At 50.2% G+C, this 271,347-nt stretch overlaps 9 protein-coding genes and 1 long non-coding RNA gene across 10 annotated transcripts; all 10 read left to right on the forward strand.

Moving 5' to 3' along the window:
* The first annotated feature begins 17,854 nt into the window (after positions 1-17,854).
* LOC147090512 (zona pellucida sperm-binding protein 3-like) lies at positions 17,855-19,635 on the forward strand. Its single transcript, XM_085977004.1, has 5 exons — positions 17,855-18,260; positions 18,793-18,908; positions 18,996-19,099; positions 19,190-19,367; positions 19,461-19,635. The coding sequence occupies exons 1-5, from the start codon at positions 17,859-17,861 to the stop codon at positions 19,633-19,635; spliced, it is 975 nt and encodes a 324-aa protein (XP_085833130.1). The 5' UTR covers positions 17,855-17,858.
* A 39,079-nt stretch (positions 19,636-58,714) lies between these two features.
* On the forward strand, positions 58,715-72,363 carry LOC147090513 (zona pellucida sperm-binding protein 3-like). Its single transcript, XM_085977037.1, has 10 exons — positions 58,715-59,163; positions 59,726-59,841; positions 59,929-60,032; positions 60,123-60,300; positions 69,704-69,714; positions 71,498-71,607; positions 71,684-71,778; positions 71,864-72,010; positions 72,084-72,190; positions 72,257-72,363. Exons 1-10 carry the CDS (start codon positions 58,729-58,731, stop codon positions 72,361-72,363), a joined length of 1,410 nt encoding a protein of 469 aa, XP_085833163.1. The 5' UTR covers positions 58,715-58,728.
* A 4,168-nt stretch (positions 72,364-76,531) lies between these two features.
* LOC147090514 (zona pellucida sperm-binding protein 3-like) lies at positions 76,532-87,530 on the forward strand. Its single transcript, XM_085977038.1, has 10 exons — positions 76,532-76,979; positions 77,580-77,695; positions 77,783-77,886; positions 77,977-78,154; positions 80,901-80,915; positions 86,638-86,743; positions 86,820-86,911; positions 86,998-87,149; positions 87,216-87,347; positions 87,424-87,530. The coding sequence occupies exons 1-10, from the start codon at positions 76,545-76,547 to the stop codon at positions 87,528-87,530; spliced, it is 1,437 nt and encodes a 478-aa protein (XP_085833164.1). The 5' UTR covers positions 76,532-76,544.
* Positions 79,153-79,520, forward strand: LOC147090515 (uncharacterized). The gene is made up of 2 exons (XR_015075345.1): positions 79,153-79,285; positions 79,364-79,520. It is a non-coding gene; the product is annotated as an uncharacterized LOC147090515 (long non-coding RNA).
* A 5,063-nt stretch (positions 87,531-92,593) lies between the features above and the next one.
* On the forward strand, positions 92,594-135,199 carry LOC147090516 (zona pellucida sperm-binding protein 3-like). The gene is made up of 9 exons (XM_085977039.1): positions 92,594-92,737; positions 93,269-93,384; positions 93,472-93,575; positions 93,666-93,843; positions 128,203-128,329; positions 134,482-134,573; positions 134,660-134,745; positions 134,885-135,016; positions 135,093-135,199. Exons 1-9 carry the CDS (start codon positions 92,594-92,596, stop codon positions 135,197-135,199), a joined length of 1,086 nt encoding a protein of 361 aa, XP_085833165.1.
* A 6,059-nt stretch (positions 135,200-141,258) lies between these two features.
* On the forward strand, positions 141,259-167,359 carry LOC147090517 (zona pellucida sperm-binding protein 3-like). The gene is made up of 10 exons (XM_085977040.1): positions 141,259-141,700; positions 142,247-142,362; positions 142,450-142,553; positions 142,644-142,821; positions 159,221-159,235; positions 166,503-166,608; positions 166,685-166,776; positions 166,823-166,975; positions 167,043-167,176; positions 167,253-167,359. Exons 1-10 carry the CDS (start codon positions 141,266-141,268, stop codon positions 167,357-167,359), a joined length of 1,440 nt encoding a protein of 479 aa, XP_085833166.1. The 5' UTR covers positions 141,259-141,265.
* LOC147090518 (zona pellucida sperm-binding protein 3-like) lies at positions 143,462-144,194 on the forward strand. The gene is made up of 4 exons (XM_085977290.1): positions 143,462-143,545; positions 143,630-143,751; positions 143,825-143,959; positions 144,038-144,194. The coding sequence occupies exons 1-4, from the start codon at positions 143,508-143,510 to the stop codon at positions 144,160-144,162; spliced, it is 420 nt and encodes a 139-aa protein (XP_085833416.1). The 5' UTR covers positions 143,462-143,507; the 3' UTR covers positions 144,163-144,194.
* Positions 167,360-172,200: 4,841 nt separating the features above from the next.
* Positions 172,201-180,476, forward strand: LOC147090519 (zona pellucida sperm-binding protein 3-like). Its single transcript, XM_085977041.1, has 9 exons — positions 172,201-172,344; positions 172,877-172,992; positions 173,080-173,183; positions 173,274-173,451; positions 173,542-173,668; positions 179,765-179,856; positions 179,943-180,028; positions 180,162-180,293; positions 180,370-180,476. The coding sequence occupies exons 1-9, from the start codon at positions 172,201-172,203 to the stop codon at positions 180,474-180,476; spliced, it is 1,086 nt and encodes a 361-aa protein (XP_085833167.1).
* Positions 180,477-185,056: 4,580 nt separating this feature from the next.
* On the forward strand, positions 185,057-209,586 carry LOC147090520 (zona pellucida sperm-binding protein 3-like). Its single transcript, XM_085977042.1, has 10 exons — positions 185,057-185,487; positions 186,020-186,135; positions 186,223-186,326; positions 186,417-186,594; positions 186,687-186,748; positions 208,734-208,798; positions 208,875-208,966; positions 209,053-209,202; positions 209,270-209,403; positions 209,480-209,586. The coding sequence occupies exons 1-10, from the start codon at positions 185,086-185,088 to the stop codon at positions 209,584-209,586; spliced, it is 1,410 nt and encodes a 469-aa protein (XP_085833168.1). The 5' UTR covers positions 185,057-185,085.
* An 18,713-nt stretch (positions 209,587-228,299) lies between these two features.
* Positions 228,300-230,166, forward strand: LOC147090521 (zona pellucida sperm-binding protein 3-like). The gene is made up of 5 exons (XM_085977043.1): positions 228,300-228,901; positions 228,989-229,092; positions 229,183-229,360; positions 229,451-229,577; positions 230,107-230,166. Exons 1-5 carry the CDS (start codon positions 228,753-228,755, stop codon positions 230,164-230,166), a joined length of 618 nt encoding a protein of 205 aa, XP_085833169.1. The 5' UTR covers positions 228,300-228,752.
* The last annotated feature ends 41,181 nt before the right edge of the window (positions 230,167-271,347 follow it).

Raw genomic sequence — 271,347 nt, forward strand, 5'->3', positions numbered from 1 at the left:
CCTCCCCAAGCCAAAAGCAGTTGTTACGGGTGTGGGAAGGAAGGTCATTGGCGCAAGGACTGTAGAAATCCATGGAAGGATAATAGGGGGAGATTCCCCGCAGCCCAAGCCCAAGCCCAAGCCCAGACCGTTGCCCCAGCACCAGCCCAAAACCCAACCGTAGCCCCTGCCCCAGCAACAGGAGGTGGTGCGGTTGTGGATCCCGCTACGATTGAGTCAATTTTAGAGACTATGCGGTCTCTGATGACCTCGCAGGGGAAGGTAGCAGTCGCCAACAGCCCTATCGCTCCCGAGACCCCAACTGAAGCACCTAAATGACTGACGCCTGCGCAGCCCGTCTACTTGTGTCCGCTCCGCTATGACGCCTGGAGAAGACCTGTGGTGGAAATGGAGGTGGAAAGGGAAAAGGGTAGTTACCTGTTGGATACGGGAGCTTCGTGCACCGTGATCCACACAGCTAGACCTTTTGCCTCACCTCTGTCCACCCAGGCTCCATTCTCAGTAGCGGGTTTCACAGGCAGAGAACAGGCTGGCGCGTACTCCATCCCGCTCTCCATTCATTTGGGAGCACTCCACACCACATGGACGTGTATCCTATTGAAGTGGAGTGAGGGGGGTGGAAAAGGCATCCTCGGGGCTGATTTCTTGGTGGAACACGGGATCCTCGTGGACCTGAGAAATCACTGTCTCTGGGGAGCTGAGAGCGGTTTAGGTAAGGTAGTTGTAATCCCAGGGAGGGAAGAAAAGGGGGCCCTGTGCACCATGAAGCCGTCAGGAGGTTACGATCTCGAGCTCATGGTAGCGAACGTCCCAACGGACTTGCAGGCGTGTGTGTCGGAAAATCTGACCGCGTTTGCCACCCACAAGCACGACTGTGGGAGAGTCACTGGGTTTGAAGTCAGCGTAGACGGGGACCCCATGATCCGACCCCAAAAACAGTATAACTTCCCCAAGGAGGCAGAACCCGACATGGAGACCGCAATATCTTCATTGGTGCAGCAGGGCGTATTGAGACCAATAGCCACTCACGTGAACTCCCCCTTATGGCCGGTAAAGGAGCCGGACAATTCGTGGAAAGCCACGGTGGACTACAGAGTCCTCAATAGTAACATCCCAGCCTGCGCGCCCACGGTAGCAGCAGTTGCAGACCTAATAGGGAGTATTCCAGCATTGGCGACCACGTTCACGGTGCTGGATATCGCGAACGGTTTTTGGTCCATTCCGCTGCGGCGGGAGGATCAGTACAAGTTTGCCTTTACTTTCAAAGGGCAACAGTACACTTGGAACTGCTTGCCACAGGGTTTTCACAACAGCCCCAGCATTTTCCATCAATGCATGGCGGGGAGTTTAAAAGAATTTAGCCAGCCCAACCAGATAGTACAGTATGTGGACGACTTACTCCTGTTCACGGACACAAGGGAGGAGCACGGCCCACTATCAGCCGAATTATTGGAGCTGTTAGAAAGGAAGGGTTTCAAAGTAAACGCAAAGAAAGCACAGATCGGCCAGCAGGAAGTCAAATTCCTGGGTCTGGCCATCCGCGCTGGAGAAAGAGCCATAGATAAGGCCAGAAGGGAATCAGTACAAGATCTGCCGATCCCCAACACAGTAACGGGTGTAAGGTCCTTTTTGGGATTGACCGGGTACTGCAGAGATTTCATCGAGGACTATGCTGCCACAGCAGCCCCGCTACTCCGACTCTTACACAAGGGAATCGAGTGGTCTTGGGAGAAGGGGTGCCAGGCAGCATTTGAGAAGTTGAAAAGAGATCTGCAGACCGTGCCAGCCCTAGGGGCCATAGATGGGGGAGAGGAGTTTTTCCTGGAGGTAGCCGCTAGTGGGGACAGCCTGAGCGCCGTGCTGCTCCAGGAGCGGCACGGCAAGCTGAGGCCGGTAGTTTATTCCTCCAGGGTGCTCACGGATGTAGAGAGGAGTTTCTCCAATTGCGAACGGCATCTCCTGGCCACGCATTGGTCTGTGAACAGATCAGTGATCTTCACAGGAACCTCTCCCATCACGCTCCTCACCCATCACACCCCCACAAAGATGCTTCTGGATGGAAGGATTAAGGATGGGACCGTAAGCAGCGCTCGGATTGCGCGCTGGACCCTCCTCCTTTCCCAGATGGATCTCAAAGTTAAAGGCCTCTGCGAGCCAAAGCTCGCAGCCAACATGGTATATCCCGGAACAGCCCATCGGTGTTCCGTAGAAGGGGTATGGGAGGTCAACATAGGTTTACGGGCCGGGATACACCCCACAGGCCGCAAAATCTACGTAGACGGTTCCAGCACTGTATCTGCTGGCGAACGACTCACAGGGTGTGGAGTTTATGACCCTGCGGCAAACATTGCCCTGGCAATTAAGCTCCCCAGCACTATGAGCGCACAGCAGGCTGAACTGTCCGCGGTGGCGTACGTGGTTACCCACCCCGAGATTTTCCCAACCCCATACACGATTTGCTCAGACAGCATGTTCACATGCAATTCGTGTACGGAGTACCTCGCCATCTGGTCCCGCCGCGGATATACCTCTGCGGACGGGCGGCCTTTAACAGTTAAGCCCTTGCTGGAAAAGATCCTGGCAGCTGTGGGGGAGGAAGGGAAAGTGTTCATCCATAAGGTGAAGGCTCATTCCACCACAGAACCCCGCAGTCAGGGCAACCAGCAGGCGGATGCGCTAGCCAGGGAGGGTGCCCGCAACGGCATTCTCTGGGACCCCTATGGACCCGGATCCGTGGCGGCGATCCAAGGCAGGGAGGGAATTCCAGGGAACACAGGGGTGACACCGCCCCCAGACCTAAAGACCGTCCAAACCCTGGATCCCGCCCTAAAAACAGTCCTAAAAGCCATCACAGAAGGCAAGCAGGTAGAGGGTCCGTACAGTACGGCAGCCCTCTCAGTCAAAGAAGGCATGTTGTTCCGAGAGGAGCAGTGGGTTGTGCCGCAGCAGCACCGGAGGGAATTCCTGCAACTGGCCCACGAGGGTCCAGGGGCGGGACACCCCGGGCCTGAGGTTACCTGGCAACGGGTAGAGCAGGCGGGATGGTGGCCGGGACTTCGGGACGATGTCCGCGAGTTCTGCACAAGCTGTCTTGTGTGCGCTGCAACAACCCAGACCCCCACAAAAGGAAGGTGCCCATGGGGCACATCAGGAGGGTAGAGGGACCATGGCAGTCGATTCAGGTAGACTACATAGGGCCCCTTGTCCTGGTAGATGTGTTCACCAAATGGGTAGAAACTTTCCCGTGCAGAACAGCTACGGCACTGGGCAATGCTAAGATCTTGATTCGGGAAGTGTTCTCACGGTGGGGACTCCCCCGTTGTGTAGAGTCCGACCAAGGGAGTCAGTTCACCGGTCAAGTAATGCAGAACGCCCTCATGCTCTTGGGCATTGAGGAGAAGTGGCACGTAGCATACAATCCCCAGTCATCCGGGATTGTTGAACGCATGAATCGGACCCTCAAGGAAAAGCTGAGGAAAGAGACAATGGGCTCGCCCCAGAAATGGGCGGAGGTCCTGCCTTTAGACCTCATGGGGATCCGGGCCAGCCAGTCCAAAAGTACGGGGTATTCCCCGCACGAATTAATGACTGGAAGGATCATGCGAACACCCACCCATGTACTAGCCCCGGTGCTCACTGAGGGCCAGCTCCGAGAAGTGAAGCGAGACAAATTCGTCCAAACCCTTTTGGAGCGCCTGAAACAGATTTATGGGCAGGCGGCTGGGAACATGGGAAGACAGCATCGGGGAAACCGACTGTTACTGGAACCTCGTAAGCAACAAGAGTGGGTAGTCGGAGACCAGGTCATGGTCCGAAACTATGCCAGGGTAGGGAGTTTTGAACCATTGTACATGGGGCCTTACAGCATTGTAGACAAGGCCAGCCCCATGGTTTATGCAGTGAAGGTGCCCCGACGTACCAAATGGTTTCACATTAACCAGTGTAAACTGTTTAAATCGGGTGCACAAGGGCCAACAACAGGGACCAGGTCTGAGAACAAAAATCCTCAGCCTGTAACAGAGTCACAGACCACACAGGCTGGAACAGTAGCCTGCGTGAAGGGAGGGGCCACCCCATCGGAGTGGGAGGTCTCCCCTCTAATTTGGGATTCGGACGAGGAAGAGCCCGAACAGCTCGACCTCGCCTTAGACCCGATCACGGAGGAGGAAGAGTCAGAGGACGACGATCCCGCCCTCGACTCATGCTTGGGGGAGGTGGGGAATGGGGGCGGAGACTCACTACCTGTAGGGACAGGTGAGGTGGAGTCGGAAGCCACAAATCCCGGCCCCGGGGGGGCGGAGCCTGAGGGAGGGGAGCTGGAGCCGGCAGCTGTGGTGGAACCACAGGCTGTGACGGTGACAGTCCCAACCCCTGGTCCATCAGCCCCGGGAGCCTCACCCAAAGCAGCCCCTCGTAGGTCGACTCGAGCGCCCCAGCCCAGAAAGTTTTGGTCAGATTCTCCCCATCCTTCCCAACCTCGGTCTAGAGCAGCCCCAGAAAGGCATGGTTCCCGTTCAACAGCGACAGGCTGCGGGGGATCAAAGCCGAAGGTCAGTGCAGCCCCACCACAGGGTGCAGCATGCTGCAGCCCTCACAGGAATTCAGTAGGCCGCCCGGCGGAGGGCGGTGCTGTACATAAGTTAAGTTAGGTAATTATGATGATAGTTTAAGGAATATAAAGTTTACGGTGTTAAGAAATGTTAAGAGTACGATTTTGAAGTCTGCCCGGTATGTGTGCTTGTTTGGAAGCGGGGTCTAGGAACCCGCGCGTCCATTTAATTAGGCCAGCACCTATTGGGAGCCTGGCTACATCATTTTATTGGTTACAGAAACCTGGGATATGATGAAAAAGATTCTCATCGTGTTCGTAGCGATCGGGTGCGGGTGGGCCTACCGGGGCCGCACCAAGGACGTCATCATCTTCGGGTGTTCCGGGGACACGGCCCCCATCGCGACGGATGGGACAGGGGAGCGAGAGGCTGAGGAAACCGCCACCTACTTCCACCAGGGCAGATGGCCAGGTTGGCTGGGGACGAATTCTATGGAATACTCCAGCAATTTCGGTTTTGCCTATCAAGAGACTTCGTTAACGTGCCCTCGGGTGAGGATCCTTGCACCCAGAGTCAGCGTTACCGTGGGAAAGAGGATCTGTCTGGTGTGTAATGGGAACGTACCACTAAGGCGATGGTGGTGGCTGCGAAAGCTGGGAAAGGACATGAAGAACTCTACGGTCGAGTGGGAGCGACTGGGTAATAAGACCCATCGGACTATTACGGGGACTCACGGACAATTACGTGTGTGTTGGGACAAATGGTGGGAACCAGATGAAGGAATATATGTCTGTATGTGGGGTTCAAAATGCGTTTGCCCCAAGGGCGTATCCATCTTCTTCCAGAGGCAGTGGCAGGATGAAGGAAAGGGGATGAGATGGGATGTCAGCACTCGGGCGTGCGGAGCCCCATACTCCCCTATTCCGGTAAACGCCACTGAACTCATCACCCGCCCACGCAAGCCCCTGCCCACGCTTCCGGCGGCACTAGCCCAGAAAGAAGGGTGCCCCACCACCACCAAGGGACCCGGGAACGGTTTAGTATTGGTAGCCACCGGTCAGGTGCTGTACCAAGGGGTACACTACGCGGTAGCCTCAGTGATTTTAAACCTCACTGAGGTACGATTGCCGGAGTGGTGTCCCAAAGAAACGGAACAATTATACCAGGTCCTGTTAACCCGAATGTTTAGACAGTTTTACGAGTTTGACTTTGCCGACATCGACAAAGACAAATTATACACCACACCACCGGAAGTTTTGGATCGATTCGGGAGGCAAAGAAGGGGTACAGTAAATGACATATTCACTGCTTTTAATACCGGGACATCTGTCGTCAACGCTCTAGATAACGTGGAGCTGCAGACACAGATCAACGGTTTAAAAGCCCAGTTAAGGAACATACTAACAGACGAAAATAAGGTAGTGGGTTCTGAGTTACATGAAGACCAGGCCATGACACTACACTTTAAGGAAATAATAGCTGAGCTGGAGAAACACGCGAGAACGGTAAATGCGCTCATTAAGGAGGATCGGAATGCGTCCGATCAAGCTGCGCAAAACGAGGCCTGTGTGCTATACGGGGCGTGGTTACTGGGCGAGGGCCGCAGTAATCTTGAGGATTTGAAACAGGGTTTGGTCCCGTCCTGGATCAGCAACAAGCACTTGCAAGCGCTCCACCCTTTTGAGAATGCATTAAGCCCGTGCCAGCTCAGGCTAGCTGCAGAAGCGTACCCAGTCCCAGTGGACTGTGGACGTTCGAATCATACTATCATGGGAATAGTGGTAAGAATGCCGGTGTTGGGTCCCGCAGCAAAGCCCGCCCCGGTATACAGGGTGGAGAACATTGGAGTCATTCAGGGGGGCGCGCACATTCGTTACGCAGTGGTCCCGCCTTACGTCATCAGATGGGAGCGTACGATGACAGGCACCGACCTCTCGGGGCGTCGGAGCCGGGGAGCACACATCATCCTGTGTCCCCAGCACTTGAATGCCTTTTTGAAACCACAGTGCGGGTTCAGAACCGCTAGCGCGAAGCCGATAAATTGCACCATGGAGGCAATGGCAGAGGACCATGTGCCCCCGCAGGTAGCATATATCGGGGGTGGGACATACTGCGTCACCACTGCAGCGCCTCACTACCGCTACGGACAGCACGAGTGGCGTTCGATCAGTGATAGCAGTTTCTGTTTCAAACCCAGGGCCGAGGTTCAAGTGGCACAACAACGAATTGTCCCCATTCCTGCACCCTCCACCGTTCACCTCACTGTAAAAGAGAATTTCACGGACTTACAACGATTCGTCGCGCATTTTGGTTATGTAATTCCCCCTCTTCCCGAACACCTCACCAAGATTTTAAAAGCCGTTATAGTTTCACAGAAACATTTTTACACACTGGAGCAGAAGACTTTAGAGATAGGAAAAGACATATTGGGCATAGTCATCCCACTATGGTGGGACTTGTTCACTAACATAGAGATCCCGGCCTGGATTAGAATAGCATCCCACATCCTAGTAGTGTGTCAGGTTTTAATTGTGATATTTTTGCTGTTCGTCCATTGCAAGAGAGGCAAACGCCTCCAGAGGCATGAGAACACAGGAGAATGGAGAGAACGCTATGTGCGAATGGGGGAAGAAGACACCCCACTTTAAGCTGCTAGTATTGAAAGTTAGGCGTCCCTCCATTTTTAGATTTTGGCCATTTGCACGTTTTCTTTTAAGTGTATGAATATTGTTATGTTATTAGTCGTTGTTAAGTTTTTGGATTAATAAAAGGTGTATGCAGGTGGTGCAAGAGGGTATCAACCCCTGCACATCTGACAGATGAATGTGTTATAGTTTAAGAAGTACTGCCTATGATTGTCCAAATGTGCACAAGGTCATTTTCGTTTTTTTCGGAAATGGGAACTGCATGTGTCGTGAGGGTCATAGATAGTTAAATGCCAGGAATGTTTGGATGTGGGGAATCAGGGAAAATTTGCTCACCAAGGATCATTGCTACCTCTAGCAAGCTATCAGTATCACAGGGGGGCCTGTAAGATTCGAAATTTTCAGCAATAATCACGCAAGAAAACAGGATAAAATAAGACAGTTTATTGACCAAAGTAAGCTTGCACAGAAAAACCTTTGATAAAAGGGCATACAAAATGGCCGCCGGGCCTCGTGATCAGTTTTCTGGACCATTTGATTTCTGTTACTGCAAGCCAGACAGGCTTGTTGATTGAAGACAGTAAGCCCGCGAAAGCCAGTATCGGGAAACCGAAACTCAGGGAAACAGCATACATATTCAATGGATTCTAAGTACAAGACAGTTTCAGGCAAACAGGATGGGGCCCATCAAGATATGGGCGGACAATGAATGAACACTTAAACCCATTTAATGTACAAAGGAGAAACCGTTTAACAGCCATCAAGGGAAATCTCCAGACCGATCAATATGCGAACCGAGTTACGGTGACAAAGTAAAAGACATTAAAAGACATTATCGGCCAGGAAGGCCAGTTAAGTTATCACCGGCTCCCGTTACAAGACAAAGCGCCCCTGCAGAGATTTCTGCCCGCCAAAATATTACAAAGACTGGACTATGATCTGGCGGGAGATAAGGCTGGCCCAAAAAGGGTATAAATATGGATTTTGAAAAGTCCATCAGCGCCTCTTCTACCTCGGTAGCTTCGGAATTCGATCAGGAAGTTTCGGACGGACATTTCGGAAAGGACAACGCGGTCGGCGTTCAGCCAGACAAGGCTCGGCCGCGACGAGAAGACGACGAGGGTGGCCCGGGTACCGTTGTCGGGAGATCATCGACGACCCAGGCCGAAGAAGAAGACACCCTCAGGAAAACCGACGATCCAGGCCGGAGGGAAAGGACATTCCGGGCCTAGCACTTCCGTGCCTCAACATCCCATCGAGGTGTTGTTCTGTTCCATGAACCCAAATCCACAACAGACTTGGTGGATTTCAGCCATGACGAGCGCTCACCGAGGCTGTGTCCACTGCCTCATCGCCTGAGAGAGAGAGAGAAAAACAAGCTGCGCCAGAAGTTTCCAAATCCACGTGACGACGGAAAGCTGTGCCAGAAAGGCTGCGAACCCCTCCTTTTTGCGATTCTGATAGCGGTGAGCATGATCCCGAGTTCCTCAAGTCGAAACTTAGTTTAGGTATTAGGGGAGGGAGTAAGGTTAAATCGTAATGTGTTTCCCCTTTTACGACGTGCCGTGTGTTCCCCATTTCCATAGAGTCAAGTTCATAAATTTGTGCATGATTGTAGTTACTTTAATCTGTGCCTATGACATGTATTTTGTAATGCTTCAAACTGTTTAAAAATAAAAGCATCCATTTCATGCTATTCAACCTGGTCTATTGAGTCCTTTCTCTGCACTACAGTTCTCTGCATCTAAGTCCAAGGTCTAGAACCGTAGGGGAGAGTGGGTCGAACCACTCAAGGGTAATTATTGCACAAAGCCTGGCAGGAGACCAGAACGAGCAAGAGAAACCCCCTACAATGATGACAAGTTGGTGTTGTTGTTCCAGTGTGACAGTCTCCATTTCCCATCACAACCTTTATCAGTCTGTATGGAACAGGACAATTGTAATTAGAGTGACTTTGCCTCTATTTTAGAGTTTTAGTTTGGATAGACTGTTTCCCCCTGATGATGTCCTTTTACTTATCAGCAAGGACGGGGGAGCTTGTCCTGTTATGCAGACTACGAGTTAGGGGCAGTGGGTGAAGCTCAGGCCCATACCGATCATCTATAAGAGGTCCTCCCCACAAGGGACAGGACACCACTAACAAGAACAAAGAGTCTGTCCGAACTAATGTCCCACAGTACATATCAACTGATTAAGGTCCAACTTTCCGATCCGGTAAAATGAAGCAATGATCCCGTCCGCATCCAGCCATTTGTAGAAGCTTCTGGAAAACCCATTGGACGCCGAGTGTTTGCGTGCCAGGCTCCCTGGAGAGGGAGCGGGCAACGCCCACCGGTACACTCAAGGCCTCCCGCAACCGGTGGGCACCGCAGGGAATGGAGAGTCTTATCGGCACGAGTAATAATATTATGATTTACTTTTATGAGTTTCCTGTTGTTTTGTCGAAAGAACATTCTGCGTTTGAGTTCCTTTGTTAATTGTGCCACCTTAAAGAGGGAGGCCAGGTGTAAATTCGTTCCTCTGTTGATGACACCGGGACAACCCATGTCATTTTATGGCTCAATTTTTCAAAATCCACATTAGACATAGGAACATGGGAACAGGAGGAGGCCATTCAGCCCCTCGAGCCTGTCGCCTCATTCGATGAGATCATGGCTGATCTGGGACCTAACTCCATATACCCGTCTTTGGCCCAAATCCCTTAATACCTTTGGTTATCAAAAATCTATCAATCTCAGATCTAAAATTAACAATTGACCCAGCAACAACTGCCGTTAGCGGAAGAGAGTTCCAAACCTCTCCCACCCTTTGTGTGTAGAAATGTTTCCTAACTTCACTTCTGAAAGATCTGGCTCTAATTTTGAGGCCATGTCCCCTTGTCCTGAACTCCCAACCAGCGGAATTAGTTTGTCTCTGTGTACCCTATCGGTTCCCCTTAATATCTGGAAAACTTCAATCAAATCACCCCTTAACTTTCTAAATTCCGAGCTTTCCACCATTGGGAAAGTACGCTGATCTATCCTTTTTAGATCCAAAGTGGATGACTACTGTATTAATGGTGCCCATCAAAATGTGCCCTTGTGTGACTCTTTCAGGTGGGGGTGATTGACCAAATTGTAATAGGCCCTCCTGGCAATAAATCCATCAGTTCTGTCTTTCTTTTCCTTTTTTTCTTCTTTTTTTTCAAGTTTTATTTAAAGTTTTATTAATTTACAGTTGATTAGTTTAATCAAAAGAGCACCCCTAATTGGTCGAATGTTTTCTTAAGTTACAGTCAATTGCTTTAATCAAAAAGAGCAGCCAAATTTTAAATTAATTTGTTAAGGTTCCTTTAAAGTTTTATTTATAAACTAATTGGTTAATCACCCACACAAAAAAGATTACTGTAGATTTGCTTAATCACCCAATCAAAAGGGTCACTCCGATTGGTTGAATTAAAATAGGCCCTCCTGGCAATAAATCCATGAGTTCTGTGATCCTCTTTTGGTAAAACCATAAATTTAGACAGATAAAAAACTGTAAATAAACCATTAAAACTGTAAATAAACCAATCAAACTGTAATAAACCAATAAAACTTCAAATAAACCTTAATAATCAAATTAAAATTTGGTTCTCCAGCCCAATTATGCACTCCAGTCCCCGCGGTGCCCACCGGTCACGAAAGTGATCTAGCGCGCCGGCGGACACCGCGTGCTCCAGCTCTAGGGCCACCCGGGCGCGAACATGGCCACGGAAGAGAGGGAGGCAATCCGGCCGGACGACCCCCTCGACCGCCCGCTGCCTGGACCAATTAATGGCCTTCTTCGCCAGGCCCAGGAGCAGACCCACGAGGAGGTCCTCCGACCCGCCCGCTCCCCTCCGCACCGGGTGACCGTAGATCAAGAGCGTGGGACTGAAGTGCAACCAAAACTTGAGGAGCAGCCCCTTCAAATAATGAAAGAGGGGCTGCAACCTCTCACACTCTATATAAATATGAAACACGGACTCCTCCAGACCGCAGAACAAACATGCGGTCTGGGAGTCCGTGAACCTACTTAAATACCTATTGCACGGGACTGCCCTGTGCAACACCCTCCAGGCCAAGTCCCCAATAGAACAAGGGAGGACTCCCGCATAGAGAGCCCCCCATTGGGGACCACCGCCTCCGTCGGAAGGTAAAACTGCACGCCACGGCGTGTCCGGACGGCAGGCGAAGATGGCAAAGTGGAAGGTGTGCAGGAGCAGCCCGTACAGGAAACCCCTCCGTGCGGAATGAAAAGGCACAGAGGGTATTTCCTCGAGACGGCTCAAGTTGTGAGGCGCCGGCTCCCGAGGGGGGGGGTCGGGGCTGGGCGCCGACAAGGAATTCCGTCCGAACGGGGGAAAGCTCAGACGGGATCGCCCCACACGCCTGAGCCGCCTCGATACACCTAGTGGTGCCGGGGCGCACTTTCGCCTTTATCGACTCGATGGCATCGGCCGCGAGCCGGACGTTTACCCAAGACATGCGCCTCGCCAACTCCTCCGGCGCCATCCAGCCCACTCCTCCGCCATCGAGCAGGTCCCCGACTCGAGTCACCTTGCCAGCCACAGCTCTGTGCTCCGCCAGCCACCCGAACCTGCGGACGTGGAGGTGCGGATTCCTGAACAGTGGCTCCCGAAGGACAGCCACCATTCCTGTCGGGGGAGAGCTGCGCCTGGAAGCGACCCGGTTCCAAACCCATAGCAGTTCCTGGTAGAAGACAGGCAGCCCCCGCAGGCTGGCACGCGTGCCACCCACTTCCACAAACAGGAGCTGCGTGTCATAATTGAGGCCACGCAGCTGGCGGAAAAAATACGTCGCCAGCGCGCACCATCTTGGAGGAATCTCAACGTACAGGTATCTCTGCAGCGTCTGAAGACGGAAAGTCGCAGCCTGGGTGCGAAGGCACACCAGCGCCTGACCGCCCTCCCTAAGCGGGAGACTCAGAACCGCGGCAGAGACCCAGTGCATCCTGTTGTTCCAGAAGAAGTCGATGAGCTTCTTCTGTATCTTGGCGACAAACGCAGGGGGAGGGATCAGAGTAACCAACCGGTACCACAACATGGCGGCCACCAGTTGGTTTATGACCAACGCCCGACCCCTGTAGGACAACACTCGGAGCAATCCCGTCCAGCGACCTAAGCGAGTGGCGACTTTGGCCTCCAACTCGTGCCAGTTCGCCGGCCAGGCGTCCTCGGCCGGGCTGAGGTAGACTCCCAAGTAGAGGAGGTGCGTAGTGCTCCAGGCGAAGGGCCTGAACTCCTCCGGCAGGGAGTCCACCTGCCACTGACCCACCAGGAGTCCAGAACATTTCCCCCAGTTGATCCTGGCGGAGGATGCGTCCGAGTAAATCTGCTGGCATTCCCGCATCCTCCGCAAGTCAACGGGATCTGTGACCATGAGGAGCACGTCATCGGCGTAAGCCGAGAGGACCACCTCCACGCCCGGCCCTTGCAGAGCCAGTCCCGTCAACCTCTTCCGCAAGAGGCGCAGGAAAGGCTCCACGCAAATGGCATATAACTGGCCGGACATGGGGCATCCCTGACGCACCCCACTCCCGAAGCGAAGGGGCGCCGTCAAGGACCTGTTAACTTTAATCAGACACTCCGCGGCAGCGTACAGAAGTCGGATCCGGGCGACAAAATGCGTCCCGAACCCGAATGCGCGCAGAGTCCTGAAAAGATACTCGTGATCCACCCTGTCGAACGCCTTCTCCTGATCTAGGGAAAGGAAGGCGACCGACAGACCAGCCCTCTGGGAATGGTGGAGCAGGTCCCGGACCAGATGGATGTTATCATGAATAGACCGGCCCGGGACCGTGTAGGACTGGTCGGGGTGGATCATGTGGGCCAGCACGGCGCCAAGGCGAGCAGACATGGCCCTGGCAAAAATTTTATAATCCGTGCTGAGGAGGGAGACCGGGCGCCAGTTCTTAAGAAGCCGGAGATCGCCCTTCTTAGGCAGCAGGACAATCACTGCCCTGCACCACGAGAGGGGCATCTCCCCGGTCGCCAAACTTTCCCCCAGGACCCGCGCGTAGTCGCCCCCCAGGACGTCCCAGAACGCCCTGTGGAACTCCACGGTCAGCCCGTCCAGCCCCGGGGACTTCCCCCTAGAGAGCTGGCGGAGGGCGCCGGTCAGCTCCTCCAGACACAGAGGAGCATCCAATTTTTCGGCGCCCTCCAGGCCGACCTTCGGCAGGTCCTCCCACAGAACTCTGCGCGCGTCCTCGCTGGACGGATCCGGAGAGAACAGAGCCCCGTAATAGGCGCGGGTCTCCGCGCGGTTTCCCTCCGGATCCGAGACCGGAGATCCGTCGTCGGCCAGCAGCTCCAGGAGCTGCTTACGGACCCCCCGTCTTTTTTCCAGCGAGTAGAAGAAGGGGGAGCCGCGGTCCAGGTCCCGCAGGAACTGAATCCGCGACCTCACGAACGCGCCTCGGGACCCGACGAGCTGCAGGTCCTTCAGCGCGCCCTTCTTCTCTTCGTACACCAACCGCAGGACCGGGTCCTCGACGACTTGACCGAGACGGGACTCCAGGTCGAGCACCTCATTCTCCAACCGCCCGACCCTGGCTTCCCGCCTCTTGGTCGACCCCCTCGCATACTCCTGACAGAAGAGACGGACGTGAGCCTTGCCCACGTCCCACCATAGCCTCAAGGAGGGGAAGCCCCCCTGCTTCCTTCTCCAGCCGGCCCAGAACCGACGAAACGAATCCTGGAACCGCGCGTCCTCCAGCAGCAGGTTGTTAAAATGCCAGTACGCGGACCCCCCCCCGCGCGCAGCGGAACGAGCTCCGCCCACACCAGGTGGTGGTCCGCGCACGGCACCGGCCGCATGGAAGCCGCCGGAACGCAGGAAACGTATGCCCTGGAAATGTAGAGGCGGTCGATTCTGGACGCACCTCTCCCAGGCCTCACACAAGTGAAAGCGCTGGAGTCGGGATGGAGATTTCGCCAGACGTCCACCAAGTCGAGGGACCCGACCAGGTCCCTCAACTTCTCCATCGCCGCCGGGCATCGCAGGTGGCCGGTGCGGTCCCTTGCCTCGAGGGTGCAATTAAAATCCCCCCCGAGGACGACGCACTCGCCCGCGTCGATGGAGCCCAGAAGAGTGGACACTTCTTCAAAGAAGCGCGCTTGCTGCGCACCGGCCCCAGGGGTGTACACGTTCACTAAATGGAGCGGCACGCCCCCCAGGCGAACAGTGACCTGGAGCAAGCGGCCCGGCACGAGCTCCTTGACCCCCAAGATCTCCGGCTGAAAATGCGGGGCCAGCAAAATAGCCACCCCACTGGAAACATTGGAGAGGTGACTCATGCTGACCCCTCCTTGCCACTCCAGGAGCCACGTGGCCTCGTCTCCCGGAACGGTGTGGGTTTCTTGCAGGAAGCACACCGCATACTTCCCGTCCCGAAGGACCGAAAAGTTATTAAATCTGCGGCTAGCTTCCCTGCTGCCGTTGATGTTGAGGCTGGCTATGGTTATCTTCATTTCAGAAGCATAATCCAACCCCTACTTAACTCTAACGGGGGAAGGGAGGGCGGCCGCTAGTCGACTGCCACTCCCTTTGCAGCCCAGTGAGGAAGGACCGGAACTGACGCAGCTCGAGCGGGTCCACGCCTGCGTCCGCGACCATGGTCTTGAAGGCGACGCGGGCCGACCCGACGAGCAGCGCCAGCCCCGACCATCTATCGAGGGCCAGCCGGGTCCTTTGACGACCCTGGCACGTGGCCACAAAGTCCCGGAGATCCTCAATGGGAATGAGGGGGGTCCCGGCGAGGGGCGCGAGGTCCTCCATCTCCTCATCAGCGATGGAGTCGCATTCCTCCTCCGCCCCCACCACCGAGTCCCCCTCCTCCTCCGCGGGGTCGCCACCGGCGGCCGACCCATCCGCCACGCGGAGCGCAGCGAGCGGCTCGGCCGCGACGGCCGGCCCCGCCTCCGCCCGGATCCCACCCCCAGGATCGGTAGCGGAGGATTCCTCCCTGGGCTCCTCTAGGGGCGCCGGGCCAGAAGACGGCGGCGGTTCAGAGCCCCCCTCCACCCCAGGCGCCAGAACGACCGGAGAGATCGGAGAGTAGGTAAAAACGAACTCCTCCATGTTGCCCGGCGCCGGAGACAGAGACAGAGACAGAGGGCCCCCCTCTTCCGCGCCACCGGCCTCCGACCCAGCGGATGGGGTAATTTCGGTCAACCCCTGGATGAGGTCGAGCAGCACCTGGGAGACGACCGGGTCACTTTGGGCGAGCTCATCATCCGAGGACTCGCCCGACCCGGACCCCAGGCCGCCCGACCCGTCGAGGGGTAACGGTACCGATAAGGGGTCTACTGCCGCGGGTTGCTCCGCGACCCCCCCCACGGGCAGGGTCTCGTCCCCATCCCCGGGAGGCACGAGCTGGGCAGACACCTCTGCCTCAGCCCCCCTAGGGACAGGCGACCCCTGCCGTTCGCCCGTGATGGTATTAGCGGTGGGGTGGGGCGCAGTACCCGCGGCGGGCGACGACTCCCCCTGACCGGAGGGACCTTCCTCCTCCCGGTCCTCCTCCTCATCCAGGGGGTCGCGCCTTCTTTTAAGGGCTGAGGGGCAGAGGGAGACCTCCATTTCCGCAGAGGCCACCCCTGCTCCCTCCGGCGGAGCGAGTTCTTCGGGTCCCCCGGGCCCGAGCCCGGCCGCAGATTCTGGCGCTACCGCCTCGGCGGTCGCGGCCACAGGCTCGGACACGAGGGCCCCCCACCCCCGGCACTCCGCGACTAGCGCGGCGACGCTCTCTGGCGTCAGGGGCTCCATATTGTGAGGCACGCCCTCCCCGGGGGGACCCGCCCTCCGGTATTTGCTTTTCCCCCGCGCCTTCCTCCCGACCGGACAACCCTCCCCCCCCCCGCCGGAGGCCAGGATGGCATCGACCTCCGACGACGACCGCACCCCGGTGGTATTTGTTTGAGGGGGGGCACGGCTAGACCCGGGGGGAGGAGCGGCGGCGGCGCCAGCTACGGCCACGCCAGACGATCTGGCGGCCTTGGAGGCGGGGCAGTTCTTACGGATATGCCCCACCTCCCTGCAGGCGTGGCACCGCACGCCGTCCGTCGTGTAGAAGACGCGGTACGGGGTGCCCTCGTGGAGGACTGTAAAGGCCCCGTCCGTCTCCCCCTCCCGCGCCAGCTGGATAAATGCCTGGCGCCGGAAGGAGAAGACATGGCGAAGGCTGGGATCCCGGAATCCGAGCGGGATTGGCGTAATCGCCGACCTCACCTCCCCAAGTTGGTGCAAGTGGGGGAGGAGGAGCTCACCGGAGATGAAGGGCGGGATGTTTGACAACACGACCCTCTGCGCGGTGGCCTCAAGAGGGTCCACCGGCAGGAAGGTCCCGCCCACGGTGAGCCCCTGGGCGATGGCCAGGGCCACCGCCCGCTCGGACTCCAGGAAGAACACAGCCTTCCCATACATCCTCGAGGTGGCGAGGATGGCTGATGGGCCGACAACCACAGCCATCGCCTTCACACAATCCTCGATAGTCATGTTGGGGTGAGTGTAGCTCTTCACCCCGAGCTTCTTCGTAACGAGTCGGAACGGCGACAGGGCAGCGGAAGGAGCGGGAGCAGCCGCGGCTTTGGCCGTCACCGCCGCATACGTTCTCGCTGGCCCCGTCACCGCCGAAGACGTCGAAGCCATACTGGGGTGGTTTGTTTTTTGGGAGCTACACACACCCCAAGTCACAGGCCCTGTGATATTAAGTGGCCTCGGGAGTAATTTTAATGTCTGCCACCGAGCAGAGGGAGCTTAAAGCCAATGGCCCGCCTCTCCCCTTGATGGAATGATTGGGAGAGGGGCCTACTCCTCTCTGCTCAAAGTGGCTATTTGTGGTTTTAATGGAGGTGCACTCTGAGAGAGGCAAAGGAGAGGGATAAAGAGAGAGAGAGGATGGGTGGGAAGGAGGGGGGGGGCCGCAAAGGCAGGGTCCGCACTCTAGGTGGTTGTTGGTGGGTGGGTGTCAGCAGGGGTGCACTCCCCGATGGTGACAAAGTCTATGCAGATGGTCTTCGGGCAGGGGGAGAAGATGTCTTCGCCTGGGTAGGCTGGAAGAAGCCCAGGCTCAGCCCCACACCAGGTCTTCTTGATGTAGGTAAGCAAGTAAGAGGCTTCACCTGGGCAGCTCCAGCCGACCCAGGCCAGGCTTCCCGGCCCGTCTTCTTTCCTCCCCCCGCCTAGAATACACAGTCTCTTGGGGAATGCACAAGAACACACCCACCTGCAGATGTTGGGAGTAACGAAGCAGCTCCTCCCCTCCTTCCAGGTAGAAGTTGGCTGGTGTTCCTCTCCCCTCTCTCCTCTCCTGAGATGGAGGCCTCTCCTCTCCTCCTCTCCCTCCAGGCACCTCAGTTGTAGATGGTCTGGCTGTTGGTGGTGCTTCTGCTTCTCCTTCTCCTTCTTGCCTGTTCAGGAGGCCAGCACGTTCATCTTTCCTCCTGCAGCACTGAGCAAGCCAAAGACAACCTGCAGCACTCAGAGGAAGCCAGAGAATGAGGCAACGAGTGCTCCAACAGTTCTGGCATTGGCTGGAAATTGTGGAGCTTGCGGTTAATTGGCTCAATGTGACTGCAGGTTGTGTGTATAAAAGGTGCTTGTTGGTGGGTGCAGGGATAGTTGAGTTGTTTAGTATCATGGGGGATTTTGTAGTGAGGGGTTTGCTCCCAGTGCTGGTGTTAGTTGGAGCTGTTTGTTCCTCTGATATTTGGCAACAGTTTGGGGGCCAGAGGTTTCCATGGAGAAGAGTAAAAGCCACCCCTGGGCCTCAGCGAGTCCCTTCTCCTGGGTCTCCCTTTGGCTCCGGTTTCAGTGTGTCTGAGGGGCGCAGTGTGTCTCCACTGCAGACTGTGAGGGTGCAGTGTGGAGAGCACAACCTGCTGGTCAGGGTACAGATGGATTTATTTGGAACCAGGCACCTGATTAAAGCTGCTGACCTGACCCTGGGGACGGCAGGTTGTCCGTCAACCGGGATCGACTCTCAGAACCACACTGTCCTCTTTGACTATGGGCTGCATGAGTGTGGCAGCAGAGTGAAGGTAATGTGATTCCTCAACTCTTGCTCTAAGCTTGGTGTCTGGAATAGACCCAACTTGTTTTTCCTACCCTGATTCCTGTCTCCTGCTTTTAAAACCTCCAGACTTGTGTTGAATTATGTATTGTCCTTTGCTTTAACTGGTTTTCCTGAGTGTCTCCAACTTTGATCTCGGCCTTATTGGCCTCGATCCTTCACTTAGTTCTTAACTTTTCCTTCCTTACATCCTGTCTTGTGGATTTTCAGGTCACTGGGGGTTTAGTTATCTACAATATTGAGTTTTTTTTCTTCCACTCCTTTGTATCAGAATACAGGGGAGTCTGGCTTAAATGAGGCTTTAATCTTGTTCTATTCATTGCTCTAAATTATCAACCTGTGGCTCCTTTTATTGAAGTGAAGCTGTCCTTTCATTGAATCTTTATTCTGTTTAATTGTCTTGTGCTTGCAATCCCCCTCCTTGCATTAGCTACTGAGGCTGCACAACTTCCAACCACCTGAGTAGAATGTTGTCCATTTCTGAACCTGATGTCTTTCAGATGTCTGGAGATTTCCTGGTCTATGCCACCCACCTGAACCACACCCCCAAGGCCCATGGATCTGTCATTGTGAGAACTAATGGAGCTGTCGTTCCCATTGAGTGCCACTATTTTAGGTAAGATTCTTTACACTGTCGCAAATAACGTCTACAGCTGGTGTAGTTCTCTGACCTTGTCCTAAAATGGCTCCGTTGTCTTTCCAGGAAGGGCAATGTGAGCAGTAACCCGATCAAGCCCACCTGGATCCCGTTCAGCTCCACCAAGTCTGGAGAGGGGCTTCTGTCATTCTCTCTGCGCCTAATGAACGGTATGTGATGGGTGGATGGGGAATGATTTCCTGTAGTCACCCACTGGGAGTTGTACCCAGTCTCCAACCCTTGTCCCTCTTGTACTTCAGATGACTGGCTCACAGAGCGCACCTCGACTGTCTACTACCTGGGTGACCTCATTCACATTGAGGCCTCTGTTTCAATGACCAACCACATGCCCCTGAAGCTCTACATTGATCGCTGTGTCGCTACGTTGAGCCCAGACGAGGACTCCGCCCCGAGATACAGCATCATTGACTACAATGGGTAAGGAGCACTCTGCTTTCTCCAGCTGATCCTGTCTCAATGGCTTCTCTTGATTCACTCCATGTCGTTTTAAAAAAAAAATTATTTCTTCAGTTGCCTCCTGGACAGCAAAGCTGAGGACTCCTTCTCAACCTTCGTGTTGCCAAGAGACGAGCGTGAGCTGGACAAGCTCCACTTTGACTTGGATGCCTTCCGCTTCTTTGGCGATGACCGTTCCTTGGTAAGAGGAAGCCGACCACTGCAAAGTATTTACAGCCAATCTGCATAACTGGGTTGTGCTCCACATGAGTGTCCTCCCACCCCTCTTCATCTAACTCTCCAACATATCCTTCTATTCCTTTCTCCCACCTGTGTTTATCTAGCTTCCCCTTAAATGAATCTACACTATTCGCCTCAACCACTCCCTGTGGTAGCGAGTTCCACATTCTCACCACTCTCTGGGTAAAGAAGTTTCCCCTGAAATCCCTCTGCTGTATATCCTGTGATCCTATGAATCACTAACATTAACCACTTTTCTCTGTTTCTAGCCAGCTTGCTATCCATTCTGCTACTTGTCCCCTGAATCCACCTGTTCATTGAGTTCCCAAGTTGGGAGGGAGTCACTATATAATGACTTGTGTTGACTGTGTCCCTCAGATTTTCATCTCCTGTCACCTGAAGATTGCTGCAGTGGATCGGAGAGATTCCATGAGCAAAGCTTGTACTTTCCAGAAGATGCAGAATGTGTAAGTTCCCCCTCTCGCCCTCAGGGATGTGTTGTGTGGGGAAGTGATGCCCAACCTGATTGTGAAACTGATTCTCTTGTTTAGCTGGGCTCCATTGGAAGTATCCAACAATGACATTTGTGCCTGTTGTCACTTGGGCAACTGCAGTGCCACAAGGGAGTTTGGATTTGATTCCAGAGGAAGGAGGGATCTTGTACCTGACGCTGGTAGGACATTGATTGTCTAGATGTTGGAGGTTGCCCTTTACCCTCTCTAACTGGAATGTTTGATATTGCAGGGAGTGATGCTGAATTGAAGTGGGAGGGTGAGGCCTCCCTTGGACCCCTGGTCATTCTGGACACTGATGTGACAGACCTGGCAACCGAGTCCCTTAATGAGGTTGAGCAACGGATGGAGGAGAGGTCTCCAGGTGGTGAGTTGGCCGACTGCTAGTTTCCATTTCCCCCTCAGTATTTCTTTCACTCACTGTTGGTTTCTCATTGCTTTTTAGGTGCTGAGTCTGAGGTGGTCCTGATGGTGGCCCTGACTGTGACTGCTGTCTCTCTGATCTCTGCTTCTTTGATCGCCTTGTTCTTGTACAGGAAACACAAGCAAACCCTGCGCAACAACTTGTGATTAATAAAGTGGTGAAATTAGCAAATCTGTAATGGTTATTGCTTGCATTTGGTCATTGATCACGGCTGGGGATTTGCATTCTGAATATGGGAAGTTTTCCATATTTATTTACTTCCATTAATGATTCTTGACCCAGTGGCATGCCTGCTGAGTGTATTTAAGCTTTTCACCAGATATCAGGCTACTGGGGTATCTGCCCCATTTCACTAGTTTATTAACAGCAACTTGGAAGTGTTTGCCTGGAGCTAGTTATCTTGGCCTGCTGTTTGTCCCTTGTTAAGGAGGTTGTAGGGGGTTTTTCCTCTCTCTTGCCCGTTCTGGCCTCCTGCCAGGCTTCGTGCAAGAATTACCCTTGAGTGGTTCGACCCACTCCCCCTACGGTTCTAGACCTTGGACTTAGATGCAGAGAACAGTAGTGCAGAGAAAAGAACTCAATAGACCAGGCTGAATAGCACGAAATGGATGCTTTTATTTTTAAACAGTTTGAAGCATTACAAAATACATGTCATAGGCACAGATTAAAGTAACTACAATCATGCACAAATTTATGAACTTGACTCTATGGAAATGGGGAACACACGGCACATCGTAAAAGGGGAAACACATTACGATTTCCCTTAACTCCCTCCCCTATACCTAAACTAAGTTTCGACCTGGGGAACCTGGGATCATGCTCACCACTCTCGAAATCGCGAGAAAGGGGGTTCGCAGCCTTTTTGGCACCGCTTTCCGTCGTCACGTGGATTTGGAAACTTCTGGCGCAGTCGATATTCTCTCTCTCTCGAAGCGGTGGGGTAGACACAGCCTCGATGAGCGCTCGTTAAGGTTGAGATCCACTAAGTCGATTTGGGTTCATGGAGCAGACCCAGATGCAGGTTATGCACATGGGAGAATCTTGTGGCATCGATCGCCGGTTCTCCAGAGGGTTTCTTCTCCGTCGGCCTGGGTCGTCGATGATCTCCCGACCCCAGTACCCGGGCCACCCTTGTCGTCTTCTCGTCGTGGCCGAGCCTTGTTTGGCTGAACACCAGCCACGTTGTCCTTTTTCCGAAACCGTCCGTCTTTAAAAAGACGAAAACGTTTTCAGCGATTCTGCATCTGCCGAAGTGGAAGAGGCGCCGATCCTGGCCCCGTCCGAAGAAGTTGAAGTCGTCCAAGAAGAAGAAGCAGCCGCCGTCCAGTCAAGTGAAGTTGTTCAAGTAACCCGAAGTCCGAAGTCTTTCAGATGGACTTTCAATCCATAGTTATACTCTTTTGGGACAGTCTTATCTCCCGCCAAATCATAGTCCTGTCTTTGTATTAATTTTGGCGGGCAGAAATCTCTGCAGGGGCGCTTTGTCTTGTAACGGAGCCGGTGATAACTTAAACTGGCCTTCCTGGCCGATAATGTCTGTTAATGTCCTTTGCATTGTCACCGCGGCTCGGTTCGCATATTGATCGGTCCGGACATTTTCCTTGATGGCTGCTAAACGGTTTTTCCTTTGTACGATAAATGGGTATAAGTGTTTTTACATTGTCCGCCCATATCTTGATGGGCCCCATCCTGTACTTATAATCCATTGAATATGTATGCTGTTGCTCTGAGTTTCGGTTCCCAGATACTGGCTTTCGTGGGCTCACTGTCTTCAATCCACAAGCCTGTCTGGCTTGCAGTAACAGAAATAAAATGGTTCATAAACTGATCACGGGGCCTGGCGGCCATTTTGTATGCCCTTTTTATCAAAGGTTTTTCTGTGCAAGCTTACTTTGGTCAATAAACAGTCTTATTTTATCCAGTTTTCTTGCGTGATTTTTGCTGAAAATTGCGAATCTTACAGGCCCCCCTGTGATACTGATAGCTTGCTTAAAGTATCAATAATCCTTGATGAGCAAATTTTCCCTGATTCCCCACATCCAAACATTCCTGGCACTTAACTATCTATGCCCCTCACGACACATGCAGTTCCCATTTCCGGAGAAAATGAAAATTACCTCATGCACATTTGGAATCATAGACAGCAAATCTTAAACTATAACACCTTCACCTGTCAGATGGGCAGGGGTTGATACCCTTTTGCGCCATCTGCATGCATCTTTTATTAATCCAAAAAACTTAAGAACAACTAATAACATAACAATACTTATTTCCTTATAACCCAAAACAATCAAAAAAAATTTAAATGGAGGGACGCTTAATCTTATACTAGCAGCTTAGAGTGGGGTATCTGCTTCCCCCATTCGCACATAGCATTCTCTCCATTCTCCTGTGTTCTCGTGCCTCTGGAGGCGTTTGCCTCTTTTGCAATGCACGAAGAGCAAAAATATCACAATCAAAACCTGACATACTACTAGGATATGGGATGCTATTCTAATCCAGGCGGGGACCTCTATGGTGGTGAACAAGTCCCACCATGGTGGGATGGTTATGTCCAATATGTCTTTTCCTATCTCTAAAGTCTTCTGCTCCAGTGTGTAGAAATGTTTCTGCGAAATTATAACGGCTTTTAAAATCTTGGTGAGGTGTTCGGGAAGAGGGGGAATGACATAACCAAAATGCGCGACAAATCGTTGTAAGTCTGTGAAATTCTCTTTGATAGTGATGTGTACGGTGGAGGGCGCAGGAATGGGAACAATTCGTTGTTGTGCCACTTGAACCTCGGCCCTGGGTTTGAAACAGAAACTGCTATCACCGACCGAACACCACTCGTGTTGTCCATATCGGTACTGAGGCGCTGCAGTGGTGACGCAGTATGTCCCACCCCCGATATATGCTACCTGTGGGGGCACATGGTCCTCTGCCATTGCCTCCATGGTGCAATTCACCGGCTTCGCGCTAGCGGTTCTGAACCCGCACTGTGGTTTCAAAAAGGCATTCAAGTGCTGGGGACACAGGATGATGTGTGCCCCCCGGCTCCGACATCCCGAGAGGTCAGTGCCTGTCATCGTACGCTCCCATCTGATGACGTAAGGCGGGACCACTGCGTAACGAATGTGTGCGCCCCCCCGAATGACTCCAATGTTCTCTACTCTGTATACCGGGGCGGGCTTTGCTGCGGGACCCAACACCGGAATTCTTACTACTATTCCCATAATAGTGTGATTCGAATGTCCGCAGTCCACTGGAACTGGGTATGCTTCTGCGGCTAGTCTGAGCTGGCACGGGCTTAATGCATTCTCAAAAGGGTGGAGCGCTTGCAAGTGCTTGTTGCTGATCCAGGACGGGACCAAACCCTGTTTTAAATCCTCAAGATTACTGCGGCCCTCGCCCAGTAACCACGCCCCGTACAGCACACAGGCCTCGTTTTGCGCAGCTTGATCGGACGCATTCCGATCCTCCTTAATGAGTGCATTTACCGTTCTCGCGTGTTTCTCCAGCTCAGCAATTATGTCCTTAAAGCGTAGTGTCATGGCCTGGTCCTCATGCAACTCAGAACCCACGACCTTGTTTTCGTCTGTCAATATGTTCCTTAACTGGGCTTTTAAACCGTTGATCTGTGTCTGCAGCTCCACGTTATCTAGAGCGTTGACAACAGATGTCCCGGTATTAAAAGCAGTGAATATGTCATTTACAGTACCCCTTCTTTGCCTCCCGACTCGATCCAAAACTTCTGGCGGTGTGGTGTATAATTTGTCTCTGTCGATGTCGGCAAAGTCAAATTCGTAAAATTGTCTAAACATACGGGTTAACAGGACCTGGTATAATTGTTCCGTTTATTTGGGACACCACTCCGGCAATCTTACCTCAGTGAGATTTAAAATCACTGAGGCCACCGCGTAGTGTACCCCTTGGTACAGCACCTGACCGGTGGGTACCAATACTAAACCGTTCCCGGGTCCCTTGGTGGTGGTTGGGCACCCTCCTTTCTGGGCTAGTGCTACCGGAAGCGTAGGCAGGGGCTTGCGTGGGCGGGTGATGAGTTCAGTGGCGTTCACCGGAATAGGGGAGTATGGGGCTCCGCACGCTCGAGTGCTAACATCCCATCTCATCCCCTTCCCTTCATCCTGCCACTGCCTCTGGAAGAAGATGGACACGCCCTTGGGGCAGACGTGTCTCGAACCCCACATACAGACATATATTCCCTCATCCGGTTCCCACCATTTGTCCCAACACACACGTAATTGTCCGTGAGTTCCCGTAATAGTCCGATGGGTATTATTACCCAGTCGCTCCCACTCGACCGTAGAGTTTCTCATGTCCTTTCCCAGCTTTCGTAGCCACCACCATCGCCTTGGTGGTACGTTCCCATTGCACACCAGACAAATCTTCTTTCCCACGGTGACGCTGACCCTGGGCGCCAGGATCCTCACTCGAGGGCACGTTAATGAAGTCTCTTGGTAGGCAAAACCGAAATTGCTGGAATATTCCGTAGAATTCGTTCCCAGCCAACCTGGCCATCTCCCTTGGTGGAAGTAGGTGGCGGTTTCCTCTACCTCTCGCTCCCCCGTCCCATCCGTTGCGATGGGGGCCGTGTCCCCGGAGCACCCGAAAATGATGACGTCCTTGGTGCGGCCTTGATAGGCCCACCCGCACCCGATCGCCATGAACGCGACGACAATCCTTTCCATCGTATCCCAGGTTTCTGTAACCAACAAAATGATGTAGTCGGGCTCCCGATAGGTGCTGGCCTAAATTAATTGGACGCGCGGGTTCCTGGACCCCGCTCCCTAACAAACACACATACCGGGCAGACCTCAAAATTGTACTCTTAACACCATATACTTTACATTCCTTAAACTATGACCATAATTACCTATCTTAACTTATGTACAGCGCCGCCCTCCGTGGGGCGGCTTTCCGAATCCCTGTGAGGTCTGTCGTGTGCCACACCCTGCGGTGGGGCTGCATTGATCTTTGGCTTTGATCCCCCGCAGCCTGTCGCTGCTGAACGGGGATTGTTGTGTATGTAACCGTTTACCTTTAAGGGAACTATAGAATGTAACCGTTCGCCTTTAAGAGCACTACTTTAGGGTGGCACTATCTATTGGCTCATGTATACTGTAATACCAATAGTGACCACACCAGTATATAAGGGTTGTGATACGTTAACTAGGGCAGAATCGCCCGAGCCTCTGAATAGTAAAGACGTGTTTTATTTTTTAACAGTGGAGTCTGTGATTATTTATAATACAACCCACAGACTTAACATTGGCGACGAGTCAGGATTCGAACCCTGCGGCAGTTGTTCCACGGCGGCTTCGTCCGAAGACAGGACGTTGAAGAGAGGTTTCAATCCTCACCAGTCTGGAACCGACAGGCAGGAAGCGACAGGCATTAGGACCCTGAAGCCTCCATAACCTCGTGGGTAAGCCGCAGCGTTGGCTGCAAAGACAGGGCGATCGCAATCCCTGATAAGAGCCGCGGTGAAACGCGCGAGCGGGTAAGCCAGAGCCCGGGAGGGAGCGAGCAAGAGCCGCGCGAGCGGGTGAGCCAGAGGCCGGGGGCCGCTTTCAAGTGCGAGGCGCAGCCGGGCCATCGATCGCATCCGCTGATAAGGCCCGCACTCGGCCTGAAAGTCAGCGTCGGGGAACGGGTGATAACCGCCATTGAAGTGGGCGGAGAGCGCCGAGAAGCGCGGGAAAACCGCCATCGAAGTGGGCGGGGAGAGCGAGAAGCGCGGGAAAGCCGCCATTTTTCGCGGGGAAACCGCTGAAGAAGAAGGAAGAAGCGGGAAACCGCCATCTTGGAAATTATTAAGAATTTCAGGAAAGTAATAAGATTTTTCAGAAAGGCTGGTGTGTTCTCAAGAAGAGAGGGAAAATAAGTATAAGTACAGCAATACTTGTGGTGTTCTCAAGAAGAGAGAAGAAAATTAATAATAAGTAAAGTAATACTTGTACTGTACTCGAAAAGAGAAGAAGATGCCTAAGCAAGGAAATATTAATGATTTTAATGCTGAAATAGAAGACAGGGCCACGTATGGGGAACGCATAGGAATATATTGCGTAGCCATATACGACAAGGCAATAACTTTGTTAAATTCGATGGGAGCAAAAACATACGGGCTTTTGAAACATCTAATAGCACCAGTTAAACCAGTGGACCAGACCTTCGAAGAGATCGTAGCAGTGCTGAAGGATCACTTGAACCCCACACCGTTGATACTGGCTGAACGATTTAAATTTTACGCCAGAACCCAGAGGCAAGATGAAAGCAATGCGGAATACTTAGTCGAACTGCGTAAGCTAGCGAAATACTGCCAGCTTGGAGGGAATTTGACAGAGGCGCTGCGGGACAAGTTCGGATGCGGCTTGGCCAAAGAAGGAACGCAGAAGCGACTCCTGGAGGAAAACGACCTCACACTGGACAGGGCTGTCCTCATAGCTTCATCGCACGAAGCCGCAGTGAAAGGAACGGCGGAAATGCAGCTCAAGGCGGCGGCACTCGGGGTGGACCAAATGACTGCAAGCATTTCCAAATGCTACCGTTGTGGAAAGACAACGCACGACCAGAATCAGTGCTGGTTTAAGAATCAAGAGTGCAGGAAATGTGGCAAACTGGGTCACATCGCGAAGGTATGCAGGTCCAGAAAGAAGACCAACAAACAAAGGAAGCCACCACCACAAGAAAAGTACAACAAGGTGCATCAGGTGGCTGAAAAGAGTTCAGACGAACAAAATTCAGACTCAGACCCAAACAGCCAGGAGTTGGATAGTCTGAGAATCCACAATGTGGGTAAAGTAACTGATCTACAGACGATCTGGGTCACACTAAAAATAGCTGGAGTCCAAGTACGAATGGAGCTGGACACGGGATCAGCTGTATCAGTCATCAACCAAAAGGACTACCACCGACTATTCTCTCACATACCCTTAAGAAATACCAAGTTCGTATTACAGACATACACGGGGCATCGCGTATACCCCATGGGGAAAATAAGAGTCAAGGTGAGAGATAGGGGTAAAGTACACCCAAGAATGAATTTGTACGTACTACCTGAGGGAGGACCACCACTTCTAGGACGGGAGTGGATCAAGAAAATAGACATGGAATGGCACTACCGACAAGCAATGACGAGTGAGGACTCGGTGCAGACAAGCAGCTCAGACTCTGAGCCGGAAGACGATAAGTCCAGCTTATGTATGAAAAACAAGGTTAACATTAACTCACAGACTAAGGTTGGAAAATCGATGGCGTGCATAAAGACAGAGAATTCCGAGTCTGTTCAAGCTACAGACATATGCATTACGGAGGAACACCAGGCTCGAACTCAAAGCTATTTCAAAGTACAACAACAATTAGAACAATTAAGTTACCGCCTCGTACAAGAGATGAAAACAATGAAAAAGTTCTATGACACCGAATGGGAGAGTCTGGAAAGACAACAGAACCTACTGGCTCAAGCAGAGAGCGACCATAGAGCCATCGTGACCAATTACCGATCACATCTCCCTGATGATGTTCAGGGGTTAGAATATTTGCATGATCTAGAGATACAGCAGAAGGGCAAATCACGCTGCACTGAGGATTTTGTTCTGCAATTAAATACGGAGCTAGTGCAGGCAAAGTTAAGAGAAGTTGAATCACAGGGTGCTCTTAAGGAGATGCAGAAACAAATCTTGGACATGGAAAAGAGAAACGCTTCTTTACCTGATGAGAATAATGTGGCCATGTTGCAAGAGGAGCTTATAGGGGCGAAACTGAAAGAAGCTAAGCAAAGGATGTTGGAACTTGAAACGCAGAACCAAATCAGCGGTAATCAGCTATGTCAAGCAGAGAAGGAGTGCAAGGGTCTACATGAGAAGGTGCAATATCTCTCAGCCCAAAATAAGGGACTACTCACTCAGTTAAATGAAAGTAAATGGGAAATGGCTGAGATGGACTGCAAGAATAAAGAAGAGTTGATGGCAGTGAGACTTCGAGAGGCAGATAGCATAGCAGCCTTGGCTGAACTCCAACAGGAAATTGCGAAAGAAACAAATGAAGAGGAATCTTCAGGAAGCCAGGATTTTATTCCAGTTCTTCTCTACGACTCCTTACAAGCAGAGTGCGAGAAGTTGAAAAAACAGTATGAACAGGCCCAGACTACAATTCTGGAGGGGGTTAACTCAGCAACCTCCGAAAAGCTAGTTTCGTTGGAAGTATATGAGCAACTAAAGGTTGAACATGAGCAAGAAGTCCAAAGGCTGCAGGAAATTCTTGAGGAGCTCAGGGCCAAGACAGACTCATCGGTAGAAGTTCCATACATAGATGAGGATGTAGAGGTGAAAGACATGGCAGAACTCATAAAAATATGGAAGGAAGCCCAAGACAAATATGAGGCGGCAATTACCGAGGTTGACCGACTTGAAGAACAGTTTCAACTGGGAATGGGCCCTGAACATGAGCTAGAGAGCATCGAGGCGCAACTTCTCCAAGCACTGGAAGCCAAAGTACAAGAGGAAGAGAAGATGAAAGCATTGGAGAAAATGATGGATGAAATGGAGGAGTACGCTGAATTATGTCCAGGGGAACAGGAGAATGGGGAAACAGCTACTTCAGTAGAAGGATTAAATAGCCTAATAACGAAATCCCTGAAGGAAGGGAAAGGATTGAACGCACAAATGAGGCCAGGAGGGAAGGAAGGGCAGACATCCGAGGAAGAGCAGGATGAATATGATTGCTTGAAGAAGGGTTTTGACCTGTTGAGTGACACCGAATGTTATGAGGATGTGGTCTGCCCAAATTGTGATGGGAACTCCCAAAGTGCTGAAATCCTGAGGAAGCACTTAAGGTCTAAGGAACATAGAGAGTTGGTGGCGCTACAGATGGCAGCCGGGAAAAGAGCTCGGAGAGTTTCAAAAAGGCAGAAAAGAAAAAGAAGAAGCAGAAAATAATAACTGTTTAAAATATTATTACTTCTACTACCTCAGTCCGAACACTACAAAAGGTGCTAAATTTGTAAAAAAAATCCAGGGACATTATCAAGACAGCCAGTGGGTTGTATAAGTCCGCACTGCTGGTTCAACAGGACGAAAGTACAAGCTGTTAAAAAAAAAAAAAAAAAAAAGGCTATGGAGGATGCTGTCTGGAACGAATTAATACCAGAGACTGAATTTATGAACTGTTCCCACAGAGACTGAACCTGTAAACTGATTCCACTGAGAGTATGTTTGTAAACTGTTATATGACGTTGACTCCATCGAGAGTATATCTGCAAACTGCTTATATGAAGTTGAAGATTGTATGTTTAACGGGATTCTGTAAGTAATAAGCTAGGAAGGGAGGAGTGTTGTGTATGTAACCGTTTACCTTTAAGGGAACTATAGAATGTAACCGTTCGCCTTTAAGAGCACTACTTTAGGGTGGCACTATCTATTGGCTCATGTATACTGTAATACCGATAGTGACCACACCAGTATATAAGGGTTGTGATACGTTAACTAGGGCAGAATCGCCCGAGCCTCTGAATAGTAAAGACGTGTTTTATTTTGTTAACAGTGGAGTCTGTGATTATTTATAATACAACCCACAGACTTAACAGGGATCATGTCTTCCTGGGGCTGCTTTAAACCGTGGTTGGGGAGGATGGGGAGAATCTGGCCAAAATTTTCTGGGCTGGGGCGCTCGAGCCGACCTACGAGGGGCTGCTTTGGGTTGGGCTCCCGGGGCCGATGGACCTGGGGTCGTGACTGTTACCGTTACAGCCTGTGGTTCCTCCACAGCTGCCGGCTCCAGCTCCCCTCCCTCAGGCTCCGCCCCCCCGGGGTCGGGATCTGTGGCTTCCGACTCCACCTCACCTGTCCCTACAGGTAACGAGTCTCCACCCCCACTCCCTACCTCCCCCAAGCTTGAGTCGAGGGCGGGACTGCCGTCCTCTGACTCTTCCTCCTCCGTGATTGGGTCTAAAGCGAGGTTGAGCTGTTCGGGCTCTCCCCTGCCTAAATCCCATTCAAAAGATGAGACCTCCCACTCCAATGGGATGGCCTCTCCCTTCACGCAGGCTACTGCTCCAGCCTGTGTGGTCTGTGACTGTTACAGGCTGAGGATCTTTGTTCTCAGACCTGGTCCCCTTTGGTGGCCCTTGTGTACCCGGTTTAAACAGTTTACACTGGTTGATGTGAAACCATTTGGTACGTCGGGGCGTCTTCACTGCATAAACCATGGGGCTGGCTTTGTCTACAATGCTGTATGGCCCCATGTACAGTGGTTCAAAACTCCCTACCCTGGCGTAGTTTCGGACCATGACCTGGTCCCCGACTACCCACTCTTGTTGTTTCCGAGGTTCCAACAACAGTTTATTTCCCTGGTGCTGTCTTCCCATGTTCCCAGCCGCCTGCCCATAAATCTGTCTCAGGCGCTCCAAGAGGGTTTGGGCGAATTTGTCCCGTTTCACCTCTCGGAGCTGGCCCTCAGTGAGCACCGGGGCTAGCACATGGGTGGGTGTTCGCATGATCCTTCCAGTCATTAACTCGTGCGGGGAATACCCCGTGCTTTTGGACTGGCTGGCTCGGATCCCCATGAGGACTAAAGGCAGGACCTCCGCCCATTTCTGGGGCGAGCCCATTGTCTCTTTCCTCAGCTTTTCCTTGAGGGTCCGATTCATACGCTCAACAATCCCGGATGACTGGGGATTGTATGCTACGTGCCACTTTCCCTCAATGCCCAAGAGCATGAGGGCGTTCTGCATTACTTGACCGGTGAACTGACTCCCTTGGTCGGACTCTACAAAACGGGGGAGTCCCCACCGTGAGAACACTTCCCGAATCAAGATCTTAGCAGTACCCAGTGCCGTAGCTGTTCTGCACGGGAAGGCTTCTACCCATTTGGTGAACACATCTACCAGGACAAGGCAGTACTTATAGCCTCCCTGGGCGGCGGGCAGGGGCCCTATGTAGTCGACCTGAATCGACTGCCATGGTCCCTCTACCCTCCTGATGTGCCCCATGGGCACCTTCCTTTTGTGGGGGTCTGGGTTGTTAGCAGCACACACAAGACAGCTTGCGCAGAACTCGCGGACATCGTCCCGAAGTCCCGGCCACCATCCCGCCTGCTCCACCCGTTGCCAGGTGACCTCAGGTCCGGGGTGTCCCGCTCCTGGACCCTCGTGGGCCAATTGCAGGAATTCCCTTCGGTGCTGCTGCGGCACAACCCACTGCTCCTCTCGGAACAGCATACCTTCTTTGACTGTGAGGGCTGCCGTACTGTACGGACCTTCTACCTGTTTGCCCTCTGTGAGGGCTTTTAGGACTGCTTTTAGGGCGGGATCCAGGGTTTGGACGGTCTTTAGGTCTGGGGGCGGTGTCACCCCTGTGTTCCCGGGAATTCCCTCCCTGCCTTGGATCGCCGCCACGGGTCCGGGTTCGTATGGGTCCCAGAGAATGCCGTTGCGGGCACCCTCCCTGGCTAGCGCATCCGCTTGCTGGTTGCCCTGACTGCGGGGTTCTGTAGTGGAGTGAGCCTTCACCTTATGGATGAACACCTCTCCTTTCTCCCCCACAGCTGCTAGGATCTTCTCCAGCAAGGGCTTAACTGTTAAAGGCCGCCCGTCCGCGGAGGTGTACCCGCGTCGGGACCAGATGACGAGGTACTCTGTACACGAATTGCACGTGAACATGCTGTCTGAGCAAATCGTGTATGGGGTTGGGAAAATCTCGGGGTGGGTAACCACGTACGCCACCGCGGACAGTTCAGCCTGCTGCGCGCTCATAGTGCTGGGGAGCTTAATTGCCAGGGCAATGTTTGCCGCAGGGTCATAAACTCCACACCCTGTGAGTCGCTTGCCGTCAGCTACAGTGCTAGAACCGTCTACGTAGATCTCGCGGCCCGTGGGATGTATCCCGGCCCGTAAACCTATGTTAACTTCCCATACCCCTTCTACGGAACATTGATGGGCTGTCCCGGGATATGCCATATTGGCTGCGAGCCTTGGCGCGCAGAGGCCTTTAACTTTGAGATCCATCTGGGAAAGGAGGAGGGTCCAGCGCGCAATCCGAGCGCTGCTTACGGTCCCATCCTTAATCCTCCCGTCCAGAAGCATCTTCGTGGGGGTGTGATGGGTGAGGAGCGTAATGGGAGAGGTCCCTGTGAAGATCACTGATCTGTTCACAGCCCAATGCGTGGCCAGGAGATGCCGTTCGCAATTGGAGAAACTCCTCTCCACATCCGTGAGCACCCTGGAGGAATAAACTACTGGTCTTAGCTTGCCGTGCCGCTCTTGGAGCAGCACTGCGCTCAGGCTGTCCCCACTAGCGGCTACCTCCAGAAAGAACTCCTCTCCCCCATCTATGGCCCCTAGGGCTGGCGCGGTCTGCAGATCTCTTTTCAACTTCTCGAATGCTGCCTGGCACCCCTCGTCCCAAGACCACTCGACTCCCTTGTGTAAGAGTCGAAGTAGCGGGGCCGCTGTGGCAGCATAGCCCTCGATGAAATCTCTGCAGTACCCGGTCAATCCCAAAAAGGACCTTACACCCTTTACTGTGTTGGGAATCGGCAGATCTTGTATAGATTCCCGTCTGGCCTTATCTATGGCTCTTTCCCCAGCGCGGATGGCCAGACCCAGGAATTTAACTTCCTGCTGGCCGATCTGGGCTTTCTTTGGGTTTACTTTGAAACCCTTCCTTTCTAACAGTTCCAACAATTCGGCTAACAGTGGGCCGTGCTGCTCCCTTGTATCTGTGAACAGGAGTAAGTCGTCCACATACTGCACTATCTGGTTGGGCTGGCTGAACTCTTTCAAACTCCCCGCCATGCACTGATGGAAAATGCTGGGGCTGTTGTGAAAACCCTGTGGTAAGCAGTTCCAAGTGTACTGTTGCCCTTTGAAAGTAAAGGCAAACTTGTACTGGTCCTCCCGCCGCAGCGGAATGGACCAAAAACCGTTCGAGATGTCCAGCACCGTGAATGTGGTCGCCGATGCTGGAATACTCCCGATTAAGTCTGCAACTGCTGCTACCGTGGGCGCGCAGGCTGGGATATTACTATTGAGGACTCTATAGTCCACCGTGGCTCTCCACGAATTGTCCGGTTTCTTTACCGGCCATAATGGGGAGTTCACGTGGGTGGCTATCGTCCTCAACACGCCCTGCTGTACCAATGAAGATATTGCTGTCTCCATGTCGGGTTCTGCCTCCTTGGGGAAATTATACTGCTTTTGGGGTCGGATCATGGGGTCCCCGTCTACGCTGACTTCGAACCCAGTGACTCTCCCGCAGTCGTGCTTGTGGGTGGCGAACGCGGTCAGATTTTCTGACACACGCGCCTGCAAGTCCGTTGGGACGTTTGTTATCATGAGCTCGAGATCGTAACCTCCTGACGGCTTCATAGTGCACAGGGCCCCCTTTTCTTCCTTCCCCGGGATTACGACTACCTTACCTAAACCGCCCTCGGCTCCCCAGAGACAGTGATTTCTTAGGTCCACGAGGATCCCGTGTTCCACAAGAAATCAGCCCCGAGGATGCCTTTCCCCCCCCCCTCTTTCCACTTCAATAGGATGCACGTCCATGTGGTGTGGAGCGCTCCCAACTGAATGGAGAGCGGGTGGGAGTGCGCGCCAGCCTGTGCTCTACCTGTGAAACCCGCTACTAAATATGGAGCCTGGGCGGACAGAGGTGAGGCAAAAGGTTTGTCCGTGTGGATCACGGTACACGAAGCTCCCGTATCCAACAGGTAACTACCCCTTTGTTTCTCCACCTCCATCTCCACCACAGGTCTTCTCCAAGCGTCATAGCGGAGTGGACACAAGTAGATGGGCTGCGCGGGCGTCAGTCATTTAGGTGTTTCGGCTGGGGTCTCGGGGGCGATAGGGCTGTTAGCAACCGCTACCTTCCCCTGCCAGGTCATCAGAGACCGCATAGTCTCCAAGACTGACTCGATCGCAGCGGGGTCCACAACCGCACCACCCCCTTTATTCGGGGCAGAGGCTACGGTTGGGTTCTGGACTGGTGTTGGGGCAGCGGCCTGCACTTGTGGTTGTGCTGGCGTTGGGTAAACTCTCGGGCCGTTGGCGACTCGGGCTTGGGCTTGATCTTGGGCTGCGGCGAACGCTCTCTCCCTCTTATCCTTCCAAGGATTCCTACAGTCCTTGCGCCAATGACCCTCCTTCCCACACCCGTAACAACTGCTATTTGCTTGGGGATGGCGATTTCCCTCCTGACGCCATTCCTTTTTAGCAGAGGCTGCGGGTCTCACCTCATGCACCTTTCCTTTCACAACAGGCGTTTTCTTGCCCTTGTTGTTTCTATAACTGATCGTGAGCTGATCTAGTACTACTTCCTCCGTGGAGCGGGCGTTAGTGGGGTCAAACCATGCTTTGGCCTGTTCCTTCACTACTGGCAGGCAACCTGCTACCAGGCACCGAAGCCAGTGAGCCCTTTGTTCGCCATCCAGCCCGGCCCGGGCCGGCCCACCCGGGCAGCTGCGCCGATACACTGGCCACAACCTGTCGGCGAAAACCCGTGGGGGTTCTCCCTCTAGCTGCACTGTCTTTTCTAAACGGAGGAACGGAGTTCCGTCCCCCTCTCCCATGATCTCCAGAATCTCATCCCGTAGCAACTCATAGTCCCTGTGCCCTCTCTTGCTCTCGTCAGGGAGACACTGGAGGAGCGAACTGTCCAGGGAGAACAGCAGCATTTTAGACTGTTCAACCCCGTCGCAGTCATTGACTGCTGCGGTCTGCTCCACGTCCCTGAAATGCACGGAGGGATCTCCTGACTCGGAGAGTTTTGGGATGTGACTTATCATCTCTCTTAGCTGTCGTGCGCTATGAGGCATTATGATCTGACTCTCAAGGGGTCCGTCATCGCCATTTTCTTCATTTGGACCGATCCTCCGGTGTCTCGTTGGACACATTGGCGCCGACCCCGACTCTACTGTCTGGGGTTGCTCTACCTCAGGGCTCTCTTCCTCTACCGTCTCCGTCTCCTGTCCCGGAGTCCAAGACTCCTCATAGGCAGGAGGCGCAGAAGGTTCGGGGGTTGGTACCCCAACTGCCTCTTGTGGAATCGGTCTTTTGGATTCCTTGGCTAGCAACAGCTGACTCGCTGGTGGATTTATGAGACACACCAACCCGTTTGCCTTCGCTAGGGCCTTTCTCAGGTCCTCTAGCTCCCGGCGGCAAGTGCTGTGGTCGGTGTTCTCAGATCTATCCTCCATGGCCATCTTATATGCTGCCCTGGCTCCCAGGAGCTTTTCCTCTTGGGCATCTACTTGTTTGGCTAGACGGGAACACCTCTCTCTCATTCTACCTTCACTGGCCTTGGCCTCAACGACCTGACATTTTAAATATTCTACCCGGGTTTCGTGGCAGCGAATTACAAAGCGGCGTTCCTGGTTCAGCGCGTCAAGCGATTCAATCAGTTTTTGACCTCCCGCAACCTTTTCCTCTACGCCTTTCAGCAAGCCGTTGATCTGGACTGTCTGTGCTGCAACTACCTGGTCCAAAAGCTGGACTTGCTTCTTGTAGCACATCAGCCAGACCGCCTTTTCTACAGATTTCTTATGCTCTCTACCCGCTGTCCACTTGATGGCTGCGTCTAGCGGGCGCCTATCCCTTAGTAGATCAGATATCCATTGTTTTGTGAGGTTGACTTTTCCGAAAACATAATCTGCTATTCTTTCATCCATCACATTTCGTTTATTCAGATCTTGATCTAACACACTACTTTCCTGCTGCCAAGGTCCTGCCGCGGTCGCCATTTCTGTAGGGGGTTTTTCCTCTCTCTTGCCCGTTCTGGCCTCCTGCCAGGCTTCGTGCAAGAATTACCCTTGAGTGGTTCGACCCACTCCCCCTACGGTTCTAGACCTTGGACTTAGATGCAGAGAACAGTAGTGCAGAGAAAAGAACTCAATAGACCAGGCTGAATAGCACGAAATGGATGCTTTTATTTTTAAACAGTTTGAAGCATTACAAAATACATGTCATAGGCACAGATTAAAGTAACTACAATCATGCACAAATTTATGAACTTGACTCTATGGAAATGGGGAACACACGGCACATCGTAAAAGGGGAAACACATTACGATTTCCCTTAACTCCCTCCCCTATACCTAAACTAAGTTTCGACCTGGGGAACCTGGGATCATGCTCACCACTCTCGAAATCGCGAGAAAGGGGGTTCGCAGCCTTTTTGGCACCGCTTTCCGTCGTCACGTGGATTTGGAAACTTCTGGCGCAGTCGATATTCTCTCTCTCTCGAAGCGGTGGGGTAGACACAGCCTCGATGAGCGCTCGTTAAGGTTGAGATCCACTAAGTCGATTTGGGTTCATGGAGCAGACCCAGATGCAGGTTATGCACATGGGAGAATCTTGTGGCATCGATCGCCGGTTCTCCAGAGGGTTTCTTCTCCGTCGGCCTGGGTCGTCGATGATCTCCCGACCCCAGTACCCGGGCCACCCTTGTCGTCTTCTCGTCGTGGCCAAGCCTTGTTTGGCTGAACACTGGCCACGTTGTCCTTTTTCCGAAACCGTCCGTCTTTAAAAAGACGAAAACGTTTTCATCGATTCTGCATCTGCCGAAGTGGAAGAGGCGCCGATCCTGGCCCTGTCCGAAGAAGTTGAAGTCGTCCAAGAAGAAGAAGCAGCCGCCGTCCAGTCAAGTGAAGTTGTTCAAGTAACCCGAAGTCCGAAGTCTTTCAGATGGACTTTCAATCCATAGTTATACTCTTTTGGGACAGTCTTATCTCCCGCCAAATCATAGTCCTGTCTTTGTATTAATTTTGGCGGGCAGAAATCTCTGCAGGGGCGCTTTGTCTTGTAACGGAGCCGGTGATAACTTAAACTGGCCTTCCTGGCCGATAATGTCTGTTAATGTCCTTTGCATTGTCACCGCGGCTCGGTTCGCATATTGATCGGTCCGGACATTTTCCTTGATGGCTGCTAAACGGTTTTTCCTTTGTACGATAAATGGGTATAAGTGTTTTTACATTGTCTGCCCATATCTTGATGGGCCCCATCCTGTACTTATAATCCATTGAATATGTATGCTGTTGCTCTGAGTTTCGGTTCCCAGATACTGGCTTTCGTGGGCTCACTGTCTTCAATCCACAAGCCTGTCTGGCTTGCAGTAACAGAAATAAAATGGTTCATAAACTGATCACGGGGCCTGGCGGCCATTTTGTATGCCCTTTTTATCAAAGGTTTTTCTGTGCAAGCTTACTTTGGTCAATAAACAGTCTTATTTTATCCAGTTTTCTTGCGTGATTTTTGCTGAAAATTGCGAATCTTACAAGGTTTGTGGGGCTCTTGTGGATTGAGGTTAGTGGGACTGATTATTGAGCCCCATGAAATTGCAACGTTCCTGGAAATTTTAATGCTGGGATTAGTTTATTACTAGAAGTGGAGGTTGTTTAGTCCTCTATAACTGACTGGGATAATGAGTCTAAATGGGGTAGATGTCCATATTCTAAAAATGATAGCAGCACTAGAGAGGGTGCAAAACATTTATTAGGCTGATGCCAGAACTGAGATTCGACTTATTAGGAAAGATTGACCTGTTTGGGTTGCCTTCTCTAGGAAAGAGAAGGCTGAGGGTGTTTAAAATTATGACTGGGTGTGATGGGTTAGATATCGATGTTTCCACTTGGGGGCAAGACCAGAACTCGGGGCCTGTAACTACAAGGTAGTAACTAACTAATGACTCCAATGGTGAATTCAGGAGAAACTTCTTTGCCCAGAGAGTGGTGAGAATGTGGATCTCGCTATCACGGAGTGGTTGAGGCGAATGGTGTAGCTGCATTTAAGGGGGAGCTCGAAGCATGAGGGAGGAAGGATATGCTGTTTGGGTGAGATGAAGGGTGGGAGGAGGCTCGTGTGGAGCATGGACTAGTTGGACTGAATAGCCTGTTTCTGTGCTGTCGATGGCTTGTTAACCTGCAGGATTAGTGACCTGAGGAATTGCATCTCTGAAGGCCCCTTAAATGGCTTTCGGTCTTGGCCGTGGCTCAGTGGACAGCGCTCTAGCCTGAGTCGGAAGGTCGTAGGTTCAAATCCCACTATAGAAAGCTTGAGTACAAAAGCCAGGCTGACACTCCCAGTGCTGTACTGTCGGAGGTGCCATCTTTCGGATGAGAAGTTAAACCGAGGCCACTTCTGCCCCCTCGAGTGGATGTAAAAGATCCTGTGGCACTTTTTGGAAGAAGAGCAGGGGAGTTCTTCCCTCTGACCAATTGTTATCCATCAGCCAACATCATAAGATGATCTGGCCATTATCGCATTGCTGTTTGTAGGCTCTTGATGGGCTGCCATGTTTCTGACAACAGTGACTACATTTCAGAAGTAATTCATTGGTTATGAAGTGCATTTTTTAATTTGTTCATGGGATGTGGGTGTCACTGCCAAGACCTGCATTTATTGCCCATGCCTAGTTAGGCTTGAAGGTGGTGGTGGTGGTGAGCTGCTTTCTAGTCCAGCTGCAGTTGGGCAGGGAGTTGTAGGATTTTGACCCAGCGACTATATGAAGGGACGGCGATATATTTCCAAGTCAGGATGGTGTGTGACTTGGAGGGGAACTTGGAGGTGCTGGTGTTCCCATGCGCCTGCTGCCCTTGTCCTTCTAGCTGGTAGAGGCCATGGATTTGGGAGATGCTGCCGAAGAAGCCTTGGTGAGTTGCTGCAGTGCACCTTGTAGATGGTACACACTGCAGCCAGTGTGCGCCGGTGGTGGAGGGAGTGAATGTTTAAGGTGTTGGTGGGACATCCTGAACGTGGTATGGTGCTGTATAAATAAAAGATTGTTCTTTCTAAACATCTCTGACGTGAGTGTGGGACCTACAATAAAAAATAATTATGTCTAACCAACATACTAGGTCCCCAAGTGGGATTGAGTTGCCGTACTGGATCTCCAACATCAGGTGGGGCTAGAATCCACACAAACTTAACGAGCACACTTTTGTATCTCTCGTGGCCGACCCTGGTCAGTGAATGCTGGCTGAAATCTGCAGTAGGACTGTTGTCAATACTTAACCACTTACATTTATGTCGCCCCTTCAACGTACTAAAATGTCCCAGAAGCGCTTTCAATTAAAATTTGACACCAAGCCACATAAGGAGATATTAGGGCAGATAACCAAAAGCTTGGTCAAAGAGGGAGGTATTAAGGAGCATGGAGCGCTGGAGAGGTTTAGGGAGGGAATTCCAGAGCTTGGGGCCCAGGCAGCTGAAGACAAGGCCGCCAACGGTGGAGCGATTGAAATCTGGGATCCTCCAGAGGGCAGAATTGGAGAAGTGCAGATATCTCGGAGACGGGGGTGTTGTAGGGCTGGAGGCCTCAGGATGTCCCAAAGCGCTTTACAGCCAATGAAGTACTTTTGAAATGGAGTCACTGTCGCAATGTGGGAAACGCAGCAGCCAATTTGCAAGCTTCCAAAAACAGCAATGTGAAAATGACCAGATAATCTGTATTTAGTGATGTTGATTGAGGGATAAATATTGTCCCCAGGACACTGGGGAGAACTCCTCCTGCTCTTCTTCCAATAGCAGCCGTAGGATCTTTTACATTCACCTAAGAGGGCAGATGGGACCTCGGTTTAACGTTTCACCCAAAAGATGGCACCTCTGACAGTGCAGCACTCCCTCAGCATTGCACTGGGAGTGTCAGCCTGGATTATGGGCTCAAGTCTCTGGAGTGGGACTTGAACCCTCGACCTTCTGACTCAGAGGCAAGTGTGCTACCGGCTGACACCTTTAAGATGATCTACTGTTGGGGCAGGTTTCCGGTTTATTGATAACATCTGCAATTATATGGTTCCTTACCACGTTAAAATGCCTCACAACACTTCAGGCAGTGAATTACATTTGAAGATCAGAGACTCTTCTGCCTGCGATGGGGGTAGAAACTTTTGAGCACGTGCGGTGGGAGCGGTTTTCTGTCGGACCGCCAATCAGATGAGTTTGTTGGCTCAGGTGTCTCTGAACCCCCGAGGTTCGCAGCGCAGCGGGAGGCCGTTCAGCCCATCAAATCAGTGCCAGCTCTCTCTCTCCGATGCAGCAATCCAAACCTGCCTCTCCGAGACTTCCAGTGCAGGGGTCGTAGTCATGTCCTCGACTCAGCGGCTGAGCGTTCCGGCTCACGATGGTCAGGCAGTTCCCACTTCAGCCCTGTCTTTTTTGTTGGCATTTCATCACAAAGACTACGCAAAAAGTGTCAGGCAGATTGCTGGGAGGACTGTGCCAAGGCCCCATTGCCATGGGAACAAGCTGGCTTGGTTAGGCAGTGTAGGCCACACCTGTCCAAAATGGTAAATCAGCCGTCACTGTCCAAAACTAATCCCACTGATCTACTCTCTTCCCATAGCCCTGTATCAATGCCAAACTAACCCCACTGCCCCGCTCTCTCTCCATAGCCCTGTATCAATCCCAAACTAATCCCACTCGCCCGCTCTACCCGAATAGCCCTGTATCAATCTCCAAACTAATCCCACTGCCCCGCTCTCTCCCCATAGCCCTGTATCAATCCCAAACTAACCTGACTGCCCCACATGGTCCCCATAGCCCTGTATCAATCCCAAACTAATCCCACTGCCCCGCTCTCTCTCCACAGCCCTGTATCAATCCCAAACTAATTCCACTGCCCCACTCTCTCCCCATAGCCCTGTATCAATCCCAAACTAATTCCACTGCCCCACTCTCTCCCCAAAGCCCTGGATCAATCCCAAACTAATCCCACTGCCCCGCTCTCTCCCCATAGCCCTGTATCAATCCAAAACTAATCCCACTACCCCGCTCTCTCCATAACCCTGTATCGATCCCAAACTAATCCCACTGCCCTGCTCTCTCCCCATAGCCCTGTATCAATCCTAAACTAATCCCACTGCCCTGCTCTCTCCATAACCCTGTATCGATCCCAAACTCACCCTTGCCTCTGACTTAGACGGTTGTGGATTTAAGTCCCACTCCAGAGACTCGAGCATAATAATCTCGGCTGACACCCCAGGGCAGGACTGAGGGAGTGCTGCACTGTCGGAGGTGCCGTCTTTCAGCCGCAATGCTAAACTGAGGCCCCGTCTTCCCTCTCAGATGGACGTAATAGATCCCATGACCACTATTTCGTAGAAGAGCAGGGGAGTTATCCCCAGGTGTCCTGGCAAATATTTATCCCTCAATCAACATCACTAAAAACAGATGATCTGGTCATTATCCCGTTGCTCTTTGTGGGAGCTTGCTGTGCGCAAATTGCTGCTTTCTTTCCGACATTACAATAGTGACTGCGCTCCAAAAAGTACCTCATTGGCTGTAAAGCGCTTTGGGATGTCCTGAGGTTGTTAAAGGCGCTATATAAATACAAGTCTTTATTTCTTTCTTTTACAGGCGACTTTGGGCCGATGGTTCCCAAAGCTCTCCACCCAATGGGGGCACTTTGGTTTGGTTTTTGGTTGATGACATCGCCCAGTGTCTTCCTATTGATGGTTTTGGAGAAGGTCAACCCAATCTCTGCCTCTTTCTTTATCATAGGCAACAGCCTATTAAAAGTCAACCACGTGCTCCCTTTTTAAAGGGTCGCAAACGATAAGGTCTGTAAATTAACATAAATTTGAAAGGAACCTTAACAAATCAAATTAAAATTTGGTTGCCGGGGGTGGTGATGCACTCCATTCTCCGCGGCGCCCACCGGTCGCGGAAGGCCTCAAGCCTGCCAGTGGATACCGCGTACTCCATATCCAGGGCCACCCGGGCGCGAACGTGGCCGCGGAAGAGAGGCAGGCAATCGGGCAGCTCTTTCCCACCCTCTTTCCAGTTGCCTGTTGACACAGCCGAGGCGAAAACTCCCTTTCGTCTTCTGTGTCGCCGCGAGATCACCGGGACAAGCTCTGGTTCAACCTGGATGCGTTCCGCTTCTTTGAGGATGCCAGGGACCTGGTAAGAGTTGGCCAGATGTTGGAAGGTAAGACGGTGAGCGTTGACGCTGAGTAACTCCTGGATGTGTCTCCTGCAGATCTTCATCAGTTGCCACCTGAGAGTAGCTGCAGCAGATCAAAGGCCGGATTCGGTCAACAAAGCCTGTTCCTTCCACAAGCCAGCCAACCGGTGAGAGGAATCTACCCCCGAATGGTGGACCTCTTTCTTTTTGGCGTATGGATGCATTCTGACTGATGGCTTGCTTCCTTGTTTAGATGGTCCCTGGTGAACGAGTTGGGCCTGTCCCTGGTGGAAGGATCCAATGAGGTTTGTGCCTGTTGTGATGGGGGCAACTGCAGGGGCGAGAGATTGCGATCTGGAGGAAGACCACACTCCAGGTGCAGGAGGGAGGTCCCATCTGAGCTTGGAATGTTGTGTTGGGTGTTGAGGGTGAAGAAGGATGTTTTGTAACTGGATGGAACTAATTGTTGCAGAGTCTGAGCCTGTGTGGGAGAGTGAGGCCTCACTTGGACCTCTGATCGTTCTGGATGTAGATCTGGACCTGGTTCATTCGGTGGATAGTGAAGCTGTTGGGACTCGTGAGGATGTTCCGAGTTCTTATCGAGGTGAGTGTTGATTGTATGAAAACCCAATTCCAGTCCTGTGACTCCTGACTCCATATTGGCTTCTCGTTCTCGGCAGGTGATGTGTGTTCTGAGCTGCTTCTGGTCGTGGCTGTGACGTTGGCAGCTGGGGTCCTGATCTCCACCTCTCTGGTGGCCTTCCTACTGTCCAGGAAACACAACTGAATCCTCTCCCTCAATTGAGCTGCTTTATTTGTCAAAAAATGCTTCAGTAAAATTGAAATGTGACTTGGTTGAGTTACAGTCTTTGGTGTTGAACTGGTTTTTAAATACACTGTCATGGTGGTTTGACCTAAGTTGTCTAAATGACACTAGACCAGTTTTGGAGGCCTATATTTAACTGACAATTTCACCACACACCGCTCAGTTTTGGGTAGTTGAAAGTAGGCATTTGCACCTGGAATAAGATTGTGGCCTTAATAGGATGGCAACTGGAATCATACAGCACAGAAAGAGGCCATTCGGCCCATCAGGCCTGTGCTGGCTCTTTGAAAGAGCTCTCCAATTAGTCCCACTCCCCCCGGCTCTTCCCCATATCCCTGCCATTTTCACCTCTTTGTATTTATCCAATTCCCATTTTTGAAAGACACTATTGAATCTGCTTCCACCGCCCTTTCAGGGAGCGTGTTCCAGATCACAACTTCTTCTTTATATTAGAAGTCTCCTCACCTCTGGCTCTCTTGTCAATGACGTTATTTACTAACCCTTCTGTCAGTGGAAACCGTTTCTCCTTATTTACTTTAATTAAAACCCTTACCATTTTGAACCCCTCCCTTGACCTTCTCTGCTCTAAGGAGAACAATCCCAGCTTCTCTGCAGTAATATTGTGACCTTTGTAAAGGGATGAAAGCGATGGGGAGCTTCTGCCATCTTTCTAGAGCGAGTAGATGGGGTTACAGACACCCAGCTAGGAGTCCGCTGTGAGAAGGTTCCAGTCCCACATCGGGGTCAAGAGACTAGACCAAAGCAGTGTAAGATTCGCAATTTTCAGCAAAAATCACGCAAGAAAACTGGATACAATAAGACTGTTTATTGACCAAAGTAAGCTTGCACAGAGAAACCTTTGATAAAAAGGGCATACAAAATGGCCGCCAGGCCCCGTGATCAGTTTATGAACCATTTTATTTCTGTTACTGCAAGCCAGACAGGCTTGTGGATTGAAGACAGTGAGCCCACGAAAGCCAGTATCTGGGAACCGAAACTCAGAGCAACAGCATACATATTCAATGGATTATAAGTACAGGATGGGGCCCATCAAGATATGGGCGGACAATGTAAAAACACTTATACCCATTTATCGTACAAAGGAAAAACCGTTTAGCAGCCATCAAGGAAAATGTCCGGACCGATCAATATGCGAACCGAGCCGCGGTGACAATGCAAAGGACATTAACAGACATTATCGGCCAGGAAGGCCAGTTTAAGTTATCACCGGCCCCGTTACAAGACAAAGCGCCCCTGCAGAGATTTCTGCCCGCCAAAATTAATACAAAGACAGGACTATGATTTGGCGGGAGATAAGACTGTCCCAAAAGAGTATAACTATGGATTGAAAGTCCATCTAAAAAACTTCGGACTTGGGGTTACTTGAACAACTTCACTTGACTGGACAGCGGCTGCTTCTTCTTCTTGGATGACTTCAACTTCTTCGGACGGGGCCAGGATCGGCGCCTCTTCCACTTCGGCAGATGCAGAATCGATGAAAACGTTTTCGTCTTTTTAAAGACGGACGGTTTCGGAAAAAGGACAACGTGGCCGGTGTTCAGCCAAACAAGGCTCGGCCACGACGAGAAGACGACAAGGGTGGCCCGGGTACTGGGGTCGGGAGATCATCGACGACCCAGGCCGATGGAGAAGAAACCCTCTGGAGAACCGGCGATCGATGCCACAAGATTCTCCCATGTGCATAACCTGCATCTAGGTCTGCTCCATGAACAAAAATCCACGATTGTGGATCTCAACCTTAACGAGCGCTCATCGAGGCTGGGTCTACCCCACCGCCTCGAGGGAGGAGAGAATATCGACTGCGCCAGAAGCTTCCAATCCACGTGACGACGGGAAGCGGTGTCAAAAGGTCTGCGAACCCCTTTTTGCGATTTCGAGAGTGGTGAGCATGATCCCAAGTTCCCCAGGTCGAAACTTAGTTTAGGTATAGGGGAGGGAGTTAAGGGAAATCGTAATGTGTTTCCCCTTTTACGATGTGCCGTGTGTTCCCCATTTCCATAGAGTCAAGTTCATAAATTTGTGCATGATTTTAGTTACTTTAATCTGTGCCTATGACATGTATTTTGTAATGCTTCAAACTGTTCAAAAATAAAAGCATCCATTTCGTGCTATTCAGCCTGGTCTATTGAGTCCTCTTCTCTGCACTACTGTTCTCTGCATCTAAGTCCAAGGTCTAGAACCGTAGGGGGGGTGGGTCGAACCACTCAAGGGTAATTCTTGCACCAAGCCTGGCAGGGGGCCAGAACGGGCAAGAGAGCAAGGAAAACCCCCCTACAGAAATGGCGACCGCGGCAGGACCTTGGCAGCAGGAAAGTAGTGTGTTAGATCAAGATCTGAATAAACGAAATGTGATGGATGGAAGAATAGCAGATTATGTTTTCGGAAAAGTCAACCTCACAAAACAATGGATATCTGATCTACTAAGGGATAGGCGCCCGCTAGACGCAGCCATCAAGTGGACAGCGGGTAGAGAGCATAAGAAATCTGTAGAAAAGGCGGTCTGGCTGATGTGCTACAAGAAGCAAGTCCAGCTTTTGGACCAGGTAGTTGCAGCACAGACAGTCCAGATCAACGGCTTGCTTAAAGGCGTAGAGGAAAAGGTTGCGGGAGGTCAAAAACTGATTGAATCGCTTGACGCGCTGAACCAGGAACGCCGCTCTGTAATTCGCTGCCACGAAACCCGGGTAGAATATTTAAAATGTCAGGTCGTTGAGGCCAAGGCCAGTGAAGGTAGAATGAGAGAGAGGTGTTCCCGTCTAGCCAAACAAGTAGATGCCCAAGAGGAAAAGCTCCTGGGAGCCAGGGCAGCATATAAGATGGCCATGGAGGATAGATCTGAGAACACCGACCACAGCACTTGCCGCCGGAAGCTAGAGGACCTGAGAAAGGCCCTAGCGAAGGCAAACGGGTTGGTGTGTCTCATAAATCCACCAGCGAGTCAGCTGTTGCTAGCCAAGGAATCCAAAAGACCGATTCCACAAGAGGCAGTTGGGGTACCAACCCCCGAACCTTCTGCGCCTCCTGCCTATGAGGAGTCTTGGACTCCGGGACAGGAGACGGAGACGGTAGAGGAAGAGAGCCCTGAGGTAGAGCAACCCCAGACAGTAGAGTCGGGGCCGGCGCCAGTGTGTCCAACGAGACACCGGAGGGTCGGTCCAAATGAAGAAAATGGCGATGACGGACCCCTTGAGAGTCAGATCATAATGCCTCATAGCGCACGACAGCTAAGAGAGATGATAAGTCACATCCCAAAACTCTCCGAGTCAGGAGATCCCTCCGTGCATTTCAGGGACGTGGAGCAGACCGCAGCAGTCAATGACTGCGACGGGGTTGAACAGTCTAAAATGCTGCTGTTCTCCCTGGACAGTTCGCTCCTCCAGTGTCTCCCTGACGAGAGCAAGAGAGGGCACAGGGACTATGAGTTGCTACGGGATGAGATTCTGGAGATCATGGGAGAGGGGGACGGAACTCCGTTCCTCCGTTTAGAAAAGACAGTGCAGCTAGAGGGAGAACCCCCACGGGTTTTCGCCGACAGGTTGTGGCCAGTGTATCGGCGCAGCTGCCCGGGCGGGCCGGCCCGGGCCGGGCTGGATGGCGAACAAAGGGCTCACTGGCTTCGGTGCCTGGTAGCAGGTTGCCTGCCAGTAGTGAAGGAACAGGCCAAAGCATGGTTTGACCCCACTAACGCCCGCTCCACGGAGGAAGTAGTACTAGATCAGCTCACGATCAGTTATAGAAACAACAAGGGCAAGAAAACGCCTGTTGTGAAAGGAAAGGTGCATGAGGTGAGACCCGCAGCCTCTGCTAAAAAGGAATGGCGTCAGGAGGGAAATCGCCATCCCCAAGCAAATAGCAGTTGTTACGGGTGTGGGAAGGAGGGTCATTGGCGCAAGGACTGTAGGAATCCTTGGAAGGATAAGAGGGAGAGAGCGTTCGCCGCAGCCCAAGATCAAGCCCAAGCCCGAGTCGCCAACGGCCCGAGAGTTTACCCAACACCAGCACAACCACAAGTGCAGGCCGCTGCCCCAACACCAGTCCAGAACCCAACCGTAGCCTCTGCCCCGAATAAAGGGGGTGGTGCGGTTGTGGACCCCGCTGCGATCGAGTCAGTCTTGGAGACTATGCGGTCTCTGATGACCTGGCAGGGGAAGGTAGCGGTTGCTAACAGCCCTATCGCCCCCGAGACCCCAGCCGAAACACCTAAATGACTGACGCCCGCGCAGCCCATCTACTTGTGTCCGCTCCGCTATGACGCTTGGAGAAGACCTGTGGTGGAGATGGAGGTGGAGAAACAAAGGGGTAGTTACCTGTTGGATACGGGAGCTTCGTGTACCGTGATCCACACGGACAAACCTTTTGCCTCACCTCTGTCCGCCCAGGCTCCATATTTAGTAGCGGGTTTCACAGGTAGAGCACAGGCTGGCGCGCACTCCCTCCCGCTCTCCATTCAGTTGGGAGCGCTCCACACCACATGGACGTGCATCCTATTGAAGTGGAATGAGGGGGGGGGGAAAGGCATCCTCGGGGCTGATTTCTTGGTGGAACACGGGATCCTCGTGGACCTGAGAAATCACTGTCTCTGGGGAGCCGAGGGCGGTTCAGGTAAGGTAGTCGTAATCCCGGGGAAGGAAGAAAAGGGGGCCCTGTGCACTATGAAGCCGTCAGGAGGTTACGATCTCGAGCTCATGATAACAAACGTCCCAACGGACTTGCAGGCGCGTGTGTCAGAAAATCTGACCGCGTTCGCCACCCACAAGCACGACTGCGGGAGAATCACTGGGTTCGAAGTCAGCGTAGACGGGGACCCCATGATCCGACCCCAAAAGCAGTATAATTTCCCCAAGGAGGCAGAACCCGACATGGAGACAGCAATATCTTCATTGGTACAGCAGGGCGTGTTGAGGACGATAGCCACCCACGTGAACTCCCCATTATGGCCGGTAAAGAAACCGGACAATTCGTGGAGAGCCACGGTGGACTATAGAGTCCTCAATAGTAATATCCCAGCCTGCGCGCCCACGGTAGCAGCAGTTGCAGACTTAATAGGGAGTATTCCAGCATCGGCGACCACATTCACGGTGCTGGACATCTCGAACGGTTTTTGGTCCATTCCGCTGCGGCGGGAGGACCAGTACAAGTTTGCCTTTACTTTCAAAGGGCAACAGTACACTTGGAACTGCTTACCACAGGGTTTTCACAACAGCCCCAGCATTTTCCATCAGTGCATGGCGGGGAGTTTGAAAGAGTTCAGCCAGCCCAACCAGATAGTGCAGTATGTGGACGACTTACTCCTGTTCACAGATACAAGGGAGCAGCACGGCCCACTGTTAGCCGAATTGTTGGAACTGTTAGAAAGGAAGGGTTTCAAAGTAAACCCAAAGAAAGCCCAGATCGGCCAGCAGGAAGTTAAATTCCTGGGTCTGGCCATCCGCGCTGGGGAAAGAGCCATAGATAAGGCCAGACGGGAATCTATACAAGATCTGCCGATTCCCAACACAGTAACGGGTGTAAGGTCCTTTTTGGGATTGACCGGGTACTGCAGAGATTTCATCGAGGACTATGCTGCCACAGCGGCCCCGCTACTTCGACTCTTACACAAGGGAGTCGAGTGGTCTTGGGACAAGGGGTGCCAGGCAGCATTCGAGAAGTTGAAAAGAGATCTGCAGACCGCGCCAGCCCTAGGGGCCATAGATGGGGGAGAGGAGTTCTTTCTGGAGGTAGCCGCTAGTGGGGACAGCCTGAGCGCAGTGCTGCTCCAAGAGTGGCACGGCAAGCTAAGACCAGTAGTTTATTCCTCCAGGGTGCTCACGGATGTGGAGAGGAGTTTCTCCAATTGCGAACGGCATCTCCTGGCCACGCATTGGGCTGTGAACAGATCAGTGATCTTCACAGGGACCTCTCCCATTACGCTCCTCACCCATCACACCCCCACGAAGATGCTTCTGGACGGGAGGATTAAGGATGGGACCGTAAGCAGCGCTCGGATTGCGCGCTGGACCCTCCTCCTTTCCCAGATGGATCTCAAAGTTAAAGGCCTCTGCGCGCCAAGGCTCGCAGCCAATATGGCATATCCCGGGACAGTCCATCAATGTTCCGTAGAAGGGGTATGGGAAGTTAACATAGGTTTACGGGCCGGGATACATCCCACGGGCCGCGAGATCTACGTAGACGGTTCTAGCACTGTAGCTGACGGCAAGCGACTCACAGGGTGTGGAGTTTATGACCCTGCGGCAAACATTGCCCTGGCAATTAAGCTCCCCAGCACTATGAGCGCGCAGCAGGCTGAACTGTCCGCGGTGGCGTACGTGGTTACCCACCCCGAGATTTTCCCAACCCCATACACGATTTGCTCAGACAGCATGTTCACGTGCAATTCGTGTACAGAGTACCTCGCCATCTGGTCCCGACGCGGGTACACCTCCGCGGACGGGCGGCCTTTAACAGTTAAGCCCTTGCTGGAGAAGATCCTAGCAGCTGTGGGGGAGAAAGGAGAGGTGTTCATCCATAAGGTGAAGGCTCACTCCACTACAGAACCCCGCAGTCAGGGCAACCAGCAAGCGGATGCGCTAGCCAGGGAGGGTGCCCGCAACGGCATTCTCTGGGACCCATACGAACCCGGACCCGTGGCGGCGATCCAAGGCAGGGAGGGAATTCCCGGGAACACAGGGGTGACACCGCCCCCAGACCTGAAGACCGTCCAAACCCTGGATCCCGCCCTAAAAGCAGTCCTAAAAGCCATCACAGAGGGCAAACAGGTAGAAGGTCCGTACAGTACGGCAGCCCTCACAGTCAAAGAAGGTATGCTGTTCCGAGAGGAGCAGTGGGTTGTGCCGCAGCAGCACCGAAGGGAATTCCTGCAATTGGCCCACGAGGGTCCAGGAGCGGGACACCCCGGACCTGAGGTCACCTGGCAACGGGTGGAGCAGGCGGGATGGTGGCCGGGACTTCGGGACGATGTCCGCGAGTTCTGCGCAAGCTGTCTTGTGTGTGCTGCTAACAACCCAGACCCCCACAAAAGGAAGGTGCCCATGGGGCACATCAGGAGGGTAGAGGGACCATGGCAGTCGATTCAGGTCGACTACATAGGGCCCCTGCCCGCCGCCCAGGGAGGCTATAAGTACTGCCTTGTCCTGGTAGATGTGTTCACCAAATGGGTAGAAGCCTTCCCGTGCAGAACAGCTACGGCACTGGGTACTGCTAAGATCTTGATTCGGGAAGTGTTCTCACGGTGGGGACTCCCCCGTTTTGTAGAGTCCGACCAAGGGAGTCAGTTCACCGGTCAAGTAATGCAGAACGCCCTCATGCTCTTGGGCATTGAAGGAAAGTGGCACGTAGCATACAATCCCCAGTCATCCGGGATTGTTGAGCGTATGAATCGGACCCTCAAGGAAAAGCTGAGGAAAGAGACAATGGGCTCGCCCCAGAAATGGGCGGAGGTCCTGCCTTTAGTCCTCATGGGGATCCGAGCCAGCCAGTCCAAAAGCACGGGGTATTCCCCGCACGAGTTAATGACTGGAAGGATCATGCGAACACCCACCCATGTGCTAGCCCCGGTGCTCACTGAGGGCCAGCTCCGAGAGGTGAAACGGGACAAATTCGCCCAAACCCTCTTGGAGCGCCTGAGACAGATTTATGGGCAGGCGGCTGGGAACATGGGAAGACAGCACCAGGGAAATAAACTGTTGTTGGAACCTCGGAAACAACAAGAGTGGGTAGTCGGGGACCAGGTCATGGTCCGAAACTACGCCAGGGTAGGGAGTTTTGAACCACTGTACATGGGGCCATACAGCATTGTAGACAAAGCCAGCCCCATGGTTTATGCAGTGAAGACGCCCCGACGTACCAAATGGTTTCACATCAACCAGTGTAAACTGTTTAAACCGGGTACACAAGGGCCACCAAAGGGGACCAGGTCTGAGAACAAAGATCCTCAGCCTGTAACAGAGTCACAGACCACACAGGCTGGAGCAGTAGCCTGCGTGAAGGGAGAGGCCATCCCATTGGAGTGGGAGGTCTCATCTTTTGAATGGGATTTAGGCAGGGGAGAGCCCGAACAGCTCAACCTCGCTTTAGACCCAATCACGGAGGAGGAAGAGTCAGAGGACGGCAGTCCCGCCCTCGACTCAAGCTTGGGGGAGGTAGGGAGTGGGGGTGGAGACTCGTTACCTGTAGGGACAGGTGAGGTGGAGTCGGAAGCCACAGATCCCGACCCCGGGGGGGCGGAGCCTGAGGGAGGGGAGCTGGAGCCGGCAGCTGTGGAGGAACCACAGACTGTAACGTTAACAGTCACGACCCCCGGTCCATCGGCCCCGGGAGCCCCACCCAAAGCAGCCCCTCGTAGGCCGGCTCGAGCGCCCCAGCCCAGAAAATTTTGGCCAGATTCTCCCCATCCTCCCCAACCACGGTTTAAAGCAGCCCCAGGAAGACATGATCCCCGTTCAGCAGCGACAGGCTGCGGGGGATCAAGGCCAAAGATCAATGCAGCCCCACCGCAGGGTGAGGCACACGACAGACCTCACAGGGATTCGGAAAGCCGCCCCACGGAGGGCGGCGCTGTACATAAGTTAAGATAGGTAATTATGGTCATAGTTTAAGGAATGAAAAGTATATGGTGTTAAGAGTACAATTTTGAGGTCTGCCCGGTATGTGTGTTTGTTAGGGAGCGGGGTCCAGGAACCCGCGCGTCCAATTAATTTAGGCCAGCACCTATCGGGAGCCCGGCTACATCATTTTGTTGGTTACAGAAACCTGGGATACGATGGAAAGGATTGTCGTCGCGTTCATGGCGATCGGGTGCGGGTGGGCCTACCGAGGCCGCACCAAGGACGTCATCATTTTCGGGTGCTCCGGGGACACGGCCCCCATCGCAACGGATGGGACGGGGGAGCGAGAGGTAGAGGAAACCGCCACCTACTTCCACCAAGGGAGATGGCCAGGTTGGCTGGGAACAAATTCTACGGAATATTCCAGCAATTTCGGTTTTGCCTACCAAGAGACTTCATTAACGTGCCCTCGAGTGAGGATCCTAGCGCCCAGAGTCAGCGTCACCGTGGGAAAGAGGATTTGTCTGGTGTGAAATGGGAACGTACCACCAAGGCGATGGTGGTGGCTACGAAAGCTGGGAAAGGACATGAGAAACTCTACGGTCGAGTGGGAGCGACTGGGTAATAATACCCATCGGACTATTACGGGAACTCACGGACAATTACGTGTGTGTTGGGACAAATGGTGGGAACCGGATGAGGGAATATATGTCTGTATGTGGGGTTCGAGACACGTCTGCCCCAAGGGCGTGTCCATCTTCTTCCAGAGGCAGTGGCAGGATGAAGGGAAGGGGATGAGATGGGATGTTAGCACTCGAGCGTGCGGAGCCCCATACTCCCCTATTCCGGTGAACGCCACTGAACTCATCACCCGCCCACGCAAGCCCCTGCCCACGCTTCTGGTAGCACTAGCCCAGAAAGGAGGGTGCCCAACCACCACCAAGGGACCCGGGAACGGTTTAGTATTGGTACCCACCGGTCAGGTGCTGTACCAAGGGGTACACTACGCGGTGGCCTCAGTGATTTTAAATCTCACTGAGGTAAGATTGCCGGAGTGGTGTCCCAAAGAAACGGAACAATTATACCAGGTCCTGTTAACCCGTATGTTTAGACAATTTTACGAATTTGACTTTGCCGACATCGACAGAGACAAATTATACACCACACCGCCAGAAGTTTTGGATCGAGTCGGGAGGCAAAGAAGGGGTACTGTAAATGACATATTCACTGCTTTTAATACCGGGACATCTGTTGTCAACGCTCTAGATAACGTGGAGCTGCAGACACAGATCAACGGTTTAAAAGCCCAGTTAAGGAACATATTGACAGACGAAAACAAGGTCGTGGGTTCTGAGTTGCATGAGGACCAGGCCATGACACGTAGAGAACATTGGAGTCATTCAGGGGGGCGCACACATTCCTGCGCCCTCCACCGTACACATCACTATCAAAGAGAATTTCACAGACTTACAACGATTTGTCGCGCATTTTGGTTATGTCATTCCCCCTCTTCCCGAACACCTCACCAAGATTTTAAAAGCCGTTATAATTTCGCAGAAACATTTCTACACACTGGAGCAGAAGACTTTAGAGATAGGAAAAGATATATTGGACATAACCATCCCACCATGGTGGGACTTGTTCACCAACATAGAGGTCCCCGCCTGGATTAGAATAGCATCCCATATCCTAGTAGTATGTCAGGTTTTGATCGTGATATTTTTGCTCTTCGTGCATTGCAAAAGAGGCAAACGCCTCCAGAGGCACGAGAACACAGGAGAATGGAGAGAACGCTATGTGCGAACGGGGGAAGCAGATACCCCACTCTAAGCTGCTAGTATAAGATTAAGCGTCCCTCCATGTAAAAAAATTTTTTGATTGTTTTGGGTTATAAGGAAATAAGTATTGTTATGTTATTAGTTGTTCTTAAGTTTTTTTGGATTAATAAAAGATGCATGCAGATGGCGCAAAAGGGTATCAACCCCTGCCCATCTGACAGGTGAAGGTGTTATAGTTTAAGATTTGCTGTCTATGATTCCAAATGTGCATGAGGTAATTTTCATTTTCTGCGGAAATGGGAACTGCATGTGTCGTGAGGGGCATAGATAGTTAAGTGCCAGGAATGTTTGGATGTGGGGAATCAGGGAAAATTTGCTCATCAAGGATTATTGATACTTTAAGCAAGCTATCAGTATCACAGGGGGGCCTGTAAGATTCGCAATTTTCAGCAAAAATCACGCAAGAAAACTGGATAAAATAAGACTGTTTATTGACCAAAGTAAGCTTGCACAGAGAAACCTTTGATAAAAAGGGCATACAAAATGGCCGCCAGGCCCCGTGATCAGTTTATGAACCATTTTATTTCTGTTACTGCAAGCCAGACAGGCTTGTGGATTGAAGACAGTGAGCCCACGAAAGCCAGTCTCTGGGAACCGAAACTCAGAGCAACAGCATACATATTCAATGGATTATAAGTACAGGATGGGGCCCATCAAGATATGGGCGGACAATGTAAAAACACTTATACCCATTTATCGTACAAAGGAAAAACCGTTTAGCAGCCATCAAGGAAAATGTCCGGACCGATCAATATGCGAACCGAGCCGCGGTGACAATGCAAAGGACATTAACAGACATTATCGGCCAGGAAGGCCAGTTTAAGTTATCACCGGCCCCGTTACAAGACAAAGCGCCCCTGCAGAGATTTCTGCCCGCCAAAATTAATACAAAGACAGGACTATGATTTGGCGGGAGATAAGACTGTCCCAAAAGAGTATAACTATGGATTGAAAGTCCATCTAAAAAACTTCGGACTTGGGGTTACTTGAACAACTTCACTTGACTGGACAGCGGCTGCTTCTTCTTCTTGGACGACTTCAACTTCTTCGGACGGGGCCAGGATCGGCGCCTCTTCCACTTCGGCAGATGCAGAATCGATGAAAACGTTTTCGTCTTTTTAAAGACGGACGGTTTCGGAAAAAGGACAACGTGGCCGGTGTTCAGCCAAACAAGGCTCGGCCACGACGAGAAGACGACAAGGGTGGCCCGGGTACTGGGGTCGGGAGATCATCGACGACCCAGGCCGACGGAGAAGAAACCCTCTGGAGAACCGGCGATCGATGCCACAAGATTCTCCCATGTGCATAACCTGCATCTAGGTCTGCTCCATGAACAAAAATCCACGATTGTGGATCTCAACCTTAACGAGCGCTCATCGAGGCTGGGTCTACCCCACCGCCTCGAGGGAGGAGAGAATATCGACTGCGCCAGAAGCTTCCAATCCACGTGACGACGGGAAGCGGTGTCAAAAGGTCTGCGAACCCCTTTTTGCGATTTCGAGAGTGGTGAGCATGATCCCAAGTTCCCCAGGTCGAAACTTAGTTTAGGTATAGGGGAGGGAGTTAAGGGAAATCGTAATGTGTTTCCCCTTTTACGATGTGCCGTGTGTTCCCCATTTCCATAGAGTCAAGTTCATAAATTTGTGCATGATTTTAGTTACTTTAATCTGTGCCTATGACATGTATTTTGTAATGCTTCAAACTGTTCAAAAATAAAAGCATCCATTTCGTGCTATTCAGCCTGGTCTATTGAGTCCTCTTCTCTGCACTACTGTTCTCTGCATCTAAGTCCAAGGTCTAGAACCGTAGGGGGGGTGGGTCGAACCACTCAAGGGTAATTCTTGCACGAAGCCTGGCAGGGGGCCAGAACGGGCAAGAGAGCAAGGAAAATCCCCCTACTGCAGCATCTCCTTAATTGGCCATCTTGCTCCTTGTCCACTGGCGGTAGGTGTGTCTTGGCCTCGTACTGTCACTCTGCTGGCTCTGTTCCACATTTAACATCCCTTAAAGGTTAGTTACAATTGCCTTTTTGAATATAGTGATGTAACCTACCACCCACCATCACACATGGGTGGGTAGTGGAATCAAACAGTGCTGAGGGGATTGGTAAATGATCAATGATCTTTTTCATTGCACTCTGGCTTCTGGTGCATTTCCCCCACCCGCCCAAAATCCTTCGCCCACCCCACCTCCCATCACCCCCTGTTGGTGGCCGTGCCTTCAGACATCTGGCACCTCAGCTCAGACATTCTCTCCCTAAATCCCTCAACCTCTCCTCCTAATACATTGCTTCAAACCTACATCAGTGTCCAGGCATTTACCTGTCCTAATGTCTCCTCCTTTGACTCTGTCACGTTTTTGTCTGATTTACGTGAGTTGAATGCTTTGCTTAGTTGAACATTGGGCGGTGTAACAAGGCACCACTGCAACAAGATGGTGAGGATAAAGGGGCAGGAATATAAGATGGCCATTAACAGATCAAATTAAGAATTTAGGAGGACATTCTTTACACAGAATGTGGAACATGGAGTGGTTGAAGCAGATATATTTGGAGTTGAGATACAGATCGACCATGATCGAATTGAATGGCAGAACAGGCTCGCGGGCCTGAATGGACTCCTCCTGTTCATTTGTAAAGGAGGCTGGTAGCATAGATGAGGGAGAATGAAATAGAGGGCTCTGTGGGGTGGGGAGTTAGATAGAAAGCAAAGCACGCTCTACGCTGTCCCATCAAACACTCCCAGGGCAGCAAGAGTACGGGTTAGATACAGAGTAAAGCTCCGTCTACACTGTCTCATCAATCACTCCCAGCGCAGGTACAGCATAAGTTAGATACTGTTGTGTCCCCTTGTGTTTTTATTACTATGTAATACAGACACTTTTAACTCATTTTTAGTTTACAGCTTTTACTCAGTGCTTTCATGATGTTGCTGCCGCATGGTGCGGAGTGATACAAGATGTCCGACCTTGCACTGTGCACTGCCTGACACAGTGTGCCACATAGCAGTATAAATGCACTAACCAAAGTAGTTCCATATAACAATGTAACAAGTAGTTCCATTTAACAATGTGATAATATAACGATGTAACAGATACAGGTTACAGCATGAGTTAGATACAGAGTAAAGCTCCCTCTACACTGTCCCATCAAACACTCCCAGGGCAGGTAGAGCACGGGTTAGATACACAGTAAAGCTCCCTGTGCTCTGCGCAAACAAGGTACCAAATCCCAACCTCAGAGGATCAGAGCCTATTAACCACCTCCCTCAGATTTCATGTTCCCACAGCTCGGCCATTTGTGGATCCTTCCCTTCCTTCACTCCACCGTTGGCACCTTGGGATGTTTTTCTGCATCAAAGGTGCGATATGATGACAAGTTGGTGTTGTTGTTCCAGTGTGACAGTCTCCATTTACCATCACACTCTTTATCAGACTGTATGAAACAGGACAATTGCAATTAGAGTGACTTTGCCACTATTTTGGGGTTTTAATTGGATAGACTGTTTCCCCCTCGTGATGTCCTTTTAGTTATCAGCAGGGACGGGGGATCTTGTCCAGTGGGTGAAGCTCAGGCCCACACTGATCATCTATAAGGGGTCCTCCCCACAAGGGACAGGACACCACTAACAAGAACAAAGAGTCTGTCCGAACTAATGTCCCACAGTACATATCAACTGATTAAGTTCCAACTTTCCGATCCGGTAAAATGAGGCAATGATCCCGTCCGGATCCAGCCACTTGTAGAAGCTTCTGGAAAACCCATTGGACTCCGAGTGTTTGCGCGCCAGGCTCCCTGGATAGGGAGCGGGCAGTGCCCACCGGTACACTCGAGGCCTCCCGCGACCGGTGGGCACCGCAGGGAATGGAGAGTCTTATCGACACGAGTAATAATATGATGATTTACTTTTATGAGTTTCCTGTTGTTTTGTCGAAAGAACATTCTGTGTTTGAGTTCCTTTGTTAGTTGTGCCAACTTAAAGAGGGAGGCCAGGTGTAAATTCGTTCCTCTGTTGATGACACCGGGATAACCCATGTCATTTTATGGCTCAATTAAAAAAAAAACACATTAGACATAGGAACATGGGAACAGGAGGAGGCCATTCAGCCCCTCGAGCCTGTCGCCCCATTCAATGAGATCATGGCTGATCTGGGACCTAACTCCATATACCTGTCTTTGGCCCGTATCCCTTAATACCTTTGGGTATCAAAAATCTATCAATCTCAGATTTCAAATTAACAATTGACCCAGCAACAACTGCTGTTAGCGGAAGAGAGTTCCAAACCTTTCCCACCCTTTGTGTGTAGAAGTGTTTCCTAACTTCACTTCTGAAAGATCTGGCTCTAATTTTTAGGCCATGTCCCCTTGTCCTGAACTCCCAACCGGCGGAAATAGTTTGTCTCTGTGTACCCTATCGGTTCCCCTTAATATCTTGAAAACTTCAATCAAATCACCCCTTAACTTTCTAAATCCCGAGCTTTTCACCATTGGGAAAGTACGCTGATCTATCCTTTTTCGATCCAAAGTGGATGACTACTGTATTAATGGTGCCCATCAAAATGTGCCCTTGTGCGACTCTTTCAGGTGGGGGTGATTGACCAAATTGCAATAGGCCCTCGTGGCAATAAATGCATCAGTTCTGGCATTTTTTTCCTTTTTTTATTCTTCTTATTTTTTCTTTTTTTGTCAAGTTTTATTAAAAGTTTTATTAGTTTAACCAAAAGAGCACCCCTATTGGTCGAATGTTTTCTTAAGTTACAGTCAATTGCTTTAATCAAAAAGAGCAACCAAATTTGAAATTAGTTTGTTCAGGTTCCTTTAAAGTTTTATTTATTTACAGACTAACTGGTTAATCACCCACACATAAAAGTGTACAGTTGATTGGTGTAACCACCCAATCAAAAGAGTCACTCCGATTGGTCGAATTACAATAGGCCCTCCTGGCAATAAATACATGAGTTCTGGCATTGGGTAGAAATTGTGGAGCTTGGGGTTAATTGGCTCAATGTGACTGCAGGTTGTGTGTATAAAAGGTGCTTGTTGATGGGTGCAGGGATAGTTGAGTTGTTTAGTATCATGGGGGATTTTGTAGTGAGGGGTTTGCTCCCAGTGCTGGTGTTAGTTGGAGCTGTTTGTTCCTCTGATATTTGGCAACAGTTTGGGGGCCAGAGGTTTCCATGGAGAAGAGTAAAAGCCACCCCTGGGCCTCAGAGAGTCCCTTCTCCTGGGTCTCCCTTTGGCTCCGGTTTCAGTGTGTCTGAGGGGCGCAGTGTGTCTCCACTGCAGACTGTGAGGGTGCGGTGTGGAGAGCACAACCTGCTGGTCAGGGTACAGCTGGATTTATTTGGAACCAGGCACCTGATTAAAGCTGCTGACCTGACCCTGGGGACGGCAGGTTGTCGGCCAACTGGGATCTACTCTCAGAACCACACCGTCCTCTTTGATTATGGGCTGCATGAGTGTGGCAGCAGAGTGAAGGTAATGTGATTCCTCAACTCTTGCTCTAAGCTTGGAGTATGGATTAGACCCAACTCTTTATTCCTACCTTTGGTGAAATGTCATTGATGTTGAGGAGATTACTGTCTCCTGCTTTTAAATCCTCAGACTTGTGTTGAATTATGCATTGTCCTTGGCTTTAACTGGTCTTCCTGAGTCTCCAACCTTGTGATCTCAGCCCTATTGGCCTTGAGCCTTCACTTAGTTCTTCAAACTTTTCCTTCCATACATCTTGTCTTGTGGATTTTCAGGTCCCTGGGGATTCAGTTTAATGGTTCAGTTATCTACAATATTCAGTTTTTGTCTCTGTCTCTCATACAGAGGAGCTGTGATTAAATGAGGACTTAATCTTGTTCTTTTCATTGCTCTAAATTATCAACCTGTGGCTCCTTTTTATTGAAGTGAAGCTGTCCTTTCATTGAGTCTTTATTCTGTTTAATTGTCTTGTGCTTGCAATCCCCCTCCTTGCTTTAGCTGCTGAGGCTGCACAACTTCCAACCACCTGAGTAGAATGTTGTCCATTTCTGAACCTGATGTCTTTCAGATGTCTGGAGATTTCCTGGTCTATGCCACCCACCTGAACCACACCCCCAAGGCCCATGGATCTGTCATTGTGAGAACTAATGGAGCTGTCGTTCCCATTGAGTGCCACTATTTTAGGTAAGATTCTTTACACTGTCGCGAATAACGTCTACAGCTGGTGTAGTTCTCTGACCTTGTCCTAAAATGGCTCCATTGTCTTTCCAGGAAGGGCAATGTGAGCAGTGACCCGATCAAGCCCACCTGGATCCCGTTCAGCTCCACCAAGTCTGGAGAGGGGCTTCTGTCATTCTCTCTGCGCCTAATGAACGGTATGTGATGGGTGGATGGGGAATGACTTCCTGTAGTCACCCACTGGCAGTTGTACCCAGTCTCCAACCCTTGTCCCTCTTGTACTTCAGATGACTGGCTCACAGAGCGCACCTCGACTGTCTACTACCTGGGTGACCTCATTCACATTGAGGCCTCTGTTTCAATGACCAACCACATGCCCCTGAAGCTCTACATTGATCGCTGTGTCGCTACGTTAAGCCCAGACACGGACTCCACCCCGAGATACAGCATCATTGACTACAATGGGTAAGGAGCGCTCTGCTTTCTCCAGCTAGTCCTGTCTCAATGGCTTCTCTTGATTCACTCAATGTCCCTTTTTTTAAAAATTATTTCTTCAGTTGCCTCCTGGACAGCAAAGCTGAGGACTCCTTCTCAACCTTCGTGTTGCCAAGAGACGAGCGTGAGCTGGACAAGCTCCACTTTGACCTGGATGCGTTCCGCTTCTTTGGAGATGACCGTTCCTTGGTAAGAGGAAGCCGACCATTGCAAAGTATTTACAGCCATTCTGCATAACTGGCTTGTGCTCCACACGAGTGTCCTCCCACCCCTCTTCATCTAACTCCAACATATCCTTCTATTCCTTTCTCCCTGATGTATTTATCTAGCTTCCCCTTAAATGTATCTACACTATTTGCCTCAACCACTCCCTGTGGTAGCGAGTTCCATATTCTCACCACTCTGGGTAAAGAAGTTTCCCCTGAAATCCCTCTGCTGTATATCCTGTGTACTCCCATGAATCACTAACATTAACCACTTTTCTCTGTTTCTAGCCAGCTTGCTATCCATTCTGCTACTTGTCCCCTGAATCCACCTGTTCATTGAGTTCCCAAGTTGGGAGGGAGTCACTATATAATGACTTGTGTTGACTGTGTCCCTCAGATTTTCATCTCCTGTCACCTGAAGGTTGCTGCAGTGGATCGGAGAGATTCCATGAGCAAAGCTTGTACTTTCCAGAAGATGCAGAATGTGTAAGTGCCCCCTCTCTCCCTCAGGGATGTGTTGTGTGGGGAAGTGATGCCCAACCTGATTGTGAAACTGATTCTCTTGTTTAGCTGGGCTCCATTGGAAGTATCCAACAATGACGTTTGTGCCTGTTGTCACTTGGGCAACTGCAGTGCCACAAGGGAGTTTGGATTTGATTCCAGAGGAAGGAGGGATGTTGTACCTGACGCTGGTAGGACATTGATTCTCTAGATGTTGGAGGTTGCCCTTTACCCTCTCTCTAACTGGAATGTTTGATATTGCAGGGAGTGATGCTGAATTGAAGTGGGAGGGTGAGGCCTCACTTGGACCCCTGGTCATTCTGGACACTGATGTGACAGACCTGGCAACTGAGTCCCTTAATGAGGTTGAGCAACGGATGGCGGAGAGGTCTCCAGGTGGTGAGTTGGCCGACTGCTAGTTTCCATTTCCCCCTCAGTATTTCCTTCACTCACTGTTGGTTTCTCATTGCTGTTTAGGTGCGGAGTCTGAGGTGGTCCTGATGGTGGCCCTGACTGTGACTGCTGTCTCTCTGATCTCTGCTTCGTTGATCGCCTTGTTCCTGTACAGGAAACACAAGCAAACCCTGCGCAACAACTTGTGATTAATAAAGTGGTGAAATTAGCAAATCTGTCATGGTTATTGCTTACATTTGGTCATTGATTTAAGGCTGGGGATTTGCATTCTGAATATGGGAAGTTTTCCATATTTATTTACTTCCATTAATGATTCTTGACCCAGTGGCATGCCTGCTGAGTGTATTTAATCTTTTCACCAGATATCGGGCTACTGGGGTATCTGCCCCATTTCACTAGTTTATTAACAGCAACTTGGAAGTGTTTGCCTGGAGCGAGTTATCTTGGCCTGCTGTTTGTCCCTTGTTAAGGAGGTTTGTGGGGCTCTTGTGGAGTGAGGTTAGTGGGACTGATTATTGAGCCCATGAAATTGCAACGTTCCTGGAAATTTTAATGCTGGGATTAGTTTATTACTAGAAGTGGAGGTTCTTTAGTCCTCTATAACTGACTGGGATAATAAGTCTACATGGGGTAGATGTCCATATTCTAAAAATGATAGCGGCACTCGCGAGGGTGCAAAAAACATTTACTAGGATGATGCCAGAACTGAGATTTGGCTTATTAGGAAAGATTGACCTGTTTGGGTTGCCTTCTCTAGGAAAGAGAAGGCTGAGGGTGTTTAAAATTATGACTGGGTTCGATAGAGATGTTTCCACTTGGGGGCAAGACCAGAACTCGGGGCCTGTAACTACAAGGTAGTAACTAACTAATGACTCCAATGGTGAATGCAGGAGAAACTTCTTTGCCCAGAGAGTGGTGAGAATGTGGATCTCGCTATCACGGAGTGGTTGAGGCGAATGGTGTAGCTGCATTTAAGGGGGAGCTCTAAGCATGAGGGAGGAAGGATATGCTGTTTGGGTGGGAGGAGGCTCGTGTGGAGCATGGACTAGTTGGACTGAATAGCCTGTTTCTGTGCTGTCGATGGCTTGTTAACCTGCAGGATTAGTGACCTGAGGAATTGCATCTCTGAAGGCCCCTTAAATGGCTTTTGGTCTTGGCCGTGGCTCAGTGGACAGCGCTCTAGCCTGAGTCGGAAGGTCGTAGGTTCAAATCCCACTATAGAAAGCTTGAGTACAAAAGCCAGGCTGACACTCCCAGTGCTGCACTGTCGGAGGTGCCATCTTTCGGATGAGAAGTTAAACCGAGGCCACTTCTGGCCCCTCGGGTGGATGTAAAAGATCCTGTGGCACTTTTTGGAAGAAGAGCAGGGGAGTTCTTCCCTCTGACCAATTGTTATCCATCAGCCAACATCATAAGATGATCTGGCCATTATCACATTGCTGTTTGTTGGCTCTTGATGGGCTGCCATGTTTCTGACAACAGTGACTACATTTCAGAAGTAATTCATTGGTTATGAAGTGCATTTTTTAATTTGTTCATGGGATGTGGGTGTCACTGCCAAGACCTGCATTTATTGCCCATGCCTAGTTAGGCTTGAAGGTGGTGGTGGTGGTGGTGGTGGTGAGCTGCTTTCTAGTCCAGCTGCAGTTGGGCAGGGAGTTGTAGTATTTTGACCCAGCGACTATATGAAGGGACGGCGATATATTTCCAAGTCAGGATGGTGTGAGACTTGGAGGGGAACTTGGAGGTGCTGGTGTTCCCATGCGCCTGCTGCCCTTGTCCTTCTAGCTGGTAGAGGCCATGGATTTGGGAGATGCTGCCGAAGAAGCCTTGGTGAGTTGCTGCAGTGCATCTTGTAGATGGTACACACTGCAGCCAGTGTGCGCCAGTGGTGGAGGGAGTGAATGTTTAAGGTGTTGGTGGGACATCCTGAACGTGGTATGGTGCTGTATAAATAAAAGATTGTTCTTTCTAAACATCTCTGACGTGAGTGTGGGACCTACAATAAAAAATAATTATGTCTAACCAACATACTAGGTCCCCAAGTGGGATTGAGTTGCCGTACTGGATCTCCAACATCAGGTGGGGCTAGAATCCACACAAACTTAACGAGCACACTTTTGTATCTCTCGTGGCCGACCCTGGTCAGTGAATGCTGGCTGAAATCTGCAGTAGGACTGTTGTCAATACTTAACCACTTACATTTATGTCGCCCCTTCAACGTACTGAAATGTCCCAGAAGTGCTTTCAATTAAAATTTGACACCAAGCCACATAAGGAGATATTTGGGCAGATAACCAAAAGCTTGGTCAAAGAGGGAGGTATTAAGGAGCATGGAGCGCTGGAGAGGTTTAGGGAGGGAATTCCAGAGCTCGGGGCCCAGGCAGCTGAAGACAAGGCCGCCAACGGTGGAGCGATTGAAATCTGGGATCCTCCAGAGGGCAGAATTGGAGAAGTGCAGATATCTCGGAGACGGGGGTGTTGTAGGGCTGGAGGCCTCAGGATGTCCTAAAGCGCTTTACAGCCAATGAAGTACTTTTGAAATGGAGTCACTGTCGTAATGTGGGAAACGCAGCAGCCAATTTGCAAGCTTCCAAAAACAGCAATGTGAAAATGACCAGATAATCTGTATTTAGTGATGTTGATTGAGGGATAAATATTGTCCCCAGGACACTGGGGAGAACTCCTCCTGCTCTTCTTCCACTAGCAGCCGTAGGATCTTTTACATTCACCTAAGAGGGCAGATGGGACCTCGGTTTAACGTTTCACCCAAAAGATGGCACCTCTGACAGTGCAGCACTCCCTCAGCATTGCACTGGGAGTGTCAGCCTGGATTATGGGCTCAAGTCTCTGGAGTGGGACTTGAACCCTCGACCTTCTGACTCAGAGGCAAGTGTGCTACCGGCTGACACCTTTAAGATGATCTACTGTTGGGGCAGGTTTCCGGTTTATTGATAACATCTGCAATTATATGGTTCCTTACCACGTTAAAATGCCTCACAACACTTCAGGCAGTGAATTACATTTGAAGATCAGAGACTCTTCTGCCTGCGATGGGGGTAGAAACTTTTGAGCACGTGCGGTGGGAGCGGTTTTCTGTCGGACCGCCAATCAGATGAGTTTGTTGGCTCAGGTGTCTCTGAACCCCCGAGGTTCGCAGCGCAGCGGGAGGCCGTTCAGCCCATCAAATCAGTGCCAGCTCTCTCTCTCCGATGCAGCAATCCAAACCTGCCTCTCCGAGACTTCCAGTGCAGGGGTCGTAGTCATGTCCTCGACTCAGCGGCTGAGCGTTCGGCTCACGATGGTCAGGCAGTTCCCACTTCAGCCCTGTCTTTTTTGTTGGCATTTCATCACAAAGACTACGCAAAAAGTGTCAGGCAGATTGCTGGGAGGACTGTGCCAAGGCCCCATTGCCATGGGAACAAGCTGGCTTGGTTAGGCAGTGTAGGCCACACCTGTCCAAAATGGTAAATCAGCCGTCACTGTCCAAAACTAATCCCACTGATCTACTCTCTTCCCATAGCCCTGTATAAATGCCAAACTAACCCCACTGCCCCGCTCTCTCTCCATAGCCCTGTATCAATCCCAAACTAATCCCACTGGCCCGCTCTACCCGAATAGCCCTGTATCAATCTCCAAACTAATCCCACTGCCCCGCTCTCTCCCCATAGCCCTGTATCAATCCCAAACTAACCTGACTGCCCCACATGGTCCCCATAGCCCTGTATCAATCCCAAACTAATCCCACTGCCCCGCTCTCTCTCCACAGCCCTGTATCAATCCCAAACTAATTCCACTGCCCCACTCTCTCCCCAAAGCCCTGGATCAATCCCAAACTAATCCCACTTGTGGTGTATGTGCCTTTAAGAGCAATGGTGGTGTATGTGCCTTTAAGAGCCCCAGGTGTGCGTAATGCCAGTAATTGCCACTTGGGCTATATAAGCCTGTGTATTGTGTATATCCTTTAGACCACCCCCCAGACTTGCTTAGTAAATACCTATGAACCAACTCCTGTCTTCAGTGTCTTTATCTACACACGGACACTACAGTGGCGACGAAGTGGAAACGGACTTACCTGCAATTCGGCAGCACTCAAGGACATCGATTCCTCCAGCGTCCAGAAGACTCAAGGAAGTAATAGAAACTGTGGTTTCACCAGCTGGCCAAGCTGGTGGCAGGTACTGCGCTAATCCTTCCTGGGCGTCAGGCTGGGGCTCCAGCGGTGGGCTCTACAGCTGAGACAAGCAGCGAAATCGGAGGCAAGCAATAACGGACTGGGAGGGTGCACTCGGGAGACGGCCGGCGCGGCAAGCAGGTCAGCATTTAGACCTCCGTCGGGAACGAGTCTCCAACAGTGAATAAACGGAAACCACAGTAAAACAGCGTTGTTATCGGTAGCAGCGGCGGGGAAGCGCCATATCACAGAATCACAGAAATCACAGAAACCTCACAGTGCAGATAGAGGCCATTTCGGCCCATCGAGCCTGCACCGACACATATCCCACCCGATCCCCGTAACCCCTACACCAACACATATCCCACCCTATCCCCGTAACCCCATGTATTTAATCCCCCTAACACTAATGGTCAATTTTATCATAGCCAATCAACCTAACCCGCACATCTTTGGACTGTGGGAGGAAACCGGAGCACCCGGAGGAAACCCACGCAAACACGGGGAGAATGTGCAAACTCCACACAGACAGTCACCCGAGGCCGGATTCGAACCCGGGTCCCTGGCGCTGTGAGGCAACAGTGCTAACCACTATGCCACCATGCTGTATCGTTGCTACAGAGAGAAAAAAAGCACGGGAAGCACCATATCTTTTTTTTGAAATGCCTAAGTCTGGCAATATTGATGCTTTTGATAACGAAACAGAGCCTAACTTTGGCAATATTGATGTTTTTGATAACAAGATAGAGGATTGGACCACATATGTAGAAAGAGTGGAGGTGTTTTGCACCGCAAATGGAATAGAAGATGAAAAAAAAGCTTCAGTTCTTCTGGATCTAATGGGCGCAGAAACATACAAGCTGTTACGCAACTTAATCACTCCAGCCGAACCGATGGACAAGAATTTTGAAGAGATTGTTGATACCCTACACTGCCAATTCGAGGCAGGACTGGCAGATTCTCTGCAAGACAAATTCATCTGCGATCCCCTAAGTGTAGAAACACAAAAGAAGGTATCTTCTAGAAAAGATTTAACACTGGACAAGGCTTTCAGTGCAATAGGAGTGGCAAAGATAAAGCAAAGGCCACAGGACTTCGGCACCCATGAAATGACACGGGGTTTCGAGAGATGTTATCGATGCGGCAGATCCAACCATGACCAGAGGGATTGCTGGTTCAAAGAAAAAGCATGCAAGCGATGCGGAAAGATAGGACACATTCCACGTGTATGCCGATCTGAAAATAAAAAATCCACTAACGGGAAAAGAATCAATAAGGAAAAGCACAGAAAGGTACAAATGATGACGGACAGTAGCTCCAAAGACCAGAAGAGTGATAGCGACTCTGGGAACAAGAGACTAAGCTCTCTCAAATTACACAATGTAATTGCCAATGAAGATTACCAAACCATTTGGGTTACCCTCACAATAGCAGGGTCCCCAGTTAAAATGGAGCTAGATACAGGATCAGCTCTAACCGTGATAAATCGACGAGATTACGAGAGGCTATTTTCGCATATACCTCTAAAAGACACATCCATTATCTTAAAAACATATACGGGGCAGAAAGTCTACCCCAAAGGAAAAATAAGGGTGCCTGTGGTATACAACGGCAAAGAAATACAAAAGTTGTATTTATACATTCTACAAGATGGTGGTCCACCGTTGTTGGGACGTGAATGGATAAGGAAGATACGTTTAGACTGGCACTCCATTCAGGCACTGACGGTGACCAGTAAGGAAAAAAACAATGATGACAGCATACCTGAACGATTAAAAGACATCTTGGCCAACGCCAAAGAAGTGTTTCAAGAGAAACTAGGAACCTTGAAAGGCATCACCGCCTCAATAAAAGTGGAAGATGCAGCAATTCCCAAATTTTTTAAGGCAAGACCGGTGCCATACGCAATACGTCCGGCAGTCGAGGCAGAGCTGGAGAATTTGGAAAAGGCAGGCGTATTATCCAAAGTAGATTGGAGCGAATGGGCAACACCCATCGTTCCAGTCATGAAAAAAGCATTGAAAAATAACTCTGAGGAACAGAGAAAAATTCGCATCTGTGGGGACTTTAAGGTGACTGTAAACCCGGTCCTTCACACGGTACAGTATCCTCTTCCGAGGATAGAAGATATTTTCGCCTCACTATCCGGAGGGAAACGTTTCACAAAAATTGACTTGGCACAGGCATATCTACAGATGGAGGTTGATGAGACCTCTAAAAAGTATCTCACAATAAACACACACAAAGGCCTGTACCAGTACAATCGACTGGTTTTTGGAGTAGCATCAGCTCCAGCTATCTGGCAAAGAGCTATGGAGCAAGTCCTGCAAGGGATTCCGGGGACTCAATGCTACCTAGACGACATCCTTATAACAGGAGAAAACGACAACGAGCACCTTGCCAATTTGGAGCAGGTGCTCACTAGGCTGAAAGAACGGGGCCTACGAGCAAATCGCCCCAAGTGCGAATTTTTCCAAAATCAGATATCATATTGTGGCCACATAATTAATAAGGAAGGGTTGCATAAGTCACCTGAAAAAATTGAAGCAGTTATAAAAGCCCCAGCACCGGAAAATGTTTCACAATTAAGGTCATTCCTGGGATTAATAAATTACTATCATAAATTTTTACCGAACTTATCAACTATTCTACACCCTCTTAATGATCTTCTACAGACAGGAGTGATTTGGAAATGGAACGAAGACTGTAAACGTGCCTTCCATAAATGTAAAGACTTAATCACATCCGAGAAAGTTTTGGCTCATTACAACCCATCACTACCAATCAGACTGGCGTGCGATGCATCCCCTTACGGCATAGGAGCGGTATTATCCCATAGATTCCCTGATGGCTCAGAACGGCCGATAGCTTTTGCGTCACGCTCATTAAACTCAGCTGAGCGTAACTATGCCCAAATAGACAGGGAAGCACTCAGCCTGGTATGGGGAGTGAAGAAATTCAACCATTACCTACACGGACAAAAATTTACCTTGCTGACTGACCATCAACCCCTCATCTCCATATTCAACCCTAAAAAAGGTGTCCCCATTATGACGGCACAAAGACTACAGAGGTGGTCCCTTTTTCTAGGGGCACACCAATACAACATTGAATACAAAGGGTCAAAACAGCATGGGAATGCTGACGGTTTATCGCACCTACCGTTGCCAACGATAGAAGAGGCACCTACAGTAGACCCAGTAGAGATATTCCACTCTACCATAGTGGAATGTCTACCGGTGACAAATTCTGCCATTGAAAGGGAGACAAGAAATGACCCTACTCTCTCACGGGTCTACGATTTAACAGCGAAGGGATGGCCAGCACATGGCGAGCCACTGTTGCCAGCATTCTCGCAAAGAAGGGAACAGCTGTCAGTGTGCCGAGGAACCTTGATGTGTGGATCCAGAGTGGTGATTCCACCCAAACTCCAGGATAAAGTGCTAAAGGAGCTTCACGAGGGGCATCTGGGTGGAGTGAAAATGAAGAACCTAGCTAGGGCGTTTGTATGGTGGCCAGGTATCGATGGAGACATCGAAGAAATGACCAAGAGCTGCCTAGGATGCCAGAAGGTCCAAAACGCTCCACCACAAGCCCCTCTACATCCATGGGAGTGGCCCTCATCTCCCTGGCAAAGGGTGCACATCGACTTTGCTGGTCCATTTATGGACTCAATGTTTCTAATCGCAGTTGATGCACACTCCAAGCGGCCGGAGGTAATAAAGATGTCCTCCACCACCACGGAAAAAACCATCACAGTATTAAGGACCATATTTGCCAGGAATGGGCTGCCGGAACAGATATGTTCTGATAATGGACCGCAATTTGTGTCCGAAGAATTCAGAAAGTTCTTAAAGAACAATGGGGTAAAGCACTACACGTCCGCCCCATACCATCCCGCCACCAATGGATTGGCTGAAAGGTTTGTCCAGACCTTCAAGAAGGCCATAAAGGCCATGAGTAATGAAGACATAAAACTTCAGCACAAGGTGGATAACTTCTTATTTGCATATAGGAATGCAACACATATGGTTACTAACCAAACTCCCGCCATGATGTTCTACAATAGAAACCTAAGATGCCGGCTGGATTTGGTCAAGCCCAACATCCGAAGGGACGTGGAGAACCGGCAGTTTCAGGGCATGAATGAAAAGCCAACTAGGACGTTCCAGATAGGCCAACCGGTTTTGGCCCGGGACTACCGTACCGAGAAATGGCAGCCTGGAACGATCTGCACACGACTAGGACCACTGATGTATACCGTGGACATCGGAGAAAGCATAATAAGACGCCATGCTGACCAAATCATCAAGTCATCCGAAAAGGGACAACCTACACCACCACTCTATACATCTAACGATGAAGTAGATATACCCATATCTACCTCCGATCCGGTGAGACTGGAACCCGATGAACCCGACACTGGCATTCAAGCCGAATCAGCCTTGCCAGAAGAACCTACTACACCACCAGAAACTACTACACCCCCGAGGCGTTATCCGGACCGAGTCAGGAAGCCTCCTGAGAGACTAACTTATAATTAATTAATACAGCAATGTATCTTATTTTGCATATAACATTTAATTAATAATTACTTAAAATATGATGTACTAGTTAGCTAGAAGGGGAGGAATTGTGGTGTATGTGCCTTTAAGAGCAATGGTGGTGTATGTGCCTTTAAGAGCCCCAGGTGTGCGTAATGCCAGTAATTGCCACTTGGGCTATATAAACCTGTGTATTGTGTATATTCTTTAGACCACCCCCCAGACTTGCTTAGTAAATACCTATGAACCAACTCCTGTCTTCAGTGCCTTTATCTACACACGGACACGACACCACTGCCCTGCTCTCTCCCCATAGCCCTGTATCAATCCCAAACTAATCCCACTGCCCCGCTCTCTCCCCATAGCCCTGTATCAATCCCAAACTAATCCCACTGCCCTGCTCTCTCCATAACCCTGTATCGATCCCAAACTCACCCTTGCCTCTGACTCAGACGGTTGTGGATTTAAGTCCCACTCCAGAGACTCGAGCATAATAATCTAGGCTGACACCCCAGGGCAGGACTGAGGGAGTGCTGCACTGTCGGAGGTGCCGTCTTTCGGCCGCAATGCTAAACTGAGGCCCCGTCTTCCCTCTCAGACGGGCGTAAAAGATCCCATGGCCACTATTTCGTAGAAGAGCAGGGGAGTTATCCCCAGGTGTCCTGGCAAATATTTATCCCTCAATCAACATCACTAAAAACAGATGATCTGGTCATTATCACGTTGCTGTTTGTGGGAGCTTGCTGTGCGCAAATTGCTGCTTTCTTTCCGACATTACAATAGTGACTGCGCTCCAAAAAGTACCTCATTGGCTGTAAAGCGCTTTGGGATGTCCTGAGGTTGTGAAAGGCGCTATATAAATACAAGTCTTTATTTCTTTCTTTTACAGGCGACTTTGGGCCGATGGTTCCCAAAGCTCTCCAACCAATGGGGGCACTTTGGTTTGGTTTTTGGTTGATGACATCGCCCAATGTCTTTCTATTGATGGTTTTGGAGAAGGTCAACCCAATCTCTGCCTCTTTCTTTATCATAGGCAACGGCCTATTAAAAGTCAACCATGTGCTCCCTTTTTAAAGGGTCGCAAACGATAAGGTCTGTAAATTAACATAAATTTGAAAGGAACCTTAACAAATCAAATTAAAATTTGGTTGCCGGGGGTGATGATGCACTCCATTCTCCGCGGCGCCCACCGGTCGCGGAAGGCCTCAAGCGTGCCAGTGGATTCCGCGTACTCCATATCCAGGGCCACCCGGGCGCGAACGTGGCCGCGGAAGAGAGGCAGGCAATCGGGCAGCTCTTTCCCACCCTCTTTCCAGTTGCCTGTCGACACAGCCGAGGCGAAAACTCCCTTTCGCCTTTTGTGTCGCCGCGAGATCACCGGGACAAGCTCTGGTTCAACCTGGATGCGTTCCGCTTCTTTGAGGATGCCAGGGACCTGGTAAGAGTTGGCCAGATGTTGGAAGGTAAGACGGTGAGCGTTGACGCTGAGTAACTCCTGGATGTGTCTCCTGCAGATCTTCATCAGTTGCCACCTGAGAGTAGCTGCAGCAGATCAAAGGACAGATTCAGTCAACAAAGCCTGTTCCTTCCAGAAGCCAGCCAACCGGTGCGAGAAATCTACCCCCGAATGGTGGACCTCTTTCTTTTTGGCGTATGGATGCATTCTGACCGATGGCTTGCTTCCTTGTTTAGATGGACCCGGTGAACGAGTTGGGCCTGTCCCTGCTGGAAGGATCCAATGAGGTTTGTGCCTGTTGTGATGGGGGCAACTGCAGAGCCCAGAGATTGCGATCTGGAGGAAGACCACACTCCAGGTGCAGGAGGGAGGTCCCATCTGAGCTTGGAATGTTGTGGTGGTGTTGGGTGTTGAGGGTGAAGAAGGATGTTTTGTAACTGGATGGAACTAATTGTTGCAGAGTCTGAGCCTGTGTGGGAGAGTGAGGCCTCACTTGGACCTCTGATCGTTCTGGATGTAGATCTGGACGTGGTTCATTCGGTGGATAGTGAAGCTGTTGGGACTCGTGAGGATGTTCCGAGTTCTTATCGAGGTGACTCCTGACTCCATATTGGCTTCTCGTTCTCCGCAGGTGATGTGGGTTCTGAGCTGCTTCTGGTTGCGGCTGTGACGTTGGCAGCTGAGGTCCTGATCTCCGCCTCTCTGGTGGACTTCCTACTGTCCAGGAAACACAACTGAATCCTCTCCCTCAAATGAGCTGCTTTATTTGTCAAAAAATGCTTCAATGAAATTGAAATGTCACTTGGTTGAGTTGCAGTCTTTGGTGTTGAACTGGTTTTTAAATACACTGTCATGGTGGTTTGAACTAAGTTGTCTAAATGACACTAGACCAGTTTTGGAGGCCTGTATTTAACTGACAATTTCACCACGCACCGCTCAGTTTTGGGTAGTTGAAAGTAGGCATTTGCACCTGGAATTAGATTGTGGCCTTAATAGGATGGCAACTGGAATCATACAGCACAGAAAGAGGCCATTCGGCCCATCGCGCCTGTGCTAGCTCTTTGAAAGAGCTCTCCAATTAGTCCCACTCCCCCCGGCTCTTCCCCATATCCCTGCCATTTTCACCTCTTTGTATTTATCCAATTCCCATTTTTGAAAGACACTATTGAATCTGCTTCCACCGCCCTTTCAGGGAGCGTGTTCCAGATCACAACTTCTTCTTTATATTAGAAGTCTCCTCATCTCTGGCTCTTTTGTCAATGACGTTATTTACTAACCCTTCTGCCAGTGGAAACCGTTTCTCCTTATTTACTTTCATTAACTCCCTTACCATTTTGAACCCCTCCCTTGACCTTCTCTGCTCTAAGGAGAACAATCCCAGCTTCTCTGCAGTAATATTGTGACCTTTGTAAAGGGATGAAAGCGATGGGGAGCTTCTGCCATCTTTCTAGAGCGAGTAGATGGGGTTACAGACACCCAGCTAGGAGTCCGCTGTGAGAAGGTTCCAGTCCCGCATCGGGGTCAAGAGACTAGACCAAAGCAGCATCTCCTTAATTGGCCATCTTGCTCCATGTCCGCTGGCGGTAGGTGTGTCTTGGCCTGGTACTGTCACTCTGCTGGCTCTGTTCCACATTTAACATCCCTTAAAGGTTAGTTACAATTGCCTTTTTGAATATAGTGATGTAACCTACCACCCACCATCACACATGGGTGGGTAGTGGAATCAAACAGTGCTGAGGGGATTGGTAAATGATCAATTATCTTTTTCATTGCACTCTGGCTTCTGGTGCATTTCCCCCACCCGCCCAAAATCCTTCGCCCACCCCACCTCCCATCACCCCCTGTTGGTGGCCGTGCCTTCAGACATCTGGCACCTCAGCTCAGACATTCTCTCCCTAAATCCCTCAACCTCTCCTCCTAATACATTGCTTAAAACCTACATCAGTGTCCAGGCATTTACCTGTCCTAATGTCTCCTCCTTTGACTCTGTCACGTTTTTGTCTGATTTACGTGAGTTGAATGCTTTGCTTAGTTGAACATTGGGCGGTGTAACAAGGCACCACTGCAACCAGATGGTGAGGATAAAGGGGCAGGAATATAAGATGGCCATTAACAGATCAAATTAAGAATTTAGGAGGACATTCTTTACACAGAATGTGGAACATGGAGTGGTTGAAGCAGATATATTTGGAGTTGAGATACAGATTGACCACGATCGAATTGAATGGCAGAACAGGCTCGAGGGCCTGAATGGACTCCTCCTGTTCATTTGTAAAGGAGGCTGGTAGCATAGATGAGGGAGAATGAAATAGAGGGCTCTGTGGGGTGGGGAGTTAGATAGAAAGCAAAGCACGCTCTACGCTGTCCCATCAAACACTCCCAGGGCAGCAAGAGTACGGGTTAGATACAGAGTAAAGCTCCGTCTACACTGTCTCATCAATCACTCCCAGTGCAGGTACAGCATAAGTTAGATACTGTTGTGTCCCCTTGTGTTTTTATTACTATGTAATACAGACACTTTTAACTCATTTCTGGTTTACAGCTTTTAATCAGTGCTTTCATGATGTTGCTGCCGCATGGTGCGGAGTGATACAAGATGTCCGACCTTGCACTGTGCACTGCCTGACACAGTGTGCCACATAGCAGTATAAATGCACTAACCAAAGTAGTTCCATATAACAATGTAACAAGTAGTTCCATTTAACAATGTGATAATATAACGATGTAACAGATACAGGTTACAGCATGAGTTAGATACAGAGTAAAGCTCCCTCTACACTGTCCCATCAAGCACTCCCAGTGCAGCTACAGCGCGGGTTAGATACAGAATAAAGCTCCCTTTACAATGTCACGTCAAAATCTCCCAGGGCAGGTACAGCACGGGTTAGATATAGAGTAACGCTCCCTCTACACTGTCACTTCAAACAGTCCCAGGACACGCACAGCATGGGTTAGATACAGAGTAAAGCTCCCTCTGCACTGTCCCATGAAACACTCCCAGGGCAGGTACAGCACGGTTAGATACAGAGTAAAGCTCCCTCTACACTGTCCCATCAAATACTCCCAGGACAGGTACAGCACAGGTCAGATACAGAGTAAAGCTCCCTTTAAACTGTCCCATCAAACACTCCCAGGGCAGGTACAGCATAGGTTAGATACAGAGTAAAGCTCCCTTTAGACTGTCGCATCAAACTCTCCCATGGCAGATACAGCATGAGTTAGATACAGAGTAAAGCTCTCTTGACAATGTCCCATCAAACACTCCCAGGGCAGGTACAGCACGGGTTAGATGGAGAGTGAAGCTCCCTCTGCACTGTCCCATCAAACACTCCCAGGGCAGGTAGAGCACGGGTTAGATACACAGTAAAGCTCCCTGTGCTCTGCGCAAACAAGGTACCAAATCCCAACCTCAGAGGATCAGAGCCTATTAACCACCTCCCTCAGATTTCATGTTCCCACAGCTCGGCCATTTGTGGATCCTCCCCTTCCTTCACTCCACCGTTGGCACCTTGGGATGTTTTTCTGCATTAAAGGTGCGATATGATGACAAGTTGGTGTTGTTGTTCCAGTGTGACAGTCTCCATTTACCATCACACTCTTTATCAGACTGTATGAAACAGGACAATTGCCATTAGAGTGACTTTGCCACTATTTTGGGGTTTTAATTGGATCGACTGTTTCCCCCTCGTGATGTCCTTTTAGTTATCAGCAGGGACGGGGGAGCTTGTCCTGTTTTGCAGACTACGAGTTAGGGGCAGTGGGTGAAGCTCAGGCCCACACTGATCATCTATAAGGGGTCCTCCCCACAAGGGACAGGACACCACTAACAAGAACAAAGAGTCTGTCCGAACTAATGTCCCACAGTACATATCAACTGATTAAGGTCCAACTTTCCGATCCGGTAAAATGAGGCAATGATCCCGTCCGGATCCAGCCACTTGTAGAAGCTACTGGAAAACTCATTGGACTCCGAGTGTTTGTGCGCCAGGCTCCCTGGATAGGGAGCGGGCAGTGCCCACCGGTATACTCGAGGCCTCCCGCAACCGGTGGGCACCGCAGGGAATGGAGAGTCTTATCGACACGAGTAATAATATTATGATTTACTTTTATGAGTTTCCTGTTGTTTTGTCGAAAGAACATTCTGTGTTTGAGTTCCTTTGTTAGTTGTGCCAACTTAAAGAGGGAGGCCAGGTGTAAATTCGTTCCTCTGTTGATGACACCGGGATAACCCATGTCATTTTATGGCTCAATTTTAAAAAAAACACATTAGACATAGGAACATGGGAACAGGAGGAGGCCATTCAGCCCCTCGAGCCTGTCGCCCCATTCAATGAGATCATGGCTGATCTGGGACCTAACTCCATATACCTGTCTTTGGCCCATATCCCTTAATACCTTTGGGTATCAAAAATCTATCAATCTCAGATTTCAAATTAACAATTGACCCAGCAACAACTGCTGTTAGCGGAAGAGAGTTCCAAACCTTTCCCACCCTTTGTGTGTAGAAGTGTTTCCTAACTTCACTTCTGAAAGATCTGGCTCTAATTTTTAGGCCACGTCCCCTTGTCCTGAACTCCCAACCAGCGGAAATAGTTTGTCTCTGTGTACCCCATCGGTTCCCCTTAATATCTTGAAAACTTCAATCAAATCACCCCTTAACTTTCTAAATCCCGAGCTTTTCACCATTGGGAAAGTACGCTGATCTATCCTTTTTCGATCCAAAGTGGATGACTACTGTATTAATGGTGCCCATCAAAATGTGCCCTTGTGCGACTCTTTCAGGTGTGGGTGATTGACCAAATTGTAATAGGCCCTCCTGGCAATAACTCCATGAGTTCTGTGATTGGGTAGAAATTGTGGAGCTTGGGGTTAATTGGCTCAATGTGACTGCAGGTTGTGTGTATAAAAGGTGCTTGTTGATGGGTGCAGGGATAGTTGAGTTGTTTAGTATCATGGGGGATTTTGTAGTGAGGGGTTTGTTCCCAGTGCTGGTGTTCGTTGGAGCTGTTTGTTCCTCTGATATTTGGCAACAGTTTGGGGGCCAGAGGTTTCCATGGAGAAGAGTAAAAGCCACCCCTGGGCCTCAGCGAGTCCCTTCTCCTGGGTCTCCCTTTGGCTCCGGTTTCAGTGTGTCTGAGGGGCGCAGTGTGTCTCCACTGCAGACTGTGAGGGTGCAGTGTGGAGAGCACAACCTGCTGGTCAGGGTACAGATGGATTTATTTGGAACCAGGCACCTGATTAAAGCTGCTGACCTGACCCTGGGGACGGCAGGTTGTCGGCCAACCGGGATCTACTCTCAGAACCACACCGTCCTCTTTGATTATGGGCTGCATGAGTGTGGCAGCAGAGTGAAGGTAATGTGATTCCTCCACTCTTGCTCTAAGCTTGGTGGCTGGATTAGACCCAACTCTTTATTCCTACCTTTGGTGAAATGTCATTGATGTTGAGGAGATTCCTGTCTCCTGCTTTTAAATCCTCAGACTTGTGTTGAATTATGCATTGTCCTTGGCTTTAACTGGTCTTCCTGAGTCTCCAACCTCGTGATCTCAGCCCTATTGGCCTTGAGCCTTCACTTAGTTCTTCAAACTTTTCCTTCCATACATCTTGTCTTGTGGATTTTCAGGTCCCTGGGGATTCAGTTTAATGGTTCAGTTATCTACAATATTCAGTTTTTGTCTCTCTCTCTCTCTCTCTCTCTCTCTCTCTCTCTCTCTCTCTCTCTCTCATACAGAGGAGCTGTGATTAAATGAGGATTTAATCTTCTTCTTTTCATTGCTCTAAATTATCAACCTGTGGCTCCTTTTTATTGAAGTGAAGCTGTCCTTTCATTGAGTCTTTATTCTGTTTAATTGTCTTGTGCTTGCAATCCCCCTCCTTGCATTAGCTACTGAGGCTGCACAACTTCCAACCACCTGAGTAGAATGTTGTCCATTTCTGAACCTGATGTCTTTCAGATGTCTGGAGATTTCCTGGTCTATGCCACCCACCTGAACCACACCCCCAAGGCCCATGGATCTGTCATTGTGAGAACTAATGGAGCCGTCGTTCCCATTGAGTGCCACTATTTTAGGTAAGATTCTTTACACTGTCGCGAATAACGTCTACAGCTGGTGTAGTTCTCTGACCTTGTCCTAAAATGGCTCCGTTGTCTTTCCAGGAAGGGCAATGTGAGCAGTGACCCGATCAAGCCCACCTGGATCCCGTTCAGCTCCACCAAGTCTGGAGAGGGGCTTCTGTCATTCTCTCTGCGCCTAATGAACGGTATGTGATGGGTGGATGGGGAATGACTTCCTGTAGTCACCCACTGGCAGTTGTACCCAGTCTCCAACCCTTGTCCCTCTTGTACTTCAGATGACTGGCTCACAGAGCGCACCTCGACTGTCTACTACCTGGGTGACCTCATTCACATTGAGGCCTCTGTTTCAATGACCAACCACATGCCCCTGAAGCTCTACATTGATCGCTGTGTCGCTACGTTAAGCCCAGACACGGACTCCACCCCGAGATACAGCATCGTTGACTACAATGGGTAAGGAGCGCTCTGCTTTCTCCAGCTAGTCCTGTCTCAATGGCTTCTCTTGATTCACTCAATGTTCCTTTTTTAAAAATTATTTCTTCAGTTGCCTCCTGGACAGCAAAGCTGAGGACTCCTTCTCAACCTTCGTGTTGCCAAGAGACGAGCGTGAGTTGGACAAGCTCCACTTTGACCTGGATGCGTTCCGCTTCTTTGGAGATGACCGTTCCTTGGTAAGAGGAAGCCGACCATTGCAAAGTATTTACAGCCATTCTGCATAACTGGCTTGTGCTCCACACGAGTGTCCTCCCACCCCTCTTCATCTAACTCCAACATATCCTTCTATTCCTTTCTCCCTCGTGTTTATCTAGCTTCCCCTTAAATGCATCTACATTATTCACCTCAACCACTCCGTGGTAGCGAGTTCCATATTCTCCCCACTCTGGGTAAAGAAGTTTCTCCTGAATTCCCTCTGTGCTGTATATCCTGTGTAATCCTATGAATAACTAACATTAACCAGTTTTCTCTGTTTCTAGCCAGCTTGCTATCCATTCTGCTACTTGTCCCCTGAATCCACTTGTTCATTGAGTTCCCAAGTTGGGAGGGAGTCACTATATTATGACTTGTGTTGACTGTGTCCCTCAGATTTTCATCTCCTGTCACCTGAAGGTTGCTGCAGTGGATCGGAGAGATTCCATGAGCAAAGCTTGTACTTTCCAGAAGATGCAGAATGTGTAAGTGCCCCCTCTCTCCCTCAGGGATGTGTTGTGTGGGGAAGTGATGCCCAACCTGATTGTGAAACTGATTCTCTTGTTTAGCTGGGCTCCATTGGAAGTATCCAACAATGACGTTTGTGCCTGTTGTCACTTGGGCAACTGCAGTGCCACAAGGGAGTTTGGATTTGATTCCAGAGGAAGGAGGGATGTTGTACCTGACGCTGGTAGGACATTGATTCTCTAGATGTTGGAGGTTGCCCTTTACCCTCTCTAACTGGAATGTTTGATATTGCAGGGAGTGATGCTGAATTGAAGTGGGAGGGTGAGGCCTCCCTTGGACCCCTGGTCATTCTGGACACTGATGTGACAGACCTGGCAACCGAGTCCCTTAATGAGGTTGAGCAACGAATGGAGGAGAGATCTCCAGGTGGTGAGTTGGCCGACTGCTAGTTTCCATTTCCCCCTCAGTATTTCCTTCACTCACTGTTGGTTTCTCATTGCTGTTTAGGTGCTGAGTCTGAGGTAGTCCTGATGGTGGCCCTGACTGTGACTGCTGTCTCTCTGATCTCTGCTTCGTTGATCGCCTTGTTCCTGTACAGGAAACACAAGCAAACCCTGCGCAACAACTTGTGATTAATAAAGTGGTGAAATTAGCAAATCTGTAATGGTTATTGCTTGCATTTGGTCATTGATCACGGCTGGGGATTTGCATTCTGAATATGGGAAGTTTTCCATATTTATTTACTTCCATTAATGATTCTTGACCCAGTGGCATGCCTCCTGAGTGTTTAATCTTTTCACCAGATATCAGGCTACTGGGGTATCTGCCCCATTTCACTAGTTTATTAACAGCAACTTGGAAGTGTTTGCCTGGAGCGAGTTATCTTGGCCTGCTGTTTGTCCCTTGTTAAGGAGGTTTGTGGGGCTCTTGTGGATTGAGGTTAGTGGGACTGATTGTTGAGCCCCATGAAATTGCAACGTTCCTGGAAATTTTAATGCTGGGATTAACTTATTACTAGAAGTGGAGGTTGTTTAGTCCTCGATAACTGACTGGGTTAATAAGTCTACATGGGGTAGATATCCATATTCTAAAAATGATAGCGAACTGAGATTATGCTTATTAGGAAAGATTGACCTGTTTGGGTTGCCTTCTCTAGGAAAGAGAAGGCTGAGGGTGTTTAAAATTATGACTGGGTTCGATAGGTTAGATATCGAGATGTTTCCACTTGTGGGCAAGACCAGAACTAGGGGCCTGTAACTACAAGGTAGTAACTAACTAATGACTCCAATGGTGAATTCAGGAGAAACTTCTTTACCCAGAGAGTGGTGAGAATGTGGAACTCGCTACCACGGAGTGGTTGAGTCGAATAGTATAGATGCATTTAAGGGGGAGCTCTAAGCATAAGGGAGGAAGGATATGCTGTTTGGGTGAGATGAAGGGTGGGAGGAGGCTCGTGTGGAGCATAAACACTGGCGTAGACTAGTTGGTGCTGAATAGCCTGTTTCTGTGCTGTCTGGCTTGTTAACCTGCAGGATTAGTCAGCTGAGAAATTGCATCTCTGAAGGCCATTTAAATGGCTTTCGGTGTTGGCCGTGGCTCAGTGGGCAGCTCTCTAGCCTGAGTCGGAAGGTCGTAGGTTCAAATCCCACTATAGAAACCTGGAGTACAAAATCCAGGCTGACACTCCCAGTGCTGCACTGTCGGAGGTGCCATCTTTCGGATGAGAAGTTAAACCGAGGCCACTTCTGCCCCCTCGGGTGGATGTAAAAGATCCTATGGCACTGTTGGAAGAAGAGCAGGGGAGTTCTTCCCTCTGACCAATTTTTATCCATCAGCCAACATCATAAGATGATCTGGCCATTATCACATTGCTGTTTGTAGGCTCTTGATGGGCCGCCATGTTTCTGACAATAGTGACTACATTGCAAAAGTAATTCATTGGTTATGAAATGCATTTTTAAATTTGTTCATGGAGTGTGGGTGTCACTGGCAAGGCCTGCATTTATTGCCCATCCCTAGTTAGCCTTGAGAATGTGGTGGTGAGCTGCCTTCTAGTCCAGTTGGTCAGTGTGCTGTTGGGGAGTTCCAGGATTTTGACCCAGTGACGATGAAGGATCGACAATATACTTGCAAGTCGGGATGGTGTGTGACTTGGAGGGGAACTTGGAGGTGGTGGTGTTCCCATATGCCTGCTGCCCTTGTCCTTCTAGGTGGTAGAGGTCACGGGTTTGGGAGGTGCTGCCGAAGAAGCCTTGGCGAGTGCGCCAGTGGTGGAGGGAGTGAATGTTTAAGGTGTTGGTGTGACATCCTGAATCTGGGTATGGTGCTGTATAAATAAGATTGTTCTTTCTAAACATCTGACGTGAGTTTGGGACCTACAATAAAATATAATTATCCCTAACCAACATACTAGGTCCCCAATTGGGATTCAGTTGCCGTACTGGATCTCCAACAACAGGTGGGGATAGAATCCATACCAACTTAACGAGCGCAGTTTTGTATCTCTTGTGGCTGACCCTGGTCAGTGAATGCTGGCTGAAATCTGCAGTAGAACTGTTGTCAATACTTATCCACTTAGATTTATGTAGCCCCTTCAACGTACTGAAATGTCCCAAGGTGCTTCACAGAAGCCCTATTGAATAAAATTTGACACCAAGCCACATAAGGAGATATTAGGGCAGATGACCAAAAGCTTGTTCAAGAGGTAGATTTTAAGGAGGAGGGAGTGCTGGAGAGGTTTAGGGAGGGAATTCCAGAGTTTGGGGCCCAGGCAGCTGAAGGCAAGGCTGCCAATGGTGGAGCGATTACATAGAAAGATAGGAGTAGGCCGCTTGAGCCTGCTCTGCCATTCAATGCGATCATGGCTGATCATCCAAATTCAGTACCCGATCCCTGCTATCTCCCCATAACCCCTTGATCCCTTTAGCCTTAAGAAATGTATCCAACTCCTTCTTGAATATATCTAATGAATTGGCTTCTGGTGGTAGAGAATTCCACAGGTTCACCACGCTGTGGGTGAAGACATTCCTCCCTCAGCGACTGGTGCACAAGGTCACCCAGGTCTCGTTGGCAATAGATTGGGAGAAGGGGAAATGCATTCAGATAATCTGCCTTCCTGGTTTTGCCACCAAGTGGATAACCTCACATTTATCCACGTTCTATTGCTTCTGCCCAATCACCCAACCTATAAATCATCCTGTAGTTTCTCGGCATCCTCCTCACAGCACACACGCCCACCCAGCTTTGTGTCGTCTGCAAATTTAGAGATATTGCATCTAGTTCCCTTGTCTAGATCATTGATATATATTGTGAATAGCTGGGGTCCAAGGACCGATCCCTGCGGTACCCCACTACTCACTGCCTTCCACTCAGAAAAAGACCCGTTTATTCCAACTCTTTGCTTTCTATCTGCCAACCAGTTCTCTATCCAAGTCAGTACCTTGCCCCCAATCCCATGTGCCTTAACTTTACATACAAATCTCTTATGTGGGACCTTATCGAAAGCCTTCTGAAAGTCCAAATACACCACATCCACTGGTTCTCCCTTATCTATTTTACTAGTGACATCCTCAAAAAATTCCAGTAGATTAGTCGAGCACGATTTACCTTTTGTAAATCCGTGTTGACTTTGTCCGATCCTGTCTCTGTTTTCCAAGTGCTCTGCTATTACATCTTTTATAATGGACTCTAGCACTTTCCCCACTACCGATGTCAGGCTTACCGAGATCTGTAATTCCCCGTTTTCTCTCTACCACCTTTTTTGAATAGTGGGGTAACATTAGCTACCCTTCAATCCATGGGTACTGTTCCAGAGTCCATCGAATGTTGGCAGATGATCAGCAATGCATCTACTATTTCTAGGGCCACTTCCTTAATTACGCTAGGATGTAGATTATCAGGCCCTGGGGATTTATCGGCCTTCAATCCCATCAATTTCCCTAACACCATTTCCCTACAAATACTGATTTCTTTCAGTTCCTCCCTTTCATAGAGTCATAGAGTTTTACAGCACAGAAAGAGGCCCTTCGGCCCATCGTGTCTGCGCCGCCCATCCATCCCTGTCCAGTCTAATCCCATTTTCCAGCATTTGGTCCGTAGCCTTGTATGCAATGGCATTTCAATTGCTCATCCAAATGCTTCTTGAATGTTGTGAGTGTTCCTGCCTCCACCACCCTTTCAGGCATTGAGTTCCACATTCCAACCACCCTCTGGGTGAAAAAGTTCCTCCTCAAATCCCCTCTAAATCTCCTGCCCCTTACCCTGAATCTATGCCCCCTTGTTATTGACCCCCCCCACTAAGGGGAAAAGTTCCTCTTTATCTACCCTATCTATGCCCCTCATTATTTTGTACACCTCAATCAGGTCCCCCCTCAGCCTTCTCTGCTCCAAGGAAAACAACTCCAGCCTGTCCAGCCTCTTCATAGCTGAGGCGCTCCATCCCAGGTAACATCCTGGTGAATCTTCTCTGCACCCTCTCCAAAGCAATCACATCCTTCCTATAGTGAGGCGACCAGAACTGCACACAGTACTCCAGCTGTGGCCTCACCAGCGTTTTGTACAGCTCCATCATAACCTCCCTGCTCTTATATTCTATGCCTCGGCTAATGAAGGCAAGTATCCCATATGCCTTTTTAACCACCTTATCTACCTGCTCCGCTGCCTTCAGGGATCTATGTACATGTACACCAAGGTCCCTCTGTACTTCCTAGGGTCCTACCACTCATTGTGTATTCCCTTGCCTTATTTGTCTGTCCAAAATGCATCACCTCGCACTTTTCAGGGTTAAATTCCATTTGCCACTTTTCCGCCCATCTGACCAACCCGTTTATATCGTCCTGTAGCCGGAGGCTTTCCTCCTCGCAATTTACCACCCACCAATTTTCGTGTCATCTGCGAACTTACTGATCATACCTTTTACATTTTCATCCAAATCATTTATGTAGATCACAAACAATAAGGGACCCAGCACCGATCCCTGAGGTACCCCACTGGACACAGGCTTCCAGTCACAAAAGCAACCTTCGACCATCACCCTCTGCCTCCTGCCACTCAGCCAGTTTAGGATCCAACGCGCCAAGGCACCCTGGATCCCATGGGCTCTTACCTTCTTGACCAGTCTCCTATGCGGGACTTTGTCAAAAGCTTTACTGAAGTCCATGTACACCACATCCACAGCATTTCCCTCATCCACCCCACTAGTCACCCCCTCGAAAAATTCGATCAGATTTGTTAGACATGATTTACCCTTGACAAAGCCATGCTGACTATCCCCGATTAATCCTTGCCTCTCCAAGTGGAGATTAATTTTGTCCCTCAGAATTTTTTCCAATAATTTCCCCACCACAGATGTTAGACTCACTGGCCTGTAATTCCCTGGTTTATCCCTGCTGCCCTTCTTGAATAATGGTACTACGTTAGCTGTTCTCCAGTCCTCTGGTACATCCCCTGTGGCCAGAGAGGTTCTGAAAATTAGTGTCAGAGCCCCTGCAATCTCCTCCCTTGCCTCCCACAGCAGCCTGGGATACATCTCGTCCGGGCCTGGGGATTTATCCACTTTTTGGCCCGCTAAAACCGCTAGCACCTCCTCCCTCTCGATGCTAATATGTTCAAGTATGTCACAGTCCCCTTGCCCGATTTCTATGTCTGCATCGTCTTTCTCCATAGTGAACACAGATGCAAAAAATTCATTTAAAACCCCGCCTACATCCTCTGGCTCTACACACAGATTGCCACTTTGGTCCCTAATGGGCCCTACCCTTTCCCTGGTTATCCTCTTGCCCTTAATATACTTATAAAACATCTTAGGATTTTCCTTTATTTTGCTCGCCAGTGTTATTTCATGGCCCCTCCTCGCCCTCCTAATTTCTTTTTTAAGTATGCCCCTGCACTTTTTATACTCCTCTAGGGCTTCTTCTGTCTTTAGTCTTTTGTAACTGCCAAAAGCCCCCCTCTTATTTCTAATGCATTTTTGTATATCCCTTGTCATCCAAGGTTCCCTTTGCTTGTTGGACCCACCCTTGACCTTTACAGGAACATGTTGGCGTTGTACTCTCTCTATTTCCCTTCTGAAAGTCTCCCACTGTTTTGATGTGGATTTTCCTATAAGCAGCTGCTCCCAGTCCACTTTGGCCAGATCCTGCCTTATCATATTAAAATCGGCCTTCCCCCAATTTAGAACCCTTATTTCCGGGCCGTCTTTGTCTTTTTCCATGACCACCTTAAATCTCACCGAATTATGGTCACTGTCGCCAAAATGCTCTCCTACTGACACTTCCACCACTTGCCCAGCTACATTCCCCAGAATTAGGTCCAGTACCGCCCCCTCTCTTGTAGGACTTTCTACATGTTGGCTCAAAAAGCTCTCCTGGATGCACTTTAAGAATTCTGCACCCTCTAAGCCTTTCACACTCTGACTGTCCCAATTTATATTGGGGAAGTTGAAATCCCCCACTATTATTACCCTATTATTTTCGCGCTTCTCGGAGATTTGCCTACATATCTGTTCCTCTATCTCCCCCTGACTGTTTGGGGGCCTATAGTACACTCCCAGCAAAGTGCTTGCCCCCTTTTTGTTTTTAAGTTCTACCCATATGGCCTCATTAGAGGAACCCGCTAATATATCATCCCTCCTTACAGCAGTAATTGACTCCTTAATTAATATTGCAACACCCCCTCCCCTTTTACACCCCCCTCTGTCTCGCCTGAAGATTCTATACCAGTTAACATTTTATACACAGCCTCACCCCGTAAACAGCTGCCATCAAAGCCCAGTTGCTGTATTATTTTGTGGGTCTGTGCTCGGGTTAGCAGCCCTCCAGGATTGTCCCAGAGTCTCCAGGAATTAAAAGATTCATCTCTGGGATCCTGGCACATCCTGAGTTCATGATAGGTGCGGTATTCCCAGAAGGTTGTGGGTTCGAGTCCCACTCCAGTGACAAGAGCACATTAATGCAGGCTGACACTCTAGTGCCACTGCTGAGGGAGCGCCGCACTGTCGGAGGTGTCATCTTTCGGATGAGACGTTAAACCGAGGGCCCGTCTGCCCCCTCAGGTGGATGTAAAAGATCCCATGGCCACTATTTCGTAGAAGAGCAGGGAGTTATCCCCTGGTGTCCCAGCTAATATTTATCCCTCAATCAACATCACTAAAAACAGATTATCTGGTCATTATCACATTGCTGTTTGTGGGAGCAGGCTGTGTGCAAATTGGCTGCCGCGTTTCCTACATTACAACAGTGACTGCGCTCCAAAAATTACCTCATTGGCTGTAAAGCGCTTTGGGATGTCCTGAGGCTGTGAAAGGCGCGATATAAATGCAAGTCTTTCTTTCTTTTACAGGCGACTTTGGGCCGATGGTTCCCAAAGCTCTGCACCCAATGGGGGCACTTTGGTTTGGTTTTTGGTTGATGACATCACCCAGTGTCTTCCTATTGATGGTTTTGGAGAAGGTCAACCCAATCTCTGCCTCTTTCTTTATCATAGGCAATGGCCTATTAAAAGTCAACCATGTGCTCCCTTTTTAAAGGGTCGCAAACGATAAGGTCTGTAAATTAACATAAATTTGAAAGGAACCTTAACAAATCAAATTAAAATTTGGTTGCCGGGGGTGATGATGCACTCCATTCTCCGCGGCGCCCACCGGTCGCGGAAGGCCTCAAGCGTGCCAGTGGATATCGCGTACTCCATATCCAGGGCCACCCGGGCGCGAACGTGGCCGCGGAAGAGAGGCAGGCAATCGGGCAGCTCTTTCCCACCCTCTTTCCAGTTGCCTGTTGACACAGCCGAGGCGAAAACTCCCTTTCGTCTTTTGTGTCGCCGCGAGATCACCGGGACAAGCTCTGGTTCAACATGGGTGCGTTCCGCTTCTTTGAGAATGCCAGGGACCTGGTAAGAGTTGGCCAGATGTTGGAAGGTAAGACGGTGAGCGTTGACGCTGAGTAACTCCTGGATGTGTCTCCTGCAGATCTTCATCAGTTGCCACCTGAGAGTAGCTGCAGCAGATCAAAGGCCGGATTCGGTCAACAAAGCCTGTTCCTTCCAGAAGCCAGCCAACCGGTGAGAGAAATCTACCCCCGAATGGTGGACCTCTTTCTTTTTGGCGCATGAATGCATTCTGACTGATGGCTTGCTTCCTTGTTTAGATGGTCCCTGGTGAACGAGTTGGGCCTGTCCCTGCTGGAAGGATCCAATGAGGTTTGTGCCTGTTGTGATGGGAGAAACTGCAGGGTCCAGAGATTGCGATCTGGAGGAAGACCACACTCCAGGTGCAGGAGGGAGGTCCCATCTGAGCTTGGTATGTTGTGGTGGTGTTGAGGGTGAAGAAGGATGTTTTGTAACTGGATGGAACTAATTGTTGCAGAGTCTGAGCCTGTGTGGGAGAGTGAGGCCTCCCTTGGACCTCTGATCGTTCTGGATGTAGATCTGGACCTAGTTCATTCGGTGGAAGGTGAAGCTGTTGGGACTCGTGAGGATATTCCGAGTTCTTATCGAGGTGAGTGTTGATTGTATGGAAACCCAATTCCAGTCCTGTGACTCCTGACTCCATATTGGCTTCTCGTTCTCGGCAGGTGATGTGTGTTCTGAGCTGCTTCTGGTCGTGGCTGTGACGTTGGCAGCTGGGGTCCTGATCTCAGCCTCTCTGGTGGCCTTCCTACTGTCCAGGAAACACAACTGAATCCTCTCCCTAAATTGCACTGCTTTATTTGTCAAATGGTTCAATAAAATTGAAATGTGATTTGGTTGAGTTATAGTCTTTGGTGTTGAACTGGATTTTAAATACACTGTCATGGTGGTTTGAACTAAGTTGTCTAAATGACACTAGACCAGTTTTGGAGGCCTATATTTAACTGACAATTTCACCACACACTGCTGCGTTTTCGGTCGTTGAAATTAGGCATTTGCACCTGGAATAAGATTGTGACATTAATAGGATGGCAACTAGAATCATACAGCACAGAAAGAGGCCATTCGGCCCATCATACCTGTGCTGGCTCTTTGAAAGAGCTCTCCACATTTAACATCCCTTAAAGGTTAGTTACAATTGCCTTTTTGAATATAGTGATGTAACCTACCACCCACCATCACACATGGGTGGGTAGTGGAATCAAACAGTGCTGAGGGGATTGGTAAAGGATCAATGATCTTTTTCATTGCACTCTGGCCTCTGGTGCATTTCCACCACCCGCCCAAAATCCTTCGCCCACCCCACCTCCCATCACCCCCTGTTGGTGGCCGTGCCTTCAGACATCTGGCACCTCAGCTCAGACATTCTCTCCCTAAATCCCTCAACCTCTCCTCCTAATACATTGCTTCAAACCTACATCAGTGTCCAGGCATTTACCTGTCCTAATGTCTCCTCCTTTGACTCTGTCAGGTTTTTGTCTGATTTACGTGAGTTGAATGCTTTGCTTAGTTGAACATTGGGCGGTGTAACAAGGCACCACTGCAACCAGATGGTGAGGGCAAAGGGGCAGGAATATAAGATGGCCATTAACAGATCAAATTAAGAATTTAGGAGAACATTTTTTACACAGAATGTGGAACAGGGAGTGGTTGGAGCAGATACATTTGGAGTTGAGATACAGATTGACCATGATCGAATGGAATGGCAGAACAGGCTCGAGGGCCTGAATGGATTCCTCCTGCTCCGATGTAAGGGGAGGCTGGTAGCATAGATAAGGGAGAATGAAATAAAGGGCTCTGTGGGGGCGGGGGGTTAGATACAAGGTAAAGCACGCTCTACACTGTCCCATCAAATACTCCCAGGGCAGGTACAGCATGGGTTAGATACAGAGTAAAGCTCCCTCTACACTGTCCCATCAAATACTCCCAGGGCAGGAACAGCACAAGTTAGATACAGAGTAAAGCTCCCTCTACGCTGTCCCATCAAACACTCCCAGGGCAGGTACAGCACGAGTTAGATACAGGTTACAGCACACGTTAGATGCAGAGTAAAGCTCCCTTTAAACTGTCCCATCAAACACTCCCAGGGCAGGTACAGCACAGGTTAGGTACAGAGTAAAGCTCCCTCTACACGGTCCCATCAAACACTCCCAGGGCATGTAGAGCATGGGTCAGATACAGAGTAAAGCTCCCTGTGCTCTGCGCAAAAAAGTTATCAAATCCCAACCTCAGAGGATCACACCCTATTAACCACCTCCCTCAGAATTCATGTTCCCACAGCTCCGGCCATTTGTGGATCCTCCCCTTCCTTCACTCCACCATTGGCACCTTGGGATGTTTTTCTGCATTAAAGGTGCGATATGATGTAAGATTTGAAATTTTCAGCAATAATCACGCAAGAAAACAGGATAAAATAAGACAGTTTATTGACCAAAGTAAGCTTGCACAGAAAAACCTTTGATAAAAGGGCATACAAAATGGCCGCCGGGCCTCGTGATCAGTTTCTGGACCATTTGATTTCTGTTACTGCAAGCCAGACAGGCTTGTGGATTGAAGACAGTAAGCCCGCGAAAGCCAATATCGGGAAACCGAAACTCAGGGAAACAGCATACATATTCAATAGATTCTAAGTACAAGACAGTTTCAGGCAAACAGGATGGGGCCCATCAAGATATGGGCGGACAATGAATGAACACTTAAACCCATTTAATGTACAAAGGAGAAACCGTTTAACAGCCATCAAGGGAAATCTCCAGACCGATCAATATGCGAACCGAGTTACGGTGACAAAGTAAAAGACATTAAAAGACATTATCGGCCAGGAAGGCCAGTTAAGTTATCACCGGCTCCCGTTACAAGACAAAGCGCCCCTGCAGAGATTTCTGCCCGCCAAAATATTACAAAGACTGGACTATGATCTGGCGGGAGATAAGGCTGGCCCAAAAAGGGTATAAATATGGATTTTGAAAAGTCCATCAGCGCCTCTTCTACCTCGGTAGCTTCGGAATTCGATCAGGAAGTTTCGGACGGACATTTCAGAAAGGACAACGTGGTCGGTGTTCAGCCAGACAAGGCTCGGCCGCGACGAGAAGACGATGAGGGTGGCCCGGGTACCGTTGTCGGGAGATCATCGACGACCCAGGCCGAAGAAGAAGACACCCTCAGGAAAACCGACGATCCAGGCCGGAGAGAAAGGACATTCCGGGCCTAGCACTTCCGTGCCTCAACATCCCATCGAGGTGTTGTTCTGTTCCATGAACCCAAATCCACAACAGACTTGGTGGATTTCAGCCATGACGAGCGCTCACCGAGGCTGTGTCCACTGCCTCATCGCCTGAGAGAGAGAGGGAAAAACAAGTTGCGCCAGAAGTTTCCAAATCCACGTGACGACGGAAAGCTGTGCCAGAAAGGCTGCGAACCCCTCCTTTTTGCGATTCTGATAGCGGTGAGCATGATCCCGAGTTCCTCAAGTCGAAACTTAGTTTAGGTATTAGGGGAGGGAGTAAGGTTAAATCGTAATGTGTTTCCCCTTTTACGACGTGCCGTGTGTTCCCCATTTCCATAGAGTCAAGTTCATAAATTTGTGCATGATTGCAGTTACTTTAATCTGTGCCTATGACATGTATTTTGTAATGCTTCAAACTGTTTAAAAATAAAAGCATCCATTTCATGCTATTCAACCTGGTCTATTGAGTCCTTTCTCTGCACTACAGTTCTCTGCATCTAAGTCCAAGGTCTAGAACCGTAGGGGAGAGTGGGTCGAACCACTCAAGGGTAATTATTGCACAAAGCCTGGCAGGAGACCAGAACGAGCAAGAGAAACCCCCTACAATGATGACAAGTTGGTGTTGTTGTTCCAGTGTGACAGTCTCCATTTCCCATCACAACCTTTATCAGTCTGTATGAAACAGGACAATTGTAATTAGAGTGACTTTGCCTCTATTTTAGAGTTTTAGTTTGGATAGACTGTTTCCCCCTGATGATGTCCTTTTACTTATCAGCAAGGACGGGGGAGCTTGTCCTGTTTTGCAGACTACGAGTTAGGGGCAGTGGGTGAAGCTCAGGCCCATACCGATCATCTATAAGAGGTCCTCCCCACAAGGGACAGGACACCACTAACAAGAACAAAGAGTCTGTCCGAACTAATGTCCCACAGTACATATCAACTGATTAAGGTCCAACTTTCCGATCCGGTAAAATGAAGCAATGATCCCGTCCGCATCCAGCCATTTGTAGAAGCTTCTGGAAAACCCATTGGACGCCGAGTGTTTGCGTGCCAGGCTCCCTGGAGAGGGAGCGGGCAACGCCCACCGGTACACTCAAGGCCTCCCGCAACCGGTGGGCACCGCAGGGAATGGAGAGTCTTATCGGCACGAGTAATAATATTATGATTTACTTTTATGAGTTTCCTGTTGTTTTGTCGAAAGAACATTCTGCGTCTGAGTTCCTTTGTTAATTGTGCCAACTTAAAGAGGGAGGCCAGGTGTAAATTCGTTCCCCTGTTGATGACACCGGGACAACCCATGTCATTTTATGGCTCAATTTTTCAAAATCCACATTAGACATAGGAACATCGGAACAGGAGGAGGCCATTCAGCCCCTCGAGCCTGTCGCTCCATTCAATGAGATCGTGGCTGATCTGGGACCTAACCCCACATACCCGTCTTTGGCCCAAATCCCTTAATACCTTTGGTTATCAAAAATCTATCAATCTCAGATCTAAAATTAACAATTGACCCAGCAACAACTGCCGTTAGCGGAAGAGAGTTCCAAACCTCTCCCACCCTTTGTGTGTAGAAATGTTTCCTAACTTCACTTCTGAAAGATCTGGCTGTAATTTTTAGGCCACGTCCCCTTGTCCTGAACTCCCAACCAGCGGAAATAGTTTGTCTCTGTGTACCCTATCGGTTCCCCTTAATATCTTGAAAACGTCAATCAAATCCCCCCTTAACATTGTAAATTCCGAGCTTTCCACCATTGGGAAGGTACGCTGATCTATCCTTTTTAGATGCAAAGTGGATGACTACTGTATTAATGGTGCCCATCAAAATGTGCCCTTGTGCGACTCTTTCAGGTGGGGGTGATTGACCAAATTGTAATAGGCCCTCCTGGCAATAAATCCATCAGTTCTGGCATTCTTTTCCTTTTTTTATTATTATTTTTTTTTCTTCTTTTGTCAAGTTTTATTTAAAGTTTTATTAATTTACAGTTGATTAGTTTAATCAAAAGAGCACCCCTATTGGTCGAATGTTTTCTTAAGTTACAGTCAATTGCTTTAATCAAAAAGAGCAGCCAAATTTTAAATTAATTTGTTAAGGTTCCTTTAAAGTTTTATTTATAAACTAATTGGTTAATCACCCACACAAAAAAGAGTACTGTTGATTTGCTTAACCACCCAATCAAAAGGGTCACTCCGATTGGTTGAATTAAAATAGGCCCTCCTGGCAATAAATCCATGAGTTCTGTGAATGGGTAGAAATTGTGGAGCTTGGGGTTAATTGGCTCAATGTGACTGCAGGTTGTGTGTATAAAAGGTGCTTGTTGGGTGGTGCAGGGATAGTTGAGTTGTTTAGTATCATGGGGGATTTTGTAGTGAGGGGTTTGCTCCCCGTGCTGGTGTTAGTTGGAGCTGTTTGTTCCTCTGATATTTGGCAACAGTTTGGGGGCCAGAGGTTTCCATGGAGAAGAGTAAAAGCCACCCCTGGGCCTCAGCGAGTCCCTTCTCCTGGGTCTCCCTTTGGCTCCGGTTTCAGTGTGTCTGAGGGGCGCAGTGTGTCTCCACTGCAGACTGTGAGGGTGCAGTGTGGAGAGCACAACCTGCTGGTCAGGGTACAGATGGATTTATTTGGAACCAGGCACCTGATTAAAGCTGCTGACCTGACCCTGGGGACGGCAGGTTGTCCGTCAACCGGGATCTACTCTCAGAACCACACTGTCCTCTTTGACTATGGGCTGCATGAGTGTGGCAGCAGAGTGAAGGTAATGTGATTCCTCAACTCTTGCTCTAAGCTTGGTGTCTGGATTAGACCCAACTTGTTTTTCCTACCCTGATTCCTGTCTCCTGCTTTTAAAACCTCCAGACTTGTGTTGAATTATGTATTGTCCTTTGCTTTAACTGGTTTTCCTGAGTGTCTCCAACTTTGATCTCTGCCTTATTGGCCTTGATCCTTCACTTAGTTCTTAACTTTTCCTTCCTTACATCCTGTCTTGTGGATTTTCAGGTCACTGGGGGTTTAGTTATCTACAATATTGAGTTTTTTTTCTTCCATTCCTTTGTATCAGAATACAGGGGAGTCTGGCTTAAATGAGGCTTTAATCTTGTTTTTTCATTGCTCTAAATTATCAACCTGTGGCTCCTTTTATTGAAGTGAAGCTGTCCTTTCATTGAATCTTTATTCTGTTTAATTGTCTTGTGCTTGCAATCCCCCTCCTTGCATTAGCTACTGAGGCTGCGCAACTTCCAACCACCTGAGTAGAATGTTGTCCATTTCTGAACCTGATGTCTTTCAGATGTCTGGAGATTTCCTGGTCTACGCCACCCACCTGAACCACACCCCCAAGGCCCATGGATCTGTCATTGTGAGAACTAATGGAGCTGTCGTTCCCATTGAGTGCCACTATTTTAGGTAAGATTCTTTACACTGTCGCAAATAACGTCTACAGCTGGTGTAGTTCTCTGACCTTGTCCTAAAATGGCTCCGTTGTCTTTCCAGGAAGGGCAATGTGAGCAGTAACCCGATCAAGCCCACCTGGATCCCGTTCAGCTCCACCAAGTCTGGAGAGGGGCTTCTGTCATTCTCTCTGCGCCTAATGAATGGTATGTGATGGGTGGATGGGGAATGACTTCCTATAGTCACCCACTGGCAGTTGTACCCAGTCTCCAACCCTTGTCCCTCTTGTACTTCAGATGACTGGCTCGCAGAGCGCACCTCGACTGTCTACTACCTGGGTGACCTCATTCACATTGAGGCCTCTGTTTCAATGACCAACCACATGCCCCTGAAGCTCTACATTGATCGCTGTGTCGCTACGTTGAGCCCAGACGAGGACTCCGCCCCGAGATACAGCATCATTGACTACAATGGGTAAGGAGCACTCTGCTTTCTCCAGCTGATCCTGTCTCAATGGCTTCTCTTGATTCACTCCATGTCCCTTTCTTAAAATTATTTCTTCAGTTGCCTCCTGGACAGCAAAGCTGAGGACTCCTTCTCAACCTTCGTGTTGCCAAGAGACGAGCGTGAGCTGGACAAGCTCCACTTTGACTTGGATGCCTTCCGCTTCTTTGGCGATGATCGTTCCTTGGTAAGAGGAAGCCGACCACTGCAAAGTATTTACAGCCATTCTGCATAACTGGGTTGTGCTCCACACGAGTGTCCTCCCACTCCTCTTCATCTAACTCTCCAACATATCCTTCTATTCCTTTCTCCCACCTGTGTTTATCTAGCTTCCCCTTAAATGAATCTACACTATTTGCCTCAACCACTCCCTGTGGTAGCGAGTTCCACATTCTCACCACTCTCTGGGTAAAGAAGTTTCCCCTGAAATCCCTCTGCTGTATATCCTGTGATCCTATGAATCACTAACATTAACCACTTTTCTCTGTTTCTAGCCAGCTTGCTATCCATTCTGCTACTTGTCCCCTGAATCCACCTGTTCATTGAGTTCCCAAGTTGGGAGGGAGTCACTATATAATGACTTGTGTTGACTGTGTCCCTCAGATTTTCATCTCCTGTCACCTGAAGGTTGCTGCAGTGGATCGGAGAGATTCCATGAGCAAAGCTTGTACTTTCCAGAAGATGCAGAATGTGTAAGTGCCCCCTCTCTCCCTCAGGGATGTGTTGTGTGGGGAAGTGATGCCCAACCTGATTGTGAAACTGATTCTCTTGTTTAGCTGGACCCCATTGGAAGTATCCAACAATGACGTTTGTGCCTGTTGTCACTTGGGCAACTGCAGTGCCACAAGGGAGTTTGGATTTGATTCCAGAGCAAGGAGGGATCTTGTACCTGACGCTGGTAGGACATTGATTCTCTAGATGTTGGAGGTTGCCCTTTACCCTCTCTAACTGGAATGTTTGATATTGCAGGGAGTGATGCTGAATTGAAGTGGGAGGGTGAGGCCTCCCTTGGACCCCTGGTCATTCTGGACACTGATGTGACAGACCTGGCAACCGAGTCCCTTAATGAGGTTGAGCAACGGATGGCGGAGAGGTCTCCAGGTGGTGAGTTGGCCGACTGCTAGTTTCCATTTTCCCCCTCAGTATTTCTTTCACTCACTGTTGGTTTCTCATTGCTGTTTAGGTGCTGAGTCTGAGGTGGTCCTGATGGTGGCCCTGACTGTGACTGCTGTCTCTCTGATCTCTGCTTCTTTGATCGCCTTGTTCCTGTACAGGAAACACAAGCAAACCCTGCGCAACAACTTGTGATTAATAAAGTGGTGAAATTAGCAAATCTGTCATGGTTATTGCTTGCATTTGGTCATTGATCACGGCTGGGGATTTGCATTCTGAATATGGGAAGTTTTCCATATTTATTTACTTCCATTAATGATTCTTGACCCAGTGGCATGCCTGCTGAGTGTATTTAAGCTTTTCACCAGATATCAGGCTACTGGGGTATCTGCCCCATTTCACTAGTTTATTAACAGCAACTTGGAAGTGTTTGCCTGGAGCTAGTTATCTTGGCCTGCTGTTTGTCCCTTGTTAAGGAGGTTTGTGGGGCTCTTGTGGATTGAGGTTAGTGGGACTGATTATTGAGCCCATGAAATTGCAACGTTCCTGGAAATTTTAATGCTGGGATTAGTTTATTACTAGAAGTGGAGGTTGTTTAGTCCTCTATAACTGACTGGGATAATGAGTCTAAATGGGGTAGATGTCCATATTCTAAAAATGATAGCAGCACTAGAGAGGGTGCAAAACATTTATTAGGCTGATGCCAGAACTGAGATTCGACTTATTAGGAAAGATTGACCTGTTTGGGTTGCCTTCTCTAGGAAAGAGAAGGCTGAGGGTGTTTAAAATTATGACTGGGTGCGATGGGTTAGATATCGAGATGTTTCCACTTGGGGGCAAGACCAGAACTCGGGGCCTGTAACTACAAGGTAGTAACTAACTAATGACTCCAATGGTGAATTCAGGAGAAACTTCTTTGCCCAGAGAGTGGTGAGAATGTGGATCTCGCTATCACGGAGTGGTTGAGGCGAATGGTGTAGCTGCATTTAAGGGGGAGCTCGAAGCATGAGGGAGGAAGGATATGCTGTTTGGGTGAGATGAAGGGTGGGAGGAGGCTCGTGTGGAGCATGGACTAGTTGGACTGAATAGCCTGTTTCTGTGCTGTCGATGGCTTGTTAACCTGCAGGATTAGTGACCTGAGGAATTGCATCTCCGAAGGCCCCTTAAATGGCTTTCAGTCTTGGCCGTGGCTCAGTGGACAGCGCTCTAGCCTGAGTCGGAAGGTCGTAGGTTCAAATCCCACTATAGAAAGCTTGAGTACAAAAGCCAGGCTGACACTCCCAGTGCTGCACTGTCGGAGGTGCCATCTTTCGGATGAGAAGTTAAACCGAGGCCACTTCTGGCCCCTCGGGTGGATGTAAAAGATCCTGTGGCACTTTTTGGAAGAAGAGCAGGGGAGTTCTTCCCTCTGACCAATTGTTATCCATCAGCCAACATCATAAGATGATCTGGCCATTATCGCATTGCTGTTTGTAGGCTCTTGATGGGCTGCCATGTTTCTGACAACAGTGACTACATTTCAGAAGTAATTCATTGGTTATGAAGTGCATTTTTTAATTTGTTCATGGGATGTGGGTGTCACTGCCAAGACCTGCATTTATTGCCCATGCCTAGTTAGGCTTGAAGGTGGTGGTGGTGGTGGTGGTGGTGAGCTGCTTTCTAGTCCAGCTGCAGTTTGTGCAGTTGGGCAGGGAGTTGTAGGATTTTGACCCAGCGACTATATGAAGGGACGGCGATATATTTCCAAGTCAGGATGGTGTGTGACTTGGAGGGGAACTTGGAGGTGCTGGTGTTCCCATGCGCCTGCTGCCCTTGTCCTTCTAGCTGGTAGAGGTCATGGATTTGGGAGATGCTGCCGAAGAAGCCTTGGTGAGTTGCTGCAGTGCATCTTGTAGATGGTACACACTGCAGCCACAGTGTGCCGGTGGTGGAGGGAGTGAATGTTTAAGGTGTTGGTGGGACATCCTGAACATGGTATGGTGCTGTATAAATAAAAGATTGTTCTTTCTAAACATCTCTCTCTGACGTGAGTGTGGGACCTACAATAAAAAATAATTATGTCTAACCAACATACTCGGTCCCCAAGTGGGATTGAGTTGCCGTACTGGATCTCCAACATCAGGTGGGGCTAGAATCCACACAAACTTAATGAGCACACTTTTGTATCTCTCGTGGCCGACCCTGGTCAGTGAATGCTGGCTGAAATCTGCAGTAGGACTGTTGTCAATACTTAACCACTTACATTTATGTCGCCCCTTCAACGTACTGAAATGTCCCAGAAGCGCTTTCAATTAAAATTTGACACCAAGCCACATAAGGAGATATTTGGGCAGATAACCAAAAGCTTGGTCAAAGAGGGAGTTATTAAGGAGCATAGAGATGTTTAGGGAGGGGATTCCAGAGCTTGGGGCCCAGGCAGCTGAAGACAAGGCCGCCAACGGTGGAGCGATTGAAATCTGGGATCCTCCAGAGGGTAGAATTGGAGAAGTGCAGATATCTCGGAGACGGGGGTGTTGTAGGGCTGGAGGCCTCAGGATGTCCCAAAGCGCTTTACAGCTAATGAAGAACTTTTGAAATGGAGTCACTGTCGTAATGTGGCAAACGCAGCAGCCAATTTGCAAGCTTCCAAAAACAGCAATGTGAAAATGACCAGATAATCTGTATTTAGTGATGTTGATTGAGGGATAAATATTGTCCCCAGGACACTGGGGAGAACTCCTCCTGCTCTTCTTCCAATAGCAGCCGTAGGATCTTTTACATTCACCTAAGAGGGCAGATGGGACCTCGGTTTAACGTTTCACCCAAAAGATGGCACCTCTGACAGTGCAGCACTCCCTCAGCATTGCACTGGGAGTGTCAGCCTGGATTATGGGCTCAAGTCTCTGGAGTGGGACTTGAACCCTCGACCTTCTGACTCAGAGGCAAGTGTGCGACCAGCTGACACCTTTAAGATGATCTACTGTTGGGGCAGGTTTCCGGTTTATTGATAACATCTGCAATTATATGGTTCCTTACCACGTTAAAATGCCTCACAACACTTCAGGCAGTGAATTACATTTGAAGATCAGAGACTCTTCTGCCTGCGATGGGGGTAGAAACTTTTGAGCACGTGCGGTGGGAGCGGTTTTCTGTCGGACCGCCAATCAGATGAGTTTGTTGGCTCAGGTGTCTCTGAACCCCCGAGGTTCGCAGCGCAGCGGGAGGCCGTTCAGCCCATCAAATCAGTGCCAGCTCTCTCTCTCCGATGCAGCAATCCAAACCTGCCTCTCCGAGACTTCCAGTGCAGGGGTCGTAGTCATGTCCTCGACTCAGCGGCTGAGCGTTCCGGCTCACGATGGTCAGGCAGTTCCCACTTCAGCCCTGTCTTTTTTGTTGGCATTTCATCACAAAGACTACGCAAAAAGTGTCAGGCAGATTGCTGGGAGGACTGTGCCAAGGCCCCATTGCCATGGGAACAAGCTGGCTTTGTTAGGCAGTGTAGGCCACACCTGTCCAAAATGGTAAATCAGCCGTCACTGTCCAAAAGTAATCCCACTGATCTACTCTCTTCCCATAGCCCTGTATAAATGCCAAACTAACCCCACTGCCCCGCTCTCTCTCCATAGCCCTGTATCAATCCCAAACTAATCCCACTGGCCCGCTCTACACGAATAGCCCTGTATCAATCCCCAAACTAATCCCACTGCCCCGCTCTCTCCCCATAGCCCTGTATCAATCCCAAACTAACCTGACTGCCCCACATGGTCCCCATAGCCCTGTATCAATCCCAAACTAATCCCACTGCCCCGCTCTCTCTCCACAGCCCTGTATCAATCCCAAACTAATTCCACTGCCCTGCTCTCTCTCCACAGCCCTGTATCAATCCCAAACTAATTCCACTGCCCCACTCTCTCCCCAAAGCCCTGGATCAATCCCAAACTAATTCCACTGCCCCACTCTCTCCCCAAAGCCCTGGATCAATCCCAAACTAATCCCACTGCCCTGCTCTCTCCCCATAGTTTTGTATCAATCCCAAACTAATCCCACTGCCCCACTCTCTCCCCAACGCCCTGGATCAATCCTAAACTAACCCCACTGCCCCGCTCTCTCTCTCCATAGCCCTGTATCAATCCCAAACTAATCCCACTGGCCCGCTCTACCCGAATAGCCCTGTATCAATCCCAAACTAATCCCACTGGCCCGCTCTACCCGAATAGCCCTGTATCAATCCCAAACTAATCCCACTGCCCCGCTCTCTCCCCATAGCCCTGTATCAATCCCAAACTAACCTGACTGCCCCACATGGTCCCCATAGCCCTGTATCAATCCCAAACTAATCCCACTGCCCCGCTCTCTCTCCACAGCCCTGTATCAATCCCAAACTAATTCCACTGCCCCGCTCTCTCCCCATAGCCCTGTATCAATCCCAAGCTAATTCCACTGCCCCACTCTCTCCCCAAAGCCCTGGATCAATCCCAAACTAATCCCACTGCCCTGCTCTCTCCCCATAGTTTTGTATCAATCCCAAACTAATCCCACTGCCCTGCTCTCTTCCCCATAGCCCTGTATCAATCCAAAACTAATCCCACTGCCCCGCTCTCTCCCCATAGCCCTGTATCAATCCCAAACTAATCCCACTGCCCTGTTCTCTCCCCATAGTTTTGTATCGATCCCAAACTAATCCCACTGCCCTGCTCTCTCCCCATAGCCCTGGATCAATCCCAAACTAATCCCACTGCCCCGCTCTCTCCCCATAGCCCTGTATCAATCCAAAACTAATCCCACTTCCCCGCTCTCTCCCCATAGCCCTGTATCAATCCCAAACTAATCCCACTGCCCCGCTCTCTCCCCATAGCCCTGTATCAATCCCAAACTAATCTCACTGTCCCTCTCTCTCCTCATAGCCCTGTATCAATCCCAAACTAATCCCACTACCCCGCTCTCTCCCCATAGCCCTGTATCAATCCCAAACTAATCCCACTACCCTGCTCTCTCCATAACCCTGTATCGATCCCAAACTCACCCTTGCCTCTGACTTAGACGGTTGTGGATTTAAGTCCCACTCCAGAGACTCGAGAATAATAATCTAGGCTGACACCCCAGGGCAGGACTGAGGGAGTGCTGCACTGTCGGAGGTGCTGTCTTTCGGCCGCAATGCTAAACTGAGGCCCCGTCTTCCCTCTCAGACGGGCGTAAAAGATCCCATGGCCACTATTTCGTAGAAGAGCAGGGGAGTTTTCCCCAGGTGTCCTGGCAAATATTTATCCCTCAATCAACATCACTAAAAACAGATGATCTGGTCATTATCACGTTGCTGTTTGTGGGAGCTTGCTGTGCGCAAATTGCTGCTTTCTTTCCGACATTACAATAGTGACTGCGCTCCAAAAAGTACCTCATTGGCTGTAAAGCGCTTTGGGATGTCCTGAGGCTGTGAAAGGCGCGATATAAATGCAAGTCTTTCTTTCTTTTACAGGCGACTTTGGGCCGATGGTTCCCAAAGCTCTCCACCCAATGGGGGCACTCTGGTTTGGTTTTTGGTTGATGACATCACCCAGTGTCTTCCTATTGATGGTTTTGGAGAAGGTCAACCCAATCTCTGCCTCTTTCTTTATCATAGGCAACGGCCTATTAAAAGTCAACCATGTGCTCCCTTTTTAAAGGGTCACAAACGATAAGGTCTGTAAATTAACATAAATTTGAAAGGAACCTTAACAAATCAAATTAAAATTTGGTTGCCGGGGGTGATGATGCACTCCATTCTCCGCGGCGTCCACCGGTCGCGGAAGGCCTCAAGCGTGCCAGTGGATACCGCGTACTCCATATCCAGGGCCACGCGGGCGCGAACGTGGCCGCGGAAGAGAGGCAGGCAATCGGGCAGCTCTTTCCCACCCTCTTTCCAGTTGCCTGTTGACACAGCTGAGGCGAAAACTCCCTTTCGTCTTTTGTGTCGCCGCGAGATCACCGGGACAAGCTCCGGTTCAACTTGGATGCGTTCCGCTTCTTTGAGGATGCCAGGGACCTGGTAAGAGTTGGCCAGATGTTGGAAGGTAAGACGGTTAGCGTTGACGCTGAGTAACTCCTGGATGTGTCTCCTGCAGATCTTCATCAGTTGCCACCTGAGAGTAGCTGCAGCAGATCAAAGGCCGGATTCGGTCAACAAAGCCTGTTCCTTCCAGAAGCCAGCCAACCGGTGAGAGGAATCTACCCCCGAATGGTGGACCTCTTTCTTTTTGGCGTATGGATGCATTCTGACCGATGGCTTGCTTCCTTGTTTAGATGGTCCCTGGTGAACGAGTTGGACCTGTCCCTGCTGGAAGGATCCAATGAGGTTTGTGCCTGTTGTGATGGGGGCAACTGCAGGGGCGAGAGATTGCGATCTGGAGGAAGACCACACTCCAGGTGCAGGAGGGAGGTCCCATCTGAGCTTGGAATGTTGTGTTGGGTGTTGAGGGTGAAGAAGGATGTTTTGTAACTGGATGGAACTAATTGTTGCAGAGTCTGAGCCTGTGTGGGAGAGTGAGGCCTCACTTGGACCTCTGATTGTTCTGGATGTAGATCTGGACCTAGTTCATTCGGTGGATAGTGAAGCTGTTGGGACTCGTGAGGATGTTCCGAGTTCTTATCGTGGTGAGTTTTGATTGCATGAAAACCCAATTCCAGTCCTGTGACTCCTGACTCCATATTGGCTTCTCGTTCTCGGCAGGTGATGTGTGTTCTGAGCTACTTCTGGTCGTGGCTGTGACATTGGCAGCTGGGGTCCTGATCTCCGCCTCTCTGGTGGCCTTCCTACTGTCCAGGAAACACAACTGAATCCTCTCCCTCAATTGAGCTGCTTTGTTTGTCAAAAAATGCTTCAATAAAATTGAAATGTGATTTGGTTGAGTTATAGTCTTTGGTGTTGAACTGGATTTTAAATACACTGTCATGGTGGTTTGAACTAAGTTGTCTAAATGACACTAGACCAGTTTTGGAGGCCTATATTTGACTGACAATTTCACCACACACTGAGTTTTCGGCAGTTGAAAGAAGGCATTTGCACCTGGAATAAGATTGTGGCCTTAATAGGATGGCAACTAGAATCATACAACACAGAAGGAGGCCATTCGGCCCATCATGCCTGTGCTAGCTCTTTGAAAGAGCTCTCCAATTAGTCCCACTCCCCCCGGCTCTTCCCCATATCCCTGCCATTTTCACCTCTTTGTATTTATCCAATTCCCATTTTTGAAAGACACTATTGAATCTGCTTCCACCGCCCTTTCAGGCAGCGTGTTCCAGATCACAACTTCTTCTTTATATTAGAAGTCTCCTCATCTCTGGCTCTCTTGTCAATGACGTTATTTACTAACCCTTCTGTCAGTGGAAACCGTTTCTCCTTATTTACTTTAATCAAAACCCTTACCATTTTGAACCCCTCCCTTGACCTTCTCTGCTCTAAGGAGAACAATCCCAGCTTCTCTGCATTAATATTGTGACCTTTGTAAAGGGATGAAAGCGATGGGGAGTTTCTGCCATCTTTCTAGAGCGAGTAGATGGGGTTACAGACACCCAGCAAGAGTCCGCTGTGAGAAGGTTCCAGTCCCACATCGGGGTCAAGAGACTAGACCAAAGCAGCATCTCCTTAATTGGCCATCTTGCTCCTTGTCCACTGGCGGTAGGTGTGTCTTGGCCTGGTACTGTCACTCTGCTGGCTCTGTTCCACATTTAACATCCCTTAAAGGTTAATTACAATTGCCTTTTTGAATATAGTGATGTAACCTACCACCCACCATCACACATGGGTGGGTAGTGGAATCAAACAGTGCTGAGGGGATTGGTAAATGATCAATTATCTTTTCATTGCACTCTGGCCTCTGGTGCATTTCCCCCACCCGCCCAAAATCCTTCGCCCACCCCACCTCCCATCACCCCCTGTTGGTGGCCGTGCCTTCAGACATCTGGCACCTCAGCTCAGACATTCTCTCCCTAAAACCCTCAACCTCTCCTCCTAATACATTGCTTCAAACCTACATCAGTGTCCAGGCATTTACCTGTCCTAATGTCTCCTCCTTTGACTCTGTCAGGTTTTTGTCTGATTTACGTGAGTTGAATGCTTTGCTTAGTTGAACATTGGGCGGTGTAACAAGGCACCACTTCAACAAGATGGTGAGGACAAAGGGGCAGGAATATAAGATGGCCATTAACAGATCAAATTAAGAATTTAGGAGGACATTCTTTACACAGAATGTGGAAATGGAGTGGTTGAAGTAGATACATTTGGAGTTGAGATACAGATCGACCATGATCGAATTGAATGGCGGAACAGGCTCGAGGGCCTGAATGGACTCCTCCTGTTCATTTGTAAGGGAGGCTGGTAGCATAGATGAGGGAGAATGAAATAGAGGGCTCGATGGGGTCGGGGTTTAGATACAAAGTAAAGCACGCTCTACACTGTCCCATCAAACACTCCCAGTGCAGGATACAGCATGAGTTGGATACAGGTTGCAGCACGAGTTAGATACAGGTTACAGCACGAGTTAGATGCAGAGTAAAGCTCCCTCGACACTGTCCCATCAAACACTCCCAGGGCAGCTACAGCACAGGTTAGATACAGAGTGTAAGATTCGCCAAACTTCCACATTTCCCCAAGATTATTATTAATGAAAGGGACCCTGCGTGGACATTTTAAAAAGGGTACCCAAAGATGGTGTCCGCACCTCGTGGCCAAAAGCCTGCAAGATTTAAAAAGCTTGGTCTCTGTGGCACAAGCAGCTTTTGGGAAATCGAAACCAAAGCTGCAGTTTCTGTGAAGAGAGACTTTTGTATTTTGAAAAGCAGACAGGACTTTGAATTATGCTTTAAGCCAAATCGCAGGCAGACGAAAACCAGTTAGGCCTATACTTAAGGCCATCAAGTTGTTTGCATAAATAATCGGAAACAGCTTAGGGAAGCCATCGAGGCTGGTCAGGCCGATTAAGATGTATTAATAACAAAACAACTCAGAAATCGGGCCAGTAGGTGCGATTACCGGCCATCTAAAAACAGTTAGTTTAGATTGCGACAATTATTTAAACTAGCCCGCCAAGATTGGGACAAAGAACTAACCTGATTTGGCGCGCAGATAAGGGTTATCGTGAGGAGTATAGCTGAAGGCCCCGGGTAGCAATCTCGCTCTCTTGCTCTCTTGCTCTTGCCCTTGACTCTGCTCTCGTGGCTCCGGCCTCTTGGGCTGCCACTTGTACTCGTGCCCTGGCCTCATGGCGGGTTCTCTCCCCGGAGCAGATTTTCAGTAGCCAGTAACACCATACCAATTGTTAGGAAGGGGAGCGAGGCCCAAGTCCACAGCCATCCAGGACGCCCAGGCCACAGAAAGGGGCGAGACGAAGTTGAGCAGGTAGCCCAGGACTCGTATAGTAGTCCGACGAGACGAGACGAGTGGAGACGAAGAAGATGATAACTCGATAAGGGCAGAGCAGGGCAGCGAAAAACGTATCGATAAGTAAACCAAGCGCCTAGTTATAAGCTGACGCTTGGGGAAGAAAGTCCTTGAGGACGGTGAAGACAAACATCTTGTTGAACAATGCGATAACGCAGGTGTCTACGCCACAACGAATATACAGGCGTTGGTGCATGGCTAGTAAAATCTAAACGGTAACGACTGGTGACTGTCCGGTAAATATAACGTTACCGTCGACGACCGCCCGAGGGAGAAGAGGACAACCCATCGAGACAAGACGACGACGGTCGTGGAGGGGAGAAGGTGTGTCGCAGTAGCTGACCCAGCACCGCACCCCTGAAGACCACGTGGCGACGGGGTACCTAGAAGGACCAGAAACCAGACTTCAAAATTCACACTCGTCAACAGTTGGCTTTTATCTTTGGATTGGCGAGCATCAATTCTGGCCCCTCATAGCTTAATCTAGTTAGGTATAAGGGGTGGGATAAGGATAAGGGGATTGTTAAGATAGCTGTTTTCCCTCGATGTGTCGTGTGTTCCCCATTCCCTGTATAAGTATAGTTATTTCGTATTTGCCTGTAATTTTATACTAGTAACTTCTCGTAAGATTGTGTTAATTTCTGTTTCAATAAAAATCTTGGTTTTCTCACATCCAAACCACCTGTGTACTCGAGTCTTTTCTGTATCGCCGCCTGTACCTAAGTCCGGTGTCTAGAACCCAGGGGCGTGGGAGCGATTCAAACCACTCACAAACAGTCAGAGGCATAACTGACTGGGCGTACTCGCCACCCCACACCACCACCCCCTACAAGAGTAAAGCTCCCTCTACACAGTCCCATCAAACACTGCCAGGGCAGGTACAGCATGGGTTAGATACAGAGTAGAGCTCCCTTTACAATGTCCCATCAAACACTCCCAGGGCAGGTACAGCATGGGTTAGATACAGAGTAAAGCTACCTTTAAACTGTCGCATCAAACACTTCCTTGGCAGGTACAGCACGGGTTAGAAAACGATTAAAGCTCCCTCTACACTGTCTTATCCAACACTCCCAGGGCAGATACAGCATGAGTTAGATACAGGTTACTGCTGGATTAGATACAGAGTAAAGCTCCCTCTACACTGTCCCATCAAACACTCCCAGGGCAGGTACAGCACGGGGTTAGATACAGAGTAAAGCTCCCTCTACACTGTCCCATCAAACACTCACAGGGCAGGTACAGCGCGTGTTAGATACAGAGTAAAGCTCCCTCTGCTCTGCGCAAACAAGGTACCAAATCCCAACCTCAGAGGATCACACCCTATTAACCACCTCCCTCAGATCTCATGTTCCCACAGCTCTGGTCTTTTCTGGATCCTCCCCTTCCTTCACTCCACCATTGGCACCTTGGGATGTTCTTCTGCATTAAAGGTGCGATATGATGACAAGTTGGTGTTGTTGTTCCAGTGTGACAGTCTCCATTTACCATCACACCCTTGATCAGTCTGTATGAAACTGGACAATTGTACTTAGAGTGACTTTGCCTCTATTTTGGGGTTTTAATTGGATAGACTGTGTGGTAAACCACTGTTTGTATTCCACTGTGTACATGCCTGGACATGCCTCGGCTGACTCCTCCCACAAGTCCTAGTATAAAGGTGACTGCTCCCCAGCCCCTTTGTATTCTGGACCGGTCGACCACTCGGGGCAGACCTTCATTCTTTTGTTAATAAAAGCCTTTAGTTACTCTCTTAACTCTCAGTCTTTTATGAGTAATTGATAGCGCATCAATTTTATTAACAAAATTTTTATAATGGAGAAGATCCTCACACCAGCATGCCTGGACTTAGATCATTGGGAGGCGGACTCATCCACCAAGTTTACTCACTGGCTTAAGTGTTTCGAAAAATTCCTGACCGCCTCCGCAGCAATCAAATCGGACGAGGACAAACTGGATGTCCTGACCTCCAAAGTGGACCACCGAGTGTACTCGGTCATCCAAGACGCGACCTCGTACGCGGACGCTATCAAGCTCCTCAAGGACCAGTACACGCGCCCAGTGAACGAAGTGTACGCCAGGCACCTTCTGGGGAGTCGTAAACAACAACCTGGGGAATCGACCGTGGAATACCTTCAGGCACTGTCTGTGCTTGGCCGGGCCTGTGGTTGTAAGGATGTAAAGGCCGCCGTGTACACAGAGGAACTTATCCGGGACGATTTTGTAGCGGGCCACAGATCCAATTACACCCGACAGCGACTGTTGGAGCAGAGTGACCTCGACCTCAACAAGGCCTCTGAACTCGCATTATCACTGGATGCAGCCTACCGGGGCATGGATGCCTACTCCTCTGCACCGTGGACGCCGCGGGGAATGACAGCCTGGGACACGGTAGGACCGCCTCATAGCGCCGTGCCACCCCAGCCACACCCCAGCAATGGCCCAACTACCGCAGCAGTGTCCCAAGGCCAGACAGCAGTGCCCCAAGGCCAGAAATGCTACTTTCTGTGGCCAGGCAAAACACCCCAGAGCGCGCTGCCCGGCGAAAAACGCGATCTGCTCGGGCTGCGGGAAGAAGGGACACTACGCTAACGTCTGCAGGGCCAAAGCCACCCCGAACCCCAGCAGTGCCACGTGTGGGCCATGCGGGCCGCCATCTTGGGCCTCCCCGGCCATGTGCGAACCACCGGTACAGCAGCCATTTTGGACGCCTCCAGCCACATGGGGATCATGGACGCCGCCATCTTGGACGACAGCCGGAACGCAGCAGGCCCCCAACACCGCCTCATCTGATACCCGCAGCGACACACCGACCCCTACGCTGGCATCCGTTACACTGGACCAAGCGAGACCGCACCAGCTGGCCAGCTCCACAATGGACATTAAGGTAAATGGCCACGATACAATCTGCCTTTATGACTCTGGGAGCACGGAGAGCTTCATCCACCCCGACACGGTGCGGCGTTGCTCTCTCCCAGTCCTGCCTGCGCACCAGCGGATTTCTATGGCCTCCGAGTCCCAGTCGGCGGACATCGGCGGCTACTGCGTGGTGACACTCGTAGTAGACGGGACCGTGTACGATCATTTTAAACTTCTGGTCCTGCCCGACCTCTGCGCTGCCGTCCTGCTGGAGTTAGATTTTCAGTGCCACCTTAAAAGTGTTACGATGGCGTACGGTGGACCCCTACCCCCACTCACAGTCCGCAGCCAGCAGCTCCCAAATTGCCCGCCGCGCACCAGGTGCAACCTCTCCACACTCCGAGTCACCACCCCCCCCCCCACTGTTTGCTAACCTCACCCCCGACTGTAAGTCCATCGCCACAAAGAGCAGGCGATACAGTGCCGGGGACAGGGTTTTCATTAAAACCGAAGTGGAGCGGCTCCTGAAGGAAGGGATTATTGAGGGCAGCACCAGCCCCTGGCGAGCCCAGGTTGTGGTCGTTAAGACCGGCGAGAAGCAGCGCCTGGTCATCGACTACAGCCAGACAATAAATCGCTACACCCTGCTGGACGCCTACCCACTCCCCCGCATAGCTGATATGGTCAACCAGATCGCGCAGTACCGCGTCTTCTCGACCATTGAACTGAAATCAGCGTACCACCAGCTCCCTATCCGCCCTGAGAACCGCCAGTATACTGCCTTTGAGGCAAACGGCCGCCTCTATCACTTCCTTAGGGTTCCCTTTGGCGTCACCAACGGGGTCTCCGTCTTCCAAAGGGAGATGGACCGGATGGTAGATCAAAATGCGTTGCAGGCCACTTTCCCATATCTGGACAATGTGACCATCTGCGGCCGTGACTTGCAGGACCATGACGCAAACCTCGAAAAATTCCTCCGCACCGCCCAACTCCTGAACCTGACATATAACAAGGAGAAGCGCATATTCCGCACAAACCGCCTCGCCATCCTTGGCTGTGTTGTGGAACACGGAGTCATCGGCCCCGACCCCGACCGGATGCGTCCCCTTATGGAACTCCCACTGCCCCACTGCCTCAAGGCCCTGAAGAGGTGCCTAGGGTTTTTCTCCTATTATGCCCAGTGGGTCCCCTACTATGCGGACAAGGCCCATCCGCTGATCAAGTCCACCTCTTTTCCCTTGACGGCAGAGGCCCGCTTAGCCTTCCACCGTATCAAGGAAGACATTGCCAAAGCCACCATGCACGCAGTGGACGAATCCATCCCCTTCCAGGTGGAAAGCGACGCGTCCGACTTTGCCCTGGCCGCTACCCTCAATCAGGCGGGGAGACCCGTGGCCTTCTTTTCACGAACCCTCCAAGGCCCGGAGACCAGACACTCCGCTGTTGAGAAGGAGGCCCAGGCGATTGTGGAGGCTGTGCGTCATTGGAGGCACTACCTGGCCGGAAAACGATTTACCCTGCTCACTGACCAACGTTCAGTTGCTTTCATGTTTAACAACAAGCAGAGGGGCAAAATCAAAAATGACAAGATCTTGAGGTGGAGAATCGAACTTTCCACCTACAATTACGAGATCTTGTACCGGCCCGGGAAGCTCAATGAACCCCCGGATGCGCTATCGCGTGGCACCTGCGCCAGCGCGCAGATCGATAGACTGCGGGCCCTCCACAATGACCTCTGCCACCCGGGGGTCACCAGGTTCTTCCACTTCATCAAGGCCCGCAACCTGCCTTACTCCATTGAGGAGGTCAGGACCATGACCAGGAACTGCCAAGTCTGCGCTGAGTGCAAACCGCACTTTTATAGACCAGACAGGGCCCACCTGATAAAAGCCACTCGCCCCTTCGAGCGCCTGAGCGTTGATTTTAAAGGGCCTCTCCTCTCCTCCGACCGCAATGTGTACTTCCTCAATATTATTGATGAGTACTCCCGTTTCCCGTTCGCCATCCCCTGCCCGGACATGACCAGTGCCACGGTCATTAAATGTCTGAACGACCTCTTCACCCTGTTCGGTTTCCCCAGCTATATCCATAGCGACCGGGGCTCATCGTTTATGAGCGACGAACTCCGTCAGTACCTGCTAACTAGGGGTATTGCCACAAGCAGGACCACCAGTTACAACCCCCGGGGGAACGGACAGGTGGAAAGAGAAAATGCGACAGTTTGGAAGGCCGCCCTGCTAGCCTTAAAGTCTAGGGGCCTTCCAACCTCCCGTTGGCAGGATGTGCTCCCCGATGCGCTCCACTCTATTCGGTCACTGCTCTGCACTGCCACTAACGCCACCCCTCATGAGAAAATGTTTGTCTTCCCAAGGAAGTCCACATCGGGGACATCGCTACCGCCATGGCTGACGTCCCCAGGGCCGGTCCTACTGAGAAGGCACGTGAGGACCCATAAAACGGACCCCCTGGTCGAGAGGGTCGACCTCCTCCACGCCAACCCCCAGTAGGCTTACATTGCATACCCGGACGGGCGGGAGGACACAGTCTCCATAAGAGACCTTGCACCCTCGGGGGCCGCAGTAACCCACTACTCACTACCACCCCCCCCCCACGATCCGATATCCAGCCCCAGCAGACGGCAGGCCTGGGCCCAGCGACCCGCTCGACACCTACGAGGACGACACGCCTGTGCCACAGCCTACGCGGGACTCGACGCCGGAAGCTCCACTACCCCTGCCGCCGCCACGCCGATCACAGCGGCAGACAAGACCTCCGGAGAGACTCCAATACACTAACTTTTAATACACTTCACCCCGCCGGACTCAATTTTAAACAAGGGGTGAATGTGGTAAACCACTGTTTGTATTCCACTGTGTACATGCCTGGACATGCCTCGGCTGACTCCTCCCACAAGTCCTAGTATAAAGGTGACTGCTCCCCAGCCCCTTTGTATTCTGGACCGGTCGACCACTCGAGGCAGACCTTCATTCTTTTGTTAATAAAAGCCTTTAGTTACTCTCTTAACTCTCAGTCTTTTATGAGTAATTGATAGCGCATCAGACTGTTTCTCCCTCGTGATGTCCTTTCTGTTATCAGCAGGGGCGGGGGAGCTTGTCCTGTTTTACAGACTACGAGTTAGGGGCAATGGGTGAAGCTCAGTCCCACACTGATCATCTATAAGAGGTCCTCCCCACAAGAGACAGGACACCACCGACAAGAACAAAGTCTCTGTCCAAACTAATGTCCCACAGTACATATCAACTGATTAAGGTCCAACTTTTCGATCCGGTACAATGAGGCAATGATCCCGTCCGCATCCAGCCATTTGTAGAAGCTTCTGGAAAACCCATTGGACTCCAAGTGTGTGCGTGCCAGGCTCCCTGGAGAGGGAGTGGGCAATGCCCACTGGTACACTCGAGGCCTCCTGTGACCAGTGGGCACCGCAGGGAATGGAGAGTCTTATTGACACGAGTAATATAATTATGATTTACTTTTATGAGTTTCCTGTTGTTTTGTCGAAAGAACATTCTGTGTTTGAGTTCCTTTGTCAGTTGTGCCACCATAAAGAGGGAGGCCAGGTGTAAATTCGTTCCTCTGTTGATGACACCGGGACAACCCATGTCATTTTATGGCTCAATTTTTCAAAATCCACATTAGACATAGGAACATGGGAACAGGAGGAGGCCATTCAGCCCCTCGAGCCTGTCGCTCCATTCAATGAGATCATGGCTGATCTGGGACCTAACTCCTTATACCCGCCTTTGGCCCATATCCCTTAATACCTTTGGTTATCAAAAATCTATCAATCTCAGATTTAAAATTAACAATTGACCCAGCAACAACTGCCGTTAGCGGAAGAGAGTTCCAAACCTCTCCCACCCTTTGTGTGTAGAAGTGTTTCCTAATTTCACTTCTGAAAGATCTGGCTCTAATTTTTAGGCCATGTCCCCTTGTCCTGAACTCCCAACCAGCGGAAATAGTTTGTCTCTGTGTACCCCATCGGTTCCCCTTAATATCTTGAAAACTTCAATCAAATCACACCTTAACATTGTAAATTCCGAGCTTTTCACCATTGGGAAAGTACGCTGGTCTATCCTTTTTAGATCCAAAGTGGATGACTACTGTATTAATGGTGCCCATCAAAATGTGCCCTTGTGCGACTCTTTCAGGTGGGGGTGATTGACCAAATTGTAATAGGCCCTCCTGGCAATAAATCCATCAGTTCTGTCTTTTTTTTCCTTTTTTTATTATTCTTCTTTTTCTTTTTTTTTCAAGTTGTATTTAAAGTTTTATTACTTCACAGTTGATTAGTTTAATCAAAAGAGCACCCCTATTGGTCGAATGTTTTCTTAAGTTACAGTCAATTGCTTTAATCAAAAAGAGCAACCAAATTTTAAATTAATTTGTTCCTCGTTTGGTAGCACCAATCAAAAAAATAAACAACTAAGCTGTACCTAATAGAACTTTAAATAAATGTTAACAAATCAAATCAGAATTTGGTTACAGTTGATTTGTTCCTCTTTTGAAAGAACCAAATAATTTTGACAAATAAATCTGTAAATAAACCGTTAAAACTTCAACCGAACCCTAAGAAATCAAATTAAAATTTGGTTTTCCAGCCCAATTATGCACTCCAGTCCCCGCGGCGCCCACCGGTCACGGAAGTGATCGAGCGCACCGGCGGACACCGCGTGCTCCATCTCCAGGGCCACCCGGGCGCGAACATAGCCGCGGAAGAGAGGGAGGCAATCCGGCCGGACGACCCCCTACAGTTGATTTGTTTAACCACCCAATCAAAAAAGAGTCACTCCGATTGGTCGAATTAAAATAGGCCCTCCTGGCAATAACTCCATGAGTTCTGTGATCCTCTTTTGGTAAAACCATAAATTTAGACAGATAAAAAACTGTAAATAAACCATTAAAACTGTAATAAACCAATCAAACTGTAATAAACCAATAAAACTTCAAATAAACCTTAATAATCAAATTAAAATTTGGTTCTCCAGCCCAATTATGCACTCCAGTCCCCGCGGCGCCCACCGGTCACGAAAGTGATCTAGCGCGCCGACGGACACCGCGTGCTCCAGCTCTAGGGCCACCCGGGCGCGAACATGGCCACGGAAGAGAGGGAGGCAATCCGGCCGGACGACCCCCTCGACCGCCCGCTGCCTGGACCAATTAATGGCCTTCTTCGCCAGGCCCAGGAGCAGACCCACGAGGAGGTCCTCCGACCTGCCCGCTCCCCTCCGCACCGGGTGACCGTAGACCAAGAGCGTGGGACTGAAGTGCAACCAAAACTTGAGTAGCAGCCCCTTCAAATAATGAAAGAGGGGCTGCAACCTCTCACACTCTATATAAATATGAAACACGGACTCCTCCAGACCGCAGAACAAACATGCGGTCTGGGAGTACGTGAACCTACTTAAATACCTATTGCACGGGACTGCCCTGTGCAACACCCTCCAGGCCAAGTCCCCAATAGAACAAGGGAGGACTCCCGCATAGAGAGCCCCCCATTGGGGACCTCCGCCTCCGTCGGAAGGTAAAACTGCACGCCACGGCGTGTCCGGACGGCAGGCGAAGATGGCAAAGTGGAAGGTGTGCAGGAGCAGCCCGTACAGGAAACCCCTCCGTGCGGAATGAAAAGGCACAGAGGGTATTTCCTCGAGACGGCTCAAGTTGTGAGGCGCCGGCTCCCGAGGGGGGGGTCGGGGCTGGGCGCCGACAAGGAATTCCGTCCGAACGGGGGAAAGCTCAGACGGGATCGCCCCACACGCCTGAGCCGCCTCGATACACCTAGTGGTGCCGGGGCGCACTTTCGCCTTTATCGACTCGATGGCATCGGCCGCGAGCCGGACGTTTACCCAAGACATGCGCCTCGCCAACTCCTCCGGCGCCATCCAGCCCACTCCTCCGCCATCGAGCAGGTCCCCGACTCGAGTCACCTTGCCAGCCACAGCTCTGTGCTCCGCCAGCCACCCGAACCTGCGGACGTGGAGGTGCGGATTCCTGAACAGTGGCTCCCGAAGGACAGCCACCATTCCTGTCGGGGGAGAGCTGCGCCTGGAAGCGACCCGGTTCCAAACCCATAGCAGTTCCTGGTAGAAGACAGGCAGCCCCCGCAGGCTGGCACGCGTGCCACCCACTTCCACAAACAGGAGCTGCGTGTCATAATTGAGGCCACGCAGCTGGCGGAGAAAATACGTCGCCAGCGCGCACCATCTTGGAGGAATCTCAACGTACAGGTATCTCTGCAGCGTCTGAAGATGGAAAGTCGCAGCCTGGGTGCGAAGGCACACCAGCGCCTGACCGCCCTCCCTAAGCGGGAGACTCAGAACCGCGGCAGAGACCCAGTGCATCCTGTTGTTCCAGAAGAAGTCGACGAGCTTCTTCTGTATCCTGGCGACAAACGCAGGGGGAGGGATCAGAGTAACCAACCGGTACCACAACATGGCGGCCACCAGTTGGATATGACCAACGCCCGACCCCTGTAGGACAACACTCGGAGCAATCCCGTCCAGCGACCTAAGCGAGTGGCGACTTTGGCCTCCAACTCGTGCCAGTTCGCCGGCCAGGCGTCCTCGGCCGGGCTGAGGTAGACTCCCAAGTAGAGGAGGTGCGTAGTGCTCCAGGCGAAGGGCCTGAACTCCTCCGGCAGGGAGTCCACCTGCCACTGACCCACCAGGAGTCCAGAACATTTCCCCCAGTTGATCCTGGCGGAGGATGCGTCCGAGTAAATCTGCTGGCATTCCCGCATCCTCCGCAAGTCAACGGGATCCGTGACCATGAGGAGCACGTCATCGGCGTAAGCCGAGAGGACCACCTCCACGCCCGGCCCTTGCAGAGCCAGTCCCGTCAACCTCTTCCGCAAGAGGCGCAGGAAAGGCTCCACGCAAATGGCATATAACTGGCCGGACATGGGGCATCCCTGACGCACCCCCCTCCCGAAGCGAAGGGGCGCCGTCAAGGACCCGTTAACTTTAATCAGACACTCCGCGGCAGCGTACAGAAGTCGGATCCGGGCGACAAAATGCGTCCCGAACCCGAATGCGCGCAGAGTCCCGAAAAGATACTCGTGATCCACCCTGTCGAACGCCTTCTCCTGATCTAGGGAAAGGAAGGCGACCGACAGACCAGCCCTCTGGGAATGGTGGAGCAGGTCCCGGACCAGATGGATGTTATCATGAATAGACCGGCCCGGGACCGTGTAGGACTGGTCGGGGTGGATCATGTGGGCCAGCACGGCGCCAAGGCGAGCAGACATGGCCCTGGCAAAAATTTTATAATCCGTGCTGAGGAGGGAGACCGGGCGCCAGTTCTTAAGAAGCCGGAGATCGCCCTTCTTAGGCAGCAGGACAATCACTGCCCTGCGCCACGAGAGGGGCATCTCCCCGGTCGCCAAACTTTCCCCCAGGACCCGCGCGTAGTCGCCCCCCAGGACGTCCCAGAACGCCCTGTGGAACTCCACGGTCAGCCCGTCCAGCCCCGGGGACTTCCCCCTAGAGAGCTGGCGGAGGGCGCCGGTCAGCTCCTCCAGACACAGAGGAGCATCCAATTTTTCGGCGCCCTCCAGGCCGACCTTCGGCAGGTCCTCCCACAAAACTCTGCGCGCGTCCTCGCTGGACGGATCCGGAGAGAACAGAGCCCCGTAATAGGCGCGGGTCTCCGCGCGGATTCCCTCCGGATCCGAGACCGGAGATCCGTCGTCGGCCAGCAGCTCCAGGAGTTGCTTACGGACCCCCCGTCTTTTTTCCAGCGAGTAGAAGAAGGGGGAGCCGCGGTCCAGGTCCCGCAGGAACTGAATCCGCGACCTCACGAACGCGCCTCGGGACCCGACGAGCTGCAGGTCCTTCAGCGCGCCCTTCTTCTCTTCGTACACCAACCGCAGGGCCGGGTCCTCGACGACTTGACCGAGACGGGACTCCAGGTCGAGCACCTCCTTCTCCAACCGCCCGACCCTGGCTTCCCGCCTCTTGGTCGACCCCCTCGCATACTCCTGACAGAAGAGACGGACGTGAGCCTTGCCCACGTCCCACCATAGCCTCAAGGAGGGGAAGCCCCCCTGCTTCCTTCTCCAGCCGGCCCAGAACCGACGAAACGAATCCTGGAACCGCGCGTCCTCCAGCAGCAGGTTGTTAAAATGCCAGTACGCGGACCCCCCCCCCGCGTGCAGCGGAACGAGCTCCGCCCACACCAGGTGGTGGTCCGCACACGGCACCGGCCGCATGGAAGCCGCCGGAACGCAGGAAACGTATGCCCTGGAAATGTAAAGGCGGTCGATTCTGGACGCACCTCTCCCAGGCCTCACACAAGTGAAAGCGCTGGAGTCGGGATGGAGATTTCGCCAGACGTCCACCAAGTCGAGGGACCCGACCAGGTCCCTCAACTTCTCCATCGCCGCCGGGCATCGCAGGTGGCCGGTGCGGTCCCTTGCCTCGAGGGTGCAATTAAAATCCCCCCCGAGGACGACGCACTCGCCCGCGTCGATGGAGCCCAGAAGAGTGGACACTTCTTCAAAGAAGCGCGCTTGCTGCGCACCGGCCCCAGGGGCGTACACGTTCACTAAATGGAGCGGCACGCCCCCCAGGCGAACAGTGACCTGGAGCAAGCGGCCCGGCACGAGCTCCTTGACCCCCAAGATCTCCGGCTGAAAATGCGGGGCCAGCAAAATAGCCACCCCACTGGAAACATTGGAGAGGTGACTCATGCTGACCCCTCCTTGCCACTCCAGGAGCCACGTGGCCTCGTCTCCCGGAACGGTGTGGGTTTCTTGCAGGAAGCACACCGCATACTTCCCGTCCCGAAGGACCGAAAAGTTATTAAATCTGCGGCTAGCTTCCCTGCTGCCGTTGATGTTGAGGCTGGCTATGGTTATCTTCATTTCAGAAGCATAATCCAACCCCTACTTAACTCTAACGGGGGAAGGGAGGGCGGCCGCTAGTCGACCGCCACTCCCTTTGCAGCCCAGTGAGGAAGGACCGGAACTGACGCAGCTCGAGCGGGTCCACGCCCGCATCCGCGACCATGGTCTTGAAGGCGACGCGGGCCGACCCGACGAGCAGCGCCAGCCCCGACCATCTATCGAGGGCCAGCCGGGTCCTTTGACGACCCTGGCACGTGGCCACAAAGTCCCGGAGATCCTCAATGGGAATGAGGGGGGGTCCCGGCGAGGGGCGCGAGGTCCTCCATCTCCTCATCAGCGATGGAGTCGCATTCCTCCTCCGCCCCCACCACCGAGTCCCCCTCCTCCTCCGGGGGGTCGCCACCGGCGGCCGACCCGTCCGCCACGCGGAGCGCAGCGAGCGGCTCGGCCGCGACGGCCGGCCCCGCCTCCGCCCGGATCCCACCCCCAGGATCGGTAGCGGAGGATTCCTCCCTGGGCTCCTCTAGGGGCGCCGGGCCAGAAGACGGCGGCGGTTCAGAGCCCCCCTCCGCCCCAGGCGCCAGAACGACCGGAGAGATCGGAGAGTAGGTAAAAACGAACTTCTCCATGTCGCCCGGCGCCGGAGACAGAGACAGAGACAGAGACAGAGGGCCCCCCTCTTCCGCGCCACCGGCCTCCGACCCAGCGGATGGGGTAATTTCGGTCAACCCCTGGACGAGGTCGAGCAGCACCTGGGAAACGACCGGGTCACTTTGGGCGAGCTCATCATCCGAGGACTCGCCCGACCCGGACCCCAGGCCGCCCGACCCGTCGAGGGGTAACGGTACCGATAAGGGGTCTACTGCCGCGGGTTGCTCCGCGACCCCCCCCACGGGCAGGGTCTCGTCCCCATCCCCGGGAGGCACGAGCTGGGCAGACACCTCTGCCTCAGCCCCCCTAGGGACAGGCGACCCCTGCCGTTCGCCCGTGATGGTATTAGCGGTGGGGTGGGGCGCAGTACCCGCGGCGGGCGACGACTCCCCCTGACCGGAGGGACCTTCCTCCTCCCGGTCCTCCTCCTCATCCAGGGGGTCGCGCCTTCTTTTAAGGGCGGAGGGGCAGAGGGAGACCTCCATTTCCGCAGAGGCCACCCCTGCTCCCTCCGGCGGAGCGAGTTCTTCGGGTCCCCCGGGCCCGAGCCCGGCCGCAGATTCTGGCGCTACCGCCTCGGCGGTCGCGGCCACAGGCTCGGACACGAGGGCCCCCCCCCCGCACTCCGCGACTAGCGCGGCGACGCTCTCTGGCGTCAGGGGCTCCATATTGTGGGGCACGCCCTCCCCGGGGGGACCCGCCCTCCGGTATTTGCTTTTCCCCCGCGCCTTCCTCCCGACCGGACAACCCTCCCCCCCCCCGCCGGAGACCAGGATGGCATCGACCTCCGACGACGACCGCAGCCCGGTGGTATTTGTTTGAGGGGGGGCACGGCTGGACCCGGGGGGAGGAGCGGCGGCGGCGCCAGCTACGGCCACGCCAGACGATCTGGCGGCCTTGGAGGCAGGGCAGTTCTTACGGATATGCCCCACCTCCCTGCAGGCGTGGCACCGCACGCCGTCCGTCGTGTAGAAGACGCGGTACGGGGTGCCCTCGTGGAGGACTGTAAAGGCCCCGTCCGTCTCCCCCTCCCGCGCCAGCTGGATAAATGCCTGGCGCCGGAAGGAGAAGACATGGCGAAGGCTGGGTTCCCGGAATCCGAGCGGGATTGGCGTAATCGCCGACCTCACCTCCCCAAGTTGGTGCAAGTGGGGGAGGAGGAGCTCACCGGAGATGAAGGGCGGGATGTTTGACAACACGACCCTCTGCGCGGTGGCCTCAAGAGGGTCCACCGGCAGGAAGGTCCCGCCCACGGTGAGCCCCTGGGCGATGGCCAGGGCCACCGCCCGCTCGGACTCCAGGAAGAACACAGCCTTCCCATACATCCTCGAGGCGGCGAGGATGGCTGAAGGGCCGACAACCCCAGCCATCGCCTTCACACAATCCTCGATTGTCATGTTGGGGTGAGTGTAGCTCTTCACCCCGAGCTTCTTTGTAATAAGTCGGAACGGCGACAGGGCAGCGGAAGGAGCAGGAGCAGCCGCGGCTTTGGCCGCCACCGCCGCATACATTCTCGCTGGCCCCGTCACCGCCGAAGACGTCGAAGCCATACTGGGGTGGTTTGTTTTTTTTGGGAGCTACACACACCCCAAGTCACAGGCCCTGTGATATTAAGTGGCCTCGGGAGTAATTTTAATGTCTGCCACCGAGCAGAGGGAGCTTAAAGCCAATGGCCCGCCTCTCCCCTTGATGGAATGATTGGGAGAGGGGCCTCCTCCTCTCTGCTCCAAGTGGCTATTAGTGGTTTCAATGGAGGTGCCCTCTGAGAGAGACAAAGGAGAGGGATAAAGAGAGAGAGAGAGAGGGGATGGGTGGGAAGGAGGGGGGGCCGCAAAGGCAGGGTCCGCACTCTAGGTGGTTGTTGGTGGGTGGGTGTCAGCAGGGGTGCACTCCCCGATGGTGACAAAGTCTATGCAGATGGTCTTCGGGCAGGGGGAGAAGATGTCTTCGCCTGGGTAGGCTGGAAGAAGCCCAGGCTCAGCCCCACACCAGGTCTTCTTGATGTAGGTAAGCGAGTAAGAGGCTTCACCTGGGCAGCTCCAGCCGACCCAGGCCAGGCTTCCCGGCCCGTCTTCTTTCCTCCCCCCGCCTAGAATACACAGTCTCTTGGGGAATGCACAAGAACACACCCACCTGCAGATGTTGGGAGTAACGAAGCAGCTCCTCCCCTCCTTCCAGGTAGAAGTTGGCTGGTGTTCCTCTCCCCTCTCTCCTCTCCTGAGATGGAGGCCTCTCCTCTCCTCCTCTCCCTCCAGGCACCTCAGTTGTAGATGGTCTGGCTGTTGGTGGTGCTTCTCCTTCTTGCCTGTTCAGGAGGCCAGCACGCTCTTCTCTCCACCTGCAGCTCTCAGAGCAAGCCAGAGACAACCTGCAGCACTCAGAGCAAGCCAGAGAATGAGGCAACGAGTGCTCCAACAGTTCTGTGATTGGTAGAGATTGGGGTTCCTCTTTTGGTAAAAACATAAATTTAGACAGATAAAAACTGTAAATAAACCATTAAAACTGTAAATAAACCAATAAAACTGTAATAAACCAATAAAACTTCAAATAAACCTTAATAATCAAATTAAAATTTGGTTCTCCAGCCCAATCATGCACTCCAGTCCCCGCGGCGCCCACCGGTCACGAAAGTGATCTAGCGCGCCGGCGGACACCGCGTGCTCCAGCTCTAGGGCCACCCGGGCGCGAACATGGCCACGGAAGAGAGGGAGGCAATCCGGCCGGACGACCCCCTCGACCGCCCGCTGCCTGGACCAATTAATGGCCTTCTTCGCCAGGCCCAGGAGCAGACCCACGAGGAGGTCCTCCGACCTGCCCGCTCCCCTCCGCACCGGGTGGCCGTAGATCAAGAGCGTGGGACTGAAGTGCAACCAAAACTTGAGGAGCAGCCCCTTCAAATAATGAAAGAGGGGCTGCAACCTCTCACACTCGATATAAATATGAAACACGGACTCCTCCAGACCGCAGAACAAACATGCGGTCTGGGAGTCCGTGAACCTACTTAAATACCTATTGCACGGGACTGCCCTGTGCAACACCCTCCAGGCCAAGTCCCCAATAGAACAAGGGAGGACTCCCGCATAGAGAGCCCCCCATTGGGGACCTCCGCCTCCGTCGGAAGGTAAAACGGCACGCCACGGCGTGTCCGGACGGCAGGCGAAGATGGCAAAGTGGAAGGTGTGCAGGAGCAGCCCGTACAGGAAACCCCTCCGTGCGGAATGAAAAGGCACGGAGGGTATTTCCTCGAGACGGCTCAAGTTGTGAGGCGCCGGCTCCCGAGGGGGGGGTCGGGGCTGGGCGCCGACAAGGAATTCCGTCCGAACGGGGGAAAGCTCAGACGGGATCGCCCCACACGCCTGAGCCGCCTCGATACACCTAGTGGTGCCGGGGCGTACTTTCGCCTTTATCGACTCGATGGCATCGGCCGCGAGCCGGACGTTTACCCAAGACATGCGCCTCGCCAACTCCTCCGGCGCCATCCAGCCCACTCCTCCGCCATCGAGCAGGTCCCCGACTCGAGTCACCTTGCCAGCCACAGCTCTGTGCTCCGCCAGCCACCCGAACCTGCGGACGTGGAGGTGCGGATTCCTGAACAGTGGCTCCCGAAGGACAGCCACCATTCCTGTCGGGGGAGAGCTGCGCCTGGTAGCGACCCGGTTCCAAACCCATAGCAGTTCCTGGTAGAAGACAGGCAGCCCCCGCAGGCTGGCACGCGTGCCACCCACTTCCACAAACAGGAGCTGCGTGTCATAATTGAGGCCACGCAGCTGGCGGAAAAAATACGTCGCCAGCGCGCACCATCTTGGAGGAATCTCAACGTACAGGTATCTCTGCAGCGTCTGAAGACGGAAAGTCGCAGCCTGGGTGCGAAGGCACACCAGCGCCTGACCGCCCTCCCTAAGCGGGAGACTCAGAACCGCGGCAGAGACCCAGTGCATCCTGTTGTTCCAGAAGAAGTCGACGAGCTTCTTCTGTATCTTGGCGACAAACGCAGGGGGAGGGATCAGAGTAACCAACCGGTACCACAACATGGCGGCCACCAGTTGGTTTATGACCAACGCCCGACCCCTGTAGGACAACACTCGGAGCAATCCCGTCCAGCGACCTAAGCGAGTGGCGACTTTGGCCTCCAACTCGTGCCAGTTCGCCGGCCAGGCGTCCTCGGCCGGGCTGAGGTAGACTCCCAAGTAGAGGAGGTGCGTAGTGCTCCAGGCGAAGGGCCTGAACTCCTCCGGCAGGGAGTCCACCTGCCACTGACCCACCAGGAGTCCAGAACATTTCCCCCAGTTGATCCTGGCGGAGGATGCGTCCGAGTAAATCTGCTGGCATTCCCGCATCCTCCGCAAGTCAACGGGATCCGTGACCATGAGGAGCACGTCATCGGCGTAAGCCGAGAGGACCACCTCCACGCCCGGCCCTTGCAGAGCCAGTCCCGTCAACCTCTTCCGCAAGAGGCGCAGGAAAGGCTCCACGCAAATGGCATATAACTGGCCGGACATGGGGCATCCCTGACGCACCCCCCTCCCGAAGCGAAGGGGCGCCGTCAAGGACCCGTTAACTTTAATCAGACACTCCGCGGCAGCGTACAGAAGTCGGATCCGGGCGACAAAATGCGTCCCGAACCCGAATGCGCGCAGAGTCCCGAAAAGATACTCGTGATCCACCCTGTCGAACGCCTTCTCCTGATCTAGGGAAAGGAAGGCGACCGACAGACCAGCCCTCTGGGAATGGTGGAGCAGGTCCCGGACCAGATGGATGTTATCATGAATAGACCGGCCCGGGACCGTGTAGGACTGGTCGGGGTGGATCATGTGGGCCAGCACGGCGCCAAGGCGAGCAGACATGGCCCTGGCAAAAATTTTATAATCCGTGCTGAGGAGGGAGACCGGGCGCCAGTTCTTAAGAAGCCGGAGATTGCCCTTCTTAGGCAGCAGGACAATCACTGCCCTGCGCCACGAGAGGGGCATCTCCCCGGTCGCCAAACTTTCCCCCAGGACCCGCGCGTAGTCGCCCCCCAGGACGTCCCAGAACGCCCTGTGGAACTCCACGGTCAGCCCGTCCAGCCCCGGGGACTTCCCCCTAGAGAGCTGGCGGAGGGCGCCGGTCAGCTCCTCCAGACACAGAGGAGCATCCAATTTTTCGGCGCCCTCCAGGCCGACCTTCGGCAGGTCCTCCCACAAAACTCTGCGCGCGTCCTCGCTGGACGGATCCGGAGAGAACAGAGCCCCGTAATAGGCACGGGTCTCCGCGCGGATTCCCTCCGGATCCGAGACCGGAGATCCGTCGTCGGCCAGCAGCTCCAAGAGCTGCTTACGGACCCCCCGTCTTTTTTCCAGCGAGTAGAAGAAGGGGGAGCCGCGGTCCAGGTCCCGCAGGAACTGAATCCGCGACCTCACGAACGCGCCTCGGGACCCGACGAGCTGCAGGTCCTTCAGCGCGCCCTTCTTCTCTTCGTACACCAACCGCAGGGCCGGGTCCTCGACGACTTGACCGAGACGGGACTCCAGGTCGAGCACCTCCTTCTCCAACCGCCCGACCCTGGCTTCCCGCCTCTTGGTCGACCCCCTCGCATACTCCTGACAGAAGAGACGGACGTGAGCCTTGCCCACGTCCCACCATAGCCTCAAGGAGGGGAAGCCCCCCTGCTTCCTTCTCCAGCCGGCCCAGAACCGACGAAACGAATCCTGGAACCGCGCGTCCTCCAGCAGCAGGTTGTTAAAATGCCAGTACGCGGACCCCCCCCCCGCGTGCAGCGGAACGAGCTCCGCCCACACCAGGTGGTGGTCCGCACACGGCACCGGCCGCATGGAAGCCGCCGGAACGCAGGAAACATATGCCCTGGAAATGTAAAGGCGGTCGATTCTGGACGCACCTCTCCCAGGCCTCACACAAGTGAAAGCGCTGGAGTCGGGATGGAGATTTCGCCAGACGTCCACCAAGTCGAGGGACCCGACCAGGTCCCTCAACTTCTCCATCGCCGCCGGGCATCGCAGGTGGCCGGTGCGGTCCCTTGCCTCGAGGGTGCAATTAAAATCCCCCCCGAGGACGACGCACTCGCCCGCGTCGATGGAGCCCAGAAGAGTGGACACTTCTTCAAAGAAGCGCGCTTGCTGCGCACCGGCCCCAGGGGCGTACACGTTCACTAAATGGAGCGGCACGCCCCCCAGGCGAACAGTGACCTGGAGCAAGCGGCCCGGCACGAGCTCCTTGACCCCCAAGATCTCCGGCTGAAAATGCGGGGCCAGCAAAATAGCCACCCCACTGGAAACATTGGAGAGGTGACTCATGCTGACCCCTCCTTGCCACTCCAGGAGCCACGTGGCCTCGTCTCCCGGAACGGTGTGGGTTTCTTGCAGGAAGCACACCGCATACTTCCCGTCCCGAAGGACCGAAAAGTTATTAAATCTGCGGCTAGCTTCCCTGCTGCCGTTGATGTTGAGGCTGGCTATGGTTATCTTCATTTCAGAAGCATAATCCAACCCCTACTTAACTCTAACGGGGGAAGGGAGGGCGGCCGCTAGTCGACCGCCACTCCCTTTGCAGCCCAGTGAGGAAGGACCGGAACTGACGCAGCTCGAGCGGGTCCACGCCCGCATCCGCGACCATGGTCTTGAAGGCGACGCGGGCCGACCCGACGAGCAGCGCCAGCCCCGACCATCTATCGAGGGCCAGCCGGGTCCTTTGACGACCCTGGCACGTGGCCACAAAGTCCCGGAGATCCTCAATGGGAATGAGGGGGGTCCCGGCGAGGGGCGCGAGGTCCTCCATCTCCTCATCAGCGATGGAGTCGCATTCCTCCTCCGCCCCCACCACCGAGTCCCCCTCCTCCTCCGGGGGGTCACCACCGGCGGCCGACCCGTCCGCCACGCGGAGCGCAGCGAGCGGCTCGGCCGCGACGGCCGGCCCCGCCTCCGCCCGGATCCCACCCCCAGGATCGGTAGCGGAGGATTCCTCCCTGGGCTCCTCTAGGGGCGCCGGGCCAGAAGACGGCGGCGGTTCAGAGCCCCCCTCCGCCCCAGGCGCCAGAACGACCGGAGAGATCGGAGAGTAGGTAAAAACGAACTCCTCCATGTTGCCCGGCGCCGGAGACAGAGACAGAGACAGAGGGCCCCCCTCTTCCGCGCCACCGGCCTCCGACCCAGCGGATGGGGTAATTTCGGTCAACCCCTGGACGAGGTCGAGCAGCACCTGGGAGACGACCGGGTCACTTTGGGCGAGCTCATCATCCGAGGACTCGCCCGACCCGGACCCCAGGCCGCCCGACCCGTCGAGGGGTAACGGTACCGATAAGGGGTCTACTGCCGCGGGTTGCTCCGCGACCCCCCCCACGGGCAGGGTCTCATCCCCATCCCCGGGAGGCACGAGCTGGGCAGACACCTCTGCCTCAGCCCCCCTAGGGACAGGCGACCCCTGCCGTTCGCCCGTGATGGTATTAGCGGTGGGGTGGGGCGCAGTACCCGCGGCGGGCGACGACTCCCCCTGACCGGAGGGACCTTCCTCCTCCCGGTCCTCCTCCTCATCCAGGGGGTCGCGCCTTCTTTTAAGGGCTGAGGGGCAGAGGGAGACCTCCATTTCCGCAGAGGCCACCCCTGCTCCCTCCGGCGGAGCGAGTTCTTCGGGTCCCCCGGGCCCGAGCCCGGCCGCAGATTCTGGCGCTACCGCCTCAGCGGTCGCGGCCACAGGCTCGGACACGAGGGCCCCCCCCCCCCGCACTCCGCGACTAGCGCGGCGACGCTCTCTGGCGTCAGGGGCTCCATATTGTGGGGCACGCCCTCCCCGGGGGGACCCGCCCTCCGGTATTTGCTTTTCCCCCGCGCCTTCCTCCCGACCGGACAACCCTCCCCCCCACCGCCGGAGGCCAGGATGGCATCGACCTCCGACGACGACCGCACCCCGGTGGTATTTGTTTGAGGGGGGGCACGGCTAGACCCGGGGGGAGGAGCGGCGGCGGCGCCAGCTACGGCCACGCCAGACGATCTGGCGGCCTTGGAGGCAGGGCAGTTCTTACGGATATGCCCCACCTCCCTGCAGGCGTGGCACCGCACGCCGTCCGTCGTGTAGAAGACGCAGTACGGGGTGCCCTCGTGGAGGACTGTAAAGGCCCCGTCCGTCTCCCCCTCCCGCGCCAGCTGGATAAATGCCTGGCGCCGGAAGGAGAAGACATGGCGAAGGCTGGGTTCCCGGAATCCGAGCGGGATTGGCGTAATCGCCGACCTCACCTCCCCAAGTTGGTGCAAGTGGGGGAGGAGGAGCTCACCGGAGATGAAGGGCGGGATGTTTGACAACACGACCCTCTGCGCGGTGGCCTCAAGAGGGTCCACCGGCAGGAAGGTCCCGCCCACGGTGAGCCCCTGGGCGATGGCCAGGGCCACCGCCCGCTCGGACTCCAGGAAGAACACAGCCTTCCCATACATCCTCGAGGCGGCGAGGATGGCTGAAGGGCCGACAACCCCAGCCATCGCCTTCACACAATCCTCGATAGTCATGTTGGGGTGAGTGTAGCTCTTCACCCCGAGCTTCTTCGTAACGAGTCGGAACGGTGACAGGGCAGCAGAAGGAGCGGGAGCAGCCGCGGCTTTGGCCGTCACCGCCGCATACGTTCTCGCTGGCCCCGTCACCGCCGAAGACGTCGAAGCCATACTGGGGTGGTTTGTTTTTTGGGAGCTACACACACCCCAAGTCACAGGCCCTGTGATATTAAGTGGCCTCGGGAGTAATTTTAATGTCTGCCACCGAGCAGAGGGAGCTTAAAGCCAATGGCCCGCCTCTCCCCTTGATGGAATGATTGGGAGAGGGGCCTACTCCTCTCTGCTCAAAGTGGCTATTTGTGGTTTTAATGGAGGTGCCCTCTGAGAGAGACAAAGGAGAGGGATAAAGAGAGAGAGAGAGGGGATGGGTGGGAAGGAGGGGGGGGCCGCAAAGGCAGGGTCCGCACTCTAGGTGGTTGTTGGTGGGTGGGTGTCAGCAGGGGTGCACTCCCCGATGGTGACAAAGTCTATGAAGATGGTCTTCGGGCAGGGGGAGAAGATGTCTTCGCCTGGGTAGGCTGGAAGAAGCCCAGGCTCAGCCCCACACCAGGTCTTCTTGATGTAGGTAAGCAAGTAAGAGGCTTCACCTGGGCAGCTCCAGCCGACCCAGGCCAGGCTTCCCGGCCCGTCTTCTTTCCTCCCCCCGCCTAGAATACACAGTCTCTTGGGGAATGCACAAAAAGACACCCACCTGCAGATGTTTGATGAAATGAAGCAGCTCCTCCCCTCCTTCCAAGTAGAAGTTGGCTGGTGTTCCTCTCCCCTCTCTCTCTCTCCTGAGATGGAGGCCTCTCCTCTCCTCCTCTCCCTCCAGGCACCTCTGTTGTAGATGGTCTGGCTGTTGGTGGTGCTTCTCCTTCTTCTTCTTGCCTGTTCAGGAGGCCAGCACGCTCTTCTTTCCTCCTGCAGCTCAGAGCAAGCCAGAGACAACCTGCAGCACTCAGAGCAAGCCAGAGAATGAAGCAACGAGTGCTCCCACAGTTCTGTGATTGGTAGAAATTGTGGAGATTGGGGTTAATCGTCTCAATGTGACTGCAGGTTGTGTGTATAAAAGGTGCTTGTTGGTGGGTGCAGGGATAGTTGAGTTGTTTAGTATCATGGGGGATTTTGTAGTGAGGGGTTTGCTCCCAGTGCTGGTGTTAGTTGGAGCTGTTTGTTCCTCTGATATTTGGCAACAGTTTGGGGGCCAGAGGTTTCCATGGAGAAGAGTAAAAGCCACCCCTGGGCCTCAGCGAGTCCCTTCTCCTGGGTCTCCCTTTGGCTCCGGTTTCAGTGTGTCTGAGGGGCGCAGTGTGTCTCCACTGCAGACTGTGAGGGTGCAGTGTGGAGAGCACAACCTGCTGGTCAGGGTACAGATGGATTTATTTGGAACCAGGCACCTGATTAAAGCTGCTGACCTGACCCTGGGGACGGCAGGTTGTCCGTCAACCGGGATCTACTCTCAGAACCACACTGTCCTCTTTGACTATGGGCTCCATGAGTGTGGCAGCAGAGTGAAGGTAATGTGATTCCTCAACTCTTGCTCTAAGCTTGGTGTCTGGAATAGACCCAACTTGTTTTTCCTACCCTGATTCCTGTCTCCTGCTTTTAAAACTGTTGTGTATGTAACCTATTCCACCTTAAGAGAGCTTAAGCCTGTTCCACCTTAAGAGATGTACTACTTTCTCAGGCTGCTGTAGACGTAATACCGGGGGTGAACACATCGGTATATAAGCACTGTGCAGTAATCTTGTATTCAGTGTAGTCCCTACCTCCAACCAGTAAAGACCTGTTTTATTGTTACTGATTAAGTCTGAGTATTAATTACTTGAACAACTCACAGACTTAACAAAAACCTCCAGACTTGTGTTGAATTATGTATTGTCCTTTGCTTTAACTGGTTTTCCTGAGTGTCTCCAACTTTGATCTCGGCCTTATTGGCCTTGATCCTTCACTTAGTTAACTTTTCCTTCCTTACATCCTGTCTTGTGGATTTTCAGGTCACTGGGGGTTTAGTTATCTACAATATTGAGTTTTTTTTTCTTCCACTCCTTTGTATCAGAATATGGGGGAGTCTGGCTTAAATGAGGCTTTAATCTTGTTCTATTCATTGCTCTAAATTATCAATCTGTGGCTCCTTTTATTGAAGTGAAGCTGTCCTTTCATTGAATCTTTATTCTGTTTAATTGTCTTGTGCTTGCAATCCCCCTCCTTGCTTTAGCTGCTGAGGCTGCACAACTTCCAACCGCCTGAGTAGAATGTTGTCCATTTCTGAACCTGATGTCTTTCAGATGTCTGGAGATTTCCTGGTCTATGCCACCCACCTGAACCACACCCCCAAGGCCCATGGATCTGTCATTGTGAGAACTAATGGAGCTGTCGTTCCCATTGAGTGCCACTATTTTAGGTAAGATTCTCTACACTGTCGCAAATAACGTCTACAGCTGGTGTAGTTCTCTGACCTTGTCCTAAAATGGCTCCGTTGTCTTTCCAGGAAGGGCAATGTGAGCAGTGACCCGATCAAGCCCACCTGGATCCCGTTCAGCTCCACCAAGTCTGGAGAGGGGCTTCTGTCATTCTCTCTGTGCCTAATGAATGGTATGTGATGGGTGGATGGGGAATGATTTCCTGTAGTCACCCACTGGCAGTTGTACCCAGTCTCCAACCCTTGTCCCTCTTGTACTTCAGATGACTGGCTCGCAGAGCGCACCTCGACTGTCTACTACCTGGGTGACCTCATTCACATTGAGGCCTCTGTTTCAATGACCAACCACATGCCCCTGAAGCTCTACATTGATCGCTGTGTCGCTACGTTGAGCCCAGACGAGGACTCCGCCCTGAGATACAGCATCATTGACTACAATGGGTAAGGAGCGCTCTGTTTTCTCCAGCTGATCCTGTCTCAATGGCTTCTCTTGATTCACTCCATGTCGTTTTTATTTCTTCAGTTGCCTCCTGGACAGCAAAGCTGAGGACTCCTTCTCAACCTTCGTGTTGCCAAGAGATGAGCGTGAGCTGGACAAGCTCCACTTTGACTTGGATGCCTTCCGCTTCTTTGGCGATGATCGTTCCTTGGTAAGAGGAAGCCGACCACTGCAAAGTATTTACAGCCAATCTGCATAACTGGGTTGTGCTCCACATGAGTGTCCTCCATCTCCTCTTCATTTAACTCTCCAACATATCCTTCTATTCCTTTCTCCCTCATGTGTTTATCTAGCTTCCCCTTAAATGAATCTACACTATTCGCCTCAACCACTCCCTGTGGTAGCGAGTTCCACATTCTCACCACTCTCTGGGTAAAGAAGTTTCCCCTGAAATCCCTCTGCTGTATATCCTGTGATCCTATGAATCACTAACATTAACCACTTTTCTCTGTTTCTAGCCAGCTTGCTATCCATTCTGCTACTTGTCCCCTGAATCCACCTGTTCATTGAGTTCCCAAGTTGGGAGGGAGTCACTATATAATGACTTGTGTTGAATGTGTCCCTCAGATTTTCATCTCCTGTCACCTGAAGGTTGCTGCAGTGGATCGGAGAGATTCCATGAGCAAAGCTTGTACTTTCCAGAAGATGCAGAATGTGTAAGTGCCCCCTCTCTCCCTCAGGGATGTGTTGTGTGGGGAAGTGATGCCCAACCTGATTGTGAAACTGATTCTCTTGTTTAGCTGGACCCCATTGGAAGTATCCAACAATGACGTTTGTGCCTGTTGTCACTTGGGCAACTGCAGTGCCACAAGGGAGTTTGGATTTGATTCCAGAGGAAGGAGGGATCTTGTACATGAAGCTGGTAGGACATTGATTCTCTAGATGTTGGAGGTTGCCCTTTACCCTCTCTAACTGGAATGTTTGATATTGCAGTGAGTGATGCTGAATTGAAGTGGGAGGGTGAGGCCTCCCTTGGACCCCTGGTCATTCTGGACACTGATGTGACAGACCTGGCAACCGAGTCCCTTAATGAGGTTGAGCAACGGATGGCGGAGAGGTCTCCAGGTGGTGAGTTGGCCGACTGCTAGTTTCCATTTCCCCCTCAGTATTTCCTTCACTCACTGTTGGTTTCTCATTGCTGTTTAGGTGCGGAGTCTGAGGTGGTCCTGATGGTGGCCCTGACTGTGACTGCTGTCTCTCTGATCTCTGCTTCGTTGATCGCCTTGTTCCTGTACAGGAAACGCAAGCAAACCCTGCGCAACAACTTGTGATTAATAAAGTGGTGAAATTAGCAAATCCGTAATGGTTATTGCTTACATTTGGTCATTGATCACGGCTGGGGATTTGCATTCTGAATATGGGAAGTTTTCCATATTTATTTACTTCCATTAATGATTCTTGACCCAGTGGCATACCTGCTGAGTGTATTTAATCTTTTCACCAGATATCAGGCTACTGGGGTATGTGCCCCATTTCACTAGTTTATTAACAGCAACTTGGAAGTGTTTGCCTGGAGCGAGTTATCTTGGCCTGCTGTTTGTCCCTTGTTAAGGAGCTTTGTGGGGCTCTTGTGGATTGAGGTTAGTGGGACTGATTATTGAGCCCCATGAAATTGCAACGTTCCTGGAAATTTTAATGCTGGGATTAGTTTATTACTAGAAGTGGAGGTTGTTTAGTCCTCTATAACTGACTGGGATAATGAGTCTAAATGGGGTAGATGTCCATATTCTAAAAATGATAGCAGCACTAGAGAGGGTGCAAAACATTTATTAGGCTGATGCCAGAACTGAGATTCGACTTATTAGGAAAGATTGATCTGTTTGGGTTGCCTTCTCTAGGAAAGAGAAGGCTGAGGGTGTTTAAAATTATGACTGGGTGCGATGGGTTAGATATCGAGATGTTTCCACTTGGGGGCAAGACCAGAACTAGGGGCCTGTAACTACAAGGTAGTAACTAACTAATGACTCCAATGGTGAATTCAGGAGAAACTTCTTTACCCAGAGTGGTGAGAATGTGGATCTCTCTATCACGGAGTGGTTGAGGCGAATGGTGTAGCTGCATTTAAGGGGGAGCTCTAAGCATGAGGGAGGAAGGATATGCTGTTTGGGTGAGATGAAGGGTGGGAGGAGGCTCGTGTGGAGCATAGACTAGTTGGACTGAATAGCCTGTTTGTGCTGTGTCGATGGCTTGTTAACCTGCAGGATTAGTGACCTGAGGAATTGCATCTCTCAAGGCCCCTTAAATGGCTTTCAGTCTTGGCCGTGGCTCAGTGGACAGCACTCTAGCCTGAGTCGGAAGGTCATAGGTTCAAATCCCACTATAGAAACCTTGAGTACAAAATCCAGGCTGACACTCCCAGTGCTGCACTGTCGGAGGTGCCATCTTTCGGATGAGAAGTTAAACCGAGGCCACTTCTGGTCCCTCGGGTGGATGTAAAAGATCCTGTGGCACTTTTGGAAGAAGAGCAGGGGAGTTCTTCCCTCTGACCAATTGTTATCCACCAGCCAACATCATAAGGTGATCTGGCCATTATCACATTGCTGTTTGTAGGCTCTTGATGGGCTGCCATGTTTCTGACAACAGTGACTACATTTCAGAAGTAATTCATTGGTTATGAAGTGCATTTTTTAATTTGTTCATGGGATGTGGGTGTCACTGCCAAGGCCTGCATTTATTGCCCATGCCTAGTTAGGCTTGAAGGTGGTGGTGAGCTGCTTTCTAGTCCAGCTGCAGTTTGTGCAGTTGGGCAGGGAGTTGTAGGATTTTGACCCAGCGACTATATGAAGGGACGGCGATATATTTCCAAGTCAGGATGGTGTGTGACTTGGAGGGGAACTTGGAGGTGCTGGTGTTCCCATGCGCCTGCTGCCCTTGTCCTTCTAGCTGGTAGAGGTCATGGATTTGGGAGATGCTGCCGAAGAAGCCTTGGTGACTTGCTGCAGTGCATCTTGTAGATGGTACACACTGCAGCCACAGTGTGCCGGTGGTGGAGGAAGTGAATGTTTAAGGTGTTGGTGGGACATCTTGAACATGGTATGGTGCTGTATAAATAAAAGATTGTTCTTTCTAAACATCTCTGACGTGAGTGTGGGACCTACAATAAAAAATAATTATGTCTAACCAACATACTAGGTCCCCAAGTGGGATTGAGTTGCCGTACTGGATCTCCAACATCCGGTGGGGCTAGAATCCACACAAACTTAACGAGCACACTTTTGTATCTCTCGTGGCCGACCCTGGTCAGTGAATGCTGGCTGAAATCTGCAGTAGGATTGTTGTCAATACTTAACCACTTACATTTATGTCGCCCCTTCAACGTACTAAAATGTCCCAGAAGCGCTTTCAATTAAAATTTGACACCAAGCCACATAAGGAGATATTAGGGCAGATAACCAAAAGCTTGGTCAAAGAGGGAGGTATTAAGGAGCATGGAGCGCTGGAGAGGTTTAGGGAGGGAATTCCAGAGCTTGGGGCCTAGGCAGCTGAAGACAAGGCCGCCAACGGTGGAGCGATTGAAATCTGGGATCCTCCAGAGGGCAGAATTGGAGAAGTGCAGATATCTCGGAGACGGGGGTGTTGTAGGGCTGGAGGCCTCAGGATGTCCCAAAGCGCTTTACAGCCAATGAAGTACTTTTGAAATGGAGTCACTGTCGTAATGTGGGAAACGCAGCAGCCAATTTGCAAGCTTCCAAAAACAGCAATGTGAAAATGACCAGATAATCTATATTTAGTGATGTTGATTGAGGGATAAATATTGTCCCCAGGACACTGGGGAGAACTCCTCCTGCTCTTCTTCCAATAGCAGCCGTAGGATCTTTTACATTCACCTAAGAGGGCAGATGGGACCTCGGTTTAACGTTTCACCCAAAAGATGGCACCTCTGACAGTGCAGCACTCCCTCAGCATTGCACTGGGAGTGTCGGCCTGGATTATGGGCTCAAGTCTCTGGAGTGGGACTTGAACACTCGACCTTCTGACTCCGAGGCAAGTGTGCTACCAGCTGACACCTTTAAGATGATCTACCGTTGGGGCAGGTTTCAGGTTTATTGATAACATCTGCAATTATATGGTTCCTTACCACGTTAAAATGCCTCACAACACTTCAGGCAGTGAATTACATTTGAAGATCAGAGACTCTTCTGCCTGCGATGGGGGTAGAAACTTTTGAGCACGTGCGGTGGGAGCGGTTTTCTGTCGGACCGCCAATCAGATGAGTTTGTTGGCTCAGGTGTCTCTGAACCCCCGAGGTTCGCAGCGCAGCGGGAGGCCGTTCAGCCCATCAAATCAGTGCCAGCTCTCTCTCTCCGATGCAGCAATCCAAACCTGCCTCTCCGAGACTTCCAGTGCAGGGGTCGTAGTCATGTCCTCGACTCAGCAGCTGAGCGTTCCGGCTCACGATGGTCAGGCAGTTCCCACTTCAGCCCTGTCTTTTTTGTTGGCATTTCATCACTAAGACTACGCAAAAAGTGTCAGGCAGATTGCTGGGAGGACTGTGCCAAGGCCCCATTGCCATGGGAACAAGCTGGCTTGGTTAGGCAGTGTAGGCCACACCTGTCCAAAATGGTAAATCAGCCGTCACTGTCCAAAACTAATCCCACTGATCTACTCTCTTCCCATAGCCCTGTATAAATGCCAAACTAACCCCACTGCCCCGCACTCTCTCCATAGCCCTGTATCAATCCCAAACTAATCCCACTGCCCCGCTCTCTCTCCACAGCCCTGTATCAATCCCAAACTAATTCCACTGCCCCGCTCTCTCCCCATAGCCCTGTATCAATCCCAAACTAATTCCACTGCCCCACTCTCTCCCCAAAGCCCTGGATCAATCCCAAACTAATCCCACTGCCCTGCTCTCTCCCCATAGTTTTGTATCGATCCCAAACTAATCCCACTGCCCTGCTCTCTCCCCATAGCCCTGGATCAATCCCAAACTAATCCCACTGCCCCGCTCTCTCCCCATAGCCCTGTATCAATCCAAAACTAATCCCACTTCCCCGCTCTCTCCCCATAGCCCTGTATCAATCCCAAACTAATCCCACTGCCCCGCTCTCTCCCCATAGCCCTGTATCAATCCCAAACTAATCTCACTGTCCCTCTCTCTCCTCATAGCCCTGTATCAATCCCAAACTAATCCCACTACCCCGCTCTCTCCCCATAGCCCTGTATCAATCCCAAACTAATCCCACTACCCTGCTCTCTCCATAACCCTGTATCGATCCCAAACTCACCCTTGCCTCTGACTTAGAGGGTTGTGGATTTAAGTCCCACTCCAGAGACTCGAGCATAATAATCTAGGCTGACACCCCAGGGCAGGACTGAGGGAGTGCTGCACTGTCGGAGGTGCTGTCTTTCGGCCGCAATGCTAAACTGAGGCCCCGTCTTCCCTCTCAGACGGGCGTAAAAGATCCCATGGCCACTATTTCGTAGAAGAGCAGGGGAGTTTTCCCCAGGTGTCCTGGCAAATATTTATCCCTCAATCAACATCACTAAAAACAGATGATCTGGTCATTATCACGTTGCTGTTTGTGGGAGCTTGCTGTGCGCAAATTGCTGCTTTCTTTCCGACATTACAATAGTGACTGCGCTCCAAAAAGTACCTCATTGGCTGTAAAGCGCTTTGGGATGTCCTGAGGCTGTGAAAGGCGCGATATAAATGCAAGTCTTTCTTTCTTTTACAGGCGACTTTGGGCCGATGGTTCCCAAAGCTCTCCACCCAATGGGGGCACTCTGGTTTGGTCTTTGGTTGATGACATCACCCAGTGTCTTTCTATTGATGGTTTTGGAGAAGGTCAACCCAATCTCTGCCTCTTTCTTTATCATAGGCAACGGCCTATTAAAAGTCAACCATGTGCTCCCTTTTTAAAGGGTCACAAACGATAAGGTCTGTAAATTAACATAAATTTGAAAGGAACCTTAACAAATCAAATTAAAATTTGGTTGCCGGGGGTGATGATGCACTCCATTCTCCGCGGCGCCCACCGGTCGCGGAAGGCCTCAAGCGTGCCAGTGGATTCCGCGTACTCCATATCCAGGGCCACCCGGGCGTGAACGTGGCCGCGGAAGAGAGGCAGGCAATCGGGCAGCTCTTTCCCACCCTCTTTCCAGTTGCCTGTTGACACAGCCGAGGTGAAAACTCCCTTTCGTCTTTTGTGTCGCCGCGAGATCACCGGGACAAGCTCCGGTTCAACTTGGATGCGTTCCGCTTCTTTGAGGATGCCAGGGACCTGGTAAGAGTTGGCCAGATGTTGGAAGGTAAGACGGTGAGCGTTGACGCTGAGTAACTCCTGGATGTGTCTCCTGCAGATCTTCATCAGTTGCCACCTGAGAGTAGCTGCAGCAGATCAAAGGACGGATTCGGTCAACAAAGCCTGTTCCTTCCAGAAGCCAGCCAACCGGTGAGAGGAATCTACCCCCGAATGGTGGACCTCTTTCTTTTTGGCGTATGGATGCATTCTGACCAATGGCTTGCTTCCTTGTTTAGATGGTCCCTGGTGAACGAGTTGGACCTGTCCCTGCTGGAAGGATCCAATGAGGTTTGTGCCTGTTGTGATGGGGGCAACTGCAGGGGCGAGAGATTGCGATCTGGAGGAAGACCACACTCCAGGCGCAGGAGGGAGGTCCCATCTGAGCTTGGAATGTTGTGGTGGTGTTGGGTGTTGAGGGTGAAGAAGGATGTTTTGTAACTGGATGGAACTAATTGTTGCAGAGTCTGAGCCTGTGTGGGAGAGTGAGGCCTCACTTGGACCTCTGATTGTTCTGGATGTAGATCTGGACCTAGTTCATTCGGTGGATAGTGAAGCTGTTGGGACTCGTGAGGATGTTCCGAGTTCTTATCGAGGTGAGTGTTGATTGTATGAAAACCCAATTCCAGTCCTGTGACTCCTGACTCCATATTGGCTTCTCGTTCTCGGCAGGTGATGTGTGTTCTGAGCTGCTTCTGGTCGTGGCTGTGACGTTGGCAGCTGGGGTCCTGATCTCCGCCTCTCTGGTGGCCTTCCTACTGTCCAGGAAACACAACTGAATCCTCTCCCTAAATTGAGCTGCTTTGTTTGTCAAAAAATGCTTCAATAAAATTGAAATGTGACTTGGTTGAGTTACAGTCTTTGGTGTTGAACTGGATTTTAAATACACTGTCATGGTGGTTTGAACTAAGTTGTCTAAATGACACTAGACCAGTTTTGGAGGCCTATATTTGACTGACAATTTCACCACACACTGAGTTTTCGGTAGTTGAAAGTACGCATTTGCACCTGGAATAAGATTGTGGCCTTAATAGGATGGCAACTGGAATCATACAGCACAGAAAGAGGCCATTCGGCCCATCATGCCTGTGCTAGCTCTTTGAAGAGCTCTCCAATTAGTCCCACTCCCCCCGGCTCTTCCCCATATCCCTGCCATTTTCACCTCTTTGTATTTATCCAATTCCCATTTTTGAAAGACACTATTGAATCTGCTTCCACCGCCCTTTCAGGGAGCGTGTTCCAGATCACAACTTCTTCTTTATATTAGAAGTCTCCTCACCTCTGGCTCTCTTGTCAATGACGTTATTTACTAACCCTTCTGTCAGTGGAAACCGTTTCTCCTTATTTACTTTAATCAAAACCCTTACCATTTTGAACCCCTCCCTTGACCTTCTCTGCTCTAAGGAGAACAATCCCAGCTTCTCTGCATTAATATTGTGACCTTTGTAAAGGGATGAAAGCGATGGGGAACTTCTGCCATCTTTCTAGAGCGAGTAGATGGGGTTACAGACACCCAGCTAGGAGTCCGCTGTGAGAAGGTTCCAGTCCCACATCGGGGTCAAGAGACTAGACCAAAGCAGCATCTCCTTAATTGGCCATCTTGCTCCTTGTCCACTGGCGGTAGGTGTGTCTTGGCCTCGTACTGTCACTCTGCTGGCTCTGTTCCACATTTAACATCCCTTAAAGGTTAGTTACAATTGCCTTTTTGAATATAGTGATGTAACCTACCACCCACCATCACACATGGGTGGTTAGTGGAATCAAACAGTGCTGAGGGGATTGGTAAAGGATCAATTATCTTTTCATTGCACTCTGGCCTCTGGTGCATTTCCCCCACCCGCCCAAAATCCTTCGCCCACCCCACCTCCCATCACCCCCTGTTGGTGGCCGTGCCTTCAGACATCTGGCACCTCAGCTCAGACATTCTCTCCCTAAATCCCTCAACCTCTCCTCCTAATACATTGCTTCGAACCTACATCAGTGTCCAGGCATTTACCTGTCCTAATGTCTCCTCCTTTGACTCTGTCAGGTTTTTGTCTGATTTACGTGAGTTGAATGCTTTGCTTAGTTGAACATTGGGCGGTGTAACAAGGCACCACTGCAACCAGATGGTGAGGATAAAGGGGCAGGAATATAAGATGGCCATTAACAGATCAAATTAAGAATTTAGGAGGACATTCTTTACACAGAGTGTGGAAATGGAGTGGTTGAAGTAGATACATTTGGAGTTGAGATACAGATTGGCCATGATCGAATTGAATGGCGGAACAGGCTCGTGGGCCTGAATGGACTCCTCCTGTTCATTTGTAAGGGAGGCTGGTAGCATAGATGAGGGAGAATGAAATAGAGGGCTCGGTGGGGTCGGGGTTTAGATACAAAGTAAAGCACCCTCTACACTGTCCCATCAAACACTCCCAGTGCAGGATACAGCATGAGTTGGATACAGGTTGCAGCACGAGTTAGATACAGGTTACAGCACGAGTTAGATGCAGAGTAAAGCTCCCTCTACACTGTCCCATCAAACACTCCCAGGGCAGCTACAGCACGGGTCAGATACAGAGTAAAGCTCCCTCTACACTGTCCCATCAAACACTCCCAGGGCAGCTACAGCACAGGTTAGATACAGAGTGTAAGATTCGCAAAACTTCCACATTTCCCCAAGATTATTATTAATAAAAGGAACCCTGCGTGGACATTTTAAAAAGCGTACCCAAAGATGGTGTCCGCACCTCGTGGCCAAAAGCCTGCAAGATTTAAAAAGCTTGGACTCTGTGGCACAAGCAGCTTTTGGGAAATCGAAACCAAAGCTGCAGTTTCTGTGAAGAGAGACTTTTGTATTTTGAAAAGCAGACAGGACTTTGAATTATGCTTTAAGCCAAATCGCAGGCAGACCAAAACCAGTTAGGCCTATACTTAAGGCCATCAAGTTGTTTGCATAAATAATCGGAAACAGCTTAGGGAAGCCATCGAGGCTGGTCAGGCCCATTAAGATGTATTAATAACAAAACAACTCAGAAATCGGGCCAGTAGGTGCGATTACCGGCCATCTAAAAACAGTTTGTTTAGATTGCTACAATTATTTAAACTAGCCCGCCAAGATTGGGACAAAGAACTAACCTGATTTGGCGCGCAGATAAGGGTTATCGTGAGGAGTATAACTGAAGGCCCCGGGTAGCAATCTCTCTCTTGCTCTTGCCCTTGACTCTGCTCTCGTGGCTCCGGCCTCTTGGGCTGCCACTTGTACTCGTGCCCTGGCCTCATGGCGGGTTCTCTCCCTGGAGCAGATTTTCAGTAGCCAGCAACACCATACCAACTGTTAGGAAGGGGAGCGAGGCCCAAGTCCACAGCCATCCAGGACGCCCAGGCCGCAGAAAGGGGCGAGACGAAGTTGAGCAGGTAGCCCAGGACTCGTATAGTAGTCCGACGAGACGAGACGAGTGGAGACGAAGAAGATGATGATAACTCGATAAGGGCAGAGCAGGGCAGCGAAAAACATAGCGATAAGTAAACCAAGCGCCTAGTTATAAGCTGACGCTTGGGGAAGAAAGTCCTTGAGGACGGTGAAGACAAACATCTTGTTGAACAATGCGATAACGCAGGTGTCTACGCCACAACGAATATACAGGCGTTGGCGCATGGCTAGTAAAATCTAAACAGTAACGACTGGTGACTGTCCGGTAAATATAACGTTACCGTCGACGACCGCCCGAGGGAGAAGAAGAGGACAACCCATCGAGACGAGACGACGACGGTCGTGGAGGGGAGAAGGTGTGTCGCAGTAGCTGACCCAGCACCGCACCCCTGAAGACCACGTGGCGACGGGGTACCTAGAAGGACCAGAAACCAGACTTCAAAATTCACACTCGTCAACAGTTGGCTTTTATCTTTGGATTGGCGAGCATGAATTCTGGCCCCTCATAGCTTAATCTAGTTAGGTATAAGGGGTGGGATAAGGATAAGGGGATTGTTAAGATAGCTGTTTTCCCTCGATGTGCCGTGTGTTCCCCATTCCCTGTATAAGTATAGTTATTTCGTATTTGCCTGTAATTTTATACTAGTAACTTCTCATAAGATTGTGTTAATTTCTGTTTCAATAAAAATCTTGGTTTTCTCACATCCAAACCACCTGTGTACTCGAGTCTTTTCTGTATCGCCACCTGTACCTAAGTCCGGTGTCTAGAACCCAGGGGCGTGGGAGCAATTCAAACCGCTCACAAACAGTCAGAGGCATAACTGACTGGGCGTACGCGCCACCCCACGCCACCACCCCCTACAAGAGTAAAGCTCCCTCTACACAGTCCCATCAAACACTCCCAGGGCAGGTACAGCATGGGTTAGATACAGAGTAGAGCTCCCTTTACAATGTCCCATCAAACACTCCCAGGGCAGGTACAGCATGGGTTAGATACAGAGTAAAGCTACCTTTAAACTGTCGCATCAAACACTTCCTTGGCAGGTACAGCACGGGTTAGAAAAAGATTAAAGCTCCCTCTACACTCTCTTATCCAACACTCCCAGGGCAGATACAGCATGAGTTAGATACAGGTTACAGCCGGGTTAGATACAGAGTAAAGCTCCCTCTACACTGTCCCATCAAACACTCCCAGGGCAGGTACAGCACGGGGTTAGATACAGAGTAAAGCTCCCTCTACACTGTCCCATCAAACACTCACAGGGCAGGTACAGCACAGGTTAGATACAGAGTAAAGCTACCTCTTCACTGTCCCATCAAACACTCACAGGGCAGGTACAGCGCGTGTTAGATACAGAGTAAAGCTCCCTCTGCTCTGCGCAAACAAGGTCCCAAATCCCAACCTCAGAGGATCACACCCTATTAACCACCTCCCTCAGATCTCATGTTCCCACAGCTCTGGCCATTTCTGGATCCTCCCCTTCCTTCACTCCACCATTGGCACCTTGGGATGTTCTTCTGCATTAAAGGTGCGATATGATGACAAGTTAGTGTTGTTCCAGTGTGACAGTCTCCATTTCCCATCACATCCTTGATCAGTCTGTATGAAACTAGACAATTGTACTTAGAGTGACTTTGCCTCTATTTTGGGGTTTTAATTGGATAGACTGTTTCTCCCTCGTGATGTCCTTTCTGTTATCAGCAGGGACGGGGGAGCTTGTCCTGTTTTACAGACTACGAGTTAGGGGCAATGGGTGAAGCTCAGTCCCATACTGATCATCTATAAGAGGTCCTCCCCACAAGAGACAGGACACCACTAACAAGAACAAAGTGTCTGTCCAAACTAATGTCCCACAGTACATATCAACTGATTAAGGTCCAACTTTTCGATCCGGTACAATGAGGCAATGATCCCGTCCGCATCCAGCCATTTGTAGAAGCTTCTGGAAAACCCATTGGACTCCGAGTGTGTGCGTGCCAGGCTCCCTGGAGAGGGAGCGGGCAATGCCCACTGGTACACTCGAGACCGCCCGTGACCAGTGGGCACCGCAGGGAATGGAGAGTCTTATTGACACGAGTCATAATATTATGGTTTACTTTTATGAGTTTCCTGTTGTTTTGTCGAAAGAACATTCTGTGTTTGAGTTCCTTTGTCAGTTGTGCCACCATAAAGAGGGAGGCCAGGTGTAAATTCGTTCCTCTGTTGATGACACCGGGACAACCCATGTCATTTTATGGCTCAATTTTTAAAAATCCACATTAGACATAGGAACATCGGAACAGGAGGAGGCCATTCAGCTCCTCGAGCCTGTCGCTCCATTCAATGAGATCATGGCTGATCTGGGACCTAACTCCTTATACCCGCCTTTGGCCCATATCCCTTAATACCTTTGGTTATCAAAAATCTATCAATCTCAGATTTAAAATTAACAATTGACCCAGCAACAACTGCCGTTAACGGAAGAGAGTTCCAAACCTCTCCCACCCTTTGTGTGTAGAAGTGTTTCCTAATTTCACTTCTGAAAGATCTGGCTCTAATTTTTAGGCCATGTCCCCTTGTCCTGAACTCCCAACCAGCGGAAATAGTTTGTCTCTGTGTACCCTATCGGTTCCCCTTAATATCTTGAAAACGTCAATCAAATCACACCTTAACATTGTAAATTCCGAGCTTTTCACCATTGGGAAAGTACGCTGATCTATCCTTTTTAGATCCAAAGTGGATGACTACTGTATTAATGGTGCCCATCAAAATGTGCCCTTGTGTGACTCTTTCAGGTGGGGGTGATTGACCAAATTTTAATCGGCCATCCTGGCAATAAATCCATCAGTTCTGTCTTTTTTTTCCTTTTTTTATTATTCTTTTTTTTCTTTTTTTTCAAGTTTTATTTAAAGTTTTATTACTTTACAGTTGATTAGTTTAATCAAAAGAGCACCCCTATTGGTCGAATGTTTTCTTAAGTTACAGTCAATTGCTTTAATCAAAAAGAGCAACCAAATTTTAAATTAATTTGTTCCTCTTTTGGTAGCACCAATCAAAAAAATAAACAAATAAGCTGTAACTAATAGAACTTTAAATAAATGTTAACAAATCAAATCAGAATTTGGTTACAGATGATTTGTTCCTCTTTTTAAAGAACCAAATAATTTTGACAAATAAAACTGTAAATAAACCGTTAAAACTTCAACCGAACCCTAAGAAATCAAATTAAAATTTGGTTTTCCAGCCCAATTATGCACTCCAGTCCCCGCGGCGCCCACCGGTCACGGAAGTGACAGTTGATTTGTTTAACCACCCAATCAAAAGAGAGTCACTCCGATTGGTTGAATTAAAATAGGCCCTCCTGGCAATAAATACATGAGTTCTGTCATTGGGTAGAAATTGTGGAGCTTGGGGTTAATTGACTCAGGTTGTGTGCATAAAAGGTGCTTGTTGATGGGTGCAGGGATAGTTGAGTTGTTTAGTATCATGGGGGATTTTGTAGTGAGGGGTTTGCTCCCAGTGCTGGTGTTAGTTGGAGCTGTTTGTTCCTCTGATATTTGGCAACAGTTTGGGGGCCAGAGGTTTCCATGGAGAAGAGTAAAAGTCACCCCTGGGCCTCAGAGAGTCCCTTCTCCTGGGTCTCCCTTTGGCTCCGGTTTCAGTGTGTCTGAGGGGCGCAGTGTGTCTCCACTGCAGACTGTGAGGGTGCAGTGTGGAGAGCACAACCTGCTGGTCAGGGTACAGATGGATTTATTTGGAACCAGGCACCTGATTAAAGCTGCTGACCTGACCCTGGGGACGGCAGGTTGTCGGCCAACTGGGATCTACTCTCAGAACCACACCGTCCTCTTTGATTATGGGCTCCATGAGTGTGGCAGCAGAGTGAGGGTAATGTGATTCCTCAACTCTTGCTCTAAGCTTGGAGTATGGATTAGACCCAATTCTTCATTCCTACTCTTGGTGAAATGTCATTGATGTTGAGATTCCTGTCTCTTGCTTTTAAATCCTCAGACTTGTGTTGAATTATGCATTGTCCTTTTGCTTTAACTGGTTTTCCTTAGTCTCTCCAACAATGTCATGTCAGCACTATTGGCCTTGATCCTTGACTTGGTTCTTCCAAACTTTTCCTTCCTTACATCCTGTCTTGTGGATTTTCTGGTCACTGGGAATTCAGTTTAATGGTTCAGTTATCTACAATATTCAGCTTTTTATCTCCCACTCCGTGTAGAATACAGGGGAGCCTCGATTAAATGAGGATTTAATCTTGTTCTTTTCATTGCTCCAAATTATCAACCTCTGGCTCCTTTATTGAATCTTTATTCTGTTTAATTGTCTTGTGCTTGCAATCCCCCTCCTTGCTTTAGCTGCTGAGGCTGCACAACTTCCAACCACCTGAGTAGAATGTTGTCCATTTCTGAACCTGATGTCTTTCAGATGTCTGGAGATTTCCTGGTCTATGCCACCCACCTGAACCACACCCCCAAGGCCCATGGATCTGTCATTGTGAGAACTAATGGAGCTGTCGTTCCCATTGAGTGCCACTATTTTAGGTAAGATTCTTTACACTGTCGTGAATAACGTCTACAGCTGGTGTAGTTCTCTGACCTTGTCCTAAAATGGCTCCATTGTCTTTCCAGGAAGGGCAATGTGAGCAGTGACCCGATCAAGCCCACCTGGATCCCGTTCAGCTCCACCAAGTCTGGAGAGGGGCTTCTGTCATTCTCTCTGCACCTAATGAACGGTATGTGATGGGTGGATGGGGAATGACTTCCTGTAGTCACCCACTGGCAGTTGTACCCAGTCTCCAACCCTTGTCCCTCTTGTACTTCAGATGACTGGCTCACAGAGCGCACCTCGACTGTCTACTACCTGGGTGACCTCATTCACATTGAGGCCTCTGTTTCAATGACCAACCACATGCCCCTGAAGCTCTACATTGATCGCTGTGTCGCTACGTTAAGCCCAGACACGGACTCCACCCCGAGATACAGCATCATTGACTACAATGGGTAAGGAGCACTCTGCTTTCTCCAGCTAGTCCTGTCTCAATGGCTTCTCTTGATTCACTCAATGTCCCTTTTTTAAAAAATTATTTCTTCAGTTGCCTCCTGGACAGCAAAGCTGAGGACTCCTTCTCAACCTTCGTGTTGCCAAGAGACGGGCGTGAGCTGGACAAGCTCCACTTTGACCTGGATGCGTTCCGCTTCTTTGGAGATGACCGTTCCTTGGTAAGAGGAAGCCGACCATTGCAAAGTATTTACAGCCAATCTGCATAACTGGCTTGTGCTCCACACGAGTGTCCTCCCACCCCTCTTCATCTAACTCTCCAACATATCCTTCTATTCCTTTCTCCCTCATGTGTTTATCTAGCTTCCCCTTAAATGCATCTACACTATTTGCCTCAACCACTCCCTGTGGTAGTGAGTTCCACATTCTCACCACTCTCTGGGTAAAGAAGTTTCCCCTGAAATCCCTCTGCTGTATATCCTGTGATCCTATGAATCACTAACATTAACCACTTTTCTCTGTTTCTAGCCAGCTTGCTATCCATTCTGCTACTTGTCCCCTGAATCCACCTGTTCATTGAGTTCCCAAGTTGGGAGGGAGTCACTATATAATGACTTGTGTTGACTGTGTCCCTCAGATTTTCATCTCCTGTCACCTGAAGGTTGCTGCAGTGGATCGGAGAGATTCCATGAGCAAAGCTTGTACTTTCCAGAGGATGCAGAATGTGTAAGTGCCCCCTCTCTCCCTCAGGGATGTGTTGTGTGGGGAAGTGATGCCCAACCTGATTGTGAAACTGATTCTCTTGTTTAGCTGGGCCCCATTGGAAGTATCCAACAATGACATTTGTGCCTGTTGTCACTTGGGCAACTGCAGTGCCACAAGGGAGTTTGGATTTGATTCCAGAGGAAGGAGGGATCTTGTACCTGAAGCTGGTAGGACATTGATTCTCTAGATGTTGGAGGTTGCCCTTTACCCTCTCTCTAACTGGAATGTTTGATATTGCAGCGAGTGATGCTGAATTGAAGTGGGAGGGTGAGGCCTCCCTTGGACCCCTGGTCATTCTGGACACTGATGTGACCGACCTGGCAACCGAGTCCCTTAATGAGGTTGAGCAGCGGATGCAGGAGAGGTCTCCAGGTGGTGAGTTGGCCGACTGCTAGTTTCCATTTCCCCCTCAGTATTTCCTTCACTCACTGTTGGTTTCTCATTGCTGTTTAGGTGTGGAGTCTGAGGTGGTCCTGATGTTGGCCCTGACTGTGACTGCTGTCTCTCTGATCTCTGCTTCGTTGATCGCCTTGTTCCTGTACAGGAAACACAAGCAAACCCTGCGCAACAACTTGTGATTAATAAAGTGGTGAAATTAGCAAATCTGTAATGGTTATTGCTTACATTTGGTCATTGATCAAGGCTGGGGATTTGCATTCTGAATATGGGAAGTTTTCCATATTTATTTACTTCCATTAATGATTCTTGACCCAGTGGCATGCCTGCTGAGTGTATTTAAGCTTTTCACCAGATATCAGGCTACTGGGGTATCTGCCCCATTTCACTAGTTTATTAACAGCAACTTGGAAGTGTTTGCCTGGAGCGAGTTATCTTGGCCTGCTGTTTGTCCCTTGTTAAGGAGCTTTGTGGGGCTCTTGTGGAGTGAGGTTAGTGGGACTGATTATTGAGCCCCATGAAATTGCCATGTTCCTGGAAATTTTAATGCTGGGATTAGTTTATTACTAGAAGTGGAGGTTGTTTAGTCCTCTATAACTGACTGGGATAATGAGTCTAAATGGGGTAGATGTCCATATTATAAAAATGATAGCCGCACTAGTGAGGGTGCAAAACATTTACTAGGATGATGCCAGAACTGAGATTATTATTAGGAAAGATTGACCTGTTTGGGTTGCCTTCTTTTGGAAAGAGAAGGCTGAGGGTGTTTAAAATTACGACTGGGTTCGATGGGTTAGATATCGAGATGTTTCCACTTGGGGGCAAGACCAGAACTAGGGGCCTGTAACTACAAGGTAGTAACTAACTAATGACTCCAATGGTGAATTCAGGAGAAACTTCTTTACCCAGAGAGTGGTGAGAATGTGGATCTCGCTAGCGCGGAGTGGTTGAGGCGAATGGTGTAGCTGCATTTAAGGGGGAGCTCGAAGCATGAGGGAGGAATAGAAGGATATGTTTGGGTGAGATGAAGGGTGGGAGGAGGCTCGTGTGGAGCATAGACTAGTTGGGATGAATAGCCTGTTTGTGTTGTCGATGGCTTGTTAACCTGCAGGTTAACATCACCTGAGGAATTGCATCTCTGAAGGCCCCTTAAATGGCTTTCGGTGTTGGCCGTGGCTCAGTGGGCAGCACTCTAGCCTGAGTCGGAAGGTCGTAGGTTCAAATCCCACTATAGAAACCTTGAGTACAAAAGCCAGGCTGACGCCCCCAGTGCTGCACTGTCGGAGGTGCCATCTTTCGGATGAGAAGTTAAACCGAGGCCACTTCTGGCCCCTCGGGTGGATGTAAAAGATCCTATGACAGTTTTGGAAGAAGAGCAGGGGAGTTTTTCCCTCTGACCAATTGTAGGGGGTTTCTCTTGCTCGGTCTGGTCTCCTGCCAGGCTTTGTGCAATAATTACCCTTGAGTGGTTCGACCCACTCCCCCTACGGTTCTAGACCTTGGACTTAGATGCAGAGAACTGTAGTGCAGAGAAAGGACTCAATAGACCAGGTTGAATAGCACGAAATGGATGCTTTTATTTTGGAACAGTTTGAAGCATTACAAAATACATGTCATAGGCACAGATTAAAGTAACTACAATCATGCACAAATTTATGAACTTGACTCTATGGAAATGGGGAGCACACGGCACATCGTAAAAGGGAAAACACATTACGATTTACCTTAACTCCCTCCCCTATACCTAAACTAAGTTTCGACCTGAGGAACTTGGGATCATGCTCACCACTCAAAATCGCGAAAAAGGGGGTTCGCAGCCTTTTGGCACCGCTTTCCGTCGTCACATGGATTTGGAAACTTCTGGCGCAGTCGATATTCTCTCTCTCTCTCTCTCTCTCTCTCTCTCTCTCTCGCGCGCTTGAGGCGGCGGGGTAGACACAGCCTCGATGAGCGCTCGTCAAGGTTGAAGATCAGCTACAAGCTGTTGAAGAACTGCATGCAAATGGGAGAATTCTGAAGGTCTCTGGCCGGATGGTATGCCGAGGACCTTTCTCGCTCCCGCCTGGCTCGGTGGCTTTCCAGAGGGTTTCTTCTCCTTCGGCCTGGGTCGTCGATGATCTCCCGACCCCAGTACCCGGGCCACCCTTGTCATCTTCCCGTCGTCACCGAGCCTTGTCTGGCTGAACACCGACCACGTTGTCTTTTCACCGAAATTGTCCGTCCGAAGCGTCTTTAAAAAGACGAAGCGTCTTCATCGATTCCGAAACTACCGAGGTAGAAGAGGCGCCGATCTTGGATCGGTGTAACCGTCACCGTCCGTCCTTCGTTCGTCCGTTCGTTCCGTCGATGACTCCGATCGTTCCCCGATTCACTCCGTAACTTTTGATGGACTTTCAATCCATAGTTATACTCTTTTGGGACAGTCTTATCTCCCGCCAAATCATAGTCCTGTCTTTGTATTAATTTTGGCGGGCAGAAATCTCTGCAGGGGCGCTTTGTCTTGTAACGGGAGCCGGTGATAACTTAACTGGCCTTCCTGGCCGATAATGTCTTTTAATGTTTTTTACATTGTCATCGCGACTCGGTTCGCATATTGACCGGTCCGGAGATTTTCCTTGATGGCTGTTAAACGGTTTCTCCTTTGTACAATAAATGGGTATGAGTGTTTTTGCATTGTCCGCCCATATCTTGATGGGCCCCATCCTGTACTTAGAATCCATTGAATATGTATGCTGTTTCCCTGAGTTTCGGTTCCCAGATACTGGCTTTCGCGGGCTTACTGTCTTCAATCCACAAGCCTGTCTGGCTTGCAGTAACAGAAATCAAACGGTCCAGAAAACTGATCACGAGGCCCGGCGGCCATTTTGTATGCCCTTTAATCAAAGGTTTTTCTGTGCAAGCTTACTTTGGTCAATAAACTGTCTTATTTTATCCTGTTTTCTTGCGTGATTATTGCTGAAAATTTCGAATCTTACAGGCCCCCCTGTGATACTGATAGCTTGCTAGAGGTATCAATAATCCTTGGTGAGCAAATTTTCCCTGATTCCCCACGTCCAAACATTCCTGGCACTTAACTATCTATGACCCTCACGACACATGCAGTTTCCATTTCCGAAAAAAACGAAAATTACCTTTTGCCCACTTGGACAATCATAGGCAGCATATCTTAAACTATAACACATTCATCTGTCAGATGTGCAGGGGTTGATACCTCCTTGCACCACCTGCATACACCTTTTATTAATCAAAAAACTTAAGAATGACTATTAACATAACAATATTCATATCCTTAAAACCAAAAACAAAACACGCAAATGACCAAAATCTAAAAATGGAGGGACGCTTAACCTTCAATACTAGCAGCTTAGAGTGGGGTGTCTTCTTCCCCCATTCGCACATCGCGTTCTCTCCATTCTCCTGTGTTCTCGTGCCTCTGGAGGCGTTTGCCTCTTTTGCAATGCATGAAAAGCAAAAATATCACAATTAAAACCTGACACACTACTAGGATGTGGGACGCTATTCTAATCCAGGCTGGGACCTCTATGTTAGTGAACAAGTCCCACCATGGTGGGATGGTTATGTCTAATATGTCTTTTCCTATCTCTAAAGTCTTCTGCTCCAGTGTGTAAAAATGTTTCTGTGAAACTATAACAGCTTTTAAAATCTTGGTGAGGTGTTCGGGAAGAGGGGGAATGACATAACCAAAATGCGCGACGAATCGTTGCAAGTCTGTGAAATTCTCTTTGACAGTGAGGTGAACGGTGGAGGGTGCAGGAATGGGGACAATTCGTTGTTGTGCCACTTGAACCTCGGCCCTTGGTTTGAAACAGAAACTGCTATCACTGATCGAACACCACTCGTGTTGTCCGTAGCGGTAGTGAGGCGCTGCAGTGGTGACGCAGTATGTCCCACCCCCGATATATGCTACCTGCGGGGGCACATGGTCCTCTGCCATTGCCTCCATGGTGCAATTTATCGGCTTCGCGCTAACGGTTCTGAACCTGCACTGTGGTTTCAAAAAGGCATTCAAGTGCTGGGGACACAAGATGATGTGTGCTCCCCGGCTCCGACATCTCGAGAGGTCGGTGCCTGTCATCGTACGCTCCCATCTGATGACGTAAGGCGGGACCACTGCGTAACGAATGTGTTCACCCCCCTGAATGACTCCAATGTTCTCCACCCTGTATACCGGGGCGGGCTTTGCTGCGGGACCCAACACCGGCATTCTTACCACTATTCCCATGATAGTATGATTCGAACGTCCGCAGTCCACTGGGACTGGGTACACTTCTGCAGCTAGTCTGAGCTGGCACGGGCTTAATGCATTCTCAAAAGGGTGGAGCGCTTGCAAGTGCTTGTTGCTGATCCAGGACGGGACCAAACCCTGTTTTAAATCCTCAAGATTACTGTGACCCTCGCCCAGTAACCACGCCCCGTATAGCACACAGGCCTCGTTTTGCGCAGCTTGATCGGACGCATTCCGATCCTCCTTAATGAGCGCATTTACTGTTCTCGCGTGTCTCTCCAGCTCAGCTATTATTTCCTTAAAGTGTAGTGTCATGGCCTGATCCTCATGTAACTCAGAACCCACTACCTTATTTTCATCTGTCAGTATGTTCCTTAACTGGGCTTTTAAACCGTTGATCTGTGTCTGCAGCTCCACGTTATCTAGAGCGTTGACGACAGATGTCCCGGTATTAAAAGCAGTGAATATGTCATTTACTGTACCCCTTCTTTGCCTCCCGACTCGATCCAAAACTTCTGGTGGTGTGGTGTATAATTTGTCTTTGTCGATGTCGGCAAAATCAAACTCGTAAAACTGTCTAAACATTCGGGTTAACAGGACCTGATATAATTGTTCCGTTTCTTTGGGACACCACTCCGGCAATCGTACCTCAGTGAGGTTTAAAATCACTGAGGCCACCGCGTAGTGTACCCCTTGGTACAGCACCTGACCGGTGGGTACCAATACTAAACCGTTCCCGGGTCCCTTGGTGGTGGTTGGGCACCCTTCTTTCTGGGCTAGTGCTCCGGAAGCGTGGGCAGGGGCTTGCGTGGGCGGGTGATGAGTTCAGTGGCGTTTACCGGAATAGGGGAGTATGGGGCTCCGCACGCTCGAGTGCTCACATCCCATCTCATCCCCTTTCCTTCATCCTGCCACTGCCTCTGGAAGAAGATGGATACGCCCTTGGGGCAAACGTGTCTTGAACCCCACATACAGACATATATTCCTTCATCTGGTTCCCACCATTTGTCCCAACACACACGTAATTGTCCGTGAGTCCCCGTAATAGTCCGATGGGTATTATTACCCAGTCGCTCCCACTCGACTGTAGAGTTCCTCATGTCTTTTCCCAGCTTTCGCAGCCACCACCATCGCCTTAGTGGTACGTTCCCATTACACACCAGACAGATCCTCTTTCCCACGGTAACGCTGACTCTGGGTGCAAGGATCCTCACCCGAGGGCTCGTTAACGAAGTCTCTTGGTAGGCAAAACCGAAATTGCTGGAGTATTCCGTAGAATTCGTTCCCAGCCAACCTGGCCATCTCCCCTGGTGGAAGTAGGTGGCGGTTTCCTCAGCCTCTCGCTCCCCTGTCCCATCCGTTGCGATGGGGGCCGTGTCCCCGGAACACCCGAAGATGATGACGTCCTTGGTGCGGCCTCGGTAGGCCCACCCGCACCCGATCGCCACGAACATGATGAGAATCTTTTTCATCATATCCCAGGTTTCTGTAACCAATAAAATGATGTAGCCGGGCTCCCAATAGGTGCTGGCCTAATTAAATGGACGCGCGGGTTCCTGGACCCCGCTCCTAAACAAGCACACGTACCGGGCAGACTACAAAATCGTACTCTTAACATATCTTAACACCGTATACTTTATATTCCTTAAACTATCACCATAATTACCTAACTTAACTTATGTACAGCGCCGCCCTCCGTGGGGCGGCCAACTGAATCCCTGTGAGGGCTGTCGCGCGCCACACCCTGCGGTGGGGCTGCACTGGCCTTCAGCTTTGATCCCCCGCAGCCTGTCGCTGTTGAACGGGAACCATGCCTTCCTGGGGCTGCTCTAAACTGAGGTTGGGAAAAATGGGGAGAATCTGGCCAAAACTTTCTGGGCTGGGGCGCTCGAGCCGACCTACGAGGGGCTGCTTTGTGTGGGGCTCCCGGGGCTGATGGACCGGGGGTCGGGACTGTCACCGTCACAGCCTGTGGTTCCTCCACAGCTGCCGGCTCCAGCTCCCCTCCCTCAGGCTCCGCCCCCTGGGGTCGGGATTTGTGGCTTCCGACTCCACCTCACCTGTCCCTACAGGTAGTGAGTCTCCGCCCCCATTCCCTACCTCCCCCAAGCTTGAGTCGAGGGCGGGATCGTCGTCCTCTGACTCTTCCCCCTCCGTGATTGGGTCTAAGGGGAGGTCGAGCTGTTCGGGCTCTTCCTCGTCCGAATCCCAATCCAGAGGGGAGACCTCCCACTCCGATGGGGTGGCCCCTCCCTTCAAGCAGGCTACTGTTCCAGCCTGTGTGGTCTGTGACTCTGTTACAGGCTGAGGATCTTTGTTCTCAGACCTGGTCCCTTTTGTTGGCCCTTGTGCACCCGGTTTAAACAGTTTACACTGGTTAATGTGAAACCATTTGGTACGTCGGGGCACCTTCACTGCATAAACCATGGGGCTGGCCTTGTCTACAATGCTGTAAGGTCCCATGTACAATGGTTCAAAACTCCCTACCCTGGCGTAGTTTTGGACCATGACCTGGTCTCCGACTACCCACTCTTGTTGCTTACGAGGTTCCAGTAACAGTCGGTTTCCCCGATGCTGTCTTCCCATGTTCCCAGCCGCCTGCCCATAAATCTGTTTCAGGCGCTCCAAAAGGGTTTGGACGAATTTGTCTCGTTTCACCTCTCGGAGCTGGCCCTCAGTGAGCACCGGGGCTAGTACATGGGTGGGTGTTCGCATGATCCTTCCAGTCATTAATTCGTGCGGGGAATACCCCGTACTTTTGGACTGGCTGGCTCGGATCCCCATGAGGACTAAAGGCAGGACCTCCGCCCATTTCTGGGGCGAGCCCATTGTCTCTTTCCTCAGCTTTTCCTTGAGGGTCCGATTCATGCGTTCAACAATCCCGGATGACTGGGGATTGTATGCTACGTGCCACTTCCCCTCAATGCCCAAGAGCATGAGGGCGTTCTGCATTACTTGACCGGTGAACTGACTCCCTTGGTCGGACTCTACAAAACGGGGGAGTCCCCACCGTGAGAACACTTCCCGAATCAAGATCTTAGCAGTGCCCAGTGCCGTAGCTGTTCTGCACGGGAAGGCTTCTACCCATTTGGTGAACACATCTACCAGGACAAGGCAGTACTTATATCCTCCCTGGGCGGCGGGCAGGGGCCCTATGTAGTCGACCTGAATCGACTGCCATGCTCCCTCTACCCTCCTGATGTGCCCCATGGGCATCTTCCTTTTGTGGGGGTCTGGGTTGTTTGCAGCGCACACAAGACAGCTTGTGCAGAAATCGCGGACATCGTCCCGAAGTCCCGGCCACCATCCCGCCTGCTCTACCCGCTGCCAGGTAACCTCAGGCCCGGGGTGTCCCGCCCCTGGACCCTCGTGGGCCAGTTGCAGGAATTCCCTCCGGTGCTGCTGCGGCACAACCCACTGCTCCCCTCGGAACAGCATGCCTTCTTTGACTGAGAGGGCTGCCGTACTGTACGGACCCTCTACCTGCTTGCCTTCTGTGATGGCTTTTAGGACTGTTTTTAGGGCGGGATCCAGGGTTTGGATGGTCTTTAGGTCTGGGGGCGGTGTCACCCCTGTGTTCCCTGGAATTCCCTCCCTGCCTTGGATCGCCGCCACGGGTCCGGGTTCATAGGGGTCCCAGAGAATGCCATTGCGGGCACCCTCCCTGGCTAGCGCATCCGCCTGCTGGTTGCCCTGACTGCGGGGTTCTGTGGTGGAATGAGCCTTCACCTTATGGATGAACACCTCCCCTTCCTCTCCCACAGCTGCCAGGATCTTTTCTAGCAAGGGCTTAACTGTTAAAGGCCGCCCGTCCGCGGAGGTATATCCGCGTCGGGACCAGATGGCGAGGTACTCTGTACACGAATTGCATGTGAACATGCTGTCTGAGCAAATCGTGTATGGGGTTGGGAAAATCTCGGGGTGGGTAACCACGTACGCCACCGCGGACAGTTCAGCCTGCTGTGCGCTCATAGTGCTGGGGAGCTTAATTGCCAGGGCAATGTTTGCCGCAGGGTCATAAACTCCACACCCTGTGAGTCGTTCGCCAGCAGATACTGTGCTAGAACCGTCTACGTAGATTTTGCGGCCTGTGGGGTGTATCCCGGCCCGTAAACCTATGTTGACCTCCCATACCCCTTCTACGGAACACCGATGGGCTGTCCCGGGATATGCCATGTTGGCTGCGAGCCTTGGCGCGCAGAGGCCTTTAACTTTGAGATCCATCTGGGAAAGGAGGAGGGTCCAGCGCGCAATCTGAGTGCTGCTTACGGTCCCATCCTTAATCCTTCCATCCAGAAGCATCTTTGTGGGGGTGTGATGGGTGAGGAGCGTGATGGGAGAGGTTCCTGTGAAGATCACTGATCTGTTCACAGCCCAATGCGTGGCCAGGAGATGCCGTTCGCAATTGGAGAAACTCCTCTCTACATCCGTGAGCACCCTGGAGGAATAAACTACCGGTCTCAGCTTGCCGTGCCGCTCCTGGAGCAACACGGCGCTCAGGCTGTCCCCACTGGCGGCTACCTCAGAACTCCTCTCCCCCATCTATGGCCCCTAGGGCTGGCGCGGTCTGCAGATCTCTTTTCAACTTCTCGAATGCTGCCTGGCACCCCTCATCCCAAGACCACTCGACTCCCTTGTGTAAGAGTCGAAGTAGCGGGGCTGCTGTGGCAGCATAGTCCTCGATGAAATCTCTGCAGCACCCGGTCAAACCCAAAAAGGACCTTACACCCGTTACTGTGTTGGGAATCGGCAGATCTTGTATTGATTCCCTTCTGGCCTTATCTATGGCTCTTTCCCCAGCGCGGAGGGCCAGACCCAGGAATTTGACTTCCTGCTGGCCGATCTGGGCTTTCTTCGGGTTTACTTTGAAACCCTTCCTTTCTAACAGTTCCAACAGTTCGGCTAATAGTGGGCCGTGCTCCTCCCTTGTGTCCGTGAACAGGAGTAGGTCGTCCACATACTGTACTATCTGGTTGGGCTGGCTAAACTCTTTTAAACTCCCCGCCATGCATTGATGGAAAATGCTGGGGCTGTTGTGAAAACCCTGTGGCAAGCAGTTCCAAGTGTACTGTTGCCCTTTGAAAGTAAAGGCAAACTTGTACTGATCCTCCCGCCGCAGCGGAATGGACCAGAAACCGTTCGAGATGTCCAGCACCGTGAACGTGGTCGCCGATGCTGGAATACTCCCTATTAGGTCTGCAACTGCTGCTACCGTGGGCGCGCAGGCTGGGATGTTACTATTGAGGACTCTGTAGTCCACCGTGGCTCTCCACGAATTGTCCGGCTTCTTTACCGGCCATAATGGGGAGTTCACGTGAGTGGCTATTGTTCTCAATACGCCCTGCTGCACCAATGAAGATATTGCGGTCTCCATGTCGGGTTCTGCCTCCTTGGGGAAGTTATACTGCTTTTGGGGTCGGATCATGGGGTCCCCGTCTACGCTGACTTCAAACCCAGTGACTCTCCCACAGTCGTGCTTGTGGGTGGCAAACGCGGTCAGATTTTCCGACACACACGCCTGCAAGTTCGTTGGGACGTTCGCTACCATGAGCTCGAGATCGTAACCTCCTGACAGCTTCATGGTGCACAGGGCCCCCTTTTCTTCCTTCCCTGGGATTACGACTACCTTACCTAAACCGCTCTCGGCTCCCCAGAGACAGTGATTTCTCAGGTCCACGAGGATCCCGTGTTCCACCAAGAAATCAGCCCCGAGGATGCCTTTTCCACCCCCCTCACTCCACTTCAATAGGATACACGTCCATGTGGTGTGGAGTGCTCCCAGATGAATGGAGAGCGGGATGGAGTACGCGCCAGCCTGTTCTCTGCCTGTGAAACCCACTACTAAGTATGGAGCCTGGGCGGACAGAGGTGAGGCAAAAGGTTTATCTGTGTGGATCACGGTACACGAAGCTCCCGTATCCAACAGGTAACTACCCTTTTGTCTTTCCACCTCCATCTCCACCACAGGTCTTCTCCAGGCGTCATAGCGGAGCGGACACAGGTAGACGGGCTGCGCAGGCGTCAGTCATTTAGGTGTTTCGGTTGGGGTCTCGGGAGCGATAGGGCTGTTGGCGACCGCTACCTTCCCCTGCCAGGTCATCAGAGACCGCATAGTCTCCAAGACTGACTCGATCGTAGCGGGATCCACAACCGCACCACCCCCTGTTGTTGGGGCAGTGGCTACGGTTGGGTTCTGGACTGGTGCTGGGGCAGCGGTCTGGGCTTGGGCTTGGACTGGTGTTGGGACAACGATCTGGCCGTGGGCTAGGACTTGGGCTTGGGCTCGGGCTTGGGCTGCGGCGAACGCTCTCTCTCTCTTATCCTTCCATGGATTTCTACAGTCCTTGCGCCAATGACCCTCCTTCCCACACCCGTAACAACTGCTGTTGGCTTGGGGAGGGCGATTTCCCTCCTGATGCCATTCCTTTTTAGCAGAAGCTGCGGGCCTCACCTCATGCACCTTTCCTTTTACAACAGGCGTTTTCCTACCCTTGTTGTTCCTGTAACTGATCGTGAGCTGATCAAGTACTAGTTCCTCCGTGGAGCGGGCGTTAGTGGGGTCAAACCATGCTTTGGCCTGCTCCCTCACTATTGGCAAGCAACCTGCTACCAGGCACCGAAGCCAATGAGCCCTTTGTTCATCATTTAGCGCGTTCCGTTCCGGTCCTCCCGGGCAGCTGCGCCGATACACGGGCCACAACCTTCCGGCGAAAACCCGTGGGGGTTCTCCCTCTAGCTGCACTGTCTTTTCTAAACAGAGGAACGGAGTTCCGTCACCCTCTCCTATAATCTCCAGGATCTCGTCCCGTAACAACTCATAGTCCCTGTGCCCTCTCTTGCTCTCGTCAGGGAGACACTGGAGGAGCGAGCTGTCCAGGGAGAACAGCAGCATTTTAGACTGTTCAACCCCGTCGCAGTCATTGACTGCTGCGGTCTGCTCCACGTCCCTGAAATGCACGGAGGGATCTCCTGACTCGGAGAGTTTTGGGATGTGACTTATCATTGCCCTCAGCTGTTGTGCGCTGTGGGGCATTATGATCTGATTCACAAGGGGTCCATCATCGCCATTGTCTTCATTCGGACCGAGCCTCCGGTGTCTAGTTGGACACACCGGCGCCGGTCCCGACTCTACTATCTGGTGTTGCTCTACCTCAAGAATCTCTTCATCTACCGTCTCCGTCTCCTTCCCCGGAGTCCAAGACTCATCATAAGCAGGAGGCGCAGAGGGTTCGGGGGTTGGTTCCCGAACTATCTCTTGTGGAATCGGTCTTTTGGATTCCTTGGCTAGCAATAGCTGGCTCGCTGGTGGATTTATGAGACACACCAACCCGTTTGCCTTGGCTAGGGCCATTCTCAGGTCCTCTTGCTCCCGACGGCAAGTGCTGTGGTCGGTGCTCTCAGATCTATCCTCCATGGCCATCTTATATGCTGCCCTGGCTCCCAGAAGTTTTTCCTCTTGGGTCTCTATTTGCTTAGCTAGACGGAAACACCTGTCTCTCATTCTACCTTCACTGGCCTTGGCCTCAATGACCTGACATTTTAAATACTCTACCCGGGTTTCGTGGCAGCGAGTTGTGGAGTGGCGTTCCTGATTCAGCGCGTTAAGCGATTCAATCAGTTTCTGACCTCCCGCAACCTTTTCCTCTACGTCTGTAAGCAACCCTTTGATCTGGGCTGTTTGTGCTGCAACGACTTGGTCCAAAAGCTGGACTTGCTTCTTGTAGCACATCAGCCAGACCGCCTTTTCTACAGATTTCTTATGCTCTTTACCCTTTGTCCACTTGATGGCTGCGTCTAGCGGGCGCCTATCCCTTAATAGGTCCGATATCCATTGTTTTGTGAGGTTGACTTTTCCAAAAACATAATCTGCTATTCTTTCATCCATCACATTTCGTTTATTCAGACCTTGATCTAACACACTACTTTCCTGCTGCCAAGGTCCTGCCGCGGTCGCCATTTCTGTAGGGGGTTTCTCTTGCTCGTTCTGGTCTCCTGCCAGGCGTTGTGCAATAATTACCCTTGAGTGGTTTGACCCACTCCCCCTATGGTTCTAGACCTTGGACTTAGATGCAGAGAACTGTAGTGCAGAGAAAGGACTCAATAGACCAGGTTGAATAGCACGAAATGGATGCTTTTATTTTAAACAGTTTGAAGCATTACAAAATACATGTCATAGGCACAGATTAAAGTAACTACAATCATGCACAAATTTATGAACTTGACTCTATGGAAATGGGGAACACACGGCACATCGAAAAAGGGAAAACACATTACGATTACCCTTAACTCCCTCCCCTATACCTAAACTAAGTTTTGACCTGAGGAACTTGGGATCATGCTCACCACTCTCAAAATCGCGAAAAAGGGGGTTCGCAGCCTTTTGGCACCGCTTTCCGTCGTCACGTGGATTTGGAAACTTCTGGCGCAGTCGATATTCTCTCTCTCTCTCTCTCTCGAGGCGGCGGGGTAGACACAGCCTCGATGAGCGCTCGTCAAGGTTGAAGATACCTAAGTCTGTTGTCGATTTTTGTTCATGGAGCAGAACAACAACCCAATGGGATGTTGAGATACGGAAGTGTCAGGCCCGGAATGTCCTTTCTCTCTGGCCTGGATCGTCGGTTTTCCTGAGGGTGTCTTCTCCTTCGGCCTGGGTCATCGATGATCTCCCGACCCCAGTACCCGGGCCACCCTCGTCGTCTTCTCGTCGTGGCCGAGCCTTGTCTGGCTGAACACCGACCACGTTGTCTTTTCACCGAAATTGTCCGTCCGAAGCGTCTTTAAAAAGACGAAGCGTCTTCATCGATTCCGAAGCTACCGAGGTAGAAGAGGCGCCGATCCTGGATCGGTGTAACCGTCACCGTCCGTCCTTCATTCGTCCGCTCGTTCCGTCGATGACTCCAATCGTTCTCCGATTCACTCCGTAACTTTTGATGGACTTTCAATCCATAGTTATACTCTTTTGGGACAGTCTTATCTCCCGCCAAATCATAGTCCTGTCTTTGTATTAATTTTGGCGGGCAGAAATCTCCGCAGGGGCGCTTTGTCTTGTAACGGGAGCCGGTGATAACTTAACTGGCCTTCCTGGCCGATAATGTCTTTTAATGTCTTTTACATTGTCATCGCGACTCGGTTCGCATATTGATCGGTCCGGAGATTTTCCTTGATGGCTGTTAAACGGTTTCTCCTTTGTACAATAAATGGGTATGAGTGTTTTTGCATTGTCCGCCCATATCTTGATGGGCCCCATCCTGTACTTAGAATCCATTGAATATGTATGCTGTTTCCCTGAGTTTCGGTTTCCCGATACTGGCTTTCGCGGGCTTACTGTCTTCAATCCACAAGCCTGTCTGGCTTGCAGTAACAGAAATCAAACGGTCCAGAAAACTGATCACGAGGCCCGGCGGCCATTTTGTATGCCCTTTTATCAAAGGTTTTTCTGTGCAAGCTTACTTTGGTCAATAAACTGTCTTATTTTATCCTGTTTTCTTGCGTGATTATTGCTGAAAATTTCGAATCTTACACAAGCAAACCCTGCGCAACAACTTGTGATTAATAAAGTGGTGAAATTAGCAAATCTGTAATGGTTATTGCTTGCATTTGGTCATTGATCAAGGCTGGGGATTTGCATTCTGAATACAGGAAGTTTTCCATATTTATTTACTTCCATTAATGATTCTTGACCCAGTGGCATGCCTACTGAGTGTATTTAATCTTTTCACCAGATATCAGGCTACTGGGGTATGTGCCCCATTTCACTAGTTTATTAACAGCAACTTGGAAGTGTTTGCCTGGAGCGAGTTATCTTGGCCTGCTGTTTGTCCCTTGTTAAGGAGGTTTGTGGGGCTCTTGTGGAGTGAGGTTAGTGGGACTGATTATTGAGCCCCATGAAATTGCAACGTTCTGGAAATTTTAATGCTGGGATTAGTTTATTACTAGAAGTGGAGGTTCTTTAGTCCTCTATAACTGACTGGGATAATAAGTCTACATGGGGTAGATATCCATATTCTAAAAATGATAGCGGCACTAGCGAGGGTGCAAAAAACATTTACTAGGATGATTCCAGAACTGAGATTATTCTTATTAGGAAAGATTGACCTGTTTGGGATGCCTTCTTTAGGAAAGAGAAGGCTGAGGGTGTTTAAAATTATGACTGGGTTCGATGGGTTAGATATCGAGATGTTTCCACTTGGGGGCAAGACCAGAACTAGGGGCCTGTAACTACAAGGTAGTAACTAACTAATGACTCCAATGGTGAATTCAGGAGAAACTTCTTTACCCAGAGAGTGGTGAGAATGTGGATCTCGCTATCACGGAGTGGTTGAGGCGAATGGTGTAGCTGCATTTAAGGGGGAGCTCTAAGCATGAGGGAGGAAGGATATGCTGTTTGGGTGAGATGAAGGGTGGGAGGAGGCTCGTGTGGAGCATGGACTAGTTGGACTGAATAGCCTGTTTCTGTGCTGTCGATGGCTTGTTAACCTGCAGGATTAGTCACCTGAGGAACTGCATCTCTGAAGGCCCCTTCAATGGCTTTCGGTGTTGGCCGTGGCTCAGTGGACAGCGCTCTAGCCTGAGTCGGAAGGTCGTAGGTTCAAATCCCACTATAGAAACCTTGAGTACAAAAGCCAGGCTGACACTCCCAGTGCTGCACTGTCGGAGGTGCCATCTTTCGGATGAGAAGTTAAACCGAGGCCACTTCTGGCCCCTCGGGTGGATGTAAAAGATCCTGTGGCACTTTTGGAAGAAGAGCAGGGGAGTTCTTCCCTCTGACCAATTGTTATCCATCAGCCAACATCATAAGATGATCTGGCCATTATCACATTGCTGTTTGTAGGCTCTTGATGGGCTGCCATGTTTCTGACAATAGTGACTACATTTCAAAAGTAATTCATTGGTTATGAAATGCATTTTTTAATTTGTTCATGGAGTGTGGGTGTCACTGGCAAGGCCTGCATTTATTGCCCATCCCTAGTTAGCCTTGAGAATGTGGTGGTGAGCTGCCTTCTAGTCCAGTTGGTCAGTGTGCTGTTGGAGAGTTCCAGGATTTTGACCCAGTGACGATGAAGGATCGACGATATACTTGCAAGTCGGGATGGTGTGTGACTTGGAGGTGGTGGTGTTCCCATATGCCTGCTGCCCTTGTCCTTCTAGGTGGTAGAGGTCGCGGGTTTGGGAGGTGCTGCCGAAGAAGCCTTGGCGAGATGCTGCAGTGCGCCAGTGCTGGAGGGAGTGAATGTTTAAGGTGTTGGTGTGACATCCTGAATCTGGGTATGGCGCTGTATAAATAAGATTGTTCTTTCTAAACATCTGACGTGAGTTTGGGACCTACAATAAAATATAATTATCCCTAACCAACATACTAGGTCCCCAATAGGGATTCAGTTGCCGTACTGGATCTCCAACAGCAGGTGGGGATAGAATCCATATCAACTTAACGAGCACAGTTTTGTATCTCTTGTGGCTGACCCTGGTCAGTGAATGCTGGCTGAAATCTGCAGTAGAACTGTTGTCAATACTTAACCACTTACATTTATGTAGCCCCTTCAACGTACTGAAATGTCCCAAGGTGCTTCACAGAAGCCCTATTGAATAAAATTTGACACCAAGCCACATACGGAGATATTAGGGCAGATGACCAAAAGCTTGTGCAAGAGGTAGGTTTTAAGGAGGAGGGAGTGCTGGAGAGGTTTAGGGAGGGAATTCCAGAGTTTGGGGCCCAGGCAGCTGAAGGCAAGGCTGCCAATGGTGGAGCGATTACATAGAAACATAGAAGATAGGAGTAGGCCGCTTGAGCCTGCTCTGCCATTCAATGCGATCATGGCTGATCATCCAAATTCAGTACCCGATCCCTGCTATCTCCCCATAACCCCTTGATCCCTTTAGCCTTAAGAAATGTATCCAACTCCTTCTTGAATATATCTAATGAATTGGCCTCTGCTGCCTTCTGTGGTAGAGAACTCCACAGGTTCACCACGCTGTGGGTGAAGAAATTCCTCCTTCAGCGACTGGTGCACAAGGTCACCCAGGTCTCGTTGCACTTCCCCTTCTCCCAATCTATTGCCATTCAGATAATCTGCCTTCCTGGTTTTGCCACCAAGTGGATAACCTCACATTTATCCACGTTATATTGCTTCTGCCCAATCACCCAACCTGTAAATCATCCTGTAGTTTCTCGGCATCCTCCTCACAGCACACACGCCCACCCAGCTTTGTGTCGTCTGCAAATTTAGAGATATTGCATCAATTCCCTTGTCTAGATCATTAATATATATATTGTGAATAGCTGGGGTCCAAGGACCGATCCCTGCGGTACCCCACTAGTCACTGCCTTCCACTCAGAAAAAGACCCGTTTATTCCAACTCTTTGCTTTCTATCTGCCAACCAGTTCTCTATCCAAGTCAGTACCTTGCCCCCAATCCCATGTGCCCTAACTTTACATACAAATCTCTTATGTGGGACCTTAATCGAAAGCCTTCTGAAAGTCCAAATACACCACATCCACTGTGTTAAGTATGTGTATTGTATTGAACAATTAACACAAAGACTTAAACGTATAACTCAAACAAGTCTTTACTGGTTGGAGGTAGGGACTATACTGAATACAAGATTACTGCACAGTGCTTATATACCGATGTGTTCACCCCCGGTATTACGTCTACAGCAGCCTGAGAAAGTAGTACATCTCTTAAGGTGGAACAGGCTTAAGCTCTCTTAAGGTGGAACAGGTTACATACACAACACTCCTCCCTTCTTAGCTTTATAGTCATCCCCCCATTTAACATAACGTAATAACATATATACATATATAACTTCATGTTTAACGTAACATATCACAGATTCAGTCTCTGCGGAAAACAGTTCACAGATTCAATCTCTGTGGTGTAGTCGGTTCACGTTACTCATTCAATAGTCCTTTCATGGATTTAACAGCTTGAACTTCCGAACTGATTTGGCTCCGTTCGGAGGGACCACGTGTGTGATCTGGTAGAGGTGATAATGGTTCAGATGGGTCATCTTCTGTTTTTACTTTTCCTTTTCTGCTTCTTGGAGACTCTCTGGGCTCCATTGTCAGCTGCCACAGCTGCCAGCTGCATGCGCAGTTCCTCCTTCTCTTCCTCCTGTTTCCGTCGTAGAGCCAGCTTCTCCCGATGTTCCGTAGACTTTTGGTGCTCCTCCATGATTTCTGCACTTTGGGAGTCGAAGTTACAAGCTGGGCAGGACAGGGCATCGTAATATTCGGTGTCGTCCACCAGGTCATGGTAATATTCGGTGTCGTCCTGAACTAGACCAGTGAGAGGGTCGTCTATTTCCTCCATACCCAGCTGGACGTTAGCCAGCTCTTGTTCCAAATCCAGACATCTTTCCTGAAGAGACTTCTTCATGTGTACCTCTGCATCCAGCTTTTTCTGGGCTTTCAGCAAATCGTTTACTAGTGACCTCATTTGTGATTTTAATACTTCAACTTCCTTTGGAGATTGATTGATCGGACTATGCAATCCCTCTACCCGAGCGGCTGTTTCAGCGGTCTGTTGTTCTACATTGACGTGAGTCAGCGTACTTTTGGCATCCAATGGCTGCTCTGTTGCAGTCGTTTCAGTCTGTGTCGTCACATCAGCCATCTCAATGACTTTTGAGAGCTCCGAACCCTTTTCCTTTGAAGATCGCAGCTCGTGTTCAAGTTTTTCCCATTTCAGAGTCTTGTCCCTCAGCATATGAAGGAGTTGGCTGACCGTTAACTCTTCTGACACCAGATTATGGCACGCACCTTCAGAACCTGAATCAGCTTTGATTCATTCGGCCTCCTCGCGCAGATGGTTGGTGTGCTCCTGCTCCATTTTCTCCATCAGTTGCTTCTGTTGCCTTTCCAGATTCTCCCACTCTGTAACAAAGAACTTTTTTATTTCATTCATCTCTTGCTCAAAACGGCGAATCATTTGTTCTAATTGCTGTTGTAGTTTGAAATGGAGTTGAGTTCGAGCCCAGTGTCCCTCAAAAATGTGCATATCAGTAGACTTGACAGACTCAGAATTCTCTGTTAAACTATGTTGTTGTTGCTCAGTGGAATTCTGTGCTGAAACTTTGTCTTTTGCACATGGGTTGGTCTTACCATCATCAGTTCTAGAGTCTGGGCTGATTATCTGCACCGAGTTCTCACTCTTTATGGCTTTTAGTGAATGCCAGTCCATATTTATGTTTCTAAACCACTCCCGGCCTAGTAGTGGTGGACCTCCCTCCGGTAGCACATATAAGTCCATTATTTGACTTCCTTCGCCCTTGTTGGCCACTGCAACCTTTATTGTCCCGATGGGGTACACTCTCTGCCCCGTGTAGGTTGTCAATATAATCTCCGTATCCTGTAGGGGAATATGTTGGAATAACCTTCTGTAATCTTTCTTATTCATGACCGACAATGCCGATCCAGTGTCCAATTCCATTTTTACTTGGACTCCTTCTATCTGAAGAGTAACCCAAATTGTCTGGAGGTCTGCACCCTTACCAACGTTGAGTACCCTTAAGCTAGCCAGTTCAATACTGCTTAAGCCAGCCAGTTCATTACTGCTAGCGTCTGAATCGGACTCCTGTTCGGCCACCTTGTGTACCTTTGCGTATTTCCCTTGCGGTGACTTCTTGTTGCTGGTCTTCTTCCCTGACCTGCATACTCTAGCTATGTGTCCAAGCTTACCACATGTTCTGCATTCTTGGTTTTTAAACCAACACTGGTTCTGATCATGCGTTGTCTTTCCACAACGATAACATTTAACAGAACTCACACCCAATTTGTGTGCACTGAGCTCCGGTGACCGTAGCTGCATTACTGCCGTGCCTCTCGCTGCGGCTTCGTGTGCTGCTGCCATAGTGACCGCCTTCTCAAGCGTCAGCTCATTCTCCTCGAGCAGTCGCTTTTGTGTATCCTGTTTAAATAAACCACACACAAATTTGTCTCGTAGTGCATCTGTCAGTCCCATTCCAAACTGGCACTATTTCGCTAATTTACGCAATTCCAGCAAATATTCAGCATTGCTTTCATGCTGTAGCTGCCTTCTGTCGTAAAATTTAAATCGTTCCGCTAGCATCAGCGGCGTGGGGTTTAGATGATCTTTCAGGACAGTAACAATCTCATCGAACGTCTTACCCGCCGGTTCATCTGGTGATAACAGGTGTTTCAATTGCCCGTATGTCTTCGCACCCATTAAATTTAATAATGTTAGAGCTTTATCTTGGTCACGAATTTTATTGGCCTTACAATAATTTTTTACTCTTTCAACATATATGGCCCAATCTTCGAGGTCACTATCAAAGGTGCTAATATTCCCGTGTTTAGGCATTGTAGATTTGCAATTTCTCAGATTTTATTTTCTTTACTTGTTATCAAAGATGGCGGCTTCCCGCTCTTGCCGTCGTCCTCCGCCCACAAAATGGCGGTTTTCCCGCGCTTGGCGGTCTTCATCCGTCCCCCGACGCCGTCTCCCTTCAGCCCCCGAGTGCGGCCCTTATCTTCGCCGCGATCGCCCGAGTGCGGCCCTTATCAGCGGATGCAATCGATGGCCCGGCTGCGCCTCGCACTTGAAAGCGGCCCGGCCCTTATCAGTGCTTGCGATCGATGGCCCGGCTGCGCCTCGCACTCCAAAGCCCTTATCTCCCGATCGCGATCAATGGCCCGCGCTGTGCACCGCGGCTCTCGCGCCTTCAATTTCTGCAGCCGCTGCCCTTTCAGCACGAGTGCGGCCCTTATCGGTGGTTGCGATCGATGGCCCGGCTGCGCCCCTCACTTCAAAGCGGCCCGGCCCTTATCTGCCTATCGCTATCGCCCTGTACCTGTCTTCCCCAGCCCTATCTTCTACTCCGGTTCACAAGCTGATGGAGGCTTCAGGGTCCTAATGCCTGTTGCTTCCATTGGGGTGGTGAGAGGTGAGGTTTGAAACCTCTCTTCAACCGCCGTGGAATAACTGCCGCAGGGTAAGAACCTGACTCATCGCCAGTGTTAAGTATGTGTATTGTATTGAACAATTAACACAAAGACTTAAACGTATAACTCAAACAGGTCTTTACTGGTTGGAGGTAGGGACTATACTGAATACAAGATTACTGCACAGTGCTTATATACCGATGCGTTCACCGCCGGTATTACGTCTACAGCAGCCTGAGAAAGTAGTACATCTCTTAAGGTGGAACAGGCTTAAGCTCTCTTAAGGTGGAACAGGTTACATACACAACACACTGGTTCTCCCTTATCTATTTTACTAGTGACATCCTCAAAAAATTCCAGTAGATTAGTCGAGCACGATTTACCTTTTGTAAATCCATGTTGACTTTGTCCGATCCTGTCTCTGTTTTCCAAGTGCTCTGCTATTACATCTTTTATAATGGACTCTAGCACTTTCCCCACTACCGATGTCAGGCTCACCGAGACCTGTAATTCCCCGTTTTCTCTCTACCACCTTTTTTGAATAGTGGGGTAACATTAGCTACCCTTCAATCCATGGGTACTGTTCCAGAGTCCATCGAATGTTGGAAGATGATCAGCAATGCATCTACTATTTCTAGGGCCACTTCCTTAATTACGTTAGGATGTAGATTATCAGGCCCTGGGGATTTATCGGCCTTCAATCCCATCAATTTCCCTAACACCATTTCCCTACAAATACTGATTTCTTTCAGTTCCTCCCTTTCATCGGACACTATGTTCCCCGACATTTCTGGGAGGTTATTTGTGTCCCCCTTTGTGAAGACAGAACCAAAATATGTATTTAATTGGTCTGCTATTTCTTTGTTCCCCATTATAAATTCCCCAGTTGGGGATGCTCAAGAGGCCAAAATTGAAGGAGCGCAGAGCTTGCGGAGGGTTGTGGGGCTGGAGGAGGTTGGAGGGATTTCAAAACAACGATGAGAATTTTAAAAATCAAGGCGTTGCTTAACCGGGAATCAATGTAGTTCAGCGATGGGTGAATGGGACTTGGTGTGAGTTAGGATACGGGCAGCTGAGTTTTGGACGGCCTCAAGTAAATGGCGGGTAGTGCGTGGAAGGTCAGCATTGGAATAGTCGAGACTACAGGCGAATAGAGATGTGGCAGTCAGTCTCACCTGGGTTTAGTGAGTGTCTACACAAAGCCTCATACACAACATACAAAAAGTTGATGTGCATTCACACTGAAGTCTTCCAATAAATATGTATAATCACAGAAGTGCTTGTTTGAGTAAACCAGTTAACATTTTATACACAGCCAGCACACCTCGCCTCACCCCCTAAACAGCTGCCATCAAAGCCCAGTTGCTGTATTATTTTGTGGGTCTGTGCTCGGGTTAGCAGCCCTCCAGGATTGTCCCAGAGTCTCCAGGAATTAAAAGATTCATCTCTGGGAGCCTGGCACGTCCTGAGTTCATGATAGGTGCGGTATTCCCAGAAGGTTGTGGGTTCGAGTCCCACTCCAGTGACGAGAGCACATTAATGCAGGCTGACACTCTAGTGCCACTGCTGAGGGAGCGCCGCACTGTCGGAGGTGTCATCTTTCGGATGAGACGTTAAACCGAGGGCCCGTCTGCCCCCTCAGGTGGATGTAAAAGATCCCATGGCCACTATTTCGTAGAAGAGCAGGGAGTTATCCCCTGGTGTCCTAGCCAATATTTATCCCTCAATCAACATCACTAAAAACAGATTATCTGGTCATTATCACATTGCTGTTTGTGGGAGCATGCTGTGTGCAAATTGGCTGCCGTGTTTCCTACATTACAACAGTGACTGCGCTCCAAAAAGTACCTCATTGGCTGTAAAGCGTTTGGGATGTCCTGAGGCTGTGAAAGGCGCGATATAAATGCAAGTCTTTCTTTCTTTTACAGGCGACTTTGGGCCGATGGTTCCCAAAGCTCTCCACCCAATGGGGGCACTTTGGTTTGGTTTTTGGTTGATGACATCACCCAGTGTCTTCCTATTGGTGGTTTTGGAGAAGGTCAACCCAATCTCTGCCTCTTTCTTTATCATAGGCAACGGCCTATTAAAAGTCAACCACGTGCTCCCTTTTTAAAGGGTCGCAAACGATAAGGTCTGTAAATTAACATAAATTTGAAAGGAACCTTAACAAATCAAATTAAAATTTGGTTGCCGGGGGTGATGATGCACTCCATTCTCCGCGGCGCCCACCGGTCGCGGAAGGCCTCAAGCGTGCCAGTGGATACCGCGTACTCCATATCCAGGGCCACCTGGGCACGAACGTGGCCGCGGAAGAGAGGCAGGCAATCGGGCAGCTCTTTCCCACCCTCTTTCCAGTTGCCTGTTGACACAGCCGAGGCGAAAACTCCCTTTCGTCTTCTGTGTCGCCGCGAGATCACCGGGACAAGCTCTGGTTCAACCTGGATGCGTTCCGCTTCTTTGAGGATGCCAGGGACCTGGTAAGAGTTGGCCAGATGTTGGAAGGTAAGACGGTGAGCGTTGACGCTGAGTAACTCCTGGATGTGTCTCCTGCAGATCTTCATCAGTTGCCACCTGAGAGTAGCTGCAGCAGATCAAAGGCCGGATTCGGTCAACAAAGCCTGTTCCTTCCATGGTGGACCTCTTTCTTTTTGGCGTATGGATGCATTCTGACTGATGGCTTGCTTCCTTGTTTAGATGGTCCCTGGTGAACGAGTTGGGCCTGTCCCTGGTGGAAGGATCCAATGAGGTTTGTGCCTGTTGTGATGGGGGCAACTGCAGGGCCCAGAGATTGCGATCTGGAGGAAGACCACACTCCAGGTGCAGGAGGGAGGTCCCATCTGAGCTTGGAATGTTGTGTTGGGTGTTGAGGGTGAAGAAGGATGTTTTGTAACTGGATGGAACTAATTGTTGCAGAGTCTGAGCCTGTGTGGGAGAGAGAGGCCTCACTTGGACCTCTGATCGTTCTGGATGTAGATCTGGACCTGGTTCATTCGGTGGATAGTGAAGCTGTTGGGACTCGTGAGGATGTTCCGAGTTCTTATCGAGGTGAGTGTTGATTGTATGAAAACCCAATTCCAGTCCTGTGACTCCTGACTCCATATTGGCTTCTCGTTCTCGGCAGGTGATGTGTGTTCTGAGCTACTTCTGGTCGTGGCTGTGACGTTGGCAGCTGAGGTCCTGATCTCCGCCTCTCTGGTGGCCTTCCTACTGTCCAGGAAACACAACTGAATCCTCTCCCTCAATTGAGCTGCTTTATTTGTCAAAAAATGCTTCAATAAAATTGAAATGTGACTTGGTTGAGTTACAGTCTTTGGTGTTGAACTGGTTTTTAAATACACTGTCATGGTGGTTTGACCTAAGTTGTCTAAATGACACTAGACCAGTTTTGGAGGCCTATATTTAACTGACAATTTCACCACACACCGCTCAGTTTTGGGTAGTTGAAAGTAGGCATTTGCACCTGGAATAAGATTGTGGCCTTAATGGGATGGCAACTGGAATCATACAGCACAGAAAGAGGCCATTCGGCCCATCGTGCCTGTGCTGGCTCTTTGAAAGAGCTCTCCAATTAGTCCCACTCCCCCCAGCTCTTCCCCATATCCCTGCCATTTTCACCTCTTTGTATTTATCCAATTCCCATTTTTGAAAGACACTATTGAATCTGCTTCCACCGCCCTTTCAGGGAGCGTGTTCCAGATCACAACTTCTTCTTTATATTAGAAGTCTCCTCATCTCTGGCTCTCTTGTCAATGATGTTATTTACTAACCCTTCTGTCAGTGGAAACCGTTTCTCCTTATTTACTTTAATCAAAACCCTTACCATTTTGAACCCCTCCCTTGACCTTCTCTGCTCTAAGGAGAACAATCCCAGCTTCTCTGCAGTAATATTGTGACCTTTGTAAAGGGATGAAAGCGATGGGGAGTTTCTGCCATCTTTCTAGAGCGAGTAGATGGGGTTACAGACACCCAGCTAGGAGTCCGCTGTGAGAAGGTTCCAGTCCCACATCGGGGTCAAGAGACTAGACCAAAGCAGCATCTCCTTAATTGGCCATCTTGCTCCTTGTCCACTGGCGGTAGGTGTGTCTTGGCCTCGTACTGTCACTCTGCTGGCTCTGTTCCACATTTAACATCCCTTAAAGGTTAGTTACAATTGCCTTTTTGAATATAGTGATGTAACCTACCACCCACCATCACACATGGGTGGGTAGTGGAATCAAACAGTGCTGAGGGGATTGGTAAATGATCAATTATCTTTTTCATTGCACTCTGGCTTCTGGTGCATTTCCCCCACCCGCCCAAAATCCTTCGCCCACCCCACCTCCCATCACCCCCTGTTGGTGGCCGTGCCTTCAGACATCTGGCACCTCAGCTCAGACATTCTCTCCCTAAAACCCTCAACCTCTCCTCCTAATACATTGCTTCAAACCTACATCAGTGTCCAGGCATTTACCTGTCCTAATGTCTCCTCCTTTGACTGTCACGTTTTTGTCTGATTTACGTGAGTTGAATGCTTTGCTTAGTTGAACATTGGGCGGTGTAACAAGGCACCAATGCAACCAGATGGTGAGGATAAAGGGGCAGGAATATAAGATGGCCATTAACAGATCAAATGAAGAATTTAAGAGGACATTCTTTACACAGAATGTGGAACATGGAGTGGTTGAAGCAGATACATTTGGAGTTGAGATACAGATCGACCATGATCGAATTGAATGGCAGAACAGGCTCGAGGGCCTGAATGGACTCCTCCTGTTCATTTGTAAAGGAGGCTGGTAGCATAGATGAGGGAGAATGAAATAGAGGGCTCTGTGGGGTGGGGAGTTAGATAGAAAGCAAAGCACGCTCTACGCTGTCCCATCAAACACTCCCAGGGCAGCAAGAGTACGGGTTAGATACAGAGTAAAGCTCCATCTACACTGTCTCATCAATCACTCCCAGCGCAGGTACAGCATAAGTTAGATACTGTTGTGTCCCCTTGTGTTTTTATTACTATGTAATACAGACACTTTTAACTCCTTTTTAGTTTACAGCTTTTACTCAGTGCTTTCATGATGTTGCTGCCGCATGGTGCGGAGTGATACAAGATGTCCGACCTTGCACTGTGCACTGCCTGACACAGTGTGCCACATAGCAGTATAAATGCACTAACCAAAGTAGTTCCATATAACAATGTAACAAGTAGTTCCATTGAATAATGTGATAATATAACGATGTAACAGATACAGGTTACAGCATGAGTTAGATACAGAGTAAAGCTCCCTCTACACTGTCCCATCAAGCACTCCCAGTGCAGCTACAGCGCGGGTTAGATACAGAATAAAGCTCCCTTTACAATGTCACGTCAAAATCTCCCAGGGCAGGTACAGCACGGGTTAGATATAGAGTAACGCTCCCTCTACACTGTCACTTCAAACAGTCCCAGGACACGCACAGCATGGGTTAGATACAGAGTAAAGCTCCCTCTGCACTGTCCCATGAAACACTCCCAGGGCAGGTACAGCACGGTTAGATACAGAGTAAAGCTCCCTCTACACTGTCCCATCAAATACTCCCAGGACAGGTACAGCACGGGTCAGATACAGAGTAAAGCTCCCTTTAAACTGTCCCATCAAACACTCCCAGGGCAGGTACAGCATAGGTTAGATACAGAGTAAAGCTCCCTTTAGACTGTCGCATCAAACTCTCCCATGGCAGATACAGCATGAGTTAGATACAGAGTAAAGCTCCCTCTACACTACCCCATCAAACACTCCCAAGGCAGGTACAGCACGGGTTAGACACAGAGTAAAGCTCTCTTTACAATGTCCCATCAAACTACTCCCAGGGCAGGTACAGCACGGGTTAGATGGAGAGTAAAGCTCCCTCTACACTGTCGCATCAAACACTCCCAGGGCAGGTAGAGCACGGGTTAGATACACAGTAAAGCTCCCTGTGCTCTGCGCAAAAAAGGTCCCAAATCCCAACCTCAGAGGATCAGACCCTATTAACCACCTCCCTCAGATTTCATGTTCCCACAGCTCGGCCATTTGTGGATCCTCCCCTTCCTTCACTCCACCATTGGCACCTTGGGATGTTTTTCTGCATTAAAGGTGCGATATGATGACAAGTTGGTGTTGTTGTTCCAGTGTGACAGTCTCCATTTACCATCACACTCTTTATCAGACTGTATGAAACAGGACAATTGCAATTAGAGTGACTTTGCCTCTATTAGGGGGTTTTAATTGGATAGACTGTTTCCCCCTCGTGATGTCCTTTTATTAATCAGCAGGGACGGGGGAGCTTGTCCAGTGGGTGAAGCTCAGGCCCACACTGATCATCTATAAGGGGTCCTCCCCACAAGGGACAGGACACCACTAACAAGAACAAAGAGCCTGTCCGAACTAATGTCCCACAGTACACATCAACTGATTAAGGTCCAACTTTCCGATCCGGTTCAATGAGGCAATGATCCCGTCCGGATCCAGCCACTTGTAGAAGCTTCTGGAAAACCCATTGGACTCCGAGTGTTTGCACGCCAGGCTCCCTGGAGAGGGAGCGGGCAATGCCCACCGGTACACTCGAGGCCTCCCGCAACCGATGGGCACCGCAGGGAGTGGAGAGTCTTATCGACACGAGTAACATAATTATGATTTACTTTTATGAGTTTCCTGTTGTTTTGTCGAAAGAACATTCTGTGTTTGAGTTCCTTTGTTAGTTGTGCCAACTTAAAGAGGGAGGCCAGGTATAAATTCGTTCCTCTGTTGATGACACCGGGACAACCCATGTCATTTTATGGCTCAATTAAAGAAATCCACATTAGACATAGGAACATGGGAACAGGAGGAGGCCATTCAGCCTCTCGAGCCTGTCGCCTCATTCAATGAGATCATGGCTGATCTGGGACCTAACTCCATATACCCGCCTTTGGCCCATATCCCTTAATACCTTTGGGTATCAAAAATCTATCAATCTCAGATTTAAAATTAACAATTGACCCAGCAACAACTGCCGTTAGCGGAAGAGAGTTCCAAACCTCTCCCACCCTTTGTGTGTAGAAGTGTTTCCTAACTTCACTTCTGAAAGATCTGGCTCTAATTTTTAGGCTATGTCCCCTTGTCCTGAACTCCCAACCAGCGGAATTAGTTTGTCTCTGTGTACCCTATCGGTTCCCCTTAATATCTGGAAAACTTCAATCAAATCACCCCTTAACTTTCTAAATTCCGAGCTTCTCACCATTGGGAAAGTACGCTGATCTATCCTTTTTAGATCCAAAGTGGATGACTACTGTATTAATGGTGCCCATCAAAATGTGCCCTTGTGCGACTCTTTCAGGTGGGGGTGATTGACCAAATTGTAATAGGCCCTCCTGGCAATAAATCCATCAGTTCTGTCTTTCTTTTCCTTTTTTTATTATTTTTTTTTCTTTTTTTTCAAGTTTTATTTCAAGTTTTATTAATTTACAGTTGATTAGTTTAATCAAAAGAGCACCCCTAATTGGTCGAATGTTTTCTTAAGTTACAGTCAATTGCTTTAATCAAAAAGAGCAGCCAAATTTTAAATTAATTTGTTAAGGTTCCTTTAAAGTTTTATTTATAAACTAATTGGTTAATCACCCACACAAAAAAGATTACTGTAGATTTGCTTAACCACCCAATCAAAAGGGTCACTCCGATTGGTTGAATTAAAATAGGCCCTCCTGGCAATAAATCCATGAGTTCTGTGATTGGGTAGAAATTGTGGAGCTTGGGGTTAATCGGCTCAATGTGACTGCAGGTTGTGTGTATAAAAGGTGCTTGTTGATGGGTGCAGGGATAGTTGAGTTGTTTAGTATCATGGGGGATTTTGTAGTGAGGGGTTTGCTCCCAGTGCTGGTGTTAGTTGGAGCTGTTTGTTCCTCTGATATTTGGCAACAGTTTGGGGGCCAGAGGTTTCCATGGAGAAGAGTAAAAGCCACCCCTGGGCCTCAGCGAGTCCCTTCTCCTGGGTCTCCCTTTGGCTCCGGTTTCAGTGTGTCTGAGGGGCGCAGTGTGTCTCCACTGCAGACTGTGAGGGTGCAGTGTGGAGAGCACAACCTGCTGGTCAGGGTACAGATGGATTTATTTGGAACCAGGCACCTGATTAAAGCTGCTGACCTGACCCTGGGGACGGCAGGTTGTCCGTCAACTGGGATCTACTCTCAGAACCACACTGTCCTCTTTGACTATGGGCTGCATGAGTGTGGCAGCAGAGTGAAGGTAATGTGATTCCTCAACTCTTGCTCTAAGCTTGGTGTCTGGAATAGACCCAACTTGTTTTTCCTACCCTGATTCCTGTCTCCTGCTTTTAAAACCTCCAGACTTGTGTTGAATTATGTATTGTCCTTTGCTTTAACTGGTTTTCCTGAGTGTCTCCAACTTTGATCTCGGCCTTATTGGCCTTGATCCTTCACTTAGTTCTTAACTTTTCCTTCCTTACATCCTGTCTTGTGGATTTTCAGGTCACTGGGGGTTTAGTTATCTACAATATTGAGTTTTTTTTCTTCCACTCCTTTGTATCAGAATACAGGGGAGTCTGGCTTAAATGAGGCTTTAATCTTGTTCTATTCATTGCTCTAAATTATCAACCTGTGGCTCCTTTTATTGAAGTGAAGCTGTCCTTTCATTGAATCTTTATTCTGTTTAATTGTCTTGTGCTTGCAATCCCCCTCCTTGCTTTAGCTGCTGAGGCTGCACAACTTCCAACCACCTGAGTAGAATGTTGTCCATTTCTGAACCTGATGTCTTTCAGATGTCTGGAGATTTCCTGGTCTACGCCACCCACCTGAACCACACCCCCAAGGCCCATGGATCTGTCATTGTGAGAACTAATGGAGCTGTCGTTCCCATTGAGTGCCACTATTTTAGGTAAGATTCTTTACACTGTCGCAAATAACGTCTACAGCTGGTGTAGTTCTCTGACCTTGTCCTAAAATGGCTCCGTTGTCTTTCCAGGAAGGGCAATGTGAGCAGTAACCCGATCAAGCCCACCTGGATCCCGTTCAGCTCCACCAAGTCTGCAGAGGGGCTTCTGTCATTCTCTCTGCGCCTAATGAACGGTATGTGATGGGTGGATGTGGAATGATTTCCTGTAGTCACCCATTGGCAGTTGTACCCAGTCTCCAACCCTTGTCCCTCTTGTACTTCAGATGACTGGCTCACAGAGCGCACCTCGACTGTCTACTACCTGGGTGACCTCATTCACATTGAGGCCTCTGTTTCAATGACCAACCACATGCCCCTGAAGCTCTACATTGATCGCTGTGTCGCTACGTTGAGCCCAGACGAGGACTCCGCCCCGAGATACAGCATCATTGACTACAATGGGTAAGGAGCACTCTGCTTTCTCCAGCTGATCCTGTCTCAATGGCTTCGCTTGATTCACTCCATGTCCCTTTCTTAAAATTATTTCTTCAGTTGCCTCCTGGACAGCAAAGCTGAGGACTCCTTCTCAACCTTCGTGTTGCCAAGAGACGAGCGTGAGCTGGACAAGCTCCACTTTGACTTGGATGCCTTCCGCTTCTTTGGCGATGATCGTTCCTTGGTAAGAGGAAGCCGACCGCTGCAAAGTATTTACAGCCAATCTGCATAACTGGGTTGTGCTCCACATGAGTGTCCTCCCACTCCTCTTCATCTAACTCTTCAACATATCCTTCTATTCCTTTCTCCCACCTGTGTTTATCTAGCTTCCCCTTAAATGAATCTACACTATTCGCCTCAACCACTCCCTGTGGTAGCGAGTTCCACATTCTCCCCACTCTCTGGGTAAAGAAGTTTCTCCTGAAATCCCTCTGCTGTATATCCTGTGATCCTATGAATCACTAACATTAACCACTTTTCTCTGTTTCTAGCCAGCTTGCTATCCATTCTGCTACTTGTCCCCTGAATCCACCTGTTCATTGAGTTCCCAAGTTGGGAGGGAGTCACTATATAATGACTTGTGTTGACTGTGTCCCTCAGATTTTCATCTCCTGTCACCTGAAGGTTGCTGCAGTGGATCGGAGAGATTCCATGAGCAAAGCTTGTACTTTCCAGAAGATGCAGAATGTGTAAGTGCCCCCTCTCCCTCAGGGATGTGTTGTGTGGGGAAGTGATGCCCAACCTGATTGTGAAACTGATTCTCTTGTTTAGCTGGGCTCCATTGGAAGTATCCAACAATGACGTTTGTGCCTGTTGTCACTTGGGCAACTGCAGTGCCACAAGGGAGTTTGGATTTGATTCCAGAGGAAGGAGGGATCTTGTACCTGAAGCTGGTAGGACATTGATTCTCTAGATGTTGGAGGTTGCCCTTTACCCTCTCTAACTGGAATGTTTGATATTGCAGGGAGTGATGCTGAATTGAAGTGGGAGGGTGAGGCCTCCCTTGGACCCCTGGTCATTCTGGACACTGATGTGACAGACCTGGCAACCGAGTCCCTTAATGAGGTTGAGCAACGGATGGCGGAGAGGTCTCCAGGTGGTGAGTTGGCCGACTGCTAGTTTCCATTTCCCCCTCAGTATTCCCTTCACTCACTGTTGGTTTCTCATTGCTGTTTAGGTGCGGAGTCTGAGGTGGTCCTGATGGTGGCCCTGACTGTGACTGCTGTCTCTCTGATCTCTGCTTCGTTGATCGCCTTGTTCCTGTACAGGAAACGCAAGCAAACCCTGCGCAACAACTTGTGATTAATAAAGTGGTGACATTAGCAAATCTGTCATGGTTATTGCTTGCATTTGGTCATTGATCACGGCTGGGGATTTGCATTCTGAATATGGGAAGTTTTCCATATTTATTTACTTCCATTAATGATTCTCGACCCAGTGGCATGCCTGCTGAGTGTATTTAAGCTTTTCACCAGATATCGGGCTACTGGGGTATGTGCCCCATTTCACTAGTTTATTAACAGCAACTTGGAAGTGTTTGCCTGGAGCGAGTTATCTTGGCCTGCTGTTTGTCCCTTGTTAAGGAGGTTTGTGGGGCTCTTGTGGCGTGAGGTTAGTGGGACTGATTATTGAACCCCATGAAATTGCAACGTTCCTGGAAATTTTAATGCTGGGATTAGTTTATTACTAGAAGTGGAGGTTCTTTAGTCCTCTATAACTGACTGGGATAATAAGTCTACATGGGGTAGATGTCCATATTATAAAAATGATAGCGGCACTAGCGAGGGTGCAAAAAACATTTACTAGGATGATGCCAGAACTGAGATTTGGCTTATTAGGAAAGATTGACCTGTTTGGGTTGCCTTCTCTAGGAAAGAGAAGGCTGAGGGTGTTTAAAATTATGACTGGGTTAGATGGGTTAGATATCGATGTTTCCACTTGTGGGCAAGACCAGAACTCAGGGCCTGTAACTACAAGGTAGTAACTAACTAATGACTCCAATGGTGAATGCAGGAGAAACTTCTTTACCCAGAGAGTGGTGAGAATGTGGATCTCGCTATCACGGAGTGGTTGAGGCGAATGGTGTAGCTGCATTTAAGGGGGAGCTCTAAGCATGAGGGAGGAAGGATATGCTGTTTGGGTGGGAGGAGGCTCGTGTGGAGCATAGACTAGTTGGACTGAATAGCCTGTTTCTGTGCTGTCGATGGCTTGTTAACCTGCAGGATTAGTCACCTGAGGAATTGCATCTCTGAAGGCCCCTTAAATGGCTTTCGGTCTTGGCCGTGGCTCAGTGGACAGCGCTCTAGCCTGAGTCGGAAGGTCGTAGGTTCAAATCCCACTATAGAAAGCTTGAGTACAAAAGCCAGGCTGACACTCCCAGTGCTGCACTGTCGGAGGTGCCATCTTTCGGATGAGAAGTTAAACCGAGGCCACTTCTGGCCCCTCGGGTGGATGTAAAAGATCCTGTGGCACTTTTTGGAAGAAGAGCAGGGGAGTTCTTCCCTCTGACCAATTGTTATCCATCAGCCAACATCATAAGATGATCTGGCCATTATCACATTGCTGTTTGTAGGCTCTTGATGGGCTGCCATGTTTCTGACAACAGTGACTACATTTCAGAAGTAATTCATTGGTTATGAAGTGCATTTTTTAATTTGTTCATGGGATGTGGGTGTCACTGCCAAGACCTGCATTTATTGCCCATGCCTAGTTAGGCTTGAAGGTGGTGGTGGTGGTGGTGGTGGTGGTGGTGGTGAGCTGCTTTCTAGTCCAGCTGCAGTTTGTGCAGTTGGGCAGGGAGTTGTAGGATTTTGACCCAGCGACTATGAAGGGACGGCGATATATTTCCAAGTCAGGATGGTGTGTGACTTGGAGGGGAACTTGGAGGTGCTGGTGTTCCCATGCGCCTGCTGCCCTTGTCCTTCTAGCTGGTAGAGGTCATGGATTTAGGAGATGCTGCCGAAGAAGCCTTGGTGAGTTGCTGCAGTGCATCTTGTCGATGGTACACACTGCAGCCACAGTGTGCCGGTGGTGGAGGGAGTGAATGTTTAAGGTGTTGGTGGGACATCCTGAACGTGGTATGGTGCTGTATAAATAAAAGATTGTTCTTTCTAAACATCTCTGACGTGAGTGTGGGACCTACAATAAAAAATAATTATGTCTAACCAACATACTAGGTCCCCAAGTGGGATTGAGTTGCCGTACTGGATCTCCAACATCAGGTGGGGCTAGAATCTACACAAACTTAACGAGCACACTTTTGTATCTCTCGTGGCCGACCCTGGTCAGTGAATGCTGGCTGAAATCTGCAGTAGGACTGTTGTCAATACTTAACCACTTACATTTATGTCGCCCCTTCAACGTACTGAAATGTCCCAGAAGCGCTTTCAATTAAAATTTGACACCAAGCCACATAAGGAGATATTTGGGCAGATAACCAAAAGCTTGGTCAAAGAGGGAGCTATTAAGGAGCATGGAGCGCTGGAGAGGTTTAGGGAGGGAATTCCAGAGCTTGGGGCCCAGGCAGCTGAAGACAAGGCCGCCAACGGTGGAGCGATTGAAATCTGGGATCCTCCAGAGGGCAGAATTGGAGAAGTGCAGATATCTCGGAGACGGGGGTGTTGTAGGGCTGGAGGCCTCAGGATGTCCCAAAGCGCTTTACTTTTGAAATGGAGTCACTGTCGTAATGTGGGAAACGCAGCAGCCAATTTGCAAGCTTCCAAAAACAGCAATGTGAAAATGACCAGATAATCTGTATTTAGTGATGTTGATTGAGGGATAAATATTGTCCCCAGGACACTGGGGAGAACTCCTCCTGCTCTTCTTCCAATAGCAGCCGTAGGATCTTTTACATTCACCTAAGAGGGCAGATGGGACCTCGGTTTAACGTTTCACCCAAAAGATGGCACCTCTGACAGTGCAGCACTCCCTCAGCATTGCACTGGGAGTGTCAGCCTGGATTATGGGCTCAAGTCTCTGGAGTGGGACTTGAACCCTCGACCTTCTGACTCCGAGGCAAGTGTGCTACCGGCTGACACCTTTAAGATGATCTACTGTTGGGGCAGGTTTCAGGTTAACATCTGCAATTATATGGTTCCTTACCACGTTAAAATGCCTCACAACACTTCAGGCAGTGAATTACATTTGAAGATCAGAGACTCTTCTGCCTGCGATGGGGGTAGAAACTTTTGAGCACGTGCGGTGGGAGCGGTTTTCTGTCGGACCGCCAATCAGATGAGTTTGTTGGCTCAGGTGTCTCTGAACCCCCGAGGTTCGCAGCGCAGCGGGAGGCCGTTCAGCCCATCTATTCAGTGCCAGCTCTCTCTCTCCGATGCAGCAATCCAAACCTGCCTCTCCGAGACTTCCAGTGCAGGGGTCGTAGTCATGTCCTCGACTCAGCGGCTGAGCGTTCCGGCTCACGATGGTCAGGCAGTTCCCACTTCAGCCCTGTCTTTTTTGTTGGCATTTCATCACAAAGACTGCGCAAAAAGTGTCAGGCAGATTGCTGGGAGGACTGTGCCAAGGCCCCATTGCCATGGGAACAAGCTGGCTTGGTTAGGCAGTGTAGGCCACACCTGTCCAAAATGGTAAATCAGCCGTCACTGTCCAAAACTAATCCCACTGATCTACTCTCTTCCCATAGCCCTGTATAAATGCCAAACTAACCCCACTGCCCCGCTCTCTCTCCATAGCCCTGTATCAATCCCAAACTAATCCCACTGGCCCGCTCTACCCGAATAGCCCTGTATCAATCTCCAAACTAATCCCACTGCCCCGCTCTCTCCCCATAGCCCTGTATCAATCCCAAACTAATCCCACTGCCCCGCTCTCTCTCCACAGCCCTGTATCAATCCCAAACTAATTCCACTGCCCCACTCTCTCCCCATAGCCCTGTATCAATCCCAAACTAATTCCACTGCCCCACTCTCTCCCCAAAGCCCTGGATCAGTCCCAAACTAATCCCACTGCCCCGCTCTCTCCCCATAGCCCTGTATCAATCCCAAACTAACCCCACTGCCCCGCTCTCTCCCCATAGCCCTGTATCAATCCAAAACTAATCCCACTACCCCGCTCTCTCCATAACCCTGTATCGATCCCAAACTAATCCCACTGCCCCGCTCTCTCCCCATAGCCCTGTATCAATCCTAAACTAATCCCACTGCCCTGCTCTCTCCATAACCCTGTATCGATCCCAAACTCACCCTTGCATCTGACTTAGACGGTTGTGGATTTAAGTCCCACTCCAGAGACTCGAGCATAATAATCTAGGCTGACACCCCAGGGCAGGACTGAGGGAGTGCTGCACTGTCGGAGGTGCCGTCCTTCGGCTGCAATGCTAAACTGAGGCCCCGTCTTCCCTCTCAGATGGACGTAATAGATCCCATGGCCACTATTTCGTAGAAGAGCAGGGGAGTTATCTCCAGGTGTCCTGGCAAATATTTATCCCTCAATCAACATCACTAAAAACAGATGATCTGGTCATTATCCCGTTGCTGTTTGTGGGAGCTTGCTGTGCGCAAATTGCTGCTTTCTTTCCGACATTACAATAGTGACTGCGCTCCAAAAAGTACCTCATTGGCTGTAAAGCGCTTTGGGATGTCCTGAGGTTGTGAAAGGCGCTATATAAATACAAGTCTTTATTTTTTTCTTTTACAGGCGACTTTGGGCCGATGGTTCCCAAAGCTCTCCACCCAATGGGGGCACTTTGGTTTGGTTTTTGGTTGATGACATCGCCCAGTGTCTTCCTATTGATGGTTTTGGAGAAGGTCAACCCAATCTCTGCCTCTTTCTTTATCATAGGCAACGGCCTATTAAAAGTCAACCACGTGCTCCCTTTTTAAAGGGTCGCAAACGATAAGGTCTGTAAATTAACATAAATTTGAAAGGAACCTTAACAAATCAAATTAAAATTTGGTTGCCGGGGGTGGTGATGCACTCCATTCTCCGCGGCGCCCATCGGTCGCGGAAGGCCTCAAGCCTGCCAGTGGATACCGCGTACTCCATATCCAGGGCCACCCGGGCGCGAACGTGGCCGCGGAAGAGAGGCAGGCAATCGGGCAGCTCTTTCCCACCCTCTTTCCAGTTGCCTGTTGACACAGCCGAGGCGAAAACTCCCTTTCGTCTTCTGTGTCGCCGCGAGATCACCGGGACAAGCTCTGGTTCAACCTGGATGCGTTCCGCTTCTTTGAGGATGCCAGGGACCTGGTAAGAGTTGGCCAGATGTTGGAAGGTAAGACGGTGAGCGTTGACGCTGAGTAACTCCTGGATGTGTCTCCTGCAGATCTTCATCAGTTGCCACCTGAGAGTAGCTGCAGCAGATCAAAGGCCGGATTCGGTCAACAAAGCCTGTTCCTTCCACAAGCCAGCCAACCGGTGAGAGGAATCTACCCCCGAATGGTGGACCTCTTTCTTTTTGGCGTATGGATGCATTCTGACTGATGGCTTGCTTCCTTGTTTAGATGGTCCCTGGTGAACGAGTTGGGCCTGTCCCTGGTGGAAGGATCCAATGAGGTTTGTGCCTGTTGTGATGGGGGCAACTGCAGGGGCGAGAGATTGCGATCTGGAGGAAGACCACACTCCAGGTGCAGGAGGGAGGTCCCATCTGAGCTTGGAATGTTGTGTTGGGTGTTGAGGGTGAAGAAGGATGTTTTGTAACTGGATGGAACTAATTGTTGCAGAGTCTGAGCCTGTGTGGGAGAGTGAGGCCTCACTTGGACCTCTGATCGTTCTGGATGTAGATCTGGACCTGGTTCATTCGGTGGATAGTGAAGCTGTTGGGACTCGTGAGGATGTTCCGAGTTCTTATCGAGGTGAGTGTTGATTGTATGAAAACCCAATTCCAGTCCTGTGACTCCTGACTCCATATTGGCTTCTCGTTCTCGGCAGGTGATGTGTGTTCTGAGCTACTTCTGGTCGTTGCTGTGACGTTGGCAGCTGGGGTCCTGATCTCCGCCTCTCTGGTGGCCTTCCTACTGTCCAGGAAACACAACTGAATCCTCTCCCTCAATTGAGCTGCTTTATTTGTCAAAAAATGCTTCAATAAAATTGAAATGTGACTTGGTTGAGTTACAGTCTTTGGTGTTGAACTGGTTTTTAAATACACTGTCATGGTGGTTTGACCTAAGTTGTCTAAATGACACTGGACCAGTTTTGAAGGCCTATATTTAACTGAGAATTTCACCACACACCGCTCAGTTTTGGGTAGTTGAAAGTAGGCATTTGCACCTGGAATAAGATTGTGGCCTTAATAGGATGGCAACTGGAATCATACAGCACAGAAAGAGGCCATTCGGCCCATCGTGCCTGTGCTAGCTTTTTGAAAGAGCTCTCCAATTAGTCCCACTCCCCCCGGCTCTTCCCCATATTCCTGCCATTTTCACCTCTTTGTATTTATCCAATTCCCATTTTTGAAAGAGACTATTGAATCTGCTTCCACCGCCCTTTCAGGCAGCGTGTTCCAGATCACAACAACTTCTTTATATTAGAAGTCTCCTCACCTCTGGCTCTCTTGTCAATGACGTTATTTACTAACCCGTCTGCCAGTGGAAACCGTTTCTCCTTATTTACTTTAATCAAAACCCTTACCATTTTGAACCCCTCCCTTGACCTTCTCTGCTCTAAGGAGAACAATCCCAGCTTCTCTGCAGTAATATTGTGACCTTTGTAAAGGGATGAAAGCGATGGGGAGTTTCTGCCATCTTTCTAGAGCGAGTAGATGGGGTTACAGACACCCAGCTAGGAGTCCGCTGTGAGAAGGTTCCAGTCCCACATCGGGGTCAAGAGACTAGACCAAAGCAGCATCTCCTTAATTGGCCATCTTGCTCCATGTCCACTGGCGGTAGGTGTGTCTTGGCCTCGTACTGTCACTCTGCTGGCTCTGTTCCACATTTAACATCCCTTAAAGGTTAGTTACAATTGCCTTTTTGAATATAGTGATGTAACCTACCACCCACCATCACACATGGGTGGGTAGTGGAATCAAACAGTGCTGAGGGGATTGGTAAATGATCAATGATCTTTTTCATTGCACTCTGGCTTCTGGTGCATTTCCCCCACCCGCCCAAAATCCTTCGCCCACCCCACCTCCCATCACCCCCTGTTGGTGGCCGTGCCTTCAGACATCTAGCCCCTAAGCTCAGACATTCTCTCCCTAAATCCCTCAACCTCTCCTCCTAATACATTGCTTCAAACCTACATCAGTGTCCAGGCATTTACCTGTCCTAATGTCTCCTCCTTTGACTCTGTCACGTTTTTGTCTGATTTACGTGAGTTGAATGCTTTGCTTAGTTGAACATTGGGCGGTGTAACAAGGCACCACTGCAACCAGATGGTGAGGATAAAGGGGCAGGAATATAAGATGGCCATTAACAGATCAAATTAAGAATTTAGGAGGACATTCTTTACACAGAATGTGGAACATGGAGTGGTTGAAGCAGATATATTTGGAGTTGAGATACAGATCGACCATGATCGAATTGAATGGCAGAACAGGCTCGAGGGCCTGAATGGACTCCTCTTGTTCATTTGTAAAGGAGGCTGGTAGCATAGATGAGGGAGAATGAAATAGAGGGCTCTGTGGGGTGGGGAGTTAGATAGAAAGCAATGCACGCTCTACGCTGTCCCATCAAACACTCCCAGGGCAGCAAGAGTACGGGTTAGATACAGAGTAAAGCTCCGTCTACACAGTCTCATCAATCACTCCCAGCGCAGGTACAGCATAAGTTAGATACTGTTGTGTCCCCTTGTGTTTTTATTACTATGTAATACAGACACTTTTAACTCATTTTTGGTTTACAGCTTTTACTCAGTGCTTTCATGATGTTGCTGCCGCATGGTGCGGAGTGATACAAGATGTCCGACCTTGCACTGTGCACTGCCTGACACAGTGTGCCACATAGCAGTATAAATGCACTAACCAAAGTAGTTCCATATAACAATGTAACAAGTAGTTCCATTTAACAATGTGATAATATAACGATGTAACAGATACAGGTTACAGCATGAGTTAGATACAGAGTAAAGCTCCCTCTACACTGTCCCATCAAGCACTCCCAGTGCAGCTACAGCACGGGTTAGATACAGAATAAAGCTCCCTTTACAATGTCACGTCAAAATCCCCCAGGGCAGGTACAGCACGGGTTAGATATAGAGTAACGCTCCCTCTACACTGTCACTTCAAACAGTCCCAGGACACGCACAGCATGGGTTAGATACAGAGTAAAGCTCCCTCTGCACTGTCCCATGAAACACTCCCAGGGCAGGTAGCGCACGGTTAGATACAGAGTAAAGCTCCCTCTACACTGTCCCATCAAATACTCCCAGGACAGGTACAGCACGGGTCAGATACAGAGTAAAGCTCCCTTTAAACTGTCCCATCAAACACTCCCAGGGCAGGTAGCGCACGGTTAGATACAGAGTAAAGCTCCCTCTACACTGTCCCATCAAATACTCCCAGGACAGGTACAGCACGGGTCAGATACAGAGTAAAGCTCCCTTTAAACTGTCCCATCAAACTCTCCCAAGGCAGGTACAGCACGGGTTAGACACAGAGTAAAGCTCTCTTGACAATGTCCCATCAAACACTCCCAGGGCAGGTACAGCACGGGTTAGATGGAGAGTGAAGCTCCCTCTACACTGTCGCATCAAACACTCCCAGGGCAGGTAGAGCACGGGTTAGATACACAGTAAAGCTCCCTGTGCTCTGCGCAAACAAGGTACCAAATCCCAACCTCAGAGGATCAGAGCCTATTAACCACCTCCCTCAGATTTCATGTTCCCACAGCTCGGCCATTTGTGGATCCTCCCCTTCCTTCACTCCACCGTTGGCACCTTGGGATGTTTTTCTGCATCAAAGGTGCGATATGATGACAAGTTGGTGTTGTTGTTCCAGTGTGACAGTCTCCATTTACCATCACACTCTTTATCAGACTGTATGAAACAGGGCAATTGCAATTAGAGTGACTTTGCCACTATTTTGGGGTTTTAATTGGATAGACTGTTTCCCCCTCGTGATGTCCTTTTAGTTATCAGCAGGGACGGGGGAGCTTGTCCTGTTTTGCAGACTACGAGTTAGGGGCAGTGGGTGAAGCTCAGGCCCACACTGATCATCTATAAGGGGTCCTCCCCACAAGGGACAGGACACCACTAACAAGAACAAAGAGTCTGTCCGAACTAATGTCCCACAGTACATATCAACTGATTAAGGTCCAACTTTCCGATCCGGTAAAATGAGGCAATGATCCCATCCGGATCCAGCCACTTGTAGAAGCTTCTGGAAAACCCATTGGACTCCGAGTGTTTGCGCGCCAGGCTCCCTGGAGAGGGAGCGGGCAATGCCCACCGGTACACTCGAGGCCTCCCGCAACCGATGGGCACCGCAGGGAATGGAGAGTCTTATCGACACGAGTAACATAATTATGATTTACTTTTATGAGTTTCCTGTTGTTTTGTCGAAAGAACATTCTGTGTTTGAGTTCCTTTGTTAGTTGTGCCAACTTAAAGAGGGAGGCCAGGTATAAATTCGTTCCTCTGTTGATGACACCGGGACAACCCATGTCATTTTATGGCTCAATTAAAGAAATCCACATTAGACATAGGAACATGGGAACAGGAGGAGGCCATTCAGCCCCTCGAGCCTGTCGCCTCATTCGATGAGATCATGGCTGATCTGGGACCTAACTCCATATACCTGTCTTTGGCCCATATCCCTTAATAACTTTGGTTATCAAAAATCTATCAATCTCAGATTTAAAATTAACAATTGACCCAGCAACAACTGCCGTTAGCGGAAGAGAGTTCCAAACCTCTCCCACCCTTTGTGTGTAGAAGTGTTTCCTAACTTCACTTCTGAAAGATCTGGCTCTAATTTTTAGGCTATGTCCCCTTGTCCTGAACTCCCAACCAGCGGAATTAGTTTGTCTCTGTGTACCCTATCGGTTCCCCTTAATATCTGGAAAACTTCAATCAAATCACCCCTTAACTTTCTAAATTCCGAGCTTCTCACCATTGGGAAAGTACGCTGATCTATCCTTTTTAGATCCAAAGTGGATGACTACTGTATTAATGGTGCCCATCAAAATGTGCCCTTGTGGGACTCTTTCAGGTGGGGGTGATTGACCAAATTGTAATAGGCCCTCCTGGCAATAAATCCATCAGTTCTGTCTTTCTTTTCCTTTTTTTATTCTTTTTTTTTCTTTTTTTTCAAGTTTTATTTAAAGTTTTATTAATTTACAGTTGATTAGTTTAATCAAAAGAGCACCCCTAATTGGTCGAATGTTTTCTTAAGTTACAGTCAATTGCTTTAATCAAAAAGAGCAGCCAAATTTTAAATTAATTTGTTAAGGTTCCTTTAAAGTTTTATTTATAAACTAATTGGTTAATCACCCACACAAAAAAGATTACTGTAGATTTGCTTAACCACCCAATCAAAAGGGTCACTCCGATTGGTTGAATTAAAATAGGCCCTCCTGGCAATAAATCCATGAGTTCTGTGATTGGGTAGAAATTGTGGAGATTGGGGTTAATTGTCTCAATGTGACTGCAGGTTGTGTGTATAAAAGGTGCTTGTTGGTGGGTGCAGGGATAGTTGAGTTGTTTAGTATCATGGGGGATTTTGTAGTGAGGGGTTTGCTCCCAGTGCTGGTGTTAGTTGGAGCTGTTTGTTCCTCTGATATTTGGCAACAGTTTGGGGGCCAGAGGTTTCCATGGAGAAGAGTAAAAGCCACCCCTGGGCCTCAGCGAGTCCCTTCTCCTGGGTCTCCCTTTGGCTCCGGTTTCAGTGTGTCTGAGGGGCGCAGTGTGTCTCCACTGCAGACTGTGAGGGTGCAGTGTGGAGAGCACAACCTGCTGGTCAGGGTACAGATGGATTTATTTGGAACCAGGCACCTGATTAAAGCTGCTGACCTGACCCTGGGGACGGCAGGTTGTCCGTCAACCGGGATCTACTCTCAGAACCACACTGTCCTCTTTGACTATGGGCTCCATGAGTGTGGCAGCAGAGTGAAGGTAATGTGATTCCTCAACTCTTGCTCTAAGCTTGGTGTCTGGAATAGACCCAACTTGTTTTTCCTACCCTGATTCCTGTCTCCTGCTTTTAAAACCTCCAGACTTGTGTTGAATTATGTATTGTCCTTTGCTTTAACTGGTTTTCCTGAGTGTCTCCAACTTTGATCTCGGCCTTATTGGCCTTGATCCTTCACTTAGTTCTTAACTTTTCCTTCCTTACATCCTGTCTTGTGGATTTTCAGGTCACTGGGGGTTTAGTTATCTACAATATTGAGGTTTTTTTCTTCCACTCCTTTGTATCAGAATACAGGGGAGTCTGGCTTAAATGAGGCTTTAATCTTGTTCTATTCATTGCTCTAAATTATCAACCTGTGGCTCCTTTTATTGAAGTGAAGCTGTCCTTTCATTGAATCTTTATTCTGTTTAATTGTCTTGTGCTTGCAATCCCCCTCCTTGCTTTAGCTGCTGAGGCTGCACAACTTCCAACCACCTGAGTAGAATGTTGTCCATTTCTGAACCTGATGTCTTTCAGATGTCTGGAGATTTCCTGGTCTACGCCACCCACCTGAACCACACCCCCAAGGCCCATGGATCTGTCATTGTGAGAACTAATGGAGCTGTCGTTCCCATTGAGTGCCACTATTTTAGGTAAGATTCTTTACACTGTCGCAAATAACGTCTACAGCTGGTGTAGTTCTCTGACCTTGTCCTAAAATGGCTCCGTTGTCTTTCCAGGAAGGGCAATGTGAGCAGTAACCCGATCAAGCCCACCTGGATCCCGTTCAGCTCGACCAAGTCTGGAGAGGGGCTTCTGTCATTCTCTCTGCGCCTAATGAACGGTATGTGATGGGTGGATGTGGAATGATTTCCTGTAGTCACCCATTGGCAGTTGTACCCAGTCTCCAACCCTTGTCCCTCTTGTACTTCAGATGACTGGCTCACAGAGCGCACCTCGACTGTCTACTACCTGGGTGACCTCATTCACATTGAGGCCTCTGTTTCAATGACCAACCACATGCCCCTGAAGCTCTACATTGATCGCTGTGTCGCTACGTTAAGCCCAGACACGGACTCCACCCCGCGATACAGCATCATTGACTACAATGGGTAAGGAGCACTCTGCTTTCTCCAGCTAGTCCTGTCTCAATGGCTTCTCTTGATTCACTCCATGTCCCTTTTTAAAAAAATTATTTCTTCAGTTGCCTCCTGGACAGCAAAGCTGAGGACTCCTTCTCAACCTTCGTGTTGCCAAGAGACGGGCGTGAGCTGGACAAGCTCCACTTTGACCTGGATGCGTTCCGCTTCTTTGGAGATGACCGTTCCTTGGTAAGAGGAAGCCGACCATTGCAAAGTATTTACAGCCAATCTGCATAACTGGGTTGTGCTCCACATGAGTGTCCTCCCACCCCTCTTCATCTAACTCTCCAACATATCCTTCTATTCCTTTCTCCCACCTGTGTTTATCTAGCTTCCCCTTAAATGAATCTACACTATTCGCCTCAACCACTCCCTGTGGTAGCGAGTTCCACATTCTCACCACTCTCTGGGTAAAGAAGTTTCCCCTGAAATCCCTCTGCTGTATATCCTGTGATCCTATGAATCACGAACATTAACCACTTTTCTCTGTTTCTGGCCAGCTTGCTATCCATTCTGCTACTTGTCCCCTGAATCCACCTGTTCATTGAGTTCCCAAGTTGGGAGGGAGTCACTATATAATGACTTGTGTTGACTGTGTCCCTCAGATTTTCATCTCCTGTCACCTGAAGGTTGCTGCAGTGGATCGGAGAGATTCCATGAGCAAAGCTTGTACTTTCCAGAAGATGCAGAATGTGTAAGTGCCCCCTCTCTCCCTCAGGGATGTGTTGTGTGGGGAAGTGATGCCCAACCTGATTGTGAAACTGATTCTCTTGTTTAGCTGGGCTCCATTGGAAGTATCCAACAATGACGTTTGTGCCTGTTGTCACTTGGGCAACTGCAGTGCCACAAGGGAGTTTGGATTTGATTCCAGAGGAAGGAGGGATCTTGTACCTGAAGCTGGTAGGACATTGATTCTCTAGATGTTGGAGGTTGCCCTTTACCCTCTCTCTAACTGGAATGTTTGATATTGCAGGGAGTGATGCTGAATTGAAGTGGGAGGGTGAGGCCTCCCTTGGACCCCTGGTCATTCTGGACACTGATGTGACAGACCTGGCAACTGAGTCCCTTAATGAGGTTGAGCAACGGATGGCGGAGAGGTCTCCAGGTGGTGAGTTGGCCGACTGCTAGTTTCCATTTCCCTCTCAGTATTTCCTTCACTCACTGTTGGTTTCTCATTGCTGTTTAGGTGTGGAGTCTGAGGTGGTCCTGATGGTGGCCCTGACTGTGACTGCTGTCTCTCTGATCTCTGCTTCTTTGATCGCCTTGTTCCTGTACAGGAAACACAAGCAAACCCTGCGCAACAACTTGTGATTAATAAAGTGGTGAAATTAGCAAATCTGTCATGGTTATTGCTTACATTTGGTCATTGATTTAAGGCTGGGGATTTGCATTCTGAATATGGGAAGTTTTCCATATTTATTTACTTCCATTAATGATTCTCGACCCAGTGGCATGCCTGCTGAGTGTATTTAATCTTTTCACCAGATATCGGGCTACTGGGGTATCTGCCCCATTTCACTAGTTTATTAACAGCAACTTGGAAGTGTTTGCCTGGAGCGAGTTATCTTGGCCTGCTGTTTGTCCCTTGTTAAGGAGGTTTGTGGGGCTCTTGTGGAGTGAGGTTCGTGGGACTGATTATTGAACCCCATGAAATTGCAATGTTCCTGGAAATTTTAATGCTGGGATTAGTTTATTACTAGAAGTGGAGGTTGTTTAGTCCTCTATAACTGACTGGGATAATGAGTCTACATGGGGTAGATGTCCATATTCTAAAAATGATAGCGGCACTAGCGAGGGTGCAAAAAACATTTACTAGGATGATGCCAGAACTGAGATTTGGCTTATTAGGAAAGATTGACCTGTTTGGGTTGCCTTCTCTAGGAAAGAGAAGGCTGAGGGTGTTTAAAATTATGACTGGGTTAGATAGAGATGTTTCCACTTGTGGGCAAGACCAGAACTCAGGGCCTGTAACTACAAGGTAGTAACTAACTAATGACTCCAATGGTGAATGCAGGAGAAACTTCTTTACCCAGAGAGTGGTGAGAATGTGGATCTCGCTATCACGGAGTGGTTGAGGCGAATGGTGTAGCTGCATTTAAGGGGGAGCTCTAAGCATGAGGGAGGAAGGATATGCTGTTTGGGTGAGATGAAGGGTGGGAGGAGGCTCGTGTGGAGCATGGACTAGTTGGACTGAATAGCCTGTTTCTGTGCTGTCGATGGCTTGTTAACCTGCAGGATTAGTCACCTGAGGAATTGCATCTCTGAAGGCCCCTTAAATGGCTTTCGGTCTTGGCCGTGGCTCAGTGGACAGCGCTCTAGCCTGAGTCGGAAGGTCGTAGGTTCAAATCCCACTATAGAAAGCTTGAGTACAAAAGCCAGGCTGACACTCCCAGTGCTGCACTGTCGGAGGTGCCATCTTTCGGATGAGAAGTTAAACCGAGGCCACTTCTGGCCCCTCGGGTGGATGTAAAAGATCCTGTGGCACTTTTTGGAAGAAGAGCAGGGGAGTTCTTCCCTCTGACCAATTGTTATCCATCAGCCAACATCATAAGATGATCTGGCCATTATCACATTGCTGTTTGTAGGCTCTTGATGGGCTGCCATGTTTCTGACAACAGTGACTACATTTCAGAAGTAATTCATTGGTTATGAAGTGCATTTTTTAATTTGTTCATGGGATGTGGGTGTCACTGCCAAGACCTGCATTTATTGCCCATGCCTAGTTAGGCTTGAAGGTGGTGGTGGTGGTGGTGGTGAGCTGCTTTCTAGTCCAGCTGCAGTTGGGCAGGGAGTTGTAGGATTTTGACCCAGCGACTATATGAAGGGACGGCGATATATTTCCAAGTCAGGATGGTGTGTGTGTGTGACTTGGAGGGGAACTTGGAGGTGCTGGTGTTCCCATGCGCCTGCTGCCCTTGTCCTTCTAGCTGGTAGAGGTCATGGATTTGGGAGATGCTGCCGAAGAAGCCTTGGTGAGTTGCTGCAGTGCATCTTGTAGATGGTACACACTGCAGCCACAGTGTGCCGGTGGTGGGGGGAGTGAATGTTTAAGTTGTTGGTGGGACATCCTGAACGTGGTATGGTGCTGTATAAATAAAAGATTGTTCTTTCTAAACATCTCTGACGTGAGTGTGGGACCTGCAATAAAAAATAATTATGTCTAACCAACATACTAGGTCCCCAAGTGGGATTGAGTTGCCGTACTGGATCTCCAACATCAGGTGGGGCTAGAATCCACACAAACTTAACGAGCACACTTTTGTATCTCTCGTGGCCGACCCTGGTCAGTGAATGCTGGCTGAAATCTGCAGTAGGACTGTTGTCAATACTTAACCACTTACATTTATGTCGCCCCTTCAACGTACTGAAATGTCCCAGAAGCGCTTTCAATTAAAATTTGACACCAAGCCACATAAGGAGATATTAGGGCAGATAACCAAAAGCTTGGTCAAAGAGGGAGGTATTAAGGAGCATGGAGCGCTGGAGAGGTTTAGGGAGGGAATTCCAGAGCTTGGGGCCCAGGCAGCTGAAGACAAGGCCACCAACGGTGGAGCGATTGAAATCTGGGATCCTCCAGAGGGCAGAATTGGAGAAGTGCAGATATCTCGGAGACGGGGGTGTTGTAGGGCTGGAGGCCTCAGGATGTCCCAAAGCGCTTTACAGCCAATGAAGTACTTTTGAAATGGAGTCACTGTCGTAATGTGGGAAACGCAGCAGCCAATTTGCAAGCTTCCAAAAACAGCAATGTGAAAATGACCAGATAATCTGTATTTAGTGATGTTGATTGAGGGATAAATATTGTCCCCAGGACACTGGGGAGAACTCCTCCTGCTCTTCTTCCAATAGCAGCCGTAGGATCTTTTACATTCACCTAAGAGGGCAGATGGGACCTCGGTTTAACGTTTCACCCAAAAGATGGCACCTCTGACAGTGCAGCACTCCCTCAGCATTGCACTGGGAGTGTCAGCCTGGATTATGGGCTCAAGTCTCTGGAGTGGGACTTGAACCCTCGACCTTCTGACTCAGAGGCAAGTGTGCTACCGGCTGACACCTTTAAGAGGGGAGGTTTGCTAGCACTGCTGGGGGGGGTTTAAACTAACTTGGCAGGGGGATGGGGTACAGAGTGGAGCTATAGTAGGGGGTGATTTACAGCCAAATACAGAGGGAAAAATAAGTCAGCTGGGAAGGCAAAGCAAATATGTGAAGGCAAAAGAGAATATGGCAGGGCTGGAAGGCATTTATTTTAATGCAAGGAGTCTTGCAAATAAGGTGGATGAACTGAAGTTGTTGTTGAACACATGGGAGTACGATATTGTTGCTATCACGGAGACATGGTTGAGGGAGGGTCAGGACTGGCAGCTCAATATTCCGGGGTATAGAATCTTCAGGCGAGACAGAGGGGGGTGTAAAAGGGGAGGGGGTGTTGCAATATTAATTAAGGAGTCAATTACTGCTGTAAGGAGGGATGATATATTAGCGGGTTCCTCTAATGAGGCCATATGGGTAGAACTTAAAAACAAAAAGGGGGCAAGCACTTTGCTGGGAGTGTACTATAGGCCCCCAAACAGTCAGGGGGAGATAGAGGAACAGATATGTAGGCAAATCTCAGAAAAGTGTGAAAATAATAGGGTAATAATAGTGGGGGATTTCAACTTCCCCAATATAAATTGGGACAGTCAGAGTGTGAAAGGCTTAGAGGGTGCAGAATTCTTAAAGTGCATCCAGGAGAGCTTTTTGAGCCAACATGTAGAAAGTCCTACAAGAGAGGGGGCGGTACTGGACCTAATTCTGGGGAATGTAGCCGGGCAAGTGGTGGAAGTGTCAGTAGGAGAGCATTTTGGCGACAGTGACCACAATTCGGTGAGATTTAAGGTGGTCATGGAAAAAGACAAAGACGGCCCGGAAATAAGGGTTCTAAATTGGGGGAAGGCCGATTTTAATATGATAAGGCAGGATCTGGCCAAATTGGACTGGGAGCAGCTACTTATAGGAAAATCCGCATCAAAACAGTGGGAGACTTTCAGAAGGGAAATAGAGAGAGTACAACGCCAACATGTTCCTGTAAAGGTCAAGGGTGGGACCAACAAGCAAAGGGAACCTTGGATGACAAGGGATATACAAAAATGTATTAGAAATAAAAGGGGGGCTTTTGGCAGTTACAAAAGACTAAAGACGGAAGAAGCCCTCGAGGAGTATAAAAAATGCAGGGGCATACTTAAAAAAGAAATTAGGAGGGCGAGGAGGGGCCATGAAATAACACTGGCGAGCAAAATAAAGGAAAATCCTAAGATGTTTTATAAGTATATTAAGGGCAAGAGGATAACCAGGGAAAGGGTAGGGCCCATTAGGGACCAAAGTGGCAATCTGTGTGTAGAGCCAGATGATGTAGGCGGGGTTTTAAATGAATTTTTTGCATCTGTGTTCACTATGGAGAAAGACGATGCAGACATAGAAATCGGGCAAGGGGGCTGTGACATACTTGAACATATTAGCATCGAGAGGGAGGAGGTGCTAGCGGTTTTAGCGGGCCAAAAAGTGGATAAATCCCCAGGCCCAGACGAGATGTATCCCAGGCTGCTGTGGGAGGCAAAGGAGGAGATTGCAGGGGCTCTGACACAAATTTTCAGAACCTCTCTGGCCACAGGGGATGTACCAGAGGACTGGAGAACAGCTAACGTAGTACCATTATTCAAGAAGGGTAGCAGGGATAAACCAGGGAATTACAGGCCAGTGAGCCTAACATCTGTGGTAGGGAAATTATTGGAAAAAATTCTGAGGGACAAAATTAGTCTCCACTTGGAGAGGCAAGGATTAATCGGGGATTGTCAGCATGGCTTTGTCAAGGGTAAATCATGTCTGACAAATCTGATTGAATTTTTCGAGGGGGTGACTAGGGGGGTGGATGAGGGAAATGCTGTGGATGTGGTTTACATGGACTTCAGTAAAGCTTTTGACAAAGTCCCGCATAGGAGACTGGTCAAGAAGGTAAGAGCCCATGGGATCCAGGGTGCCTTGGCGCGTTGGATCCTAAACTGGCTGAGTGGCAGGAGGCAGAGGGTGATGGTCGAAGGTTGCTTTTGTGACTGGAAGCCTGTGTCCAGTGGGGTACCTCAGGGATCGGTGCTGGGTCCCTTGTTGTTTGTGATCTACATAAATGATTTGGATGAGAATGTAAAAGGTATGATCAGTAAGTTCGCAGATGACACGAAAATTGGTGGGGTGGTAAATTGTGAGGAGGAAAGCCTCAGGCTACAGGACGATATAAACGGGTTGGTCAGATGGGCGGAAAAGTGGCAAATGGAATTTAACCCTGAAAAGTGCGAGGTGATGCATTTTGGACGGACAAATAAGGCAAGGGAATACACAATGAGTGGTAGGACCCTAGGAAGTACAGAGGGTCAGAGGGACCTTGGTGTACATGTACATAGATCCCTGAAGGCAGCGGAACAGGTAGATAAGGTGGTTAAAAAGGCATATGGGATACTTGCCTTCATTAGCCGAGGCATAGAATATAAGAGCAGGGAGGTTATGATGGAACTGTACAAAACGCTGGTGAGGCCACAGCTGGAGTACTGTGTGCAGTTCTGGTCGCCTCACTATAGGAAGGATGTGATTGCTTTGGAGAGGGTGCAGAGAAGATTCACCAGGATGTTACCTGGGATGGAGCGCCTCAGCTATGAAGAGAGGCTGGACAGGCTGGGGTTGTTTTCCTTGGAGCAAAGAAGGCTGAGGGGGGACCTGATTGAGGTGTACAAAATGATGAGGGGCATAGATAGGGTAGACAAAGAGGAACTTTTCCCCTTAGTAGGGGGGTCAATAACAAGGGGGCATAGATTCAGGGTAAGGGGCAGGAGATTTAGAGGGGATTTGAGGAGGAACTTTTTCACCCAGAGGGTGGTTGGAATGTGGAACTCAATGCCTGAAAGGGTGGTAGAGGCAGGAACCCTCACAACATTCAAGAAGCATTTGGATGAGCACTTGAAATGCCATTGCATACAAGGCTATGGACCAAATGCTGGAAAATGGGATTAGACTGGACAGGGATGGATGGGCGGCGCAGACACGATGGGCCGAAGGGCCTCTTTCTGTGCTGTAAAATTCTATGACTCTATGACTCTATGATCTACTGTTGGGGCAGGTTTCCGGTTTATTGATAACATCTGCAATTATATGGTTCCTTACCACGTTAAAATGCCTCACAACACTTCAGGCAGTGCATTACATTTGAAGATCACAGACTCTTCTGCCTGCGATGGGGGTAGAAACTTTTGAGCACGTGCGGTGGGAGCGGTTTTCTGTCGGACCGCCAATCAGATGAGTTTGTTGGCTCAGGTGTCTCTGAACCCCCGAGGTTTGCAGCGCAGCGGGAGGCCGTTCAGCCCATCAAATCAGTGCCAGCTCTCTCTCTCCGATGCAGCATTCCAAACCTGCCTCTCCGAGACTTCCAGTGCAGGGGTCGTAGTCATGTCCTCGACTCAGCGGCTGAGCGTTCCGGCTCACGATGGTCAGGCAGTTCCCACTTCAGCCCTGTCTTTTTTGTTGGCATTTCATCACAAAGACTACGCAAAAAGTGTCAGGCAGATTGCTGGGAGGACTGTGCCAAGGCCCCATTGCCATGGGAACAAGTTGGCTTGGTTAGGCAGTGTGGGCCACACCTGTCCAAAATGGTAAATCAGCCGTCACTGTCCAAAACTAATCCCACTGATCTACTCTCTTCCCATAGCCCTGTATCAATGCCAAACTAACCCCACTGCCCCGCTCTCTCTCCATAGCCCTGTATCAATCCCAAACTAATCCCACTGGCCCGCTCTACCCGAATAGCCCTGTATCAATCTCCAAACTAATCCCACTGCCCCGCTCTCTCCCCATAGCCCTGTATCAATCCCAAACTAACCTGACTGCCCCACATGGTCCCCATAGCCCTGTATCAATCCCAAACTAATCCCACTGCCCCGCTCTCTCTCCACAGCCCTGTATCAATCCCAAACTAATTCCACTGCCCCACTCTCTCCCCATAGCCCTGTATCAATCCCAAACTAATTCCACTGCCCCACTCTCTCCCCATAGCCCTGTATCAATCCCAAACCAATTCCACTGCCCCACTCTCTCCCCAAAGCCCTGGATCAATCCCAAACTAATCCCACTGCCCCGCTCTCTCCCCATAGCCCTGTATCAATCCCAAACTAATCCCACTGCCCCGCTCTCTCCCCATAGCCCTGTATCAATCCCAAACTAACCTGACTGCCCCACATGGTCCCCATAGCCCTGTATCAATCCCAAATTAACCCCACTGCCCCGCTCTCTCTCCATAGCCCTGTATCAATCCCAAACTAATCCCACTGGCCCGCTCTACCCGAATAGCCCTGTATCAATCTCCAAACTAATCCCACTGCCCCGCTCTCTCCCCATAGCCCTGTATCAATCCCAAACTAACCTGACTGCCCCACATGGTCCCCATAGCCCTGTATCAATCCCAAACTAATTCCACTGCCCCACTCTCTCCCCATAGCCCTGTATCAATCCCAAACTAATTCCACTGCCCCACTCTCTCCCCATAGCCCTGTATCAATCCCAAACTAATTCCACTGCCCCACTCTCTCCCCATAGCCCTGTATCAATCCCAAACTAATTCCACTGCCCCACTCTCTCCCCAAAGCCCTGGATCAATCCCAAACTAATCCCACTGCCCCGCTCTCTCCCCATAGCCCTGTATCAATCCCAAACTAATCCCACTGCCCCGCTCTCTCCCCATAGCCCTGTGTAAGATTCGCAATTTTCAGCAAAAATCACGCAAGAAAACTGGATAAAATAAGACTGTTTATTGACCAAAGTAAGCTTGCACAGAAAAACCTTTGATAAAAGGGCATACAAAATGGCCGCCAGGCCCCGTGATCAGTTTATGAACCATTTTATTTCTGTTACTGCAAGCCAGACAGGCTTGTGGATTGAAGACAGTGAGCCCACGAAAGCCAGTCTCTGGGAACCGAAACTCAGAGCAACAGCATACATATTCAATGGATTATAAGTACAGGATGGGGCCCATCAAGATATGGGCGGACAATGTAAAAACACTTATACCCATTTATCGTACAAAGGAAAAACCGTTTAGCAGCCATCAAGGAAAATGTCCGGACCGATCAATATGCGAACCGAGCCACGGTGACAATGCAAAAGACATTGAAAGACATTATCGGCCAGGAAGGCCAGTTTAAGTTATCACCGGCTCCGTTACAAGACAAAGCGCCCCTGCAGAGATTTCTGCCCGCCAAAATTAATACAAAGACAGGACTATGATTTGGCGGGAGATAAGACTGTCCCAAAAGAGTATAACTATGGATTGAAAGTCCATCTAAGTTACTTCGGACTTCGGGTTACTTGAACAACTTCTTCGACTTCAGGCTTCCATTTCTTCAAGAACTTTCTTCTACGAGGAACGAACGAAGGGCGGACGGTGCCCGGATCGGCGCCTCTTCCACTTCGGCAGATCGATGAAAACGTTTTCGTCTTTTTAAAGACGGACGGTTTCGGAAAAAGGACAACGTGGTCGGTGTTCAGCCAAACAAGGCTCGGCCACGACGAGAAGACGACGAGGGTGGCCCGGGTACTGGGGTCGGGAGATCATCGACGACCCAGGCCGACGGAGAAGAAACCCTCTGGAGGACTGGCGATCTAGGCCACAAGATTCTCCCATGTGCATAACCTGCATCTAGGTCTGCTCCATGAACAAAAACCCACGATTGTGGATCTCAACCTTAACGAGCGCTCATCGAGGCTGGGTCTACCCCACCGCCTCGAGGGAGGAGAGAATATCGACTGCGCCAGAAGTTTCCAAATCCACGTGACGACGGAAAGCGGTGCCAAAAAGGCTGCGAACCCCCCTTTCTCGCGATTTCGAGAGTGGTGAGCATGATCCCAAGTTCCCCAGGTCGAAACTTAGTTTAGGTATAGGGGAGGGAGTTAAGGGAAATCGTAATGTGTTTCCCCTTTTTCGATGTGCCGTGTGTTCCCCATTTCCATAGAGTCAAGTTCATAAATTTGTGCATGATTGTAGTAACTTTAATCTGTGCCTATGACATGTATTTTGTAATGCTTCAAACTGTTTAAAAATAAAAGCATCCATTTCGTGCTATTCAACCTGGTCTATTGAGTTCTTTCTCTGCACTACTGTTCTCTGCACCTAAGTCCAAGGTCTAGAACCGTAGGGGGAGTGGGTCGAACCACTCAAGGGTAATTATTGCACGAAGCCTGGCAGGAGACCAGAAAGAGCAAGAGAAGCCCCCTACAGAAATGGCGACCGCGGCAGGACCTTGGCAGCAGGAAAGTAGTGTGTTAGATCAAGATCTGAATAAACGAAATGTGATGGATGAAAGAATAGCAGATTATGTTTTCGGAAAAGTCAACCTCACAAAACAATGGATATCTGATCTACTAAGGGATAGGCGCCCGCTAGACGCAGCCATCAAGTGGACAGCGGGTAGAGAGCATAAGAAATCTGTAGAAAAGGCGGTCTGGCTGATGTGCTACAAGAAGCAAGTCCAGCTTTTGGACCAGGTAGTTGCAGCACAGACAGTCCAGATCAACGGCTTGCTTAAAGGCGTAGAGGAAAAGGTTGCGGGAGGTCAAAAACTGATTGAATCGCTTGACGTGCTGAACCAGGAACGCCGCTCTGTAATTCGCTGCCACGAAACCCGGGTAGAATATTTAAAATGTCAGGTCGTTGAGGCCAAGGCCAGTGAAGGTAGAATGAGAGAGAGGTGTTCCCGTCTAGCCAAACAAGTAGATGCCCAAGAGGAAAAGCTCCTGGGAGCCAGGGCAGCATATAAGATGGCCATGGAGGATAGATCTGAGAACACCGACCACAGCACTTGCCGCCGGGAGCTAGAGGACCTGAGAAAGGCCCTAGCGAAGGCAAACGGGTTGGTGTGTCTCATAAATCCACCAGCGAGTCAGCTGTTGCTAGCCAAGGAATCCAAAAGACCGATTCCACAAGAGGCAGTTGGGGTACCAACCCCCGAACCTTCTGCGCCTCCTGCCTATGAGGAGTCTTGGACTCCGGGACAGGAGACGGAGACGGTAGAGGAAGAGAGCCCTGAGGTAGAGCAACCCCAGACAGTAGAGTCGGGGTCGGCGCCAATGTGTCCAACGAGACACCGGAGGATCGGTCCAAATGAAGAAAATGGCGATGACGGACCCCTTGAGAGTCAGATCATAATGCCTCATAGCGCACGACAGCTAAGAGAGATGATAAGTCACATCCCAAAACTCTCCGAGTCAGGAGATCCCTCCGTGCATTTCAGGGACGTGGAGCAGACCGCAGCAGTCAATGACTGCGACGGGGTTGAACAGTCTAAAATGCTGCTGTTCTCCCTGGACAGTTCGCTCCTCCAGTGTCTCCCTGACGAGAGCAAGAGAGGGCACAGGGACTATGAGTTGCTACGGGATGAGATTCTGGAGATCATGGGAGAGGGGGACGGAACTCCGTTCCTCCGTTTAGAAAAGACAGTGCAGCTAGAGGGAGAACCCCCACGGGTTTTCGCCGACAGGTTGTGGCCAGTGTATCGGCGCAGCTGCCCGGGCGGGCCGGCCCGGGCCGGGCTGGATGGCGAACAAAGGGCTCACTGGCTTCGGTGCCTGGCAGCAGGTTGCCTGCCAGTAGTGAAGGAACAGGCCAAAGCATGGTTTGACCCCACTAACGCCCGCTCCACGGAGGAAGTAGTACTAGATCAGCTCACGATCAGTTATAGAAACAACAAGGGCAAGAAAACGCCTGTTGTGAAAGGAAAGGTGCATGAGGTGAGACCCGCAGCCTCTGCTAAAAAGGAATGGCGTCAGGAGGGAAATCGCCATCCCCAAGCAAATAGCATTTGTTACGGGTGTGGGAAGGAGGGTCATTGGCGCAAGGACTGTAGGAATCCTTGGAAGGATAAGAGGGAGAGAGCGTTCGCCGCAGCCCAAGATCAAGCCCAAGCCCGAGTCGCCAACGGCCCGAGAGTTTACCCAACACCAGCACAACCACAAGTGCAGGCCGCTGCCCCAACACCAGTCCAGAACCCAACCGTAGCCTCTGCCCCGAATAAAGGGGGTGGTGCGGTTGTGGACCCCGCTGCGATCGAGTCAGTCTTGGAGACTATGCGGTCTCTGATGACCTGGCAGGGGAAGGTAGCGGTTGCTAACAGCCCTATCGCCCCCGAGACCCCAGCCGAAACACCTAAATGACTGACGCCCGCGCAGCCCATCTACTTGTGTCCGCTCCGCTATGACGCTTGGAGAAGACCTGTGGTGGAGATGGAGGTGGAGAAACAAAGGGGTAGTTACCTGTTGGATACGGGAGCTTCGTGTACCGTGATCCACACAGACAAACCTTTTGCCTCACCTCTGTCCGCCCAGGCTCCATATTTAGTAGCGGGTTTCACAGGTAGAGCACAGGCTGGCGCGCACTCCCTCCCGCTCTCCATTCAGTTGGGAGCGCTCCACACCACATGGACGTGCATCCTATTGAAGTGGAAAGAGGGGGGGGGAAAGGCATCCTCGGGGCTGATTTCTTGGTGGAACACGGGATCCTCGTGGACCTGAGAAATCACTGTCTCTGGGGAGCCGAGGGCGGTTTAGGTAAGGTAGTCGTAATCCCGGGGAAGGAAGAAAAGGGGGCCCTGTGCACTATGAAGCCATCAGGAGGTTACGATCTCGAGCTCATGATAACAAACGTCCCAACGGACTTGCAGGCGCGTGTGTCAGAAAATCTGACCGCGTTCGCCACCCACAAGCACGACTGCGGGAGAGTCACTGGGTTCGAAGCCAGCGTAGACGGGGACCCCATGATCCGACCCCAAAAGCAGTATAATTTCCCCAAGGAGGCAGAACCCGACATGGAGACAGCAATATCTTCATTGGTACAGCAGGGCGTGTTGAGGATGATAGCCACCCACGTGAACTCCCCATTATGGCCGGTAAAGAAACCGGACAATTCGTGGAGAGCCACGGTGGACTATAGAGTCCTCAATAGTAATATCCCAGCCTGCGCGCCCACGGTAGCAGCAGTTGCAGACTTAATAGGGAGTATTCCAGCATCGGCGACCACATTCACGGTGCTGGACATCTCGAACGGTTTTTGGTCCATTCCGCTGCGGCGGGAGGACCAGTACAAGTTTGCCTTTACTTTCAAAGGGCAACAGTACACCTGGAACTGCTTACCACAGGGTTTTCACAACAGCCCCAGCATTTTCCATCAGTGCATGGCGGGGAGTTTGAAAGAGTTCAGCCAGCCCAACCAGATAGTGCAGTATGTGGACGACTTACTCCTGTTCACAGATACAAGGGAGCAGCACGGCCCACTGTTAGCCGAATTGTTGGAACTGTTAGAAAGGAAGGGTTTCAAAGTAAACCCAAAGAAAGCCCAGATCGGCCAGCAGGAAGTTAAATTCCTGGGTCTGGCCATCCGCGCTGGGGAAAGAGCCATAGATAAGGCCAGACGGGAATCTATACAAGATCTGCCGATTCCCAACACAGTAACGGGTGTAAGGTCCTTTTTGGGATTGACCGGGTACTGCAGAGATTTCATCGAGGACTATGCTGCCACAGCGGCCCCGCTACTTCGACTCTTACACAAGGGAGTCGAGTGGTCTTGGGACGAGGGGTGCCAGGCAGCATTCGAGAAGTTGAAAAGAGATCTGCAGACCGCGCCAGCCCTAGGGGCCATAGATGGGGGAGAGGAGTTCTTTCTGGAGGTAGCCGCTAGTGGGGACAGCCTGAGCGCAGTGCTGCTCCAAGAGCGGCACGGCAAGCTAAGACCAGTAGTTTATTCCTCCAGGGTGCTCACGGATGTGGAGAGGAGTTTCTCCAATTGCGAACGGCATCTCCTGGCCACGCATTGGGCTGTGAACAGATCAGTGATCTTCACAGGGACCTCTCCCATTACGCTCCTCACCCATCACACCCCCACGAAGATGCTTCTGGACGGGAGGATTAAGGATGGGACCATAAGCAGCGCTCGGATTGCGCGCTGGACCCTCCTCCTTTCCCAGATGGATCTCAAAGTCAAAGGCCTCTGCGCGCCAAGGCTCGCAGCCAATATGGCATATCCCGGGACAGCCCATCAATGTTCCGTAGAAGGGGTATGGGAAGTTAACATAGGTTTACGGGCCGGGATACATCCCACGGGCCGCGAGATCTACGTAGACGGTTCTAGCACTGTAGCTGACGGCAAGCGACTCACAGGGTGTGGAGTTTATGACCCTGCGGCAAACATTGCCCTGGCAATTAAGCTCCCCAGCACTATGAGCGCGCAGCAGGCTGAACTGTCCGCGGTGGCATACGTGGTTACCCACCCCGAGATTTTCCCAACCCCATACACGATTTGCTCAGACAGCATGTTCACGTGCAATTCGTGTACAGAGTACCTCGCCATCTGGTCCCGACGCGGGTACACCTCCGCGGACGGGCGGCCTTTAACAGTTAAGCCCTTGCTGGAGAAGATCCTAGCAGCTGTGGGGGAGAAAGGAGAGGTGTTCATCCATAAGGTGAAGGCTCACTCCATTACAGAACCCCGCAGTCAGGGCAACCAGCAGGCGGATGCGCTAGCCAGGGAGGGTGCCCGCAACGGCATTCTCTGGGACCCATACGAACCCGGACCCGTGGCGGCGATCCAAGGCAGGGAGGGAATTCCCGGGAACACAGGGGTGACACTGCCCCCAGACCTAAAGACCGTCCAAACCCTGGATCCCGCCCTAAAAGCAGTCCTAAAAGCCATCACAGAGGGCAAACAGGTAGAAGGTCCGTACAGTACGGCAGCCCTCACAGTCAAAGAAGGTATGCTGTTCCGAGAGGAGCAGTGGGTTGTGCCGCAGCAGCACCGAAGGGAATTCCTGCAATTGGCCCACGAGGGTCCAGGAGCGGGACACCCCGGACCTGAGGTCACCTGGCAACGGGTGGAGCAGGCGGGATGGTGGCCGGGACTTCGGGACGATGTCCGCGAGTTCTGCGCAAGCTGTCTTGTGTGTGCTGCTAACAACCCAGACCCCCACAAAAGGAAGGTGCCCATGGGGCACATCAGGAGGGTAGAGGGACCATGGCAGTCGATTCAGGTCGACTACATAGGGCCCCTGCCCGCCGCCCAGGGAGGCTATAAGTACTGCCTTGTCCTGGTAGATGTGTTCACCAAATGGGTAGAAGCCTTCCCGTGCAGAACAGCTACGGCACTGGGTACTGCTAAGATCTTGATTCGGGAAGTGTTCTCACGGTGGGGACTCCCCCGTTTTGTAGAGTCCGACCAAGGGAGTCAGTTCACCGGTCAAGTAATGCAGAACGCCCTCAGGCTCTTGGGCATTGAGGGAAAGTGGCACGTAGCATACAATCCCCAGTCATCCGGGATTGTTGAGCGTATGAATCGGACCCTCAAGGAAAAGCTGAGGAAAGAGACAATGGGCTCGCCCCAGAAATGGGCGGAGGTCCTGCCTTTAGTCCTCATGGGGATCCGAGCCAGCCAGTCCAAAAGCACGGGGTATTCCCCGCACGAGTTAATGACTGGAAGGATCATGCGAACACCCACCCATGTGCTAGCCCCGGTGCTCACTGAGGGCCAGCTCCGAGAGGTGAAACGGGACAAATTCGCCCAAACCCTCTTGGAGCGCCTGAGACAGATTTATGGGCAGGCGGCTGGGAACATGGGAAGACAGCACCAGGGAAATAAACTGTTGTTGGAACCTCGGAAACAACAAGAGTGGGTAGTCGGGGACCAGGTCATGGTCCGAAACTACGCCAGGGTAGGGAGTTTTGAACCACTGTACATGGGGCCATACAGCATTGTAGACAAAGCCAGCCCCATGGTTTATGCAGTGAAGACGCCCCGACGTACCAAATGGTTTCACATCAACCAGTGTAAACTGTTTAAACCGGGTACACAAGGGCCACCAAAGGGGACCAGGTCTGAGAACAAAGATCCTCAGCCTGTAACAGAGTCACAGACCACACAGGCTGGAGCAGTAGCCTGCGTGAAGGGAGAGGCCATCCCATTGGAGTGGGAGGTCTCATCTTTTGAATGGGATTTAGGCAGGGGAGAGCCCGAACAGCTCAACCTCGCTTTAGACCCAATCACGGAGGAGGAAGAGTCAGAGGACGGCAGTCCCGCCCTCGACTCAAGCTTGGGGGAGGTAGGGAGTGGGGGTGGAGACTCGTTACCTGTAGGGACAGGTGAGGTGGAGTCGGAAGCCACAGATCCCGACCCCGGGGGGACGGAGCCTGAGGGAGGGGAGCTGGAGCCGGCAGCTGTGGAGGAACCACAGGCTGTAACGGTAACAGTCACGACCCCAGGTCCATCGGCCCCGGGAGCCCAACCCAAAGCAGCCCCTCGTAGGTCGGCTCGAGCGCCCCAGCCCAGAAAATTTTGGCCAGATTCTCCCCATCCTCCCCAACCACGGTTTAAAGCAGCCCCAGGAAGACATGATCCCCGTTCAGCAGCGACAGGCTGCGGGGGATCAAGGCCAAAGATCAATGCAGCCCCACCGCAGGGTGTGGCACACGACAGACCTCACAGGGATTCGGAAAGCCGCCCCACGGAGGGCGGCGCTGTACATAAGTTAAGATAGGTAATTATGGTCATAGTTTAAGGAATGTAAAGTATATGGTGTTAAGAGTACAATTTTGAGGTCTGCCCGGTATGTGTGTTTGTTAGGGAGCGGGGTCCAGGAACCCGCGCGTCCAATTAATTTAGGCCAGCACCTATCGGGAGCCCGGCTACATCATTTTGTTGGTTACAGAAACCTGGGATACGATGGAAAGGATTGTCGTCGCGTTCATGGCGATCGGGTGCGGGTGGGCCTACCGAGGCCGCACCAAGGACGTCATCATTTTCGGGTGCTCCGGGGACACGGCCCCCATCGCAACGGATGGGACGGGGGAGCGAGAGGTAGAGGAAACCGCCACCTACTTCCACCAAGGGAGATGGCCAGGTTGGCTGGGAACGAATTCTACGGAATATTCCAGCAATTTTGGTTTTGCCTACCAAGAGACTTCATTAACGTGCCCTCGAGTGAGGATCCTAGCGCCCAGAGTCAGCGTCACCGTGGGAAAGAGGATTTGTCTGGTGTGCAATGGGAACGTACCACCAAGGTGATGGTGGTGGCTACGAAAGCTGGGAAAGGACATGAGAAACTCTACGGTCGAGTGGGAGCGACTGGGTAATAATACCCATCGGACTATTACGGGAACTCACGGACAATTACGTGTGTGTTGGGACAAATGGTGGGAACCGGATGAGGGAATATATGTCTGTATGTGGGGTTCGAGACACGTCTGCCCCAAGGGCGTGTCCATCTTCTTCCAGAGGCAGTGGCAGGATGAAGGGAAGGGGATGGGATGGGATGTTAGCACTCGAGCGTGCGGAGCCCCATACTCCCCTATTCCGGTGAACGCCACTGAACTCATCACCCGCCCACGCAAGCCCCTGCCCACGCTTCCGGTAGCACTAGCCCAGAAAGGAGGGTGCCCAACCACCACCAAGGGACCCGGGAACGGTTTAGTATTGGTACCCACCGGTCAGGTGCTGTACCAAGGGGTACACTACGCGGTGGCCTCAGTGATTTTAAATCTCACTGAGGTAAGATTGCCGGAGTGGTGTCCCAAAGAAACGGAACAATTATACCAGGTCCTGTTAACCAGTATGTTTAGACAATTTTACGAATTTGACTTTGCCGACATCGACAGAGACAAATTATACACCACACCGCCAGAAGTTTTGGATCGAGTCGGGAGGCAAAGAAGGGGTACTGTAAATTACATATTCACTGCTTTTAATACCGGGACATCTGTTGTCAACGCTCTAGATAACGTGGAGCTGCAGACACAGATCAACGGTTTAAAAGCCCAGTTAAGGAACATATTGACAGACGAAAACAAGGTCGTGGGTTCTGAGTTGCATGAGGACCAGGCCATGACACTACACTTTAAGGACATAATTGCTGAGCTGGAGAAACACGCGAGAACGGTAAATGCACTCATTAAGGAGGATCGGAATGCGTCCGATCAAGCTGCGCAAAACGAGGCCTGTGTGCTGTACGGGGCGTGGTTATTGGGCGAGGGCCGCAGTAATCTTGAGGATTTAAAACAGGGTTTGGTCCCGTCCTGGATCAGCAACAAGCACTTGCAAGCGCTCCACCCTTTTGAGAATGCATTAAGCCCGTGCCAGCTCAGACTAGCCGCAGAAGCATACCCAGTTCCAGTGGACTGCGGACATTCGAATCACACTATTATGGGAATAGTAGTAAGAATGCCGGTGTTGGGTCCCGCAGCAAAGCCCGCCCCGGTATACAGAGTAGAGAACATTGGAGTCATTCAGGGGGGCGCACACATTCGTTACGCAGTGGTCCCGCCTTACGTCATCAGATGGGAGCGTACGATGACAGGCACCGACCTCTCGGGATGTCGGAGCCGGGGAGCACACATCATCCTGTGTCCCCAGCACTTGAATGCCTTTTTGAAACCACAGTGCGGGTTCAGAACCGCTAGCGCGAAGCCGGTGAATTGCACCATGGAGGCAATGGCAGAGGACCATGTGCCCCCACAGGTAGCATATATCGGGGGTGGGACATACTGCGTCACCACTGCAGCGCCTCAGTACCGATATGGACAACACGAGTGGTGTTCGGTCGGTGATAGCAGTTTCTGTTTCAAACCCAGGGCCGAGGTTCAAGTGGCACAACAACGAATTGTTCCCATTCCTGCGCCCTCCACCGTACACCTCACTATCAAAGAGAATTTCACAGACTTACAACGATTTGTCGCGCATTTTGGTTATGTCATTCCCCCTCTTCCAGAACACCTCACCAAGATTTTAAAAGCCGTTATAATTTCGCAGAAACATTTCTACACACTGGAGCAGAAGACTTTAGAGATAGGAAAAGACATATTGGACATAACCATCCCACCATGGTGGGACTTGTTCACCAACATAGAGGTCCCCGCCTGGATTAGAATAGCATCCCATATCCTAGTAGTATGTCAGGTTTTGATTGTGATATTTTTGCTCTTCGTGCATTGCAAAAGAGGCAAACGCCTCCAGAGGCACGAGAGCACAGGAGAATGGAGAGAACGCTATGTGCGAATGGGGGAAGCAGATACCCCACTCTAAGCTGCTAGTATAAGATTAAGCGTCCCTCCATTTAAAAAAATTTTTGTTGATTGTTTTGGGTTATAAGGAAATAAGTATTGTTATGTTATTAGTTGTTCTTAAGTTTTTTTTTGGATTAATAAAAGATGCATGCAGATGGCGCAAAAGGGTATCAACCCCTGCCCATCTGACAGGTGAAGGTGTTATAGTTTAAGATTTGCTGTCTATGATTCCAAATGTGCATGAGGTAATTTTCATTTTCTCCGGAAATGGGAACTGCATGTGTCGTGAGGGGCATAGATAGTTAAGTGCCAGGAATGTTTGGATGTGGGGAATCAGGGAAAATTTGCTCATCAAGGATTATTGATACTTTAAGCAAGCTATCAGTATCACAGGGGGGCCTGTAAGATTCGCAATTTTCAGCAAAAATCACGCAAGAAAACTGGATAAAATAAGACTGTTTATTGACCAAAGTAAGCTTGCACAGAAAAACCTTTGATAAAAGGGCATACAAAATGGCCGCCAGGCCCCGTGATCAGTTTATGAACCATTTTATTTCTGTTACTGCAAGCCAGACAGGCTTGTGGATTGAAGACAGTGAGCCCACGAAAGCCAGTCTCTGGGAACCGAAACTCAGAGCAACAGCATACATATTCAATGGATTATAAGTACAGGATGGGGCCCATCAAGATATGGGCGGACAATGTAAAAACACTTATACCCATTTATCGTACAAAGGAAAAACTGTTTAGCAGCCATCAAGGAAAATGTCCGGACCGATCAATATGCGAACCGAGCCACGGTGACAATGCAAAAGACATTGAAAGACATTATCGGCCAGGAAGGCCAGTTTAAGTTATCACGCGCCCCTGCAGAGATTTCTGCCCGCCAAAATTAATACAAAGACAGGACTATGATTTGGCGGGAGATAAGACTGTCCCAAAAGAGTATAACTATGGATTGAAAGTCCATCTAAGTTACTTCGGACTTCGGGTTACTTGAACAACTTCTTCGACTTCAGGCTTCCATTTCTTCAAGAACTTTCTTCTACGAGGAACGAACGAAGGGCGGACGGTGCCCGGATCGGCGCCTCTTCCACTTCGGCAGATCGATGAAAACGTTTTCGTCTTTTTAAAGACGGACGGTTTCGGAAAAAGGACAACGTGGTCGGTGTTCAGCCAAACAAGGCTCGGCCACGACGAGAAGACGACGAGGGTGGCCCGGGTACTGGGGTCGGGAGATCATCGACGACCCAGGCCGACGGAGAAGAAACCCTCTGGAGGACTGGCGATCTAGGCCACAAGATTCTCCCATGTGCATAACCTGCATCTAGGTCTGCTCCATGAACAAAAACCCACGATTGTGGATCTCAACCTTAACGAGCGCTCATCGAGGCTGGGTCTACCCCACCGCCTCGAGGGAGGAGAGAATATCGACTGCGCCAGAAGTTTCCAAATCCACGTGACGACGGAAAGCGGTGCCAAAAAGGCTGCGAACCCCCCTTTCTCGCGATTTCGAGAGTGGTGAGCATGATCCCAAGTTCCCCAGGTCGAAACTTAGTTTAGGTATAGGGGAGGGAGTTAAGGGAAATCGTAATGTGTTTCCCCTTTTTCGATGTGCCGTGTGTTCCCCATTTCCATAGAGTCAAGTTCATAAATTTGTGCATGATTGTAGTAACTTTAATCTGTGCCTATGACATGTATTTTGTAATGCTTCAAACTGTTTAAAAATAAAAGCATCCATTTCGTGCTATTCAACCTGGTCTATTGAGTTCTTTCTCTGCACTACTGTTCTCTGCACCTAAGTCCAAGGTCTAGAACCGTAGGGGGAGTGGGTCGAACCACTCAAGGGTAATTATTGCACGAAGCCTGGCAGGAGACCAGAAAGAGCAAGAGAAACCCCCTACACCTGTATCAATCCAAAACTAATCCCACTACCCCGCTCTCTCCATAACCCTGTATCGATCCCAAACTAATCCCACTGCCCCGCTCTCTCCCCATAGCCCTGTATCAATCCTAAACTAATCCCACTGCCCTGCTCTCTCCATAACCCTGTATCGATCCCAAACTCACCCTTGCCTCTGACTTAGACGTTTGTGGATTTAAGTCCCACTCCAGAGACTCGAGCATAATAATCTCGGCTGACACCCCAGGGCAGGACTGAGGGAGTGCTGCACTGTCGGAGGTGCCGTCTTTCGGCCGCAATGCTAAACTGAGGCCCCGTCTTCCCTCTCAGATGGACGTAATAGATCCCATGGCCACTATTTCGTAGAAGAGCAGGGGAGTTATCCCCAGGTGTCCTGGCAAATATTTATCCCTCAATCAACATCACTAAAAACAGATGATCTGGTCATTATCCCGTTGCTGTTTGTGGGAGCTTGCTGTGCGCAAATTGCTGCTTTCTTTCCGACATTACAATAGTGACTGCGCTCCAAAAAGTACCTCATTGGCTGTAAAGCGCTTTGGGATGTCCTGAGGTTGTGAAAGGCGCTATATAAATACAAGTCTTTATTTTTTTCTTTTACAGGCGACTTTGGGCCGATGGTTCCCAAAGCTCTCCACCCAATGGGGGCACTTTGGTTTGGTTTTTGGTTGATGACATCGCCCAGTGTCTTCCTATTGATGGTTTTGGAGAAGGTCAACCCAATCTCTGCCTCTTTCTTTATCATAGGCAACGGCCTATTAAAAGTCAACCACGTGCTCCCTTTTTAAAGGGTCGCAAACGATAAGGTCTGTAAATTAACATAAATTTGAAAGGAACCTTAACAAATCAAATTAAAATTTGGTTGCCGGGGGTGGTGATGCACTCCATTCTCCGCGGCGCCCACCGGTCGCGGAAGGCCTCAAGCCTGCCAGTGGATACCGCGTACTCCATATCCAGGGCCACCCGGGCGCGAACGTGGCCGCGGAAGAGAGGCAGGCAATCGGGCAGCTCTTTCCCACCCTCTTTCCAGTTGCCTGTTGACACAGCCGAGGCGAAAACTCCCTTTCGTCTTCTGTGTCGCCGCGAGATCACCGGGACAAGCTCTGGTTCAACCTGGATGCGTTCCGCTTCTTTGAGGATGCCAGGGACCTGGTAAGAGTTGGCCAGATGTTGGAAGGTAAGACGGTGAGCGTTGACGCTGAGTAACTCCTGGATGTGTCTCCTGCAGATCTTCATCAGTTGCCACCTGAGAGTAGCTGCAGCAGATCAAAGGCCGGATTCGGTCAACAAAGCCTGTTCCTTCCACAAGCCAGCCAACCGGTGAGAGGAATCTACCCCCGAATGGTGGACCTCTTTCTTTTTGGCGTATGGATGCATTCTGACTGATGGCTTGCTTCCTTGTTTAGATGGTCCCTGGTGAACGAGTTGGGCCTGTCCCTGGTGGAAGGATCCAATGAGGTTTGTGCCTGTTGTGATGGGGGCAACTGCAGGGGCGAGAGATTGCGATCTGGAGGAAGACCACACTCCAGGTGCAGGAGGGAGGTCCCATCTGAGCTTGGAATGTTGTGTTGGGTGTTGAGGGTGAAGAAGGATGTTTTGTAACTGGATGGAACTAATTGTTGCAGAATCTGAGCCTGTGTGGGAGAGTGAGGCCTCACTTGGACCTCTGATCGTTCTGGATGTAGATCTGGACCTGGTTCTTTCGGTGGATAGTGAAGCTGTTGGGACTCGTGAGGATGTTCCGAGTTCTTATCGAGGTGAGTGTTGATTGTATGAAAACCCAATTCCAGTCCTGTGACTCCTGACTCCATATTGGCTTCTCGTTCTCGGCAGGTGATGTGTGTTCTGAGCTACTTCTGGTCGTGGCTGTGACGTTGGCAGCTGGGGTCCTGATCTCCACCTCTCTGGTGGCCTTCCTACTGTCCAGGAAACACAACTGAATCCTCTCCCTCAATTGAGCGGCTTTATTTGTCAAAAAATGCTTCAATAAAATTGAAATGTGACTTGGTTGAGTTACAGTCTTTGGTGTTGAACTGGTTTTTAAATACACTGTCATGGTGGTTTGACCTAAGTTGTCTAAATGACACTAGACCAGTTTTGGAGGCCTATATTTAACTGACAATTTCACCACACACCGCTCAGTTTTGGGTAGTTGAAAGTAGGCATTTGCACCTGGAATAAGATTGTGGCCTTAATAGGATGGCAACTGGAATCATACAGCACAGAAAGAGGCCATTCGGCCCATCGTGCCTGTGCTAGCTCTTTGAAAGAGCTCTCCAATTAGTCCCACTCCCCCCGGCTCTTCCCCATATCCCTGCCATTTTCACCTCTTTGTATTTATCCAATTCCCATTTTTGAAAGAGACTATTGAATCTGCTTCCACCGCCCTTTCAGGCAGCGTGTTCCAGATCACAACTTCTTCTTTATATTAGAAGTCTCCTCATCTCTGGCTCTCTTGTCAATGACGTCACTTACTAACCCTTCTGACAGTGGAAACCGTTTCTCCTTATTTACTTTAATCAAAACCCTTACCATTTTGAACCCCTCCCTTGACCTTCTCTGCTCTAAGGAGAACAATCCCAGCTTCTCTGCAGTAATATTGTGACCTTTGTAAAGGGATGAAAGCGATGGGGAGCTTCTGCCATCTTTCTAGAGCGAGTAGATGGGGTTACAGACACCCAGCTAGGAGTCCGCTGTGAGAAGGTTCCAGTCCCACATCGGGGTCAAGAGACTAGACCAAAGCAGCATCTCCTTAATTGGCCATCTTGCTCCATGTCCGCTGGCGGTAGGTGTGTCTTGGCCTGGTACTGTCACTCTGCTGGCTCTGTTCCACATTTAACATCCCTTAAAGGTTAGTTACAATTGCCTTTTTGAATATAGTGATGTAACCTACCACCCACCATCACACATGGGTGGGTAGTGGAATCAAACAGTGCTGAGGGGATTGGTAAATGATCAATTATCTTTTTCATTGCACTCTGGCTTCTGGTGCATTTCCCCCACCCGCCCAAAATCCTTCGCCCACGCCACCTCCCATCACCCCCTGTTGGTGGCCGTGCCTTCAGACATCTAGCCCCTAAGCTCAGACATTCTCTCCCTAAATCCCTCAACCTCTCCTCCTAATACATTGCTTAAAACCTACATCAGTGTCCAGGCATTTACCTGTCCTAATGTCTCCTCCTTTGACTCTGTCACGTTTTTGTCTGATTTACGTGAGTTGAATGCTTTGCTTAGTTGAACATTGGGCGGTGTAACAAGGCACCACTGCAACCAGATGGTGAGGATAAAGGGGCAGGAATATAAGATGGCCATTAACAGATCAAATTAAGAATTTAGGAGGACATTCTTTACACAGAATGTGGAACATGGAGTGGTTGAAGCAGATATATTTGGAGTTGAGATACAGATCGACCATGATCGAATTGAATGGCAGAACAGGCTCGAGGGCCTGAATGGACTCCTCCTGTTCATTTGTAAAGGAGGCTGGTGGCATAGATGAGGGAGAATGAAATAGAGGGCTCTGTGGGGTGGGGAGTTAGATAGAAGGCAAAGCACGCTCTACGCTGTCCCATCAAACACTCCCAGGGCAGCAAGAGTACGGGTTAGATACAGAGTAAAGCTCCGTCTACACTGTCTCATCAATCACTCCCAGCGCAGGTACAGCATAAGTTAGATACTGTTGTGTCCCCTTGTGTTTTTATTACTATGTAATACAGGCACTTTTAACTCATTTCTGGTTTACAGCTTTTACTCAGTGCTTTCATGATGTTGCTGCCGCATGGTGCGGAGTGATACAAGATGTCCGACCTTGCACTGTGCACTGCCTGACACAGTGTGCCACATAGCAGTATAAATGCACTAACCAAAGTAGTTCCATATAACAATGTAACAAGTAGTTCCATTTAACAATGTGATAATATAACGATGTAACAGATACAGGTTACAGCATGAGTTAGATACAGAGTAAAGCTCCCTCTACACTGTCCCATCAAGCACTCCCAGTGCAGCTACAGCGCGGGTTAGATACAGAATAAAGCTCCCTTTACAATGTCACGTCAAAATCCCCCAGGGCAGGTACAGCACGGGTTAGATATAGAGTAACGCTCCCTCTACACTGTCACTTCAAACAGTCCCAGGACACGCACAGCATGGGTTAGATACAGAGTAAAGCTCCCTCTGCACTGTCCCATGAAACACTCCCAGGGCAGGTACAGCACGGTTAGATACAGAGTAAAGCTCCCTCTACACTGTCCCATCAAATACTCCCAGGACAGGTACAGCACGGGTCAGATACAGAGTAAAGCTCCCTTTAAACTGTCCCATCAAACACTCCCAGGGCAGGTGCAGCATAGGTTAGATACAGAGTAAAGCTCCCTTTAGACTGTCGCATCAAACTCTCCCATGGCAGATACAGCATGAGTTAGATACAGAGTAAAGCTCCCTCTACACTACCCCATCAAACGCTCCCAAGGCAGGTACAGCACGGGTTAGACACAGAGTAAAGCTCTCTTTACAATGTCCCATCAAACACTCCCAGGGCAGGTACAGCACGGGTTAGATGGAGAGTAAAGCTCCCTCTGCACTGTCGCATCAAACACTCCCAGGGCAGGTAGAGCACGGGTTAGATACACAGTAAAGCTCCCTGTGCTCTGCGCAAACAAGGTACCAAATCCCAACCTCAGAGGATCAGACCCTATTAACCACCTCCCTCAGATTTCATGTTCCCACAGCTCGGCCATTTGTGGATCCTCCCCTTCCTTCACTCCACCGTTGGCACCTTGGGATGTTTTTCTGCATTAAAGGTGCGATATGATGACAAGTTGGTGTTGTTGTTCCAGTGTGACAGTCTCCATTTACCATCACACTCTTTATCAGACTGTATGAAACAGGACAATTGCAATTAGAGTGACTTTGCCTCTATTTTGGGGTTTTAATTGGATAGACTGTTTCCCCCTCGTGATGTCCTTTTAGTTATCAGCAGGGACGGGGGAGCTTGTCCTGTTTTGCAGACTACGAGTTAGGGGCAGTGGGTGAAGCTCAGGCCCACACTGATCATCTATAAGGGGTCCTCCCCACAAGGGACAGGACACCACTAACAAGAACAAAGAGTCTGTCCGAACTAATGTCCCACAGTACATATCAACTGATTAAGGTCCAACTTCCCGATCCGGTTCAATGAGGCAATGATCCCGTCCGGATCCAGCCACTTGTAGAAGCTTCTGGAAAACCCATTGGACTCCGAGTGTTTGCACGCCAGGCTCCCTGGAGAGGGAGCGGGCAATGCCCACCGGTACACTCGAGGCCTCCCGCAACCGATGGGCACCGCAGGGAATGGAGAGTCTTATCGACACGAGTAACATAATTATGATTTACTTTTATGAGTTTCCTGTTGTTTTGTCGAAAGAACATTCTGTGTTTGAGTTCCTTTGTTAGTTGTGCCAACTTAAAGAGGGAGACCAGGTATAAATTCGTTCCTCTGTTGATGACACCGGGACAACCCATGTCATTTTATGGCTCAATTAAAGAAATCCACATTAGACATAGGAACATCGGAACAGGAGGAGGCCATTCAGCCCCTCGAGCCTGTCGCCTCATTCGATGAGATCATGGCTGATCTGGGACCTAACTCCATATACCCGCCTTTGGCCCATATCCCTTAATACCTTTGGTTATCAAAAATCTATCAATCTCAGATTTAAAATTAACAATTGACCCAGCAACAACTGCCGTTAGCGGAAGAGAGTTCCAAACCTCTCCCACCCTTTGTGTGTAGAAGTGTTTCCTAACTTCACTTCTGAAAGATCTGGCTCTAATTTTTAGGCCATGTCCCCTTGTCCTGAACTCCCAACCGGCGGAATTAGTTTGTCTCTGTGTACCCTATCGGTTCCCCTTAATATCTGGAAAACTTCAATCAAATCACCCCTTAACTTTCTAAATTCCGAGCTTCTCACCATTGGGAAAGTACGCTGATCTATCCTTTTTCGATCCAAAGTGGATGACTACTGTATTAATGGTGCCCATCAAAATGTGCCCTTGTGTGACTCTTTCAGGTGGGGGTGATTGACCAAATTGTAATAGGCCCTCCTGGCAATAAATCCATCAGTTCTGTCTTTCTTTTCCTTTTTTTATTATTATTTATTTTTCTTCTTTTGTCAAGTTTTATTTAAAGTTTTATTAATTTACAGTTGATTAGTTTAATCAAAAGAGCACCCCTAATTGGTCGAATGTTTTCTTAAGTTACAGTCAATTGCTTTAATCAAAAAGAGCAGCCAAATTTTAAATTAATTTGTTAAGGTTCCTTTAAAGTTTTATTTATAAACTAATTGGTTAATCACCCACACAAAAAAGATTACTGTAGATTTGCTTAACCACCCAATCAAAAGGGTCACTCCGATTGGTTGAATTAAAATAGGCCCTCCTGGCAATAAATCCATGAGTTCTGTGATCCTCTTTTGGTAAAACCATAAATTTAGACACATAAAAACTGTAAATAAACCATTAAAACTGTAAATAAACCAATCAAACTGTAATAAACCAATAAAACTTCAAATAAACCTTAATAATCAAATTAAAATTTGGTTCTCCAGCCCAATTAAGCACTCCAGTCCCCGCGGCGCCCACCGGTCACGAAAGTGATCTAGCGCGCCGGCGGACACCGCGTGCTCCAGCTCTAGGGCCACCCGGGCGCGAACATGGCCACGGAAGAGAGGGAGGCAATCCGGCCGGACGACCCCCTCGACCGCCCGCTGTCTGGAACAATTAAGGGCCTTCTTCGCCAGGCCCAGGAGCAGACCCACGAGGAGGTCCTCCGACCTGCCCGCTCCCCTCCGCACCGGGTGACCGTAGATCAAGAGCGTGGGACTGAAGTGCAACCAAAACTTGAGGAGCAGCCCCTTCAAATAATGAAAGAGGGGCTGCAACCTCTCACACTCTATATAAATATGAAACACGGACTCCTCCAGACCGCAGAACAAACATGCGGTCTGGGAGTCCGTGAACCTACTTAAATACCTATTGCACGGGACTGCCCTGTGCAACACCCTCCAGGCCAAGTCCCCAATAGAACAAGGGAGGACTCCCGCATAGAGAGCCCCCCATTGGGGACCTCCGCCTCCGTCGGAAGGTAAAACTGCACGCCACGGCGTGTCCGGACGGCAGGCGAAGATGGCAAAGTGGAAGGTGTGCAGGAGCAGCCCGTACAGGAAACCCCTCCGTGCGGAATGAAAAGGCACAGAGGGTATTTCCTCGAGACGGCTCAAGTTGTGAGGCGCCGGCTCCCGAGGGGGGGGTCGGGGCTGGGCGCCGACAAGGAATTCCGTCCGAACGGGGGAAAGCTCAGACGGGATCGCCCCACACGCCTGAGCCGCCTCGATACACCTAGTGGTGCCGGGGCGCACTTTCGCCTTTATCGACTCGATGGCATCGGCCGCGAGCCGGACGTTTACCCAAGACATGCGCCTCGCCAACTCCTCCGGCGCCATCCAGCCCACTCCTCCGCCATCGAGCAGGTCCCCGACTCGAGTCACCTTGCCAGCCACAGCTCTGTGCTCCGCCAGCCACCCGAACCTGCGGACGTGGAGGTGCGGATTCCTGAACAGTGGCTCCCGAAGGACAGCCACCATTCCTGTCGGGGGAGAGCTGCGCCTGGAAGCGACCCGGTTCCAAACCCATAGCAGTTCCTGGTAGAAGACCGGCAGCCCCCGCAGGCTGGCACGCGTGCCACCCACTTCCACAAACAGGAGCTGCGTGTCATAATTGAGGCCACGCAGCTGGCGGAAAAAATACGTCGCCAGCGCGCACCATCTTGGAGGAATCTCAACGTACAGGTATCTCTGCAGCGTCTGAAGACGGAAAGTCGCAGCCTGGGTGCGAAGGCACACCAGCGCCTGACCGCCCTCCCTAAGCGGGAGACTCAGAACCGCGGCAGAGACCCAGTGCATCCTGTTGTTCCAGAAGAAGTCGACGAGCTTCTTCTGTATCTTGGCGACAAACGCAGGGGGAGGGATCAGAGTAACCAACCGGTACCACAACATGGCGGCCACCAGTTGGTTTATGACCAACGCCCGACCCCTGTAGGACAACACTCGGAGCAATCCCGTCCAGCGACCTAAGCGAGTGGCGACTTTGGCCTCCAACTCGTGCCAGTTCGCCGGCCAGGCGTCCTCGGCCGGGCTGAGGTAGACTCCCAAGTAGAGGAGGTGCGTAGTGCTCCAGGCGAAGGGCCTGAACTCCTCCGGCAGGGAGTCCACCTGCCACTGACCCACCAGGAGTCCAGAACATTTCCCCCAGTTGATCCTGGCGGAGGATGTGTCCGAATAAATCTGCTGGCATTCCCGCATCCTCCGCAAGTCAACGGGATCCGTGACCATGAGGAGCACGTCATCGGCGTAAGCCGAGAGGACCACCTCCACGCCCGGCCCTTGCAGAGCCAGTCCCGTCAACCTCTTCCGCAAGAGGCGCAGGAAAGGCTCCACGCAAATGGCATATAACTGGCCGGACATGGGGCATCCCTGACGCACCCCCCTCCCGAAGCGAAGGGGCGCCGTCAAGGACCCGTTAACTTTAATCAGACACTCCGCGGCAGCGTACAGAAGTCGGATCCGGGCGACAAAATGCGTCCCGAACCCGAATGCGCGCAGAGTCCCGAAAAGATACTCGTGATCCACCCTGTCGAACGCCTTCTCCTGATCTAGGGAAAGGAAGGCGACCGACAGACCAGCCCTCTGGGAATGGTGGAGCAGGTCCCGGACCAGATGGATGTTATCATGAATAGACCGGCCCGGGACCGTGTAGGACTGGTCGGGGTGGATCATGTGGGCCAGCACGGCGCCAAGGCGAGCAGACATGGCCCTGGCAAAAATTTTATAATCCGTGCTGAGGAGGGAGACCGGGCGCCAGTTCTTAAGAAGGCGGAGATCGCCCTTCTTAGGCAGCAGGACAATCACTGCCCTGCGCCACGAGAGGGGCATCTCCCCGGTCGCCAAACTTTCCCCCAGGACCCGCGCGTAGTCGCCCCCCAGGACGTCCCAGAACGCCCTGTGGAACTCCACGGTCAGCCCGTCCAGCCCCGGGGACTTCCCCCTAGAGAGCTGGCGGAGGGCGCCGGTCAGCTCCTCCAGACACAGAGGAGCATCCAATTTTTCGGCGCCCTCCAGGCCGACCTTCGGCAGGTCCTCCGACAAAACTCTGCGCGCGTCCTCGCTGGACGGATCCGGAGAGAACAGAGCCCCGTAATAGGCGCGGGTCTCCGCGCGGATTCCCTCCGGATCCGAGACCGGAGATCCGTCGTCGGCCAGCAGCTCCAGGAGCTGCTTACGGACCCCCCGTCTTTTTTCCAGCGAGTAGAAGAAGGGGGAGCCGCGGTCCAGGTCCCGCAGGAACTGAATCCGCGACCTCACGTACGCGCCTCGGGACCCGACGAGCTGCAGGTCCTTCAGCGCGCCCTTCTTCTCTTCGTACACCAACCGCAGGGCCGGGTCCTCGACGACTTGACCGAGACGGGACTCCAGGTCGAGCACCTCCTTCTCCAACCGCCCGACCCTGGCTTCCCGCCTCTTGGTCGACCCCCTCGCATACTCCTGACAGAAGAGATGGACGTGAGCCTTGCCCACGTCCCACCATAGCCTCAAGGAGGGTAAGCCCCCCTGCTTCCTTCTCCAGCCGGCCCAGAACCGACGAAACGAATCCTGGAACCGCGCGTCCTCCAGCAGCAGGTTGTTAAAATGCCAGTACGCGGACCCCCCCCCCCGCGCGCAGTGGAACGAGCTCCGCCCACACCAGGTGGTGGTCCGCGCACGGCACCGGCCGCATGGAAGCCGCCGGAACGCAGGAAACGTATGCCCTGGAAATGTAGAGGCGGTCGATTCTGGACGCACCTCTCCCAGGCCTCACACAAGTGAAAGCGCTGGAGTCGGGATGGAGATTTCGCCAGACGTCCACCAAGTCGAGGGACCCGACCAGGTCCCTCAACTTCTCCATCGCCGCCGGGCATCGCAGGTGGCCGGTGCGGTCCCTTGCCTCGAGGGTGCAATTAAAATCCCCCCCGAGGACGACGCACTCGCCCGCGTCGATGGAGCCCAGAAGAGTGGACACTTCTTCAAAGAAGCGCGCTTGCTGCGCACCGGCCCCAGGGGCGTACACGTTCACTAAATGGAGCGGCACGCCCCCCAGGCGAACAGTGACCTGGAGCAAGCGGCCCGGCACGAGCTCCTTGACCCCCAAGATCTCCGGCTGAAAATGCGGGGCCAGCAAAATAGCCACCCCACTGGAAACATTGGAGAGGTGACTCATGCTGACCCCTCCTTGCCACTCCAGGAGCCACGTGGCCTCGTCTCCCGGAATGGTGTGGGTTTCTTGCAGGAAGCACACCGCATACTTCCCGTCCCGAAGGACCGAAAAGTTATTAAATCTGCGGCTAGCTTCCCTGCTGCCGTTGATGTTGAGGCTGGCTATGGTTATCTTCATTTCAGAAGCATAATCCAACCCCTACTTAACTCTAACGGGGGAAGGGAGGGCGGCCGCTAGTCGACCGCCACTCCCTTTGCAGCCCAGTGAGGAAGGACCGGAACTGACGCAGCTCGAGCGGGTCCACGCCCGCGTCCGCGACCATGGTCTTGAAGGCGACGCGGGCCGACCCGACGAGCAGCGCCAGCCCCGACCATCTATCGAGGGCCAGCCGGGTCCTTTGACGACCCTGGCACGTGGCCACAAAGTCCCGGAGATCCTCAATGGGAATGAGGGGGGTCCCGGCGAGGGGCGCGAGGTCCTCCATCTCCTCATCAGCGATGGAGTCGCATTCCTCCTCCGCCCCCACCACAGAGTCCCCCTCCTCCTCCGGGGGGTCGCCACCGGCGGCCGACCCGTCCGCCACGCGGAGCGCAGCGAGCGGCTCGGACGCGACGGCCGGCCCCGCCTCCGCCCGGATCCCACCCCCAGGATCGGTAGCGGAGGATTCCTCCCTGGGCTCCTCTAGGGGCGCCGGGCCAGAAGACGGCGGCGGTTCAGAGCCCCCCTCCGCCCCAGGCGCCAGAACGACCGGAGAGATCGGAGAGTAGGTAAAAACGAACTTCTCCATGTCGCCCGGCGCCGGAGACAGAGACAGAGACAGAGGGCCCCCCTCTTCCGCGCCACCGGCCTCCGACCCAGCGGATGGGGTAATTTCGGTCAACGGCTGGACGAGGTCGAGCAGCACCTGGGAGACGACCGGGTCACTTTGGGCGAGCTCATCATCCGAGGACTCGCCCGACCCGGACCCCAGGCTGGTGTTCCCATGCGCCTGCTGCCCTTGTCCTTCTAGCTGGTAGAGGTCATGGATTTAGGAGATGCTGCCGAAGAAGCCTTCGTGAGTTGCTGCAGTGCATCTTGTAGATGGTACACACTGCAGCCACAGTGTGCCGGTGGTGGAGGGAGTGAATGTTTAAGGTGTTGGTGGGACATCCTGAACATGGTATGGTGCTGTATAAATAAAAGATTGTTCTTTCTAAACATCTCTGACGTGAGTGTGGGACCTACAATAAAAAATAATTGTCTAACCAACATACTAGGTCCCCAAGTGGGATTGAGTTGCCGTACTGGATCTCCAACATCAGGTGGGGCTAGAATCCACACAAACTTAACGAGCACACTTTTGTATCTCTCGTGGCCGACCCTGGTCAGTGAATGCTGGCTGAAATCTGCAGTAGGACTGTTGTCAATACTTAACCACTTACATTTATGTCGCCCTTTCAACGTACTGAAATGTCCCAGAAGCGCTTTCAATTAAAATTTGACACCAAGCCACATAAGGAGATATTAGGGCAGATAACCAAAAGCTTGGTCAAAGAGGGAGGTATTAAGGAGCATGGAGCGCTGGAGAGGTTTAGGGAGGGAATTCCAGAACTTGGGGCCCAGGCAGCTGAAGACAAGGCCACCAACGGTGGAGCGATTGAAATCTGGGATCCTCCAGAGGGCAGAATTGGAGAAGTGCAGATATCTCGGAGACGGGGGTGTTGTAGGGCTGGAGGCCTCAGGATGTCCCAAAGCGCTTTACAGCCAATGAAGTACTTTTGAAATGGAGTCACTGTCGTAATGTGGGAAACGCAGCAGCCAATTTGCAAGCTTCCAAAAACAGCAATGTGAAAATGACCAGATAATCTGTATTTAGTGATGTTGATTGAGGGATAAATATTGTCCCCAGGACACTGGGGAGAACTCCTCCTGCTCTTCTTCCAATAGCAGCCGTAGGATCTTTTACATTCACCTAAGAGGGCAGATGGGACCTCGGTTTAACGTTTCACCCAAAAGATGGCACCTCTGACAGTGCAGCACTCCCTCAGCATTGCACTGGGAGTGTCAGCCTGGATTATGGGCTCAAGTCTCTGGAGTGGGACTTGAACCCTCGACCTTCTGACTCCGAGGCAAGTGTGCTACCGGCTGACACCTTTAAGATGATCTACTGTTGGGGCAGGTTTCAGGTTTATTGATAACATCTGCAATTATATGGTTCCTTACCACTTTAAAATGCCTCACAACACTTCAGGCAGTGAATTACATTTGAAGATCAGAGACTCTTCTGCCTGCGATGGGGGTAGAAACTTTTGAGCACGTGCGGTGGGAGCGGTTTTCTGTCGGACCGCCAATCAGATGAGTTTGTTGGCTCAGGTGTCTCTGAACCCCCGAGGTTCGCAGCGCAGCGGGAGGCCGTTCAGCCCATCAAATCAGTGCCAGCTCTCTCTCTCCGATGCAGCAATCCAAACCTGCCTCTCCGAGACTTCCAGTGCAGGGGTCGTAGTCATGTCCTCGACTCAGCGGCTGAGCGTTCCGGCTCACGATGGTCAGGCAGCTCCCACTTCAGCCCTGTCTTTTTTGTTGGCATTTCATCACAAAGACTACGCAAAAAGTGTCAGGCAGATTGCTGGGAGGACTGTGCCAAGGCCCCATTGCCATGGGAACAAGCTGGCTTGGTTAGGCAGTGTAGGCCACACCTGTCCAAAATGGTAAATCAGCCGTCACTGTCCAAAACTAATCCCACTGATCTACTCTCTTCCCATAGCCCTGTATAAATGCCAAACTAACCCCACTGCCCCGCTCTCTCTCCATAGCCCTGTATCAATCCCAAACTAATCCCACTGGCCCGCTCTACCCGAATAGCCCTGTATCAATCTCCAAACTAATCCCACTGCCCCGCTCTCTCCCCATAGCCCTGTATCAATCCCAAACTAACCTGACTGCCCCACATGGTCCCCATAGCCCTGTATCAATCCCAAACTAATCCCACTGCCCCGCTCTCTCTCCACAGCCCTGTATCAATCCCAAACTAATTCCACTGCCCCACTCTCTCCCCATAGCTCTGTATCAATCCCAAACTAATCCCACTGCCCCGCTCTCTCTCCACAGCCCTGTATCAATCCCAAACTAATCCCACTGCCCCACTCTCTCCCCAAAGCCCTGTATCAATCCCAAACTAATCCCACTGCCCCACTCTCTCCCCAAAGCCCTGGATCAATCCTAAACTAATCCCACTGCCCCGCTCTCTCCCCATAGCCCTGTATCAATCCCAAACTAATCCCACTGCCCCGCTCTCTCCCCATAGCCCTGTATCAATCCCAAACTAATCCCACTGCCCCGCTCTCTCCCCATAGCCCTGTATAAATCCCAAACTAATCCCACTGCCCTGCTCTCTCCCCATAGCCCTGTATCAATCCCAAACTAATCCCACTGCCCTGCTCTCTCCCCATAGCCCTGTATCAATCCCAAACTAATCCCACTGCCCCGCTCTCTCCCCATAGCCCTGTATCAATCCTAAACTAATCCCACTGCCCTGCTCTCTCCATAACCCTGTATCGATCCCAAACTCACCCTTGCCTCTGACTCAGACGGTTGTGGATTTAAGTCCCACTCCAGAGACTCGAGCATAATAATCTAGGCTGACACCCCAGGGCAGGACTGAGGGAGTGCTGCACTGTCGGAGGTGCCGTCTTTCGGCCGCAATGCTAAACTGAGGCCCCGTCTTCCCTCTCAGACGGGCGTAAAAGATCCCATGGCCACTATTTCGTAGAAGAGCAGGGGAGTTATCCCCAGGTGTCCTGGCAAATATTTATCCCTCAATCAACATCACTAAAAACAGATGATCTGGTCATTATCACGTTGCTGTTTGTGGGAGCTTGCTGTGCGCAAATTGCTGCTTTCTTTCCGACATTACAATAGTGACTGCGCTCCAAAAAGTACCTCATTGGCTGTAAAGTGCTTTGGGATGTCCTGAGGTTGTGAAAGGCGCTATATAAATACAAGTCTTTATTTCTTTCTTTTACAGGCGACTTTGGGCCGATGGTTCCCAAAGCTCTCCAACCAATGGGGGCACTTTGGTTTGGTTTTTGGTTGATGACATCGCCCAATGTCTTTCTATTGATGGTTTTGGAGAAGGTCAACCCAATCTCTGCCTCTTTCTTTATCATAGGCAACGGCCTATTAAAAGTCAACCATGTGCTCCCTTTTTAAAGGGTCGCAAACGATAAGGTCTGTAAATTAACATAAATTTGAAAGGAACCTTAACAAATCAAATTAAAATTTGGTTGCCGGGGGTGATGATGCACTCCATTCTCCGCGGCGCCCACCGGTCGCGGAAGGCCTCAAGCGTGCCAGTGGATTCCGCGTACTCCATATCCAGGGCCACCCGGGCGCGAACGTGGCCGCGGAAGAGAGGCAGGCAATCGGGCAGCTCTTTCCCACCCTCTTTCCAGTTGCCTGTTGACACAGCCGAGGCGAAAACTCCCTTTCGTCTTTTGTGTCGCCGCGAGATCACCGGGACAAGCTCTGGTTCAACCTGGATGCGTTCCGCTTCTTTGAGGATGCCAGGGACCTGGTAAGAGTTGGCCAGATGTTGGAAGGTAAGACGGTGAGCGTTGACGCTGAGTAACTCCTGGATGTGTCTCCTGCAGATCTTCATCAGTTGCCACCTGAGAGTAGCTGCAGCAGATCAAAGGACAGATTCAGTCAACAAAGCCTGTTCCTTCCAGAAGCCAGCCAACCGGTGAGAGGAATCTACCCCCGAATGGTGGACCTCTTTCTTTTTGGCGTATGGATGCATTCTGACCGATGGCTTGCTTCCTTGTTTAGATGGTCCCCGGTGAACGAGTTGGGCCTGTCCCTGCTGGAAGGATCCAATGAGGTTTGTGCCTGTTGTGATGGGGGCAACTGCAGAGCCCAGAGATTGCGATCTGGAGGAAGACCACACTCCAGGTGCAGGAGGGAGGTCCCATCTGAGCTTGGAATGTTGTGGTGGTGTTGGGTGTTGAGGGTGAAGAAGGATGTTTTGTAACTGGATGGAACTAATTGTTGCAGAGTCTGAGCCTGTGTGGGAGAGTGAGGCCTCACTTGGACCTCTGATCGTTCTGGATGTAGATCTGAACCTGGTTCATTCGGTGGATAGTGAAGCTGTTGGGACTCGTGAGGATGTTCCGAGTTCTTATCGAGGTGACTCCTGACTCCATATTGGCTTCTCGTTCTCCGCAGGTGATGTGGGTTCTGAGCTGCTTCTGGTTGCGGCTGTGACATTGGCAGCTGAGGTCCTGATCTCCGCCTCTCTGGTGGACTTCCTACTGTCCAGGAAACACAACTGAATCCTCTCCCTCAAATGAGCTGCTTTATTTGTCAAAAAATGCTTCAATGAAATTGAAATGTGACTTGGTTGAGTTACAGTCTATGGTGTTGAACTGGTTTTTAAATACACTGTCATGGTGGTTTGAACTAAGTTGTCTAAATGACACTAGACCAGTTTTGGAGGCCTATATTTAACTGACAATTTCACCACACACCGCGCAGTTTTGGGTAGTTGAAAGTAGGCATTTGCACCTGGAATAAGATTGTGGCCTTAATAGGATGGCAACTGGAATCATACAGCACAGAAAGAGGCCATTCGGCCCATCATGCCTGTGCTAGCTCTTTGAAAGAGTTCTCCAATTAGTCCCACTCCCCCCGGCTCTTCCCCATATCCCTGCCATTTTCACCTCTTTGTATTTATCCAATTCCCATTTTTGAAAGAGACTATTGAATCTGCTTCCACCGCCCTTTCAGGCAGCGTGTTCCAGATCACAACTTCTTCTTTATATTAGAAGTCTCCTCATCTCTGGCTCTCTTGTCAATGACGTTATTTACTAACCCTTCTGTCAGTGGAAACCGTTTCTCCTTATTTACTTTAATCAAAACCCTTACCATTTTGAACCCCTCCCTTGACCTTCTCTGCTCTAAGGAGAACAATCCCAGCTTCTCTGCAGTAATATTGTGACCTTTGTAAAGGGATGAAAGCGATGGGGAGTTTCTGCCATCTTTCTAGAGCGAGTAGATGGGGTTACAGACACCCAGCTAGGAGTCTGCTGTGAGAAGGTTCCAGTCCCACATCGGGGTCAAGAGACTAGACCAAAGCAGCATCTCCTTAATTGGCCATCTTGCTCCATGTCCGCTGGCGGTAGGTGTGCCTTGGCCTCGTACTGTCACTCTGCTGGCTCTGTTCCACATTTAACATCCCTTAAAGGTTAGTTACAATTGCCTTTTTGAATATAGTGATGTAACCTACCACCCACCATCACACATGGGTGGGTAGTGGAATCAAACAGTGCTGAGGGGATTGGTAAATGATCAATTATCTTTTTCATTGCACACTGGCCTCTGGTGTATTTCCCCCACCCGCCCAAAATCCTTCGCCCACCCCACCTCCCATCACCCCCTGTTGGTGGCCGTGCCTTCAGACATCTAGCCCCTAAGCTCAGACATTCTCTCCCTAAATCCCTCAACCTCTCCTCCTAATACATTGCTTCAAACCTACATCAGTGTCCAGGCATTTACCTGTCCTAATGTCTCCTCCTTTGACTCTGTCATGTTTTTGTCTGATTTACGTGAGTTGAATGCTTTGCTTAGTTGAACATTGGGCGGTGTAACAAGGCACCACTGCAACAAGATGGTGAGGGCAAATGGGCAGGAATATAAGATGGCCATTAACAGATCAAATTAAGAATTTAGGAGGACATTCTTTACACAGAATGTGGAACATGGAGTGGTTGAAGCAGATATATTTGGAGTTGAGATACAGATCGACCATGATCGAATTGAATGGCAGAACAGGCTCGAGGGCCTGAATGGACTCCTCTTGTTCATTTGTAAAGGAGGCTGGTAGCATAGATGAGGGAGAATGAAATAGAGGGCTCTGTGGGGTGGGGAGTTAGATAGAAAGCAAAGCACGCGCTACGCTGTCCCATCAAACACTCCCAGGGCAGCAAGAGTACGGGTTAGATACAGAGTAAAGCTCCGTCTACACTGTCTCATCAATCACTCCCAGCGCAGGTACAGCATAAGTTAGATACTGTTGTGTCCCCTTGTGTTTTTATTACTATGTAATACAGACACTTTTAACTCCTTTTTAGTTTACAGCTTTTACTCAGTGCTTTCATGATGTTGCTGCCGCATGGTGCGGAGTGATACAAGATGTCCGACCTTGCACTGTGCACTGCCTGACACAGTGTGCCACATAGCAGTATAAATGCACTAACCAAAGTAGTTCCATATAACAATGTAACAAGTAGTTCCATTGAATAATGTGATAATATAACGATGTAACAGATACAGGTTACAGCATGAGTTAGATACAGAGTAAAGCTCCCTCTACACTGTCCCATCAAGCACTCCCAGTGCAGCTACAGCGCGGGTTAGATACAGAATAAAGCTCCCTTTACAATGTCACGTCAAAATCTCCCAGGGCAGGTACAGCACGGGTTAGATATAGAGTAACGCTCCCTCTACACTGTCACTTCAAACAGTCCCAGGACACGCACAGCATGGGTTAGATACAGAGTAAAGCTCCCTCTGCACTGTCCCATGAAACACTCCCAGGGCAGGTACAGCACGGTTAGATACAGAGTAAAGCTCCCTCTACACTGTCCCATCAAATACTCCCAGGACAGGTACAGCACGGGTCAGATACAGAGTAAAGCTCCCTTTAAACTGTCCCATCAAACACTCCCAGGGCAGGTACAGCATAGGTTAGATACAGAGTAAAGCTCCCTTTAGACTGTCGCATCAAACTCTCCCATGGCAGATACAGCATGAGTTAGATACAGAGTAAAGCTCCCTCTACACTACCCCATCAAACACTCCCAAGGCAGGTACAGCACGGGTTAGACACAGAGTAAAGCTCTCTTTACAATGTCCCATCAAACACTCCCAGGGCAGGTACAGCACGGGTTAGATGGAGAGTAAAGCTCCCTCTACACTGTCGCATCAAACACTCCCAGGGCAGGTAGAGCACGGGTTAGATACACAGTAAAGCTCCCTGTGCTCTGCGCAAAAAAGGTCCCAAATCCCAACCTCAGAGGATCAGACCCTATTAACCACCTCCCTCAGATTTCATGTTCCCACAGCTCGGCCATTTGTGGATCCTCCCCTTCCTTCACTCCACCATTGGCACCTTGGGATGTTTTTCTGCATTAAAGGTGCGATATGATGACAAGTTGGTGTTGTTGTTCCAGTGTGACAGTCTCCATTTACCATCACACTCTTTATCCGACTGTATGAAACAGGACAATTGCAATTAGAGTGACTTTGCCTCTATTTGGGGGTTTTAATTGGATAGACTGTTTCCCCCTCGTGATGTCCTTTTAGTTATCAGCAGGGACGGGGGATCTTGTCCTGTTTTGCAGACTACGAGTTAGGGGCAGTGGGTGAAGCTCAGGCCCACACTGATCATCTATAAGGGGTCCTCCCCACAAGGGACAGGACACCACTAACAAGAACAAAGAGTCTGTCCGAACTAATGTCCCACAGTACATATCAACTGATTAAGGTCCAACTTTCCGATCCGGTTCAATGAGGCAATGATCCCGTCCGGATCCAGCCACTTGTAGAAGCTTCTGGAAAACCCATTGGACTCCGAGTGTTTGCACGCCAGGCTCCCTGGAGAGGGAGCGGGCAATGCCCACCGGTACACTCGAGGCCTCCCGCAACCGATGGGCACCGCAGGGAATGGAGAGTCTTATCGACACGAGTAACATAATTATGATTTACTTTTATGAGTTTCCTGTTGTTTTGTCGAAAGAACATTCTGTGTTTGAGTTCCTTTGTTAGTTGTGCCAACTTAAAGAGGGAGGCCAGGTATAAATTCGTTCCTCTGTTGATGACACCGGGACAACCCATGTCATTTTATGGCTCAATTAAAGAAATCCACATTAGACATAGGAACATCGGAACAGGAGGAGGCCATTCAGCCCCTCGAGCCTGTCGCCTCATTCGATGAGATCGTGGCTGATCTGGGACCTAACTCCATATACCCGCCTTTGGCCCATATCCCTTAATACCTTTGGTTATCAAAAATCTATCAATCTCAGATTTAAAATTAACAATTGACCCAGCAACAACTGCCGTTAGCGGAAGAGAGTTCCAAACCTCTCCCACCCTTTGTGTGTAGAAGTGTTTCCTAACTTCACTTCTGAAAGATCTGGCTCTAATTTTTAGGCTATGTCCCCTTGTCCTGAACTCCCAACCAGCGGAATTAGTTTGTCTCTGTGTACCCTATCGGTTCCCCTTAATATCTGGAAAACTTCAATCAAATCACCCCTTAACTTTCTAAATTCCGAGCTTCTCACCATTGGGAAAGTACGCTGATCTATCCTTTTTAGATCCAAAGTGGATGACAACTGTATTAATGGTGCCCATCAAAATGTGCCCTTGTGTGACTCTTTCAGGTGGGGGTGATTGACCAAATTGTAATAGGCCCTCCTGGCAATAAATCCATCAGTTCTGTCTTTCTTTTCCTTTTTTTATTATTTTTTTTTCTTTTTTTTCAAGTTTTATTTAAAGTTTTATTAATTTACAGTTGATTAGTTTAATCAAAAGAGCACCCCTATTGGTCGAATGTTTTCTTAAGTTACAGTCAATTGCTTTAATCAAAAAGAGCAGCCAAATTTTAAATTAATTTGTTAAGGTTCCTTTAAAGTTTTATTTATAAACTAATTGGTTAATCACCCACACAAAAAAGATTACTGTAGATTTGCTTAACCACCCAATCAAAAGGGTCACTCCGATTGGTTGAATTAAAATAAGCCCTCCTGGCAATAAATCCATGAGTTCTGTGATTGGGTAGAAATTGTGGAGATTGGGGTTAATCGGCTCAATGTGACTGCAGGTTGTGTGTATAAAAGGTGCTTGTTGGTGGGTGCAGGGCTAGTTGAGTTGTTTAGTATCATGGGGGATTTTGTAGTGAGGGGTTTGCTCCCAGTGCTGGTGTTAGTTGGAGCTGTTTGTTCCTCTGATATTTGGCAACAGTTTGGGGGCCAGAGGTTTCCATGGAGAAGAGTAAAAGCCACCCCTGGGCCTCAGCGAGTCCCTTCTCCTGGGTCTCCCTTTGGCTCCGGTTTCAGTGTGTCTGAGGGGCGCAGTGTGTCTCCACTGCAGACTGTGAGGGTGCAGTGTGGAGAGCACAACCTGCTGGTCAGGGTACAGATGGATTTATTTGGAACCAGGCACCTGATTAAAGCTGCTGACCTGACCCTGGGGACGGCAGGTTGTCCGTCAACCGGGATCTACTCTCAGAACCACACTGTCCTCTTTGACTATGGGCTCCATGAGTGTGGCAGCAGAGTGAAGGTAATGTGATTCCTCAACTCTTGCTCTAAGCTTGGTGGCTGGAATAGACCCAACTTGTTTTTCCTACCCTGATTCCTGTCTCCTGCTTTTAAAACCTCCAGACTTGTGTTGAATTATGTATTGTCCTTTGCTTTAACTGGTTTTCCTGAGTGTCTCCAACTTTGATCTCGGCCTTATTGGCCTTGATCCTTCACTTAGTTCTTAACTTTTCCTTCCTTACATCCTGTCTTGTGGATTTTCAGGTCACTGGGGGTTTAGTTATCTACAATATTGAGTTTTTTTTCTTCCACTCCTTTGTATCAGAATACAGGGGAGTCTGGCTTAAATGAGGCTTTAATCTTGTTCTATTCATTGCTCTAAATTATCAACCTGTGGCTCCTTTTATTGAAGTGAAGCTGTCCTTTCATTGAATCTTTATTCTGTTTAATTGTCTTGTGCTTGCAATCCCCCTCCTTGCTTTAGCTGCTGAGGCTGCACAACTTCCAACCACCTGAGTAGAATGTTGTCCATTTCTGAACCTGATGTCTTTCAGATGTCTGGAGATTTCCTGGTCTACGCCACCCACCTGAACCACACCCCCAAGGCCCATGGATCAGTCATTGTGAGAACTAATGGAGCTGTCGTTCCCATTGAGTGCCACTATTTTAGGTAAGATTCTTTACACTGTCGCAAATAACGTCTACAGCTGGTGTAGTTCTCTGACCTTGTCCTAAAATGGCTCTGTTGTCTTTCCAGGAAGGGCAATGTGAGCAGTAACCCGATCAAGCCCACCTGGATCCCGTTCAGCTCCACCAAGTCTGGAGAGGGGCTTCTGTCATTCTCTCTGCGCCTAATGAACGGTATGTGATGGGTGGATGGGGAATGATTTCCTGTAGTCACCCACTGGGAGTTGTGCCCAGTCTCCAACCCTTGTCCCTCTTGTACTTCAGATGTCTGGCTCACAGAGCGCACCTCGACTGTCTACTACCTGGGTGACCTCATTCACATTGAGGCCTCTGTTTCAATGACCAACCACATGCCCCTGAAGCTCTACATTGATCGCTGTGTCGCTACGTTGAGCCCAGACGAGGACTCCGCCCCGAGATACAGCATCATTGACTACAATGGGTAAGGAGCGCTCTGCTTTCTCCAGCTGATCCTGTCTCAATGGCTTCTCTTGATTCACTCCATGTCCCTTTCTTAAAATTATTTCTTCAGTTGCCTCCTGGACAGCAAAGCTGAGGACTCCTTCTCAACCTTCGTGTTGCCAAGAGACGAGCGTGAGCTGGACAAGCTCCACTTTGACTTGGATGCCTTCCGCTTCTTTGGCGATGATCGTTCCTTGGTAAGAGGAAGCCGACCACTGCAAAGTATTTACAGCCAATCTGCGTAACTGGGTTGTGCTCCACATGAGTGTCCTCCATCTCCTCTTCATCTAACTCTCCAACATATCCTTCTATTCCTTTCTCCCACCTGTGTTTATCGAGCTTCCCCTTAAATGAATCTACACTATTCGCCTCAACCACTCCCTGTGGTAGCGAGTTCCACATTCTCACCACTCTCTGGGTAAAGAAGTTTCCCCTGAAATCCCTCTGCTGTATATCCTGTGATCCTATGAATCACTAACATTAACCACTTTTCTCTGTTTCTAGCCAGCTTGCTATCCATTCTGCTACTTGTCCCCTGAATCCACCTGTTCATTGAGTTCCCAAGTTGGGAGGGAGTCACTATATAATGACTTGTGTTGACTGTGTCCCTCAGATTTTCATCTCCTGTCACCTGAAGGTTGCTGCAGTGGATCGGAGAGATTCCATGAGCAAAGCTTGTACTTTCCAGAAGATGCAGAATGTGTAAGTGCCCCCTCTCTCCCTCAGGGATGTGTTGTGTGGGGAAGTGATGCCCAACCTGATTGTGAAACTGATTCTCTTGTTTAGCTGGACCCCATTGGAAGTATCCAACAATGACGTTTGTGCCTGTTGTCACTTGGGCAACTGCAGTGCCACAAGGGAGTTTGGATTTGATTCCAGAGGAAGGAGGGCTCTTGTACCTGAAGCTGGTAGGACATTGATTCTCTAGATGTTGGAGGTTGCCCTTTACCCTCTCTAACTGGAATGTTTGATATCGCAGGGAGCGATGCTGAATTGAAGTGGGAGGGTGAGGCCTCCCTTGGGCCCCTGGTCATTCTGGACACTGATGTGACAGACCTGGCAACCGAGTCCCTTAATGAGGTTGAGCAACGGATGGAGGAGAGGTCTCCAGGTGGTGAGTTGGCCGACTGCTAGTTTCCATTTCCCCCTCAGTATTTCCTTCACTCACTGTTGGTTTCTCATTGCTGTTTAGGTGTGGAGTCTGAGGTGGTCCTGATGGTGGCCCTGACTGTGACTGCTGTCTCTCTGATCTCTGCTTCTTTGATCGCCTTGTTCCTGTACAGGAAACACAAGCAAACCCTGCGCAACAACTTGTGATTAATAAAGTGGTGAAATTAGCAAATCTGTAATGGTTATTGCTTGCATTTGGTCATTGATCACAGCTGGGGATTTGCATTCTGAATATGGGAAGTTTTCCATATTTATTTACTTCCATTAATGATTCTTGACCCAGTGGCATGCCTACTGAGTGTATTTAATCTTTTCACCAGATATCAGGCTACTGGGGTATCTGCCCCATTTCACTAGTTTATTAACAGCAACTTGGAAGTGTTTGCCTGGAGCGAGTTATCTTGGCCTGCTGTTTGTCCCTTGTTAAGGAGCTTTGTGGGGCTCTTGTGGAGTGAGGTTAGTGGGACTGATTATTGAGCCCCATGAAATTGCAACGTTCCTGGAAATTTTAATGCTGGGATTAGTTTATTACTAGAAGTGGAGGTTCTTTAGTCCTCTATAACTGACTGGGATAATAAGTCTACATGGGGTAGATGTCCATATTCTAAAAATGATAGCGGCACTAGCGAGGGTGCAAAAAACATTTGCTAGAATGATTCCAGAACTGAGATTATTCTTATTAGGAAAGATTGACCTGTTTGGGATGCCTTCTTTAGGAAAGAGAAGGCTGAGGGTGTTTAAAATTGTGACTAGGTTAGATAGAGATGTTTCCACTTGTGGGCAAGACCAGAACTAGGGGCCTGTAACTACAAGGTAGTAACTAACTAATGACTCCAATGGTGAATTCAGGAGAAACTTCTTTACCCAGAGAGTGGTGAGAATGTGGATCTCGCTATCACGGAGTGGTTGAGGCGAATGGTGTAGCTGCATTTAAGGGGGAGCTCTAAGCATGAGGGAGGAATAGAAGGATATGCTGTTTGGGTGAGATGAAGGGTGGGAGGAGGCTCGTGTGGAGCATAAACACTGGCGTGGACTAGTTGGGCTGAATAGCCTGTTTCTGTGCTGTCGATGGCTTGTTAACCTGCAGGATTAGTCAGCTGAGAAATTGCATCTCTGAAGGCCCCTTAAATGGCTTTCGGTGTTGGCCGTGGCTCAGTGGGCAGCACTCTAGCCTGAGTCGGAAGGTCGTAGGTTCAAATCCCACTATAGAAACCTGGAGTACAAAATCCAGGCTGACACTCCCAGTGCTGCACTGTCAGAGGTGCCATCTTTCGGATGAGAAGTTAAACTGAGGCCACTTTTGCCCCCTCGGGTGGATGTAAAAGATCCTATGGCACTGTTGGAAGAAGAGCAGGGGAGTTCTTCCTCTGACCAATTGTTATCCATCAGCAAACGCCATAAGATGATCTGGCCATTATCACATTGCTGTTTGTAGGCTCTTGATGGGCTGCCATGTTTCTGACAACAGTGACTACATTTCAAAAGTAATTCATTGGTTATGAAATGCATTTTTCAATTTGTTCATGGGATGTGGGTGTCACTGGCAAGGCCTGCATTTATTGCCCAGCCCTAGTTAGCCTTGAGAATGTGGTGGTGAGCTGCCTTCTAGTCCAGTTGGTCAGTGTGCTGTTGAGGAGTTCCAGGATTTTTGACCCAGTGACGATGAAGGATTGACAAATTAGCAAGTCAGGGTGGTGTGTGTGACTTGGAGGGGAATTTGGAGGTGGTGGTGTTCGCATATGCCTCCTGCCCTTGTCCTTCTAGGTGGTAGAGGTCATGGGTTTGGGAGGTGATGCTGAAGAAGCCTGGGCGAGTTGCTGCAGTGCATCTTGTAGATGGTACACACTGCAGCCACCGTGCGCCGGTGGTGGAGGGAGTGAATGTTTAAGGTGTTGGTGGGACGTCCTGAATCTGGGTATGGTGCTGTATAAATAAAAGACTCTTCTTTCTAAACATCTGACGTGAGTGTGGGACCTACAATAAAAAATAATTATACCTAACCAACATACTAGGTCCCCAAATGGGGATTCAGTTGCCGTACTGGATCTCCAACAGCAGGTGGGGATAGAATCCACACCAACTTAACGAGCACACTTTTGTATCTCTCGTGGCCGACCCTGGTCAGTGAATGCTGGCTGAAATCTGCAGTAGAACTGTTGTCAATACTTAACCACTTACATTCATGTAGCCCCTTCAACGTACTGAGATATTCCAAGGTGCTTCACAGAAGCCCTATTGAATAAAATTTGACACCAAGCCACATAAGGAGATATTAGGGCAGATGACCAAAAGCTTGGTGAAAGAGGTAGGTTTTAAGGAGCATAGAGCACTGGAGAGGTTTCGGGAGGGAATTCCAGAGTTTGGGGGCCCAGGCAGCTGAAGGCAAGGCCAACAATGGGGGAGCGATTACATAGAAACATCGAAAATAGGAGCAGGAGTAGGCCATTCGGCCCCTCGAGCCTGCTCCACCATTCAATGCGATTATGGCTGATCATCCAAGTTCAGTACCCGGTCCCTGCTTTTTTCCCCCAAACCCCTTGATCCCTTTAGCCTTAAATATATCCAACACCTCCTTGAATATATTTAATGAATTGGCCTCTACTGCCTTCTGTGGTAGAGAATTCTACAGGTTCGCCACTCTCTGGGTGAAGAAATTCCTCCTCCATTTCTGTCCTAAAATGCCTACCCGTTATCCTTAGACTGCGACCGCTGGTTTTGGATTCCCCGACCATCGGGAACATCCTCCCTGCATCTACTCTGTCCAGTCCTGCCAGAATTTGATAAGTTTCAATGAGATCCCCTCTCATTCTTCTAAACTCCAGCGAGTACAAGCCCAATCGACCCAATCTCTCCTCATACGTCATTCCTGCCATCCCGGGTATCAGCCTGGTGAATCTTCGCTGAACTCTTTCCAAGGCAAGAATAACCTTCCTCAGATAAGGCGACCAGAACTGCACACAATACTCAAGATGTGGTCTCACCAAGGCCCTGTACAACTGCAGCAAGACATCCTTGTTCCTGTACTCAAACCCTCTCGCTATGAAGGCCAACATACCATTTGCCGCCTTAACCGCCTGCTGCACCTGTATGCTTACCTTCAGCGACTGGTGCACAAGGTCACCCAGGTCTCGTTGCACTTCCCCTTCTCCCAATCTATTGCCATTCAGATAATCTGCCTTCCTGTTTTTGCCACCAAAGTGGATAACCTCACATTTATCCACGTTATATTGCATCTGCCATGCTTCTGCCCAATCACCCAACCTGTCCAAATCATCCTGTAGTTTCTCGGCATCCTCCTCACAGCACACACGCCCACCCAGCTTTGTGTCGTCTGCAAATTTGGAGATATTACATCTCGTTCCCTTGTCTAGATCGTTAATATATATTGTGAATAGCTGGGGTCCAAGGACCGATCCCTGCGGTACCCCACTAGTCACTGCCTGCCACTCGGAAAAAGACCCGTTTATTCCAACTCTGCTTTCTATCTGCCAACCAGTTCTCCATCCAAGTCAACACCTTGCCCCCAATCCCATGTGCCTTAAATTTACACGCTAATCTCTTAGGTGGAACTGTAAGATTCGCAATTTTCAGCAAAAATCACGCAAGAAAACTGGATAAAATAAGACTGTTTATTGACCAAAGTAAGCTTGCACAGAAAAACCTTTGATAAAAGGGCATACAAAATGGCCGCCAGGCCCCGTGATCAGTTTATGAACCATTTTATTTCTGTTACTGCAAGCCAGACAGGCTTGTGGATTGAAGACAGTGAGCCCACGAAAGCCAGTCTCTGGGAACCGAAACTCAGAGCAACAGCATACATATTCAACGGATTATAAGTACAGGATGGGGCCCATCAAGATATGGGCGGACAATGTAAAAACACTTATACCCATTTATCGTACAAAGGAAAAACCGTTTAGCAGCCATCAAGGAAAATGTCTGGACCGATCAATATGCGAACCGAGCCACGGTGACAATGCAAAAGACATTGAAAGACATTATCGGCCAGGAAGGCCAGTTTAAGTTATCACCGGCTCCATTACAAGACAAAGCGCCCCTGCAGAGATTTCTGCCCGCCAAAATTAATACAAAGACAGGACTATGATTTGGCAAAAGATAAGACTGTCCCAAAAGAGTATAACTATGGATTGAAAGTCCATCTAAGTGACTTCGGACTCCGGGTTACTTGAACAACTTCTTCTTCACTGCCACGGCTTCTTGTTGGGCGACTTCAGGCTTCCATTTCTTCAAGAATTTTCTTCTACGAGGAACGAACGAAGGGCGGACGGTGCCCGGATCGGCGCCTCTTCCACTTCGGCAGATCGATGAAAACGTTTTCGTCTTTTTAAAGACGGATGGTTTCGGTAAAAGGACAACGTGGTCGGTGTTCAGCCAAACAAGGCTCGGCCACGACGAGAAGACGACGAGGGTGGCCCGGGTACTGGGGTCGGGAGATCATCGACGACCCAGGCCGACGGAGAAGAAACCCTCTGGAGGACTGGCGATCTAGGCCACAAGATTCTCCCAAGTGCATAGCCTGCATCTGGGTCTGCTCCATGAACCCAAATCGACCTAGTGGATCTCAACCTTAACGAGCGCTCATCGAGGCTGGGTCTACCCCACCGCCTCGAGGGAGGAGAGAATATCGACTGCGCCAGAAGTTTCCAAATCCACGTGACGACGGAAAGCGGTGCCAAAAAGGCTGCGAACCCCCCCTTTCTCGCGATTTCGAGAGTGGTGAGCATGATCCCAAGTTCCCCAGGTCGAAACTTAGTTTAGGTATAGGGGAGGGAGTTAAGGGAAATCATAATGTGTTTCCCCTTTTACGATGTGCCGTGTGTTCCCCATTTCCATAGAGTCAAGTTCATAAATTTGTGCATGATTGTAGTAACTTTAATCTGTGCCTATGACATGTATTTTGTAATGCTTCAAACTGTTTAAAATAAAAGCATCCATTTCGTGCTATTCAACCTGGTCTATTGAGTTCTTTCTCTGCACTATTGTTCTCTGCACCGAAGTCCAAGGTCTAGAACCGTAGGGGGAGTGGGTCGAACCACTCAAGGGTAATTATTGCACGAAGCCTGGCAGGAGACCAGAAAGAGCAAGAGAAACCCCCTACAGAACCTTATCGAAAGCCTTTTGAAAATCCAGATACACCACATCCACTGATTCTCCCTTATCTATTTTACTAGTTACATCCTCAAAAAATTCCAGTAGATTAGTCAAGCACGATTTACCTTTTGTAAATCCATGTTGACTTTGTCCAATCCTGTCTCTGTTTTCCAAGTGCTCTGCTATTACATCTTTTATAATGGACTCTAGCACTTTCCCCACTACCGATGTCAGGCTTACCGAGACCTGTATTTCCCCGTTTTCTCTCTACCACCTTTTTTGAATAGTGGGGTAACATTAGCTACCCTTCAATCCATGGGTACTGTTCCAGAGTCCATCGAATGTTGGAAGATGATCAGCAATGCATCTACTATTTCTAGGGCCACTTCCTTAATTACGCTAGGATGTAGATTATCAGGCCCTGGTGATTTATCAGCCTTCAATCCCATCAATTTCCCTAACACCATTTCCCTACAAATACTGATTTCTTTCAGTTCCTCCCTTTCGTCGGATCCCTATGTTCCCCGACATTTTTGGGAGGTTATTTGTGTCCCCCTTTGTGAAGGCAGGACCAAAATATGTATTTAATTGGTCTGCCATTTCTTTGTTCCCCATTATAAATTCCCCAGTTGGGGATGCTCAAGAGGCCAAAATTGAAGGAGCGCAGAGCTCGCGGAGGGTTGTGGGGCTGGAGGAGGTTGGAGGGATTACAAAACAAGGATGAGAATTTTTAAAATCAAGGCGTTGCTTAACCGGGAATCAATGTAGGTCAGCGACGGGTGAATGGGACTTGGTGCGAGTTAGGATACGGGCAGCTGAGTTTTGGACGGCCTCAAGTAAATGGCGGGTAGTGCGTGGAAGGTCAGCATTGGAATAATCGAGACTACAGGCGAATGGAGATGTGGCAGTCAGTCTCACCTGGGTTTAGTGAGTGTCTACACAAAGCCTCATACACAACATACAAAAAGTTGATGTGCATTCACACTGAAGTCTTCCAATAAATATGTATAATCACAGAAGTGCTTGTTTGAGTAAACCAGTTAACATTTTATACACAGCCAGCACACCCCGCCTCACCCCCTAAACAGCTGCCATCAAAGCCCAGTTGCTGTATTATTTTGTGGGTCTGTGCTCGGGTTAGCAGCCCTCCAGGATTGTCCCAGAGTCTCCAGGAATTAAAAGATTCATCTCTGGGAGCCTGGCACGTCCTGAGTTCATGATAGGTGCGGTATTCCCAGAAGGTTGTGGGTTCGAGTCCCACTCCAGTGACGAGAGCACATTAATGCAGGCTGACACTCTAGTGCCACTGCTGAGGGAGCGCCGCACTGTCGGAGGTGTCATCTTTCGGATGAGACGTTAAACCGAGGGCCCGTCTGCCCTCTCGGGTGGATGTAAAAGATCCCATGGCCACTATTTCGTAGAAGAGCAGGGAGTTATCCCCTGGTGTCCTAGCAAATATTTATCCCTCAATCAACATCACTCAAAACAGATTATCTGGTCATTATCACATTGCTGTTTGTGGGAGCATGCTGTGTGCAAATTGGCTGCCGCGTTTCCTACATTACAACAGTGACTGTGCTCCAAAAAGTACCTCATTGGCTGTAAAACGCTTTGGGATGTCCTGAGGCTGTGAAAGGCGCGATATAAATGCAAGTCTTTCTTTCTTTTACAGGCGACTTTGGGCCGATGGTTCCCAAAGCTCTCCACCCAATGGGGGCACTTTGGTTTGGTTTTTGGTTGATGACATCACCCAGTGTCTTCCTATTGATGGTTTTGGAGAAGGTCAACCCAATCTCTGCCTCTTTCTTTATCATAGGCAACGGCCTATTAAAAGTCAACCATGTGCTCCCTTTTTAAAGGGTCGCAAACGATAAGGTCTGTAAATTAACATAAATTTGAAAGGAACCTTAACAAATCAAATTAAAATTTGGTTGCCGGGGGTGATGATGCACTCCATTCTCCGCGGCGCCCACCGGTCGCGGAAGGCCTCAAGCGTGCCAGTGGATACCGCGTACTCCGTATGCAGGGCCACCCGGGCGCGAACGTGGCCGCGGAAGAGAGGCAGGCAATCGGGCAGCTCTTTCCCACCCTCTTTCCAGTTGCCTGTTGACACAGCCGAGGCGAAAACTCCCTTTCGTCTTTTGTGTCGCTGCGAGATCACCGGGACAAGCTCTGGTTCAACCTGGATGCGTTCCGCTTCTTTGAGGATGCCAGGGACCTGGTAAGAGTTGGCCAGATGTTGGAAGGGAAGACGGTGAGCGTTGACGCTGAGTAACTCCTGGATGTGTCTCCTGCAGATCTTCATCAGTTGCCAGCTGAGAGTAGCTGCAGCAGATCAAAGGCCGGATTCGGTCAACAAAGCCTGTTCCTTCCAGAAGCCAGCCAACCGGTGAGAGGAATCTACCCCCGAATGGTGGACCTCTTTCTTTTTGGCGCATGAATGCATTCTGACCGATGGCTTGCTTCCTTGTTTAGATGGTCCCTGGTGAACGAGTTGGGCCTGTCCCTGCTGGAAGGATCCAATGAGGTTTGTGCCTGTTGTGATGGGAGAAACTGCAGGGGCGAGAGATCGCGATTTGGAGGAAGACCACGCTCCAGGGGCAGGAGGGAGGTCCCATCTGAGCTTGGTATGTTGTGGTGGTGTTGAGGGTGATGATGGATGTTTTGTAACTGGATGGAACTAATTGTTGCAGTGTCTGAGCCTGTGTGGGAGGGTGAGGCCTCCCTTGGACCTCTGATCATTCTGGATGTAGATCTGGACCTAGTTCATTCGGTGGAAGGTGAAGCTGTTGGGACTCGTGAGGAGGTTCCGAGTTCTTATCGAGGTGAGTGTTGATTGTATGGAAACCCAATTCCAGTCCTGTGACTCCTAACTCCATATTGGCTTCTCGTTCTCGGCAGGTGATGTGTGTTCTGAGCTGCTTCTGGTCGTGGCTGTGACGTTGGCAGCTGGGGTCCTGATCTCAGCCTCTCTGGTGGCCTTCCTACTGTCCAGGAAACACAACTGAATCCTCTCCCTCAATTGAGCTGCTTTATTTGTCAAATGGTTCAATAAAATTGAAATGTGACTTGGTTGAGTTATAGTCTTTGGTGTTGAACTGGATTTTAAATACACTGTCATGGTGGTTTGAACTAAGTTGTCTAAATGACACTAGACCAGTTTTGGAGGCCTATATTTAACTGACAATTTCACCACACACTGCTGCGTTTTGGGTAGTTGAAATTAGGCATTTGCACCTGGAATAAGATTGTGACATTAATAGGATGGCAACTAGAATCATACAGCACAGAAGGAGGCCATTCTGCCCATCATGCGTGTGCTGGCTCTTTGAAAGAGCTCTCCACATTTAACATCCCTTAAAGGTTAGTTACAATTGCCTTTTTGAATATAGTGATGTAACCTACCACCCACCATCACACATGGGTGGGTAGTGGAATCAAACAGTGCTGAGGGGATTGGTAAAGGATCAATGATCTTTTTCATTGCACTCTGGCCTCTGGTGCATTTCCCCCACCCGCCCAAAATCCTTCGCCCACCCCACCTCCCATCACCCCCTGTTGGTGGCCGTGCCTTCAGACATCTGGCACCTCAGCTCAGACATTCTCTCCCTAAAACCCTCAACCTCTCCTCCTAAGACATTGCTTAAAACCTACATCAGTGTCCAGGCATTTACCTGTCCTAATGTCTCCTCCTTTGACTCTGTCAGGTTTTTGTCTGATTTACGTGAGTTGAATGCTTTGCTTAGTTGAACATTGGGCGGTGTAACAAGGCACCACTGCAACAAGATGGTGAGGATAAAGGGGCAGGAATATAAGATGGCCATTAACAGATCAAATTAAGAATTTAGGAGAACATTCTTTACACAGAATGTGGAACAGGGAGTGGTTGGAGCAGATATATTTGGAGTTGAGATACAGATTGACCATGATCAAATGGAATGGCAGAACAGGCTCGAGGGCCTGAATGGATTCCTCCTGCTCCTATGTAAGGGGAGGCTGGTAGCATAGATGAGGGAGAATGAAATAAAGGGCTCTGTGGAGGCGGGGGTTAGATACAAGGTAAAGCACGCTCTACACTGTCCCATCAAATACTCCCAGGGCAGGAACAGCATGAGTTAGATACAGGTTACAGCACGAGTTAGATACAGAGTAAAGCTCCCTCTACACTGTCCCATCAAATACTCCCAGGGCAGGTACAGCACGAGTTAGATACAGGTTACAGCACGAGTTAGATACAGAGTAAAGCTCCCTCTACACTGTCCCATCAAACACTCCCAGGGCAGCTACAGCATGCGTTAGATACAGAGTAAAGCTCCCTTTAAACTGTCCCATCAAACACTCCCAGGGCAGGTACAGCACAGGTTAGGTACAGAGTAAAGCTCTCTTTACAATGTCTCATCCAACACTCCCAGGGCAGGTAGAGCACGGGTCAGATACAGAGTAAAGCTCCCTCTACACTGTCCCATCAAACACTCCCAGGGCATGTAGAGCACGGGTCAGATACAGAGTAAAGCTCCCTGTGCTCTGCGCAAAAAAGTTATCAAATCCCAACCTCAGAGGATCACACCCTATTAACCACCTCCCTCAGAATTCATGTTCCCACAGCTCCGGCCATTTGTGGATCCTCCCCTTCCTTCACTCCACCATTGGCACCTTGGGATGTTTTTCTGCATTAAAGGTGCGATATGATGTAAGATTTGAAATTTTCAGCAATAATCACGCAAGAAAACAGGATAAAATAAGACAGTTTATTGACCAAAGTAAGCTTGCACAGAAAAACCTTTGATAAAAGGGCATACAAAATGGCCGCCGGGCCTCGTGATCAGTTTCTGGACCATTTGATTTCTGTTACTGCAAGCCAGACAGGCTTGTGGATTGAAGACAGTAAGCCCGCGAAAGCCAGTATCGGGAAACCGAAACTCAGGGAAACAGCATACATATTCAATAGATTCTAAGTACAAGACAGTTTCAGGCAAACAGGATGGGGCCCATCAAGATATGGGCGGACAATGAATGAACACTTAAACCCATTTAATGTACAAAGGAGAAACCGTTTAACAGCCATCAAGGGAAATCTCCAGACCGATCAATATGCGAACCGAGTTACGGTGACAAAGTAAAAGACATTAAAAGACATTATCGGCCAGGAAGGCCAGTTAAGTTATCACCGGCTCCCGTTACAAGACAAAGCGCCCCTGCAGAGATTTCTGCCTGCCAAAATATTACAAAGACTGGACTATGATCTGGCGGGAGATAAGGCTGGCCCAAAAAGGGTATAAATATGGATTTTGAAAAGTCCATCAGCGCCTCTTCTACCTCGGTAGCTTCGGAATTCGATCAGGAAGTTTCGGATGGACATTTCGGAAAGGACAACGTGGTCGGTGTTCAGCCAGACAAGGCTCGGCCACGACGAGGGTGGCCCGGGTACCGTTGTCGGGCGATCATCGACGACCCAGGCCGAAGAAGAAGACACCCTCAGGGAAACCGTCGATCCAGGCCGGAGAGAAAGGACATTCCGGGCCTAGCACTTCCGTGCCTCAACATCCCATCGAGGTGTTGTTCTGTTCCATGAACCCAAATCCACAACAGACTTGGCGGATTTCAGCCATGACGAGCGCTCACCGAGGCTGTGTCCACTGCCTCATCGCCTGAGAGAGAGAGAGAGAAAAACAAGCTGCGCCAGAAGTTTCCAAATCCACGTGACGACGGAAAGCTGTGCCAGAAAGGCTGCGAACCCCTCCTTTTTGCGATTCTGATTGTGGTGAGCATGATCCCGAGTTCCTCAAGTCGAAACTTAGTTTAGGTATTAGGGGAGGGAGTAAGGTTAAATCGTAATGTGTTTCCCCTTTTACGACGTGCCGTGTGTTCCCCATTTCCATAGAGTGAAGTTCATAAATTTGTGCATGATTGTAGTTACTTTAACCTGTGCCTATGACATGTATTTTGTAATGCTTCAAACTGTTTAAAAATAAAAGCATCCATTTCGTGCTGTTCAACCTGGTCTATTGAGTCCTTTCTCTGCACTACAGTTCTCTGCATCTAAGTCCAAGGTCTAGAACCGTAGGGGAGAGTGGGTCGAACCACTCAAGGGTAATTATTGCACAAAGCCTGGCAGGAAACCAGAACGAGCAAGAGAAATCCCCTACAGAAATGGCGACCGCGGCAGGACCTTGGCAGCAGGAAAGTAGTGTGTTAGATCAAGGTCTGAATAAATGAAATGTGATGGATGAAAGAATAGCGGATTATGTTTTTGGAAAGGTAAACCTCACAAAACAATGGATATCTGACCTATTAAGGGATAGGCGCCCGCTAGACGCAGCCATCAAGTGGACAGAAAGCAAAGAGCACAAAAGATCTGTAGAAAAGGCGTTCTGGCTGATGTGCTACAAGAAGCAAGTCCAGCTTTTGGACCAAGTCGTTGTAGCACAGACGGCCCAGATCAAAGGGTTATTAGCAGAAGTAGAGGAAAAGGTTGCGGGAGGTCAAAAACTGATTGAATCGCTTAACGCACTGAATCAGGAACGCCAATCCACAACTCACCGCCACGAAACCCGGGTAGAGTATTTAAAATGTCAGGTCATTGAAGCCAAGGCCTGTGAAGGTAGAATGAGAGAAAGGTGTTTCCGTCTAGCTAAGCAAATAGAGACCCAAGAGGAAAAACTTCTGGGAGCCAGGGCAGCATATAAGATGGCCATGGAGGATAGATCTGAGAGCACCGACCACAGCGCTTGCCGCCGGGAGCAAGAGGACCTGAGAACGGCCCTAGCCAAGGCAAACGGGTTGGTGTGTCTCATAAACCCACCAGCGAGCCAGCTATTGCTAGCCAAGGAATCCAAAAGACCGATTCCACAAGAGATAGTTCAGGAACCAACCCCCGAACCCTCTGCGCCTCCTGCTTATGATGAGTCTTGGACTCCGGGAAAGGAAACGGAGACGGTAGATGAAGAGATTCTTGAGGAAGAGCCACCCCAGGTAGCAGAGTCAGGACCGGCACCGATGTGTCCCACGCGACACCGGAGGCTCGGTCCAGGCGCCAATGATGGCGAGGACGGACCCCTTGTGAACCAGACCATAATGCCCCACAGCGCACAACAGCTGAGAGCAATGATAAGTCACATCCCAAAACTCACCGAGTCAGGAGATCCCTCCGTCCATTTTAGGGACATGGAGCAGACCGCAGCCGTTAATGACTGCGACGGGGTTGAACAGTCTAAGATGCTGCTGTTCTCCCTGGACAGCTCGCTCCTCCAGTGTCTCCCTGACGAGAGCAAGAGAGGGCACAGGGAATATGGGTTGTTACGGGACGAGATCCTGGAGATTATAGGAGAGGGTGACGGAACTCCGTTCCTCCGTTTAGAAAAGACAGTGCAGCTAGAAGGAGAACCCCCACGGGTTTTCGTCGGAAGGTTGTGGCCCGTGTATCGGCGCAGCTGCCCGGGAGGACCGGACCGGAACGTGCTAAATGATGAACAAAGGGCTCATTGGCTCCGGTGCCTGGTAGCAGGTTGCTTGCCAATAGTGAGGGAGCAGGCCAAAGCATGGTTTGACCCCACTAACGCCCGCTCCATGGAAGACGTAGTGCTCGATCAGCTCACGATCAGTTACAGGAACAACAATGCCTGTTTTAAAAGGAAAGGTGCATGAGGTGAGGCCTGCAGCTTCTGCTAAAAAGGAATGGCATCAGGAGGGGAATCGCCCTCCCCAAGCCAAAAGCAGTTGTTACGGGTGTGGGAAGGAGGGTCATTGGCGCAAGGACTGTAGAAATCCATGGAAGGATAATAGGGGGAGATTCCCCGCAGCCCAAGCCCAAGCCCAAGCCCAGACCGTTGCCCCAGCACCAGCCCAAAACCCAACCGTAGCCCCTGCCCCAGCAACAGGAGGTGGTGCGGTTGTGGATCCCGCTACGATTGAGTCAATTTTAGAGACTATGCGGTCTCTGATGACCTCGCAGGGGAAGGTAGCAGTCGCCAACAGCCCTATCGCTCCCGAGACCCCAACCGAAGCACCTAAATGACTGATGCCTGCGCAGCCCGTCTACTTGTATCCGCTCCGCTATGACGCCTGGAGAAGACCTGTGGTGGAAATGGAGGTGGAAAGGGAAAAGGGTGGTTACCTGTTGGATACGGGAGCTTCGTGCACCGTGATCCACACAGCTAGACCTTTTGCCTCACCTCTGTCCACCCAGGCTCCATTCTCAGTAGCGGGTTTCACAGGCAGAGAACAGGCTGGCGCGTACTCCATCCCGCTCTCCATTCATTTGGGAGCACTCCACACCACATGGACGTGCATCCTATTGAAGTGGAGTGAGGGGGGTGGAAAAGGCATCCTCGGGGCTGATTTCTTGGTGGAACACGGGATCCTCGTGGACCTGAGAAATCACTGTCTCTGGGGAGCCGAGAGCGGTTTAGGTAAGGTAGTTGTAATCCCAGGGAGGGAAGAAAAGGGGGCCCTGTGCACCATGAAGCCGTCAGGAGGTTACGATCTCGAGCTCATGGTAGCGAACGTCCCAACGGACTTGCCGGCGTGTGTGTCGGAAAATCTGACCGCGTTTGCCACCCACAAGCACGACTGTGGGAGAGTCACTGGGTTTGAAGTCAGCGTAGACGGGGACCCCATGATCCGACCCCAAAAACAGTATAACTTCCCCAAGGAGGCGGAACCCGACATGGAGACCGCAATATCTTCATTGGTGCAGCAGGGCGTATTGAGACCAATAGCCACTCACGTGAACTCCCCCTTATGGCCGGTAAAGAAGCCGGACAATTCGTGGAGAGCCACGGTGGACTACAGAGTCCTCAATAGTAACATCCCAGCCTGCGCACCCACGGTAGCAGCAGTTGCAGACCTAATAGGGAGTATTCCAGCATCGGCGACCACGTTCACGGTGCTGGATATCGCGAACGGTTTTTGGTCCATTCCGCTGCGGCGGGAGGATCAGTACAAGTTTGCCTTTACTTTCAAAGGGCAACAGTACACTTGGAACTGCTTGCCACAGGGTTTTCACAACAGCCCCAGCATTTTCCATCAATGCATGGCGGGGAGTTTAAAAGAATTTAGCCAGCCCAACCAGATAGTACAGTATGTGGACGACTTACTCCTGTTCACGGACACAAGGGAGGAGCACGGCCCACTATCAGCCGAATTATTGGAGCTGTTAGAAAGGAAGGGTTTCAAAGTAAACCCAAAGAAAGCACAGATCGGCCAGCAGGAAGTCAAATTCCTGGGTCTGGCCATCCGCGCTGGAGAAAGAGCCATAGATAAGGCCAGAAGGGAATCAGTACAAGATCTGCCGATCCCCAACACAGTAACGGGTGTAAGGTCCTTTTTGGGATTGACCGGGTACTGCAGAGACTTCATCGAGGACTATGCTGCCACAGCAGCCCCGCTACTCCGACTCTTACACAAGGGAATCGAGTGGTCTTGGGAGAAGGGGTGCCAGGCAGCATTTGAGAAGTTGAAAAGAGATCTGCAGACCGTGCCAGCCCTAGGGGCCATAGATGGGGGAGAGGAGTTTTTCCTGGAGGTAGCCGCTAGTGGGGACAGCCTGAGCGCCGTGCTGCTCCAGGAGCGGCACGGCAAGCTGAGACCGGTAGTTTATTCCTCCAGGGTGCTCACGGATGTAGAGAGGAGTTTCTCCAATTGCGAACGGCATCTCCTGGCCACGCATTGGGCTGTGAACAGATCAGTGATCTTCACAGGAACCTCTCCCATCACGCTCCTCACCCATCACACCCCCACAAAGATGCTTCTGGATGGAAGGATTAAGGATGGGACCGTAAGCAGCGCTCGGATTGCGCGCTGGACCCTCCTCCTTTCCCAGATGGATCTCAAAGTTAAAGGCCTCTGCGAGCCAAAGCTCGCAGCCAACATGGTATATCCCGGAACAGCCCATCGGTGTTCTGTAGAAGGGGTATGGGAGGTCAACATAGGTTTACGGGCCGGGATACACCCCACAGGCCGCGAAATCTACGTAGACGGTTCCAGCACTGTATCTGCTGGCGAACGACTCACAGGGTGTGGAGCTTATGACTCTGCGGCAAACATTGCCCTGGCAATTAAGCTCCCCAGCACTATGAGCGCACAGCAGGCTGAACTGTCCGCGGTGGCGTACGTGGTTACCCACCCCGAGATTTTCCCAACCCCATACACGATTTGCTCAGACAGCATGTTCACATGCAATTCGTGTACGGAGTACCTCGCCACCTGGTCCCGCCGCGGATATACCTCTGCGGACGGGCGGCCTTTAACATTTAAGCCCTTGCTGGAAAAGATCCTGGCAGCTGTTGGGGAGGAAGGGAAAGTGTTCATCCATAAGGTGAAGGCTCATTCCACCACAGAACCCCGCAGTCAGGGCAACCAGCAGGCGGATGCGCTAGCCAGGGAGGGTGCCCGCAACGGCATTCTCTGGGACCCCTATGGACCCGGATCCGTGGCGGCGATCCAAGGCAGGGAGGGAATTCCAAGGAACACAGGGGTGACACCACCCCCAGACCTAAAGACCGTCCAAACCCTGGATCCCGCCCTAAAAACAGTCCTAAAAGCCATCACAGAAGGCAAGCAGGTAGAGGGTCCGTACAGTACGGCAGCCCTCTCAGTCAAAGAAGGCATGCTGTTCCGAGAGGAGCAGTGGGTTGTGCCGCAGCAGCACCGGAGGGAATTCCTGCAACTGGCCCACGAGGGTCCAGGGGCGGGACACCCCGGGCCTGAGGTTACCTGGCAACGGGTAGAGCAGGCGGGATGGTGGCCGGGACTTCGGGACGATGTCCGCGAGTTCTGCACAAGCTGTCTTGTGTGCGCTGCAAACAACCCAGACCCCCACAAAAGGAAGGTGCCCATGGGGCACATCAGGAGGGTAGAGGGACCATGGCAGTCGATTCAGGTAGACTACATAGGGCCCCTTGTCCTGGTAGATGTGTTCACCAAATGGGTAGAAGCTTTCCCGTGCAGAACAGCTACGGCACTGGGCAATGCTAAGATCTTGATTCGGGAAGTGTTCTCACGGTGGGGACTCCCCCGTTGTGTAGAGTCCAACCAAGGGAGTCAGTTCACCGGTCAAGTAATGCAGAACGCCCTCATGCTCTTGGGCATTGAGGGGAAGTGGCACGTAGCATAAAATCCCCAGTCATCCGGGATTGTTGAACGCATGAATCGGACCCTCAAGGAAAAGCTGAGGAAAGAGACAATGGGCTCGCCCCAGAAATGGGCGGAGGTCCTGCCTTTAGACCTCATGGGGATCCGGGCCAGCCAGTCCAAAAGTACGGGGTATTCCCCGCACGAATTAATGACTGGAAGGATCATGCGAACACCCACCCATGTAATAGCCCCGGTGCTCACTGAGGGCCAGCTCCGAGAGGTGAAGCGAGACAAATTCGTCCAAACCCTTTTGGAGCGCCTGAAACAGATTTATGGGCAGGCGGCTGGGAACATGGGAAGACAGCATCGGGGAAACCGACTGTTACTGGAACCTCGTAAGCAACAAGAGTGGGTAGTCGGAGACCAGGTCATGGTCCGAAACTATGCCAGGGTAGGGAGTTTTGAACCATTGTACATGGGGCCTTACAGCATTGTAGACAAGGCCAGCCCCATGGTTTATGCAGTGAAGGTGCCCCGACGTACCAAATGGTTTCACATTAACCAGTGTAAACTGTTTAAATCGGGTGCACAAGGGCCAACAACAGGGACCAGGTCTGAGAACAAAAATCCTCAGCCTGTAACAGAGTCACAGACCACACAGGCTGGAACAGTAGCCTGCGTGAAGGGAGGGGCCACCCCATCGGAGTGGGAGGTCTCCCCTCTAATTTGGGATTCGGACGAGGAAGAGCCCGAACAGCTCGACCTCGCCTTAGACCCTATCACGGAGGAGGAAGAGTCAGAGGACGACGATCCCGCCCTCGACTCATGCTTGGGGGAGGTGGGGAATGGGGGCGGAGACTCACTACCTGTAGGGACAGGTGAGGTGGAGTCGGAAGCCACAAATCCCGGCCCCGGGGGGGCGGAGCCTGAGGGAGGGGAGCTGGAGCCGGCAGCTGTGGTGGAACCACAGGCTGTGACGGTGACAGTCCCAACCCCTGGTCCATCAGCCCCGGGAGCCCAACCCAAAGCAGCCCCTCGTAGGTCGACTCGAGCGCCCCAGCCCAGAAAGTTTTGGTCAGATTCTCCCCATCCTTCCCAACCTCGGTCTAGAGCAGCCCCAGAAAGGCATGGTTCCCGTTCAACAGCGACAGGCTGCGGGGGATCAAAGCCGAAGGTCAGTGCAGCCCCACCACAGGGTGCAGCACGCTGCAGCCCTCACAGGAATTCAGTAGGCCGCCCGGCGGAGGGCGGTGCTGTACATAAGTTAAGTTAGGTAATTATGATGATAGTTTAAGGAATATAAAGTTTACGGTGTTAAGAAATGTTAAGAGTACGATTTTGAAGTCTGCCCGGTATGTGTGCTTGTTTGGAAGCGGGGTCTAGGAACCCGCGCGTCCATTTAATTAGGCCAGCACCTATTGGGAGCCTGGCTACATCATTTTATTGGTTACAGAAACCTGGGATATGATGAAAAAGATTCTCATCGTGTTCGTAGCGATCGGGTGCGGGTGGGCCTACCGGGGCCGCACCAAGGACGTCATCATCTTCGGGTGTTCCGGGGACACGGCCCCCATCGCGACGGATGGGACAGGGGAGCGAGAGGTTGAGGAAACCGCCACCTACTTCCACCAGGGCAGATGGCCAGGTTGGCTGGGGACGAATTCTATGGAATACTCCAGCAATTTCGGTTTTGCCTACCAAGAGACTTCGTTAACGTGCCCTCGGGTGAGGATCCTTGCACCCAGAGTCAGCGTTACCGTGGGAAAGAGGATCTGTCTGGTGTGTAATGGGAACGTACCACTAAGGCGATGGTGGTGGCTGCGAAAGCTGGGAAAGGACATGAAGAACTCTACGGTCGAGTGGGAGCGACTGGGTAATAATACCCATCGGACTATTACGGGGACTCACGGACAATTACGTGTGTGTTGGGACAAATGGTGGGAACCAGATGAAGGGATATGTGTCTGTATGTGGGGTTCAAAACGCGTTTGCCCCAAGGGCGTATCCATCTTCTTCCAGAGGCAGTGGCAGGATGAAGGAAAGGGGATGAGATGGGATGTCAGCACTCGGGCGTGCGGAGCCCCATACTCCCCTATTCCGGTAAACGCCACTGAACTCATCACCCGCCCACGCAAGCCCCTGCCCACGCTTCCGGCGGCACTAGCCCAGAAAGAAGGGTGCCCCACCACCACCAAGGGACCCGGGAACGGTTTAGTATTGGTAGCCACCGGTCAGGTGCTGTACCAAGGGGTACACTACGCGGTAGCCTCAGTGATTTTAAACCTCACTGAGGTACGATTGCCGGAGTGGTGTCCCAAAGAAACGGAACAATTATACCAGGTCCTGTTAACCCGAATGTTTAGACAGTTTTACGAGTTTGACTTTGCCGACATCGACAAAGACAAATTATACACCACACCACCGGAAGTTTTGGATCGATTCGGGAGGCAAAGAAGGGGTACAGTAAATGACATATTCACTGCTTTTAATACCGGGACATCTGTCGTCAACGCTCTAGATAACGTGGAGCTGCAGACACAGATCAACGGTTTAAAAGCCCAGTTAAGGAACATACTAACAGACGAAAATAAGGTAGTGGGTTCTGAGTTACATGAAGACCAGGCCATGACACTACACTTTAAGGAAATAATAGCTGAGCTGGAGAAACACGCGAGAACGGTAAATGCGCTCATTAAGGAGGATCGGAATGCGTCCGATCAAGCTGCGCAAAACGAGGCCTGTGTGCTATACGGGGCGTGGTTACTGGGCGAGGGCCGCAGTAATCTTGAGGATTTAAAACAGGGTTTGGTCCCGTCCTGGATCAGCAACAAGCACTTGCAAGCGCTCCACCCTTTTGAGAATGCATTAAGCCCGTGCCAGCTCAGGCTAGCTGCAGAAGCGTACCCAGTCCCAGTGGACTGCGGACGTTCGAATCATACTATCATGGGAATAGTGGTAAGAATGCCGGTGTTGGGTCCCGCAGCAAAGCCCGCCCCGGTATACAGGGTGGAGAACATTGGAGTCATTCAGGGGGGCGCGCACATTCGTTACGCAGTGGTCCCGCCTTACGTCATCAGATGGGAGCGTACGATGACAGGCACCGACCTCTCGGGGCGTCGGAGCCGGGGAGCACACATCATCCTGTGTCCCCAGCACTTGAATGCCTTTTTGAAACCACAGTGCGGGTTCAGAACCGCTAGCGCGAAGCCGATAAATTGCACCATGGAGGCAATGGCAGAGGACCATGTGCCCCCGCAGGTAGCATATATCGGGGGTGGGACATACTGCGTCACCACTGCAGCGCCTCACTACCGCTACGGACAGCACGAGTGGCGTTCGATCAGTGATAGCAGTTTCTGTTTCAAACCCAGGGCCGAGGTTCAAGTGGCACAACAACGAATTGTCCCCATTCCTGCACCCTCCACCGTTCACCTCACTGTAAAAGAGAATTTCACGGACTTACAACGATTCATCGCGCATTTTGGTTATGTAATTCCCCCTCTTCCCGAACACCTCACCAAGATTTTAAAAGCCGTTATAGTTTCACAGAAACATTTTTACACACTGGAGCAGAAGACTTTAGAGATAGGAAAAGACATATTGGACATAGTCATCCCACTATGGTGGGACTTGTTCACTAACATAGAGATCCCGGCCTGGATTAGAATAGCATCCCACATCCTAGTAGTGTGTCAGGTTTTAATTGTGATATTTTTGCTGTTCGTCCATTGCAAGAGAGGCAAACGCCTCCAGAGGCATGAGAACACAGGAGAATGGAGAGAACGCTATGTGCGAATGGGGGAAGAAGACACCCCACTTTAAGCTGCTAGTATTGAAAGTTAGGCGTCCCTCTATTTTTAGATTTTGGCCATTTGCACGTTTTCTTTTAAGTGTATGAATATTGTTATGTTATTAGTCGTTGTTAAGTTTTTGGATTAATAAAAGGTGTATGCAGGTGGTGCAAGAGGGTATCAACCCCTGCACATCTGACAGATGAATGTGTTATAGTTTAAGAAGTACTGCCTATGATTGTCCAAATGTGCACAAGGTCATTTTCGTTTTTTTCGGAAATGGGAACTGCATGTGTCGTGAGGGTCATAGATAGTTAAATGCCAGGAATGTTTGGATGTGGGGAATCAGGGAAAATTTGCTCACCAAGGATCATTGCTACCTCTAGCAAGCTATCAGTATCACAGGGGGGCCTGTAAGATTCGAAATTTTCAGCAATAATCACGCAAGAAAACAGGATAAAATAAGACAGTTTATTGACCAAAGTAAGCTTGCACAGAAAAACCTTTGATAAAAGGGCATACAAAATGGCCGCCGGGCCTCGTGATCAGTTTTCTGGACCATTTGATTTCTGTTACTGCAAGCCAGACAGGCTTGTTGATTGAAGACAGTAAGCCCGCGAAAGCCAGTATCGGGAAACCGAAACTCAGGGAAACAGCATACATATTCAATGGATTCTAAGTACAAGACAGTTTCAGGCAAACAGGATGGGGCCCATCAAGATATGGGCGGACAATGAATGAACACTTAAACCCATTTAATGTACAAAGGAGAAACCGTTTAACAGCCATCAAGGGAAATCTCCAGACCGATCAATATGCGAACCGAGTTACGGTGACAAAGTAAAAGACATTAAAAGACATTATCGGCCAGGAAGGCCAGTTAAGTTATCACCGGCTCCCGTTACAAGACAAAGCGCCCCTGCAGAGATTTCTGCCCGCCAAAATATTACAAAGACTGGACTATGATCTGGCGGGAGATAAGGCTGGCCCAAAAAGGTGGTAGTGGTGAGCATGATCCCGAGTTCCTCAAGTCGAAACTTAGTTTAGGTATTAGGGGAGGGAGTAAGGTTAAATCGTAATGTGTTTCCCCTTTTACGACGTGCCGTGTGTTCCCCATTTCCATAGAGTCAAGTTCATAAATTTGTGCATGATTGTAGTTACTTTAATCTGTGCCTATGACATGTATTTTGTAATGCTTCAAACTGTTTAAAAATAAAAGCATCCATTTCATGCTATTCAACCTGGTCTATTGAGTCCTTTCTCTGCACTACAGTTCTCTGCATCTAAGTCCAAGGTCTAGAACCGTAGGGGAGAGTGGGTCGAACCACTCAAGGGTAATTATTGCACAAAGCCTGGCAGGAGACCAGAACGAGCAAGAGAAACCCCCTACAATGATGACAAGTTGGTGTTGTTGTTCCAGTGTGACAGTCTCCATTTCCCATCACAACCTTTATCAGTCTGTATGGAACAGGACAATTGTAATTAGAGTGACTTTGCCTCTATTTTAGAGTTTTAGTTTGGATAGACTGTTTCCCCCTGATGATGTCCTTTTACTTATCAGCAAGGACGGGGGAGCTTGTCCTGTTTTGCAGACTACGAGTTAGGGGCAGTGGGTGAAGCTCAGGCCCATACCGATCATCTATAAGAGGTCCTCCCCACAAGGGACAGGACACCACTAACAAGAACAAAGAGTCTGTCCGAACTAATGTCCCACAGTACATATCAACTGATTAAGGTCCAACTTTCCGATCCGGTAAAATGAAGCAATGATCCCGTCCGCATCCAGCCATTTGTAGAAGCTTCTGGAAAACCCATTGGACGCCGAGTGTTTGCGTGCCAGGCTCCCTGGAGAGGGAGCGGGCAACGCCCACCGGTACACTCAAGGCCTCCCGCAACCGGTGGGCACCGCAGGGAATGGAGAGTCTTATCGGCACGAGTAATAATATTATGATTTACTTTTATGAGTTTCCTGTTGTTTTGTCGAAAGAACATTCTGCGTTTGAGTTCCTTTGTTAATTGTGCCAACTTAAAGAGGGAGGCCAGGTGTAAATTCGTTCCTCTGTTGATGACACCGGGACAACCCATGTCATTTTATGGCTCAATTTTTCAAAATCCACATTTGACATAGGAACATCGGAACAGGAGGAGGCCATTCAGCCCCTCGAGCCTGTCGCTCCATTCAATGAGATCGTGGCTGATCTGGGACCTAACCCCACATACCCGTCTTTGGCCCAAATCCCTTAATACCTTTGGTTATCAAAAATCTATCAATCTCAGATCTAAAATTAACAATTGACCCAGCAACAACTGCCGTTAGCGGAAGAGAGTTCCAAACCTCTCCCACCCTTTGTGTGTAGAAATGTTTCCTAACTTCACTTCTGAAAGATCTGGCTGTAATTTTTAGGCCACGTCCCCTTGTCCTGAACTCCCAACCAGCGGAAATAGTTTGTCTCTGTGTACCCTATCGGTTCCCCTTAATATCTTGAAAACGTCAATCAAATCACCCCTTAACATTGTAAATTCCGAGCTTTCCACCATTGGGAAAGTACGCTGATCTATCCTTTTTAGATGCAAAGTGGATGACTACTGTATTAATGGTGCCCATCAAAATGTGCCCTTGTGCGACTCTTTCAGGTGGGGGTGATTGACCAAATTGTAATAGGCCCTCCTGGCAATAAATCTGTGAGTTCTGTCTTTTTCCTTTTTTTATTATTTTTTTTTCTTCTTTTGTCAAGTTTTATTTAAAGTTTTATTAATTTACAGTTGATTAGTTTAATCAAAAGAGCACCCCTAATTGGTCGAATGTTTTCTTCTTAAGTTACAGTCAATTGCTTTAATCAAAAAGAGCAACCAAATTTGAAATTAGTTTGTTCAGGTTCCTTTAAAGTTTTATTTATTTACAGACTAACTGGTTAATCACCCACACATAAAAGTGTACAGTTGATTGGTGTAACCACCCAATCAAAAGAGTCACTCCGATTGGTTGAATTAAAATAGGCCCTCCTGGCAATAAATACATGAGTTCTGGCATTGGGTAGAAATTGTGGAGCTTGGGGTTAATTGGCTCAATGTGACTGCAGGTTGTGTGTATAAAAGGTGCTTGTTGATGGGTGCAGGGATAGTTGAGTTGTTTAGTATCATGGGGGATTTTGTAGTGAGGGGTTTGCTCCCAGTGCTGGTGTTAGTTGGAGCTGTTTGTTCCTCTGATATTTGGCAACAGTTTGGGGGCCAGAGGTTTCCATGGAGAAGAGTAAAAGCCACCCCTGGGCCTCAGAGAGTCCCTTCTCCTGGGTCTCCCTTTGGCTCCGGTTTCAGTGTGTCTGCGGGGCGCAGTGTGTCTCCACTGCAGACTGTGAGGGTGCAGTGTGGAGAGCACAACCTGCTGGTCAGGGTACAGATGGATTTATTTGGAACCAGGCACCTGATTAAAGCTGCTGACCTGACCCTGGGGACGGCAGGTTGTCGGCCAACCGGGATCTACTCTCAGAACCACACCGTCCTCTTTGATTATGGGCTGCATGAGTGTGGCAGCAGAGTGAAGGTAATGTGATTCCTCAACTCTTGCTCTAAGCTTGGTGGCTGGATTAGACCCAACTCTTTATTCCTACCTTTGGTGAAATGTTATTGATGTTGAGGAGATTCCTGTCTCCTGCTTTTAAATCCTCAGACTTGTGTTGAATTATGCATTGTCCTTGGCTTTAACTGGTCTTCCTGAGTCTCCAACCTTGTGATCTCAGCCCTATTGGCCTTGATCCTTCACTTAGTTCTTCAAACTTTTCCTTCCATACATCTTGTCTTGTGGATTTTCAGGTCCCTGGGGATTCAGTTTAATGGTTCAGTTATCTACAATATTCAGTTTTTTTTTCTCTCTCTCTCTCTCTCTCTCTCTCTCTCTCTCTCTCTCTCTCTCTCTCTCTCTCTCTCTCTCTCTCTCTCTCTCTCATACAGAGGAGCTGTGATTTTAAATGAGGATTTAATCTTCTTCTTTTCATTGCTCTAAATTATCAACCTGTGGCTCCTTTTATTGAAGTGAAGCTGTCCTTTCATTGAGTCTTTATTCTGTTTAATTGTCTTGTGCTTGCAATCCCCCTCCTTGCATTAGCTACTGAGGCTGCACAACTTCCAACCACCTGAGTAGAATGTTGTCCATTTCTGAACCTGATGTCTTTCAGATGTCTGGAGATTTCCTGGTCTATGCCACCCACCTGAACCACACCCCCAAGGCCCATGGATCTGTCATTGTGAGAACTAATGGAGCTGTCGTTCCCATTGAGTGCCACTATTTTAGGTAAGATTCTTTACACTGTCGCAAATAACGTCTACAGCTGGTGTAGTTCTCTGACCTTGTCCTAAAATGGCTCCGTTGTCTTTCCAGGAAGGGCAATGTGAGCAGTGACCCGATCAAGCCCACCTGGATCCCGTTCAGCTCCACCAAGTCTGGACAGGGGCTTCTGTCATTCTCTCTGCGCCTAATGAATGGTATGTGATGGGTGGATGGGGAATGACTTCCTGTAGTCACCCACTGGCAGTTGTACCCAGTCTCCAACCCTTGTCCCTCTTGTACTTCAGATGACTGGCTCACAGAGCGCACCTCGACTGTCTACTACCTGGGTGACCTCATTCACATTGAGGCCTCTGTTTCAATGACCAACCACATGCCCCTGAAGCTCTACATTGATCGCTGTGTCGCTACGTTAAGCCCAGACACGGACTCCACCCCGAGATACAGCATCATTGACTACAATGGGTAAGGAGCGCTCTGCTTTCTCCAGCTAGTCCTGTCTCAATGGCTTCTCTTGATTCACTCAATGTCCCTTTTTTTTTAAAAATTATTTCTTCAGTTGCCTCCTGGACAGCAAAGCTGAGGACTCCTTCTCAACCTTCGTGTTGCCAAGAGACGGGCGTGAGCTGGACAAGCTCCACTTTGACCTGGATGCCTTCCGCTTCTTTGGAGATGACCGTTCCTTGGTAAGAGGAAGCCGACCATTGCAAAGTATTTACAGCCATTCTGCATAATTGGCTTGTGCTCCACACGAGTGTCCTCCCACCCCTCTTCATCTAACTCCAACATATCCTTCTATTCCTTTCTCCCTGATGTATTTATCTAGCTTCCCCTTAAATGTATCTACACTATTTGCCTCAACCACTCCCTGTGGTAGCGAGTTCCATATTCTCACCACTCTGGGTAAAGAAGTTTCCCCTGAAATCCCTCTGCTGTATATCCTGTGATCCTATGAATCACTAACATTAACCACTTTTCTCTGTTTCTAGCCCGCTTGCTACTTGTCCCCTGAATCCACCTGTTCATTGAGTTCCCAAGTTGGGAGGGAGTCACTATATAATGACTTGTGTTGACTGTGTCCCTCAGATTTTCATCTCCTGTCACCTGAAGGTTGCTGCAGTGGATCGGAGAGATTCCATGAGCAAAGCTTGTACTTTCCAGAAGATGCAGAATGTGTAAGTGCCCCCTCTCTCCCTCAGGGATGTGTTGTGTGGGGAAGTGATGCCCAACCTGATTGTGAAACTGATTCTCTTTAGCTGGGCTCCATTGGAAGTATCCAACAATGACGTTTGTGCCTGTTGTCACTTGGGCAACTGCAGTGCCACAAGGGAGTTTGGATTTGATTCCAGAGGAAGGAGGGATCTTGTACCTGAAGCTGGTAGGACATTGATTCTCTAGATGTTGGAGGTTGCCCTTTACCCTCTCTCTAACTGGAATGTTTGATATTGCAGGGAGTGATGCTGAATTGAAGTGGGAGGGTGAGGCCTCACTTGGACCCCTGGTCATTCTGGACACTGATGTGACAGACCTGGCAACTGAGTCCCTTAATGAGGTTGAGCAACAGATGGCGGAGAGGTCTCCAGGTGGTGAGTTGGCCGACTGCTAGTTTCCATTTCCCCCTCAGTATTTCCTTCACTCACTGTTGGTTTCTCATTGCTGTTTAGGTGTGGAGTCTGAGGTGGTCCTGATGGTGGCCCTGACTGTGACTGCTGTCTCTCTGATCTCTGCTTCTTTGATCGCCTTGTTCCTGTACAGGAAACACAAGCAAACCCTGCGCAACAACTTGTGATTAATAAAGTGGTGAAATTAGCAAATCTGTAATGGTTATTGCTTACATTTGGTCATTGATCACGGCTGGGGATTTGCATTCTGAATATGGGAAGTTTTCCATATTTATTTACTTCCATTAATGATTCTTGACCCAGGGGCATGCCTGCTGAGTGTATTTCATCTTTTCACCAGATATCAGGCTACTGGGGTATGTGCCCCATTTCACTAGTTTATTAACAGCAACTTGGAAGTGTTTGCCTGGAGCGAGTTATCTTGGCCTGCTGTTTGTCACTTGTTAAGGAGGTTTGTGGGGCTCTTGTGGAGTGAGGTTAGTGGGACTGATTATTGAGCCCCATGAAATTGCAACGTTCCTGGAAATTTTAATGCTGGGATTAGTTTATTACTAGAAGTGGAGGTTCTTTAGTCCTCTATAACTGACTGGGATAATAAGTCTACATGGGGTAGATGTCCATATTCTAAAAATGATAGCGGCACTAGCGAGGGTGCAAAAAACATTTACTAGGATGATGCCAGAACTGAGATTTGGCTTATTAGGAAAGATTGACCTGTTTGGGTTGCCTTCTCTAGGAAAGAGAAGGCTGAGGGTGTTTAAAATTATGACTGGGTTAGATAGAGATGTTTCCACTTGTGGGCAAGACCAGAACTCAGGGCCTGTAACTACAAGGTAGTAACTAACTAATGACTCCAATGGTGAATGCAGGAGAAACTTCTTTACCCAGAGAGTGGTGAGAATGTGGATCTCGCTATCACGGAGTGGTTGAGGCGAATGGTGTAGCTGCATTTAAGGGGGAGCTCTAAGCATGAGGGAGGAAGGATATGCTGTTTGGGTGGGAGGAGGCTCGTGTGGAGCATGGACTAGTTGGACTGAATAGCCTGTTTCTGTGCTGTCGATGGCTTGTTAACCTGCAGGATTAGTGACCTGAGGAATTGCATCTCTGAAGGCCCCTTAAATGGCTTTCGGTCTTGGCCGTGGCTCAGTGGACAGCGCTCTAGCCTGAGTCGGAAGGTCGTAGGTTCAAATCCCACTAGAAAGCTTGAGTACAAAAGCCAGGCTGACACTCCCAGTGCTGCACTGTCGGAGGTGCCATCTTTCGGATGAGAAGTTAAACCGAGGCCACTTCTGGCCCCTCGGGTGGATGTAAAAGATCCTGTGGCACTTTTTGGAAGAAGAGCAGGGGAGTTCTTCCCTCTGACCAATTGTTATCCATCAGCCAACATCATAAGATGATCTGGCCATTATCACATTGCTGTTTGTAGGCTCTTGATGGGCTGCCATGTTTCTGACAACAGTGACTACATTTCAGAAGTAATTCATTGGTTATGAAGTGCATTTTTTAATTTGTTCATGGGATGTGGGTGTCACTGCCAAGACCTGCATTTATTGCCCATGCCTAGTTAGGCTTGAAGGTGGTGGTGGTGGTGGTGAGCTGCTTTCTAGTCCAGCTGCAGTTGGGCAGGGAGTTGTAGGATTTTGACCCAGCGACTATATGAAGGGACGGCGATATATTTCCAAGTCAGGATGGTGTGAGACTTGGAGGGGAACTTGGAGGTGCTGGTGTTCCCATGCGCCTGCTGCCCTTGTCCTTCTAGCTGGTAGAGGCCATGGATTTGGGAGATGCTGCCGAAGAAGCCTTGGTGAGTTGCTGCAGTGCATCTTGTAGATGGTACACACTGCAGCCAGTGTGCGCCGGTGGTGGAGGGAGTGAATGTTTAAGGTGTTGGTGGGACATCCTGAACGTGGTATGGTGCTGTATAAATAAAAGATTGTTCTTTCTAAACATCTCTGACGTGAGTGTGGGACCTACAATAAAAAATAATTATGTCTAACCAACATACTAGGTCCCCAAGTGGGATTGAGTTGCCGTACTGGATCTCCAACATCAGGTGGGGCTAGAATCCACACAAACTTAACGAGCACACTTTTGTATCTCTCGTGGCCGACCCTGGTCAGTGAATGCTGGCTGAAATCTGCAGTAGGACTGTTGTCAATACTTAACCACTTACATTTATGTCGCCCCTTCAACGTACTAAAATGTCCCAGAAGCGCTTTCAATTAAAATTTGACACCAAGCCACATAAGGAGATATTAGGGCAGATAACCAAAAGCTTGGTCAAAGAGGGAGGTATTAAGGAGCATGGAGCGCTGGAGAGGTTTAGGGAGGGAATTCCAGAGCTCGGGGCCCAGGCAGCTGAAGACAAGGCCGCCAACGGTGGAGCGATTGAAATCTGGGATCCTCCAGAGGGCAGAATTGGAGAAGTGCAGATATCTCGGAGACGGGGGTGTTGTAGGGCTGGAGGCCTCAGGATGTCCCAAAGCGCTTTACAGCCAATGAAGTACTTTTGAAATGGAGTCACTGTCGTAATGTGGGAAACGCAGCAGCCAATTTGCAAGCTTCCAAAAACAGCAATGTGAAAATGACCAGATAATCTGTATTTAGTGATGTTGATTGAGGGATAAATATTGTCCCCAGGACACTGGGGAGAACTCCTCCTGCTCTTCTTCCAATAGCAGCCGTAGGATCTTTTACATTCACCTAAGAGGGCAGATGGGACCTCGGTTTAACGTCTCACCCAAAAGATGGCACCTCTGACAGTGCAGCACTCCCTCAGCATTGCACTGGGAGTGTCAGCCTGGATTATGGGCTCAAGTCTCTGGAGTGGGACTTGAACCCTCGACCTTCTGACTCAGAGGCAAGTGTGCTACCGGCTGACACCTTTAAGATGATCTACTGTTGGGGCAGGTTTCCGGTTTATTGATAACATCTGCAATTATATGGTTCCTTACCACGTTAAAATGCCTCACAACACTTCAGGCAGTGAATTACATTTGAAGATCAGAGACTCTTCTGCCTGCGATGGGGGTAGAAACTTTTGAGCACGTGCGGTGGGAGCGGTTTTCTGTCGGACCGCCAATCAGATGAGTTTGTTGGCTCAGGTGTCTCTGAACCCCCGAGGTTCGCAGCGCAGCGGGAGGCCGTTCAGCCCATCAAATCAGTGCCAGCTCTCTCTCTCCGATGCAGCAATCCAAACCTGCCTCTCCGAGACTTCCAGTGCAGGGGTCGTAGTCATGTCCTCGACTCAGCGGCTGAGCGTTCCGGCTCACGATGGTCAGGCAGTTCCCACTTCAGCCCTGTCTTTTTTGTTGGCATTTCATCACAAAGACTACGCAAAAAGTGTCAGGCAGATTGCTGGGAGGACTGTGCCAAGGCCCCATTGCCATGGGAACAAGCTGGCTTGGTTAGGCAGTGTAGGCCACACCTGTCCAAAATGGTAAATCAGCCGTCACTGTCCAAAACTAATCCCACTGATCTACTCTCTTCCCATAGCCCTGTATAAATGCCAAACTAACCCCACTGCCCCGCTCTCTCTCCATAGCCCTGTATCAATCCCAAACTAATCCCACTGGCCCGCTCTACCCGAATAGCCCTGTATCAATCTCCAAACTAATCCCACTGCCCCGCTCTCTCCCCATAGCCCTGTATCAATCCCAAACTAACCTGACTGCCCCACATGGTCCCCATAGCCCTGTATCAATCCCAAACTAATCCCACTGCCCCGCTCTCTCTCCACAGCCCTGTATCAATCCCAAACTAATTCCACTGCCCCGCTCTCTCCCCATAGCCCTGTATCAATCCCAAACTAATTCCACTGCCCCACTCTCTCCCCAAAGCCCTGGATCAATCCCAAACTAATCCCACTTGTGGTGTATGTGCCTTTAAGAGCAATGGTGGTGTATGTGCCTTTAAGATCCCCAGGTGTGCGTAATGCCAGTAATTGCCACTTGGGCTATATAAGCCTGTGTATTGTGTATATCCTTTAGACCACCCCCCAGACTTGCTTAGTAAATACCTATGAACCAACTCCTGTCTTCAGTGTCTTTATCTACACACGGACACTACAGTGGCGACGAAGTGGAAACGGACTTACCTGCAATTCGGCAGCACTCAAGGACATCGATTCCTCCAGCATCCAGAAGACTCAAGGAAGTAATAGAAACTGTGGTTTCACCAGCTGGCCAAGCTGGTGGCAGGTACTGCGCTAATCCTTCCTGGGCGTCAGGCTGGGGCTCCAGCGGTGGGCTCTACAGCTGAGACAAGCAGCGAAATCGGAGGCAAGCAATAACGGACTGGGAGGGTGCACTCGGGAGACGGCCGGCGCGGCAAGCAGGTCAGCATTTAGACCTCCGTCGGGAACGAGTCTCCAACAGTGAATAAACGGAAACCACAGTAAAACAGCGTTGTTATCGGTAGCAGCGGCGGGGAAGCGCCATATCGTTGCTACAGAGAGAAAAAAAGCACGGGAAGCGCCATATCTTTTTTTTGAAATGCCTAAGTCTGGCAATATTGATGCTTTTGATAACGAAACAGAGCCTAACTTTGGCAATATTGATGTTTTTGATAACAAGATAGAGGATTGGACCACATATGTAGAAAGAGTGGAGGTGTTTTGCACCGCAAATGGAATAGAAGATGAAAAAAAAGCTTCAGTTCTTCTGGATCTAATGGGCGCAGAAACATACAAGCTGTTACGCAACTTAATCACTCCAGCCGAACCGATGGACAAGAATTTTGAAGAGATTGTTGATACCCTACACTGCCAATTCGAGGCAGGACTGGCAGATTCTCTGCAAGACAAATTCATCTGCGATCCCCTAAGTGTAGAAACACAAAAGAAGGTATCTTCTAGAAAAGATTTAACACTGGACAAGGCTTTCAGTGCAATAGGAGTGGCAAAGATAAAGCAAAGGCCACAGGACTTCGGCACCCATGAAATGACACGGGGTTTCGAGAGATGTTATCGATGCGGCAGATCCAACCATGACCAGAGGGATTGCTGGTTCAAAGAAAAAGCATGCAAGCGATGCGGAAAGATAGGACACATTCCACGTGTATGCCGATCTGAAAATAAAAAATCCACTAACGGGAAAAGAATCAATAAGGAAAAGCACAGAAAGGTACAAATGATGACGGACAGTAGCTCCAAAGACCAGAAGAGTGATAGCGACTCTGGGAACAAGAGACTAAGCTCTCTCAAATTACACAATGTAATTGCCAATGAAGATTACCAAACCATTTGGGTTACCCTCACAATAGCAGGGTCCCCAGTTAAAATGGAGCTAGATACAGGATCAGCTCTAACCGTGATAAATCGACGAGATTACGAGAGGCTATTTTCGCATTTACCTCTAAAAGACACATCCATTATCTTAAAAACATATACGGGGCAGAAAGTCTACCCCAAAGGAAAAATAAGGGTGCCTGTGGTATACAACGGCAAAGAAATACAAAAGTTGTATTTATACATTCTACAAGATGGTGGTCCACCGTTGTTGGGACGTGAATGGATAAGGAAGATACGTTTAGACTGGCACTCCATTCAGGCACTGACGGTGACCAGTAAGGAAAAAAACAATGATGACAGCATACCTGAACGATTAAAAGACATCTTGGCCAACGCCAAAGAAGTGTTTCAAGAGAAACTAGGAACCTTGAAAGGCATCACCGCCTCAATAAAAGTGGAAGATGCAGCAATTCCCAAATTTTTTAAGGCAAGACCGGTGCCATACGCAATACGTCCGGCAGTCGAGGCAGAGCTGGAGAATTTGGAAAAGGCAGGCGTATTATCCAAAGTAGATTGGAGCGAATGGGCAACACCCATCGTTCCAGTCATGAAAAAAGCATTGAAAAATAACTCTGAGGAACAGAGAAAAATTCGCATCTGTGGGGACTTTAAGGTGACTGTAAACCCGGTCCTTCACACGGTACAGTATCCTCTTCCGAGGATAGAAGATATTTTCGCCTCACTATCCGGAGGGAAACGTTTCACAAAAATTGACTTGGCACAGGCATATCTACAGATGGAGGTTGATGAGACCTCTAAAAAGTATCTCACAATAAACACACACAAAGGCCTGTACCAGTACAATCGACTGGTTTTTGGAGTAGCATCAGCTCCAGCTATCTGGCAAAGAGCTATGGAGCAAGTCCTGCAAGGGATTCCGGGGACTCAATGCTACCTAGACGACATCCTTATAACAGGAGAAAACGACAACGAGCACCTTGCCAATTTGGAGCAGGTGCTCACTAGGCTGAAAGAACGGGGCCTACGAGCAAATCGCCCCAAGTGCGAATTTTTCCAAAATCAGATATCATATTGTGGCCACATAATTAATAAGGAAGGGTTGCATAAGTCACCTGAAAAAATTGAAGCAGTTATAAAAGCCCCAGCACCGGAAAATGTTTCACAATTAAGGTCATTCCTGGGATTAATAAATTACTATCATAAATTTTTACCGAACTTATCAACTATTCTACACCCTCTTAATGATCTTCTACAGACAGGAGTGATTTGGAAATGGAACGAAGACTGTAAACGTGCCTTCCATAAATGTAAAGACTTAATCACATCCGAGAAAGTTTTGGCTCATTACAACCCATCACTACCAATCAGACTGGCGTGCGATGCATCCCCTTACGGCATAGGAGCGGTATTATCCCATAGATTCCCTGATGGCTCAGAACGGCCGATAGCTTTTGCGTCACGCTCATTAAACTCAGCTGAGCGTAACTATGCCCAAATAGACAGGGAAGCACTCAGCCTGGTATGGGGAGTGAAGAAATTCAACCATTACCTACACGGACAAAAATTTACCTTGCTGACTGACCATCAACCCCTCATCTCCATATTCAACCCTAAAAAAGGTGTCCCCATTATGACGGCACAAAGACTACAGAGGTGGTCCCTTTTTCTAGGGGCACACCAATACAACATTGAATACAAAGGGTCAAAACAGCATGGGAATGCTGACGGTTTATCGCACCTACCGTTGCCAACGATAGAAGAGGCACCTACAGTAGACCCAGTAGAGATATTCCACTCTACCATAGTGGAATGTCTACCGGTGACAAATTCTGCCATTGAAAGGGAGACAAGAAATGACCCTACTCTCTCACGGGTCTACGATTTAACAGCGAAGGGATGGCCAGCACATGGCGAGCCACTGTTGCCAGCATTCTCGCAAAGAAGGGAACAGCTGTCAGTGTGCCGAGGAACCTTGATGTGTGGATCCAGAGTGGTGATTCCACCCAAACTCCAGGATAAAGTGCTAAAGGAGCTTCACGAGGGGCATCTGGGTGGAGTGAAAATGAAGAACCTAGCTAGGGCGTTTGTATGGTGGCCAGGTATCGATGGAGACATCGAAGAAATGACCAAGAGCTGCCTAGGATGCCAGAAGGTCCAAAACGCTCCACCACAAGCCCCTCTACATCCATGGGAGTGGCCCTCATCTCCCTGGCAAAGGGTGCACATCGACTTTGCTGGTCCATTTATGGACTCAATGTTTCTAATCGCAGTTGATGCACACTCCAAGCGGCCGGAGGTAATAAAGATGTCCTCCACCACCACGGAAAAAACCATCACAGTATTAAGGACCATATTTGCCAGGAATGGGCTGCCGGAACAGATATGTTCTGATAATGGACCGCAATTTGTGTCCGAAGAATTCAGAAAGTTCTTAAAGAACAATGGGGTAAAGCACTACACGTCCGCCCCATACCATCCCGCCACCAATGGATTGGCTGAAAGGTTTGTCCAGACCTTCAAGAAGGCCATAAAGGCCATGAGTAATGAAGACATAAAACTTCAGCACAAGGTGGATAACTTCTTATTTGCATATAGGAATGCAACACATATGGTTACTAACCAAACTCCCGCCATGATGTTCTACAATAGAAACCTAAGATGCCGGCTGGATTTGGTCAAGCCCAACATCCGAAGGGACGTGGAGAACCGGCAGTTTCAGGGCATGAATGAAAAGCCAACTAGGACGTTCCAGATAGGCCAACCGGTTTTGGCCCGGGACTACCGTACCGAGAAATGGCAGCCTGGAACGATCTGCACACGACTAGGACCACTGATGTATACCGTGGACATCGGAGAAAGCATAATAAGACGCCATGCTGACCAAATCATCAAGTCATCCGAAAAGGGACAACCTACACCACCACTCTATACATCTAACGATGAAGTAGATATACCCATATCTACCTCCGATCCGGTGAGACTGGAACCCGATGAACCCGACACTGGCATTCAAGCCGAATCAGCCTTGCCAGAAGAACCTACTACACCACCAGAAACTACTACACCCCCGAGGCGTTATCCGGACCGAGTCAGGAAGCCTCCTGAGAGACTAACTTATAATTAATTAATACAGCAATGTATCTTATTTTGCATATAACATTTAATTAATAATTACTTAAAATATGATGTACTAGTTAGCTAGAAGGGGAGGAATTGTGGTGTATGTGCCTTTAAGAGCCCCAGGTGTGCGTAATGCCAGTAATTGCCACTTGGGCTATATAAACCTGTGTATTGTGTATATCCTTTAGACCACCCCCCAGACTTGCTTAGTAAATACCTATGAACCAACTCCTGTCTTCATCTACACACGGACACGACACCACTGCCCTGCTCTCTCCCCATAGTTTTGTATCAATCCCAAACTAATCCCACTGCCCTGCTCTCTCCCCATAGCCCTGTATCAATCCCAAACTAATCCCACTGCCCCGCTCTCTCCCCATAGCCCTGTATCAATCCCAAACTAATCCCACTGCCCCGCTCTCTCCCCATAGCCCTGTATCAATCCCAAACTAATCCCACTGCCCTGCTCTCTCCATAACCCTGTATCGATCCCAAACTCACCCTTGCCTCTGACTCAGACGGTTGTGGATTTAAGTCCCACTCCAGGGACTCGAGCATAATAATCTAGGCTGACACCCCAGGGCAGGACTGAGGGAGTGCTGCACTGTCGGAGGTGCCGTCTTTCGGCCGCAATGCTAAACTGAGGCCCCGTCTTCCCTCTCAGACGGGCGTAAAAGATCCCATGGCCACTATTTCGTAGAAGAGCAGGGGAGTTATCCCCAGGTGTCCTGGCAAATATTTATCCCTCAATCAACATCACTAAAAACAGATGATCTGGTCATTATCACGTTGCTGTTTGTGGGAGCTTGCTGTCCGCAAATTGCTGCTTTCTTTCCTACATTACAATAGTGACTGCGCTCCAAAAAGTACCTCATTGACTGTAAAGCGCTTTGGGATGTCCTGAGGTTGTGAAAGGCGCTATATAAATACAAGTCTTTATTTCTTTCTTTTACAGGCGACTTTGGGCCGATGGTTCCCAAAGCTCTCCAACCAATGGGGGCACTTTGGTTTGGTTTTTGGTTGATGACATCGCCCAATGTCTTTCTATTGATGGTTTTGGAGAAGGTCAACCCAATCTCTGCCTCTTTCTTTATCATAGGCAACGGCCTATTAAAAGTCAACCACGTGCTCCCTTTTTAAAGGGTCACAAACGATAAGGTCTGTAAATTAACATAAATTTGAAAGGAACCTTAACAAATCAAATTAAAATTTGGTTGCCGGGGGTGATGATGCACTCCATTCTCCGCGGCGCCCACCGGTCACGGAAGGCCTCAAGCGTGCCAGTGGATTCCGCGTACTCCATATCCAGGGCCACCCGGGCGTGAACGTGGCCGCGGAAGAGAGGCAGGCAATCGGGCAGCTCTTTCCCACCCTCTTTCCAGTTGCCTGTTGACACAGCCGAGGCGAAAACTCCCTTTCGCCTTTTGTGTCGCCGCGAGATCACCGGGACAAGCTCTGGTTCAACCTGGATGCGTTCCACTTCTTTGAGGATGCCAGGGACCTGGTAAGAGTTGGCCAGATGTTGGAAGGTAAGACGGTGAGCGTTGATGCTGAGTAACTCCTGGATGTGTCTCCTGCAGATCTTCATCAGTTGCCACCTGAGAGTAGCTGCAGCAGATCAAAGGACAGATTCAGTCAACAAAGCCTGTTCCTTCCAGAAGCCAGCCAACCGGTGCGAGAAATCTACCCCCGAATGGTGGACCTCTTTCTTTTTGGTGTATGGATGCATTCTGACCGATGGCTTGCTTCCTTGTTTAGATGGTCCCCGGTGAACGAGTTGGGCCTGTCCCCGCTGGAAGGATCCAATGAGGTTTGTGCCTGTTGTGATGGGGGCAACTGCAGAGCCCAGAGATTGCGATCTGGAGGAAGACCACACTCCAGGTGCAGGAGGGAGGTCCCATCTGAGCTTGGAATGTTGTGTTGGGTGTTGAGGGTGAAGAAGGATGTTTTGTAACTGGATGGAACTAATTGTTGCAGAGTCTGAGCCTGTGTGGGAGAGTGAGGCCTCACTTGGACCTTTGATCGTTCTGGATGTAGATCTGGACCTAGTTCATTCGGTGGATAGTGAAGCTGTTGGGACTCGTGAGGATGTTCCGAGTTCTTATTGAGGTGAGTGTTGATTGTATGAAAACCCAATTCCAGTCCTGTGACTCCTGACTCCATACTGGCTTCTCGTTCTCCGCAGATGATGTGGGTTCTGAGCTACTTCTGGTCGTGGCTGTGACGTTGGCAGCTGAGGTCCTGATCTCCGCCTCTCTGGTGGACTTCCTACTGTCCAGGAAACGCAACTGAATCCTCTCCCTCAAATGAGCTGCTTTATTTGTCAAAAAATGCTTCAATGAAATTGAAATGTGACTTGGTTGAGTTACAGTCTTTGGTGTTGAACTGGATTTTAAATACACTGTCATGGTGGTTTGAACTAAGTTGCCTAAATGACACTAGGCCAGTTTTGGAGGCCTATATTTAACTGACAATTTCACCACACACCGCGCAGTTTTGGGTAGTTGAAAGTAGGCATTTGCACCTGGAATAATATTGTGGCCTTAATAGGATGGCAACTAGAATCATACAACACAGAAGGAGGCCATTCGGCCCATCGTGCCTGTGCTAGCTCTTTGAAAGAGTTCTCCAATTAGTCCCACTCCCCCCGGCTCTTCCCCATATCCCTGCCATTTTCACCTCTTTGTATTTATCCAATTCCCATTTTTGAAAGACACTATTGAATCTGCTTCCACCGCCCTTTCAGGGAGCGTGTTCCAGATCACAACTTCTTCTTTATATTAGAAGTCTCGTCACCTCACCTCTGGCTCTCTTGTCAATGACGTTATTTACTAACCCTTCTGCCAGTGGAAACCATTTCTCCTTATTTACTTTTATTAAAACCCTTACCATTTTGAACACCTCCCTTGACCTTCTCTGCTCTAAGGAGAACAATCCCAGCTTCTCTGCAGTAATATTGTGACCTTTGTACAGGGATGAAAGCGATGGGGAGTTTCTGCCATCTTTCGAGAGCGAGTAGATGGGGTTACAGACACCCAGCTCGGAGTCCGCTGTGAGAATGTTCCAGTCCCACATCGGGGTCAAGAGACTAGACCAAAGCAGCATCTCCTTAATTGGCCATCTTGCTCCATGTCCACTGGCGGTAGGTGTGTCTTGGCCTCGTACTGTCACTCTGCTGGCTCTGTTCCACATTTAACATCCCTTAAAGGTTAGTTACAATTGCCTTTTTGAATATAGTGATGTCACGTATCACCCACCATCACACATGGGTGGGTAGTGGAATCAAACAATGCTGAGGGGATTGGTAAAGGATCAATGATCTTTTTCATTGCACTCTGGCTTCTGGTGCATTTCCCCCACCCGCCCAAAATCCTTCGCCCACCCCACCTCCCATCACCCCCTGTTGGTGGCCGTGCCTTCAGACATCTGGCACCTCAGCTCAGACATTCTCTCCCTAAATCCCTCAACCTCTCCTCCTAATACATTGCTTCAAACCTACATCAGTGTCCAGGCATTTACCTGTCCTAATGTCTCCTCCTTTGACTGTCAGGTTTTTGTCTGATTTACGTGAGTTGAATGCTTTGCTTAGTTGAACATTAGGCAGTGTAACAAGGCACCACCGCAACCAGATGGTGAGGATAAAGGGGCAGGAATATAAGATGGCCATTAGCAGATCAAATTAAGAATTTAGGAGGACATTCTTTACACAGAATGTGGAACATGGAGTGGTTGAAGCAGATATATTTGGAGTTGAGATACAGATCGACCATGATCGAATTGAATGGCAGAACAGGCTCGAGGGCCTGAATGGACTCCTCCTGTTCATTTGTAAAGGAGGCTGGTAGCATAGATGAGGGAGAATGAAATAGAGGGCTCTGTGGGGTGGGGAGTTAGATAGAAAGCAAAGCACGCTCTACACTGTCCCATCAAACACTCCCAGGGCAGCAAGAGTACGGGTTAGATACAGAGTAAAGCTCCGTCTACACTGTCTCATCAATCACTCCCAGCGCTGGTACAGCATAAGTTAGACACTGTTGTGTCCCCTTGTGTTTTTATTACTATGTAATACAGACACTTTTAACTCATTTTTAGTTTACAGCTTTTACTCAGTGCTTTCATGATGTTGCTGCCGCATGGTGCGGAGTGATACAAGATGTCCGACCTTGCACTGTGCACTGCCTGACACAGTGTGCCACATAGCAGTATAAATGCACTAACCAAAGTAGTTCCATATAACAATGTAACAAGTAGTTCCATTGAATAATGTGATAATATGACGATGTAACAGATACAGGTTACAGCATGAGTTAGATACAGAGTAAAGCTCCCTCTACACTGTCCCATCAAGCACTCCCAGTGCAGCTACAGCGCGGGTTAGATACAGAATAAAGCTCCCTTTACAATGTCACGTCAAAAACTCCCAGGGCAGGTACAGCACGGGTTAGATACAGAGTAAAGCTCCCTCTGCACTGTCCCATGAAACACTCCCAGGGCAGGTACAGCACGATAAGATACAGAGTAAAGCTCCCTCTACACTGTCCCATCAAATACTCCCAGGACAGGTACAGCACGGGTCAGATACAGAGTAAAGCTCCCTTTAAACTGTCCCATCAAACACTCCCAGGGCAGGTATAGCATAGGTTAGATACAGAGTAAAGCTCCCTTTAGACTGTCGCATCAAACTCTCCCATGGCAGATACAGCATGAGTTAGATACAGAGTAAAGCTCCCTCTACACTACCCCATCAAACACTCCCAAGGCAGGTACAGCACGGGTTAGACACAGAGTAAAGCTCTCTTTACAATGTCCCATCAAACACTCCCAGGGCAGGTACAGCACGGGTTAGATGGAGAGTGAAGCTCCCTCTACACTGTCCCATCAAACACTCCCAGGGCAGGTAGAGCACGGGTTAGATACACAGTAAAGCTCCCTGTGCTCTGCGCAAACAAGGTACCAAATCCCAACCTCAGAGGATCAGAGCCTATTAACCACCTCCCTCAGATTTCATGTTCCCACAGCTCGGCCATTTGTGGATCCTCCCCTTCCTTCACTCCACCGTTGGCACCTTGGGATGTTTTTCTGCATTAAAGGTGCGATATGATGACAAGTTGGTGTTGTTGTTCCAGTGTGACAGTCTCCATTTACCATCACACTCTTTATCAGACTGTATGAAACAGGACAATTGCAATTAGAGTGACTTTGCCACTATTTGGGGGTTTTAATTGGATAGACTGTTTCCCCCTCGTGATGTCCTTTTAGTTATCAGCAGGGACGGGGGAGCTTGTCCTGTTTTGCAGACTACGAGTTAGGGGCAGTGGGTGAAGCTCAGGCCCACACTGATCATCTATAAGGGGTCCTCCCCACAAGGGACAGGACACCACTAACAAGAACAAAGAGTCTGTCCGAACTAATGTCCCACAGTACATATCAACTGATTAAGGTCCAACTTTCCGATCCGGTTCAATGAGGCAATGATCCCGTCCGGATCCAGCCACTTGTAGAAGCTTCTGGAAAACCCATTGGACTCCGAGTGTTTGCACGCCAGGCTCCCTGGAGAGGGAGCGGGCAATGCCCACCGGTACACTCGAGGCCTCCCGCAACCGATGGGCACCGCAGGGAGTGGAGAGTCTTATCGACACGAGTAACATAATTATGATTTACTTTTATGAGTTTCCTGTTGTTTTGTCGAAAGAACATTCTGTGTTTGAGTTCCTTTGTTAGTTGTGCCAACTTAAAGAGGGAGGCCAGGTGTAAATTCGTTCCTCTGTTGATGACACCGGGATAACCCATGTCATTTTATGGCTCAATTTAAAAAAAAACACATTAGACATAGGAACATGGGAACAGGAGGAGGCCATTCAGCCCCTCGAGCCTGTCGCCCCATTCAATGAGATCATGGCTGATCTGGGACCTAACCCCATATACCTGTCTTTGGCCCAAATCCCTTAATACCTTTGGGTATCAAAAATCTATCAATCTCAGATTTCAAATTAACAATTGACCCAGCAACAACTGCCGTTAGCGGAAGAGAGTTCCAAACCTCTCCCACCCTTTGTGTGTAGAAGTGTTTCCTAACTTCACTTCTGAAAGATCTGGCTCTAATTTTTAGGCCATGTCCCCTTGTCCTGAACTCCCAACCGGCAGAAATAGTTTGTCTCTGTGTACCCCATCGGTTCCCCTTAATATCTTGAAAACTTCAATCAAATCACCCCTTAACTTTCTAAATCCCGAGCTTTTCACCATTGGGAAAGTACGCTGATCTATCCTTTTTCGATCCAAAGTGGATGACTACTGTATTAATGGTGCCCATCAAAATGTGCCCTTGTGCGACTCTTTCAGGTGGGGGTGATTGACCAAATTGCAATAGGCCCTCGTGGCAATAAATCCATCAGTTCTGGCATTTTTTTCCTTTTTTTATTCTTCTTATTTTTTCTTTTTTGTCAAGTTTTATTAAAAGTTTTATTAATTTACAGTTGATTAGTTTAACCAAAAGAGCACCCCTATTGGTCGAATGTTTTCTTAAGTTACAGTCAATTGCTTTAATCA

This window comes from Somniosus microcephalus, unplaced genomic scaffold, assembly GCF_052327205.1.
Source record: "Somniosus microcephalus isolate GS21.2 unplaced genomic scaffold, FLI_Smic_1.0 unresolved_chr4, whole genome shotgun sequence".
In the NCBI taxonomy this organism is placed as follows: domain Eukaryota; kingdom Metazoa; phylum Chordata; class Chondrichthyes; order Squaliformes; family Somniosidae; genus Somniosus; species Somniosus microcephalus.

What these genes read in the sequence shown, in the direction of transcription:
- LOC147090512 (XM_085977004.1), top strand. Translation starts at nt 17,859, where the DNA reads ATGGGGGATTTTGTAGTGAGGGGTTTGCTCCCAGTGCTGGTGTTAGTT. An exon ending in ATTGAGTGCCACTATTTTAG is followed by an intron (nt 18,909 to 18,995) that starts GTAAGATTCTTT and finishes TTGTCTTTCCAG; the next exon opens with GAAGGGCAATGTGAGCAGTA. An exon ending in CTCTCTGCGCCTAATGAACG is followed by an intron (nt 19,100 to 19,189) that starts GTATGTGATGGG and finishes CTTGTACTTCAG; the next exon opens with ATGACTGGCTCACAGAGCGC.
- LOC147090513 (XM_085977037.1), top strand. Translation starts at nt 58,729, where the DNA reads ATGGGTGCAGGGATAGTTGAGTTGTTTAGTATCATGGGGGATTTTGTA. An exon ending in ATTGAGTGCCACTATTTTAG is followed by an intron (nt 59,842 to 59,928) that starts GTAAGATTCTTT and finishes TTGTCTTTCCAG; the next exon opens with GAAGGGCAATGTGAGCAGTG. An exon ending in CTCTCTGCGCCTAATGAACG is followed by an intron (nt 60,033 to 60,122) that starts GTATGTGATGGG and finishes CTTGTACTTCAG; the next exon opens with ATGACTGGCTCACAGAGCGC.
- LOC147090514 (XM_085977038.1), top strand. Translation starts at nt 76,545, where the DNA reads ATGGGTGCAGGGATAGTTGAGTTGTTTAGTATCATGGGGGATTTTGTA. An exon ending in AGTGTGGCAGCAGAGTGAAG is followed by an intron (nt 76,980 to 77,579) that starts GTAATGTGATTC and finishes GATGTCTTTCAG; the next exon opens with ATGTCTGGAGATTTCCTGGT. An exon ending in TATTCCGAGTTCTTATCGAG is followed by an intron (nt 87,348 to 87,423) that starts GTGAGTGTTGAT and finishes CGTTCTCGGCAG; the next exon opens with GTGATGTGTGTTCTGAGCTG.
- LOC147090516 (XM_085977039.1), top strand. Translation starts at nt 92,594, where the DNA reads ATGGATTTATTTGGAACCAGGCACCTGATTAAAGCTGCTGACCTGACC. An exon ending in CTCTCTGCGCCTAATGAATG is followed by an intron (nt 93,576 to 93,665) that starts GTATGTGATGGG and finishes CTTGTACTTCAG; the next exon opens with ATGACTGGCTCGCAGAGCGC. An exon ending in TGTTCCGAGTTCTTATCGAG is followed by an intron (nt 135,017 to 135,092) that starts GTGAGTGTTGAT and finishes CGTTCTCGGCAG; the next exon opens with GTGATGTGTGTTCTGAGCTG.
- LOC147090517 (XM_085977040.1), top strand. Translation starts at nt 141,266, where the DNA reads ATGGGTGCAGGGATAGTTGAGTTGTTTAGTATCATGGGGGATTTTGTA. An exon ending in ATTGAGTGCCACTATTTTAG is followed by an intron (nt 142,363 to 142,449) that starts GTAAGATTCTTT and finishes TTGTCTTTCCAG; the next exon opens with GAAGGGCAATGTGAGCAGTG. An exon ending in AGGGAGGTCCCATCTGAGCT is followed by an intron (nt 166,976 to 167,042) that starts TGGAATGTTGTG and finishes ACTAATTGTTGC; the next exon opens with AGAGTCTGAGCCTGTGTGGG.
- LOC147090518 (XM_085977290.1), top strand. Translation starts at nt 143,508, where the DNA reads ATGAGCAAAGCTTGTACTTTCCAGAGGATGCAGAATGT. An exon ending in TTCCAGAGGATGCAGAATGT is followed by an intron (nt 143,546 to 143,629) that starts GTAAGTGCCCCC and finishes TCTCTTGTTTAG; the next exon opens with CTGGGCCCCATTGGAAGTAT. An exon ending in GGATCTTGTACCTGAAGCTG is followed by an intron (nt 143,752 to 143,824) that starts GTAGGACATTGA and finishes TTGATATTGCAG; the next exon opens with CGAGTGATGCTGAATTGAAG.
- LOC147090519 (XM_085977041.1), top strand. Translation starts at nt 172,201, where the DNA reads ATGGATTTATTTGGAACCAGGCACCTGATTAAAGCTGCTGACCTGACC. An exon ending in AGTGTGGCAGCAGAGTGAAG is followed by an intron (nt 172,345 to 172,876) that starts GTAATGTGATTC and finishes GATGTCTTTCAG; the next exon opens with ATGTCTGGAGATTTCCTGGT. An exon ending in TGATGGGGGCAACTGCAGGG is followed by an intron (nt 180,029 to 180,161) that starts GCGAGAGATTGC and finishes TAATTGTTGCAG; the next exon opens with AGTCTGAGCCTGTGTGGGAG.
- LOC147090520 (XM_085977042.1), top strand. Translation starts at nt 185,086, where the DNA reads ATGGGGGATTTTGTAGTGAGGGGTTTGCTCCCAGTGCTGGTGTTAGTT. An exon ending in CGTGTTGCCAAGAGACGGGC is followed by an intron (nt 186,749 to 208,733) that starts GTGAGCTGGACA and finishes TGTCGCCGCGAG; the next exon opens with ATCACCGGGACAAGCTCTGG. An exon ending in TTCCACAAGCCAGCCAACCG is followed by an intron (nt 208,967 to 209,052) that starts GTGAGAGGAATC and finishes TTCCTTGTTTAG; the next exon opens with ATGGTCCCTGGTGAACGAGT.
- LOC147090521 (XM_085977043.1), top strand. Translation starts at nt 228,753, where the DNA reads ATGTTGTCCATTTCTGAACCTGATGTCTTTCAGATGTCTGGAGATTTC. An exon ending in ATTGAGTGCCACTATTTTAG is followed by an intron (nt 228,902 to 228,988) that starts GTAAGATTCTTT and finishes TTGTCTTTCCAG; the next exon opens with GAAGGGCAATGTGAGCAGTA. An exon ending in AGCATCATTGACTACAATGG is followed by an intron (nt 229,361 to 229,450) that starts GTAAGGAGCGCT and finishes TTATTTCTTCAG; the next exon opens with TTGCCTCCTGGACAGCAAAG.